The 255,086-nt window shown below is 42.1% G+C and overlaps 18 protein-coding genes across 28 annotated transcripts; 7 read left to right on the top strand and 11 right to left on the bottom strand.

Annotated features, from left to right (window-relative positions):
* Positions 1-6,480: 6,480 nt before the first annotated feature.
* Positions 6,481-8,892, top strand: hrh2a (histamine receptor H2a). Its single transcript, XM_072396426.1, has 2 exons — positions 6,481-7,518; positions 8,688-8,892. The coding sequence occupies exons 1-2, from the start codon at positions 6,513-6,515 to the stop codon at positions 8,861-8,863; spliced, it is 1,182 nt and encodes a 393-aa protein (XP_072252527.1). The 5' UTR covers positions 6,481-6,512; the 3' UTR covers positions 8,864-8,892.
* Positions 8,893-24,569: 15,677 nt separating this feature from the next.
* On the top strand, positions 24,570-27,342 carry tlx3b (T cell leukemia homeobox 3b). The gene is made up of 3 exons (XM_072395691.1): positions 24,570-25,259; positions 26,122-26,359; positions 27,081-27,342. The coding sequence occupies exons 1-3, from the start codon at positions 24,833-24,835 to the stop codon at positions 27,262-27,264; spliced, it is 849 nt and encodes a 282-aa protein (XP_072251792.1). The 5' UTR covers positions 24,570-24,832; the 3' UTR covers positions 27,265-27,342.
* Positions 27,343-27,906: 564 nt separating this feature from the next.
* Positions 27,907-74,041, bottom strand: LOC140318074 (A-type potassium channel modulatory protein KCNIP1-like). Its single transcript, XM_072395695.1, has 8 exons — positions 73,836-74,041; positions 32,694-32,818; positions 31,254-31,323; positions 31,093-31,163; positions 30,879-30,986; positions 30,684-30,788; positions 30,369-30,431; positions 27,907-29,943 (listed from the first exon to the last, which is right to left on the bottom strand). The coding sequence occupies exons 1-8, from the start codon at positions 73,921-73,923 to the stop codon at positions 29,896-29,898; spliced, it is 678 nt and encodes a 225-aa protein (XP_072251796.1). The 5' UTR covers positions 73,924-74,041; the 3' UTR covers positions 27,907-29,895.
* Positions 74,042-82,478: 8,437 nt separating this feature from the next.
* Positions 82,479-114,039, bottom strand: jakmip1 (janus kinase and microtubule interacting protein 1). Of its 3 annotated transcripts, XM_072395673.1 has the most exons (24): positions 113,552-114,039; positions 107,062-107,358; positions 105,981-106,313; positions 105,399-105,560; positions 103,998-104,210; positions 103,201-103,314; positions 102,815-102,961; positions 102,442-102,612; positions 101,720-101,779; positions 100,041-100,169; positions 99,826-99,954; positions 99,580-99,663; positions 98,643-98,705; positions 98,404-98,502; positions 97,538-97,639; positions 97,390-97,443; positions 97,235-97,300; positions 97,009-97,077; positions 96,722-96,799; positions 95,574-95,783; positions 94,696-94,761; positions 94,460-94,536; positions 93,745-94,345; positions 92,957-93,133 (listed from the first exon to the last, which is right to left on the bottom strand). In XM_072395673.1, the coding sequence occupies exons 2-22, from the start codon at positions 107,215-107,217 to the stop codon at positions 94,486-94,488; spliced, it is 2,556 nt and encodes an 851-aa protein (XP_072251774.1). In that variant the 5' UTR covers positions 107,218-107,358; positions 113,552-114,039; the 3' UTR covers positions 92,957-93,133; positions 93,745-94,345; positions 94,460-94,485. The 3 variants fall into 3 exon arrangements, with proteins under 3 accessions (XP_072251772.1, XP_072251773.1, XP_072251774.1); XM_072395671.1 differs by lacking the exons at positions 94,460-94,536; positions 94,696-94,761; positions 95,574-95,783; ... (17 more) ...; positions 107,062-107,358; positions 113,552-114,039 and adding exons at positions 82,479-83,674; positions 83,852-83,907; positions 83,991-84,143; ... (11 more) ...; positions 91,343-92,212; positions 92,561-92,689 and having other exon boundaries at positions 92,952-93,133; positions 93,745-94,341; XM_072395672.1 differs by lacking the exons at positions 94,460-94,536; positions 94,696-94,761; positions 95,574-95,783; ... (17 more) ...; positions 107,062-107,358; positions 113,552-114,039 and adding exons at positions 82,479-83,674; positions 83,991-84,143; positions 84,236-84,289; ... (10 more) ...; positions 91,343-92,212; positions 92,561-92,689 and having other exon boundaries at positions 92,952-93,133; positions 93,745-94,341.
* On the bottom strand, positions 100,085-101,002 carry LOC140318059 (uncharacterized). The gene is made up of 2 exons (XM_072395674.1): positions 100,403-101,002; positions 100,085-100,169 (listed from the first exon to the last, which is right to left on the bottom strand). The coding sequence occupies exons 1-2, from the start codon at positions 100,509-100,511 to the stop codon at positions 100,138-100,140; spliced, it is 141 nt and encodes a 46-aa protein (XP_072251775.1). The 5' UTR covers positions 100,512-101,002; the 3' UTR covers positions 100,085-100,137.
* Positions 114,040-119,904: 5,865 nt separating the features above from the next.
* Positions 119,905-128,108, top strand: wfs1b (Wolfram syndrome 1b (wolframin)). The gene is made up of 10 exons (XM_072395670.1): positions 119,905-120,071; positions 120,841-121,221; positions 122,973-123,049; positions 123,227-123,371; positions 123,491-123,664; positions 123,749-123,829; positions 123,950-124,110; positions 124,779-125,015; positions 125,105-125,223; positions 125,458-128,108. The coding sequence occupies exons 2-10, from the start codon at positions 120,843-120,845 to the stop codon at positions 126,998-127,000; spliced, it is 2,916 nt and encodes a 971-aa protein (XP_072251771.1). The 5' UTR covers positions 119,905-120,071; positions 120,841-120,842; the 3' UTR covers positions 127,001-128,108.
* Positions 128,109-129,207: 1,099 nt separating this feature from the next.
* On the bottom strand, positions 129,208-154,068 carry LOC140318055 (serine/threonine-protein phosphatase 2A 55 kDa regulatory subunit B gamma isoform). Of its 2 annotated transcripts, none has more exons than XM_072395669.1 (10): positions 153,830-154,068; positions 153,161-153,482; positions 143,922-144,019; positions 143,493-143,658; positions 141,752-141,864; positions 141,052-141,229; positions 140,145-140,309; positions 138,479-138,648; positions 132,805-132,896; positions 129,208-131,276 (listed from the first exon to the last, which is right to left on the bottom strand). In XM_072395669.1, exons 2-10 carry the CDS (start codon positions 153,234-153,236, stop codon positions 130,982-130,984), a joined length of 1,353 nt encoding a protein of 450 aa, XP_072251770.1. In that variant the 5' UTR covers positions 153,237-153,482; positions 153,830-154,068; the 3' UTR covers positions 129,208-130,981. The 2 variants fall into 2 exon arrangements, with proteins under 2 accessions (XP_072251770.1, XP_072251769.1); XM_072395668.1 differs by lacking the exon at positions 153,830-154,068 and adding an exon at positions 149,793-149,949 and having other exon boundaries at positions 153,161-153,243.
* An 8,413-nt stretch (positions 154,069-162,481) lies between these two features.
* LOC140318065 (uncharacterized) lies at positions 162,482-166,032 on the bottom strand. Its single transcript, XM_072395686.1, has 4 exons — positions 165,105-166,032; positions 164,596-164,678; positions 164,308-164,425; positions 162,482-164,162 (listed from the first exon to the last, which is right to left on the bottom strand). The coding sequence occupies exons 1-4, from the start codon at positions 165,502-165,504 to the stop codon at positions 163,168-163,170; spliced, it is 1,596 nt and encodes a 531-aa protein (XP_072251787.1). The 5' UTR covers positions 165,505-166,032; the 3' UTR covers positions 162,482-163,167.
* A 201-nt stretch (positions 166,033-166,233) lies between these two features.
* On the bottom strand, positions 166,234-172,268 carry LOC140318067 (uncharacterized). The gene is made up of 5 exons (XM_072395688.1): positions 172,012-172,268; positions 169,547-169,928; positions 169,321-169,448; positions 167,960-168,011; positions 166,234-167,698 (listed from the first exon to the last, which is right to left on the bottom strand). The coding sequence occupies exons 2-5, from the start codon at positions 169,854-169,856 to the stop codon at positions 166,881-166,883; spliced, it is 1,308 nt and encodes a 435-aa protein (XP_072251789.1). The 5' UTR covers positions 169,857-169,928; positions 172,012-172,268; the 3' UTR covers positions 166,234-166,880.
* Positions 172,269-173,235: 967 nt separating this feature from the next.
* mif (macrophage migration inhibitory factor) lies at positions 173,236-174,647 on the bottom strand. The gene is made up of 3 exons (XM_072395698.1): positions 174,459-174,647; positions 173,625-173,797; positions 173,236-173,513 (listed from the first exon to the last, which is right to left on the bottom strand). Exons 1-3 carry the CDS (start codon positions 174,564-174,566, stop codon positions 173,447-173,449), a joined length of 348 nt encoding a protein of 115 aa, XP_072251799.1. The 5' UTR covers positions 174,567-174,647; the 3' UTR covers positions 173,236-173,446.
* A 1,620-nt stretch (positions 174,648-176,267) lies between these two features.
* LOC140318063 (uncharacterized) lies at positions 176,268-181,302 on the top strand. Of its 2 annotated transcripts, none has more exons than XM_072395685.1 (5): positions 176,268-176,475; positions 176,915-177,230; positions 178,173-178,453; positions 179,497-179,608; positions 179,735-181,302. In XM_072395685.1, exons 2-5 carry the CDS (start codon positions 176,936-176,938, stop codon positions 180,769-180,771), a joined length of 1,725 nt encoding a protein of 574 aa, XP_072251786.1. In that variant the 5' UTR covers positions 176,268-176,475; positions 176,915-176,935; the 3' UTR covers positions 180,772-181,302. The 2 variants fall into 2 exon arrangements, with proteins under 2 accessions (XP_072251786.1, XP_072251785.1); XM_072395684.1 differs by having other exon boundaries at positions 176,269-176,475; positions 179,732-181,302.
* Positions 181,303-181,539: 237 nt separating this feature from the next.
* On the bottom strand, positions 181,540-182,684 carry LOC140318513 (endonuclease domain-containing 1 protein-like). Its single transcript, XM_072396342.1, has 2 exons — positions 182,273-182,684; positions 181,540-182,094 (listed from the first exon to the last, which is right to left on the bottom strand). Exons 1-2 carry the CDS (start codon positions 182,645-182,647, stop codon positions 181,540-181,542), a joined length of 930 nt encoding a protein of 309 aa, XP_072252443.1. The 5' UTR covers positions 182,648-182,684.
* Positions 182,685-185,626: 2,942 nt separating this feature from the next.
* Positions 185,627-187,531, bottom strand: LOC140318069 (endonuclease domain-containing 1 protein-like). The gene is made up of 2 exons (XM_072395690.1): positions 187,093-187,531; positions 185,627-186,365 (listed from the first exon to the last, which is right to left on the bottom strand). The coding sequence occupies exons 1-2, from the start codon at positions 187,396-187,398 to the stop codon at positions 185,757-185,759; spliced, it is 915 nt and encodes a 304-aa protein (XP_072251791.1). The 5' UTR covers positions 187,399-187,531; the 3' UTR covers positions 185,627-185,756.
* A 2,469-nt stretch (positions 187,532-190,000) lies between these two features.
* On the top strand, positions 190,001-197,457 carry LOC140318066 (zinc-binding protein A33-like). The gene is made up of 6 exons (XM_072395687.1): positions 190,001-190,582; positions 191,244-191,339; positions 193,693-193,926; positions 194,129-194,151; positions 194,690-194,805; positions 195,357-197,457. Exons 1-6 carry the CDS (start codon positions 190,064-190,066, stop codon positions 195,920-195,922), a joined length of 1,554 nt encoding a protein of 517 aa, XP_072251788.1. The 5' UTR covers positions 190,001-190,063; the 3' UTR covers positions 195,923-197,457.
* A 3,417-nt stretch (positions 197,458-200,874) lies between these two features.
* On the top strand, positions 200,875-218,052 carry cabp2b (calcium binding protein 2b). Of its 2 annotated transcripts, XM_072395692.1 has the most exons (7): positions 200,875-200,976; positions 201,516-201,806; positions 215,319-215,349; positions 215,439-215,573; positions 215,779-215,888; positions 217,515-217,662; positions 217,746-218,052. In XM_072395692.1, the coding sequence occupies exons 1-7, from the start codon at positions 200,893-200,895 to the stop codon at positions 217,769-217,771; spliced, it is 825 nt and encodes a 274-aa protein (XP_072251793.1). In that variant the 5' UTR covers positions 200,875-200,892; the 3' UTR covers positions 217,772-218,052. The 2 variants fall into 2 exon arrangements, with proteins under 2 accessions (XP_072251793.1, XP_072251794.1); XM_072395693.1 differs by lacking the exons at positions 200,875-200,976; positions 201,516-201,806 and adding an exon at positions 212,058-212,271.
* A 1,285-nt stretch (positions 218,053-219,337) lies between these two features.
* Positions 219,338-220,379, bottom strand: LOC140318075 (beta-crystallin B1-like). The gene is made up of 5 exons (XM_072395696.1): positions 220,287-220,379; positions 220,055-220,173; positions 219,834-219,966; positions 219,593-219,735; positions 219,338-219,509 (listed from the first exon to the last, which is right to left on the bottom strand). The coding sequence occupies exons 1-5, from the start codon at positions 220,377-220,379 to the stop codon at positions 219,338-219,340; spliced, it is 660 nt and encodes a 219-aa protein (XP_072251797.1).
* Positions 220,380-222,136: 1,757 nt separating this feature from the next.
* Positions 222,137-223,443, top strand: cryba1l1 (crystallin, beta A1, like 1). Its single transcript, XM_072395697.1, has 5 exons — positions 222,137-222,211; positions 222,343-222,461; positions 222,725-222,866; positions 222,954-223,096; positions 223,296-223,443. Exons 1-5 carry the CDS (start codon positions 222,137-222,139, stop codon positions 223,441-223,443), a joined length of 627 nt encoding a protein of 208 aa, XP_072251798.1.
* Positions 223,444-236,348: 12,905 nt separating this feature from the next.
* On the bottom strand, positions 236,349-253,715 carry LOC140318060 (catenin delta-1-like). Of its 6 annotated transcripts, none has more exons than XM_072395677.1 (22): positions 253,513-253,715; positions 248,843-248,960; positions 247,302-247,465; positions 245,171-245,239; positions 244,967-245,086; positions 244,597-244,859; positions 243,798-244,079; positions 243,463-243,703; positions 243,120-243,342; positions 242,818-243,013; positions 242,598-242,715; positions 242,328-242,481; positions 242,061-242,078; positions 241,669-241,737; positions 241,108-241,235; positions 240,782-240,932; positions 240,495-240,687; positions 240,126-240,325; positions 239,954-239,995; positions 239,774-239,841; positions 239,479-239,582; positions 236,349-238,149 (listed from the first exon to the last, which is right to left on the bottom strand). In XM_072395677.1, the coding sequence occupies exons 3-21, from the start codon at positions 247,458-247,460 to the stop codon at positions 239,523-239,525; spliced, it is 2,754 nt and encodes a 917-aa protein (XP_072251778.1). In that variant the 5' UTR covers positions 247,461-247,465; positions 248,843-248,960; positions 253,513-253,715; the 3' UTR covers positions 236,349-238,149; positions 239,479-239,522. The 6 variants fall into 6 exon arrangements, with proteins under 6 accessions (XP_072251778.1, XP_072251776.1, XP_072251779.1 ...); XM_072395675.1 differs by having other exon boundaries at positions 239,528-239,582; XM_072395678.1 differs by lacking the exon at positions 239,479-239,582 and having other exon boundaries at positions 253,513-253,714.
* Positions 253,716-255,086: the final 1,371 nt, after the last annotated feature.

Raw genomic sequence — 255,086 nt, 5'->3', positions numbered from 1 at the left:
TAAAAAAGGTCAGAAGATCTCACGATTTAGGCAGCAAGTCCCAGCTGAGAGATAAATAACCCCATTACTCATCTCAGATTTCAGACCATGTCTGTTAAAGAGCCACCGTTTTGGGATCTTTTCTGCCTGCCTTTCATCATAATACCCAAAATTGGTCTCTTTTCACCAGACCGCTTACCGTGTAGGGGGGGGGGTTCTAGACGAGCCAGGATGAAGCCTCTCCAGCTCATTTGCATCTTTCTCATAGTGCAAGAAAAGGAAAAAGGAAAAACAGCTGTCAAGGAGCCCCTAAAAGATAATCACTTAATATTTCTTCATATCCTTCAGAGGTTGGGTGTCATTTCAATTACACACAGATAGAGTTGGATGTCTAAGTAATTGGATAGTGATGCAGTTAATGAAATTTAGCCCCTGTTCTCCACCACCATGGATGGGAAATCAAGCAATCAGGGTGTGATAGGTGTTTCTTGACAAATTGCATTAACAGTTTTTTTTTTTTTAAGTCCTTCCATTTCAATAACCAAATAGTTTGTAACACAGAACTGTTTTCAAGGCTCTATTCGAAAGCAAACTTCAATCATTTGGATTAATGAACCGCTCGAGACACGTCTCTGATGTCATTCTCTGGGATTCTTTTAGTAAAGAAATACTTTCCAGTTCTGAGATAACTGACAGACTGTCCTCTCACCAAATAGTATTTGAAGTATTTTCACCAAATAGTATTTTGAAGAATGTGCTCCTTCTAGTGTGAATTGTCAAAATAACGGCTTTGTTGAGAATAAAATGTATTTTATACCTATCCACGATAATTTTCTAATCCTAACCAAGTTATTGGCTAAATCCAACCACAAAGTGACAAAGATTCCCTCCTCCTTGTGAGGACTTTATAGCTTCTTAAAGGAAACATTTCAGAATGATGGCTGCTCTGGTGTGGAAATGCTAGATTTTTTTCATCTCTTGGTGTTTAACAAGATGAAGTCATATGCTGTTATCTAAGCGTATGAACAAATGAAACGCTGGCTTTGATTTGAGAACTTTCTAAACTAATGCTAAAGCATCATCTATGCTAAACCTTAATCGGAGCTGCTACTATTAATTATTTTTGCACCTAAATCCAGGACATGGATGCCAGAGATTAAGGATCTTTTCAGGGCTTCAGGCGACGCATGAAGTTTTATATAAATTTATTGCATGAAGTCTGGAAAGATGCAAAATCTCACATCTTAATCTCGCAAAAATCTAACTGGTTCACATGATAACATGGAGGCATGTGGCATACGAATGTATGGCTACTAATGGAAGTAGGTTACTGTTGCTGATCAGTGATGTTACAACTGATAAATTGAAAGAATAATTCTGAGGTAAATGTGAACACCTTTATAGCTTGCATGGTAAAACATGCCACCCACGTACAGCGGCTGCGTCCCTCTGCGTCCGTGGCAACAAGCCAGGATTGGACTCCAATCCTTCTTGTCACTCCTCCACTTCTCATTTAGCAGTTATCTCTTCTACATTCAATCAAGAAAAAAAGAGACATAAAAGCCCCCAAAAATAAATATATCAATATAATATATACATTCACAAGTGCGTAGATGTATGCTTTAAATTCAAAAGCAATAGCATGGCATTATTCACAAAATAAAACAAAGAGCAATAGCAATTAAAAAAGACATTTATAAGTCAAAGTAATTGGATGTTTTAAATAGGCTTAATCAGCAATTAACAAAACTAAAGGCAGAGACACTCACAATCAAGCATCAAAAGGCATGATGTCAGTGGTTTCCAGACTTTAAGCAGTCACTGCAAACAGGAATTTCATTTGTGTCGCTTTCCAAATACTAAGTCTTACTGAGAAATAAGTCTTGGGATAAAACTATCAAAACGTGTTAAAAACCGCAAACCAATATTCACTTTTGTTGTTGCTTGAAGAGATGATGCATCATTTTTGTGCAGAAAATGCCTGAAAGCAGCACGGCCTTCACAACTTGTGGACAACGGAGCACTCAGTAGTCATTACAATCCATTAAAGTCCTCAAAATCCATTATCCAAACAGATGTTGCTGGTTGTGTTGGTTTCCATGTGAGCCCGAATAGCCAAGTGTGGGCATGCATTATAATACATATAGATGCAGTAACATTCGCCTGGGCTTGTCATTAGAGACAACTGTAATGAGAAATTTGTAAAAACCAGAAGATGCCCAATAATGAAGTGCCACGGCAAAAATGACATAATTTTTTCCTTCTTTTTTAAATTAATTTATTCCTTCTTTTAAGCATTGCTCCATCTGTCCATCAATCTATGTATTTATTTATTTATTTTGTAACAAGGGGCTATTAAACTCTCAATACTAATGTGATTGAATACAAATGCGAGCAAGTCATTATTTTCATCTTGTACCAAAGTCTTGTGTGTTTTGCACTTCCTGGGTAGAGCGTGGTCGGAACTGTACATTAAAAAGGTTTTATGAAATCACAATGTTCATGCAAAGATAAAATACAGGAGACAAATATAGCTATGTTTTTACTTGTGTGCACTGTGAAACTGAAGTAATGCATTTAGCTGTGGGCAGAAAATAAGTAAGCCAGAGGGAACACATATAATTAGTAACACTCATGTTATATATTACTGTACATTATAAATATGATGGTGTGTACATAAGGTTGAGAAGGCTGATCCTGTTGGACTACTCGCGGTTACTAAAAGGCATGTTGATATCAGAATGATATTCTTCAGGACTGTGTTGAATCCTAGTCAAACCCTGCTGAAGCTATTGTATCTAAGTGAGCAAGTGTGTGAGAGATAAACCAAAGGAAAGACATATTCTGATGATGAAAACTGCTGAAATATGGGAGCTATCGGTCTGTGATGTTGTCAGATGTAACAGCCCAGATGCCATTTGCATGTGAGAGCTGCACTTCGTAGGTTCGTGGCTGCTGTGTTATCAGTGTTTGCTATGGATGACGTTCAAAGCAGCAGTTGGTTTTAGAACTGCAGATTAGAAGACTTTCTGGTTTCTGTAGAGACAGATTTAATTAAAACCATGCCATCTTCAATATGTACTTTAAATCTCTTTCTTTTTTTCTTGATGCAAAGCCAGTGTGTCTGTCTCCTAATGTCTCTCTCTCTGTTTTAAACGTGATAAGGCAGAAGCTCTGAACCAAGTCCAGCAGATGTCCTAATATCTATTATGTCTATAAGGACACATAAGCAAACATTATCCACCAACCAGTGAAGCAAGCACATTAACTCTACTCATACACACACTCACTTGTCACTTATCAAGTATTATGCACATTGCGACAGGCAAACCCACGTGGCACTTACTAAGTCCATAGAGGACCATAAACAGAACGTGGATTTCTGAACTTGACGACCAACAAACTCTGTAAATCTCAGTGATCAAACTATGGACTGATATAGATAAAGACAGAAGTATAAAACCATCTCTAAAGCTCTAAGTGTTCCCTGTAACACAGTTGCCTCAATAATTGTGAAATGGAAGAATTAAGAAAACACCAGGGGTCTTTGTGTTTGACTGCATGACCAATCAGGGAAGAGATTAACAACCCAACAGAGACCCTAACATAGATTCAGGAGTTCAGTAAAACCATATTTTGTTTTCATCAAAACCATTTGAGCCATCTTGTGTGCTTGTTGGTTCTACTGTCTTAAATGATTGCAACTTGACAATGTTGAGATCAGATTATTTTAGGAGACAAACTATGCCCTTTTTTCACATCCTGTTACAATTCAAGCAGATCTTTCTAGGGGCAAAGAGTGACCCAACTCCACTGCACCACTTTCTCCCTCAGGGTCTGCATCTTTTGAGAGCTGCAGTACTACTGCATGACCCCTTGGTCCATGTTATTGTATTATTAACCCAGACCAAAAAGATCTCAGACCACCGCATGACTTGCAACAAGAATGCTTAGAGAACAGTCTCATTGCAAGTCATGCTGAATTGGCCAAAGTTGTTTAAAGACACACCACAACAGCAACTCACCTGTTAATAACCCAAATGGCACGTATCTTCTCCATAAACTCAGGACTTCCCTGTCACTCCATTCCTCTGTCTTTAATTTGAGTGCTTAGTAACTAATATAAGGACAGTCATTTATATGGCCAATATTTCACTGATGTTTCTTCATGTAACAGCAGTTACCTGTGCTGTACTGATGATGCATTCATCAGAAACTGGGAAATCAGAATTCCAATCTTCTAACTTGTAAAAAAATTAAAGAACACCAATTGGAAGTCTGATTTCCAAGATTTACAAAGTACTGGCAGCGTGTTATTAGCTGCCAGTATATCAATATCAAAAAGCAACAGTACAAGAACTTCAGCTTCCCACTTTCAAAGTACAGCAAGAGTATTATCATCTGATGGAGAAGTTAGGCAGAGATACAAAGGGAGGAGGCTGGGAAACCATTTAGAGAGAGATATGTTTCCACTGCAAATCTGAACCGCTCAGGAAATCACATTTTCAGAAATGGGGGGACCCAAAACAAAATGCCAGAGTTCAGTTTTTTTCTGAAATTTTGAGTCAGTAGTGACTTCAGACACACAAATATATGCTTTCAATAAAATGTCATCATTACAAACTTTAAATTGCGGAATAATTAACCTTCAACAACTCCTTGGTTGCTATGGCAGTACGTTTAGGGTCATTGCTCACCGACGCTGTGAAGTGTCATTCAATCAGATTTGCTGGACTTGACTGAACTTGAGCACACAGTATTTCCCTGAAAACTTAATAATTAAGCAGGCTGTTTTCTTTCACATTATCCATAAACATCTAAAATGATAAATACCACTACCATTACACTGGGCCTCAACATTTTTCAGGTGATGATGTATGCTTTAGATAATGAAGTAGTTCAACGCTTTCTCCATAGTTCTTTTTTCTTTCTTTCTTTCTTTCTTTCATTCATTCATTCTTGTACAGGATCATCTCAGTTTAATCTCTACAAAGTATGACATTCCAGAGCTGCATAATGCCAACCTTTATCTATCAGTATTTAAGCCTAACATTTTTTTTTAGTTTTTGGGCATAACTAACCATAACTATGTATCTGTTATTCCTAACCAACCAATTTTGTTTTCTGGCTTTACAGGTGGAAGTGTAACACCACCTTTCCTCCTTATAAACAATTCAGAACTTGTTATAGTTGTTCAGTAAAACTTTTGCGATAGTTTGAAGTAATAAAATACATATACATGTTACAATCTTAAAAGGCAGATGTTGGCAGGTAGCGATTTTGGAGCAAAGATGCAGTAAATTTTCCATTTTAGCCTTGATTGTGGAACTGCTATATTTTGTGCTGTGGACTAACATCCACACACTTCAACACATTTTGGAGGGAAGCCATGTTGCCCATAAACGTGAAGGTGTTCCTGGCATCTCTCTAATGGATTTGTTTTCGTTTTGAAGCTTCAAGGTTGGTGCCTTTTTGCGTTTTAGGACTTTGGAAGATGTAATGAAGGGACAGCCCATATATGTTCATAAAACAGCTTTTGAGCCTATCCTTTAAATAGATTGTGCCCCTTGAAAATGGGGTTCTACTTATCAAAAAGCCATGATTCCTAATGCCTGTCTTCTGTGTGGTTATGAATTCCTTAAAAAAAAAAAAAAAAAAAAGAAACGTGGGAAAACTAAGCTAAGAGTTTGAAATAAGTTCATATCAAAAGGACATCTTTGGAAGAGGAAGAGGATAAAAAGCCTGCAGCACGCTTTGTGACACAGAACTTGAGGCAGAACGGTTTCTGCAAGACCATCTTTTACAACTTTAAACTCAAATGGGAAACTTGTATATATTAGCACTCAAAATTTTCTAAAACCCTTTTTTTCCCACAAAAAAAAGAACATTTGTTGAACTTAAAATTTGGTTAAATATCTTAGTATAAGATGTAATATTTTCATGTGTGATTTCTAAGTACAGCTTCAGAAGCAGTTCACATGTGCTGGGTTTTTTCTTTTCTCAATAAGCAAACATTTTATACTAAATTAACCCCAACTGTGTTTGTCATCTTTGTCCACTAGGTGTCACTCCAGCCATGAAAACTGTGTTGAAGACAGCACCTCGCCATGAGCAACTGTTAACAAGTCATCAGGAAGAAAGCCAATGACAGAACTGAGTTGCACCTCTATGTTGCACCATTTGTGAAAAACCAAATGTTGACCGACCAACTTCATTTTGGGATGAATATTATAACAAATGTGCATATGAAGAGTATTCTGATCAAAAGACAGGAGAGTTGAAGGTTTCCAGGTTTTCAACAACAGGAAGATATGAAAAAGATGGAACACCTGGAGCAGAATAAATCACGTTACAAGATTTTAATTCATTATAGAGACCCCCTGAACATTCCAAATGAACATATTCAAATACGTTATTTGTGAGCTTGAGGGTTACAATGTGAGCCTACTTATTAAAAAATGAACATAACTATGATTAACATGCAGCTCCAGCCGTGATGCCATCAGGTTGTCTCCAGTGAAGAAGCGGTAATAATGTTGTCAAAAGTGATGTTGGGTGTCATTCTGTCCCTCCTCATCCTTCTGACTGTGGGTGGTAATGTGCTGGTGTGTCTGGCTGTCTGTGCCTCTCGACGCCTCCGCTGCATCACAAACTGTTTCATCGTGTCTCTGGCTGTGACAGACCTGCTGCTCGGCCTCTTGGTCCTCCCGTTCTCTGCCCTCCTCCAGTTTAATGATGACTGGCCGCTTGGCCCAGTCTTCTGCAACTTCTACATCTGCATGGATGTCATGCTGTGTACCGCTTCCATCCTTACACTGCTGGCCATCAGTGTGGACCGCTACCTGGCTGTGACTATGCCTCTGAGATACGCATCACTAGTGTTGCCGTGGAGAGTTGCTGTAGCCATGGCGAGTGTCTGGACAGTGTCTGTGGCCGTGTCTTTCTTACCCATCCAAATGGGGTGGAATACTGTGAATGGGACAGTGCAGAACCACGGGCCTATGGCTGCAGAGAGGAGATGTCGATTCGAGTTGAACAGACCTTATGTACTCACTGACTCTCTTCTCACCTTTTTCCTGCCTCTGGTGGCTATGTGCTGGACCTACCTCCAAATACTCCGTATTGCACGAGCGCAGGCCAAGCGCATTGTCAGCACCCGACCCACTTGTGTCACCAGCTACAACAGCAGGAACAATCCTCCCACCTGCACCACTCTGGTCTGCAGTGTTTCGGCAGTTGTACTGAGAGAGCACAAAGCCACAGTTACACTGGCAGGGGTGATCGGGGCTTTTGTGGTCTGTTGGTTACCTTATTTTATCTTATTCACAATCTTGGGCCTGAAGGAGCATCCAGACCCTGGCTTAGTACCAGAATTTCCTTTTGTGTTGTGGCTGGGATATGCCAACTCAGCCCTGAATCCTATAATCTATGGAGCCTTTAACAGAGACTTCAGATCAGCCTACACCCAACTACTGAGATGCAGCTGCCCTGTTTACAAAGGGTGGAGGAGCCGACAGCCGTCTTCAACTGTAACAGCAGGTGAAGCTGCTAAGTTGAAGCTTTTCCAGAATACGGTCGATTTCAGAGTGCATATTTACAGTTTTGTGCAAAAGTCTTGAGCTGCCCCTCATTTCTTTATATTTTGATTCCGAGGATCCAGACTTTCTTGTGATGTCTTAAATTAGATAAATAGTGCAGTCTTTGTACCTGACAATTTTTTTTTCTGTTTGTCGAGCCACTTAATACAGACCTATTAATCATTTAAGCATAAAAAGGCACCTAAGTCAAGGTTATGTCAACTTGTAGCTTAGCAAAAAAAAAAAAAAAAATTTAATTTAGTAGCTTTAGGCACTTTGTCATTTGTTTCCATTTCTGTAGTCGCCTTTATGAAAAATGCCAAAGATAACAGTCTGTCAGACAGCATTTTTGCACCAACAGGGTGATTTCCAAAGTTGTTAGCAGAATACTTGTCATAGCTCAGCATGATGTCCTGTGTTTCCTGAAAAGTGGAGGACAAAAGAAGAAGTGGCAGGCCTAATAAACCATCTACAGCAAATGAACAGAATCTGAAAGGGATGTCCTTAAGGACAAGGGGCCTGAGAGATTAAGCTTAATCCATCTACTCTTCGTTGACACCTCATCAAAAATGGTCTCCATGGAAGTGCGGCTGCCGAGAAGCCATTCATAAAGAAAAGAAACAGGGAGAAAATGGTGAGGCATGCCAGATGACATAAAAGCTGGACTGCAAATCAGTGGCAACAGGTATTAATGAGTGATGAAACCTCCCCAGAGTCCAGGCTGCAACATTATTAAAGCAGTGTGGGGTCATCTTGACAGAAAGCAGAAGAAAAGTTAGCCAACATCCCAAGAAGAGCTTTGAAATGTCCTTCAAGAATCCTGGAGAACTATTCCTGAAGACTACTTTGAGGGTTCAAGCTGTGTTGTAGAATAACGGTGCTCATACCAGAAGAGCTCATACCAAAGTTTGACTTTTTGCCTTACTGTATTCATATTTATGTTTGCACATATTTCAATAAATCTTTGCACCCAATTTCCATTTTTCTGGCAACATAAAAAGAAATGAGATATTACAGCTCAAGACTGTTGCACAGTACTGTACATGAAATACGAAAACAGCCTATATGAAGATAATATGCCTGGCTTTTTTTTTTCACTCCAGTTCTTATCTTTTCTGCTTTCCATCTCAGCCAGAGAGCAGCTGACAGAGATGACACTGCTGTGTGGCCACACTCCTACCACTTGCAGGGCAGCTATAACAGACCAAAACATCATGCCTGAAGAACTGAACAGGAGTACAGCCACGACAACTATCCACTTTACAAATGGCACTGCTGCCACACATGACAGTGGCAATGAAGGGTAAATTACTGTTCAGTCTGTGTTTATCTGACACTTCATTAACAAAAATAGAAAAAGGTTGCAGTGAGGTTTGAGTCATCAGTGGTGCTAATACCCGTTATCGTCATCGAGGGGGCGTTCGTGCTACAACAACGCTCATATTAAATAATATTGAGATGAACACCATGCTTTGTCTTTGCGCTGGCTCTTACAAGAAATTCTGCTTCGCTAATTCTCTAAAACACAAAATCTACTCACTCTCAGAAGCACACAAATGTGTTGTTCTTATTCTTTTCAATTAACCTAGGTCAAACTGAGCCTGTGCTGGTCAGGAGCATGCTGTGGTCACAATACCACCAAGAACCAGCGAGAAAACATCAGCATGACGAGAAACAGACAGACAAAAGACAGGGAGAGATGTACCAACCCCCACCACATTCAGTGCTACAGCAGAACCACCCATGATACAACATGTAAGTAGATATACTGCATATACTGGCATCTCAACAGCCCCCACAGGCCACATCTTGCCCAGAACAAATGAACTGTGATACGCAGATCCTAGCTGTGTCATCCACAGTGCATTAGGCCATATGGCAATATGCTTATTAGGCCAAGAAATGTGCTTTCAGCACAGAGGAGACACATTATCCAGTTTCACAGCCTGCTTTCATTTCACTGCATTTGTGGACAACACATACTAATGAGTTTGCCAAGTGTGAATTAGTTAAAGCAACAAAACTAGTTTTTTCTTTTTTCTTTTATGATTACCATTGTGGGGGCTTAATAAGACTGCAGAATTGCAGCAAACATGCAAACACAAACACATACAATTCAATGTGTATTCAAACTGACAAATTGGAATTTTTCAAACATATATTTGTCAGTGCATTGTATGTATGAGTGTATTTATAGGTCATCCAGATTTGATGTGTAGTAATTACTGCACTTTTAATTAAGTACAAGTTCAGCATCAAATCAATCTCCCCAAGGTTTGCAACCAACATCAGCTTCATTTTAATGTATAACATAAGATCTTTTTTATATTTGATACAGTATATGGATATAGTTGAGGTACTCTGGAAGTACTATTTGAACACGTTTGTTACCTCCAGAGGCAGCAGTCCTACCTCCAACAAGGTGGCTTGGACTGTATGAGAATAAGAATGCACACTTCAGTAGTGAATTGTATCTCTCTCCATTGATTGCAAAGGTGAATGAATCAAGAAAAATCTCTTTCTGTTAGAATTCCCTCTAGCCTAACTTGAACACAGAAAAAGAGAGAGCAGGATCTCAGCAGCACCTCTTCAGTGAGGATCGATGCACAAGCACAGCCAGTTCTTGAACTCCAGAGACTGTGGATAGTACTGTGGCCAGCCAACTGACTTGTTGATCATTAATTTCACGAACCAGTGGACATTTTTTATGCTGACTCAAGAGTGCACTCCAGTGGAAACCTGAAGTACCACATCTTCAGCCTGAAGAAGACTAATAAACATTTAATTCAAAATGGATGACCCATAATGATAAATGGACTTTGAGCAAATACGTCTGTGCATTGAACTGTGTAGTATTGTAATGTTTTGTGTCCATGTTAAACACTCCAGCCACCTTCAGATATTTCTTAATTCTGCGGTGTAATGCTGGCAAACGTATACATTGATTCATACATTAAATGTGACTGAGGACTGAAAAAAATACATGTTCTGCTCCTAAAAAAAAAAAAAAAAAAGTAAAAATTACAACCAAAACAATAAAGAGCATCTCAAAAGAGGTATATCACATACAATACCATAACTGGAAGCAATACAAGCCGATAAGCGTGGATCTGTATTATGATGTGGGAGGATGCAGACAGTGTGTGTGTGGTAAGGAACAAGAGTACAGTGGACACAATTCATCACAGCTGTCAACAGACATTGCTTCAAACCGTCACCACATTAACACTGAACCCTTTTCATACTACAAGCTATTGCCTTGGAGGAATTATTAAGAAATGCATACTATATGTATATACATATCATATACGTATACACACATATATGTGAGATATTCCTTTCTTTAGTTCTGCTCAACAGATTTTCTTACTATATTTGAATATCAGTGAGTAGCTCTAACACTTCTGTTAATGACTAGATAATAGATTAATGTTTCCAAGTCAATCTTAATTTATTCAGAACTCACCTGCCAGATGTAATTCATTCTTTCTGTCAGGAATGCAATTGCTCTCTATTGTAACTGCACTTGAAAATGATCAAATACAATCCTCACTACCTCACTCACTCTTCTTGCAGCATAACTTGTGGGAAGCCACAACACTAAATCCACCTGCCTAACATTGTGATCCACTGCCAAAACAGCTCTGACCCCTTGGGACATGTGTATAGTACCACAATGTTGGCAGCAGATCATTTGGGTCCTGTGGGCTGTGAGGTAAGCTCTATGTGGATCTGTCTTGTTCTTGCGGAAGCACAAGCATAGTGGGGTCTGGGGAGTTTAGTGGCTCTGCTCATGCAGTGGGCCATTTGTTGACTTTTTGATGTCTTCATTGACCACTTTTAATGTTGTGGTGAGGTACACTGTCCTTCTGGGAAAGGCCACAGTGGTCAGAGAATACTGTTGCAAAGGAGGGATGTATTTGGTCTGTAGCTCAGGAGGAAGAGCAGTCCCCCACCAATCGGAAGGATGGTGGTTTAACTCCAGCTTAATTATGCCGACCGATGCATCCATTAGTGTATGAATGTGCACCAAGCAACGCACTGTGTGTGAGTTGATAGGAATGAGTGTGAGTGAATGGGTGAATGTGGCATGTATTGTTAGAAGCGCTTTGAACGGTCAGACTGGAAAAGCACTATACAATTCCATTTACTATTTGACAATGTTCAGTTAGATGGTGCATGTCAAAGTAACGTTCACATACATGTCAAGACTCAAAGTTTTCCAGAAGAACGTGTAATGCATTTGATCTTTCAGTGAATTTAATGTTGTGACTGATTGCTTTACAGAAAATTAGGAAAAAAATAAGAATGTAAAAGCCAACATGTAAATTTAGTTTAAAAAAAAAAAAACAGAAAGAAAGAAAACTTTTTTTTTTCAAGGCAGCTGTCAATTTATCTCAATATTTCTGCACAAAATGAATGGTTATAGTGGAAAAGTTAAGATGGATATGATAGATATTAAGTGGAAAAAAACAACACTCAACCTAAAATCATTTAAGGATGTTAACATGATCGAAGAAGCTGCAATAGAAACTTTAGAAATTTAGAGCATTAGAAATCAACAATGTGAAAGTAAAAACTGTTAAATTTGCTTATGGCACACTAACATGAGAGTGATTGATTGTTGCCTATCAGCTAGACAGATGAGGTCTCAATTATGCAGTGAGACTGAGCATGTATGAGACAGCTGAATCTAACTGGCTGGCACGAAGACAACTCAGCACTCTGCTTAAGACTGCAAAGTTTCATTTTGGTGCAGGACTGATAGGCTTTTACAGTCTGATGCTGGAATTATTTTTCCTTCAAAGATATACATAAATATCTCCACAAACACAAAGGGTGCCATCAACGCTTAAATGCAATGACAGGTTACTCACTGCATCTGTTTAATAAAAGCATGAAACAATAAAAATCTTCAAGAAGTTGTCGATTCATTTTTGTATACTGTACTAATAAATATCTTAAAATTTGCAGCAGAACTGAAATGTCCTCTTTCGGCTTGAGATATTTTCTCAGGTTCAGTCTTGACCATTCATTAGTTTTTATGCATTTTTATTGCTGCTGAAGAATCTTTGTAGTGAACAGTACTGTTAAATGCAGAAGAGGAGTATTGTTTAATATCCATGATTAAAAAGCCTTCCATTCTAACTGCATGGTATAAAAGTTGGTTGCAAGCTGCTTAGAGCAGTGCACGTTGATTTGACTGGCAGCTGTATACATTGAAACAAGAGAGCAAATAACACATTTTGATAGCATTCTGCCAAGTGAGCTCATCTTATCTACACCTGCAGACCCCACCTTGCAATCAATCTTAACACTTGATGGTGCTGTATTCAGATTTGTCCCAAAATCTTTGTTGAACCATATTGCCTGGAAATAAGTCAGAAGAAATACTTTTTGCACAGTAGAAATTCACCTATATGTTTTTGTAATCACCACCATTCTGATTAGAAACTGTAATTTAATAATGTATTGTTCTCTGTAATAGTATTTATCAAAATTACAATAATTTTTAAATGTAATAATAAAACTAAACAATAAAAGCCAAAAATCAAATAAAGACAAAGCTGAGTGGCTGACTCTCTACACAATGCCAAACAACAGCAAGGCTCCAGTGTGTCAAAGAACACACCTAAAGGGAAATCTGATCGATTAAAACCTGTGACATTCAACAATGTTATCTCCACTTGTCAGCTCTATTTGTATTTGAGTAACAGAGAGTGTTCATTTGAACTTTTGCTTCTCAGGACAGATTCTTTATTTACCCAGCACAGTAAAAAAAAGAAAAATTACTTTACAGCATTGAAAGCAGTGAAACTAGTACGAGCTCAAAAATTAAATGCTGATAACACACTGCCTGGAATAAATGTTGGGGAAAAGGCACATAGTTCACATATACCTCCATTATATTTCATTTTAATTCTAAGCCAGCAAAGCCCACTTCTGTGTTAAAGCACAAATCCATTGTGAGCAGTAATATGATGACAGTAGTAATCTTACAATGTAACAAGTTACTTTTTAAAGGGGTTGAGTGATTCTCATTCACTAGCCAAGCAAAATGGAATAAATCTTCTGAAAAGTGTCAAAAAATAAATATGAATCAGATGTGTTTCCACTGACTGTTTGGTTTGACGTGAATAAATTAAGCTGCATCATCTCTCTGGGGGGTATAGGCTACTTTACTAGTGGTTGTAATTCTGTAGAAGAAGTAGTTGTCCTAAACAGAAACAACCTTTGAGGAGTTAAAAACAACACCTTTGCCAGACATCCACATCAGGAAAATGGAGAGAGTTCTTCTTCAGGATTTACTTGAATCTCTGAGAATATTTGGGATATTATATAACAAATCTAGGGAGATGGAGATGTCAGGTAGCTCAAGTGGTGGAGTGGTTGGAGACATCCATGTACAGATGAGTCCCAGTCCTGAACCATGCCATCCTCCGTCCCTTCGCCCCCTTCTCTTGTTCTCTGCTCACTGTCAATTAAGACCACTATGCTACACAAAACCTCTTGAAAGAGGCCCGTCTATCATTTTTATTGTTTGCCGGCTCAGAACAGACAAATAGATAGGTTTATGCCACTATCACATGTATCCTTGCAGCAGAGTACAGCAAAGAAACACTAATCATTCCTCCTTAAACCTCATATCACTGCTTCATTCCACAACTATTTTTATCCATGTAAGGCAAGTAAGTATTAAAATAATAACAAAAAAGGCAATTAAGAATGTAGAAAGAGTCTTTAATAAGATTCATTTATTAGCAATTTTGCCAAGAGTGTAGAAGAAAAGACGAGCAGATGCAGTAAATGCTAAAGTTAGTTAACTGGTCTTATCTGCAGTCTGCGCTGTCTGACTCAAACTGATTAGGCTTTGCTCTCCTCCCGCCTCATTCATTCCTATTGCTACATAGAAATCACGTGTCCCCTGGTAATCCCGGACACTTGCCACACTTCTCCATCTCTTCCTCTGTGTTTTTTTCAGAGTGACCACTGACAGCTCAAACCACATGAAAACCATTAATCATTGCTTCTTTAACATCAGTTTAACGCGGGGAAAACAGAGGAGCACACGCATGCACACAGGCACAAATACAACACACCCGACTAGCTCCGGATAGGCTATCAATCATGAATATTGTCATTATTCTGTGTCATCGACAAGACCCTTTTCTTCCCTCTCTATAGTCTATCTTTCTCTTTATCCCCTTTTCTTTCTCTAAATTCTCTCGCTCTTCCACACACACACACAGACAGACAAAGACAGAGAGAATCATGAATCATAAATCTTATGAATGCCATCTAAAGAATGCTCAGTGCTATGAGAAAGAGAAATGATTGATAGTTGAGAGTCACTGTGGCGAAAGCAAAGAAGACGGACAGAAGGTTGTAACCAGAAACACAGAGGTCGGAAACTGCAGTTCAGGGGTCAAACGCATCAGAGCATCAGTGCACAATATGGCCGAGAAAGAAGGAGAAAATCTGGGGGGGGGGGGGGGGGGGGGGGGTGATGAGAAGGAGGGGAGGGAGTAAATGGTTGAAGAGGAGCGGAGAGAGGAGGGAGGAGGCGTGGATGGGGGATGCTGCCACAGTGAGGCTAAAGCCATAACTCATCTTTTATTAAAAATAATGAAAAAAACTTAATGAGTTAATAATATCTGGAGAAAGAGATGGGGAGTGAGCAGAGATGGAGGAAGGGACAGGAGGACAGAGGAGAGGAAGAGAAGAAGAAAGGAAATGGGAGAGAAAACAGCACATAGAAAAGAGAACAGGGTCAGTGTGTATGCGTCTCCTTCCTCTCTTTGGTCATTTGTTCCACTTTTCAAAGTTCACTCAAGAATCATTAGATGGACGAGAACAATCACAGCAAACCCTCTTTCTGCCGACCTAAATCCCAAAGCCTGCTTGGTAATTAAAGGCACTTAACAACCAATTAACAGAGATGAGCTAAATTAGCAAGATATTGTCTCCTTTGACTTAGCTACTGCATTATCAGTGTCTTGAAACAGCGATGAACAAACCTCAGTGGCCCATGTTCTCATGTAGGCAAATGACGGATTAATTACTATTAAAACAGCAGCATCTTAATGAGCTTGGAAACAATTAGAGAGGTCGTTAGCATGTGGAGAACGGCTGAGAACAGGAGAAGGGAGGGCTTGAACAAAACAAGAGAGAAATCTTCATTGGGAAGCAATACTGATTAAATGGACGTTCGGTCGCACTCATCGCCCAATATCCACGGACTTATTAAATACATGACATCACCATTTGTCTTTTCTACCATCAAGCTACTTTTTTCCTGCCATTATCTTCCCCCCTTCTTCACAGGCTTCCCCAACTCTGCCTTCGTTTCATCGCTCATAAAAAGCCTTTTTCTTGCTCTTCCCTTCCTTTCTCCACATTCTGCTTTTTTAACTCGCATTTCTTCCATCCCTCCTTCATGCTTGCAGGGCACAGTCCTGTGAAGGAATTTAATATGCAACTTTTATATGAGAAACCAATCGCATACGTCTGGGTCTATTGGGCTCGCAATCTATCGGCCCGGACGGCTAATGCAATAGAGAGAGCCGGGGCTATTTATCACGCAGGGAGCTATCTTTTCTTCTATCTCTCCCACTCTGCCCTCGCTCTCTCTGTCTTTATTCAAGCCCAGATTCCTGGCTGCCACTAAATCAGGCCAACTATGAGCTATGGCTGCCCAGAGGGCATCTCCTCTTTTATGGGAGGATTTGGATTTTGTATCTACTGGTTCCTCAGTGGTCGTTGAGACTGTGCTAAAGGAAGCTATAAACATTCAACAAACAAAGGCAACAACCTAAATGTCCCTTCATCTCCACAGTAATGATCGTGAACATGCAGAGAAATATGGAAGGAGGAGGATGAATAAACCTGATGAATAAGATATTAGGGGCATTTACAGTGATGCTGCAAGGATTTGTTTGTGTGTGTGTCGTCAGAGCGAGAAAAGATTACACATGCACAGGCATGAAAGTTTACTCACACTCATGAATGTAATGGCAACTTGGACTTCCAATGACATCCTTAAACTGCTCTTTTACTGGGGCATAATGTTTGCATAACATGCATCTCTAATTGGAGATAAACCAAAATTTGGAATTCTGAACTCAGCATGTGGGCAAAATTAAATGCACACAATAAAGACATAACACCTAATATTTAGCTGAATGTTGCTTAGCAAAAGGTCACTTTTGGTAACCATCAACAAGCCTCTAGCAGAATTCTGTTTTTCTTGGCAGAGTTCAGTCAAATTTGCTGGTTTGCATGTCATAAATCTGACTTTTAAGCAAAGTGTATTTTCAGAAATGCTCAGTCACGATTTTTGGGGGCTATTCCAAAAGCTAAATGCCGGCATGCTTTATGTGCGTTTGGCATCACTTAAGTTTCAGTTGTTCAGCCAGATCAGTTGTTTTTTTTTTTTAGATAATGCTGTGAAGAAGTCTGAGGAAGTCATCCTCCAATTATGCCATCCACTTTGGGAAATCTTTCAGTTACATCTGGCAACAAAATAGCCCCAGAGCATGATTCTACCATCACAGCTGGTACAATCTTTTTTTGACTTTAATGCCTCACCTTTACACCTTTAAACGAAACTCTAATTTTTGCTGCTAAGTGATTAGGTCTTTGTTGTACTCGATCATAAAATCTTTCTCTGAAGGGCCTCATCTTGATCCGTATACTCAGCTGTAAATGTCAGCTGAGCTTGAAGATGTTGATTTTAAGGTTGGGGTTTTGTCCTTGGACAGCAGTTTCTCAGTCTATACCCACGTAAAGCACTCTTGACTGCACACATTAACGCTTCAAACAGCTTCTAGTTCATGTCAGAATTCTTCTGGCACTTTTTCTGAGTTGGTCATGATCATCTGGATCAATTTCCTCCCAGCTGAGGGTGACAGTTCGGGTCATATTCAAATTTTGGTAAAGGGGCTGCACTTGCCCAAGCCAACAGCTGCAATCAGCCATGATTACTAACAGGTTAAAAGGCCTTAGTAAGTTAAAAGACATTTTTGAACTTTCAGTATCACTGAACAAGTAAGATAAGAGGGTGTGTGGATATATTTTAGCCTGTATGTATGACTTGACCCCATATTGATTTCAGAAAATCCAACCTATTTTTTATTTTAATTTTTTTTACAATCATTCAGTTCAAAGACAGGATTTAAAGCCCAATCATTTTACCATAGCATTCGTGTCCATGATGAGTTTAAAAGTCCTTTGAAATGGTGCATACATTCTCTAGTGTTAAGATAAAATGCTATAAATCATACATGATCACCAATTCTATTCACGCAGCAGCAGCTGCACGACTTCAAAAGTTTCCTGACGAAAAAACAAAAGCGAGACTGCAGAGGATGCTGCCCACCTGCAGCAATTAAAATGCCTCAGAAAACCAAATTCATTTCAACAAATTAGCCACATTACTGGCCACTGTGTAATCGCTGATGGCAATTAATAAGAAATTAGTCACAATCAGCCCTATATTAACATCTCACCCAGGGGCCGCGGCTGGAAATTAATAACCGCAGATTCATCTCTCTTACTGTCTTTCTGGCTCTCTTTCACACACACAAACACACGAACGCACACACACCTTCACCCACCTATATTGTTCGTGAATCACCTCTAAGACACAGATTTTTTTCTGTGTGGATCGTCTCATATGATCTACAATCTGCTCGTGCAAGCTAGCCAGCTTCCTCTTTACCAGGGTGTGAAAACCCCCTGAAAGACACGAGAGTGTGCAAATGTGTGTGTGTGTGTGTGTGTGTGTTTTCTCACCAGTACAATCAACACATGTGCACTGACCACTGTGTGGACACACATATACTGTACTTATTTAGAGATTAACCATATTGTATATCTGTGTGAAGAGTGTGCGTGTGTGTGAGTGTCTGAGGTGCTACACAAATGGGGAGAGGCCACTGGTGGAAACTGAGCCCGCCTCTAGGGGTCCTCACACCAATCAGCAAAGCGCACCAAGAATCAATTAACACCAGTGGGAGGGGGCAGAGGCTATGGTAGCGCACACCCTCACACACACACACGCTGTCCGCGCGCACACTGCCCACACACATGGCACTGTCTGAGGAGATATCCATCAGATCACACACGGCAGAGTATGCCAGTGTGTGTACTTGTGTGTGTTTGAGCCTTGTCCCAGTGTGCCCCGGTCTCTCATGGTGTGAGGTTGGGGAACAGATTGGGGGTCAGCAGGGGGGTCAGGCCAGGGTCACCCCCATCCGAGCAGGGTGTGCGAGTGTGTCGGTCCGTGTGTGTGTGTGTGTGTGCGGAGCCTGACCACCACTTCCAGGTCTCACTGGCAGGAAGAAGTGAATAAGATTGATGGTGTTGATTCATACTACAAATTCATTGTTCCTGCGGATTCCACAGAGGATAAATACATCCACAGAAATTATGAAGGAAGGGACCGAAATGAGAATCTCACATTTCATATTCCTCTTTCGCTCCTTCTCTTTGTGTGCGTGTGTCTCTGGTGTGGGGACAGCTGCTGGCTACATGAAAACCATTCATCATTGCATCTTTACTGTACAATTATTGACAGAGAACAGGGTGGGGAGGTATATTGGCAACGTTATAGAAGGTTGAACAAAAAGGAAAGTCACAAATTTGAGAAAAGTTGGATACAAATTTTAAACAAAGGCAACCTAAACAATTTTGAATGCTTAGCTAAAGAAAGTGGAGACAATACCCAACAGAACTGACAAATAAAGTGATCAAAGAGTGTGTACTGTTCCTCTGTGAGACCCCACCTCTTTCCTCTTCCTCTCTTTCTGCACATTTGCCGTCTCCATCTGTTAGCCCATTGCACTCGTCCGTCCACTATCCCCCCTCCCCACTTTACTTGTTTCCTCTCCTCCTCTGCTCCTCTCTGGCCTTCCTACCCTGAGGGAGGTAAGGTGATCTCCCCGTTCTGGTGTAAGTGACTGGTATTAGTCTCCTTCTCTGTCTGTCTGTTTGATCCCAGCACTAATGACTCCACAGGGACTAAGGGTCTGATAATGGGAAATCAATATAGAGAATAGCGCTCTGGAGTGGCCTCACTTAGCTCTAGCTCTTTCACGCCTCTCAGCAAAGTGCCTCTGTTTATCCGCCTGTGTGTGCAGAGAAGTGTATTACCGTGTGTGTGCATGTGAGGAATGGTGCTTGTATTCTGTTGCATTTCAGCATGAGTTCTGTGGCTTTTCAAACAGTTTCAAGGCTAGATGGCATCAAAGCTACTGACATATTTAGGGTCATCCAGCTTTGAAAAGCATGTGTGACTGTGTATGTCTCTGTGGCTAATCGGTCACACTACGCCTGGGGCAAGACAGGTGGAGCTGGTGGCATGAGGCTGGTGGGCCCCCTCCACCCTGAGGGGCCAGAAGGCCCAGCAAAGCAGGGGGCTGGAGTAGCTCTCTCTGCCAGGAACCAAAGCACTATGGCTGGTGGCAGCTGGTCCTCCGTCCCTCCCTCCCTTGCCCCCCTGCAGGAGCGCCCCGCAGGCAGGCAACAGGAGGGGTGAGGAGGTCAAGAGGCAGGAGAGAAAGGACGACACGCAGCATAATCGGCTTTTATGAAGTGGAGGGACGCAGACAGAGGGAGATGGGAATCGGAGGTCTGACACAATGCAGCTGACTACAAGCAGTAATGAATTAACACATTAGTGCCATGACCAGGGGCGTTCAGGAGCACTCAGCTGCTCTTAAACGCAAACCCTTCCTGGCACACTCTCAGATATGCACACATAAATCAGTCATAAGTCATTAAAGCCACGAGAAACTAATTAATTACATCAGTAGTTTTGTCAAAGGGACCTCTTTGAAAGCTGCTCATGATCAGCGACTAAAAAGCAGAGAAACTTTTCAGCACTCCTAACAAAGGTTAACTCCCACTCACCAAGAAAAGACAATCCTCTTGTCTAAACTCAAGCCATGTGCTCAATTATCATCATCCCTAAATGATCCCCATTAATGCTTAAACTCTTTCCCGAACATTTCCATCTCAGCCGTCCATCCATCCTGTTTCTGCTCTCGTCCATCCCTATAATTCATGTCCGTGTGGTTGCTTACTTCCTTTTCTCACTCTGTTCCTCCTCTCCCTCCCTCCCTCCCTCCACGACTTCTAACCAGCGTGAAGAGGCAGCCATGCATTCAACCATCAGACAGGCTAACATAGTCTACCCTCACACACGCAGAGCCGAGGCATCTTCTTCCTTATGTTCACGGAAAGAAATAAACATCAGGGAACCTTTAAATGTTAATAGTCACAACGACAAAAAAAAAAATAGCTTGTGACTTTTTTTTTTGTGTACCAGAAGTTCACAACGAATGACAAAATGTTGCTGCTAGAACATTTTAGACAGCCACACTTCTGCTGACATCTGTCTTTTAGTGAAAAATGAAAAATCTCTCTACCAATAAAGAGAATCTTTAGGGATTACAACCTTCATAACTGCTAATTAAAATCCTTTAATATCTACCAGGCCATATAAGTGACATTTACAGTGACATTTTACATGGTTTATCTGCTTTTTAAGTGTCTGTCAGATAAATTGTGTCCACACACTACAGAGCACAGCTCCAATGACAGTGCAGTGATGATGACTGCCCTGTCCGGGACCTTGATGGGGGATCCCATTGCTCTCTTCTCATCCAACAATCCCACAGAGCATGTCAATATGAAACACTATACCCCCACATTGGGGCCATGCTAGGCAATCCCCCCAGTTAAAGACAGGCACATATTGATGGGAAAAGCCTGGAAACTGCTCCATCTGCGTGAGAAAAGATGCATGGAGGAAAGTGTGTATTAGACTAAATCAAGTCTCCGAAGAGTAAGACACGTTTTCACGATATTGCGCTCGATGTAAGCACGATTTACTACAAGACTTCTGTTGTATGCCAGTTGAGGGGAGAGCGGGCCATAAAGCTTTGTTTAGCCAACTTTTAAAAAAATCTGCAGGCTTGTAAATGCTGTCAGATGGCCGATGAGAGTGTCTTTCAGCTTAATACCACCTATATTAAATAGTTTAAATATTTCATAAGGGCGGGTTTTTTGGAGCGAGGGAGGGGAAATCGTTAGCTGCGGTAAAGTTTCATTAACTGGTCCCCATTTCGCTGCGAGGCAAACTCATCTCCTCTTATTGTAATAAAACAATCTCTGTCTTTCTCTGGGTGCCGCACTCCACTCATCTCCCTCTCCCTCCTTCTCTTTTACATCATAATAATACACTACATCCCCTTTAAATGCACTATTACTTACCGCTGCCTTTTCATATTGTAACATCACGGGCACTTTAGCGACAATATAAAAGCGTGTCATTCATTATTCAGAGGCAGCCGGCCTCGTCCCCCTTTTAAAAAGTCAGGCGCGCTGCTGAAATTGATAACGGCGAAGAGACGCGCAATAAAAACGCAGCCCCCGGGTACCGAGCTGCAGCCCAGAACCCCCCGATTATGCAGATCAAGCGGTAATTTCTCAAACAAATCGCACTCTTTCACTCTTTTGTTGTCGTTTCTTTTTGGACTTTTGGAATCAGGGTGTCAGCTTTTATATTGCCTGTGGGAAAGAAACGACGATTGATGTAGCCCACATCTTTACTTGTTTCATGGAGTGCTGCAGGTTTTTCAGAAACGAAATATTTTGCTCCAAACGAGATGACCTCAGGGCTGCTATTTTAGAGAGACGTTTGGCATCGATTATCATTTACCCCACCTTTTCTGAGGCAACGAAAAGGTCCGACACTGTCCTCAACAACAGTAAATTCCTAAAAGCTGACAGGAGGCGGGCTGTGGGGCTTCTCTTTGGCTAACCGGTGTCACGGTGGTATCCTAGTAGGTCAGACCTAATGTGTCATAATCACTCAGAGGATTACACCAGATTACTAACACCCCACATCTGCAAGGAGTGGGACCCCTTCTGCTATCACTCAAATTAAGTAAATATTATTTTCAATGCAGTTATTCAACATATATTCGAGTTTAGGCGCAAGTCATGATGTAAAAAAAATATGAATGCGCAACTAAATAAATATGAACATGTGTTTGTTTGTTTTTTTTACAGCGATTCCGTCATCACCACGAGGGAATTATTTTTGCAAATGTCATCAAGAGAAACATACAAATGTCTGAAATGATGACAGCTATAACAGACCAATTCTCCCCCATCAAAAGCCACCGGTGAGCTCACATATGGCAGGAGGAGCCGGCCAACACTCCGAGTCCGTCCATATTGCCAAACAAACACCTCGGGCCTTGTCCCATCTCATATTGCTTCATATATCTGCTTATTGTGAACGGCGAGATGTGGATCATTTTTAAAACATGTATTTACCTCTATCTCAGTATCTTTGCATTCCCATTTGATTTTGTACAATGTGATCTCACACTTTAAAACCCAACAGTCAAAATGTGATTTATAGCAATTGTTCGTGCAGTTTTTCAGTAGTAGCCTCTATAAATCTGACGTAGTTTCTTAAACATTTGATTGTGCTCACAAAACTAATTGGCTGGAAATAAAACGGAAAATATTCTGCCTACAAGTATAACGAATAACTCAAATAAAATAAGTATTGTATAACTAATAGTTTACCATTCAAATTACGTCCCTGATCAATTGAAATTCCGGGTAAAAACCGCGCTGCCATTCAGTGAAAGTGTTGGTTGATAGTTTGTTAAAGAACTGTAATGTGATAGCCTAAGAAGCCACCTGCCTCATCCCAGGCCGACGCGCATTTGTCTGTCCATGAGACAAGTTAGTGAAAATGAGATTACCCGGTCACTTTGGGCGCCTGTTACATTGAATCTGAGCGGTTAGTTGCTTCCAGAGCCCGGACACTTTATCTGAAGTAGCCCGTGGCTTTCCCTTGTCAGGTCATTTAATGTGGCACTGGCTAGCAGGAACAAATAAGACCACGTAAGGCTTTGCCAAGCTCAATAGGTGCTAGTGTTACTACCAGTGCTCAATTCGGCTGCTGGCCTTTTCTTTTCGACAGCGACGGTGGTGGCTGTCATATCAGGGATTAGATGTGCGTAATTACGCAACGGATCGCTGTTAATTCTGCTCTGAAAAGCTCACATTCATTTGATCAAGGCAAATCAAATATTATCGAGTTATACAATAAAATTAAAGTTTTGACATTTTTTTCTATAACGAGAGCTCAAACAACAACATGAAATTTCTCCTGAGTTTGATTGAGATTGTTCAACTTTGACGCAGTAAAACACCAACAAATTCATTACTTTCTACTTCGAAGTCCAACATTTTAACAGCTTAACATTAAATGTCGAAATAAATATATATATATAAAAAAAATTGGTCTTTTTGGTCTTTTGGCTCAAATTAAATTCAGGATTTACAGTTTAAGGTGTAAACCGAGCGGGACATTTGTACCCATCAGAAATAGTCTTTGTTATAAAGCACTTCCTTATAGCTCTCAGCCAGTTTTCTGGTCAGGTTATTACTCACAACATTCCACGTGTCAAATAATGCCTATTGAAGAGGTTTCAGAGACAGCGAGGAGACAAATGAGGTGCACTCTGTGTCTTGCCTGAAAAGTGGGAATGGGGACAGGTATCAGTTCAGATTCAAACGTCTGTGAAGTTTCTCCATCTGGTGTCATTACCCAATAAAATGAATAAATCCGCATAACACTGAAAGATCTGAAAAAGCCTCATTGGGCTAAAATGACAGAGAACACGGTTGTCTTTCCATGGCTGTTTTTTTTTTTCATATGCCATACAAATGTTCATGGAGTCAAAGCCACCCCTACTATCTATTAGAACTGCGGAAAAACAATAAATTAAACTCTGTCTCACTTAGACTGCTTGCAGATGTCATATCTTACCATATATATAACATGCTGACATCCGTGGTTATGGGAAATCTTGATTATTGTGCCAAATCGTGGGCCTACCCCCAGTGACATTCAATCAGTCATCCCGGTGCCAGCCAATGAAAGGTGGAGAGGGATGGAGGAGGACGGAACTGCGAGACGAAGCGTTTTGACGCGCTGAGAGGAGGACAGAGCGTCACATCTCTCCAAACGCCCATCAAACTTTCACCACAGCATGCAGAGAGGACCCAGTCCTCTGGAAGAGGCCTGTTAGAGACAACGAGGACACGCTGGATCCTGGACTTGTAGGTGGACAGCGATGGAGACACTTCTGTTAATGACTTTTGGTGCAGTTTGACCCTCCTGTGAATCCCCCCCTGAGAACATCTTGTTTAGTCTTCTCATCCTTTCATCGACAGAGCGAGGGATGGAGCAAGCACCCAGCGCGCCGAGCCCTCCTCCAAAACCGTCCCATCACGAGCCCATCAGCTTCGGCATCGACCAGATTCTGGGAGCCAGCTCAGAACCGGAGAACGGGCGCACGCCTGGTAGACAAAGTGGATCAGATTTAAGTAGCGGGGACGCTTATTACAGCTTAGGAAGCCCGACAGGGACCAACGCGCCTTCGTACACCGCGCTTTCTATTTCGCTCTCCGGCATAATGCCTCCGGTGGAGGCTTCAGGTTCGTACGGAGAGAGCAGGAGTCTGGGCAGTCGGGGAGTGATACGAGTCCCGGCTCACAGACCCGTGACAGCCCCGGGACCCCCGACCCCGGTCCAGAGCGCTGTTCCTGGGTTTGGAGGGCTGTGCTTCCCCTGGATAGGAAACAGGTTCGCTAAGGACAGAATATCAGGTAGGCCAGTTGGTACACCAAATGAGTTCCCCCCATAAATATTTGATCATGTTTGAAACGAAAATATAACCACTTCTCAAACATTAAAAAAACAAACACCTGGCTTTTCACGGTCAAATTAAAGACTTTCTCGTCAGTCACATAAATTGTTTTAAGTGACAGAAAAGACGTTAGGCTATAATAATTTGTATTCTTAGATAACATAATATTCTCATCGATACTTGGATATCATCAACAAAGATTTACAGATTTGCCTCGTGTTTTAAGAGTTTCATTTTCAAATCCTAAATTATAAAGATGGGAAAATAAATTTTCCAAAATTTGATCGAAAATGTATAGAAATATTATTAATAGACTGTACAGTTATTTATTTGATAACAAAATGTCAGAATTCCCTGCAACAGAGGTGCAGATGAACTGGTTTAAAGTTGATTTAAAAAACATTTTATTACACAAAGAACGTAAAGGCCTGTCTAAAGGAAGATTAATAGCCCCCTCTTTAAAAAAAAAAATCACAGATCAATAAATTAGTATACAATGTGATGGTGCTGTAAATAGGCCTAAAGGCCTCCTGTCATCTCTGGAATTAACGGTGCAGAAATCAGCTGCTAAAAGTCCAAACAAGTTTAAGAATTTCTATTGATTTAGTTTTCTAACTGTACTGTTTCAAATAGCTTACTTGGGTCAGGCTCGTCTCACACAATAGATAGCATATCGGATTTCTCACGTGTCTGATTCAGTCAAAACAGGGAAGTGCTGTATAACAGTCCAGCTGCGTGATAATGGCCTTGAATTTCCACACAGTGCGAGCAGTGAATCAATCTGCTCGGCGTTGTCTCACCAGAGTGTTTCCTCCCTGCAGCCGCTCTGGTGCCGTTCGCAGTTACGCGGCGGATAGGACACCCTTACCAGAACCGGACTCCTCCGAAGCGGAAAAAGCCCCGGACTTCCTTTTCCAGAGTTCAGATCTGCGAGCTGGAGAAACGCTTCCACCGGCAGAAGTACCTGGCCAGCGCCGAGCGGGCAGCTCTGGCGAAGAGCCTGAAGATGACAGACGCACAGGTCAAAACCTGGTTTCAGAACCGCAGGACCAAGTGGAGGTTGGTATGAGAGATTGTGCTCAAATTTGCATCTGCATTCCAACATGTTTCCCCTCAAGAGAAGCCAGAGATAGGCAGCATAGGACCTTTTCAGAAATTAAACGTTCCTCCTGGAGAGAAGACCCAACACGTGATTTCCTGTTAGTTGACCCCATTGACACGGAACAACAACATCAAATTAAAAACAATAAATAAATAAAATAAATAAATAAATAAATATACACTCACACACACACATACACACACATATACATGCATATGTATATACTAAATAAGTAGACTTTATTACATAAAATCTGAAGCCACATTATCTTTATGCATTTATTTATCTTATTTATTTTGTTGCTGTGTGTATTTTCTCACGTGCTACAGGGCAAATGAGTTGTTTGAAAAACTGTTTAGGGCGTAAACATCACAATTTGTATAATTTCAGCCCAGTCTAACATTCTCAATGAAAAAAAAATCAAGCCTTTATCAAACATCACGGGGCGTAAAATACGTCTTTATTTTGAACATTTGTATGCTTAAAACAGGTCTTATTTCATTTCTGCATCTTGTAATCCTACAAACACGAAACTGCTGCTATATGGTGCACATGGAGCGGACGTGTGTGTGTTTGTTTGTCATTTGTTGTTGTTTTTTTTATGTGGGGGAAAGTTCTTTCAAACCTCATATTTTATTTGATTTCTAAATGTTTAATTTCCCTCTTGTCGTCTTTTAGGAGACAGACAGCCGAGGAGAGGGAGGCGGAGCGTCAACAGGCCAATCGCCTCATCCTGCAGCTGCAGCAGTCCGCCCTCCAGAAGTCGCTCAGCGAGTCAGCGGTGTCGGATCCACTGTGCGCCCACAACTCCTCCCTGTACGCCCTGCAGAACCTCCAGCCGTGGGCCGAGGAAAGGGAATAAGAAACACGATGGATCGATTCAATGAGGACGGTGGGAATTATTTTAGAGAGAGAGAGAGAGAGAGAAAGAGAGAGAGAGAGAGAGGAGAAAAAAAAAAGTGTGACCAGAAAAACCGAGGTTGGGTCACACCCATTTGATCCGATGGTTTTGGAACTGGACATAAGACTGTGGTGAGTGATGTGCGTTTATTGGGAGAGACTTTGATGGACTGTTTTTGCAGCCCTTGTACGTGGAAACTGCTTGGAAAAGTTTAAAAAGGAGCTGAAAAAGACTTGCCATTAAAAATTATCGTCACTGTCTTTGTCCTCTCATGCTTATACTTATTCTGTTTATTAGAATAAGAGAGAGAGAGAGAGAGGGGGGGGGGGGGGGTCAATGTACTTTATGCAGTATACCTGAAGGATGTAAAGAATTCTGCAAAGTCAAGCACAACATTTTGTGCTCTAGTGAAGGTGTTTTCTCTCAATGCAACTATTTCTTTATTCTGAAGCTGGCTGTGCTGCACTCGGCCACAGTTTTGTAAAAGGACTAGTAAAAACAAATAAAATCAAGGCCTACACCTTAACATATGTACTGCAGAGAACATGCATCAAAAAGTGTTGATAAGATTTAAATTAATACGTCTGCTCTGCAAAATACAAAATGTCTTAAAAATGAGAAAAAGCTTGGGGGGGGGGGTATTATTTATTTACTCTGGTGCTCAGAACTCATTTTTAAAGACTATTCATGCATCCAACAATCGCCTGCACGTAGAAATGGTGCGCCACTTTGCCCCCACAAAATGTTTCCCCAAGTGTTGCAATATGGGGGAAAATGCTATTTTGAGCTGTAATAAAAGAAAAGCAGGCATCCGGCTCAGTGAGGTGAGGAAAGAAAATATGAAACAGTTGGGTAATAAAAGGAGTGATGCATGTGCAGTGATGGTGGCGAGGTCTTTTCATATTCCCATTACTTTATTTGTTGGTTTTGAAATGCAGGCACAAACTCTTTTTGTACTTTCAATGTACATGTGTAAATACCAGTATAAAATGTTGTTGTGACTCTCTTTGCTCATGCTCTTTCTGACGCACCGTGGAAAAAAAAAAAAAAATATTCATAGGTTTTTAACTCGCTGTTATGATGATGTACAAAAGAGAAAAAATGTGTGGAGTGAGGAAAAAACAGCAGACATCAGCTGGATTTATTTCTTGAAAAGTTCATTGATAAATATAATGATTTTATACAATATCTCAATACACACATCATTCTAATTTTTAACAATTTTAAGTGTCTGTCTGTGTGCCTGTCCATCTGTCCGCCAGTCTATCAGGGAGTACATGTCTGGATACATTTTGCTTCTAATTTCTATGACACTAGTGGCAGCACAGTGAGCGAAAGCAAATTCTTATTATCTAGTCTAACTGGATCTTCAGAATGATGGCTCTTGTTTGAAACATGGCTTCCATTCCTCCAGAATCAGTGTTAAGGTCTCATCCTCAGTGTTATTCTCAGATCTTTGTCTCCGTCCACCTTCCCTCCTCCCAGCGTCTTCCCCTCACAGTGAAATGTTGGTCGCTCTCTGTCAACATTTTTAAACGGGCAGAGCTGAGAACAAAAATCTCCTCTCGGGCGTAAACACAGTCATCGTTTCCGCATCCACAAGCTAAAACTACATGCCAGAAATGAATATTGAGCCAAGCAGGACCTTTACATCGGGACACATAGACAAACACATGCAAATGCCTGTATTGCTCCCTCTGTTTATGCCAGTAGATGGGTTCTTTATTTAACAATTAATGTCATGATTACAAAGTCGTCTCCAATCAGACAGACAGACAGATATCAGACAGACACACATTATCTCAGAGAGGTGAAAGGAGACCACAAAAACGGCAGATAGGTATCTACAGTACAGTCAAGGCGTTGAAACCTTCAAACACTGACGAATACACATGAACACACAGCAGAACTTAAGAAGAGTGTCAGGCTTGTGCCTGAGTTCAGTCTGAAAACAGGCCTGGATTCTTACTTTCTATTCTTAAGCATTTAGCAAGAGTATTTCGCCACCAAGTCCGTATGGCACCGATGCACTATTGTGCCGTGGGCAACTATCCTGCATGCTTAACAAAATTGCTCATTTCTCGCTTTGTTGCATTGACACAGGGATTCTTAATGAAAACAGCTATTATCTGAGCCACAAGAGAGCAAGGTGTGCTGTCAGTTGGTTTCACAGGTGAGCTGCTTTTAAGAACTCTGTTCTTGCCTAAAACACCATACCAAATGAGGGAGGGGCAGTATATTTACACAGTGGAATGAAGCACACACAGTCCAGGAGGACGGTAACTGTCACAACAGCAACGAAGGAGACACAGACGAGGCAGACAGTCACAGAACAATCACATTTTGTCTGAAGAACGTTTTCTGAAACCAGAGAGTTTGTCACCATATTTGTTACACTAAGATGCCTCTCATACGGTTCTGTGGCACACTGTCCTACCCAAAATGGCAGTTTTAGCTACTTGTTTCCCTTCTCACGCAAGTTAAGCTCTACCCATTTTTTCTTGCAAATTCTTGTTCATCTCTCATCCTCCCCATCTTCCTTCTCTCACGCTGTGTTTTCATCTGTTGCTCCAGCTCCCTCTTGTTCGTTGTTTAGATGACATTTTCAAAGAGTTGTAGAGACCTCATGATGTTTTCATCCTGTAACAAAATAAAATAAGAAGCTGGCTGTGAGGAGAAAGTCCTCCAACAATCACCCTTTAATTCACTTAAATGTCCACTAGGGGGCAGTAAAAGGTAATAACATTTTAATGATCTCACTGAAGACAAAAAACACCGATATAGAACATAGCAAAGTGCATAATTAATAGCGATGACAGTGAAACTTACAAAGCTGGGAGGCCTTTAATGGCTGGTAAGTAAAATTGTTCTGATTGTGGTGATATTTGTCTTTTTTTCTTTCTTTTTTATTCTTTCTTTTTTTTTTGACTTGTCAGTTTCGGTGGTGCATATTTTAGGTGGTACAAATAACATCTGCAATGACTCTGCTCTGTTGTATTCAGCCATCATAGTTGTTCATGAAAGTTATATGGATTGTCATGTTTAAAGAAGAAAAAATACTGTACCTCTTGACAAGAGAAGATGAATTCATCAAGAGTGACCACACCATCTCTGTTTTTGTCCATTTTCTGTGGACAGATGCACACACGTTGTCAAATATTAAAGACAGACATGCAGTTGGTGAATAAACACCTGGAATACACACTAATCTGTGAGATTTTAAGTTTGCCACTGCTCATGCTGACAGACTCATTATTTGTGCTGTTGTAGCTACCAGTTATAAAAGTATGCTGTGTTTAACTGATGCAGCCTCGCTCAGTGAATCTTTGGTGTTTGTGAGCAGTTTATCAGATGTAAATAAAGGAATCGGGTGTTGGTACCTGAAAGAAGGCATCCACATGCTGTTTGGGAGCATCAGTTTTTAAGGCAGGGTAAGTGTACTTCCCCATCATGTCATATATGGCCCTGACGATGTCTGTCATCTCCTGTGAAACAGAACAGAGAACCACAGACCTGATGAGACCTGAGTAATAAAACCTTACAGTTTTTGAGTTTTGGGGGGGAGCTACACAAACCTCTTTGTTGATGTATCCATCTCTGTTGATGTCGTAGAGGTTGAAGGTCCACTGGAGCTTCTCTGTAACAGAACCCCTCAGCAGGATGGATAGAGCTGTCACAAAGTCCTGATGAACAGAGAAACTAAGTAAGAATGACAAACTGTAAAACGTAGAAGAGGGGTGAGTATCGGCAAGCAGAGACGTGGAAAAGGGACTTTAGATTAAATCAAACCTCAAACTTTATGGATCCTGTGTGCCCTGCGTCGAATGCATTGAACAGGTAGTGTGCATAGGTGCTGGCATCTACAGCAACAGATTAAAAGACCAGTTTATTTAATAAGTAGAGCTGATATAGAGGCAAAGAAAACACACACACACACACACACACTTCACCTCCATGTGGGAAGAACTGTGAGTAGATTTGTTTGAAGGTATCCTCATTTACGATGCCACTTGGACACTCCTGAAAATACAGAGCGACACAAAAAAGAATGTGAAAACAAGCCGGGCCGGCATCAGGAGCAGGTCTGACAGGTGTCTGATGGAGGATTCAACAAATGCAAACTGTGATGGAATCAAACTATCACAGCAGGTGTTGCCTAAAACCGAATTAAACAGACAAATTTCACTTTGTAGATATAAATATTGCTCACTATTATTTCTAAGCTCAAGTTGCAATTTCTCACCCTTTCTCCAGGATGTGAGTTTTTGTAAGGAGCTTTAGTCTAAATGATCCAGTTGGCAATAATTCAATTAGTTCTTTATACTTTGACAACCTAAAACATATTCAACGTGTTGAAAAATGATCTATAAGTATGATCTGAAATGTAGTAAAATGTCATCCATAGACCATATATGGCCTCACAGCTGAAATATTTACATGATTTCTTTTTGGAAATGTCAAACCTTCAAATTAAAATTAAATGCTACTTTCAAAGCAATTTGTCTGCAGTTTAGATAAAAAATATTGTTAATTTAAATTCAAAATGTAAATAGAAAAAGAGTTTGTGACTTGTAAAACCCAATATTTAAACATGAAAATTGTAAGAAAAACTGAATTTTTTTCTGTTTTTTTAAATATGAGAAATATGAGATGCCATGACGGCCAGGTTTAATTGTTTATTTCAGGTGGACAATACCAAACTACAACGCACTTTTTTTTTTAACAAGAAAGAACTAGAGGAAGGACAGGCCAGGTGCCTGCAGTCCAAACCTGTCAAACTGACCTGAAAATATTTGATGTATTATAGCACACAAAAATATGACAGAGGATGCCCTGAACTGTTGATCGTCTGAAATTCCATATCAAGCCGAAATGGGGCAACATTTTGCTTCTGTGATTACAGCAACTGGTCTTCTGAAGTGTGAAGTGTTAAAAGAACAGCCTGTTTAACCGTTTGAGACTTCTTGTGGCATTAAAATTCAACATTAACTTATATTTAACAAAATATAAACTGGGATACTGCTCAGGCCAGCACATAGCATTGTAAAAAAGGATTAATACAGTTGTATACAGCACAACAACAACTACATTGATCTCATCAACAAGATTTGTGGCATTTTGTATGTGGCAACCCTCACAAGTAGAACTTAAAACCCAAAACTCAATTCGTTGTTCCATAAGAAAATAAGAAAGAAAAAGATACTTAGGGTATGAAACAAGAAAATAAACCATGAACACCTGGTACACATCTTGAAATTCATCCTGCATTTCATGTTAAAGATGCGAAACCCAGGTGACAGATTCAAATTAATAATATACTTTCAGTGAGTGTGAATCTAATTCAGCAAAAACACACATCTCATACGCACTCATCTCGTAAAGCCTCTTACATTCTTAAAGCCCCTGTAGAGCACTTGGAGCTCTCTTTTACTGAAGTTAGTTTGAGCTTCTAGCTGGTCGAGGCCCTCTGGTCGATGGCACACCATGGTCATCTCCAGGTCATCATCAGCTTTGTCTAAAGGGACAAATGCAAAGAGAGGAAGAAAAAATACAAATAACTTGAAATGATTTGGGTGAAAGGAGAGACATTAGGTTGGAGAGGAGAGGAAAGGAGGATGAAAGATGGGAGGTGCAGAGAGGTAGAGGTCAGATCAGTGAATCTATGTTCCTCCTCTCTGCGGTCCTATCATTAACAACTCATTACTCTCCTCACTGCAGGGGAAGAGAGAAAGGACACACCATTGACTTAACACATAGACACACACACACTCGTCTATAGGTGAACATCAGAGTATAAAATCTAACACCCTCCCTATATCTCTTTTCCTCTAGACGACTCCACATACTCCCTGAAGCAATCTACAGTGTAATAATTATGCATACTGTTATGACTGTGCAGAATTTAATAGAAGTACTAATAAAAATTCAGAATATGATAAAGTGCTTATAATGTGAAGAAGTAAAAGGCTGGAGCAAAAAAGGAAAGAAAGAAAAATCTTGGTGGTGTTTAAATAATAACATGCTGTGTTTAATGAAGGCCTTTTCAGAATATTATCTGTGTGATTGAACAGCATTTTAGGAAAGCCTCATAATTTGTGTAAAAACTCAGCGATAACCATATGCTTATAATAACGATAAATCCTCATGATCTTTAACAGACTAAGCTGCTGGACTCTCTGCGCCAGCACCGTAGAAATGAGGCTTGTTAGTCTTCACACAGGTCGGGGCGTGTGCAGCTCTCATGCTTGCTGTCTGCATGAGATTGAGCTGAAATGGCCCGTATGATGATCTTTTTAACATCAGTTTGAAAATGATATGTTCCCTACTAGTCCACAGAACCATCCAGGAGTGTTTGACTTGTGACAACATGCTTAATTTTCCCAGTTTGAAAAGCTGATTACTGAAGAGATTACACTCAATTGAAGTGATCACACAATTGTAGCAGAGAATGCTTTGAACGTGGAATGTGTCACGAGACACAAAGTCATCTCGATTCATCCGATTCTGCTGTAATTGCGGGTCACACAGTGTAAGGTTCACCCCGTCATTTGCAATCAAGACTTTGAACCATTGGCAGTTTTGAAATAGAAACATTTTTGTCTGCGTGGCAACACCATCAGTGCTTTGCGCAGCCTCATTACACCAACTAATCTCCAGTACTGTCCTCTCAATGAATCACGGGTATGAGGTCGGCACTTCACTGTGCAACTTTATCTCACTGCTAAATCAACCCTCAGTCATTAGTCTAACCTTTTCAGATCGAGTACACCGTGTCTCTGCTTTATAAATCACAGACAGCACATTCGGTTGGAATTTTACTACCAGTATTGATCAGTATATGCTAATCCAATAATATCACAAAAGAAAACAGAAGTAATGACAATGATATGTTGTCCCGCAAGACCTCTTTGAATTGAGGCACCTTGTTTGGTGAATTTTGGACACAATACAAGTTTGTAGATTGTTGAGTTGCTCAGCAATTAATCATCATGTAGCTTCTAACCCCTCCTTCCTCTCACACACACACCTACGTACTGAAACACACAAACACACACTACTGAAGGTCATGTGCTTCATCACACAGAAAGATCTTAATTTGACAGCATCCCATTGGGGTGGAAGTTCAGACTCTTTTTCGAGGTAAGGAGCAATAGCAACACGCACACGCTACCAAAGGTCAAAACACACACACACACACACATAAAAAGAAAACTTAAACAGTAACACAGAGGTGCTACAGAACATATTGCATGTAGGTGAAACACAACATATATTAGCACAACATGGGACTTGTTGGAACTTGCGCACTGGCCATATAAAAGCTCTGAGGACACCAGCGCAGTTACAGTCACACTTCATGCTTTCACCAGAAACCACCACTGTGAAGACTGTCCCATCTCCCAGCAAATCACGCATTTTAAAGAGAAACCACAATAGTAGCAGCTTTCTCTAAAGTAGCTTATATCACGGCAGCAGGAGGGTTTGGTAAGACTGCAGTATAAAGATCATTTGATAAACTCAGCATGTGAGCACGTGAAGCACAACTGCGCGGATACTTGAGGTTGAAGAGCACCTTATTAAAACAAACTGATCACAAGTGTGTAGTCTACATTGTGAGAGTTGGCCTTAGATAGTGTTCCGATTTCATTTTGACATTTTTTACCAGTAATATTTAGTCTGAGAGTAAATGATGAAGAGAAACGATTCACACAGAGCCTGTTAACTGTCTCCTTGGAATGACTGGTGATTAATTTCAAACCCGGTTAAGAAGGGAAATAATATTAAGCAAGTATGTACATGTTTTTTTCAGGCTTGCCAACAAAACCAGAGATTGTAGAGACTCTAAACATGAAAACATCTGTTTACATCTTAAAGTGAGTGGAAAACAAGATGAGATCAATTGAAACATGTATGAAGGCTTGAGAACACTGGTGATCACACACTACTGATGCACTGGATATTTTTCAACCTTGACTTTCAGTGAGCTGAAGCTGCGTCGGGCTCAGTTTTCTTCATTCTACATGACATTCAGTGTTGCAGTAATAGAAACGCTGGAGTTTTGCAGCAGTTTTGTCATCTGTCTACAAATCCGCAAGTGAGACCGCTGCTAAGCAGGAGTACTAACGCTATTAACAGATGGTGGAAAACTACAGATCCTCGGTAATTGAGAATTTATGCGGTGAAGAGTGAAAATCTGACTCTTGAACAGCAGCAGCACCCAATCATCAAACATTTTATTCATTTCCAGTGTTTTTTTTTCTTATTTTTTTCTTCTCAGATCTTTTTTTCAAAAAGTTGCTGGTTGACAAAAAAAACTAACCAAGACTCTGCTGATTGAATTTGAGCTGGACTGGATGATGGCAGCATGGCGACTCACCTTCCACAGAGATGACTCCCAGTAGGTGCAGCATTTTGACGGCCCCACAGCACAGCAGAATGATGACTATAGTGCTCAAGCTGTTGTCGCTCCGCTCCCCTCTTTCCATTTTGATTACCTCCTACTTTCCTTTGGCCTCACTCTTCATCTTGAAGCTTTCTGTAACTAACTTTTCTTCTTATTCCAAATAATAACTAAGTTTACAGACTGCAGGACCAGGGAACTCTTAAATCTTTACTAAATGCAGCTTTCCGTAAACTTAATTCTACACCAATCAGCTAATTTTCTTCTCTAAAAAGCTTTCATGTGCATAAACTTTCTGTCCATCCTGCTTCCTCCAGCAGTGAGTTCTGCACTCACCTGCCTCTCTTTATTTCATCGTCTTTTCATCCCCCAGCCACTCCACTCCCCTGAGCATCCCCCTCTTGTGCCCTGACCTTCTCTCCATCCCACTAATTCTCCATCTTTCTGCATCTTCATGCCCCACAACCCCCCAGTCCCCACTGTATTTCAGCAGCTGTGTCCTTCACTTTATAGGACTGGGCTTTAACTGGAGGGTCCGTCCTGAGCGCACTGTAGCAATGATAAACTCACCTTCAGCTTTACCACCATATGTGTTTGTGTGTGTTCATGAGGAGATCAGAGCTTGATTAATTGTTGCCATTTACACACAGTCATCCCCAATTAACAGAAGGCTTTATTCACCGCAAAGTGACTTTTCTAACTGGACACGCCCAGGTCCTTGCATGGAACTTTTTCCTCAATTTCTAATTCAGAAATCATGAAATACGTGATGAGAATCTACAATGTGGGTTTTATATCAACAAAATGTTTCTTAATGAGGGGATACTGTGCATCAAACAAAGAGTTATAACTCATTAATACCAGCAGGGGGAAGCAAAAACCAAAACACAGAACAGCAGCGTGTTAAAACAGCCAATAAAAAAAAAAAGCTTTCATATTTAGCTGTTGTTTTAGCTATCGAGCAAGTGCTATGAAAACCCAACCACATGTCTTCTTTGCCAAATAAATTATGATTTGTTTTTAAAATACACAGGTACAGGTGAGGTACTTTGCATGCTATATTCTGTCGAACTGTAATTCTCAGGATTATTCAAGTGTCAAAAATGAGAAAAATACAATGCTCTCAGTTTGCCAACATGTCACTTAACCTCAGCATGAATTCTTAACAAAGAAAAAGTGAGATTTACTTCCCTTTGTGGAAAACATTGCTATGTATTACATTATGCCAAATTTTCCCAATTTAGTTGTTATTCTTAATTTATATGTAAATTTAACAAAAACGTGACACAAAACAACAGCTAAATAACATTTTTGGTCTTTTAAAAATATTCAGAGACCACTACAGCAGTCTTTCTTTTCCATAACAGCCATGGGACAGCCATCTGTTCATTAAGTTCAGCTAAAACAGGAACCACGTCAAGGGTTGCGTTGCCTTCTCAGGTCATACTCAGCCTAGGCCATCATGCAATGGAGCATCGTCTTGCATAAAGATCTCTCCTAGTACTGCTTGCAGAAATTATCTTCCAGAAGTTGGCAGCAGACCTGAGAGTTTGCAGTCCATCTTTAACCAGAAAAAGGTCTGACTTGCTCAGCCCATACCAGTCACTCTTCTTGACCCTGCTAAGGCCTGACCAGAAGTGGTGCCCTGTGTCGGTTCCAGCACTGGCTTAGAGTCAGTCATTTCAATTTCAAATAAAACCTTTAAAAACCTCTCTTCAGGTAATTATTAGACTGATTTTACTTAGCGGTGAGTTGCTGTGTATCATCCTTTCTTATTTTGGCCACAATTGAACACCTGACTCCTTGTAATTCTGGACATTACTCGTGGGTCAACGTGCTGGAATATTGTGGCACTTAAGGATTTCAGTTCCTGGTAGCTTCTTGTTTTCCTAAAGTCTTCTGCATTTAGGTTCCACTTTTTCCCATCATCCATTTTTTAGGCTGTTTGCAACTAAATATTTGATTGATAATCACAATAGGTTTTCCCTTTTAAAGAGTGTTGTGGTATTTGAAAATCATTTTACAGTAAGGTAAAAGTCATTTTGCCAAAGCACGCACACATTAATGTAAGGTTTCAATCACTTCAGATAGCATGCTCACTCAAGAAACAAATCTGAATCACTTGAAAATAGTTAAACCAAATGAGCATCCAGGTTTAAGCAGTCTGGAGTTGCAAAATCAGCACAAAAATACAGATTATGTCAAAATACTCACAGGCCTTAAAACTTAACACATAGTGTAAACAGAATCTTTCTGTAGTGCTAAAGTGCTGCTACAAGCTGGCAATTTATAGCATTAATTTAGATACAGAAGGGATCTGTGATTGCTGCTGCCTTACAGCCTGCAGGGGGCTCTGCTGCACCACAAGGCTTCCAACATTTATGTACCATTCAGGAATCACAGTAGCCATTCTGGGGACAATTAAACTTAGTGGCATGAGTATGATTAAGTTTAAATCCCCAGACGTTTAAAATATAGTATGAACGTTACTTGATGAGGCTGATCAAGTTTTTTGTTTATTGTTTATAACAGCTGATGCACAATGAAGGCTCAGTGTAGAATTATTAGACCAAAATATTATAGGATGCAGAGCATCTGCTTACAGAATACTCTGATTTCATTTTGTCACTATAGCCAAGACAAAGAAAAGCTGGTGCAAAAAAAGAAGCCATGTCAGTTTGTGAGGAAACAGTGAGTTTGATCTCTTTATCTTCTGGAAACACATCCCAGAACAGGATGAAAGTTCAACACAATCACACTTTAGACGTGGTTATTGCAGGAAACTGCATACCTAACCCTGCTACTTTTCAAACAGAGTAGCCCATCACTCAGTTGTTTCTGCTCCATCTGTTCTTATTTAATTTGATGGGAACAGGAGTTGCGCACTACCCAGGCTTTAGAAGCACTGCAAAAAGTAAATGAAGCTTTTGAAAGTTGAAATATTTACAATACTTAATTGTTACATGTACTAAATGAAGATCAAGGTTGGCTGTTGGTTTCTTGTATTAGTCGAGTTATATTTCATTTAAACACAAGATAGAGCTACAAAATGTGCAGCAATTACAGATAACAGTCCAGGTGAGACATAGATGGTTGAGGATTGAGAGGATTTACAGACACAGGGCCAGTCAGCTCATTTCAATGGTGACCAGAGCAAATATATTGGAGTTGATTGTTTACCAACAAAAGAGGCGCCACGTGTTTAGGTACAGATATAAGAGGCAGCTTTACTTTGACATACTTCATTATATAAAGTGTTGCTTCAGCTTAATGTTATTCGATATTCTTTTTTTTGTCTTCCTCATTTTGGTTCAGGACCATGGACAGTGCACAAGACTAATGTTTCTCACCAAGTCAGAAAAGCTTTACTCATAATAAAAACAATTTGAGCTTATATTAGTTCATAATAGACAGCTATCAGTGCACAGGTCTACTACATTCATGCTATGTTGGAAACCGAAGGCATAACATCAGTGTAAATCTGGGTTAGACCAGAAGCCCTGTTTCGTTCTCTGAGAGCCTCCTGGCTTTTTGTAACATTGTATAAACCTGTAGTGTTCCCACTAGGATCAGGGCTACTGAGAGTAGAAATCCAGATATCTGATATCTGAAAAGAAATACATGAAAAATAAAAAAGAGAACAAAACACGACAAGAGCTGCAAAGATTTTGGTGCATATATTGTGGGATTCTCATTCTCACTGTATTTCTTTTTACAAAACATGTTGTGAGAATGTTTAAGACAAACGCTAAATGTATCCAGTGTGTTACAACTATTATTACTTTTATTATTTGTTATATATGGTCATGTAATGTCCTTTTGTGGAATTACTGATCAAGTAAGTAGACAAAATTATGCCCCTTTCAACACAGCTCTCTGCTTTTTATTTCTTTCTTTCAACAGTAATTAATTTCATGTCGAGTAAATTGGTTATAGTAAGTCTCCATAAAGCACACTATAAGATTTATTGAAATACTGTCAACTCCATATTTTGCACTTGGAAAGGAAAACTTCCACTGAAGCCAAAAGTAAATCTAGCCCCAAGTCTTCACCAACATATGTGACATGCATGATACGTTTTTAATCTCAGTTTTTCAGACTTTTTACCTTCTGTAGTTATCTTTCCTAAAGGGAATGTAATTAATTTGATCTCCTCCACTTGTCAGCTTTCTCCATATATTCTCTTTAAGCTATATATTTGATCTACATATGGGCACTAGGCACCATAGCTTTCATTTTAAGCTCAAAAGCTGAAAACTCCCGAAAACCTAGTTCAAGAGTTGATGTTCTGCAAGACACTAGAAATAATGACATTGAAGATCATATATTTTCATCCTTATGGTTTCATTTCATTCCACCCTCTGAGCAATGTCATTTAATCATTCATCATTCATACCATTTAAGACAATGGTTCTGGAAAAAAAAACCAACAACAAAAAATAACGTAAAAGGTGATCACGCAAGATTAGCCTTTGCTGTGAGATTACTCTCTATTAAAGGTTTTTCAACCTGAATGCAGTATTTCTATATTTCTCCCTTTAGTTTCCAACCAGCAAAAAGCCCATTTGCAAAAAAAAAAAAATGCACATTTGCATTTCAGCACATCATCTTCTCTTTACCTCTGTTGAAGACGTTCGCTGGAACTTTAAGCTTTGATTAAACATTATGCTGTTGGCTTAAAGACAAGTTTACAAAGAACACTTTATACATTTTTTTGTTATGATTCCATCATGATTACACTTTATGAATCGTTTGATTCTGAGTGTTGGGTTACAAGATACACACATCTGTGATTTATGTGCTTCAGGAGACTTATTTTTAAACTCATAAAAGGGAAGTGTCAGTATAATGGAGTTCTTGCAGGTCACACTTACTGTTGCAAAGTTTTCACCAAACAGGTGAGAGCTAGAAACCTGCATGATCCATGCAATAATACATTCTGCAAACTTAGCAGGTGAAGAAAACTTAAATAAACCCAACCTAGAAAACCACCGTGAGAGCTTTGCTTCCTTCTGTCACATGAGTTATTATAAACTGTGGAGTCTGACAGTGAGCAAAAGCATGAAACCTTCTCTTGTGGAGCCTATTTGGAGTATCAAAGGGTGGCCTAAAATGTGCTGCCAAGAGAGACTGGCTTCACTCTCCACCGCCAGCACACTCTGTCTTGAGTCAATACACACTCAGTCACTGCCTAAAGCACAGGAACAGGATTTAACTCCTTGTTTATACATCCACCAGTGTCTAATGTTAGCTCTTACTCCCCTCACCATATCTTGCTTTCTTCTGTTTCCCACAAATTTTTCTCCCTTTCTTATCTGTCCCTCTTATCCTGCCACTCTAAGCTCTCCCTTTCCCTCTCGTAATGTGTCCTGTAATCCTTGCCAGAGAGTGCGTTATTTGCATAATCTGAATTAGCCTAATCTGCCGTGCTGGCGGCGATGAAGAGGGTTCGCTTTCACTGCACTCTATCCAAGAAAGTAGTTGGTTCACTGGCCATGAGCTTTGGGGAGGTGAGGTCAGTTGCAACAGCCATATACACTGTAAAACATGCAAAAGATGAACACATAATCATGTTCCACACTGTGAAGCTCTCAGTCTGAGACACATTGTTTTCCAGAGTCAAAATCCAAGTCAGTGGGTGCAAGGCCAATCCCTGACTGGCCTTTGGGTGGTTCACTGAAAGTCCAGTGACTTGCTCACACACACACACACAAACACAAAATATTAAAGCACCCATGTGCATTGAACAACTGACACCTCCATTTGTGCACACATATATCCTTAGCCTGTGAAGGAGAACATAAGGGCTGGAGGATAGGTGTGTTACTATGTGCCTGTGTAAGGCAGAGAAACCCACACACACACACATAGAAAACTACACAATGTCACTTCCTCACATATTATTGTGGGACTGCCGATTATGTTTTGGAAAAGTGAGTCAAGTACAGCTCATTTAGACATACAGAGCAGTGTGCCAACATTGATTTTCGAGCAAATACACGTCTAGACTAGGAATCTGCGGCAATATACACACGCTAATGAATTCTAAGGGATGAGGAAGACTTAATAAACACTCACAGCAGCTAATGAGAGCATGGAGGATGGAGAAAAGGAGTAGATGAGAAAGAATAGAGGCATAAAAGATAGAAAGTAAAGGTATAGTAATGAGGAGGGCTCAAGAAAAGATTGTGTTGACAGCACATGAGGGGGAAACTGGAGGTAAGTAATGAAGGGAGAAAAAGAAAAAAAGCAGTTGGGGTAAGTGGAAGAGATGTGAAACTGTGAAAAACAACAGCGTAAAGAAGCCGAGGGAGGCAGAAGAGCAAAAAGAAAGCAAGATGATAGGAGGAGTAGAGTGACGGGTAAGAAAAGAAGAGCAAAGGAGGATTGGGAAAAGACTGCAGGGAGTAAGTTAGGATGGCAGAGAAAGAAACAGAGAATTCACCTGGGATCGAGGAAAATGGTAGGAGAATTTTTCAGGCCACCACAGGAAAACAAGGCCAAACAGACAGTCAATAAGTAGAAGAAAACGACAAACATTAAGAGCGCGAAATAAACAACAAAAACACCTGCGAGAAGATTAAAACTACTTGTGAGAGCAGACATGTAAATATCTATGTATTTTCATTCTGAGGACAGCGATGCTCAGAGGTTCAATCTTTGTCGGAATTTAATCTCTAAATATTGGAGATGGTGCATGGGTCTGGTGCAGTCGTGCACTGTCTGTCCGTGTTGTGATTCTGGGTAAGTTATCAGCAGCTCCACAGAAATACTGCTTACATTTCCTGATGCACTAATCCTGCATGTAACTAAAGAACGAGAAAGATGCAACCACCTCATTTTTCAAAAATAGCAACAAATTTACGCCTTGCCTACTCAACGCCCTTGGGAGAGGTGTTTGTCAGGGCTTGTGGAGGAAAATAAAAACTTGTTCAAAAGATCACACCAGCAATATGTGCTCGCTTGGAATTTGTACTGCATGGGCTCATTTGGACTGAAAGCTGATAACAGCTTGCCTCCGGACATAAGTTTAAATGACTATGACATTTTTTCACTCTGACACTGATCTCCTGTTTTTTGTGTCCATCCAGTCATTCATTCATGGGTTTCATTTGGGGTTTGTTTAATTTTAACTCATTTTTAACCACATGCGGGGACAATAAGTGAAAAACATTTCCCAAAGCTACAGGTCTTTAAGTCCCACTTCTTGCCTCTTCTGCACATTTGCACCTCTGACTCTGTTTCTCTTTCACATGGCCATGACTTACTTAGGAATACCCCCAATCTCATCAAAAAATCCTACCAAACCCTCCCACCCAAAACCGACATCTTTTGTTGCCATGGCTACCATGCTTCCAAGGTAACAGCAAGACAGAAAAGCAGTGTGTGAGCAGAGTGACAAATACCTTCGACATGTGTGTGTTTACTAGTGTTGATGCTCAGGTCTTTACACATACACACAAACACTCACACATATGCATGTTTCACTCTCCTTCTGCATTCCCTGAACCATCACACCTGAACACTTGGACCCTGGCTTTAAAACCGTCTTAAACTTAATTCAAATAACTAGCTCAGGGCGGCGGGGGGGGGGGCATTACAGATATAGTAAAATACAAACACGCACACACACAAAGATGACGTCTCTTTCTTTCCTCCACTGGTTTGCTGTATCGAAAAAAAAATCTAACATGGCTGCAGTCACAGTCACCCTAAAACTTTGTTGTGGAATAAACAGATGCACTTTTCCCTCTGGGAGCACCTGTTGCCCCTTTCATTTCAGTGCATCTTAACAGAAACACCAGCAGTTATTAATCTTTGCTTCGCAGCTTGCGTACATGTTCCGTATGTTTATTCTGGAGCGTGTATGTCTGCGTGTAGTAGCTCAAATGGACACACAAAAGTTTCTGTGCGCACATGTGTACACTCATGCATGTGTGTTGATTGAAAAAAGAAAGAGGAATCACAATGTGTTTACCCCTGGATGGCCTCCTCTCCTTGGTCTGCATGGTCAGCGTGCCCACCACAGCCCCCATGTTTTCCGCTGTCGTCGTGGAAACAAGTGCGTCTGGATGCTGAAGTCAGTATCTCTTTGTCACGTGTTAGGATGGCTAAAACACACACGCACGCTCCCTCTTTCCTCTTCTCATCCTCTTCTCTCTCCTCTCTCAATGGCTGTTCTCACTCTCTCTCTGTCATCCCTCCTTTCGTGCTTTCTCACTCCATCTCACAGCGCTCCTCCTCACTTTCGCTCTCCACCACCCCTTTTTCGCCCCACACTCCTCCACTCTCTACCTCCCTCCCTCCCTCCCAGGTCTTTGTTTTTCATCAGGGGTTGTACCCTGCCTCCTTCCCATTTCCTCGCTCTCTATATATCTATCACCCTCCCACCTTCACTGAAAGCCCAGAGCCCCGAGCATCTGTGATTCAGTGTGAAATCGACAGGATGTTGATTCACTAAATAATGAATTAATATGTCTGCACCCTTAATGACACAAAAACAACAAACACTGTTACACTGACCTGTTACGCTCACACACCTAAAAGCACCTGTTTCCCTTTGATGGAGGGTAAATATGAAAAATTGTAACGGCTTGAGATTAATTATGAATTATGGGGGGGCGGGGGGGGGGGGGTACTCCAATATGACGTAAATTAGGAAGGACGCTAAGCATTGCCTTCATTTTTCATGAAAAGGCCACTTCAATCCATCAGCACTTCTACCTCCTCCATCATTCCTGTTCATCCATCCATCCATCCATGATGCCCGAACATTCTCCTGCACACTGGTGAGATGGGTAGGGGGATGTAGAGGGTATGTGTGTCGTGGCAGATTGATTCCCAAGGCAGGAGAAATGGATGAAAAAGAAATGGGCAGGCAAAAAAATATGTAAGTATATATTTATATATATAAAGCTTAAAGCTGAGGAAGTGAGAAGAGACGGATTTAAAAAAAGGAAAAGGTTGTTCAGATGTTTAATAGAGCAGAAATAGAGGGATCAAGACAAGTGCCAGATAATATTGCAGGAGTGTGTGCTCTTGCCTTTAGGAGCACACACCAAGATCAAGTCCAATTTTAATTACAAACCAATCCATACAAAGTAAGTGTATCATTTTTCATGATGAAAAGACTGGGGGCAGTTCCAAATGCAAAAACTGCACATACCAAACATTTGTTACAGTGATGGAAGGGGGAGAAAGGCTCACAATTTTCTTTGCACATTAAATAGCTATTTCTCTTCTTAAAAAGCCCAACATTAAGAATTTACTCAGATAAATCTGCCAACAATACAGAGTCCAAAATGTTCCACTCAGTCCACGGCTGCATTTATAAGATAAATCTCATGTAATCTGGTACAAATGTTCTGCCATAAATTTTTCTTTTGTTATATTAATGTGTTTCTATTGGTACTAATTACATCTTTTAGACCTGACTTTATAAAGGTGTTGTGCTGGATTGAAGTGGCATCCATGTATGTGAGAGAAACATTTACACTGATGTCTAGTTTCTTCAGATTGACTGCAGGACTTCCCTTGTTTTGAGCTTTTATACTTGATATTTTTTTATATTTCTTCACTACAGTGAAGCTTGTCCACCAGCTTCAATTTCATATTTTTAAATTTAGCTTTGCCTTTAGTGTTCTTGCATTTTATATTGCTCTATATCTTAATTGGGCATATGAGATTTACGTTCCTCCTCCATACAGTGACAATACAGTATCTAATGTTATGCTGATAATTACACTGTACTCAGTATATACCCACCTTCAACTATGTCTTCAATAACCTAAGAATAATCAATCATATGCTGGTGTCTGCGCTTCGAGCACTGTAGCACCACCAGCGATCGGAGGTCTGAGATGCCATCATGCACACAATAAAAGAAAGAAAAGTGGAAAATGATAGATGATCTAATTTTCTACTCTTAAGCATTTGCACATACTATCATAATTATCACTAAGTTTTGTGGCATGTGATTACAAGGGGCTACTCAAAATGAAGATTGGTGATTGTGTTTTGTCTTATAACAGTTGATTCTAGACCATTAAAATTCTTGTGTCAGGTCACAGCATAGTGGATTGGACTGTGGGACTAAGGGAAGGTCTGCACTTTCAGGAGATTTTCTTCTTTCCAAAAAATGAGGCTTGTTTGTTCAAGCAGGCAACAATAGCCTATAATTACAAAGAATCAAAGAATATGCATGTGTGGTCATGAGACCAACTGCATGTGAAATGTCAAAATGGTGTCTACTGAGGGGACAGTGGCATAGAACAAAGAACACATTTTAGTCTTTTGAATGATTTTGACGTGTCACCAAGGCAACCAGCATATTAATGTCCATTAAATTGATAGAGCTATTTTACAACTGAAAAAATGACAATTTGGATTGGAGAATGTCTTGTTCTGAATGCTATACTACTTAAATATGGATTATTTACAAAGAAGTATTTCAATCTGGTTGCTTGTATATTTACAACTAAAGTTAGACTTATTATGCCTCAATACGGCACAACATTAAAACTACTGAGTATTGCGTCAGCCACAAAAACTTGTTTCTGACTTATTGGGGCTTAAACATGAGACCTCTGGGGTGTCCTGTGGTGTCCTGTGGTGTTTGGCATGGCGACTTGGCAGATCTTCAGGATCCTGTGGGCTGCAAGGTGGGCACTCTGCAGATTGGGCTCATTCCAGAACCTTCCCACAGATGCAGATTGGGATATGGGAATTTTGAAGGACTGGTCAACATCTTTGGATCTTTGTCATGCTAGCAGAGATGTTCCGGAAAAGTATCTGCTGTGATGAGGGGTGCTCTGTCCTGCTGAGGAAGGCATCTGCCATGACGCGGTGTGCATGGTCTGCAACGTTTAGGCAGTTGAGATTGTCAAAATAAAAGATGCAAAAGCTCCCAGCAGCACAATGCATCAAAATGAAATAAATGTTACTTGTACTGGCTGAGTGTAGCTGTCATATACATGCAGTAGGAAGCAGACTCTGGAAAACTGTATACAAAACTATATGTAGTACATATAGTAATCGTGACAATCAGCAGGAGCTGTCTTGATGCTTTCAACTTCTCATCACTAACTGTTGCCGCGAGCATAGAGATGTAAAAGCCTCTAGCCTGAGGACACATCCCAGGCTACAACATGTCAAAATGCCATTAACTGTTCGCCTCATGGATGAACACATCATTACTGTCCCACTAAAAGTAAAAAAAATATTTTTGAAATTAAGCATATGTCCGCTTTCACAGCTAAATGTTCAGTTGTAGATTTGGAGAGAAGACACATTGTCTCCTAATATAAAGCCATCTGTTTGTAATAATGCCTTTGCAAGTGTGACAACTACTCCAGAAATGAGTCACTTTTTCTCAGCTGATGGTGAATAATGAACAAGCTGTAATTGTTACAAAGCCATACGGGCAGAGCGAGCAGAAAAAAGATTTATTTTAGCGGGTTAAAAATCTCCAATCTGCTTCTGTGAAAATGTGCTTGAACGGGTTTTTTTTTTTTTTTTTTCTCACAACAGCTAGAGAGACAGAATGGACAGCAGTGGGGAGTAATCTTTTCACCCTGCCTACACTCACACATGCTTGCACGCACACACAGAAAATCGCACATATAAACGCACGTATATTTTGCACATTGGTGGGTCGTGGGAAGAGAAAAGGGCTGATCATGACATGAAGTCCCTGTAGACTCCAGTGGCATCCAAACAGCATGCAGCACCATAAAGCATGACCGTATCCTGCTACAAACACACACATGCCCTTCCTCAATGCCTGCCCTGCTATAGCACTGCCTGTATTTTTTAGGAATTTAAAGGCTATCAAACTTGTTTTTTTTTCCATCTATGCTGCACCCTACTTCATCTTTAACCTTTAACCTCATCTATCTATCTCTATCCACCCCCCAATCCATGAATCTGTCTTGAGGCACACAGCCTACACCAATAGACCTTTATCTAACCATCTCTCTCTTTAAATCACTGCGCTTGTATCAGTGTAGGGTTCCTGTCATTTTAAACACATCTCCCTGCTTGTTCCAATCTCAAATCTCTGTCTCCCTGCAGACCCTGACAGGCCTGTTTTCACACACTGACAGAAATGTTTCTTCATCTAGTAGTCATTTCAAAGTCTGTCTGTAGAGCACAGAGAAAGAGCGAGAGGTGAGTGTATGTGCTTGCTTTTGTGCTTGCGAGTAGAATATTGCGAGTTGCTTGCGTTTGTGTTTCCCTACAGGGTTGTGTGTGAATGGCTGTGGGCTGCTTTACAAGACCCTTGTCACACTTTCAAGAAAAGATGTGAAAATGCAGAGGAGAGGAGCAGAAAGTGGCATACGGTACTCATGCGTCTTCCCATGTAAGCTGCCGTTGTATATATATAGGAAGCAAAAAAGCTGTGAAAGTGGCAATGGAAAAATATTCGGGCACAGAATGGTGAAGAAGAAGGAGGAGGAGGAGGAAATACACTGGTAAAAGCTTCCAGCGGGAGATTAGACTTCAATGCAAAGAAAGAATAAAAAAGGAAAGAAGTGGGTATGAGCAAGAAGAGTGGGCGAGAAAAAAAGGGGAACGCAGGGGACATGCAAACGTGATATTTACAGAGAACAGGATGGGAGAACAAAGACAGGGAGCAAAATGGAGGAACGCGTGAGACAAAATTTGACTCTAAAGATCTTGATAAGGATTAAAATGCTGGGTCAAAGTATGAGAGAATCAGCTCAATAGAGTCAAAGCTGCAGATTCAAACCAACATTAGAGCTTACCTGCAGGCCACCAGCATTAAAACTCATTATTTTTTTAAAAGATTAATCACAACAGCTACAGTTTGTCAGTCTATCATGCCACTGTGTGACAGTGTTCAGTCGACATACAAGGCTTTGGCAATTATTCATCAGGGGCAACATGGCTGACAGAGAACATTTTTATTAGAAAAATCAATACTGACATCTATCGCTGTCCAAATGACTTCTCACACAGCTGCTTCTCTGTATCTTGATCTCGGAACGCACGCTAGGCTTCTTACCTGCTCCCACTTATTGAAATGGGAATAATCAAAGGAGCGTTAGCAGCTGATGTGTCATTATGTAAGGAAAGTAAAAGAAAAAAGGTTGAGCTGAATAACATAAATAAAAGAAAACACAAATAGAAGAAGGATGGAGAATAGTAGTTAGAGATTTCTTTATAAATCTGAAAAAAGGACAAAACGAAATGCCATCAGTCAGTCAGAAAGTGTAGCTCTTGCTGCAGTTGTTCAGATGATTAGCTTCAGCCATGATACAGTCAATAGCAACTCAATGCTATAGATTATCATGTGCATCATCTTGGTGATTTAAAAAGGATTTTAAAATAATAGGCAGTGGAAACTGTTAGTTTTGGGTCCTTTGTTATGAAAATAAATCAAGGAATCTCTGCCTGTCTGTTGGCTCTGCTCCCATCACGGCAACCATTCATCCAATCCACTAGTCTGGTGTCTTTCTGGTACTGTTGCACAAATTAGGAATACTGTAAAAGTATTGCAGTGACAGTGTTTTGATTAGAACCATTTTTGCTGTGATTTACTTTGATGTGCCACCACAGGGCAGTGCGTGTGTGTCTGCAGCACACTGCCTTCACTCCATGCCTTTCCCCTCTCTGGAGCTTTCCAGCTTTCACAAAACATGGTTGATAATCCACGAGCTGTTACCTACCGTTTTCAGCTTGTGGATTAGGCAGACACGTGAAGGACAATATGGAAATATCTTACTTTTGGAGCATCAGTCAGGACAGTTCAAAGGCACCACAAAGCTCATCAGAAAACAAAGTTTACAAGCTACACACACTTGGTAAACCTGGTAAAGCAATTGTCATCTGACTTGTACAAATTTGTCAAAGAGTGATGGGTTAACGACTGTGGGAGATAACACAGTCACATCAGCAGGGCTCTATTTTGGGTCCTCTCATATTCATTGTCCACTCTTGGGCATATCAGGCATAGCATTGGCAATAATTTCCATTGCTATTTTGATGACACTCAGTTATATGTGCATTTAAAGCCTGGTTACCACAGATGTATCCAGGATTGGGACCTATTCGAAAAAAAAATTGGATGTGCAAAAAAATGTTTCGGGCAGCCAAGTGAGTCCCAATCAGAGGTTGTGACCTACTGTGACAACAGCAGCATCTGATTTCTCTTCTTCTCAGAATACTTCATCCAAGGATCTTAGAAAAAAAAAGCATGCAGCTCATTTACAATTCATATACAAAAGAATAATCAGAAAAAATAACTTTCATGCAGTGTCATCCATTTTGTCATCACTCTTCCTAATGTTTGCACTGTGAAAATGTTTATTATCTATCTCAAGATATTTTAGTAGGTGAAGTATCAAAATCATAAATCTGTAGGTTATAGCAAAACTTGCTGATTGGAACCAGACTGAGTGGGGTGTAGAGTTTGAAAATTTCATTTTGGAGATTTGTTTTGTTCTGCTGGTTATCAAAGAGTCCAATGGCTGATTATGCTCTAAACTTTAGTTACTACACAAGCACAGCTGGATGTCAGCACAGGATAACCTTTTATACCAGCGTTTAAGGACTTTTTGCAGTCTTCATCTTCACCAGTAGATGTCAACACTGAGAATATGATTTTACCTTCTTTGGCCACTCTTCCATTCTTTCATTCTCACAATATACGACTGCTTGCAAAAGTCAGGAGGTGTAAAACAGGCAGAAACAACCCCAAAGCGCCTGTCATACCAAGTATTGTGACATCAGTTTAGTTGCAAGCTGCCATTCACAAAGTCGAGAATGGCAAGCATAAACTTTGCTTTCCATATTGCTCTGTGACCTCATCATGATGCCACCAGATCAGATAAAACGGCAGTGACAATCATCACTTTTGATAATCCACACGCATGACTCGCTATGTTTTGTTTCCCGTCTGATTACTTGTCTGATCTGATCTTTCTGTAACTCAAACAACAGCACAGAGAAACAGAAAGAAACTACACGTATGTGAATGTTATTGGCAGTGATGATAAATGCCCTCCATTTCTCATGTGACCTTACACATCCATCTGTTTTATTTTTTATTTAGCCGATAATTGAAGCTGTTCGTCTTGCCTCTGCCTTTCCTTCACACCGCAGCACAGGTCAAAGGTAAACAAAAACAAACAAACGCTGTAGTTTTATTTGGTGACAGGTAGTCACCTTGGTAAGAGCTTTTAAGTCGTTTAGAAACAGGAAATAAAAAGTGAACACTCTGTTTGAGGTAACAGGATTAGTACTTTTCTGTTTCTGTATTCTGCAGTCCAAATTATAAAAAGGGAAATGAGGGAAATATATGTATGAGAGTGCATTGTGTGCAATGCACTGTAAATGTAGATGGAATTGACTCATTTGTGGTGTTTGTGTACACTCAAGTCCTTTGTGTAATATGAGCACACTTGATGCTCATAAACTGTAATGGTTGGTGGGAGATTGTTCACTAAACAGAAACAAAACGTTTTGTTTTCAATTTGTGTTTGTAAAACTTGAATCAAACTTAAATTCCTGATTACATCTTCTGATTGCTCATAGAAAATATAACATATGCCCCTTGAATCTGCTCAGTGCTGGATTGTGTTTACCACATTTGTCCATTAGCTGCTAAAAAGAGTCCAAGTCTGATTTGAGTATAAATCAGTTGGGTTGTGTTTTTTCTTGTTTATTTGTTTCTGTTTTTTTTTTAGTTTTTTGGGGGGGCTTTTTTTTTCAGCTGTCACATTAAGTCAGCTTTAGTTATGTGCTGCTGTTTTAACTGTGCGTTCAAGCGTAACCATACAGCCAGAGCTAAGTAGCTATCTATATTCATCATCTGCATTTCTCTCATCGGCTCCAGTGTTACAAAAGCCTGAGGGCAGGCACATAGCTGAACCGTCAACCGAGATGAATTGCATAGAAAATGTGGTTTATCTTTGAAAAAACGAGAGAAGCCCATATGCAAATAAAGTTATTTTTATGCATACATTATATTGATTCTTCTATTTGATAAAATGCTTGAATGTGGGTTTAATTTGAAACACTGAGAGATCAAACGACGACAGAGGATCTTAAATAACAGGCTGATTTTTAAATGAAAATGATGGTGTGAATATTTATACGCTGCAGACTATAGTGTGAAGACATATGAGATTTGAGGTCGAAGTATCCAAATCTCATCATTTAATACTGATGCACATCACACAGCATGCTCCTGGCACCGGATTAACCACAAACCTGTTTCATGTCAGCAATTGCCTATTAGAGCTCTTTTGCTGTCCTAATTGGCCCTTTTGGTGCACTTCTTTTGATGTTGGATGGAAGAGAGTGAAGGAAACTGTGAAGCCTGTTAAAGAAACAGGGATCCGCTCCTCTTTGCTGTTTAGCCCTGCAGCAGATGGAAACGCTGAGCCAAATGTGCTTGCTCTCCAGAAGTACTCACACATGCACAAGCCCACTTATATTTACATCTATTCTGCTGGCCCCAAACAGAAACTCTGCATGTTAAGTAAAACTTCAAACAGCAAGAGTGATGTTCTCGTAGGCCAAGACTGTGCCAGAACTAAGAACAGAGAGATGTGAGGCTTCGAAGGAGCGGATGAGATGGAAACATGAAGATAAACAGCAAAGGCAGAAGAAAAGCAATAGATCAAGAAGGCTCGGCCAATAGAGGGGAAAAGCTTAAAGGGAGAAAGACGTAAAAGACAAAATGAGGAGGTGAAATGAGGTGAAAGTGAGCAACACAAAGAGAAAAAGATGGAAAATTCACTTGACAGAGCAAGAGCGCCCAGATAAATGAAAGCAGAGGCAGAAACAAATGGAGCGAACAAACAGGGAGACGAATGTGTCTGTAGGGTGCAAGTTTTGTAGTTTATGACCACTGGGAAATATGTCATAGAAGCAGCATAGAAGACAAAGAATGAATATCCTCTTTTTGCCCCAGGTGAAGAGAGACATACTGATAAATGTCTTAGCACTAAGCCATGGCGATATGAGCTGGTGGGCCATTGACTGATAACTACCTTGCAGCTTCAGCTGTAGAGTTTTGTAGGCCACGGCATCCATTTGGCAGTCATTTGGCTTCATTTCACAAAGCACATCAAACACCTGCTTCACTTGTAGTTTAGCAGCTATTTTCTGCTGAGCTCAGTCAATTTGTCATAATAAATTACTCTGGACTCTACTGTAACTAGGCTGCATCTGGTAAACCAAAGTGCTTCATAGTTTCACTTTCCTTCACCATGTACAGCCCTGAGCTGGCCATGAGAGCAACTGGGTTTCATGTCTGGCTCAAGAGTACATCAAAACACAGAAGAAGATAAAAATGAGTGAGAATAAAAAGCCGACAGACACTGCGCTCATGCATAGCTAGATCTAGCCGCTGGCCAGACATCAGAGAATCTTCATTCCTAAACTGGTAACGGGAGCTCTAGCACTGGCTTCTATTGTGAACTGGGTTGAAGCAACAATTCGTTGCGAGGATTTTACTTTTCTTTTGTGGCTGTTATTGTGCAAACTGAACAGCTGAATTCAAGAGAAGCAGAGGGACGGCACACTGAATGCTAAATTACCTGTTGGCAATAAATGGACAGAAAATCTGTGGTTTGTGCTGAAATAGTGATTTTGTGTTTTGTGTAGTATTATTTATTTAAGTGTTGTTGCAGAAAACCCCTTTCACTGCTCAAAATGTGTCAGGGGGAATGCAAAACTCTTATATCGTGGAAATGAACAATGTTTGTGTGCGTGTGTTTTTTTTTTCATTCAACAGCATGGAGGTAAAATGCTGTGAAAATCTGACTACTGCCATCCCTACCACCCTCATACAACTAGATTGCCTCCTGGTTTTATGAGCCATTAAGAAATTCATCCTGTTTCTACATTGCAACTCAACACTAATAGTCTCTGAGCTGAACATTTGCACAGTTCTAGCTCATCACTGGGTTGGGTGAACCACCACAAGAGCAGTTGTCAAGCTGCCCCTGCTAATAACAAAAGGTCTCAGCAAATGTTCTGTTGTTTGCTGCAAGTGCAAACACAAGAATCATCGTGGCGTTTCTGAAATGGGATTGTGTGGGGTACTTCTCCACAGTCAGTTTGCCTACAGAAAGCTTTCAGCACCCTCCAGGTTAGAGATGTGGGGTATAGTACAGAAGCTAACGCTTTACTCCAGAGAACTGAGGTGACATTTTTAGCCTGCTAAATAAGCCTCACCCTTAAAAAACACTTCAATCCCTCTATTTTCTTTTTTGTCGATATCACCGATATTCATTTATTTATGGTATTTCATTTCAATTTCGCTTCAGTTGTTCAGATATCATGTGGATAAACAGAGATTAACACATTCACACAACACACCCTCATCACACCACTTAGCTATTACACACACGTTTTCCTGTAAGGTTTTCCTTGTCAATGCATCCTGTCACTTCTTTTTTGTTTTCTTGGTATGTTCCGTATGTTGCTAAATAAACAAAAAAATAATAGATAGAAAATATTCTAAAATTTGATTAAATGAATAAATGAGGTTAAACAAAAAAAAATCAAACAATCACTCATTCCCCCTCCAAATTTTTAACATTGTTACAATGATTTTATAGATATTTTTTCCTTTATGTATACAGAACATATAGCATCATGCTCAAAATCATCCATCATCACTTTGTCAGGGGATTCCTGAGGTCAGACAGCCTTCGTGTTCCACGTAGCACTTTGGAGGAATCAATCCTAACAACTTGTGGGGTGAAGTTTTACAGCTATTTTTGTGTGCACCAATAAAATGAATGTTTGGCTCTCGTAAAGCTGGCAAACCTCACATGTTCTGTTTATGATTGTGGTAAAACAAAGTCAGATTATGTAAGTCTTTTTGTCTTGTGCGGAGATGTTCGACTACAATTATTTGTGAGAGTGACTGCAAATATGTCTGTCATCTGGCAAAGTTTTGCCATATTTTCTTCTGTCCCATCTCACTGCTGTCCAGTTCCTGCACTGTAGCACTAAGCCACACACCCAGTGGCCCAACCTGCCTGCTTAGCACCTGCTGCTAGTGTTTTCCTGAGAATAATTCAGTAAAAGTGTGTGGTCCTTGTCATGAAACCCAGGAGTTTCATGCTCAGTACATATTAACAACCCAAATCATCGTCAACTTATTGGTCTTGAAAATATGAGCTGCCAAATATCCCAGAGCTGAGAACAAGGTTTAGCAAACATTAGCATCATATTACCATCTGATAACATATCATATTATCGATCACTGTGTCCTAAATTGTTGAGAAAGATTGAAAGTGTCAACATTACCATTGGTATACATCAACTTGCACGAAACCTTGTCATCTTTATCTTCCTCTTCTTGATAATCTCTTGCTGGTTCAAACAATTCACAGCTGAATTACCCTAATATCATATCAGTTCCTTATTTTAAGTAAACCAAATGTTTTTGATTGAATAACCCTCTAATTTGATGTGTTCTCTGTTGAATTATAGAAGGCAACTGGATAGTAATGCAATAAGAGATATATTCAAAATTACAGAAAAATGAATCAACTTTTCCTTAAATGGGTCGGACGCGTAATCAAAATATATAAAAAGTCCTGCTGGTTATGGAATGACGAGTAACCAACTACCCAAATGCTTTTCAGTGTAAATCTTAACTGAAGAACGTATGCCAAGAACAGGAAACCAGCCAGCTGGCCTTCTGCTCATGATGGTAGCAGACAATGAAGATGACATCAATGTCAGTTTATTAGCAGTGCAATTCTTAAGATGAATATTTAATGCAGAGTTCATTTTGAGCAGAAAATCGAGGCTATTGTGAAGCTTTTCATCTCCACCAGCTCGACAAGATACTCCTAGATGACAGGATCAACTACAGGGCAACTGCTGGGATTGTTGATTATCTGTAAACGTGGGTTTTCTGATTGCAAAGGTCATAATTGCTGTTGTCATAATGCCACATCCTCTGTTTAATAGCCTGTGCTGAAGTTTATTCAAGAAAAACAGTTGTTGTGCTTAATCAGTGGTGAAACTACCAAATTCATCATGCACTCTTACATTAAAAAACTTTATAACTGTTTTGGCACATCCAATTATGAATTTTGTGCCCTGCTCCACTGTCATCTTTCAGCACCTGGGTGTATTTGCTGCTTGTGTGATGGTGTGATAATTAGTCTGGAGGATTAGCATTTTCCCCGAACACAAGCATTTTTTTCATTTCTTGTAATTACACAGCTTCTAAAGTACACTGCCAGACAAATGTTCTCCTCAGCAAGGAAACAAGAGGGTCAAGGCCTAGGAGTCATGGTTTGTGTCTGATATGGCCATTGCATAACATGAAAGAGTCAGAAGATAGAGGGCAGGCAGTGTCACTGCCTGTCTGCTATGGGCAGTGCCAGACTTACATAATCATAGATCCCCATTCACTGAATGAGGAAAAAGCTGTTGAGTGAAACTCCTGCCATTTGAAGACCATCATAACTGATTTTCGGGGCACAAACACACAAGTTTGAGGGAAAAAATATGTATAGAATTTTTGTAATATCAACATCTTCTGGAGTGGAATTCTAAGGAGTTGCATAATTAGGATACATTTTGAAAGCTTAAGCAAATATTACTTAAAAAACAGACATCAACACCACCATAAAGGCAAGGATCTCAAGTCGGAATTGAATGTGAGACTGATTTATTACACATTTCAAGCACTATCATGTCAAAACTTTAATTTTCTCTCAAAATGAAAAACATATTCAACACTTATCATGTTGTAGCTTAGAAGAGGAGACAAACATCTTGACATTTTTGGCGTAAATTATGCACCCACCAGAGTGAGATCTCAGAAACACCTCTTTCTGTTTCTGTCTCACTTCTTCCATGATGATAGAGGTGCCTTAGAGTTGCTCCTAATTTTCTTTCTGAGACATTATAGTGCATGCAAATATAGCTGAAATAACTGCATGGATGTTGTCGTTAACTTTATGAATTACATGTTTTTCCATAACATGGTCATGTGGTCTTCTTAATGGGCCATTTTTCATGAACAATTTGAGACCCGTTTTGTGACCAAAGAAACAGGATAGCGTGTGGATAAGAACAGCTATAGCTGGGGATAGTTTCGCTCATTTGGCCATGTTGATATGCTGTAATATGTGCAGGGAGCAGGAGAGAAGCAAATGTGAGGAGCTGCAACAAAGAAGAAGCCAAGTGCCACGATGACGCTCTACGTGCATGCAGCACAAATGCTACAGTTTGGCAACCAAACAGATAATCTGTGACGGTAAATATGTTGTGTTAGAATAAAATTAGCAGCATGGTTAGCCCACGTTTCTTTGACAAATAAAGCCTAAATGCTCCTTTGCAGCATAGGCAGGGAAAATGGTTGCTCGTTGATAGTGACACTATCATATTATTATATTTATATATTGTATTCACATATTATATCATATCTATACTATAAAATGACATATTATTCAGATAGTAGGCATTTGTGTTGATGATGAAAACATGCCAACTTGTCTATCTGTGTTGTTTCCTCATGGAAAACTGGATAGAGAACTGGATCAACAAGAAGCATTGATAATGGCACAAGTGTTAATAAAATCATATCAATTCCTATCCGTATCTACTGTACATGTACACTCTTTTCCAATGTTATTTAAAATCCTTGAATACAGTGAGAGTAAACTCAGTGTCCGTGAATAATATCTATATTTGTTATTGCTGTTGATGAGTAAACTTCTGTCTTGACAAAGTAAATCAACAGCTAATGTCTACCTGCTGGTGTAAAGTTTTGATTTGCCTGAAAGTTTGAATTTGGTTTTCAAAATGGGAATATGATTTTAAAAACCATTTGCCGCATTCAAACCATGAATTTGAATATCTAGGCGTCAGTCAGAAATTGCAAAGGCAAACCCCTGCGCAAGTCATGAGTTTTTGATTGAATCAAGTCACATTTCTGTCATCGAATTAATACATGTGTCAAATTTTATAATACAAATTCCTCAACTCTGATTCATCAGCCAATTAACCTTAAGTCCCTCTCAGCTGGCCGTTGCCTCACTTTTAGGCTGTGATCAAGGGTGGGCCATCCTTCCATGCAAAATGAGCCCTGCCCTGCTTTCATTAATCCACTTTTTATAACACTGCAGCAGATGGTGAACACACTCACATTCATTGACGCGCACACTCCAGCCCCCTGAGAAAAAAACCTTGCCTCCTCTCTCAACGTTTCTCAAATTTTCTCCCCGGCTTTTACTCATCTATCTCTTTCTCCTCACATCCTGACAATGCAAACTTCAAAGTGTTGGCTGCTTTTAGGTTACTCTACAGGAGGTAAGGAAGAGAGGGGGAGGTTTTTGGCTTGAAATTGGCTAAAAATACAGCCAGATTGCTTTGTAATCATTGTTCCCTACCCTAACAAGTATATATGTTGTCCTGGAACTGATTAGAAAAGTTTCCAATGTGTAAGTTGGTTCTGCAGAAAACATCCACCTTAAAAATGTGCCTCAACACACTTCTGAAGCTGAGAGCTGTTGCCACACAGTTCAGAAGATAAAACAAACAGCCCACACATGCTGCTATATGTTGGTATATCCCAAAACTATTTACAAGGTCTCTGAAGTATTTTTACAGCTATTTGATCTTACTTTACTGTTTAACAGCTATAACAGAAAATACAGACAGCTAAAAAGCCATCTCTCTGAGGGCCTCACACAGCATTTGCAGAATATAATCCACATCATCTTCACAACTTTTGTTACAGCATATGCAGCCAGTTTGACATGATCCCACAATTACATTTCTGAATCTTCTTTTTTCCTACAAGTGGTGGCTGGTAGTGTCGATGTGTGTGTCTGTGTGTGTGATGCAATTCTGTGTCCGACCGTGATAAACATCAGGTTTAAGGTCAACAGAAGCAGGACAAACCATGGCCAAAGGCTGATGGATTACACCACCCTGATTTACAATACTAACACACCCCACTACGGCTGCCTCACAACTCACACAGAATGCAGCGTCCCTTGCACGCTTCCATGTTTTAGCGGTGAATTATGTGTAGCTGCACAGTCCCAAGTATATGTAAGAGAAGCAAGCACACATGTGTCAAGTGTCAACACCTGTCAAACAGCAGGGCATATGGGAGGCAGGCTGGTATGGAGAGCAGATAGTGGTAAATACTTCCACCTATTATAGACCCAATGGCACAGCGACACACACCTAAATCCACAGTTCAAACAGAGGACAGGTGGCCTGAAAATTACATCATAAACTATCACTGAACTACATTTTTTTGGTACCAACTTGTTCAGTATACATTCAGCTAATTCTCAAAATGCATTTTCTGTGCAATATACAAGATTCTAAGAGGAAACATGCACAAATTTCCGATGATGTCTCAAACAAACAACAGCAAATACACACATCTGAGTCACACTCAAGAAATTTGATCAGTTAAAAATGAGAATTCTTACCCTTGTGGTACGTCACCTGCTTGGACTGCAAGGAAAAGGTTCCCATCACAAGACCCATGTTGACTTCTGGCTGCAGGAATTTGTGTGTGTGTGGATATAATCAAGGTGTGCAAGTGAATATGCGCACGCTGTAGGTGTGTGTAATTTTTGATTAAGTTAGTCCATCAGCCGGCTGTGTGTGTGGAAGTACAGATATCACTTCTCATGCTGCCTCACACCCACACAGTTCTGCCGCTCCTCTTCGAGGGTGTGTAAGTGAGAAAGAGAGTGTGTGTGTGTGAGTGAGTGAAAAGAACGGCACACATGCACTCTGAAGCTACCTTTGTCTGCGCCGTCACTGAAGCTGCCTATTTTACATGCCTTCTGTCTCCCTTTCCACACCGCACACCCTCCGTCTTTCTGCCTCTCAGGGTTTCTCTCAGCACCAGACTGTCATTCCATCAATTCCTCTGTGCCTCTTTATGTATTTGCTTATCCCTGCTTCTGCTCTTTTCCTGCTTGTCTCTGTCGCTCTGTCTCTGTGTCTGTCTGGTGGGGAGCGGGGGTTGCACACTGTTGCACGGGGAAACACAGAGACAGAGAGAGGGGGAAGAGTAGGAGAGGAGTACGCAACTCACAGGAGAACAAAAGAGAGGAGATATGAAATAATGATCAGAAGGATGAGAGGGTGAGGAGAATAGAAGAGCAAAGTTTGAGGGAAGAGGGTGAAAGAAAGAGATGAAGATAGCAAGATAAAGAGAGCAAGAGGTGAGAGGAGAAGAGGGAATGCATAACTGATCTATCCCACTTAGCTATTCAGCAGGCAAACAGTCTGACTGTGGAAGGGTATTTTCTGCTTTATCTCTACATGCACAAGTCTGACAGCTGGTGCGTGTACGTGCTTGTGTGTGGATAATTATTCTGCTAGAGGGTGGGTCACCAACAAAGCCCTGTACATCTGACTCTGCTACATTTGCAGACATGCTGCCTTGCAGATGCTCCTGTCTGCATCAACATGCTTTATCCGAAATGTTTTTACTATCGAGTCCAAGTCTTTGAGCCTGCGCTCGCTCGCAATGTGTCACACCTCAGCTCAGTCATGGCCCTTTGGCGTCAGAGAATGACGCAGTTGGTACGCTCGTTGTGAAAGTTGTGAAAGGTCACAATGAAGTCAGACTGAGATCTTTTCCCAACCCTGACAACATCCTTTTAATGGATAAACATTTCAACCAACAATTATAGAATAATGATACCTAACTTATGAGTGACTGAGAGCACAAAGGTGGGAAAGATCCACATGGGACTGGACCTATAGTTTCCATTGTAAAACAAAGAAAACAAAAGGGTCATCAATCCAATCTCTTGACAGACTGTGAAATAGCTACATTTTGGAAGTTAACAACAGTGGCTGATCCCGTAGGAACATAATTGGTAACACTGCCAGTAGAGTGAAAAGAAAAGTAACCTAAGGAATCAAAAATATTATCCTCAGCAGCATTACTTCTTTTCCAAAATCAGTTCAGTAACTGTTGAGCTAAACTCTTCTTGCAGCATTCCTGCTGGAAACCAAAAAATGTAGTGTTTGGTGTCAGTATGATAGAAAATGAGCTGCCAGAAGAACAGATGAAATAACTTTCAATCCCCCCTTGGAAGAGAAAACTGGAGTAAATAACAGATCTGAGGATAAAATCATGTCACACATCGTCTGTGTCAATGAAGCCTTCAGAATCCAGCCGTCAGCCAATCAAAGCAGAATTGTGTCATCATAGCAGTGTTTCCCAGCCAGCGTAGTAGGAAGAAAGCAACTGTACCAGCTGTACTGTCCTGCGTGTAGCCACATTGCTCCTTTGAGACTTAAACAAGACGATGACGTTCTGCAGCAGTGGCAAAAGTCGGCAAGTTTTCTGAGCTTTGCCTTTGTTGACCTGCCACATGTGTAGAGTCAAATCTGCATTTGGGTCCTCTAACACAGAAACTGTGACAACTTTGACAAAATAGTGTCAAATCAAAACAAATGCCATCTCAAAGCAGTTGCAATCCAATTCAAGCCAATTACAATCAAATTAATCAAATTCTAAATGAGTCCAATTCATACAGAGCCAATTGAAAAAAAGTTGCTTAGCTTGGGAAAACCAACAGATTGCGTTGAAATTTCTCTTCGATCCAATCTCCCATCCTGAGCATGAACACGACAACATTAGAATTGGCAGTTGAGTTGATGAAGCAACTGTTTGTCACACACCACAACAAGAAGAGAGGGGTATTGAGTTATTGATTAAAATATGTCCAATGCCACAACACTGTGGACTGTGGGAAAATGTTTAGGATTTTCTGCTGCTTCTAACTAATGTTGTCTTTAAGGAAGCTGAATAGTGATTTAGTCAGAGGATAGCAACATGGTCCACTTCACACAAACTTTCCTGCGTTCTGCGTAACACTCTGAGAGAGTTGAGATTAGCAAGCTGCACTATTGCTATTGATGGCAGCCCTTATTGAAATTCATCACATCACTGTAGTTAAGAAAACAAATTACATCTGCGGTTGAGCTGAGGCTGTCGAGGCCAATGATAAAGCCATTAGGCCATGGCATTCATTAAAAGCCTCTGGCTGCAGCAGCGTGCATACTGGGTATGAATGCAGAGTTAAAACAAGAAGGAAGAAGGGATCGAGAAAAGAGATGAGTGAAAAATTAACACAGAGAGCAGGAGTGTGTGCGTAAAAAGAGGCATTTTTTAAGGTGTGCAAGATCTTTCACAAACACACCAATCTTGTGTCTCCTTTTCAAGCTCTGCAGAAAGAAAAGCCGACAGAGGTTTCTTACTATGTCACTAACAGTTGTGTTTTACGTTCAACCACACATGAATGTACATGTGGAGTAGAAACACGAACAAACACCCGCTGGTTACAGTGAGCAAGACTGGCAACGTATCACCAGAAAGACACAGGTCTTTGAATACACACAACAGAAGTAACACAAAGACACACCGATTAAATACAGAGAGTCTGCCTGAATGGACGAGATAAGGGGGAGCACGATTCACTGTACTGACAATGTTTAACTTCAGTGGACAGGTTACACACACATCAGCGGAGAGAAAGCTGTAGTGTGAACAAACACCTTCAAAAACCCACTGAATGAAAAAAAAATAAGCTCAAAATATGAGAGCTGAAAAACAGGCTGTTTTGATCCATCTCTGAAAAAGTTGCCATCTTATAAATACCTTTTTAAAAAAAACACTGGGCGAATTTATCTGAGGAAAACGAAATGCAATGACTGCATAACCTGATAGACTACAACATAATAGAATAGATAGAATAGAATAGAACTGAATAGAACTGAATAGAATAGAATAGAATAGAATAGAATAGAATAGAATAGAATAGAATAGAATAGAATAGAATATAAAAGAACAGAATAGAATAGAATAGAATAGAATAGAATAGAATAGAATAGAATAGAATAGAATAGAATAGAATAGAATAGAATAGAATAGAAGAACATACTACTCAGAAAAAGAGTTGTCCCTGGAAAAACAACAGCATCAGTCATTTCAGTGAGTGCACAATGACTCCCTATGTTTATACTCAGCTAAGACCTTTCACAGCCATAAGAATTATGACTGCAATCTTTTTGGAGCAAAGAAGAAAAAATTAGATCTTGTTCCAGAGCAACAAAGTCTGCAGGAATAAGACGGATGGGACAACAAATTGATGAACTGAAAAAAACTGCGATTAATTTCCTTCTCTTCCATCACCAAAATGTTTCCCGCTCAAGGTATTTTTGTACCCTAACTGAGCCTAATCTCCACAGTTTGAAGTAAGAAACCATTTAAATCTTTCAAAAGATAATCTGTGACAAATGTGGAAACCACTCACAATGTCATGTTAATAATCACATCTGAGCTGAAAACAGTTGAAAACTTGTTTGATTCCACAGATCCCAGAATACAGAAATCTTTCAAAAAGGACAAACCCCATTAAGTGCTGAATCTTGTTATCCTAAAATGGTCTTAAACAAAGTCCCAGACCCAATGATTTGTGCTTATGTATTGAATCTACAGTGTACATTTTCTTCCATATACTGAAATGCATCTTCACCTCTAGAATGAAATGCTGCATTTAATGTACTTTAGAGGAAGGAATTTGGAATTGTTATTTTCTACATTCAAACGCTACACTTCACAAAGTTTGCTTCGTCCCGAACATGAAACACTCATCATCTGTCACTCATCTGTTTACTGAAGACCTAAAACTGTGTAGAAGGCACAGAAATATTTTGTGTTTGCTGTGTAAGCCTCCTTTCTGAGGAATGATATATATGCAGAAGAAAACTCACTCGAGTAACAGAGAAGGAAGTCAGATTAAGGTGATGTTTTTTTAAACGTCTTTTATATCAGTTTTTAGTCAACATTGCTTGCTTATATTCAACATCACTGCCACAGAAGCCACCATTTTGATTATGTAATGTCACAGTGATGCAGACACAATGATGCACATGTTTAAATTCTCACACTGCTGCCACTTTGAGCTCATACCAGAAGTTTAAATCGAGCTTCAGTTTTTTTTTTGTTCCATTCGCTAAAAACCCATTTAACTGCAGAGGTTTACTCTTTGAAGGAGCAGTTTCTATGATTTAATGACATCTAGTGGGGACTTTGCATATTGCATAGAACTGAATACTCCTCGCTGCTCTCCTCGGTTACTTCAAATGGGCAGTTTTAATATCACCCGTCAAGCTGATAAACGCTGTTTAAAAAAACAGTCTGTGTTTGTGAACGCTCTCTGCAATGCTAACCAGCACTTCCAGATGCAGACCAGTATATCTGAGCAGTATTTCTGAACAGCACACTCAAACGAGTTACATATGCGACAGTAACATGGGAATATTAAAACACTCGACAATGTTTGTAAATGTATCTGCAAACATGGTTTATAAATTCGGCTGAGAAGAGTGACTGTTAACGTCGCTTTATGCAGCAGATTGTTCACAAACATAACTGGTTTTAGTGTAATTAGAAAATTAGATTAACTCAACAGCTGCTTCGACTGCACATACACATTTGAGCTCAGTTTATCATTGCTCTCTCTTGAATTAAACGCTTTGCTGGCTCTGAATTTTTATCCATGGTTGTCCCGACATTTTAGACTGGTTGGTCTCCATGGTCTCTGCGAACAGGCTGCTTGGGTTAAGACTCGGATACATTTTGGTCACCAGTTGATGTCCGACAGTTCATGTCTCACATCTCGCTGACTGACACAGTATCGTCTGATATTCTTGTGATTCCCTAAATGGCCTTAGTCCAAATGTAACTGGTCTTGCTTTTGCTGATCTGAGTATCTTTATGCAAACTTTGTCTACACAAACAGCTTCCTTTAGATGTTCCTGCCTGCTGCCAGATATAACATGCAGAGACTGCCATGCATTGACTGCTTGCCTTTCACATATTCCCCCCGCACCTGTTTGCATCTCTGCCAAAATATGGTGCTTGTACATGACAAAAATTACATCCTAAGACTAATGCAGCACCTTTTTTCTTTTCCTTTTTGTTTTCTAACAATCGTTAGAACTAATCATTTTAATGTTTCTTTGTATGTTTTTTCACAAAAGCTCCATTTCAAATTAGACATACAAATCATCACGATTATCTTACCATTTCTTAGGGATACAGTTCATACCACAGGAAGTAATAGAAGAATTACCTTCCCAATTGTTTCTAACAAGAAAACCAATTCAACTCTGTGAAGCTAAGACTCTGACAGGCTGATGGACTCCAGCCTCACTGCAAGTCACGGAACAGTTGTATAAAATTAATCTATTAATCGTGTTGATGCAAACATAATGAACCAAAAAGTAATTTCATGTTAATGCAAATGACTATTTGGCTCATCATGTTTGAACCAAAAGGAATAATAGATGCATATTACATAACTGCGTCATGAATTAACTAGGTTTGGGTTCATTACATTAGACCAAGCACCAAACCCTTCCAACACATTAAGCCTGACATCGTTTGTTCTGCCTCTCTGTCCTGTCCAAACTACTGTGGATCACTCTGTGTGCCAGCCACTTTCCATCATTTATCAATTATTACACACCAGACCATTTACAGGAATCAACATGACAGTTTGGGTTGGAGGGAAGGAGAAGAAAAAAAAGATGACATTTGGCCGTGGAGCTGAAGGGTAGAAAGCATGTTACTGTTGAAACAGAGGGTGTTGACAAGCACAGAATGTGGTGAACAGGCACTGAATAATAAATTGACATGTTAGTTGCTGTCCAGTCTTATCAGATGAAGGCTGGATGGAATCTGTCAGAGTGATGACCACACAGACGAGAGGAGGTGACGGAAGAAAAAGCCGAAAGCACAGAGGGAAAGAAAGATGGAGGGAATAAATGGAATAAGACAGGACTGGGATAACTGCAGTAAGTGAGAACACTGTAGGACAAACAAGCTGAGCAAGATGGATAGATTTTGAAGGGAAATAGAGCAGGGACTTGGGAGGGAGATGTGGATGTCAAGAGTTAAAGGAGAGGAGGGAAGGAGGGATGGATAAGTGGAGTACAAGGAGAAAAGAGTGAAAACTGCACCCGGCCTCTAACAGGTTCTCTGACATTTGAGTTATCAGGGGCAAAACAGATTAAATCAATGATCCTGTCAGAGGCTGGAATGGCGTGTAATACCACCCAGATCTACAAGTCAGTTTTCCTCTAAAAAAAAACCCAATATGTCAGTTGCTCCAACACCAGACTACAAATAAGCTGTGCAGCAAGGCTGGAGAACAGTTAGTGTGCAGCGAGTCAGCAAGCACCGCCAGAGTGATTTCACCTCTAAAGTCGATCTGCTGTATATAATATCATCGTGTCTTAAAGATGGATCATTTCACCCATATCATTTTCAGGCTTTTAAAGGGACTTGCTAAAAAAAAATCTGTGTGCTTGAGAGCATATATTTGGGTGCCTGCAGTCCTTACTGACTCAAAAAAAACACAACCTTGTCCCTCAGGACTCTCTAAGTCTGAAAATATCTCATTCAGTGACCCGTTCAGATTGGTAGTGGATTTCTATATCACACCCCCAGCTTAGAGTTGAAATATCCAGCCTCCTCATCTTTATCACCACTCAACTTCAGATTCAAATCATGCTGCATGCACTTTGACACAGGGGTGCAAAGTCAAAAATGTTTTGCTCTTGCGCTTTGCTTTGCTGTTAACAGCAAAATCCACACCAACAGCTATTTAGTTCAGCTAAGTAAAAAAAATTTGTGCATGCCTCTCTGAACAGAGGTATAAATTCATGGCTGGAAGACAGTGTAGTAGTTCTGTCTTTCTGCTCTCATTTGACCAAAGCAAGGCACATTTCATCAAGATCTCAGAAAATTGTGGGCAAAGAGGGCAAAGACAGTATGTCCATCTCTAAGATTTACCAATACATTCTAACGACTGATTCATGTTGGACACAATTTCTCTTTTTTTCACATAGACTACATGAACACAACAAACAATGAATAAAATTTTTATTAAGGTTTTCCATTGTTAACTACCGTCCAGTCCACATGACAGCTATCACCAGATGCCAAAAACAGGTGACATATTCCACAAGCAGGAAAGCAAATGGTTTACATCAACTGTAACGACTCTCACCCATCTAAAAATAACAGAAAAAGTTGCACAGTTATGAAAAATGCCTCCAATTCAGAAGTCCAGCCAGCTGTCACAAAAAAAGAATACCAGGCTAGATTTCTACTGCAAACTCAGTACAATGCAAATGAGAGGAATGTCATTTATAGCAATTGATTTGAAAATTCAACATAATTAAGGAGACAGCTTTGAGCTGAAATGATTAGTTGATTGTGCTGTAAAGCCGAAGGTTTTTATTTTTGGTAATTCATTCACACAGCTGCAAAAATTGACCTACTATCGTTATCTTCCAACTACAATTATTGTAGAGGTTGTTCTGAGGTCAAGTAGCGACAAGCATAACTTTTAAATAAATCTTGCTGGATAATAAAGTCTTCTTAACCTTTGAATAAGCAGCAACTGAAAACTGAAGTATTTCCAGACTGTGGAAAAAAGAAAAAACATTGTATAACACAGACAATAATTGTAAACGCCTTGGTGTAACGTCCTGTATTTAAACCCCAACATCTCCAAGCCCTTTTACCGCCACATGCAGACTTTTTGGCATTTAATCAGCCTCAGCGTTTTGTGTGGCTACAACCTCAAACTGTTTAATTTCGCCGGCACTGTTTTCATAGCGCAGGCACGCTGACACTTCAAGTTATTTGTTCACAGGTTGCTGTCACTTTTAGGAAACTTTAATAAGTGACACATAGATGAGATCGATTCAGTCATTATGGGTTTTAAAGTATTTCTTTCCAAAGAAAAGACTTGAAGAATAAGGACTAACTCGCTAGTTTAGCATCAGCGTAGCATCTAGACACTTTTGCTTGTAATACAAAAACTTGTGATATGTCAAAAACTGGATACAGCTCACCAAATTGTTGCCAGTTGGAGCTGTTGGGGTCACCAATCATAAACCAAAATTAAAAATTAGATGCCTGTTGACCAATGGTGGTGTTCTACCTTTTTAAAAAGAGAGAGGGGGGGGGTTGGTGAAACTGCTCAGTCTTGGGTTTTTCTCCATGACAACAGGCTTCACTCAAGGCCATGGTGGCCAAATTTCTGTCCCACAGTAAATCTCTTAGAAAGATTCACTGCTGCTTGCCAGCCACAAACTTTATGTCAGCTGTCTAGATGTGAAAAATAGCACTTTGCAGCCGCTGTGTAACCCACACCTACAAGCCGATACACAGATGAGACCTTTTGCAGAGTTCTCTGAACTCCAGTCAACTTCAGGGGAAAATAGTATGAAACACACTATCACAATGCATTTCATCCAGCCGTTCTTTTTCTTGGTTGAAAAAAGTTACCAGCCTATTTACTACAAATGCTTTATACACAGCATCACCTTGCCTGTGGGTGCTCCAGTACTCCAGCCCTGTCATCCTCCTCCAGCTACTATTCCTGGACACAGAGTAAGTATGTGACACACCAGAGCATTTTCTTCCTCAGAAGTGAAGCTGAAAAGGCCATTCTTTCATTTTTGTCAACTACAGATACAGTCATGTGAAAACTGAAGTACACCCTCTCCCCCACCAGCTTTAAGTTTAGGTAAAGAGACCCTCAGTTGAACAACAGACACCCATGACATATTTCACTGTCATCATTTATTTAACAAAGTCAAATTACAGAATCAGTGTGTGAAAAACAAAGCCCGCCCCATGCTTTTAGAAACACCTTCAGCAGCAATAATGTGAAGTATCTGTTGTCATGAGTCTCTCACAGCTTGGGGAAGGAATTTTGAAATGCTTTTGTTTATAGTGTTGCTTCATTGAGTTTTGCAGACAATTCATTTTTGCACATCTCTTCAAGATGTTTAATGATCGACAATCTTTCTTTGCCTTCTTAATCCCATGGAAGCTGTAAGAGTTTACTTAGTTTTTCACTTACTGCTTCTGCTTTTGGACGTGGTATAATGTGTCAAGTGTTGTTTTCATGTGTTGTATTTACTCTGATTTAGCTCTTCATACTGGCCAGATGACATTTTATTATGTCCTTATATGTTAAACCTTAGAATTGAAAGGAAAGGTCCTTTCCTTTTAGTGCGACAGTAAATCTTTACACTCCAGTGTTTAGTGTGTATTCAATCAAAACTCCTCCAGTTGTTTTCCTCCTCTGCTTAGTTTCCATTTTCCTCCCTCTGTAGTAGATGAAAGTGAAATGAGAGTTAACTGTATGCAGACTGATGACTGATTGATTTGCTGGGTGGAGGATGGTATCTCCTCCCCAGTGAGTCTTTTCATTGTGAATTTTTATTCACTTCATTATGTATTGAACATTTTCTGTGTCATCTGTGGAGCGTTAAAAGCAACATGACAGCATTTTGGAGCTGAGCAACACACACACACACACAAACACACACACACACACATAAACAGATAGACGACAGCAAAAGCAGACGCGCATCCACCTCAAAGACATTTACATGTGCTCACTCAGAAGACAAAAGAGAATAGTTATGTACACAAACTTGTCTATTCCCATCATCCCTTTTCTCATTTGCTCCTCTATCCTCGCTTTTCTTCTTTGAATACAGACCAGCCGAATCCCCCAACTCAAAGGGGTTTCAGAAAATATCTGACATGATAATGAAGCTCCTGAATATTTCATTTAATGCTTACAAGAAACACTGCAGATATGAGCTGCTGTGCCTCATGACAGTGAAACTGTGAAAATCCACCTTGTTCTGTGTCCATTCATCAGCCGTCAGAGTATGAGCCGCCTCGTCCGCAAGCTTTCTGGTCCTAAATATTGAAATCTTTGTTTGGTAAAGGCTCCAGTTTTGCTCCAATCTGCTCTGGCAGTGTTGGAATTCATAGTGATTGCAACTTGAGAGAAGTAGATGAGGGATCTGACGCACTCTGCTGGACAGCGTGAGAAACACACATCTGAACATGAGATACCAAAATTGAGTGAAACATTAGAATCGTGCCAAAAAATGCATAAAAGAATATGAACCCATTTTATGATAATATTTGTATCTTAAAAAACAGATATGATGAGACATATACAGCAAATTTAAAACAGACTGCTCGCTTTTTTCCCCCTCCCATTTGGAACTGATTGAGGAGGAACAGGAGGATTAACTTTGCATGTTCCTCCTGTTCCCAACAGAAGAAAACTTCAAGTTTCTTGTTTTGTGTTTTCGTTTCGTTGAAGGTGGTTTGTTTCTTCTTTTCAGCGAGTACTCTGAGGCAAATCTAAAAAAGATTGACCAGATTTGAAAAGATCAGAGTTGAGACTTTTTATTTTTATTTTAGAGGCATTCTTAAGGGAAGCAAGTTCAAATTATGAGAAAAAAATAGAGCAGATAGGATCAAAAAACATGCCATAAATTGGACTCAAACTATGATGTTAAGCTTCCTTGGCAAGGACAGGAAGGCCTGCTGTGGATTTTCGATTGAACAGGGATTTGTTAGCTGATGGTTGCCACCAGGTGCTTTCAAATGTGCCCAATTTGCTGCAGGTTGGCAGCAGGAAGCACCAGAGGGCAGGCTGTATGGAGAGGATAAGTGAAATGGTGCAGGCTGTGTACAGCCTGGTGCTTTTAACAGGTTTTCTGTGATGAGATGAAGCTGAGAAGAAGTTTAGGGGTTTAGGCAGTGCAGAGAGTGACAGACAGGCAGAGATAAACTGAATGTAAAACAAGGGGAAAAAAAAGGGATTTGGTGTAATCAGCCTGCAACTAAAAAAAGAGAGGCGAACCAAAGAGAGGCCAGAGATCTCTGTGGAGCTGAAAGTATGACTGTTATTTTCTTAAATGATTCTTTACAGGAATGTTGGGTGTTATTAATACATAGCTGTCAGAGACTGAAAAAAAATGGAGAAAACAGAGCAGATGATGGGACAGGAAGCATCAAAGATGCACAAGATTGTACTGATTCTAATGCCTCAGGCTGCAAACCAGAGCAGACATATCAAGGTCTGGAGACTAATTTGTTTATCGTGGTGTTTTTTTCATTGCTCTCTCTTGAATTAAACGCTTTGCTGGCTTGGGTTAAGATAGAACGGATACATTTTGGTCACCAGTTGATGTCCAATAGTTCAAAACATATGTTTTACAGATGTAAAATGGAAACACTTACACGCACAAAATAGCAACAGTACAGCTGAAAACAATGCAACATCTCATTTAGATCTAGGCTTATTTAACCTTTTTAGTACAGTCAACAGTCATTAACTTGCTTAGTCATCACTGTATTACTGTATTATGGCCTTTAAATTGATTACATTTAAATATACATTGCCATTTGTCCACTGTTTATAATTAATATATATCTTTTTAACTTACAGTTTGTTCTTTATATTCAGTTCCTCTCTGTGAAGTTACCACAGCGATATACTGACTGTTCCTTAATTTTACACCACACAATTTGTTTCTAAACACAGTTCTCTCACCTAATAAAAAAGAGTACTTTATATTTGTTTGAATACTTTGAGATTCTCTTTCATTTTGTTTTTGATTCATGATTTGTGTTTTACAAATTCAACTGAGCTGATTTAAGTCTTACAAAGATTTTTTTCCCTTTTTTTTTCTGTCTTAAAATGTCTAAAAATTCAAGTACAAGTCCTTGAAGTTGTGTTTTGATTTTTTTAGCTAACTTGTATTTTGTCAAAGCTACCAGTGGAGGTCAGTGTTGCTTTGATGGGTGTTACAAAGTGAACATTCTTTGGGGATACCTTTATTCCCTATACTGTTTTTCCTTTTAGGACTCTGAATGGATAAAACCCCTCACTGCGTTCTGCTTTACCAGCCATGCTGCTACTGATATGAGTATCTTGTTGCCACTGAGAGAAGAGGAGGTAAACTCATTTTCCTCAATTTATTGCTGCAGCTTTTAAACTGTTCTAAAATGCTGACTGTTAAAGGTCATCTGAAAAAGAGACTGTAACATGAAGTTTAAACTTGCAGCCAGGCCTCTTAGCAACAGGAAGAAATTGCCCTTCTTAGCCTCTATGTCAGCATCTTATTGAAGGAAGTAATTTAGTGGTTGTGCAGTGAGTGGAGAGATGGAAGGAAACAAGGAGGAGAGATTGTTTCAGTATCGTAAAATTGCCTGTTTCAGCTGTATTTTACAAACTCATTGATCAAGCGTGAATTTTGAAAGGATTCATGTAAAATCTGTGTTTTGCAATAAGAGGCAAACATTATATTTTGGAGATAATCAATGCCACCAGAGGCAGCATCATTTTTGAAGAGCTACCTGCTTTTCTAATGAGATGGAGCACAAACAAGAATGACTGTGAGAAATCTGGATGTGGAGCACAAATGATGTGCATGTTTATGGTTGAATCATGGGAAGTGTAGGATCCTACATAAACTGTTTCTCTTATTTTAACCGTCCCTAAAGAGTCCCTCAATTTTGGAGGTGTCGTGACAAAAATCTGCATTTTAGCTACAATGATTCCAAAAGCTCTCACGGACTCTCCTCAGTTTTACAGACACTTGAGTTATGAAGCACTTGTGTCATCTGACCTTCACCAATTATGTGGAAAAGTGATCCTTAGACAAACAAAATACTAGACGCCATTAAGTGCTATTAGAAAAAACACAAAACCAAATAAGACCACTTTAGATGAGTCTCTTTTTCCACTTTCTCCAAATGGCTTCATAAACAGCTTACAGCTATCCAGTTTCTAATCATCATCTGAAAGTGACCAAAAATAGAGTCAAGCTCTCATAATAACTCGACCAAAATTTCACACAATCTCTCTCACTGAACAGTTGTTAACACAAGCCACAAAACTACACAACTGTAATGTCTCTTTAAGGAGCCGGTATTTGTATGCGTGTGTGTGTGTGTGTGTGTGTGTGGGTGTGGGTGTGTGTGCGCGTGTGTGTGTGTGTGTGAGACTCTGAGTTTATGACCATTGTTTAATCAGATGAAGCTCCCACCGGAGCTCTGAAAAAGAGCAGATGTGGACCTGTGTGTTTGTGTGTGTGATTCTGATATTTTCCAGAAGCAGATCTCTTGGTCCTGCAGCTCATATCCTGTGTGGGCGTTTTAATGACTGTGTGTCCATCCCGTGTGTGATTTTTACATACATGTGCAGCAAGCTCTTGAAAGCTTCTTGACTTGTGTGTGTGTGTGTGTTATTTCTTATGACAGAATGAGACTGTTCATGTCACTTTGTTGGTCCTCTAAGGAGTCATTTGTTATGTAACAGAAACCTCAAAGGCAGCTCCTCCATGACGTTATGAGAGTGTGAGACCTCGAGGGCAGTTCTACTCACTGTGGTCGCATGCTTGAACCATCCAAAAACATGTGTGAGCATCCGGGTTTGTCTTTGTGTATCTACTTCAACTATATGTGTGTGACTGACTGAATTCTTTGATGTTTCCCATCCCTCCGGATAAAATGTCAATTGGTTTAAAGAGCATTGTACTGTAAGAGTGTGTGTGTCTTCAGCGGGCTGCTGCGCTGCACAGTTTCTGAGGCTTCACGTACATTTGCCGGCATTGCTTCCATACTTCAAGAGTAAAATCACCCAAAAGAAGATAAACAAAAATGTACTCCTTTAATGTCGCATGCTCACATTAACAGTTACATACACACGCTCACACACAGAACAAAAGCTATTGCATCACAATAATAAAACCCTCGTCTTTCTCTCAACATCGTGTGTGTGTAGCTCCATTTTCCTGCCACCACAGCAACACGTTTTATTACTGACATTCATCACAAGAGCACAATCACACACACACACACACCTTTCTCTGTATCAACCACATCTTTCTTCTCTATTAGCTGCTTACTCCCTTCATCTCTGTCTCCTTCACTCCAACCCTCTGGAGAACACACTGAACAGAACGAGGTCGACTGCAGACAAGAGTAGAGACGGAAATGAGGAAAGAAACGAGTTGTAGCAGCTGAAAATGGAAGATGAAGTTGACTCAACTTTAACTTCTGTTTTTCTGACACCTCTGCGTTTGCTTGCCTGTGACATTCTTGTTCACGACACACTACTGCTACCTTTGTTGGCAACTTGAGGAACTTGACACACATATTTTCTTCCACTTGCACAAAGATCATCATAGAATCGATTCTGCTCATATTCAAGCCTGTACATACCTTTTATGAGAGTCCCAGTAACCAGTTTGTGAAGAGACGAGGCGAACTTTACAAGTCCCTGTTTGCAGCGCTTAGCACAGCCCGCCATCCTGACTGTTACCCGGGACACGGCAGGCTGGGCAGGGCCAGAGAAGGACAGGGAGTCCCCAGTCAACGTCAGCAGTGATCAAAGTGACTGTAGACACAACTTATTCTGGAGCAGCGTGTGAATCCAACACTTGTGAGGGAAGTAGAGGCGAGTCCGCTCTCCTCACTGTGTTGCCTTTCTTCCCGCTAAGCTGGAGGGGAGAAAAAAGAAACAGTGATCTCCAGCTGCATTCACTCCTCCACTCTTCCTCTGTCTTCTCGATCCCACCTCTGAATATATCCAAATTTGTGACTGCTTGAGTGTGAAATATGTGTGAAAGGTGAAGAGACAGTAAGAATGTCAGAAGCAGAGAGGGGTGTTAAAGATATAAATTCAGTGTCCAAGGAAACAGTGTGTCACAGATGTTCTTACACTCCAAGTTTCCAAGAAACTTCTTCTCAGTCTGCAGCCAGCCTGTGGGAAATAAAGTAATGAAGCAATCTACTGAACTCCCCCTGGTTTTTCCCTCTCCTTATTTTCCTCCCTCCAGCTTATCAAATTCAACCTCACTCTTAAGAGGGGGAGCAGTAATCCAGTTTCAGCACCAGTGACAATGGACAGCTCCTACAATGCAGAGAAAGCACACTGAGCAAGCTCCGTATCTCTGTGGGCAAACACACACCCACGCACACACATACTGCACACACTCCTCCTTCAACCCCTCCCACCACCCTCACTACACATAAAGACACATTTGGCATTTATCAGGGATTTAAAATGAGCTGTGTGCAAGTAATTGATCTTTTATCACCAAATATCAAATTCAACATATTTTCTAATGTGATCACCATCATTAGAAAAATAACATACTTGTCTGTACAGTCTGTCTTTACATGAAATACACATCTTTACTGTTAATAAGTAATGTCAAAGACTAAAGTAACTAAAGTTACGATGGTTTTTTTTTTCTGTTTATAATTAAGTACTAAGTCAGTTTATTTGTACAGCACCTTTCTCAGAGCAAAATCACAAAGTGCTTCCAATGAAATGAAAAAAGGAAAATAAAAAGCAATAAGAAAGTGAAGTGACACCATAGTAAACGAGTCTCACTCGAAGAATATCGCCTTTAAACATATGCACCTTTTGGTTCAAATCAGTTGGATCTGAGGAAGCTAGTTACTTTAAATGATTATGTAAAAGGTTTGGATGCAGGCACATCTGACCTGTGATGACTGAGGTTGAGTTATTCTGAAATTTCTGGCTTTTAGCTACGATGTATATGATTGCTGTTCTCTCAGTAGTTTTTCCTTGCAATACATATGCATGTATGTATTATCATTGTGTGCACCATGTGTGCAGTACTGTTGTTAATAACTCTCTCATAAACACATTCTAATTATAAAGAATTTTTTGTTACTGTTAAATAAAAATGTGAATGAAATAAAAAGATAATTCTTAAAAAGATGGCAAAACATTGGAAATGCTGCAGCGTGGTGAATTGCATGCAAACGTTACCTGATTACTGCGCGATAGCTTAAATTTGAATAATTGATGGGGTTCGTGTACTTTAATCTATTGCAAGCAGTAATGCTACAGACCAAAAACTGTACCCTCTGTGTTGTACCAAATATTAATTAAAAAATAAGAAACTAAGTAGCACAAAATGAGAACCCAAGTAACCAAAGTTTCCCAACAGGGCACGTCACTATAATGAGGTGATTGTTGTCATTCACTTATTAGATCAGCGGTTTTAATGTTGTCGCTGATTAAAGAATTTATCTTGAACAGAGCATTTTGTTTTATTAGATGTTGGATTGGAAGCTCAACCTGTGGATCCCCCTAGGTAAATGTACCCGACTAAAATTTTACAATACCTTCTTCTAAAATGCATTGGTAACTCAGAATTGAATTGAATTGTAACTGAGTAAATGGGCTTGGTCTCTTTTGAATGTTAATTCAATGTATTTATTGGTTGTTTTAAGACACTTTGACATTCCTTCATCCAAACTCATCCATACACTGTACCCAGAGTCTGACTATGAGACTGCAGGCTGATGCTTTTGACCTTTATAGGTCCCTGAACCATCCTGGCTTTACATCGTGCTATCATCATCATCTGGAACTGGCACATAGCTCAAGAGAGATGAAGACTAAAACAGAGACGACGTGATAGTTAAAAGAGGATCTCACGAGAGGGAAGAAAGGAGAAAGAGGATGCAGGGAGATAATCTTGTAATGTTTTTCTGGGCTAAATTTAGTCCTGAATCATGTTTGGCTACAGGACCAACGGCTACAATGATACTGGGAAAAGAAAAAAACCCAGCTCAATAATTGCAAAGTAAAGAGGAGGAGAAATGAAGAAATGGATGAAAACAGACACCATAGGAGGAAAGGAAGAGAGCCAAGCAGTGAAACAATAAACATGCAAATGGAAGGCATAAAAACAGAAGAAATAAGAGAACTGATGGAAGAGAGGGGAAACGAGATGGGGAATTTGCCAGGAGGACAAGGGAAGGGGAGGAGGGAGGTATCGCTGCATGGAGGTGGGATGTAAAACTCAATGTTCCATACTATCTCTGTGTTATTAGCTATCAAACTGAAAGGTACTACAGGAACTGGGATCAATACCTTTCCAAGGGCTCTGAGTGTTCTGGTTCACACATCCTGAAAGAAGTAGATGGAATGAAGGAACCAACATGAAAGATGAGAGAAAGTCAAACTAGAGGAGAGCAAGTAAAAGCAAGTGAAATGATCTACTGAAAAAAAAGGGAGAGAATTGTCTTCTCACGCACCACCACTGTTTAGGCTATTAAGCACGTACAAGATTACTGTGTGGAGGAATTTGCATAAACATGCTTCTCGATTACCGCCCCCATTGTTCATGATTAATGAGATTAGAGCTGCCTTTGCATGCACATTCGAGGATGTAATAGTGGTTAATTGCTTGTCTCTCCCCAAATTAGAAGTTGTGCTCTTTGATGTTTGTTTCAGCAAGTGATGAAACCCTCGTTTCTCTGCTTAGTAGGCAGGAGAGAGTACCTGATATGTAACGTGGAAGATAAAGATGTGGAGAAAATTGAAAGGAAAAAAGAGTGGAGGAGAGCAGAAACTAAACTGGCTGGAAGAGGTAGAATTTCATGACGCAAAGCAGCAATAAAGCAAAGCAGAGAGGGCAAAAAAAGTACAGAGAAAGGTAGTTACATGCTGCTTATGTGAGAAACTGAATATTCTTTGAATAACCAAAGAACGAGATGCAAAATTAAGGGGTTTAAACCACAAATGAATAAGAAAGGGGTGACAACAAAGCAAAGAGTGGCCACAATTATGCAAATGCAACAAAAACAAAAGACGGAGAAAAAAGACAGCTCGAAGGCAAGAAGTAAAAATGAAAAGGGATGATGGGGAGAAAGATGAGAGGGGAAGAGGCAGAGGAGGGAGGTAAGCAGAAAAATAAGCTGGACGAAAAGAGAGGAGATTGCTTCGAATGCTGTCAGAATTGAATCAGAGGCGGCCAGCTGTAAGCTCTGATAGTGCTTTGCCTCTAAATATAACAGGCACTGAGATTGACTGATAAGGCCACAACAGCCACACCACAGTGAGAAGAAAATGGGCTTCAACAACCATGACTAAAGGCAGATGAGATGTAAAATGTCCCACATGTACACACAAACAAACAGAATTACTTCTCACAAGCGGATCATTTTCATGTGATGACAGTTTTAGCATATATGAATGTGTTTGCATAATATCACCATATCCGTGCGCGTTTCGGCACTAAACATGCCTCCACTGACACATTCACTCAGCAGGGATAATACCACAGTCACACTGCTGCACGACAATCCAACAAAACACATCAACCTTCCAGCATGAAGACCCATCTGCCCAGACACAGCAGCAGGAGACACCCACTTATAGAGCTGGGGACTGAGTGTGAGCAGCCCTGGACTCAAAACCGCCACCGCTGCTCGAGGCCCCGGATGATCAAGGTGTCAGAGGCAGTGATGGAGTGACAGCGTCGCCTCTGGGTGAAATTACAACCTCAGCACACTATCCCTCCTCTCTTCTTTCTCATCTGCTGCTCCTTTTCCAGAACCCCCTCCTGCTGATGGCAACTGTCTGTCAGCATAACGGTTTAGAGACACAAACTCTCCTGCAAGATGGAGATATCCCCCGCAGAGACACACACGCTCACTCTTAGAGAAAGCAGAAGTGCCTTTGGGCATCATGACAGAGAAAATTCTTACAGGTTTGATTGAGGCTTGATTTATTGACATGCCTGGGACAAGTCATTCATACACTCACACACACTTATCTCTTGTCTTCCCTCGCCTCATCCTTCTTCATCACTCTAACTCCCACGTTTGCCTGCATGGGAAGAGACTGAGAAAGAACCAAGCCTGGCATCATTAGCATCCAGCATGGAAAATTAATTAGCAAAGAGGCCATTCATTCATGTAAACAAGAGTTAAAGCACAGAAAGCTGTATTGCGGCTGAGACCCACCTAACTCTCCAGTGAGTTCTCCCTGGAGAGGGGAAGGGGAGTCCTGTGGGCCCAGCTGAGCTTCTTTAGGCTGATTCAGGGATAAAGGCATCTGCACTGCTGTTTTTGTGGGAACACATTCAGCTGCTGCAAAGCGTGATGTTGTTTAATCATGCTCTACTGGAACGAGTCATATGTAGTAAAGTTAATGATGCATAAAATGAAGAGTACAAGTGTACTGTAGATTCCCAATCACCCAGGTCACAATACTCCTGAAGGCTTTGATAAAAATGGCCCAAGACTCTTGGATGGAAAGTAAACCTGTTCACACTGCAAACATACACTGTTCACGGGGGCCACTTCTGTGTGGGTGAGCTCAAAGGCCTGAGGTAATAATGAAACTGCTTTGAGTGAAGGAATACAGAAGAATATCAACTCGGTAAAGAGAGTGGTAAAGTGGTCTGCCCCGGGCTGAATGGGGACTGATTTTCTGTTCAGGAGTTTTACTCTAAGACCAGCCCGCTTCTTATCAATCTGGAGAATCTGGTGAATCTGGTGAATAAATCAAACAACCGATCAGTTTTTGCTATTCTGCCATTTCTATTAGCAGACCTTGTTTTAGTTTAACAAGGTCTACTATTTCACCCCGCAGTCTAAACAGTGTGCTGCTTTCTCCCAACATTATTGCAGTCTCATTGTCATTAGACATGATGATGTCGTGTAGTACATACTGGCATAGTGAGTTATTGATTGATGGGCTTCAACCAGTTATTTACTTTTGATGATATATAAAAAGGTACAACACAGCACATCGACTATATACCTGTGAAATGTACAATTAAAACTAACTGGACTATCTTATTCTGATTTACATAATAGACCTTATTTGTAATTCAAATCTACAATGTAAGTATCAGAAGCATCTGAATGCACATATTTCATTTAAAATCCACCGGTGCACCTTACTTATTGATGTGATTCCACACATACCCTTATTTGCTGCTTAAATTCCACACAAGCATCTGTTAGAGTATTTTACTGCTCACGCAGACAAACATATCCCTGTTTTCTCTGCAGTTGACTCAACGTTTCTTATTTTTCTGCCAGAGAGGGGCTTTAGCTGAGAAAGAGAATGGGCAGTAAAAACCACATACTTACAAACACAACTACTCTATTGGCAGCTCTATTGGCACAGACCCTAAAAAAAGTCTAAGCATGGCTTTAGCTGTACAACTGACATTTCATTATGGCAATGACAGACTATATTATCCACTGTTGGAAATGAGGTACATGGGTGATGAATAAGAATTGGGTTTTTATTCAGCCAAAAGCTTTAATACATTTTCTTTCTGATCATCGTACATGGGCCATTTGCCATTGAAGGTTTTTGGAACAAACAATGCTCTCTGAATCACAATCATACATAAATTCAATGTCTGGAGAGAATTCCTGTTGTGATCATTTGTGATCAAATGGTGATCATTTACAAAGTGTTTTTTGATGTCAGACCATTATCTAACCAGCTGCTTCTTGCGTGTTGGCCTGATTTGATGATATCTGTATTATATTGTGCTTCTGTCATCATGTGGAGACTGAAACTATGTTTTGTACAAGTCTCTTCTTTCTGCTGAGGTCTTTTCCTCATTTGATGGTTAAATAAAACAGGTGTATTATATGTCAATATAATAATTATTCATTCTATGAAAATATAATACAATACAATAGACTAAATGGGCCACTTCTGAGGTTGCTATTGTGTATTGTCTGTTATTAAAAGGTTTAGCAGCTTGATTTTTGTCTGAACAGATTTGCAAACATTTTTTCACTTGCAAGTGAAAGTGCAAGTGGTGACTGGTAATAATTAGGGTTGTAAATCAAAGTGACATATACAGAAAATGATTTATTCTTATCCTGGGAAATGTGTAATTCAGCAGGGAAAGGGGACACCTTTTCAGGGTGCTTCCCCATAAGGGACCTAAAGGTATGATCTTAGAATTGTCCTTGTGCTGCAGGAAACCACCTACTTTCTTACAAGGTGTTGAGGTGGTGCTGGGTGCCCGATTTCCTCCAGTTAGAACCTGTGACCAGATAATTCTTTCATCACGTTAGTTATTTTGTTTCTCACAATTCTGAGTTATTTGGGGGGCCTTTTGGCAAGCTCACAGGAGGTTGTCATGGTCCTCCCAGCAGGGGAAGGCATCGGTCTGCCTGCTGCGAAGGTGGAAAGTTCTCTAATCTCCACAAAGGGACTCATTAAAAGTGACTTTGACCTGTTGGTTAAACTGTCTAAACTCCCATCCACGATCACGCAGCTTGGTTTGGTTGTCAGACATACAAAGTCTGTTGGTGGTTCTAAACTTGACAATTTTTCCGATTTGACATGACACTTTCATAGTTCTAACACACTATGAACTGCTAAACCTTTTATTGACAGGTGCCTTCTTTCATATTTACATTCAGTACCTTCACTAGAGTAAAAAAAAGAGTCCTGTAATGTTGGAGAAGCATTTGGGTGAAGCACCACTGAGAAGAAGTATGTCTGAGTAAATAATTTCTACTCTCTATCTGCTTTGTCCTGTTCACATACAATCATGGGATCGTATCACAGCAGAGCTCACCCTGGACAGGACCAACACAGAGCAGATAACCATACACAGCCACACTCCTCTGCGATCATTGTAGAGTTACCAGGTCACGTAACATGCGTGTCTCTGGACTGAGGGAGGGACCTGGAGAGTACTCAGACAGGCCCAAGCTGAGATTCGAACCTGAAACCTGCCTACTGCGAGGTGACGCTCGTCATAGTAACCACTTTGAATAAATTACTAAGCACTCAAAAGAACAATGTTTCTTTATTATTGCGAACTAATTTCTTAATTTGAGTCTAAGATATAAAATGAGGAAAATTTAAAAGGGTCTGAAAACCTTCCGATGACTCTACCTCTGCTGCAGCTACATTTAGAGCCTTTTTATTGTTCATGCTTCACTTATCATCTGAAACATTGTAGCTTAAACAATTATATTCGTGTTGAAACATAAAAGATCTTACTTCTTAAAATCTTCTTTTAGAAAGTGAGAACAAAGCCTCTCCAGCAGTTTTCTGTCAATATAAGTAAGTAAGTAAGTATTTTTGAACTGTAGGAATTTTTCTTGCTTCGAGATACAAATAATGACGTAAACAGAAACTTTGTTGAAATACAACATATGCATTGATCTGGATATCAACAAGACTAAATAAGATCAATCTCTATGGTTAGTAACTTAACAAAAAGACTTAACAAAAAGATACAAACATTTTTAATAGATTTCTCGTGATGGAAGATTTCTAATTACTGTCTTTGGAATCGTTCTCAATCTAATGATCAAAATAACTGTTCCACTGCTAATGAAACTGCTGAGAAGGCTAAAAAAAACCTTTTTATAGCAAAATCTTTATGAACAGTTGAAGTACTGAGCATCCACCTCTACCACTGCACTGCTATACCCCCTACACACACACACACACGCACACACACATTCCTTCGACCGCCCGCAGGCCCTCTCTCTGCTGAGCATGAGCAATAATGTTCTCAGAGGAACTCTCAAAGCTGCCGAGCACAGCAGGCGATTAATAAGCTCCTTTTTTCTGCTTATAGTCCTTGTTGTTTCACCTCAGTTTTTGGTGGTTTATCTTGAGAAGGGAAGCAGTCACTAAGATGTTTAAGACATCTTTGGCAGGTCTTTATGCGCACAGCAGCATCGGCCGCTCACACGAGTCGCCGTTAAAAAGCACCTGTCAGATGTTTGCGGCAGTCACAGTAAAAGGTTTGTGGTTCTCAGCCCCACTGGCTGCCATCTAGTGTTTATTAGTGGGATGTTTTCTTTCTTAATTGAATAAAAAATGTTGAGTTCCAAAGCTCGTGATGAGAAGAGTTTGTTCTTGCACTTCTGGGATTATGATATTGCTTTTTAAAATGTTTTTCTTAAGGCTTTCTTGTGTTTTTTTTTCAATGGTTTTTTGAACACCAGATACCCTCAATATATCAAGAAAACATCATAATTCAGCGTGGAAGAACCGGATGGAACACAGAGACAGACAGCGGACTCATCATTAACATTCTATAAACATTTATTCTCTGTACAGTTAGAAGGAATTAGCGATAAATCGATGACACCGATTAGAGATAGAAAAATACCTTTAGTGCACCATAATCCCTCTACACACATACACACAGTGAGTAACAAAAGAACATATCGTGTGCGTCCTGAACATTTCTAAAAATTAAATGAGCGAAAAAAACAATGTGCCTCCAAACGTGTCCATCGACTGGGTCTGAAAAACAAAGTTACTCTTACAAAAAGACAGAGCGTGTGTGGTATATTGGCATATTTTTATAACATACTCTACCAAAAAAATAGCAGTGATAGTCTCTTTTAAATCATTTTCTTTTAGATATCGATCATGATCGTGTGCAAATTTTACAACTTAAAATCTGGCCTCCGTGTTTAAGGGAAACCCGTAGAGCTATGAGAAGGGGAAAGTAAACAAGTCTTTGGAGCTAATCGCCTTTTCACGTATTTGGCTTTGTGTGGAAAAAGAAATCAGGTTCTGTGACCTTCAGCGTGTTCGTTCCGTAGGGGTTGCTGCCCGTGTTCCTTTAGCGGCTGTTCAGGTCACGGAGTTCAGGGAGGCGGCTGCGGGGCTCTTTGATGACGCACAGTGTAACACAGTGTAAAGGTGTGCAGCAGATGCAGACGTCTTCCTCGAATATTCTCAGTAAATGTTGGCGTCCCAGGCGGGTTTCTTAGATGTGACTCCGCTTGGCTTCGTAAACATCTCTGCGGTTTTTCAGGATTTGTTTGATTGGCCGCCACTGTGGTCTTTCACCTGTCGGTCACAACGTTTCATTCACTCAAGAGGTCCTGCAGGTGAGACGGGAGGCTCCTCCAACACGGAGGGAGTTGTTTCAAAATGCAAATCCACTTTGAGTGCAAAGGCAGAAATCTTGCAAAGTATTTCGTTTGACATCTTCAGTTAATCATTTTCGAGGTTTAGGGGCCAGCTGCAGCTTGCTGCATGTTCACAGGCAGGTAATAACCATGTGCAATGAGTATTCCTGATTAGATGACCTGAGCCTCTCATGACACACTTGTTCCTGCAGTGTGACTGTGTGTCTCAGCTGAAGTGGAGGTTAGGACACTCCCTCAGAGGGCTGCAGATATAGATGGATGTGAACTGAAGGGCGAACATACAAGACACACAGAAGAACAGACACTGTACGTCTCAGAAGCTGTGAGCGCTAGGATTTCTGTAACACAAGAAGCAAAATGCAAGATTAAGCTTAAATGTCCGAAAGGTGCTTTGTCACAGTTTAAGTTGTGTTAGCAGACACAACTCAGCAGATGTTAGCAACATCTTTGATGTGAACAATCAGTCGGTGAATAAAAGCAATGTGACGCAGAACACAAACAGACACACAACCTACCAGTCAAAGCTTGGCCCTTGTGAGGAAGGTTTTCACTGAGAGAGATTTATACGTTTCTACGGACACAAAGATGCAAATGTACTGACACATTTGACACAAGCAAACAAATACGTGACGTGAAAAAAAATACGGAATTTACCTGCTGATTTAACCACAGTGTGGGTCAGTATTGCTCTGTTCTGTTTGAAGTCCTGAACACGGTGTTGACGCTGTTTGAGCACAGACCATTGGAGCCCAGAGTCTGGACACTGATGCCGACTGGGACGCTCAGGTCGACGTTCTCCAGAATACACTGGAGACGTAAGAACCAGATGTGCCACACGTTTTATATTTCTAAGCGATGTTAGGATGCAGTAACTAACAGCTGCACAGGAGGACTGATACCTTGGTGCACGCTGAGCTCATGACAGATTTGTGGAAGTCGCCATCGACACACACCTGAGCAGAGAATGATAAGAACAGGAAACAGCATATATTTCAGCATGTAAACAAACGCATAAATGCGAGTGACTCTTCCAAAAACAATGTCCACTTTTGTTCTGCCTACCCTGTATCCGTACACGAATGTGCCGTTACTGCAGCCCAGCTCGTCGAGCAGCGGCCTCTCCCAGCCAATCAGGAGGCTGCTCTGACCGACTGTTTTAATAACCTCAACAGAGCGAACCTCAGCTGGAGCTTCTGCAGGGAGTTAGACAAAGAAATGTTGTGCACAGCTGCAACCTCTTTCACATTTCTTTTAGCGAGGAGTGAAAAAAAAACCTTTTTAATCATTTCGTTATTAAAACACTACCAAGCTAGTACATCTATCAATCTAATTATCGCGGTAAACAAGGAATGGCCAAATAGCTCGAAACTGCTCAGGAATGTGCTGCATTATTTTATCTGATAAAAAAGACAGACACAGAAAACAGCCCATATGTGGATGGAGTGTAATCGCATCACAGCAACATGCAACGAAAACTAATATCCTCCTGAACTGCTGCATCGCGCACAGAGCTGTAGACAAATACTGTGTTATTGTCAAATATAAAAGACATTTCAGCTCTTAAGGGAAGACCCATTTTCTGTACCAGGACTTAAATTCCAGGGTGCAACATTGTTGGCAGAGACACCATTATGTTTTCATTAGTGTAAATCGTGTGGAAATAAGAAGTGTCGTGTTTTTATCAGCTCAGAATAAACTATTTATTTCCCAAAAGACAGCAAGTTGCCCCCCATGAAGTTACTACAGTTGCCAAGAAGCGACTTGACGCAGTTTTGGTGGTAGAAGGGGGATATTCAGTTGGCTGCAGTCTGCGTCCAGGATACTGGACACAAAAGTCCACTTCAAGTCACTTTTAATGTTTCACACAATTAGCCTCGCAATATCTCTCACTTATACTTCATATTGTAATTTCTTTAAAAGCAATACAAAAAACTGTCAAAGACTAACTCTGCTCCGCGATTTACACAAGAAGGTTTAACTCTACTATAAACGATGTGAAATAACAGGCGGGGTCTGTTCACCTCTTTTTTAAAGAAGTGATATTATACTTTCTTATACTTTCACAATAAACACATAAACATGCAGAAGCGAGTAGAATTCTGGTGGCTTTAGAGATAATCGTGATATCTTAAACATTACCTGGTTTGGGTCTGGAAGCCTTTTCATGAGCAGCAGTGAACTCTCTGGCAGACTTGTTGGATCTCTTATCGGAGGAATGAGCAGACTGAGTGCAGGATGGACTGAATGGGTCGTTTGTTTTAGAGGCATTGTTTAAAATGTGAAACATGGGGACAGTTGGTGTTCCAGAGGCAGATAGGCCTGGGCAAGTGCTTTTGGGATTAGTGACACTGGGGTTAAAAGTAGCCGTCTTTAGAAAAGCCGAAGCTGTATGTTTAGCATCAAATATGTCAGAGATAGCGGTTTCCTTTGTTTGGTTTGGGGATGTTGTCACATTAGGACCGTCGTTTGAGATGGATTCATCTTTGCTGGGTGCCACAGTGACGAGAGGAAAGTTAGAGGAGGAAGAAAGAGCAGACGTTTTAGACATGTCTCCTTTAAGGTGTCGGTTAGTAAACATGCAAGGACTCAATGCTGCATTGGCAGATCGGGAGGCAACTGCATTAAAAAGTGTTCCCGACTTATTAAAGCTGGCAGATTTAGTTGTTACTAGTGGGACATCTTCAGCTGGGCTCAAATCAGTGGCAACAGGGAGAGAGGGTGTGTGTGGAAAACTGCAAGTGAGGTTCTTCTTCTTTGCTTTGGGTGAGCTCAGGTCTGCAGGGGCTGAAAGGGACAGGCTCTTCCCGGGCTGCCGTCCCCTTCCTCTGTTCTCAGGTGCCTACATGCAAAGACAGAACAGCACTTGAACATAAAAATAGCAGAACATTCGAGGTCATTTTGCATTGAGTGGAAATATTTATATACTTCAAGTGCAAAATGACAAAAAATATGGGGTGGTTTACATCTTTATCCAAAACTAAGAGGAAAGTAGTTTGGTGAAGGTTTTCGTGAGATAACACTAATGCTAACCTATGTCTGGTTACAGCACATCAACAGACGAACCTGAAAGCCGCTCATCAGAGTCTTTTGCAGTTGTTCGTGCAGGTTGAGGATCTTCTCGGGACTACTCAGCCTCCTGCTTGGACTGACTCTTGTGTTAAAAGAGGGAGGACTGGGACTCTGTGAGGATTCACTCGAACTGGTCGGATCTGACGAGGACTTCTCTTTCACGTCTAAATCATGAAACTCCGGTTTCTCTGGTCGACTGGTCGCTTGGACTGGTCCACCGGTAGAAGACAGCTGCAGATTGGAAAAAAGACAAATGATCTGATGTTTTTTTATTTGACATTTATAACAGCTGACAAAGTGTCACGTGTCATATGGCGTACAATAAATAGGAGTTTAAAAAGAAATGTGTTTCCAATAAACATGTTGGTAAACAGGACCTTGCAGGCTAACTGAGCGCTGTAGCCTTTAACTGACAAGAGTGGGTTAAATTTCTTATTATGTCACCTGTGAAGAATTGGTGATCAGGCTACATTTCAAGGGCAGAACAGCTGACTTCAGGACACTTCTTTGCTCATCCACAGGTGAGGTCGGCCCAGGTGGGTTTTTCTTCAGCGTTCCTTTTGCTAAAGGTGTGACACATGGGTCTCCAGATTCAGGTGAGACGCCATTTTGTTGCTTGCTCACAGAGGTTAATGCAGCTGGGCAGGTTTGATCAGCTATGAATCCATTGGTGTGGTCTTGAAATGTTGCAATAAACTCTTGAGTAAACCCATCGCAGTGACCACGGGCCTGTATTCTGCTTCCTGGTGCGAATGCTGCAGTGTAGTCCTGCAGAGCAGCATCTCTGAGCAGACGCTCAACCTGCTGTGTGAGCTGGGCGTCCGCGCAACCCCGTCTGTGCATGGCCTTCATCGTCTGAGCTAACAAGCTGTTTCTCTCCTGACACTTCACCACCAGGCAAGACAATTTGGCCTGTCATTGGACAAAATGTCAGTCGGTCAAAATCACCCATCTGTTCATCAGCACAGACACTCCTGCACAGTATAAGACAATGACAGAAGTAAACCGCCATTACTGCGTTTCCTCACCTTTAAAGGAGCAACATCCAGATCTTTCAGGCTTTTCCTTTTGAGGAGTGCATCATACTATAAACAAAATCCATTTAAAGACACAAAAACAATAAGATATAAATAAAAGCACTTCCTAAAACAGACAGCGGTCTACAGCGGTTCACCCACCTTGGCTCTGATGTCGTTGTAACGCGCTCTAAGCGAGACAAGAGCGGTACTCCGATCATCCCTGCTGCCCTGTCCTCGTTTCAGAGCTATATACTCTGAGTTGAGCTCCTCTAGAGCGACCGTCTGTAAGGTTTTATAGACACATGCAACGTCAAAACTGCTTCAAACAGCTGAAGTACAACAATACTGATCTAATAGAGTTGCAGGAAATGAATGCTGCCAACTGGTATTTCTGTGCAACATCATTTAATCAGTGTCATCTAAAAAGTTTATGGTTGAAGCTTGTCAGCTTAATACATAAATCCACTAGGATTTCACTTCCAGTCCACAGACAACATTTGTAATTCTTACTTTTGCTTTGAGCTCAGCGGTGAGGATGTTGCATTGCCGCTCTATTTGTGTTTTCAGAGACAGAGCATTTATCTTCTCCCTGAGCAGATCAGTCAGCTTGCTCTGCAGCTCATTCACCTGCCGCAGACACAGCCACTCATTACGAAACGCATTGACTTTATTTGGCTTTGCACCTGGAGGGAACTCGATTACCTCAAAGATACTAGTGACAAACTAAAAACTCATGCATATTTCCCAAGTCGTCTGAAGACAGACGGCAATGTTATTAATCCTTCAACTAATGCTGACTTGTTTATTCCGTGGCTCACATATACTGAAGCTACAGTGCTGTGGAACAGAAATAAGGGAACTCTAACAAGACTGAATGTACTGTACCCAGGATGTGATTTATTCTACATGAAAAAGCATCATGCCACCATCTTCAATACAGCCACAAAGTTTTGTGAGTTCATTAGAATGCTGAGGGGGCTTGAAATATTTTCCCAGTAAATACTGGCTAAATACCTGAGCTGCGAGGCTGGAATTTTCCGTCCTGACGTCTTCCACTTTACTGGCTGCATCTGTCAGTCTCACGATCTGTTCAGCTGTTTGGGCTACCTTTATATCAGCTTCCTTCCGCTTCACTTCTGACTGAGACAGTTCACTGTGCAACCTCTTGCTCTGAGCATGTACACACAAGAAGGGATTGTGGTCATCAAACATATATGTTTGTCCCGTATATATATAAAATGGCAAGGAAAAAAAAAAAAAAGCAGTTAGAAAGAAAAGTTCAAATAAAAATGACTAGGCTCACAAAGGCGATGCTGCTTACACTCACCTCTACGTGACTCTTGTCCAGTTCCTCTCGTAACTTCATCAGCTGCCGCTCGTGATCCCTCTCGTCGGTTTGCGTTTGGATAGACGGAGCTTGAGGACTGGTTTTTTCCTCTCTTAAGCCCAGGATTATTTGCATTATCTGCTTTTCTTCTTGTCTCAAGCAGCCGACTGAATGTTCAATTTGTCCTTTTTCTTCTTTCAAACCTCTAACTGCCTTTATCAACCGGTCGTGGTCTTCTTTTGAAGTATTCGCTAATTGTTCCTGGTCTCTCTGTTCTGTCAGGCACTTCCGGGAGTCTGTTAGTTTATCTCTCTGTTGTTTCAGATGAAGCACTGTCTGGCTTAACTGGTTGCTCTCTGCCTGTAAACCCTGCAGTGACTGCATGATCTGATCTCTCTCTTCTCTTCCACTTGAGAGAGATTTTATTATTGCCTCTTTATCTCTTTGAAGAGCAGAAAAAGATTTAGTTAGCTGCTCTTTCTCCTCTTTTAAGCCACTCATGGAGCTTATAAACTGATCTCGCTCATTCTTCAGTCCAGAGACTGCCCTGCTTAGCTGCTCTTTCTCTTGTTTAAGGCCAGCCAGAGACTGAGAGATGCAATCTTTCTGCTCCTTTAGTGCCCAAACTGTGCGAGTTAAGAGCTGCTTCTCATCTGTCTGTGTTTGGACTGACAGAGCAACATCTCTTTGCTGCTCTCTAAGTGAATTTATGCTGTAAATTAGTTCCTCTTCTTCTGTTTTGAGGCTCTGGATTGAGTTGTTTAGCTTTGCCACTTGGTCCGTCAGTGAACTAACATGCATAATGCTCTGTGAGTTGTTGTGTAACGAGTCATTCTTTTTATTACAACCAGATAAAGAAGCTGTGGTTATTTGACTGATCTGTGCGTCCTCTTTTAGCACACTTGCAACTACACTGTCCGCACATTCTTCTTGATCGTTGTGTAGAAATATTTCAGGGATTCCCGCTTTTTGACCTTGTGATTCCTCTTTAGCCGCCTTCAACTCCTCTAACTTTTCCTGAAGCTCCATAATTGTGTTCAGATCATCCTCAGTTTTCTTGGTGAGTTCTAAAATCAGGCAGCCTTGTTCGTGGTTCTCTTGCTCCAGCCTGATCCCATCCTCCTTCAGCCTGAAAATATTTCCCCTCAGCTTTGTTTGCTCCTTCTCGACTGCCTCCTCTCTGAGCTCAGTGCGAGACATCAGCTCCTGGATCCGATCTGCCAAGGCCCGGTTTTCCTGATTCAGGGCTTGGACAAGATCATCCTGAGCAACGGTAATAATGGCCTCCTCCTGGGCAGGAGATGATGGGGGACGGTCATCTCCATCATAGGTGGGTGGTGTGACAATCTGTCGATAGAGGTAGATTTTGATCGTTGATGTCGAGGAAGCAGAGAAAACCTTTAGCAGCTTTAAATACATTTGAGAGCTCCAACACACAACATACCTTTTCTCTTGATGACCAGTGCTCTGTCACTTTCTGTTGCTCCTCTGCCTCGTTCCTGAGCTGTGATCTCAGTTGAGCATTCTCCTTAGCCATCACCTTCAGCTGATCCTGTTTATGCTGCAGGGCGACCTCCAGCTGCTCGCATTGCTCTTGAAGAGCTCGAAGATCTTCCCCTAAACCCAAACTCCGGAAAGCTTTCCTAAGGGCATCCGATTCCTCACTGGGACTTTCCTCCATGTTCCCCAGTTTAAACTCATTCAAGGACTCTGTAATGAAGGAAAGTGGCTGGAATTCGGCGTCGGACTTGGAGCCAAAGTGGTGAAAGAGGTTCAGAGGCTCGTGTTTTGGTGGAGTTTTCGATTTGGCTGATGGCACACAGTCGACTGTGTTGTTCTGCAGGCACTCCGCTGCACCCTGGTGGTCAACAAGTGAAACCGCCAGTAAATGAGGCAGAACTTCTTCCACATCTGCGGAGGACTGCACCTGCAGAAAGCAATTTGTCATCTTCTGTGGGACAGACGCTGATAACAACTCATCATTACGTTTTTCACTTAGCCAATTTTAGCAGCCACAGTTAGCTTGTATAAGTGAAAAATAGGTAATTGAATCAATGGAAATAGGTGAGTGAATTTAAAGCGGTAGACTAGTCTTAGATTGATCAGCTCAATAGGTTCTGTCTGAGTTTAAAAAGAAAAAAATACACACACCAAACACAATATTCAAACGTAACTAATGCTGTTATTTTAACCCTCCTTTTAATTACAGAAGGTAATCATCAAGCGCTTTATTTACAATATGAGCAAATAGGCTGGAGCTATTTGCCTAAGGTACACATGAGCAATAAAGAGAGCGATGTATTCCACGTTGTTAAATGTCTCCTTCTGAAGCGATTTCAGATATATCTGGCATATCCTCACATTCATTGGTCGGCTCTTGATATCACACAATTAACTTTTCACCGCTACAAAACTTGAGTGGATTTAAATTTTCTTTTCTCATAGATGCCAGTGAAAACACCTTGTGTCTATTTATGCTTTTCTTCAGGCCGGTGGATTGCAGACTCTCTGGAGTTGCATTTTAACAAGACTATCTGATTAAATACTGATGAAAACAATGATGATAATTAAGATAATCGTGTCTCACGCACCTCTCCTGAGCTCCCCACAGAGGACTGTCCCATGGCAGTGGTATAGAAGAGCGTGTCAGAGGACGTTGGGCAAACAGCTGGACTGCATCGAGGCGAATTGGTCCCAGGACTCATGCATGTGGAGTCAGGGATTGTGGAGGACTGAGATGGTGTTTGGTTAGCTGCATCCCTGAGGATCTTCTGGAGTCTCTCATTCTCCTCTCTCAGCTCTTCAACCTCCTCCATCAGGAAGCTCTCAGACAGTTTCAGCTGATGCACCTCTCCCTTTAACTCCTCCACTTTACAGCCCAGTAGGTGGCTGTTCCCCTGAGCCTCTTGTAGCTGCTCCATCAGTCCTCTCCGCTCAGTCATCCCATCCTCTTCCCTCTCCAGCAGCACCCTGAGATCCTCCTGCAGGCAGATAATGAAGCCTTGCAGCCTGGCCTCATTTGAGGTCTGTTTTGTGACTTTGTTTCTTCCTCCCTCTCCGTCTGTCGCTGCCTTTTCCTCATCCCCCTCCCGCTGCCACTGCTTCCTCCTCTCTTCCTTTTTCTCCTCTTCTCCTTCACCCTCTCCTCTCATGGACGGTAGCCTGTCTTGCTCTTCAAAGTGAGTCACAGTCCCAGCAGTGATTCTGGCTGCTCTGATTGTCGCCATGCCAGTGGCAGCACTAACAGTCATCTCAAGTAGCTGCTTCTCTAAATTGTAGATGCGATTCTGTAGGTTCTGCTCTCTGTCTCGGGTCAGGCTCAGCTTGTGTTGGAGTTGGGTTTTAAAGTTCTCAAAGTACTGGGACTGGCGGCTCATCTCCTCCTCTTTGGCCTTTAGTTGCTTCTGACAGCGCTGCAGTCTCTCCCTCCAAACTCGCTCCCCCCGCTCCTTCTCCTGAGTCTGAGTAAGAGGTCGAGGAAGAAAGAGACAAAAAGAAAGAGAAATATCACAGCTTAGTCCATCACCAGGTTGTATCTAAAAGCTTGCTAAACTACATTTTAAGCTAGCACACCTAAGCTACAGTAGTATGTGCTAACACAAAACATTTTCCAGAAAATATGAATACACTAAACTAAAAATACAAACAGAAGTTTTAAAAAAAGGTTCGTCTTTGTTGTCCCACTGTAACCAGAAAAAAATCATATCGTGACAGGCCACAATCTGGATTTGTGAGTGCTTCATATCTGCCAGAGGTCTTTCTTCCTCTCACGAGGAACACGCGTTTGATCATGGTGCTGGAGTACTCACCATGGTCCTGACCTCCTCCCTGAGCATGTGGAGTTTCTGGTCCAGCCTCTGAGAGTGTTGCATGCTGGGGAGCTGGGAGGCAGAGGCTAGCTGAAAAAGCTGCAGCTCTCCTCTCTGACTCCTTTGATCCTAACAAAGCAGTGCGACAAAACAAAAGCACATCAAATTAATCGAAACATCTTTAACTAAGCCGGCACATCAACTTTAAGTTTAATCACGTCCTCTGATCTGAAAATCTGTATTGGATGCTAGTAATGTCTCCAGTAAACGGCATGCTCACATGCCGGAGTGCTGTGCGGTCATTTGTGTGTGATATGTGATATCACCTTGGCCAAAAGTGAGTGTATCGTAGCAGGTGTGTCACTGGATCCCCTCTCCCCCAGGTCCTTACCTGCTCCTCCAGTAGCTGTCCGACTGGATGACTCAACCTGCTCTCTGCTCCAGGACCTCCACTCTGTTATGCAGAAGCTGCAGCTCCACGTCGTTTCCTACAGTCTGTCGGTACCATGGTGACTGAAATGCTTCTGGAACCCGCTGTGTCTGATGAAGTCACGTGATCCTCCACTGATCTGCCTGTGCCCACCGAGAGGATTGAAGTGAACAAAGAAAAGCTGTAAAAGAGTTTCTGCTCACTTGTCACGGTTGCATGATTCATCAAACTCTCAAGCCTGCCTCACTGCACAGATGAACAGAAAGAGGAAAAGATGCATACACTTTAAATACAGCCATCTATTATTCACCACGTCAACAGCTTGGTAGCAAGTTGTCAGGCACAGGTATCTCTCAAGTTACCCCACCTCCTAACCATCTTGCATCCCGAATCTCCTACTGTATCACCCTGCATTAAACATCACACCCCAAAATCCCATGTTTTCAAGTCTGCCTTCAAACTATACTCACATGCCTGTATGTACAGTCGATCATTACATCTGTGTATCTGAGGCTGCTAATGTGGTTAAATGACACAAGGTAGACTTTGAAAATTGTGAGCTAAATGTTTAAACTTGCCAAAAACATGCAAGCAAGTTTGGCTAATTCCTAGGTTAGCATGAACACATAAGACCGTGAATGATAAGGTCACATCACTATATTCTGAAAATGATCAGCAGCTTTTGTTGTCTCAAAGCTGAAACGTCACAGAGGGTCAAAGGATAAAATGTTCAACGGTAAACATAAATACTAACCTGGTTTGCGTTTCTGACTGTAGTTTCACCCTCTCAGTGTACGGAAAGCCTCTCTTAAGTTCAGCGTCTGATCTGTGGACTTTGTTGCTCTTTTGTTTCCTTAGAAACGCCACAGATGTTGGACTTTGCCAGAATCCTCTATATCCAGCTGGCACTCAGCCTTTACACCCCCTTACTTAGCCCTGTTATTTCACTCTTTCCTCCAGCCATCTCTCCTTCTCCACTTGGCATTTCTTCAGCTGAGGCTGTGGCTTTTCTCTTTTCTTTAGTAAAATCTTCTGATTGAGAGTTTTCTTTCAATTCAAGTCCATGTGTTTGCTTCTCACAAATGAGTTCTTTTGTTCCAGGTAAGATCAAAACAAAAAAAAAACAAACAAAAAAAAAAATGCTATAGTACAAGTTAATTATAAATAAATCTGACTTTAATATCTGATCTATATAGTTATCTTTAACATTTCTAAATATGCTTAAATTCCAGTTAAGGGTCTTCTGAAAAAGTGCGTGTTTATCAAAAAGGCCATGAGGTTTTCGTTAACTGTCTACAAATGCATAAAAAACAACTTTTGTTTCCTCCTTGCTTGCCTCAACAGCATCATAACACCTAAGAAAAAGAAGAGGTTTCTACATTATTTTCCTTATCTTCATTATGACGTTTTAAGCTTTAAGATGCAACTGTGTTAAAATGCTTGTATGATTCAACAGTTATGTGCTCTACCTGATGTGGGTCCACAGTCATTTTCATTAAGGCCAAAGAATAAATGCTAAAGAGAAAAACAAAAAGAGGAACAAAAACTAAAGAAACACATGGGGTTTAATCAACAGATGACAAAAGAGAGAGAAGAGAGGGGGTGTCAAAAAGTTTGTAAAACAACAAACACCAACAAAGCAGATTCAGACCACCTTAAATCCTTCACACTTGATCAAAAAGGCAAATAAAATTTGAATTTGTACCTTTTCCTCTATTTCCTTTATTTGTCTCTTTTGCAAGTCAATCCTGTCCTCCAGCTCTCTAATCCTCTGCAACACAAAGACAAAAGTGGTTAGCTTGTCGAAATATGTTACGAAACAAGAGTAAAACCATTGCAAGTCTCACACAATCCTCCCTTTAATTACAAAAGAATTGTCTATAAGACCCCACTATTCCTGAATTCCAAATGAGTTCATGGCCTCCCGTCATGCCACCTGTCTCCGTGGCAACCAAAGAGCAAACTTCACTGTGAACAGTGAAAGTGACTGATCTACTGAACAGATCTGTGGAAGCACCCAGAGGCCAGAATGATTGTTTCAAACTTGTTTTATTTTCAAATGTGAGCAGAATTTCAGACCTCCTAAAACCTGGATTTCTGGCCCAATCTGCAGTCCAAGTTCTATAAGTGGTTACATATTATCAATATACACTATAATTTACATATTCAGAGAGTTAGTACTGTGCTTTATGCTGAAGTTAGATGTTATTGTTTTAGTGAGTCAATGTAGAACTGATTTAAATGAAGTTTAAGGTGTTGTGGTTGTTGATGTAATCAATGAATAACAAGTGCACAAACCATGGGTAGAAAGCTACTGAGAGAACAGGGGAAGGGATGGGGGGGGGGTGGTGGTCAGGTCAGATCACAGTGAAACACACACACACACACACACAGACAAAGTCATTCTGTCTCATCTTTCTCTCTCTTCCACTTCTACATTTGCACTTACAGGTATAGTTACAGGAAGCACACACAGGGATACTGCATCTTTTTCATTGCACCAGAGGCTTCAGACAGTAACCAGGGGTCTGACTGAGGACGGGCAGGACTCAAGGACCTAACCGGGTTTGCTTTGAGCCTTACCTGCTGGGCCTGCTGTAGGAGCTCCATGCGCTCCTGTAAGATTTGACTGTCATACTGCCGGCTCTGCCGGAGAATCTGACGCCGCAGTTTGTCCACAGCGAGCCTCAGCTCCTCCCTCTGCCTGTCTGTCAGCGACTCGGCCACCGCCCGGCATGCCGGCTGCTCCTGCTGCAGAGCGCTATACAGCGTGGCCTCCAGCTCCTCGATCCTCTGCACAGCCAGCCACATTTACACGCATACAGGTACACAAAAACACACACACGGGCGTGCACATGCGCATGCAGAGACACACACGGGCATGCACACAGGGGCACACAGAGATACACAAATGCAAACCCACACACACACACACACACACACCACTGTGACCATGGCAGATAGGGTGAACAATGTTCCACTTGATATTGGCGGCTATTTAGGTCGACTTCTTACATGGCAAGCTCTTACTTTATCAACAAGACTAATTCTGCCAGCAGAATTGACAGTTTCTCTGTGAACAACTTGTTTAAAAACCGAACCTTGAGCAACAGAATATCAAGTGGAACTTTAAAACACAGACCAACACCAAAACTGACCAAATAAAATAGTTAAAATTACATGAAGACTGCCCTAAGTGTTTACTTCTGCTCTCTGGGTCCAGTTAAGTAAACTGCAGAGGAGAATGATTTCCCTAAATCTATCAATAAAATCTGACTATTTTGTCCAAAATTCTTCCACTTGACACCAAATTGAGTTGCGTGTTGAAAAAAAAATGTAGAAGACCTTTGTGTTTTCCTAAATTTAGGAGGGAGAACATTGGGATGGCCTTCTTCTGAGATTACAGAGCATCAGCCCATCAACAAGCAGCTCATTAACATTATCAGACTTCAGTGGTAAAAGATGCAGTATCCCAACACAATATGACAAATTTTACTGTCATGGAGCATGTTGCAAATATGATCTTTAATGGGAGTTTCAAATGTTTATGTGTCATGCTGAAATGACAGTGTTGCACCCCTGCATTCCCTAATCATTTATTATGAGCCAATTCTTCACACAGCTCTGATTGTGTTACCAATGATTGATTGTTTGATTATCTGGAATACAAAAAGGTACAGAACAGTGGTTATAACCACACTGTGTACGGTAATATTGCTCAGGCTTCGTACCATGTAGGCCTGATCCAAAGCCTGCTTCCTGTAGTCCAACTCCTCCTCAAGGAATCCCTTCTGCTTACTGAACAGCTCCTGCAACAGCGGTAAAGAAAAAAGCGAATAATCCAAAAACAAAATATTAAAAAAACGCAGCCAAGACTGGCAACTCGACATCAGAAGAAACAACAAAGTGAAGTTGCTCCTTTGTGTTTCCACTGACGCAATGACATACGAACGAAGAACACCGAATGTGTAGTAGCAGCTGTGAAGATCAGGAGGCTTTTTCTGAGTCAATTTTTCACCTTGTCATTTTCCAGGTCAATCATCTTCTGCGTGAGAGCGGCCTCTGTACTGTCTATCTGCTTCAACCACTGCACGGGCAGAAGAACATAGAGGGGTTAAAACTTTCTCAAATTTCTCAATTTGTTTGTTTTTTTTAAATGAATAAATAGAACTGAAGTGCAGCGGATGAACTGGGGCTAAACTGTCGTACGGTTACAATGAGCATCCACGGTGTGTTCCCTTCACCTTTTCACAAAGCGAGATCACTGTCCCAGCCTGGATCACCGCCACCTGCTCCTCATTTCGGAGATTCTACAAGAAAAAAACAAAAATCTGAAATAATTTGAGAGTGGAATAAAAAAAAAATGGACTTGTATTAAACCAAGTGTGATCAAACTCACTCCATTATCCCCCAAAATGTCCAGCTTCTTCATCAGCTCAGAAATGATTACATCCTGCAGATGTGAAAACCATTGAGGACATCATATTGGCATATTGACGTCGGGAGCCTTCAGGTAAACGGCTTGTTTTCTAAGGGTGTGTTTTTACCTTGACTCCCTCCTGGTGGCAGTAGATCTGAAGGGCACTGCTACTATTCTCAGGGAACGCAGCCATGTGGAGATTGAGGGCAGGAGATCGGCGCTCCCTCTCCTACAGGAACACACACCACGTTAATACTAAACAACTCCACAGTAGCCCGACACAAATATAGACGTTTATCACAGAACTGAAGGTGGTGAGCTGTGAGAGGATCAAAACAACCGATACTGAATGTAAATAATGTGCACGAAATGGCATGGGAGGGAATGAGGATTTACTTACATGACACTGAAAATATTGATCAGGATCTGCCAAAACGAGGGAGGCGAAAAACCCAAAGAACAGGGACACATGCTAAAACTCAAAAACTAAAAATGTGAGCCTGAAGACAAGAGATGCAACACGAAAAATATTCAGAACCAAAAGGTACGGCGACATCAATAGATTTACTCGAAATAACAAACCCTGAATTCCTCAAATGAAATGATCGTGTACCTGTTTTTGGGTTTTAGTTCATTCCAACTTTTGATCTTATGAGAAACGTACACAAAGTGGGACATGCAACCAATGACAGAGAAAATGAACAAAGTTTGAGATGGATGGTGAACTTAAATACATTTTATTGAAGTAAAAATTAAATTCATCTTCATACATTTGTCCATTAAAAAAAAAAAAGAAAAGGTCCAGTTCAATGAAAGGGTATGCACACAGCTGCCATGCCAAACCAGGAAACACAGACATACAGTGAGAAAACAGTGAGGATCAGTTTGTGTGTCTAAGTGTCTGGCGGGTCACTGTATGTAGGTTTTGCGCCTGGAGCTGAGACTGTTGTTGTCGCCTCCTGGTGAGAGTTTGATGCCGGTACAGTCTCTTACTTCCAGTTCAAGCACTCTGAATTCCAGCAGCTCATTCTGGTCACGAGCGTCCTGAACCTCGGCCTGCAGCCGCGACTCTGCTTGCTGTAACGCACACATCTACAGACAGAAAGGCCCCCCAAATTGTTACTGTACAAACATTTTTCTGTACGAATTAGCAAGCAGAAATAATCAGAATTTTTAGATATCTGCGGAAGGGCAGATTTGACTCTCAACACTTTCCAGGCTGCACAATCTACCTTCTCGTGTAGTTCCTGGTTGGTCCTGATCAAGTATTGCTTCTCCTCCACCCACTTTGAATCCTGCCATAACAACCAAACACACCATCAGCAACAAATGACACTGCATGCAAAGGGGCGGAAAGGATTCCAAGTAACAGGCTGCAATGAGCGACGCAGTCAGAAACACAACCTGCAAAGCCAACTGCCCGACGACCAACTCAAATCATGCGAAGTGACGTGCAAATGTGACACAAAAAGACTGGAGGAGAGTGCCGGTAGCATAAGTTTATTGATCCAGGAAAATAAACCCCACTCCTCTGATAACAGAGAAAACAGAGCTGCTTTCACAGTCAATGACAGTTCACAGTAACAAGAAGAACAGAAGGCAGTCTGAGATGAGAAAGAGCAGAGAAGCAAATCGGAATAACAGACTGGATCAAGCCACAGTGGAACATGCAGCATGCAGTGAAACAAATCACATTTTCACAACAGGTTTAACCAGGAGTACTGATATATGCTAAGTGTTTGACTGTAATCAGTTTATAGAAAATAGCCAGGCTTTTCTTCAATTTCATGATAACTTTTATGCAAAGAAAAATCAACTTAAAGGTGTCAATTTTCATATTTAGAAAGATAAGGAGATACAATGACATCTTGTAAGCTTATCTATTCGCTGCTGACAGGAATCGATGTGGTTCGAACCTTCTCTCTGCGGTCAGCGGCACAGAGAGCCTTGATATGAAACACCACCACCAACAGTGAGGACAGAAGGTGAAGCAGAGTGTGCAGCCACAGAGCTGTGAGATAATACGTGCAGGAAGTAACATCACAGGATTCTGCGGTAGACCTGGTCAGCATAGCGCCATCCCAGGAGCAGAGCAGCCAGACAGACATGCAGGAGGGCCAATAAGAGCAGGACCAGTGAGCTCCTGCCCCCATCCCCTGTCTTTATTACCTGCCCCCTCTCGGCCAGGGCCTTCTCCAGGTCAATAATCTTGGCTTGGCAGCTGTTTAGTTCCATCTGCAGCTGTTCACGTGTCTGTATGACGGTAAAGAAAAAGCACACCCAAAAACAGAGGATCAGACTGAAAACATTTCCTCTAAAACCCTACAATCATAATATTTTTTTCTGGCTTCAGAGTCATATTCATTCTTCACATCAAAGTAAACATAGTTTTTGGAGAGAGAGCTAGCTACAAACCCTGGCCTCCCTCTCAGCATCCAGAGAGCCCCCGGTCTGTTCCTGCAAGAGGGCGTAGGCCCGCTGAAGAGCCTGATACTCTCTGGTGAGCTGACGGAAACGAAGCTCCGACTCCTCACGGGAAATACTCTGTTATCACAAAGGGGCACAGTACGGTGTTTCCTTTCCATCAGAATTATTCTGTATGTTATTAGCACTAGTCATTTCTTTCCTACCTCTTCCAAATCTTCTTCAGGAGTGGCCGGTGTTCGGTCTGTGAGGTCAGTGTTGAAAGAGGTCAGAGACGAGGTCTCAGAGTCTATCGACTCCTCATCAAATCCAAAATATGTCTCCACAACATGCCTCTGCAGAGAGAAGTGGAAGAAAAAAAAAAAAGAACGCATGTGGGTGCAAATCAACCCCTTTGAAACTAAACATATATGATCTCCTTCAGTGCAGTTATCATCAACATCTTGTCAAAATCTGGTAAAAACCAGGCACTGCCATTCTGTCGTGGATTTCACTTGCAAATCAGATCAAGTCGCTGCCTGTGTTTTTCACTTCTTTCTCACTTTGCCAAATCCAACAGAGTCCTTACCATCGTGTTTATAAGTCATCTCCTGGCAACCAGAAAAATAAAGGCAGACCAGGGCACACAGACAAATGAAGGAGGAGAAATAGAGGATAAGAAGGAGATACTCAGTCATGGTCCACAACAAAAACACTAAGATTAAGCTAAAGCGAAAGTTCTCAAAATCCGTTTGTAACTTCTTGGTATGTAGCAGCTAATCTACAGCGTAGAGAGTGCAACAGGCTTTCAGTTCTACTGCTTTCTCTGACTCTCCCACATAAAATGGAAAAGCAGACGATAAAGCTTCTAGTTCCAATAAAACTACGGCTATGAAAACGCAAACGGACAGCTGCTAGATTTCGTCTCCCTCTTCACGTAGTCTGCTGCAGCTTCATATTCCCCAGAAGAGAGACAAATTTCCATGCGCAGGTCCAAAAGCCGTGCCGCTGTGCCCAACTCTGTTTCAGCTGGCCAAGCTTAAAAACCTGCATCCAGGAGGAAAACTCGTAGAAAATGCATGTCATGTAACAACAAACTCCTCCTCCTAGCAACATCGCACTCTAACATGTCCCTTGACACATAAGCCCAAACATGCCCACTGAAATGAGCACTCACATCACAGCAATTATTTTTTCCAAACACTGTCACCACACCCAATCTAATATCGTGACCTGTTTGAACCCTTTATTCACACTCAAAGAAGCAAGGATTAAACTATGTATATATATATATATATATATATATATATATGCTTCACACTAGTTACAGTCTTCGGAACATCTGCATTGGACATATTCAAATGCATATCTGTTTGCACATGAGCACATTGCACATTTTTATATATATACTTATATCCTACTGGATGTTGTTACTATCTGAGTTTTAGTTTGCTGTTGATACTAACCTGCCTTCGAGCATCTATGTAGCTGCTGAATACTTTGAATTTCCCTTGGGATTAATAAAGTATCTATCTGTCTATCTATCTGTCTATCTATCTGTCTGTCTATCTATCTATCTGTCTATCTATCTTTCTATCTGTCTATCTATCTTTCTATCTATCCATCTATCTCTCTTCATAAACTGTCCTACCAGACCACCAGATACATAGAAATTAAATCAACGATGGAAAAAATAAATAAATGCATTCAACTCTCTGAGGGAACTTTTCATGCATGAGTGGAGTGTATTCTCATACTGTCATCACTGTCCCTGGAGCCCAATTAAACACAAGCACACAAAGAGACTACCAGTGGAAGGCAATAGTCCCTCAAACACAGACAGGGTAGTTGCTCAGTTACACACCGATGGATTAACAGATGTGTTAAAACACTCATAGGCACTTACTTTTGGCAACTTGGCAGGTTTTCTCCTGTTTTTCTTGCTCATCACCAGTCGATCTCGTTCCTTAAGACAAACACACTGTGTAAGATTCTGTCCGCAGAAAAATCATATCTGACCTTTCTCAGGGGCACAGGGTTGCCTTTAATCAGACTATAAGCACTGTTTGATTAGGTCTATTTTTTTCAGATGTCTTAGATGAATAAGATCAAAGGAATTAAGGCCTAATGGGAATTAGCAGCTTATGATGTGTAGTGTTGTTGGTAAACTAAATAGTGTGAGAGGGGAAAGACACATGAGTAATGTGAGGCATTCTGTGTTGAACTGAAGATTGAGTAAACAGTCCATTTGGCCACATACAATCACTTAAAATGATATATACTTTCGAAAGTACATCATAATAAAGTCTACTCTGAAAGAATATTAATTCCCCTGAACCAGGAGAATAAAAAAGGCAGTGCTGTTGTCATGGCATGCCCAGATCTTTGCATGGCTGACAGGCTGAAATCATTGTAAATGTAACAATGACATACAGTGACATACAGTCCATGATGAGTATGTACGTGAAAAATCTATAGTATTTCATAATGAAGATACCAAGGTCTGTGTAATGCACATTTATTACAACATCCGTCACAGCAAGACACGCTGTTATAAGCTGCATTAATGATTTACTAAGTGAATGATTTCTTCACATGTAACTTTGGTTGTTTGAATAAGATCCTGACCTGTGTGAGCTCATCAATGATGCCCCGTTGCTCAGCGACCTGCATCTTGAGGAACTCCACTTCCTGTTCCTCGTGGGCGTGGCTAAGGTCTGTCAGAGAACTTGGTCGCTTTAACTGGGGCTGAGTGGGTTGTTGTTGTGAGGGCGGTCGAGAGGAGGAAGCCTTTTCTTTCTGAGGGAGGCAAACAGACGCCTAATTATGTTCCATGCTTTTTCTCTATTGGCCAGCAGAGGTCCTTTTTCCACCACAAAACCACTGTTGAATAAAACTAAAATGTCTATTACGAACTAGGTGTACTTGAACTTTGACTCTTTTTTACTGAGAAACATGAGAAAAGTCAGATGTGACTTAGGATAAGGTGGGTTCATCTCACCATCTCTGCATTGTCGCGGCTCAGGTTCTTGAGTTTTTCCTCCATGCGTTGTAACGTTTGCAAGAGATCATCATTTTTCTTGGACAGACGCTTATTCTTCTCAAACATGGGCTTCATCTGGCTCTCTGCCTCTCGTACCCGCTTCAGCTGAACAGAGGAAGGAAACAGGGAGGGGAAACACTAATCTTATGTCTTGACCTTTGGTGACACAGAATTTCCAGTTTATGCAGGAGAGGTAAGACCACGGCTTCGTGTTTTGAGACTCGTTTCACTTGTCTTCATATTTCTATGTGAATGTTTTGTACTATTTAGAGTAACAACCTGTGTAGCTACATATTGCAAGTCTATGTACGATACACGTAAAAATCTGCACGCGTGTTCCTCACCAGTTCGTTCCTCTCATCTGCCAGCAGTGCGTTTCTGTCCTCCAGTTTCCTAATGACTGAGTGGAGCTCTGCGATTTTCAGCTGGAACCTCCTCTGGTCTCGCTCCTCCGCGTCCTGTTGAGCAGGGGGCAAAGGAGAAGAGGAACAAAGCAAAAACTGAAAAAGGATAACATGCAGGCAGGCAGGCAGGCAGGTAATGGAGATGGAAAGAGAAGGTATTGGGATGAAAAAATTAATTGCCATTTCAAAGTGTGGATTTGCTTGTGGGAGACACACAGTAAACATCTTTTAAATATGAAGGGGGTTCAAGCTATGTCATTAGTTAAAGAACCTGTGGACTCAACAGATTAAGGTATCCCTTACTAACTAACTACTAATTTCATGGGGTTGGGTGGAATCTATCAAGAGCACCAAAATAAAGAAAAGCATGCAAGTGCACTGTTATTTATACTAAACGTTTAAAACTTTGGAAGATGTCCAAAATCCATCAACTCCACTATTTCTCTCTGACACCTGATATCAGAGAACTGGCCAACCACACTGCACCAGTAGTTTGTTTTGTAGGTGTTACAGTACTTCTTACTGTAGTAATTCTTACTGTATACACTTGGCAGTTTAAATTATTTGCTTGAACATGGACAGAACAAATAAAGTATGTAAAAATATCGGCTTTTTAAATCGTCGATAACAACAATATTGCACACATTTCATGTCTGTAATTTGCCCTTTTGTATATATGTGTTTCAAATGTGTACAAATGCACTGATACACAAATATAAATGTGTGTCTGTCTGTACCTGGTTGTTCAGCAGGTCAGAGTTTTCCCCCAGCCCAGGCGCCACTTCTCTCTTAGGACTGCCGTGGTTGTGTCTCTCAGCCTCTCGTACCTGACCCAGCTGCTCATCTAAGGCCTCCTTCTGCAGCTGAAGCTTCTGGGCATATCCAGCCTGCACCCCAAGCTCTCTCTCCAGAGCACACACCACTCTGTCCTTTGCCTTCAACTCATCCATCTGCAAGAGCGGTGAACAGGAACAGAGAATACTGAGTGAGGGAATGAAACAGGAAGGTTTTTATCAAATGATGATACAGATTTCAGATATTTCTGAGTTCCTACAGTTGTTTGTACCATTCCTGTGGCACATTTGAATGTCAAAAATAACCCAAACTTTTAACTTTAATTCTTAGAGGTTCTCTGTGCTCCGATGACCAGGAGAATGAGATTTAGATCCAAACATTGTGCTTCAGCTGTGATTCATTTCAAAAGCGTTATTCTTGCTCTAAACTCCTTCATACGTTGTCACCACTTCTACTTCCCTCTGCTTTTTTGTGCTTTAACACCGGCATTTCCTGTGTCGCCTGCTCTTCATCTGTCAGCCACACTTTATTCTTTTCGTTTCCTCGCTCCAACATTCCTTTACGAACAATGATGCCTGTCACTGCACCACTGCTGTAACGGGCTTAATGAGTAATTGAAGAAGGTATGGAGGCTTTTATTTTTGCTGATAAGCACCAAGCGGTGAAGGTAAACTCAGAACAGACACTGCAGCAATTAACCTCATACCTTCACGTAACATCAGCGGGATAAGCGGGAAACTTCAGAAGCTGGAAAACAGATGTCGCTGCGCAAGGACTCTTGGTGATATTCAAATGTGGTCAGGACCGATATGGACTGTAAAAATAACAGCCGCTGTGTTCGACAAATCTAATCTACCACAGGAATCATAATATACGGTTCACGGAACAGTGTAAGACATGTGTTTTCATTGCTGGGAACCTTTCCACATTTTCTGCTTTTAACTCATTTGAGCTCACTGAACATAACAGGACATGTCAGGAGTAATTACATTTATAACTCCCTATCAACTTATTTTCTCCATCAGCTTCCAAGCTACGCAGTCCAACAATGAAAAATATATATATATTTGAAAGTGAGAGAACTTTTAGGCCTGAAAGAGTGCTGTCTGTGTTTATACAAATCACTAAATAATATGGACAGGTGATCTGACCAGTGTGCACCCCATCTCTCATTAATTGTAAGATCGGATAAGCTCCAGCCTCCTGCAACCCTCTGAGAACAAAGCATGTAAAGCTATGATGGATGAAACTTTTTCCCATTTTAACCAATTAATGAATTCATTACTTGATGGAAGATGTGTAGTGTCTGTAGTATAAGTCATCCCAGCTTCGTGACGTCTTACCAGTCGGCGGATGTCTTTCTCACAGTCTCGCTTAATGCGATGCACCTCATCCTGGTGCTGTTGGTAGGCTGTGCGGAGATCAGCTGCTTTGGCTTTATCAGCTTGAAGAGCATTTGCCAGTGCTTCCTCGGCCTGCTTTCGCCCCATTTTCTGCTCCTGAATCTAAAGCAATCCCCCCATACACAAACACGCAATAATATCAATACACTTCAAATAAAACTAAAAAAAAACAAGGACGCACATATTATCAACACTTATCATCGCATTAAACGGTTGTAATGGTAGATGCCCTGTTTGTCCAGGGAGGCTACAGTGAAACAATAGCTTGGCAACAGGCTTTTCCACCCTGCTTCCTGTTTTTCAGCAGCAAATTTACAAAGGTGTATACAGTCCAGCATGAATCTGGCCACACACAAACACACTCACATAATATTTTGCTATCAGAAAGTGTCTTTATCATAGGCAGCCCACAGTTCCCCTCAGAAAACATCCAACCAATAACCACCAGTTCACAGTCACGTGAGCTTATATTATACCTGCGACATTAGGCTTTCTGTCAATCATATACACTGTTAAACCTACTTCCTGCTGTAGCTTTAGTCTCTCCCCATCAAAGGCTCTCCTGGCCTCCTCCCGAGCCTCTCCAAGAAGAGCATTTTTGAGTTTGTCGGCTGCTCCATCTCTCAGTGCGTTCACAAGACCCTGGAGTCTCTGCACCTCTGCGTCCCGGATCTTGATGGTCCGGGCCAACTCCGCTTCATGCTGCCGTGCCAAGGCCTCACGGACAGCTGCTATCTCACGCACCTTTTCTTCATGAAGTTTGGCACGTAGGTCAGTGATGGCCACAGCGTGTTTGTGTTGTTCAAGCTCCCGAGCCTGCCGCTGCTCCTGGAGACGCTCACGAAGCTTACAGAGCTAGAACGAGGACACGACAGAGAAGAATCATGGTGTTGAGTGAACGTCCGTACGCAGTTTTTATAACGTCTTCCGTTTTCAACAAAAATAAATGAATAACACCACAAAAACTTGTTTAGAATTTGTTATTATGAAGAAGTGCGCTGAGGCTGATGAACTGAAATGAACTGAAACCATTTTGAGAAGAGTCTGAAACATAACTAACACGCTATTGAAAACTAGAGAGGGTCTAAAAGGTTTTTGTGCTGGTTGACCCAGACAGGTTTAAGTCAGGAGCATCCCTACACACCTCCCATATCGCTGTATTTACAGAGGAGTACGCTAAAACTGTGAGCAGCCACTATTTCAGAGCTGCGTATAGATCCAACCACTTGGCTCGACCGGATAATTGATGGTTTGATACGTCCACATTATGTTCCCTGGTGTTTGACAACAGAGAAAAAGTGCTGCATACTGCATATAGAGCACATGTATAAGATAGTATGTGCATGTGTATGAGTTAATAAATGACTAAGAAACACGTGTCAAGTGGTTTGTTGAACCTAGACATGATAAAGAGGCATTGTGTGTGTAGACCTTTTAAAATTTCAAAAGTGTGCCTGAATTTAATGTAATTCGTTATACTATCTAGATGATTCTCTAAAATTGTCCCCTTCTCCTCTCCTTGTCCAACTATTTGACAAGTGCAGTCGGCGTTATCAGTTTTGCACCCCCTCTGGTTCCTCCTCTTCCTCTTCCTCCCTCTCACCTTGCCACGCTCCTGCTGCAGCTCGATTTGAACGTCCATGAGTTTGCTCCGTAGTTCCTCGTTGGTGGCCTGCGCTGAATCAGCCATCACTTCCGATTTCTCCGGCCTCCTTCCCTTTTTAGGGGGCTGCGCCGACGAGGGTGTGGTCGATGACATAGCACTGTAGGCGTCCTGTCAGGACGGTCATGGAGCGCAGGATGGAGGGGAGAATCAGTCGCTGCTCCTCCTCCCTGCAAGGCCTGGCATCATCATCCCGTCTACATCATCTACATCGTCGCTAGAGTTTCTTGGGACTTTCTGTTTGAAAGAGGCAGACAAACAGAGGGCGAAGATGGGAAAAGGGTGATTCAGTCTTATAAACTAGGTTACACAAAACTAATCTGTACAACACTCTAGGTCCAGCCCTAACAGATTATTTTCGGACTAGAATTTGCGATCTCCTCTCTCACTTTAACCCTCTTATATACACAGGGCTCGTTTGTCATGATTTTATTCCACTCCCTGGGCTGCACTTAGCAGCTCCACTGTGCATGAAGAGGAGTCTGCCCACCAGAGTTTCAGTCCTTGTCTGTAGAATCTCACCAGACTCGTCTGTCTCTTCTGTGGACAAAAATTCCTCTGTTGAGAAATGCCATACTCTGTTCAGAATAAACTGAGGTATCTTCGCTCTTATGTGACTTGACTGGAAGTTTCCCCCAAAACCCTGACAACATTCTCCCAGGAAAATAGCCCTCATCTGAGTCAGAAATCTTCGCGTCATTCATTTCCCCTTGTTGCTCTCTTTTCATTCTGATTGCATAATGAGCCCTTTAAGCATTGATTGGATCACAGGAAAGACAATGTCAAGAGGGAACAGTTAAGTTAAAGGCAGAATGTTTTGGTTTTTGTTGTTTGATTCAAAGAAGTATGGAAGTAGTTTTTGTTGCCACAACACAAGGTAACCTGTCTCATCTGTCTGATTATTCAAATTGCCCGCCCATTAAATCAGATCGTTGACCTTTTAGCCTGGAGTGACAGTCTGTCAACCTTGTAGTAACCCTGCTCCAACATTTGTTGTCTTGAAAACATTTGTATAGCATTAAAATGCATGTAACAGTACACTGCAGTGAAAAGGAATATATATATATATATATATATTTCTCTTATTTGCATTTGTACTCATCACCCCAATCATTCTATAGTAGCTGCGACTCTCCAAACAGCTCAATTCTTCCATTTACCATTAATACTGTTTTTAAATGTTAACATGCAGTTCTTTCCAACACAGTTTAAATATGAGGTCCCCGCTTCTTATCATCTGATAAGTTACTCTTTCAAACAGAAATCTAACTGATTTCGACTACTGACTGGGTGAAATAATGCAAAAGCTGCCTATGTTTATGTCGTTTGATCCCATCACCAGATCCACGATTACGATACAATTGCAAGATCTGATTTTTTTGGTAAGAAAATATATGAATAAATAAAAACTTAATCGTTTTTTTGCCTTTGGCTTAGTTTTAAATATGTCAATGAGTCACACAAATAAGTGCAAATGCAGAAGGGTTTTAATTAATGACTACTTATCCTCGCCACTCCTTTTTTCCAGCTGGAGGCAAGTACTACTATTGCATATTTTGTTGCATATGTGTTGTTCCCATGAAACCCATTCACTGAGCAGAAACTGGACTCCTCTAATCTCTTCTTGGAGCAAATTGTAACCCAGTAACCCTGCACTCTTTCTGCTGACTATTAAATAAATAATGCAGCGATTAGGGAGCTGAAGCATTAAGACCACAGACTCTTCCATCTTTGTCTACGCTCTGCCAAATATCCATATAACATACACAGATGGAAGAAACTGTTACCAAGGAAACCCTTGCGCTCAAAAACTCTCTCATCTTCCCGTAGCAAAGGATGATGGGAAGGAAAAACATCACAGTGGATGCAAAACACGCACTGTTCACAAACTGTATAGAGGCTGTACATCTGAACAACACATGCATGCGCACATGACACTGTGATCCGGTCCCAGCTTTAAGCAGACGTCGACTGAGAGCCAGATGCAGACGCTGACGAGCAACAAAGCTTCTTCTACTTTCATTTTTGCACAGCACAGACGATGTGGGAACCAGAACAAATGGACCGAGAGAAAGAGAGGCATGCAAGAGGAAGGAGCAGGAGAACAGCAATAGAAAAAAAATGCAGACCTCAACCATCTCCCCTTCTCTCCTCTTACATTCCCTAACCCCCCCCCTCTCTCTCCACCCCCGTTTGCTGGCACGCCGATGCTACTGGTCTCACTCACAGAGACAGAAAGACAGAGGCAAAGAGAGAAATCATTCACTCTGACACAAGCACTCGTTCTCTGAGCCTTAAACTGAACAACTAGGGACAGACACAGCTGACACAGATTCACACGAGCACCAATGGCTCTTATCACTTATTCCCATTGGAAACAAACATGCTGTTATTTATAGAACGCCAGACTAGAAACTTGTAAGCATGTTAGGGCAACGTTTGAATATTTTGCGCACACTTGCAAACGCTGCCGCCATTTTCAGCATGTTTATGCTGCCTGTGTCGTTCTGGAAGAACGGTACCCAATGCTGAAGTGGCTGTGAGGCATGACAGATGGTTTCATGGGTTTTTCTTCTAGAGGCAAGGAAGCATGGATGCTTGTACTCCTAACGTCTGGACACAGCGCTCTTCCTCAGCGTTCTGACACATGTCAATCATCTGCACAATCATTTTTATCAGTCGTAGGTTCAGAGAAAGGAGTCTCCGGTAACTTTTCTCTCAAAGCTAAACCACAGTAGTATTCAGATATAAATGGTATACTGCCAGTGGTATAAAATGTGTGTACAGGCACAAAGACATGCAACAACCACAGTTCACACAAATCCTAGCGGAGCCACGTGTTCCCAAGATGGCAACCAGGTGGTAAATCTCAAAGGTAATAGTTCATTGAAAACCAGGAATGTTATATGGAAGACTGGAGCATTTAATAGGGGCACTGTGAAGCTAACGAGCACTTTTAATGTTCACGGAAGCAAACAAAAACCAGCACAGGTTGGAGACCTTACATTACTCCATCCAGTTCAACTAAACATTTAGTCAAGCTTTAATTCTGCTGGAAAACCTCTGAGTGCAAATTAAAAAAAAAAGCCTTTAAATAGACTTTACTGACAGCTCATTCTTTCTCATCCCTCCCCGTTACCCATAAATAACTGATACAATCCCACATTCCTCAATCAATAAACAACTGCTATGACTCATGAAATCAAACAAGTCAGTCTTTGCAACAAGTTGTATATAAAGTGAATAACAGATCAAGTTAAATGCACCTTCAACGACAAGTTAAGAGAATGAAAGTCAATGTATCTCAGTGACTGCCAAAGTGATGAAGAAATTCTGCCGCATAAGATGAAAAGCTGATGCAGGCCGGAATCAAAGCTTGAGCTTGTACTTGGCCACCATTACCTGATGTTGTAACATTGATCCAAATCAGGGGGAATAAGGTGTGACAAACACAGAGGAAGTTTTGTAACCGAATGAAGAAATCCTCCCTCCCCCTCCTGATCTCTTAATGGCTTTTGGCAGTTTTATCACTTTGTTAGAAGATCTCAGTGTCAATGTTGGACGTTAAAATGTTTTATTTCCTAGCAACAACCATTTTTGAAGTTTTAAGTGTGTAGCCAGATGTGTGATATTCTTAAAACTGTGACTTAAAGTCACAAACTTCCCACAGCTGGAGACCGATCATGTGTAGCATGAAGCGCTTGTGGTGGGAAGAAAAAAACCAAAGCCGTCTACTCACCGCAGGGCAGCCAACTCTTCTGTCTTTCTGTGAGTTTGTGGCACAACAACGGAACACATTCGCTACTATTTCTTCATAAAGAGACTAATTTGTTGAATATTGTCATCTCCGTGTCCCTGATTTACTTGTTTCTTCAAATCAGAGAAGAGGGAGAAAATTCCCGTGATCATTTCTCTGCATCCGTTTGCTTTTTTCTTTAATCCACTGCACAAAACTCAAAAGGAATATTCATTCTGACGTGCCGCAGACGATGGGCTGTAGACAGGGGAAGGCAGAAATGTTTAACATAATACTTAACTTGTCAACATTAACTGCCTCAGTTCCACTCATTTCCTGCTTCTAAGCGACCCGATTCATTATATGTATGTTTTATTGACACCATCCGGAAAAAAATATATAATTTTTTGGCGAAAAGTACTGGCATTCGCGCAAAAAAAACTCCACTTGAAGGATATACGACAAACTAAGTACACAAAGGGACATGTAATTGATTCAAGATACTGACGATGAGGAATCAAAAACACTCGATGGTTATAGCGAAGTGTAAAAAGTCAGTGAATCAAACTTGGAAAAAAAAGGATGTTTTAAAGGAAGTAACTGGTCGTGACCTTCTGTGATAATAAACGTGTGATAATAAACGTGTGATGTACCTAATAATGTATTCTACTGTCTTAGTCTTGACTTAAGCAAAGCAAAGGGGAAATACTTCCACATGTTGAACAGGCGGATGTTTTCACAACGGTCACAAGCTTATTACAAACTGACAGCTGGATTACTTTAAAGCCAGACAGAGCAGGCACACACCCTCACTGCGTGTCAAACATTAACGAAGCGTCAGTGCGACATAAAAGCCCCAATAAATACATGAGCAAATGTGAGCTCAAACAAAGACCTCTCGCTCCTGGTTGGGCTGACAATCAGCAGCGAGTGTGTGTGAACATGTTTGTGCCGCACGGTTGTTGCATTGCCCTAGACTCCCACACACAGACATACCTTTGCATTGCACTCACATCAGCAGATTGTGGAGCACTAGAACAGGTCTGGCCACACTCCAGACATCCCTCCCGAGTCCTCACACACACATATTCAATATAGAGGCTCAAGATACAAGTCGGGATGGCTCTGAGATGGTTGAGTAACCCGGCCGAGAGCAACACCGCTGGAGCATATGACCTAAAAACTACTATGCCTGCAGAATGACCACAAGTAACTGACCCCGATGACTAGTCAACCCAAACAAATAAACAACAAGTCTCTCTTACACTTGCAAGTTTTATTGCTCAGTCTCTGAGTACCTATTAATGTGTCACTCTTTCCAGTCACTGCTGGAGGCATTGTGTGTTCTGAGTCTGGGAGAGTACATCCAAAGTCTGTTTGTGTGCTCTTTTGCATGCATGGGTGCTTCTGAGTGTATATTAGCAATAAATGCCTCAACCCTGCAGTGCAGTAATAATAATAAACTTGTATATTTCAATGCAAGAGTTGGCGGGTAACAGTCCGCTGGATTATTCTAGTAGCAGCTTGTCACTCAGGCCAGTGCGCTGAGGAAGGAAGGGATATGGCGGGGGAGATAGAGATGGGATTATGAATGAGGAGTAAGTCGTACAAATTACGTTCGTGAGAGAAGAGGGAGGAGGAAGGTTGGGTGAGATGAGCAGACAAAAGTCTGTTAGCGACCCTGAATGTGCAGCTAAATGAGCAGTCTGTGATAGGTCGATATAAGCTTGAAAATAAAATGTTAAACAATCATAAATGGCCAGTAACCCTGTCTTCGTGTGACTTTTTTTTTTCAGAGCCCTCTGCCTTTAGCTTGGTTGCACATATAATCACCCCCAGTACACGCCATAGCCTTTGATGAACATAACTGAGTGTGCAACACATGTTGGCAGTCCACTGGGGCAAATTTACAAGCCTCCAGAGAAGCCTCATACAGCGGCAGAGCTGTTATGACAGGGTCCCTGTCAGGAAGCACAGTTGACAGGCAGACCACAAGCAGGGGAAGAGGCTGGTAAAGGAATATACTGGGAGATGATGGCTTGATATGATATGACCATTCCTCTAATGGGCTGTCAAAGGGGAGATTAAAGGGTAGGGTGCTGCTGGAGGGAGCGCGTTTACACTGCTGACAGCCTGTTTGTCCGCCCTGCCAACCACACCCCGCGGTGACACGCGAGCGGCTGCTGCTGCTACTGCTGCAGCATCCTCCAGCCACAGAGGGCTGGTGTCCTCGCCTTCACACTCACGGTTGATGTTTCACTTCACGGCACGACTACGTACATTTACACCGAGCAGTTTAGAATAAATCACCAGGTAGGGCAAGGGAGGAAACCATCGCAATCAGATAAGGAGTCGGACATTAAAAACTGTTTATCTCTCGGGGGGGGGGGGGGACGTTGTCATCACGCCCCATGCTTTCCCTTTAGCTAGCTGACAGGTTCGATCAGCGATGTCAAACGGGCTGAGTATGCAGCCACATTATTCACATCGCTAAGCGGGTCCTTCAAACGCTCAGCAGTTACTGTCGGAAGCCCAAACTCCCAACAAGCAAGCGAGCAAGAAATTATTAACCCCGGTGCGTGCCCCTTACTGCACCACCATCTAAAAAAACAGATATAGGACATGTGTCACAGCAGCTAACCGCCCGTAATTATTTCAATAAGTTGTGTAGCCTCACAGACCGCACAAACTCACCTGAAATGGTCATCCAAACCGGTGGTCACAAGTGGCCTGATGATGTTGAAACGTCGCCTCACATCCAGGAAGGGTGGGTGGGCTTCGGTGTGGAGCACTGAAATAACTCACTTAATGCACTTTTACGATGCGGAGCTCGGCTATATGCGCACGAACATTCACAACTTTATTCCTCTGCAGTTGCACGGGCTCTCTAACAGTTTATACATCGACTGGAGCTCTATTTCCGCCACTGTTAACATTATCCTCGAGCTACACACATCCAGCTCCAGCCTCCTCCTCCCCTCTCGCGCTGCACGTTATTTTTCCTCCACGCCCACACACACATAGACGCTAGAGTGCTCGCGCTACGTCATTCGTTCCTATACATTTTAACCCACCGGAGTAAAAAAATAATAAATAAAGCTGTCTGCGACCGTGCCGACGTAAACGTGGGAAAAAAGAGCCGGGAGTACGTCGCCAGCAGCGTGATAGAAGTGCGACACCTGACTGCGTGTTCAAGGATGACACTGCGCGCGGTAAATGCGTGAACACGCAGCCAGTGCGGGAGAAGAGACTTACGTCAGGGTGTATCTGAGCACACACGTTATACCAGGAGAACCCTTTGTAAAGCTGTATAGTCCCAAGTTTAAAGTTGCCACACTGACGCATGTTTAACTTTATAGTCTAAATAATATTTAATATTTTTTGTAATAAAAAAAATGGAAAAAGGCCCCATATGTGAATACTGCACTTCTTTTGTGAGGTTCACCCCCATAAGCTTAATTGAATATATGAGTGCACGTTTACAGTTTTTATTTAATTATACGGTGTTGTGTGTAAAAACAGCTGACAAAGCAATTAAATGTTCCAGATGGCCCATCTGTCTGAACACTCACCATATACACTGCCCCACTGTATTGTCAATAACCAGAATCTTTTTATTGTAGCCACGGTGAAACCATTGCGGTATTTTCTGGAACTAAAGTGAAAAGATTTTAACATTTAATTGGATCTGATGCTTCATAGGAGCAATTTCATGTCTGTCAAGTATTTGTTTGAACATTGTCAACACTTACACATGCACAAGTAGCAAAGTAAAATAGTTTTCTCGTTCAATTGATTGCCAGGATTTGCTCCTCAAACCACTGTTTACCAAAACCAGGAAGACTGGCAATTACACTTAAAGCTTTCCTATTTAAAGGCAATGTCATCCATTAATGTTGGAATAGTCCACATTGTGGAGAGGTATGTCTTGAAAGCATCTAAGTTCCTTTGTTAAATCCTGAATTACTAATTCTTTCTCCCTCAAAAAGCAAACTGTTCTCTTTGGAGGGTTGATTATGATAATAATCACAGTTTAGTTGGAGGGCTTGTCATATCATTAATTTGTTCAGGTGTTTTTCCTAGTTGTTGTTTTTTTGCGAGAAGTGAGCTCACAGTCATAATTTTGAACAATCTGTCTTACACTGGGATAAATTGAATGACTATTTAATGCTCTATAGACCAGATTTTACCTTCACAAATTCACAAACAGATCACTTCATACCTGTTCAAAGTAAATTCTCCTCTTACTTTTTTCATGTTTCCTTTTCTGATATAGTAATATACAATGCATTGAATATAAATATGACATATAAAATCCACCATGTGGATATGCTTGTTTGATGTTGGACATCTGTTATATATATTTTAGGTTGCTTATAAGTCATTAAAGACAGAAGAGAGAGACAGTGAGGAACCGAATGATGTCTTTGTATGAAGAAAAAGCTGCCTAATAAGATGACACTATGAACAATATATATGAGAAATGGTTTATCTATGTTAACATGAATTATTATGGTTTCACAAGGCTAAAGTTCCACCAATGTCTTGTAAAGTCTATCATTCATCTGCAAGTTTCTAATTTTTTTGTCTTTTGTTAGAATTCTCCTTTTTGTACATGTTCAAAAATTTGATTTTTGTTGCTGATGTTTTTTTTATTCAAAGAGAAAATGTACGACAAAAAGCTGTAATCTTCAGTATGCTACACCACTCGTGTACTTTATTGTGTGTTGGGCCTGATATGCCATTTACACTAATTGTAAGATTGCTAATGACAGTGATGATTTTGTATAGGACAGCTGTTTCTGCATCAGTGTAAGACAACTTTGTTCCTAATGAGAAAAGAAGCTTTATGACAATCATCCTTATCATACAAAATAGAAGGCATTCCTGCAGTTTGTCCTCTTTTTGTATTTTCACCTGTAAAAGCTTCACATGTGGTATTATGGGCCTCTAAACTCTGCATATGTCTTATCTAGGACAGTATGACTCGCCATATTATTAAAGTAGGTGAAATAATCTGACAATATGAAAGTGGTGTGATTGTGACCCAGTTTCCAGGAGGATGCATTACTTACACACAGCTGCATTTCTCTGCCTCTCCACGCTGCGCCTGCCAGTCTGCCATTCACGAGCAGCCACAAACACATCCTCACTCCTCTCTGTAGCCGCAACATATGCAGCCCATTGCTGTGAGGCTGCATGGGTCACAAGAGGCAAAGCACATGGCTGGGGAATTTCTTTCAGTGGTGTACATTATTTTCTCTTTCCCCTTGTCGCTATTTATATGCGTACCTCTATAAGTGGCGAGATAAGAGGGTGAGTTCTGAGAATTAAGCAGCACTCCACTCAAGTTGATACTGAGGCCAGGAAGCAGACCCACAGATGGAGTGATAACATGAAAAACAGTGTGGTTGCAGACAGAGAGGGAAATATGGGTCCTGTTTTGTTTTGGTGAGGACTTGACTTAGGGAGCAAATGGATGTCAGAGTGGCTATGAATTGTTCTGCCTGAGGATTTTTTTTCTCTCTCAGTTTTAGGCAACCTGGTATTTTATCAGCCTGTTTTTGTATCTTGGTCCCTCTGTGAAAACAGCAAGAGTACAGTTCACAGAAACACAATAAAGGAAACTTTTCCAAGCCACTTCATGGTAACCTTGTGATAAAGCCTTGTGATATCTCGCCTTTGAATAAAATAGGGACAGAAGGTGTTTAAGGGAACAATGTTGGTGACGTGTTCATTTGAAGGACGTTTAAGGGGAAAGACACTGATCTAAAGTTTAGCAAGCATAACATTTCTAGATTTCTTCTCACTCATTGGTCCACTTATGACGAGCACTGCAGGTAAGGACTCACTGTTATTATGTTATTAGCTTAACATAATCATCTTATTTTCAGCATATCGAAGAGAGCTGTCCACAATGAGCTTAACATATTCATGACTGTATGCAGATTAAACTCATTATAGCTTTTAGAAATGGCCCTTAATATTCAAAAGAGGCAAATAAATCAAATTAGGAATAAATCACCTGCCACCTTTACAAGATTAAGCTGAGACACACACACACACACACAAATGCACTGAATGAAACAGCATCCATCTCTTGGTCCATTTCTGCCATTCACCAACCTGACCTATTTTACACAAAGTAAACCCAAGTGCTCATGGTGATGTAACATTTTCATATGAATGTAATTAGGCTTCCCGGGCATGAGTCATCACTGTTAGTCACTAAAACTTCTGAGCCTGATGTTCCATGTCCATGCCCAATGATCTTCATTCATAATATGAGTTGATGACTTCACTGGTCTTCAGGTTTCTTTGAGCTGTTAAACTTCTCTTAAAAAGTATTGGTTGGTTTAGTTACGAGGCGTTTACTTGCAAAGCTGCTGCAAAATGTTCCATCAAACAGACCAAGAATTTCACAGATACAGGTTATTATTATATCCCTACACCCAGAATCATAAAAGAAGATCTTTATGTAGCCTCAGTGAAAGATGTGTGACTTAATGAAGACAGTAAGGGGAGTTACGGTGCTGGTTAGCTTCAGTGGGAAAAAAATGTACAGTCATTTTTTAATGACTAAAGTAAGTGTGATATACTTTCCAGTGAAAGTTTTTATTTTGGCTTACCCTTGTTGAGGCAAAACACAGAACAATTCAACACAAAGTACAGTAAGCCCAGTCATAAAACACTTGTAACCACGGTTGCTCTTAAAAAAGTATTCCTTTTCTCTTTGTTTTAATGCTTTGTTTTTCTCTGCCTTTTTCACTCTGGGCCTAAAATAGCTGCAGATCAAACAAGCGAACAGGGGTTGGGTGCTGTAGAAGAAGATCAACGTACATGTAGGAGTTGAGTTTTTCCCATTTAAAGAAAGTGTAGGAACTTCAAGAGAGCACTGAAGGAATTCAGATATGAACTTATTTAAAAACAAATGTTCTAACATTTTTAGCTTTTCCAATAAATTGACACTTATTAAAGAATGGGATTACTCCCTTTAGTCTTCAGTGTAAAGTATATTGAAAGATATTGTTGGCTGATGCATCAATGGCATCAAATAAAAGAGCTCTTGTGTTGGAAAAAAAAATCCAATGTCTTGAAATTTGACCAAAGTGACTTGATGCAGTCCATCCAGTATTACAGTTTATTTCCCCACAGAGAGAATCTTCAAAGGTCAGCTGATTCAGTGTTGGAAAAACTCATCTTCACTGCAGTCTCTGTCCGTTTTCACATAACCCTGCCGGTCGCTATGGTTACTGACCATACCTCATCTCCTCCTCCTCCTCAGGTCTATCCTCCTGGCAATGGAATTGCTGGCTGAGTCCGTGGGTGGAGCCTGCGTCATATATATAGAGAACCTGTTGGATAGACACAGAGATGAGACAAAGAGTGGGTTGTATGCCTTTCAGACAAACAGTCTGTATTTTTTTGTATCGTACAATTCGAGCTGCAGTTCGAAATCATTACAGATAGAAACTATGATGGAGTGAGAAGACAAGAAAACTGATGGAACAACACCAGATTGTTCCCATTTTCAATGGGTAATGACTACTTGATTATAGCTCTAAGTGTTGACCACAACCGTCTCAAGCACAGGCAGTGCACCCCCCCCCCCCCCCCCCCCCCCAAATAAACACACACACACACAAAAGGGATTTGCATAATCAAAAGATTTGAACTCATAACAAGCTCATTATAAGAAATATCTGTCTTGAGCTGCTTTGACTAATTTAGGTGAGATGGACCGTGCATGTGAGCCTAAGCCCATTCAAAAGACTGATTGCCTAATATAGATTGAAGGTGTGCATGTGAAAGACCAAAACCAGAAAGAGGGTGCTGCTGCTTATCCTCTGAACTGGATTGTATTAATCTACTAATCGAGAGGCATTTGCATAACTGCCTCAGTGCGACTGCAGTTAGGCAATTAGGGACCTCATTTCCTTTTTCTTTTTCTTTTTTTTTACCCTCACAATGTATTTTACGCTTGTTCCCAGGCTTGAACCTTAATCTCAGTCCTTCCCCTGAGTCCTGATGTCTTTAATGTCCTTTAATTGTCAGTTCTCCTTCCTGTTTTCCCACATGCCCCTCTTCTGAACTTTAATGTTTTCCTCTCTGTTTTCCAGCTGGTGACAGTTTTCTGTGAATGTTATTGAAAGGAGTCTACATTTCTATGAATTATAACAAATCCTAATTTGGTCTTAATCTACAGAATAAAGTCTTATCTTTCATATTATGTCAATCGTGGCATGGTTTTATTTGTTGCATTACTGAATTAATAACTATTTTCTTGTCTGCCATGCAGATTACACTGTGGAGTTTGGATCATGTGATTAGACATTGTTGCTGGATAAATACTGAATCCAATTGTTGTTTGGTATAAGCACCTTATAATATAACTTGTCACTCTGTGCCAGTTCTTGCAAATTCCCACAAAATGTCATGGCTCCTTTCCCACCAAATCTCACCCACAAGTTCTTTATAATTTTTTATGATGTTTATCAATATAATTCTAATGCATAATAAGGACTTAGTGCGCAGTCATAACTAGTTTACTGTTTTAGAAAACGGAAAAGCACATAATCAATTTGAGTAGACTGTCAAATAAACTGTATCAAAAATACTTTTTTTCATAACTATTAGTATACTTTTTGCTTAAAATGAAAAGATAAATAAATAAATCCACATTCGCAAACATCAACGTCGTGTTATGTACTGCCATCTCCTGGTATAAAACAGCTATTACTTTGTTTTAAGCAGAACAACAAATTGAGTGATTAGTTTTAAAAGACAAAGCAGACGAAAGAAGCTACATACTATAATTACCAACGTCTTATTTGTGAGCATTAAAAATAATCTGTTTTAGACAACAAAACTTATCTGCAAAAAGTTTTTCGACGCTTGATTACTCTGGACTTAAAGACTTATTTTGAACTTCCTGCCTCTGTAACCAATGAAATCACGCTTTAACATATGAGTCATTATATTTGTCCAATTAGAGCGCGCAGAATGGAAAGAAGGCGGGGAAAGCAATCGGAGCAGCTGATTGCGTGTTGTGAGTGTTTGGAGTTTGACCATTTAGAGAACAGAGGACAGGACTGGCGGATTTCACCCAATGCAAAGGGAAGAATGACTCGGGAAGGTGAATGACGAAGAATCTGACATATACTCGATAGCCGTTTCATTCAGAGGAATTCAAACAGTGGTGTTGACGGTGAAGGTGAGTGGACAACAGATATTGTTGTTAGCATTAGCCACTGTTTCGCCGCTAAAGCTACCTGCCTTAACTATCAGTCTCATGAATGTCAGTGTCGTATATATTGCGTTACATTAGATTATTTGCACGTCCACTGTCGGTGAAGTGCCAGCTCCAACAGGGGGTTTTCTTAAAAGCAACAGGACACTTCTTGTTCCCAGTCTGAGCGCTTAATGGATGTCACCCTCTGTCGGGGTGCCCAAGGCTCTCTTGATGTAGTCTAAAATAGACAGCAGAGCACATGACGGGTTTGGTACCGCTTTATTTTTTTTTTCTTCAGAAGCAAAGCTAAATGTTTTACATGGATTTATTGCCCGAATCAAAAAGCAGTACACGTACTAAACATAGGTTACTGTTTGTTATAACCTGGCTGTAACACATGATTTATTTCCGTCACTTTGGTGTTTGCAACATAGGGTAAGACACAATCGACACCCTCAATCATCAACATGAAAGTTATATGTCATTACAAATACATTTTATGCACATACTGCAGTTTTGTGAGCTAGTAACAGTTGAGTGACTGGATTTAAGGTCGAATGACAAGTGAAAGTGATCTTTGCAACAGGTGTTGTCTACTTATGTCACTCTCCGTCAGCTGTTTCCCCCTAAGGTGTACTGCTTGCTGTTGCTGTTCACACACTACTATAAGTCTAAACTATCTTAATCAAATCACTTTGAAAGTTATTAAACCCTGAAACATCATCTCTTGCTTTATTTCATGTGTTTTCAGCCATGGAACCTTCCCCTACTGGAAATGCATTCACCTCTAAACTCAGCCCTTCCTCTCCCACTACCATGAGGCCAGGCCCTTCTTCCCTCAGCTCATCTGCTACCACATCAACTCCAGACTCGCATAAACCTAAACTCACAATGCTGCCCACACCTCCAGCCACTCCCTCATCTTCCTCCTCCAGTGCCTCCCCCCAGACTTCTCCAAGTCTTCATTCCCGCTCTTCCTCCCTCTCCAAGCCAACTTCCTCACCGCTTCGCCAGCTGGGCAGGTCTCAGCTCAATGCAGCCTCCACAGGGAGTCTCCTGACTGGACCCTCAGCTGCGGCAGCAGCTTCTGCGTCTCCACAACTACCTCCCACGCCTGCCACACCCGAACCAGGTGAGAATCAAACTCAGACCTTTGACCTAACACAAAAGCTTTGCTACACAGTTTCATTTTGCTGTCAATCAACAATCAGTGCAGCCAACACTCCCTGGCTGCTGTGCGCACTGCAGTGTCTCCATGACAACTGTTGACACTTACCACAAAATGTAAAGCAGCCTGTCTCACTCATTGCTGACTGAATGCAGCATGTAGACTTGACCTTGTTAAGTAAATATAAATGATTGCTGGAAAGTCTGAAATCTGACACCTCTGTCGTTTAATTTGGATCCCAGCTTCCAATACTGCTATACTAGTCCTGCAAGAAATACACTCACTCCACCATGGGTCCAAACAAATAATAATGATGATTGAATAGATTTTTGTAACAGAGATAATTTTTTTTTAAAAACGGGGAATATATTGATTACAGTAAGTCTGGGTGTTATATTAGAGAAGCCAGCAGCTGCTGTTGACCGTGCAGAATAAAAAGTTATTTTAGTGGTCAGGGTTAAAGTATGAGTGACGTACCAGGAGCACTGGCAGGCATCTGATGTAAGTCACTGGATATCAGTAGAATTTTCTTTAGCTTCAGACTGCCACCTCACTCGCCAGAATGGCTTGCAGATACACTGCTGGAATAGCATTTCCACCTCATTCATGTTGAACACAACAAATGACAACAACTCACTTGTACTTTCCTGCAAGTAAATACATTTTCTGTATCAGCTCCAGCTCTTCTGGAGAATTGGGATTTGAGAGAAGCAGGAGTCATTAGCTGAAAAGGGTGGGTGATTAAAAAGAGTTTGTCTTATCAAGGCCAAAGCTGTTTCTGGAAGGAGCTTAGGGATCAGTTTTCACTGACTTCTGCACTGAACTTGCCTCCATTTGTATTCATCTGGACAACACGTGCATGATAGGGTATATTAGGGGCACTGGTGAGTTAAAGTTTAAGAATCATCCTTCTTGGGAAGATAATTCAGTTCAGTTTATTTTTATAGCGTCATTTTGCAATATTGTGTCATCCCATGGCACTTCAGAGGATAAACAAGTTCAATCTAAGTCTAGTTAAAGCCAGTTCAATTAATTACAATCCAAATCAGACCAATTCATCATATTTGCATTCATATAATGCCAATTCATAAGAATAGGATAACTGAGAAAGCCATCAGATTTCGTTGCATCTTCAGTTTGACCCAATCCCCGGCATGTTTGGAGATGGAGAATAGAAAATAAAGTGAGTAGAGTGAGGTGCATCTGGAGAGGTCTCCCTGCAACCCAGGCCTATAATAGCAAAACTAAAGTGATGTTTCAGGGTCACCTGAGCCTACCGTGACTATAAGTTAAACCTAATCTCAAAGCTATGGTGTCTCCCTTTTACGTTTAGAAAAGAGAAGAATACTGCACAAAGGTGTTCACCATGCAAATGAATTAAAGATGTCATTGAATGAAAAGTTAAAACAGCAACGTTTGAATACAGATTACTGATTTTCTGTCCTATCTTTTTGACAATCCAACATCTATTCTATGTTGTTTCGACCTGATTTTGATTTCTGGAATATGATTGAGCTTTGTCAAGGATAAATATACATGATCTGACTCCGAGCCTTCAGGAAACAACCGTGTAAAAGGTGACACTTAGGGCTGACAGAGCAGATCTGGAGCTCACAGCTGCTTTGTTGCCGTCTCTGAGTAAATTAGAAAGGATCTCAGGATGCATGTCAGCACAACCTATAAAATCTGTTTTAATGAAGGTTTTCCTGTTTCAGAGGAGCCAGAGGAGCAGGTCACCTTAGAGGATTTGATGGAGAAAGCAAAGTCAGGTGATGCAAAAGCACAAACGAAGGTCAGTGGCATGAACATATTGCAAATAGTGTCGTCTTTGTTATCCATATGGTGAGGACAGAGCAGATCGGCCAAGTAATGATAAATGTTGTTTTAGAGTGGTATTTATAGGAAGGACAGGTCAATAAGTCACAGTATTGCTTGTCTTGCAAGTTTAAGAGTGTATGTGTGTGTTCAGATGGGTCGTTACTTCCTGGCTCTGGCAGAAGAAAGTGACGAAGAACTGAACAACTGTACGGCTGTCACTTGGCTGATCCAGGCTGCCAAACAGGGCCGTAAGGACGCTGTCAGACTGCTGCAGCAGTGCTTAGCTTCCAGGAAAGGTAGCAGAAGTTCCCACCGCCATCCTCAATCTAAAAGCATCACCGGCGTGATGATAGAAATTGAACTTTGAGCACTGTCAGCTACTGACTGTGCACCTTTGTCTTCTTCTGTTCTTCAGGCATCACTTTGGAGAACTTTGAGGAGGTGAAGAAGTTGTGTACAGAGACGCGTTATGAAAGAGGAGTCAGGAAGGCAGCTCTGCTCATGTACTGGAAGCTCAACCCAGAGAGGAAGAAATCGGTGGCGGTTTCTGAATTGTTAGAAAATGTTGAACACGTCCATGCAGAACCAGGTACAAGAGAGAAAAGTCCATTTCGGTCACATATCAGAATGATTTTATCAAAATATTTGAACACTACCTATCATCTTTCTGCAGGCAAACCTGTCTTTCCCGGTCCACTCAACAGCTCTGCTAAGAAACAAAGGCGAGTCCTGGAGACTATGGTCACCAGTGAGGGTACGTGTCTGAAACATGGCTACTATACAGGCTATTTCCTTCCCCTGTTACTGATACGCAGTCAGACTTATGAAAACAAAGCTACAATGGGATTAAAGTTTCCTCTGCACTGCTTTGCAGCCAGTTCCCATGTGGGTCTTGACGATTTTGTTGAGATGACAAAGAAGTATGCGCAGGGAAATGCACCGTCTCCAGCCATGGCTGCTGCAGCAGGCAATGACGACGATGACGATGACGACGTGGTCGTGAAGAATCCAGATGAACTGCCGCTGCATCAAAAGGTGGGAAACCTGCACCGCTCTGCTGTCCCGTTCAACTCCTGTCCTTATATTTCTCTGCTTTTTCTTGTATATATGAAAAAGTGAAAACGAGCATTCAGATATTTAGTCCGTTTCTGTTTTCACTCTTTGTTCTCGGGGGGCTTTGTTGAGGGGTGGTCTTGTAACTGTCTTTCCCACATGTACGAGCATCTCGATTCTGTAATTATTGTCTCCTTACACATTTTTGTTGACTTACTTCTGAGCATTTTTCCTGAACATTGAGTTACCCCAAACCAAAAAGAAAAAGCAGTTAGTGAAGCTCGACGGCGCATGTGCTTTTATCATAGTTATAATACCGATGAAACGTTTCTGAAAATCTTCAGTCTGAGTCTGTCTTTACAAGCAAAGATTGCTGGCACAGCTTTATAACCTATACAAGGTCAGAGCTTTGTGGAAAGCAACAATCGGGTTGCAAAAGATCTGACAAAATTATAGCGAAAGCCTTCAAGTCCCTTTCAGTCAGCACTTTGTGGAAATGGGAAGAAAACCTTTCAGTTTTTGTCTGTTATGTTTGATGAATAAGGCCCATCATCCCAGTGATTGTCCGATTCAAAAGATCTCCACTGTTGTCCTTTTATTTTCAGTTAATATTAACATCCAGTTAATCTTATTTCTTGTGCTTCCCACAGCTGCTCAAGTTTCCTCTCTACACCCTGCTGGAGATAAAAGAGCATCTCATCGACTGGGCATCGCGGGCTGGCATGCAGTGGCTCAGCGCCCTGATCCCAACGCACCACGTCAACGCACTAATCTTCTTCTTTATCATCTCCAACCTCACCATCGAGTTCTTCATCTTCCTCATCCCTCTACTGGTCTTCTACCTCTCCTTCTTCTCCATGGTGATCTGCACACTGCGCGTATTCCAGGTCAGTGGTGAGCTGCATTACCGACTGTGGCCCTTTCAAACCTCTGAAACTCTGAAAAGTTACTGACAAAACGAGCACTTTCTCTACAGAATTCAAAGGCATGGGAAAATTTCCGGGCTCTCACAGACCTGCTTTCTCACTTTGAACCTGGCATTGATCTGGAGCAGGCTGAGACCAACTTTGGATGGACACACTTGGAACCTTACCTGTGAGTTCATCTCCTGAAACATGTTCATGCTTTGCAAGCATATTGCTTGAAAATTCTAAGTTACGGTTTGTGCTTGTTTTGCACATTTGATCCTAGTAAACACTTTTATGGAATTTGTCCTAGAGTTAAAACAAAGGAAGTTTGAAACTGTCAGAAATGTGTCGGTGTATCAGAAAAGGCAAGAAAACCGAAAATCAAAATGACGTGTAGTACACTCAGTCTCTGTTTTTCCAGGTACTTCCTGCTCTCGGTGGTCTTTGTAGTTTTCTCTTTCCCTGTTGCTGATAAGTCCTGGATCCCCTGCTCTGAACTGTCCGCCGTCGCTGTCTTCTTCACCGTCACTGCCTTTCTCAGCCTCCACGCCTCCGCTCAGCTCTTCGCTCGCAGAGCCCTCCTCACAGAGGTTCTCTCCGGAGCATGCTCCCTCGCTCACCTCCTGCCAGACTCCGTCTGGTTCCTCAGGGTCTTAGGGATGACGTTCATCACGGTGCCTCTAGGAGATGTTGTAGCATTTAACCTGGGGGTGCCGTGCCTGCTGTATGGACATCTTTTCTATCTCCTCTTCCGTATGGCCCAGCTAAGAGGCTTTAAGGGCACCTACCTGTGCCTGGTGCCCTACCTGGTTTGCTTCACCTGGTGTGAGCTCTGTTTGGTGTTCCTTAACAATGCTTCAGTCATAGGTCTCATCCGGACCTGCGTGGGCTACTTCCTCTTCCTGTTTGCCCTTCCTATACTCTCACTGGGTATGGCTGCAATGCTCATCATCCAGTTAGTTCAGTGGTTTCTCACCTTGGAGGTGACCAAGATGGTGGTCACACTGACTGTTTGCTTTGTTCCAATAGTGCTGAGGCTATGGACGCGTTTCAGCCTCAACCCCATCGTGGTTTTTCGCTCTCTGTCACGCAGTAGCATTGTGAAGCTCATCCTCGTGTGGCTCAGTGCGGTGGTGCTCTTCTGCTGGATGTACGTGTACAGATCTGAAGGCATGAAGGTGTATAACTCAACCCTGACATGGCCTGAATACAGCAACATCTGTGGCCCTCTGGCCTGGAAAGAGTCCAACATGGCCCAAACACAGATTCTCTGCTCTCATCTCGAAGGACACCGTGTCACCTGGACAGGACGCTTCAAATATGTCCGTGTGACAGACATAGAGAATGGGCCACAGTCGGTTATTAACCTGTTGCCCGTGTTCGTGGGGAATTGGATGCGGTGTCTGTATGGTGAACCCTATCCGAAGTGTGATGATGGGAAAAATGCCACCGCTGAGCCCCCGCCACTGCCTGCTCCAGCTCCTCCATCCGAAGAGCCACTCTGTAAACTTAAAAAACTGGCCAAGCACGAGTGCCACGTCAAACGGTTTGACCGGTACAAGTTCGAGGTCACACTCGGCATGCCGCTGGAGCGGAAGACCAAGAATGGGACGATCGTAGAGGACGAAGACGCGACGAAGGACATAGTTTTGCGTGCGAGTAATGAGTTCAAGTCTGTGCTCCTACACTTAAACACCGGTAGTTTGGTGGGGTTCAGCACCATCCTGGAGGGGCGTTTGGGCTCCAAATGGCCCGTGTTTGAAATGAAAGCCATTCACTGCCTGTCATGCGGGGACACTCGCGTTCCCAGTCGGAGGCAGTACAAAATCGAACATGACTGGAGGCGCACAGCTCAGAATGCCCTCCAGTTTGGTTTCGACTTCTTCTTTAACCCTTTCCTGACCGCTCAGCTAGACCAACACTCAGAGACTGAAACAGAGACCGTGCCACCGGAGGACGTTTAGTCGGAGAAAAAAGAATCTCTCATGATGACAATGATAATACTATTTTCTGCTGAGGAATGCTAATGATTGTACAACACTGTTAACTTAATTGCAATATTGGTGAGTTACTGACCGTGGGAGCGTGGACGTGACGCCAGGCGTTTATGATATCTGTGCTGGGTGTGTGTGTGTGTGTTTGTGAGAGCTTGCATTCTTTTAGTTTTTGAGCCAAATGTACATGCAATGGATCTAACGAGGTTCTACTTTATAACGCTACCCTGGGAAACGCATAAATATCCCTCGCTGTGTTTCTCATAAACATTTCATCTGATCGAAGCTGCTTGTGTGCTCATCATCAGCTGTTAATGCGGCCCGTTTGACCTTTTTTTTTTTTTCTGTTTGCCATACAAACGCTCTTTCACTCAAATTCTCATGCGTGTTGGTGAGTATCATGACATTTTGCAGCCAAATCTTCAGTATTAAGATTCTGACGTTTGCTTGATGAGCTGTATTCTAATTGTGCTTAACACTAAAACTATTGAAGGAAAAGTTGTTGTTTAAACCTATATATAATATATGTCCAGGCTGTCATTTTTGAAGTGGTTGGGTCTGAAGTGCCTTCAAACAAAGTCTGTGTTTAGACATAATTTGGGAGGAAATAGACTCAGGCCTAATCTCAGTTCCCACCCTTGGTTCTACCCCTGCAGTGTGCAGGGTTAAGGTGCCATTTTTATTTTAGAGATCAGAAGAAGTGGTTCATTTGGATGGCTAGATGACCACCTCTTGATTTCCAAAAGAAAAGCGGCGACGAGCTTACCTGCAAGAATGAAAATGCAAAAGGATGTAGACAAGGGGCAGAACTGGCATTGGGCCTGAATCTCTAAATTCCTTACTTGAAATGTCATTGATGTAAAGGCTGAGTTTTTAGCCATAAACGAAGTTTATGTCTGCCCTCTCTGTTTTCTCATACCTCTCTACATATTGTTTTTCTCCTCATGTTGGTCTTCATCTCTGCTGTGCAGGGATTTAATATACTCAACATTTAAAGTACCCTAGTGAGGATGTGTTGTACGTTAGGATGTCACTACTGTTTTCTATTTTGTGATCTATAAATATGGTAAATCCTTGACTTTTGGCTGTTTTTTTGTTTTTTTTTAAGCATATTTCTGCATTATATCAATCCTGAACACAGTTGGAAGGAGACTCTTAGAGTGCTGTACATGCTACTGATTTCAGTGAAATTGGCCTTTTATACGAGAGGTTTTTTTCGACATGTCAGATGGGTACAGATAGTACAGATGGGAGGAATGAAATACAGGCAGAAACTATCAGGTTAATAGTACTGATAATGCTGGCCCAATACCATCAGGATAGTGCCTGGGCTTTTCTTCTAATGGCAAGTTAAAACTGAAAATGGCGTAGTAATTGGATTCATATTGGAAAAATAAAGAAAAAAAAATCAGGAAGTGGTTATAAGGCTATTTGAGTCCAATATTATCCAGTGGAGAACATTAAATACATCTTCCCAGGAGCTGGCATCCCAGCAAGTTTATCCCCCAAGTCAGACCATGCAATGCCGAGAGAAATGCCTAAAAAAAAAACAAGAGCTACACATCAGACTTTACAGGCCTCAGTTAGCGTGTTAGATGTTAAAGCTCATGATAGTACAGTCAGAAAAGGCCTGGACAAGTAGGGCTTGTTTGGAGGGTGCAGGAGAGAGAACATGGCAGCACAGCTTAGGTTTGCAAAGTTACATCTGAATAAACCATAAGGCTTCTGGAACAATGTCTTTTGGATGGATGAGACCAAAATGGAGATGTTTTTGGTCATAATGCACAGCACCATGCATGTTGGAAACCAAATGCATAGCATATCGGCAGAAATACCTCATACCAACTGTCAAGCACAGTGGTGGAGCGCTGATGAGTGTCTTGCACTCAGTGAGTCAACCATGGACTCTTCTTTATACCAAAGTATTCTAAAGTCAAATGTGAGGACATCTGTCCAACAGCTTAAGCTTTACCGGAAGTGGTTCATGCAACAAGAAGAGCGATTCTGTTCAATTTCTCAGGGGTGCTGCTGGTGGAGGATGTTTAATTTCTTCTACAGTGCTTCTGTGTATGGAAGGATTATTTTATTTCTAGATGCAGTAAGAACATGAAGACACTAGGCGGCGCCTGATACTACTCAATTGGACAATAAAAATCACAAGTGTGCCCTCATTGGATGCAATTTCGTTGAAATCTTTATTCAGAAAAAAATCATATTAACATCATTTATAACTGTCCATTTGACAATCATGTTAACATATATTAAGACAAAAATATCTGAATCAACATTAGTTTGGTAGGGACGTGGAGTACAGCTGACAAGTGTTCCAAATAAAGGATAAAGAAAAGACAAATCAGTTATCTAAAAAATAAACATATCTGCACTTCAGCAAAGTAATCAGTGAGGAAGGCCAAAGAGATTTCAGTAGCGTCGCTCCGCAGTAGCTTCGGAGGCAATCATCAATACGGATGATTGAGTCTGCAGTTGGTTGATAGAAAAACAAAACCCCAAACATGTCAGAAACAGAGCTGATATATACAGACACCGTTGAGGCCCCTTGATTTTTCTTTTTTCTTTTTTCTTTTAGAGCACAACATTTATCAGAAACATTCCCCACTTTTCTTGGCTCTCAGTTTCAGTGAGTCGAAACTGACTTGTGGACGGCTTCATTCAAAATGGACGTGTACGTGTTTGAACCCAACACTGGTAAACATGCTTCAGTGTCCGAGGACACAAATAAAGGTTGGAGGGCTCGGTCATCTATGGTTACTCGTGCTGTGAGGAGCCCCGGGGGCCCCTGAAGCCTTTGTACAGCTGGGTCTAAATGGTTAAGAAGGCAACCAAGTCAGTCAATCAGTTTATAAATATTTAGGCTAAATTTGTTCGACATGCAGCATCTTTTTGTTTGATTGTTGAAAGTACTTATTTGCTTTTTTTTGTATTTTTTTTTTTTTTGTATTTTATTTTTGCTTGATCTGAGTTTAACATATTTAGTGTCAAAGCAGCACAAAACGCAGCCCCGGCCCAGAAGCAGAAACCACAATCAGAGAGAATTTAGCCTGTTTCAACAGAGAAAGCATTCATTGCTGAAACATACTGTATGTTGCAGATTTGAATGTGCGTCCTCGTGTTGTAATACTCTATTAACTTCTGCTTCTATCTGTAAGGACCGTAAATGTTTCTCCTCACTGAGCACAGCCCAGCATTTGGTCAGCTCTCCTGAATCAGGGAGGCATCTGGTGCACTTGGGTTGAGGGGAGGGTCACAGGTACATCCTTGTACATCGTACGTAACGTTTCACGTTGTCACTGTCATCAGAACCACCATCGTCAACATCATTGAACAAGAAGATACAAAAACAGAAAAGCTGATTTGAAAATCAAACAGTCAGTTATATAAATGCCCCATTTCTCATCAGTGCTGCTGGTAGACAACCACAAAGGGTTTTTGTTACACAAAACAGTGGGCAAAGGATAAGAATAGGCTTTGCTCGAGCGCACAAATACATAGAGGAGAGGAGGAGGAGGTGGAAAAAGCAAAAGAGCCAGAAGAGTGAAAAAAAAAAAAAAAAAGACAAAAAGTGTAAACGTCTCTCCTGTCTGGGGGGAGGCAGGCCCCCTCCCCCAGAAGCTGATCTGTAGCAATCAACACACCATCAAGCACAATCCACAGGCTAACAATTAAGAAATCCACAGTTCGGACAATTCTGCAATCTGTAATCCACGGTTCAATCCAGCCGGTTCCCTTTCTCGCCCCGACCGGGTCCTTTCAGTTCTGGGAGGCTGAGGAGGAGGTGAAGGAGCAGATGTGTGTGTATTCTGATTGTGTGTGTCAGGCATCTTCCCGGGTGTATGAGAGTGCGCGTGTAAGTCTGATAACAATAATGTACATTCTAGCATAGTTGTGTGTTTGCGTGTAAACTCGTTTGAATCCACCAGTGACATCCGTTCATTAATGCATCTCCGAGTTGAGTTTGTCCTGAAAGATGTACAGGTTGTTGGTGGCAGCGATGGCTATGATGTTCTCAGTCGGGTGCCATGCCGTGTGAAGGATCTTCTTGGTAAAGTCCAGGCTGTCCACACTGATATCATCTTTCCGGCGCTTTCCTCCGGCGGCGCAGACTCTCCGCGGCTTCAGGACGGCTCTGGGTTTGCTGCTTTCTCTTGAAGCCTCCAGGGTCACGTCGCGTTTGGTGTTGCGGTCGAACATGCGGAAGAAGTTGTTGTAGGCTCCGGTCATGATCACACTGGACAGAGCAGGGGAGGAGACACTCAGTTGTGTTTCATTCATTGTGTTTCCAGTCAAATCTTGTTCATGATAAGCAGGTATCTCTAGGTGATGGATGAGAACTTTAACTTTAACTGAAAATCCTGAAGAACCTCATCAACTACAGTCTCAAATTTGAAAGAGTGTCTTTCTCTCGTTCAGAGTGGTATGTGGTCCTCAAGAAAGCTTCTGCCTATCTCATGAGTTTACCTGCAAGTACCTGCATGTTTTGTGTACACACTGCAGGAACTGTGCATGATCAATGTTTACAGAACTCCCATATTGGCCCATAGAAAAACGTCTCTTTAAGTTAGTCTTGAAAATGAAACAAAACGCAGACGAATGGGCCATTAGTACAGCTCAGAGTTTACTGAGCTATGTGTGATGAAGTAATTATGCCTTTTTCTACCTTCCCTCTGGAAAACAAGAGGTTTTCTGGCTAACCCAAATGTGTTCTAAATTGCTTTCCCTCCAACTGCTTTTTAAACTGCTATTCTGTTGAAAACAGTGGCAAATGCACATCGAATCATCACAATACCACTATGGGAAGTATTTTCAGCTTGTCAGAAATGGCATTTAAACTGGAAATCCATGCGTTTATCGTCAACAGCTTCACGAAGGGTATTGACAATCAACTGGTTATCATTGAAAGTGAAAACTGTAGTTTTTAATAATTTGTTTCTAATTCTAATTTACAAAGGATGCACTGATTATGAAACTCTGGGACGATATTGATAGAGTGAAAGATAATAATTTAGCCCATGATCGATAGCCAAGGCTGACTTTTTCTGTCATTTGCCAGAGAAACAATGTAATATGCATGATTAAAAAAAACAAAACACTTTACAAGTGTTTCAGCCCTTTATCAAGCTATATTTGCATGAGCACAAATTATTTTATACATGGATGATTAAAAAAAAAAATCTTTATCAATGCAACACAACCAGGACGAACCAGATAAATGTCAGGCGCTGTCCATCAGCTGATGGGCTGAGTGCAGTCAGCAAGCTGAATATCAGCCGATATTAGAACAGTACATCACATCAAGTATTCAGATTCTTCATAGGAGCTTTGTTCAAACACTTTTGGCAGCAAAGCAGCCAGTAATCTTTATCGGAGCTAGGCACACCTTCTGATTTGGAAAATTCTCATTCTTTGTGAAACAAACTCTCCCTCTCAGCCGTGTTGGGTTCTATCTGTGTATCCGTGTATCTGTCTAATCTGTCCAGGCTGAGCACAGAGGTAGGATATGCCAGAGAACAGCTTTGTATGTATATTTATGTAAATCACATATTCTCTTTTTAATAGAACACGAAAACTTTATGTTTTTGCTTTGTCAGTGAGAACTGTCTGTAGATCAGTGAGGTAAAAAATGTCAATTGAACCCAGTTTGAAATAAGAGTGTCAAATAGAATTTGGAAACTTGAATGGGTCTGAAAACCCCCTGTAGTTTCTTTTTACAATGGACACAGAAACACGCACAGGGACGAACACGTCACATGAAGTACCTGTCTGAGCCGTTCCAGGCACACTCGAACTTGTCAAAGATGCAGTCGTTCTCGTAAAGGGAGCACAACTTGCTGCGGAGGTAATCATGAACCTGCAAGAACACACACAAGTAGAAATGATCCAAAATGAGACTGGCAACATAGCTGCTTCACTCCCAGGTACTGAATCCCAGTGTGAACTATAAATAGAAGAGAGCAGAACACATGCACGCACACTGAGCTCAGAACAGACTAAACACATCCACTCTGGCCGAGCTGTAACACAAACCCCCCCCAAGGACAGCACAACACCAGCCCTCAGGAACACAAGGCCAGGAGTGCATTTGAATCAAAATGACTAAATCCACTAGCATCCAGTTCTCCGTTATCACACGCTCCATGGAACAGAGCTACAAGTGTGAACACGCTCACAAATTCACTGACTAATAACTCCTTTCTCGTGTGCTTCCGTCTGACCTGTCTGTGTCAGCACTGTCTGCTGGGTGATGCAAGGGCTTGAAATCTACACCTTCCTGCAGCCACTGTGCTCTGCACCGAGCACCCACCTCTCATATTCTGCATAAAGTCAGCAGTCAACAGCTGCCTTGCAATCAATAAACGGTCGAGCTGAGGTCGTTTTGTGGTTGCACGTCAAACCCCAGGATATTTTTGTGTCGCCATGTGGGTCTTTTCACACAGGGTGAAACGAGACAATGTCAGCCAGAGCTGAATATGGTCTTTTTTTGTTTGTTTGTTTTTGTCTGCACAAACCGTGATTAAGAAAATAAAGTGCTGACTTGAATGCACCTGTCCTTACTCACTGCATCATTGTTATGTTCCGTAAGAAATAAGTGTGTAAATCTCCTAAAAAGAGCAGCATAGTGCTGAAATCTGTTTATGTTTATGTTTATGTATTTAGCAGACGCTTTTATCCAAAGCGACTTACAAATCAAGATATAACAAGCTATACAAAAAGCTAACAATAAACTACATAGAAGAAACCCAATAGTCTGACTCTGTCAGAGGTGACAGAGTAGAGATAGGGTGCAGGCATAGAAGGAAGTGCAGAAAGATAAAGTGCAGAGATAGAGGGGGTAGGTAAGTGCAAGGTAAGTGCTAGGATAGGAGGTGCTCTCTGAAGAGCTGGGTTTTCAAGAGCTTCTTGAAGATAGACAAGGACGCCCCTGTTCTGGTAGCGCTCGGTAGGTCATTCCACCATCGTGGGACGACACATGAAAAGAGTTTTGATTGTCTTAGGCGTGGTGTAGGCACTGCTAGACTACAATCCTGGGACGAACGGAGGGACCGAGTTGTGACGTAAGCCTTTGCAAGAGCATTCAAGTAGATGGGAGCCGTTCCATTAAGCACTTTGTAGGCTAACATCAGTGACTTGAATTTGATGCGGGCGGCTAAGGGTAGCCAGTGGAGTTCGATGAACAGAGGGGTGACGTGTGTTCTTTTAGGCTGACCGAAGACCAGACGCGCCGCCGCGTTCTGGACCATCTGCAGAGGTTTCACAGCACAGGCTGGGAGAACAGTCAGGAGAGCATTGCAGTAGTCAAGGCGGGAGATGACCGTGGCCTGCACCAGGAGTTGGGTGGCATGTTGGGTTAGGTATGGTCTGATCTTTCTTATGTTTAGTAATGCAAAGCGGCATGAACGAGCAACCGAGGTAACGTGTTCTTTGAAGGTTAGTTGGTCATCAATCATGACACCCAAGTTTCTAGCAACCTTTGATGGAGCAAGAGATATGGATTCAGTTTGGATGCAGATGCTGTGATGTATGGTTGGTTTGGCTGGGAAGACCAGCAGTTCAGTTTTTGGGAGGTTAAGTTGGAGGTGATGGGCTTTCATCCATGTTGATATGTCAGAGAGACAGTCTGAGATCCGTGCTGAGACCGTGTGGTCGTCAGGTGGGAATGACAGATAGAGCTGGGTATCATCAGCATAACATTGGTATGAGAAGCCATGTGATCGGATGATCTGTCCTAATGAGTTGGTGTATATGGCAAAGAGAAGAGGTCCCAGTACTGAACCTTGGGGGACCCCTGTGGCGAGGTGGTGCGCTGCAGAAGTGTGACCAAGCCAGGATACTTTGAAAGACCGACCAGTGAGGTATGATTCAAACCAGGAGTGTGCTCTCCCTGTGATGCCCATGCTAGAGAGTATCGACAAAAGGATACTGTGGTTGACAGTGTCAAATGCAGCTGATAAGTCGAGCAGGATAAGTACAGAGGACTTAGCTGTCGCTCTGGCTTCTTTTAAGGCTTCTGTCACAGCTAACAGAGCCGTTTCGGTGGAGGTGACCTGCTTAAAGACCGCCCTTTCAATGATTTTAGACAGAAACGGGAGGAGAGAGACCGGCCGATAATTCTCCACATGAGTTGGAGGGAGGGAAGGTTTCTTGAGCTGAAGTCTGAAGTCTGAAGTCCTAAAATCGTTTTACCTTCATTCGGAGGTGTGAAAGGTCATGAGAGCCATTTGGAATTATCTGTCTGCATGAATCTGTCAGAAAATATGATCTGATGTCCTAACTGACACAGACACTATGTGTACAGCATGATAAGACAGAAACCAACTAAAATATTTACTGAATCCTTTTAGTAAATAAATGATGAATTAATTATTTGGCTGCAATAACGCCAAATACTGTTTCCATCAGCCACAGGTCAGGACAGTATTACATTCAGGCGGAACTCTGGATTGTGCAGCCAGTCACATTTTTATGATAGCAGTCTCTAAAGGAACTACAGAATCTGTTTTGGGTTAAGGTCTGGGCCCTGACTGGGCTGAGACAGAAGGTAGATTTCCTTTGTTTGAAGGTTATTCTGTAGTGGATTTAGTCCACTGTTTGGGTCATTTTCTTGCTGCTAGCATCTCCTGACTTTAACATGGCCATCACCACGACATTCTCCTTTTAGCCATTTATACTAATGCAACATTTGCGAGAATATCTTTCTCAAGCCGGACACAATATAGGCACATTTTATATGTCATGACACATAATCAGTCACTTAGTTTTAAAAGGCTGATGAACACAACAGCAAAGGCTTAATTACTTTAATGGTTTCTACATTACTGTCTGCCTCGGAGACAGAAATTGTCGAAGGTTTCTCAAGAAACTCAAGTTCTAGGGTTTTAGATTCTTTGATAAATTAAGAATTTATAACATCCCAAACCATCCCTTTTCAAAACCCTTTCCCAGTAACATCATAGAGTGTTGAAGGCTTCTTTGGCAAATTTCAGGCACAATTGGAATTTCATTCGAAAAACGCCCTCCTGCATTGTGTCCTGTCATGGGCTCTGTACTCCGCACTCGTGGAGAGAGATGATCCAATATCTCCTGAAAAAAAACTTTTGCTGTTAGTGCCATTTTCTTTTCTTTTTTTTTTTCTTTTTATCTCCACTCAGCATTTTGCAATGTGCTTGTGAAACCCCAGGACAGTTTTTTTTTTTGCCCCAAGCAAAAATTAAAAAAACGACCTCACAATACTGAGGTGCTTTTTCTAAGTTAAACTAGATATGACCCAAAATATGTGAATTTTTTTTTTTTATAGACGAGAACAATGCAATATTTTTACTGACTTTGTCCATAACTGTAACTAAGATGAACATCAGGCCTTATTCAAGCCAAATTCATACTTTAAAGCAGATACATTGAAATGATTAACTTTTTTTCATGCTGCAACGTCTGCCATCCCAACGTCTGCCATCCCATCATTTACTCTCCCCGTTCTTCTCTCCTCCTTTCATCAGACCATCCTCACTCTCCCTCCCACATCCACACCCCGCTTCCCCCTCCATCCCCCTCTTCCTCCCTCTCCGTGCTGCATTGCAGATCTAGGTGTCAGCCACCGTGTAAGGTATCCCTCCTTCCTGCTTTACTTTATGAGTGGAGGCTCAGCAGCCTATAAATAGGTTCGGTGCGTCTCAGCCTCCCACTACTGGCTGCTTCATAGGCCCTCACACGTCAGGCAGACACATCCACAAACTCACATGTTCCCCTACATGCTCGCGGCAGGAATACTAAACACATAGGGGAAAGAGAGGTTAATAAACCCCATAAATGCATAAACAGAAGTTTGAGAGGCCTGTTGTAAACACTATGGAGTGACACAAAAAGATCAATTCTATTTGTAAAAGCTTGCATGGACAAACAGAACAAAGCTATTTTCTCAGCTTAGTATTTTGTTTTCTGTGTTCATTTTGAACAGCACGTCAGGCCATTGTTTTCTTTCTCCCACATAGAATACACTAATCATAATTTACTGTTTGTATTTTTCAGAACCCATTTTCAGTATTACTACAGGTTGTAGTCCTACGTTGTAAAGATGACCCCAGCGAGGGTCTCTGCTGATTTAACGTGGATGAGGGGTGCTGTTTCTGGCCTGCAATCCATTCAATTATCTTTGAAAGGTTTTGGAAAAATTCAATCATTAGTAAGTACTTTGATTGCTTGAGGCAACCTTCTGCCTGTGATTCATTTCTCCAACTCTGCATATTTTTCAGGAAGGCAATGCTCCCCTTCAGTAAAGGGACAGTTAGTCACCCAGTAGCATGAACAGTACAAGTGTGATACACGTCAGAACACTTTAAATCAGAAAGTTAAGATTTAATTAAAGCAGTATTTCGATTTGGTAGAGAAAATTCAACTGTATGTTCGACTGATGTATCTTGTTTTGTATCTTCAACTGTTTTCACACAGTAACTGGAGCCCAAAACTTTCAGGAGGTTATCTGAAGGGACAGTGAGATTGGCCAAACTTTATGCATACTTTTCTCACCTACAGTAACTCCCTTGTATAAAGTCCAGAAAAGTGTCAAAGGATTAACAGAGAGTGAGTGTGCATGCTGATGGCATTTGCTGTTTCATACTTGCAAGGTTAGAGATAAATCTGCAACCTTGTCCACTGCAAACAAAACACTGCACTTTGAGCAAAACCTCTGGTGTGATCTGCCCAGGAGCTAATCTGGAGTATTTTCAGAAGTGACAATGCGTCTCTCTTTAAATATCTCCTGCTGTCTTGTGTAAGCAACTGCAGGCAATGTCAAGACCTGATCCTTGGGACACAGTTCAGTGTTCATGTGTGGAAACAATTTAGCAAGGCATCAGGTCCCTCAAGCCACAAAAAAAAAACAATTGGAATAAATTCACAGAAAACCCAAAAGATCTTCCCTCACTTAGTGTTTTCCTTCTGTGTCAGAGAGTCTAACACACATCAGTCCAGAAGTATTTAACTTGATCGAGACCTAGTATTAGCATATCTTCTTCAAATTCATGACACGCATTCAATAGCTTCCTTTCGATTTGCTACTAATAAGTGACTTAAAGACACATGAACATTAGATCTCACTCTGTTCAAAGAGCCAAAAACTTGAGCAGCAGCGTGTGTTGTCAATATGAGGATGGCAGAAAAATATAGCAACATAACAGCTTACAGACTACAGCTGTAGAAGACTGGTGACCAGCAACATATCAATGTAATCTGAAACTATTCCAGACCTGCTGAAGACGAGTGGATTTAAAGAAAATATTCTAATATAACCACTACTCAGTCCACTTTGCCCAAATTTTCTACTTGACGGAAAGAAACTTTATGGTATTAGCTCTGTATGCAAGATCATTTCAGCATGGTGTTTCTTTTTTCGTATTCGGTATCTTTCCTCGTGTTTGTCCTGCATGGTCATTCACACACCTGGTATGTCTCCAGGGGCTTGCTCTCCATGTTGAGGTCCCAGACTTTGGCTGTCAGGTAGTCTCGAGTGAGAAGGTAGCGACCACTGTGGCTAAACTTCACGTCTGACACAGAAGAGATAATCTCAGAGAAAAAGGAGCGGGCACTGGGGTCCTCGGGCTCCTCGAACACTGCAGAGGGTGGGAGAGATAAAGGGAGAGGAGAGTGGGCGCTGTTAAAACAAATGCTCAGCTTATACGCTTTATGTGTATCACACTCTGGTCTTTCTCTTGAGTGCGGAGATAAAGTGATGTCCCTGATGGTGACTGTCGTGTATAAGACAGAGAGACCATCCAGAAAACTTCCTTTATGTACAAATGTTGCTGTTTGGATACTGCTGACTTAAACATTAGCAAATCAAAAAGAGGCTTATTAAACTTAATTTAAAAGTTGACAATGAAATACAAAAATGAAAGCCCTAGCTGCTTGTTGAGCACAGCTTGTACAGGAACACTGCACCAGTGACTCATGGTCAGAGCCGTTAATCAAATGGGAAACGAGAAGAAGGTGGAATAAAAAAATAATGCTTGGAGATCACGGGCCTTAAGGAATGAATGTGCCATGAACTGATATGTTGTCCCTTAGGGGGAGCAGATTTATGGAAAAAAACAACCCTGTTCTGTATTAATGAAAAACAGACCTGAGGTAGAAAAAAGTATTGAACACAGACTAAAAAATGTCCAAAAGAGACACAATACATTGTACTTCCACACTCTGAGAAAACCAAACTTCTTGCAGTTTAGATTTCAAAACGGCTCGCCAGGTAAATTAGGTTAATTAGCTTTGGGATTTAGATCATCAACCTAACTATAACACGGCACAAAAATTAAGTAATAGTGATCCACTGTGATGGGAAAGATATGTCAAGCACATAGCTTCCAGGTAATTTTCATGCAAGCAGTTTAACGTGAAAATGTGTGGTGTTGTGACTCAAAAGCTAAATGCTCCAAATGATATAATATGCTGTTCTGCAAACCAAATGATTATGATTCTAGTTACTATGTGAGAATGAGGTAATCAGAAATAAACACAAAGTACAGATGGGTACCAGTGGGAATAGTCACTTTGGCCAGTTTTGTGTTTTTGTTAGCACGATTACTCAAAAAGTAATGGATGGATTTGCAGGAACATTTTTACAAGCGATGGGACACTGCCCAGCTTAAAAGTGATTAAATTTTGATGTTGATGTGGATCCAGAAAGTTGTTGTTCAGCCTGGGTGGAGGTATGCAGTGTCGAACTGCTCTTGCAGGTACTTTGTAGTAAAACAAAATGTAGGACCGACTGAAATGTCACCCTGATGACATGATGATTCCATCGAGGAGCAAATGTAAAAATCTGGGGATCACCAAAGTTATCAGCAATCATCCTCTGGGAAACATCAATGTTGAAGTGTGGATTCTGAGATGGATGAAAGTGATGCATCTACTAGCCCTGAAGCCTTGCTGCTCATTTATTTGTAAACTTGTGGCTATCTAAAAGGGTCAAGAAATTAGTATGAAGTCATTGTTCAAACCTGTAAAAAGCACAGAAACACATTTTGATCCCTAAAGACCCTCTCAGTGGGTGGGTTTTAGTTTAAAAACACAACGTGTAGATTTGGCCTGTGTCTCAGCAGATTTTACTCACATTTGGAGTGCTTGTCGCACAGGGCTGCTTCTCTCATGTCACAGAGGCGCAGCGTGCCTTTGCTGCTGCTATAGACAAACAAGTTACAGTGGTGGGGGTGAAACTCTGCTGCTGTGATCACCTCCGTCAGATCCTCCATGTTGGCTGGTTTGATATCCACGATGTCTGATAGAAGAGGGAATCGCTTAGGAAGACAGCAGAGAATCAGCTTTTCTAGGCTCGCAGTTTATTTCAACCAGACTTGTTTTACAGTACCTTCCATGATCATCACCATACAGTGTAAACTGTAGGTACTTATTCATTTATTTATGCATTATTTTCATCTTTTTCGTAAATTTTAATCACCAACTCACTCAGATTAAACTAATTAAACCATGTTTTAATTCATTTCAACTCCAGCAAAGGCCCATAATCCATACAAAACATAGACTGAAGTGCTTGCATACGTAAACACTGCCAACAGAATGTAAATATTCCACAGCAGGGTAAGGCAAACCAATAAAAATATATCTTGGGGGCATTGTTGGTTGGAAAGTAATTTCATATTCAGATAAATTGAAATATAATAAACCCTGTCTGGATCAAGGATGTGACTATTGAACTGGATTAGAACTCCGAAATGAGCTAAAATATTTATGCAGCTGCTGAATTATTCATTAAGATACATTTTCACCTCTCAAGAATATTCCCCTCCCCCATTGATGTGGGTCTTTGTGTATTTCTATATACAACAAAGTGAGATTTGCAGTATGAGTGTGTCGTGTGTGTGCGTAGGCAGGGGTTTACTATTGAGCACGTGTAAACATCTACGAGTGAACGTATGCATTAATTATCTGCTGTCCATTTGTTTGAAAGTGTTCATCGCTTCCGATCACGATGCGCATGCACCACAACCCACAAAGGATACTGAAGCTGCGGTCAGTGATGTCCAGATGCCAGAGGTTGATCCTCAGGTCATCAGCTGACATGTAGGTCTCGTAGTCGGAGTTGACGGAGATGGAGTTGACGTGGTACGTGTGGGCATTGGCAAACACTCGCCGTGGGCTCACCTCCACCATCAGGTCCATGGGCTTCAACACCGGCACCTGGCAAAGACACAGAGCAGTATGTCATCTTTTCCACCCACTTAGTGGAAGAAAAATAATAAAAACGAGGTGTGTATATCAAACTAAATACATTTCATTGTATCATGAATTAATATTTAATGCTGTGCTTCCTTTGGCATCAATAATACATCACCGATTTAACAAAAAATGCTTTCTTGATAGCAGCATAAAAAAAAAACAGTTTAGTGCTCAATTTCAAGTTGTTTATGGCAGCATTCTCAGAAATTCTTTGTTGACACGTTTGTATTTTAATCCACAGCACCAGCATCTTCCAGATGTTCTCAGACCTCCACGGAAATGCTTTGTCTAATTGGGATCCAGTGCAGACGTTGTGTAACTGAATATAAAGGACTTCACCACCCGACACACTCATACAAAGTCATCCGCGCTGTGTGCCAGTGACCCATTTTTGTACATGCAAGCACAGCTGTATCTCTGACCCAGTTTTATTGGCTAACCAGACAGATAGCTGGATGGATAGATAGATAGACAGATAGACACCTGCAAGGACGTGACTGTGGAGATGTCCTTGAAGCGGCCCTCCTCATCCTTCAGGTTGTATCCCTCCGGCCGTTTATCTCTTTCACTCACCTTCCACAACTTAATGGTCTTATCTGGAAAACAGACAAAAGAATTGCTTTAAAAATGTATTTATATGGACATACAATATATAGAATCATGCTGAAATAATCATTCTCATAGATATCCGTAGAATTTTACACTATATGCAGCCTTCTGAAAGTATTTTCTTTGTATCTTCATGGTTTCCTGTGTGGGCCCTCACACACATATACATTCTCCTTCGTCAGAAATAAGACTTTGCATAAAATCAAGCTTCCCACAGATTGTGTGGAGGTGTGGGCATTGTTTGTTTATGTTTTAAAATGTTCTCGCTGTGAAACAGTCAGTAAACTACGAATTATGTCTCTGATTTACTAGTTTGTTCTGTGAAGAGCTGCAGTCTAAGAAAGCTGTTACTTATCTCCAACCAGAAAAGATCAGCTCTGTAATTTGGGTTAACGTTTTCCCAAAATGCATCTGACAGAGGAAACATAATAGCTGCTTTGTTTGTCTCAATCTCAGAATCAAAAATTAATTGAAATTCCAATATCCCTCTTCCAAGGAACACCAAATGCAACATTACTTATAAAAAGGGCCACGTTTTAAAGGCTGTGTTTACAAACTGTGACCAAAAAATGCATCTTTAAAGTCCCCCTGATATGGCTGGTAGACTTCCGTTTGCAGTGTTGCCAACTTTTTCCAATCCAATGTACTTAAAACCTGCTCGAAAAAAAGTATTAATGTCATATACTGATGATGTCATCACATTTGCATTCTGCTTTGTTCCAGTTGAAAGTTAGGGGTTTATCTAATGAGCTCTGATTAAATGTGATCTAAAAATGGCAGATAAGACTGAATACAGAACTTAATATCAATTTGGTGAAATTAAAACTAACCGTCTCGGGTTCAACAGACTGTCAGACTATATTAAAAATGATGTCAGCAAGCATCTCGGCAGAGTCAATGCCCAGCTGCTGAAGCAGCTCCTCCATTTTTCATACCTTCCATTATAAATAATATACTACTTAAAGAAATCAATAACAGGCCTCTCAGGGTAAATCTATAGATCTTTCAGCAAAGCCATAAAGTCAGAATGTATTACATAAATTTGGACCTTGCTGCACAGCTAGACAAACTCGGACGCTAATGACTGTCAAATTTGTGATACAACGAAAGCAGCAACTCTTCACTGTTTAGGTGGAAGAAAATGTGCTTCTGACCAGAGAAACTCAGGCAAAAATCTGAACTAAATCGTCCTTTTCATTCACACAAAGATAGTCTGGGTTTACCTAGTCAAATTCAATTAGTGATAGCCCCACAACTGAAAGGTAAAAAAAATTAACAACCTCGATGGATGAGGAGCATATGGATAAGAATCTTTAAATTCTTTCATATAATTCTGAAATGAGGAGTGTATGAAGCCCACACAATAAGTGAACAGAGGCTGATATGATGCTCTGAAAGTTCTGAAGTCTTACTCTACCACGTGAGTGCAGACTCATCTGTTTCAGTCATAGCAGTTCTAGAGGGCCTTCCTTTTGTGTCACACTCAGCGAACTACTCAAAACGGTCAGTACGTTTTAGTACGAAGACCTGGCATTGTTGAGATGTGTGTGTGTGTGTGTGTGTGTGTGTGTGTGTGTGTGTGTGTGTGTGTGTGTCAGGGGTTATTTGCCCTCACCATTGGTGGAAAGCAGGAATTGTGCGGCGTTCTGCTGAGGCAGCCATCGGATCTTATTGATCTTCTCCTCGATCTCCAAACTCTTAAGGTAGTCGAATTCGGGCTCATGGCTCTGAAAGGTGCTGTACACGTTGTACTCTCCCTGGGAAAATGGCTCAGTCTTGCTCTGTAGAAATAAAACGAGGAAATTAAAGGAAAACATGAAATTGCTCATTTGTACACTACAGAGCAATGTAAATCTTTGGACCTTCTTTGGTCATCGTGTGAAGAAACCACAGCCTTGCACAGCTATAGTCATAAGCTCTCTGACACAACAGACACATCAACTATGCATCAACCAATCTATAGTGTGTCTGGAGGGAAACACTTTGCATTCAACCCTCTTCTTGCTGCTGTAATGAAAAACTGTATATTTGAGTGTGTGCCCACCTCAGGTTCCCTCTGAAAGATGACCACACGGCCCCCTTTGTCCCCTGTGGCCAGGAGCTCTCCTGTATGGTTGAACTCAACAGTGGAGATGATATCAGCTGGAGAGAGCAATAGACAGAGGCCAAGAAAGAGAAAGAGGGGTGCAGTATGAGAGGTGAAATGATGGGGGGAGAGACAGAGACAGCAGCCATTAGATAACTGACCACACATCATTATTCATCTGTGAAATGTTCATGTGACTATCCGATTTAAACAATCAATCAAAGCATTAATGTTAAAGGATGACAATGTAATATGATGTGAGGGATGAAACTAGATTTGACCGCAAACACAAATATGTAAATTTGCGTGAGCACAAAAAGTGTCAGCTCTCAAAACACAAAGAAAAGCAAAGCCACACAGAACACATACACAGCTGTTTCACAGCAGGCTCAGGTGTTTTCTGTCATCCACTCACACACACACACACACACACACACAGTGACACACAAGGCTGCAGTGTCACATGAGTTCATTGTGTGCAGGGATAAACATGTACTCCACAATCTCTGCAACATGCGAGTGCATAAACAGCAGTGTAACTGAATAAGTCCACAATATATATATTTTTTAAATCCACGTTTACATTTCATAGAAACAATTTTTGAATGTTTGCAACAATGTCCCCTTCAGTAGCTCTGTGTCAATAAATGCCAACACACTCTGTGACACAACACAGAAATGTGAAGAGGAAGCACATTAACCAAAAAAAAAAAGCGTTTTTTCACTGGTCCCCTCTGCATCGTACAATACACCAAAGCTGAAATAAGAAAGCTCTCAGCCGGGCTGTTTGGTGAAGGGTACGAAAGTGTGACATCCGAGACTTGAATCTGGTTTGACGTTGCACGTAATCTGCTCTCTGTCCTTCCGTCTACTCATCCTCTCCTCTCTTTTCACCTTTGGGCAGCAGATTTAAGATTTTGTAATTTACTTTGAGACAAACCTACTCCGGAGTTCAAAATCTATCAGTCGTTAAACCTCTTTCGAAGAGATTACTGGAAGAGCTTCAGTAATGGACCCAACAATAGACCCTCCAAGATCTTTGATGCCGTGCTCGTGAATGGATGTTTGTTTTCAGTTTAGTCCTGTATTTTCACTTGCTTTGTCTACCAGACACCCTCAATCTATCTTACCTGAATAAACTCTGCATGTTTACAGATGACTGTGAACCGAATGTTCACAGTTTCAAATCTGTGACCTTCAACACTCATAAATACAAAGACAGCGTTAAGGACAGGAAACAATGTTGATTGCCTTTAGTTCAGACTTCAGTTGCTTGTATATGGGGGATACACAGTCAGATGCTAAATCTGACTTTAAAATTGCCTAAATCAGTTCTCTGCAGATTACATTATTGGAGAGTAATAAGTCTTGGGTTGCAATCACACCAGAAGGTTATGGCAATCAGCAGAAACTCCACAAAGTTACAGCACCTAGACGAAAATGACTTCTTCAATGTCACCTACCACGAAACCACAAGAATGAACAAATCATAATCAAAATGCTTTAGAGAGCTGCTGGTAGGCTTTCTTTGTACTTTAGAACCAGCCAGAAACGCTGATTCTTTGCTTTGTTTCCTTATTTCTTATAAAGCTAAGCTAAGTGACTGCAGAATGACTTCATTTCTTAGTTCGCATACTCGCCTTTTCCAACTCTGCTAAACTCACTTTTAAAAGTGGAGCTAATACTATCTGTCATCTGCTGAACAGTCACTGCTGAAATCCGCTATGTTCTTTGGTTCAATTAATGATGGCAGGATGACAGTTTTACCTGACAGCTGATGTGGTCTTTGTGTTTGTTGCAATCAAAGTGTAAAATCATTGTCAGTTAAACTTCAAACTGTTTAACAGGATGGAAGAAATACAATCTCGATCTCCGACATAATACTCATTTAAAACAAAACTTGTGTGAAAGGAAACGATCCATCTCTTTTTATGCAGTCGAACTATCATTTATTAGTTCATTATGTTCAAGTAAACTATTAAATTAGGCACAGTTGAGTCTTTTTTTATCTCTTTATTTCAAACATCTGTGCCCAGTGTACATCTAATGTTCATATGTTTCATCCATAGCTATTTTTGGTTTGTTTGTTGTTAAATAAATCTTGATATCTTATCAAACTGTTGAGATTGTCAAAACTTGGCATTGATTTCTGTAGATCTGCCTTACTGAACCACATACTTCTGCTGTATGATGTCAATAATTCTGACCAGAGCAGCAGAGGTGGAACATTAAAAAGCTTTACAGCATTTATTAATAGAGCAATTCTGCCTCATTGACATTTTGTGCAACAAAAGCTCAAAACAGCTCAGATCTAATAGATAAGAACGTGTCCTCACCATCTTAGACTGTAATAAAAATAGAGCGTGGAGAGTGTTTTTTATTGAGAGCCAGAGCTGAAGCTTGCCTGTTTTGTGGTAGCCTTGAGCAACTTAGGTTTTATGAGTGGAGGCAGGGTCTGCTCCTGAACCTCTACACCAACACAGCAATTCTCACCCTGTTCCACACACACTGATTATTCTTTCCTCTGTTTCAGTCATCTTTACACTCATCATCTCTTAATCTCTGATGTGCTTTTCATCATTTTCAAGGTTATGTCAGCCTTTCCCTCTCTTCCACATTTTCTTTTGTCATCCCTCATTTCAGTTTCTCCAGTTTCTTTCGTTTGCCACATTTTTTATCTTTTTCTCCCTCTCATCCCTCCCCCACAGCACTCTGCCGCCTGGCTGTATGCGAGCATGTACATAGTCGTGGTGATCCTGGTGGTGGAAGAATGGGCAGGATGGGAAAGGAAGGTGAAGTGAAAGAGGCGATAGAGGGAGGGCTTTCTCTGATGAGTGGAGGTTACCATGGTAATGGGCTGAGCCAACCAGTGGCTGCAGTACTCATAATGGTTTGCCGTATATGGTAGTCTGATGAAGGAGGAAGTAGGACTCATCAATCCTATCCTCACAGGAAGAAGCAACGTGGTAAAATAATTATGCTGCTACAGTTCTGTCCACTAACCCGTGCTGCTAAATTAACTCCACAGAGCATGGACCCATGTTACTAATTTGCACCTCCAGATAATCAATGCGTGCACACACAAGATGGTGCTCACGTAAACCATGCATGCAATCAAATTCTGAACATCTGTATGGACACCGGTGAGCTTTGAGTGCACACATGTACTTCTGATGCTCTGTGTGTGAGTGAGTGTCAACTGTATCCAGTCAAGTCAGACAGAGAAAGAGCTCAGCTAAGCAAAACCAAAGAGCAGCACACAGTGTAGCTGAATAAAATATGGAGCACATGCTCTCCACTCTCATCCTCGTTACTCAACCTCCACCCTCTCTGTCTTTTTGTTTCTGTTTGCCTCTCCTGCTCGCACACACACAGCTCACACCCATCTGTCTCTTTCACGCTCTTTATTAGAAGAGCACTACAGAAAAATGAACCCAACAGTCACTGCTATAACAAGCACTGTGGTTCTCTCCCACGAGGCACAGCTGTCTAGTGCCCAGTATATGGATCTCCAGTGTGTGTGTGTGTGTGTGTGAGAGAGAGAGACTCTTTGACTGTCAAGCTTTAACTCATTGTCTTATGGTATATATGTTTGTGTGCTACAGTGATAGAGAGAAGGATGTGTCTCCCACAAACAGCAGTTTAGCATCAGCAGGCTTGCCTGACTCATTGTCACAATGCAGAAGCTGAAAGAACACTCGGTGACTGCAAGTGCAGGCACCCACACATACAATGCATTTTGACAATGACCAACACACAACATGAATGAACCCAGTCACAAAACACACAAACGCTTGAATGCCCATGATGTCAATGATGGTTTAAAAAAAAGAAAAAAAGAAAAGAAAAATTGAACACAATAAAAATAGACCATATATAAAAACTATCTAGTTTTCATTTAAAGTCTGCTTATATATAGTCCAAGTATATGCTTACAAAATAGTACTAGAGCTACCATTTTTCAGTTATTTATCTTTTTATCAGCTCTTCAAGTTATCCTACATTCAACTAAGCCTGGTGACAGATAGGAAGGCTGATTTTAATTATTCAGCTATCTCCTCGGTGGACTGAAAGCCTAAAAACTCTGGCCATTGCTCCTAGAGGCTAAGTCATCAGATCACAGCAAATGAGTTCCCAGACCGGGAAACCAACAAATTAATTGTGCAAAACAAACTTGTAACAAGCGTCTGCTGTTTCCAGACTTTGATATCCATGCAATAGGAAATCCTGACTTTTGTAGACAACACCAGAGAGAGAAAAAGGGCAAAAAATGTGAGATCGTACTGCTTTTCTGAGCAAAGCCAGAACAAAATTAATAACCTACTGAACAACATTTTTAGATCAAAGTGTTTACTACAGTAAAAGCTGAATTAAATAAAATGAGTGGGTAGAAATCAATATTTAGCTAAAATCTATCCACCCATAGTCTGTATTACAGAATTTCAAACTGGGAGGAGGTATGTGAGATAGATGAGGGGGGTGGCGAAAGCACAGGGAAGGGAATTCCTTTTTTTCTGAGGTTTCTATAGGGACAGCGAGGGGAGCAGACGTTCCAATTACAGAAATCTTAGCTCTGGGTAAACACGGACCATTAAAGCCGAGCCAAAAACACACACTCCTTAAAAGCGAGGACAAGCCACCACTCAGCAGGAGATGTCCGTGTATGTGTGTTGGCAAACGTGAGTGCATGCTGTAGCTCAAGTACCCCACATTTCCTGTGAGCGTGTGCACAAGTGTGTGCACTCAATTACCCTGCAGAGAAATAAACGGGATGGAGGGACTGAGGAAGAGGAGGGAGCGAGAGGGAAGAGGGGAGAGGCAGCCGGAGGGAGATGTTAAATTGATCCCTGTCCTGCAGTTTTGCAGTTATCTGGAGAGAAAAAACAGTGCTTGTGTTTGTGTTAGAGGCGCACATGTGCTCAGAGGAGTGATTTAAGCCCGTCACAGCAGGGAATCTGCCATTTCTGCAAACACACATCAGCACAATGGAGCAGAGCCGTGTGAGTCTAATGGTTATAGACACAAACAATTAGAATCAAAAACCAAGCCAGCTTCAGCATGTGTGGAATACACCTGTAATCCTGCTTTAGCTGCAAAAGATTCCCAGAATCAGTAATGAGGGATGCGTTTTTGAGAAAGATTTGTTTGTTTTTCCACCAGATTTAGAAGACTGGTTAAAATAAATTATCATTTTTAAAAAAGGATCGGAGCTTAGCTGCTATATACTCAACCCAGCCCAGTGATAAAAAAAAAAGAATGAAATTACGGGCTGGCGGCTCAGGAATACCAAAGAGAAATCCTTCACTCAACAGTAAGCTTTCTCTATTCTCCTCTTATCTCATAAACTGCAGTCTTAGTGGATATCAGCATGGATGTAGTCTTTAGAGACTTATATGAGCCAAAATTTACACTTTGTGTGCTTTTACCTTAATAATTAGCAAAAGGTTTTTGCACAGAAGGAGCAGGGATGTCATCTGGCCAAACTATTCAAAGAAATGTACCACACACATTGGTTTAATCCTGAACAAAGCAGGAAGACTGAGACCAAAATAAAGAAGAAGCTACAAAAATAGACACACCAAACGGATGAGGCAGGTAGACAGAGACAAAGAGATGTTCAGGATATTTATAACACTCAGACTTTTGTGATAATTCACCTGATCCGACTCTTGCACACACACTCTCCTTGTGAACACATACACTAATTCTCCCGTGCAACCACTCACACGCAGGTGCACACATATGCTCTCATATCTCACCCCGGGGTCATGTGGCTCAAATGTGTGACACAGATACGACCTTCGGGATAAAAGAGGATAGAGCACACACCTTCAGTGTAAGAGGCAAACGGCTCAGGCTCCAGAGAAAGGGTAGTGATGTCGGAGCACAGGACCTGGATGGGGCTCAACATCCTGGGGGAGGACTCCAAGGTGGAGAGGGGTGGACAGGATGGGCGGAGCTCTTCAGGCTATAGCCAGGAGCAGCCCTGCAAGAGGAGCAACGATGGTCGGGAGGGAAGGGAGGGAGGAGGGCGACAGGGAGGCAGAGGGTAAGGAAGGAAGGAGGACCGGGCAAGATTAAGGGTGGGGACTGAGTTACTACATCACCACATTCGGTCATGAGTACTCACCAAAGAAAATTTACCGGTAGTGTGTTCATGGTCACATTGTATCTATGTAACATGAAACAGTCACAGGTGGGGTTTGGCAGAAAGGTCAGCGTGACATGAGGAATGAACAGATACAGACACCTAACGGCAGAGACTCAATATGTCTCGTTGGTCTCTAATGAGATTTTGAAGCTAATGATAATTTTGCTGATACTGATTACTTCATGCCAAGAAAAGGTGAACAAACCAGGAAGAGTGGATTACCCTCTCACATTTAACCGTGTGACTAACCGTCTTCATTACTGACCAATTTGACATCTTTTCAATTGATCTATAATGGGAGTAAAACATGGAACATCAATAAGTCTTCAAGTCAAAAGTAAGTCTTGAGGACATTCAGTTTAAAACTGGACTTACACTTTACATTTACAATGAAACTACTGTGTACATACACAGACTTTATTCCGTAACCTCAGTCACTATTTGTGTACGTCTCAAAGTACAATATATATATGTAACATTCCTATGTGACAGCACAATTGGTTACAATGTGTGGCTTATTGAATTTTGCTTTGCACATTCTACTGTGTTTTATATTATTGTGTCTTCTACCACTTCGTCTTTATTATTATTATCAATATGTGTTTCTGTTTTTTATCTCTTATTTCCCATTTGCACTGCACTCTATGTGTATGTGTAAATGGCAGATAAAAGATTTACTACTTTACTACTAAGTCTTTAAAAAAAAAGTGGCACTTTCAGCCATATTCTAAAAAGATATCTAAAAAGCACAGATTATAGAGTAGAACGCAAAAGAGCGAGCTGCTCCGATTTGATTCACCGATGGCAATTTCATTTCACAGATAAAATGCCCCAAAAACTATGAAAAATGTTTAAATCTGTTAATCCGGTTTGTTTCTTTTAGGTTCTTGGAATGAGTAAAATACATTAATGCTACACACTCTGGCACTTAGCGCTGAGTAAATCCAGAGTTGATTTATGCGCATTGTTAATGGGATGGAATAGAATTCCCATATTTTTTCAAAACCATCTAAATCTGAAATTTGTTCATATTTCCTCATCCGTCCTTGAACCCAATGGCACCCCAGCTGGAGGGGGAGGCTGCAGCAAAGGGAGATATTTTGGAAAGCAAAACATGTTAGTGGGGGTAGTAAGAGGCAAAGAGGGAGGGGAGGGACAGTAAGGCAGGGGGAGGTTAGGCACCCCTCGCCCAAAGGAATTAAAGGGCAGGGGAATCCCCACAGGAAGATCTACAGACACACTGTTATGTATGCGCACTCACAAAACAGTTGTAGACACACATCCATACAGATGCACAAACCTTAGCAAACATGCGTGGCATGAGTGCAACACAGGCAAAAAGTAAAGCAAGATGGAGTCACAAATAAATGCATCTAAGCATAAAATCAAATCTCTGTGTCTGACTCTGACACCCTCTGTCCCTCTCACACACATACAGAAGCACGTCGCGTTGGAGCAGCCTTCTGGGCACTGTTGGATAATTGTTGGGCAGTTGCACCACTACAGCACCAGGCAATGCCGTTATCTGCATTAAAGAACCGATGGGGAAAGAGAGGAAGGCAGTGGGGGATGGAATCTGGGAGTGGGTGAACTTGGACAAAAGGTGGAGGGGGGTGGAGTGGACTTAAAGGAAGTGGCAGGTAATGAGATGTTTTTATTTGTGACAGAAAACAACCCTTGATGGTCATTGGAGGACTCCGTGTGGGATCTGATTTTAGTGAATAATTTGTGCATCCCGCGACACTCCCTGCTCTCCATGTTCTTCGTGACGCTTCCAGACCATTAGTGCTGGGTGGCGTGTCCACATCGGCATGAGCTCACCAGCAATTTTACCCTGAATAATGTCTGTGTCCGCTTGAGATGTGTGGAATAATTAATACTGCCATTATTGGTGGGTGGAGACAGCCTGTCAATCACAGTGGCCAAGCATGAAAAGCAGCATGTTTACCATCATAGGCTGGTTCTGTTGCAATAATATGATGGTTGATGCAAGTTAAGAATCATTCTTGCTTCTCAGTCATCAAACGATCTTCCTTTAATTAACACAAATTGCCCTTGGAAACACTTCATGTATGAGAAAAAACAGAGAAGCACATTCGCACATACAGACAAACAAAGACAGTCTCCAGTACAATGAACACACACACACACTTACACACATTTACACAGTCAACAGGCAGAACTACAGATCTCCCCAGTGTGAGTGGAATTACGTGACAGCTGAGACACAAGAAGCTTAAATCGCATTCTAAAGCAATATGAGGATCATAAATGAGTTTGTAGCACGTCCATGACCCCTTAATGATAATGGGGTCTGAGAAGCATTGCTAACGGTGAGCTGTGAGAGTAAGAAACAGACAGACGAGGCAGCAAGGCAGACAGCGTGAAGGTAAGATTAGTGGCATTCAACGGTACATTCCAATTGTTGTCAGAAACAAACTCCACTTCAGTGGATTACACGGTTTGTGTGCTGCTGGATTTTTCAATGTCCCCCCCCAATACAGATCTGATGTGTGTTCAGTTTGACACTCGCCACTGTTATAAAGAGGAGCAGACAGCAACAGAGAGAAAGCGTGCGTGTGACTGGTTTGTTTCTGGTACTCTTGAAAACTGGTAATTCTACTGAAAAAAAGCAATCCTTCCTTTCTGCAGACACCATCCGAGACAAACATAAGTACCCCTAAAACCAGGACAGATCAATTGTTCCCTGCAGTATAAGGAAAAGCTACAAAAACACAAAGTAAACATAAATGAAAAGTGCAACACACGAAAAGAGAATCGTCTTAGAGAGGAGATGGAAGAGAGGAAAACATGCCAAAGACGGTTTCATTTAGCTCTGTCTGCAGCTCTGTCTGAACACTTTTCAACACAGAGCTTATAAAAGATTAGGAAGCCGCCCTAAGCTTGTTTTGTCCCACAGTAAAGCACTCACACTCTCTGTCACACACACAGACTCTTCCAAAGTCGCATGAATAGATGCACACTTGCATGGGAGAACACTTAAACCCACTGCAGACACAAACAGCTTCCTCCGTCTTCTTCTTACCTTCAGTCACATAGTTGTGGTCGGGGAGGAAGCCGTGGTGGTTGAGCGTCGGGGTGGCGTCAGTGTCTTCGCCCATCAGCGGGGCTGGGGGGAGCGCCCGTCTTGGTGGGGCAGCGTGGTGGTGGCAGATTGGTGGTGGAGGGGGTGGTGGGGATGCCGGCCAGCACAGCGCCCATGCTGCTGCCCGCCGACGCCTCCTCAGCACAGCATCCTATCCTTAAATGAGGATGAGTGGCAGGCAGGGAGGGAGGGGGGAAGTCCCACAGGAGGGATGGGTGCGTTTAGGAGTCCACGGTATTGCCTCTAGGAGTAAGATTCAAACCTGCAGAGGGAGGAGTATTAAAAACATGAGCTTGGTTGGAGAACACACATCACTTATGTGGCGAGAAAAATCAAGAACGCCACATGTCCACTCTGCAGTTGTTGAGTCCAGGTGTGGCCAGACCAGCTACTCTCCCAAAAACACAATCAGCAGCATACACACCGCCGTAGTGTTGGGAATGGGTAAAGTCCCTCCAAGCGAAGAAGAGGAGAAGAGGAAGAGGCGAGAGGGGGGATGGGAGGGAGGGATGAGCAGAGCTCTTGGATGGAGTATCTGCAGTGCTGCTGCTTCTGCAGTGAACTCACACGCATGGGCACACACACACGTACAGCGGGATAAACACTCACCCACTCATATGGCAGCCTGCAGGTCAGATACTCTTTGGCGTCTCCTCCATAAATGACATCTTTATCCTCTACAGTAGGTAAGTGTCTCTCTGGTTTCTTGGTTGTTCGAGAATGAGGAGGAAGATTCTGCTGGCCTCACACTCTGCTGCAGTCTATGCTTTGGCGTATGTATGAGAGGCAGAGTGAGAGGTAGGGAGAGGGGGAGGGAGAGTCAGAGAGGATCTTTCCTGCTGCGCTGGTACGTTTGGATGATGCATCAGTGGAGGCCCCGCCCTCTGTGTGGCACAGCCAATCATCACAGGTTTGAGATCTGCCTGAGCACTGACTGCAGGTGATTAGCAGTGATAATAAAGAAGAAGAGAGGATGGAGGAGTGGGTGGGAGAGCGGAAGTGGCTGAGTTTCTTATAAGGTTGCGATTAATGAGGAAGAGAGCAGAGAGACCAGGACAGGAGATGTTTCACTTGACTTGGGACTGAATATGAACCACAGAAGAGTGATAACCAGATGATTCACCTGGAGACAGAGACAGAAAACAAACCAAAAACACACACTTCATACATAGCACAATCTACTCCACTAAAGTCAGCACTGAAAGCAGGTTTTAGCCATATCTCATCATGATCTTTATCAAGTTATCCTTTTAGATATTTCCTTGCTGAGAGTTACAAGACCACAACACCACAATGCTGGACATATCTAGCCAAGTTCTGTCCAAAACAAAAAGAAAAACAAGCTGTGTTTAATGGACAGTTTTGTATGACAGAGTGGTGTGATAGCAGAAAGGCCACCAGTCAACAGTTAGACTCCAGGAGGTCTCGCTGTAATAGGTCAACACATGCCCTTGGTAAAAGCCCGTATTAATTCCTTTGTACAGATTAAACAAACAAGTTATTGTGTGTTAAGAAGTAATCCTGTGCCTCAAGCCTCACATTCAACAGACGGATGTAAAAGTAGTTTGGTTCTTCTTGTCTAACACTCTATAAGAAAGTAGAATTAAAACTGTAAAAAACTATTTAAGCCATTTGGTCTAATGCAATGCATTACAGCAATGGATATTTCACTGCTTAAAAACTATGGTTAGAAAACACCCTAACCCTCACCAGCTGTTAAAGTAACGTAAATGAAACCTATTACACCATGTTATTACTCAGCAAACAGAAACTAAACTGAAACTAAAAATCTCAGTACACTGTTACTGCTTCCATAACATATAAGAAGGTAAATAGCAGACGGGTGCTGATAAATAATCAAATGCACTGGATGAACTGATCATTATCAAGTGTGAGCACCTCACATTAACACATTACATGTTAAACCATGTGACAAGCCAGGTGCTGCAAATGTAATTCATTTGGCTGGCTGATCATCAGCAGGTGTGAGCACCTTTATAAAAGCAAAGGATTTGACAGTTTGTGGGTGTGGAGCATTCAGGTGTGTCAACACAATGCCACAATGGTCTTAGAGAAGCAATTGTTGCTGCCCATCAATCTGGGAAAGGTTAGTTTCCTAACTATTTGAGTCCGTCATCCTTCAGTGAGAAAGATCACTCACACATGGGAAACATTCAAGACAGCTGCCAATCTGTTCAAGTAAGTTCATCCCAAGGCCAGACCATGTAATGTCTTGAGAGACTGCGAAAAAAAACATCTCAGACTCGACAGGCCTCAGCGAATATGTGAAATATTGCACTTCATGACTATACAATTAGAAAAAGACTTTAAAAAAACACAAGATTTTTGGAACAATGTAATTTGGACGGACAAGACCAAAATGAAGTGTTTGACATCTGGTGAAAACCAAACTCAGCATCTCAACACAAACACCTCATACCAACTGATTCAGGCATGTTTTAAAGCCACAGGACATTAACACCTCACAGTCAAACGTGAGGCCATCTGTCTGGCAGCTAACGATTGGCTGAATTTGGACAAGATTCAACAATAACTCTGGCCCAGATTAACTAAACTCTGTGTTTGGGCAAATGGAAAGTATTATGCATCTGATGGAGCTAGTGAAAACAAATATGATGCATTTGTTTATTTCAATGAATCGGCCGTTATCAGCTAGCTGTCCATGATGCTTTGCACCAAGTCCGTCCACAAATCACAGACTGCGTTCATGACTTGTGGACTTAATAGAATCTGTCATTTTTATGTTGTGAGATTTACAATCTCAAAGATAATGCAAGAATCCCTGCATACACAGGGAGAACATGCACAGAAAGGCTCCAGCCGGGATTCAAAGCAGGAACCCTCTCATGCAAGTTATAATAATCTAATAATAAAATTTAGCTATCAGCTTATTTTGGGGTTCTGATTATTACGTTTCCATTATAATGGCGTGCTTATCTGGAAAAATACCTTTAAACCTGAACAGGTGCTGATCCAAGACCTTAAAGTCATAAATAAAATAGTCACCACTCGTGCACATTTTGAAAGCTTAATACTGGACGTCACCAATAAACGTCATCAATGTTTTTAAACATCAGTGCTGATAGTGTCAGCTTTTAATTTGGTAGCATCAACATAAAAGTTTAAGTACAATCTTGACTAGTTTTAACCAATGTGCTTTCCAACGAACAGAGTTGCTTTCACTGAAGTTTAAATCAGGTGGAAAGATGCACTCATTCATACAAGATGCATGTCTGGTATTAAAGTGAAAATACATCAATTCATATCAGAAAGTATCACTATCAAAAATTAGACAGACATTTCAATCATTGTGTCCGTCCCTCCTTTAAGGGGTCAGAACTGACCACCCGCTGAAGGAGAAACACTGTAATTTACACAGCAGCACACACACAGAGGCTTCAGACGGCAGAGAGTGTGGGCTGCCAGTGACAGTTGGTGCCATCACTGGTGCTGGCTGGCTGCCACCAGGCTTTAACCCTCCGTCCCAGGGAACAAGAATCCGACCTACTCCAAGACTGCCAGCACTGCCCTCCCCCACCTACTTATTACCAAAGATGAGGAATACTCCACACACCACTGCCCCATCAGCCTGAACTGCCCCCAGCCGACCTCACATTCACCACAAAGCTATCTAAGCTCTCCCACTCACATATATACGTATAGCTATGGCTTTTGTTGCCTTAAGTTACAAACGCTCCCTTCTGGTTCAATGTTTAGATCCAGGAGAGCTGATACCTCCATCGGTATATTCTGACCATTTTGGAGAGATAAACAACGTTAAAAATATATCTTAAGTGTTTTCAATATTCTTTGATGTGATTCTTTGAGGTCTACTGGTCTGACTGTCATTTGTATGAAACTATGAAGAAACATTTGTTGAAATGCATATTTGCATGCCACAAAATCCATGCAGGGAAGAGGTCGGTGTGAAGAAATGAGTAAACTAATAATGTTACTGTACTTAAAACCTCTTCAAAAGGAAAAAAAAAGCAGGTACGTCATCTCAAATTAGCATTAAATGCTGGGGTTTACCAACCATTTTTAGGAAACGTCACCTTGAACGTTCCTGAAAGATTACCAGAAGGTTACTGTTTGTTGATTTCCCCCTTAACAGGTAATAGAAATAACCTGTTGCGGTGTTGCTATCTATCTAGCTTTCAGTCACTTTCTCGGAATAATAGAAAAACAACTGGCCTGCAAGACACTTCGGTGAAGAAATGAACACAGTTGACATATGTGTAAAATTATATTAGAACATTTTAGCCATTCTGATGCCGCAAACCCCTCAAAAACGTGCATCATGCATTAGCCTTATATGTTAACGTGGCAGCATGGCAACCTTAATATTCATCATACTTTTAAAGTACCGAGTACAGTAATTTATACGAATATCCATTATAACTCTGCTTTCCCTACAGCAAGCCATATTTTATCTTTACTTAAAAGAGTGAGGAAAAGGCTAAATATAGAAAAGCCAGCAAACAGGTGGATGTTGGATTTTTAAATAAAGAAATCTCCATGTTTATCTGAGCATATTAAAATACAGACCAAACAAGTATTATGTTAAATGTGATCACACACACCGTCCTCATTCTGATGCTGTAAAATCATCATAACAGGCCCGATGAGTATAATCACCAGTATGATCATCAGCTCTGCATGTGGCAGGTTCGTTCAAGTACAGTCACTCCAGTTCAGCTTGTCCTTGTTAACCTGCAATGACCCTGTCTGTGTAGCAGCAGTCTGTCTCCTCTGCCATTCAGGCGTGAAGTCTTGGCCTCCGACCATCCCGTTACCTTGGTGACAGCGAGCGCGACGACCCGCCATCCCCTGCCTGACTTGGACCCATTGCCCTCCATTTCATCTGAGCTGTTTTTGTGTCCTCACATAATCTTCTTCAGTACAGATGGTGGGGAATGTGGTACATTATGCCCATTTAACATTTATCAACAACATTCAACATTTAGTGAGAACACAGAAGCCTGCGTTCAATGAGACGTATTCTCATAGTTCACCTAAGCTACACATATGATAAGGAAGTGCTAAAGTTGTCATTTATAACTATCCAGAGCTTTTAGGTGTGTAAAATGTTAATAAATGTCAGTAATGTACCCCCCTTATTTAACTGTAAACAACATCAGACAACCTAAACACATTCTCTTAACTGAGAAAAAAAAGTATGCTCTTTCTTTATTCTAGACCAAAAGCAGATAAATTGGGAACCAGCAGGTTTACCATTGAGTTGCATCACTTTCTCTATTAATGATACTGATTATGATGCAAAGTCTTTTGATAACAGTAAAGGGTCTCATTTGCTGTATTTTTGTTTAATGCTCCAAATGCTCTTTAATGAGCTTCCTCCCAAGGGTGTCCTTGCTTCACCCTCAGGGACAAAGAGAACAGCTCAGTTATCAGAGAGGAGCTGAGTGTAGAGTTGCTGCTCCTTTGGATTACAAGGAGCCACATGAGATGGTTCCAGCATCTGGTCGGGATACCTTACAGACATAATTGAGGGGAGGTGTTTTGGGAATATTCCAAGGCGGAGGCCTCAGGGCAGGCCCAGGACTCCCTCGCCTGGAAAAGCCTCAGGGTCCCTCTCTAAGAGCTGGAGGATAGCTGGAGAGGGGAAGGTCTGGGGATCTATGCTTATACCATTGCCTCCACAACCCACTATGGAATAAGCGGTGGAAAATGGATGGATACATCGAATATTTGCAGTGCCTGACAGGTTTGGACTTGTTTTCTTAAGCACAGAGCCACACTGTTGCAGTATGTGCAGGGTGTGGTTTGAGATTTACTAGTTGAAATAAATCAGGCCTTCTCTAAGGATATGGTGTCTGGAGGGTTGCATACGTTGTTCGTGAGCCTGTATTTATCATTCAGCATTCAGATGTGTAAGTTACCTATGCTGTGTGCACCAATGCATCTCCACACCATCAGATGTGCTGGCTTTTGATTGAGTGGAATCACATGCAATCTAAGCTGAAGTGGGCCGTGGCCCAACTTGGAAGTAATTAAGATTGTCTTCTATTTAGCCTTGGTGATAGTTGGCACAGCTAGAGACACAGCTATATCGTTCAAAATAAATCTAATGTAGGACAATTTAATCTCCTCATCGCTCCTGCCCCTCACTTCCATTCAATTCTCAATGGTCCAATTCTTAAAAACAAATGAATAAAATCGTTAACATCTCAGATTAACAGCAGTTCTCACACAGACGTTCTGCCCTAATCAAACCACTTGTAAATATTAGTCTGTCAAAACATTCTGAGACACTGGAGGATGAAATGTATCTAAAACAGCTAAACAAAAGGAATTGCACATTGTCCTCTGGTGCTTACTTTTGGAACTGAGGCAAACATTGATCAGTTTCTTTAACTGTACACTTACTGTGTGTAAGAGAGTGAGAATCTCAGGTGTTTCGTGATACAGATAAAGGAACAGATAAAAGGTTCTGTAGAAGGCAGGGTAATGCATTTTAAGATCCCAACACCACTCGTCGGTGCATCCAGTCCACATGATAATGATCAGCATCATTCATCAAGGTGTAAGATCTGTCCAATCAGCAGCAGCAAAGCTTGTGTCTGCCTCTGTTGACCTGGTGTTTCTCCCCCGTCCCACCCCCTCTTCACTGTGCAGATACATGGTTGCTTAGCAACCCTAGGACAGCCTTTGGAGAACACACACTCAAACATGCAGTTTCTCTCTCTCTCTCTCACACACACACACACACACACACACACACACACACAAGTGGAAAATGTATAAAATTTGAGGGAGTAATGTGCTTCTACTTCACCCCTCCTCCACAACCTGTGACTCCCCCCCCCCCAAGAAAAACAGGTGTAAACACAATCTAACCCCAGAGTCTGTAGGAGATTTAGGAAAGTAGCCAACAGATTTCCCTCCACCGCCTTCACACAGAAATGAAAACATGCCAACATAGGGCTAGTGATTTGAGCAGAGAGAGAACCTCCCTAAATATGTTGCTATTTAGACTCATTTTTAGTTTTGACCGATCACCAATTAACTGTAAAGTCCAGCAGCCATGAAATCAGCATTTCTATCAGGCAAATAGCTTTTGGAGATGAAAAGCTATGCAGCTTCTCTGCAGTCTAGCTCTATTATCACATTAAGTGAGCGCTTAAATACAGTCAGCAGACGATGGATCAACCGATGCCCCGAGCGGGAGACAGCAGTGTAAATCCCTGACAGGGGGGTTTCTGTACAGTAATGGCAACTTGCATGAAACCACAGCCCTTGGGGAGTGGTGAGACTGGGTACATTATGAACAACCTTTGGGCAATGCTAAATCCCTTATTACCCCAACACACACACACACAGAGGAACTAATATGCAAATAAGAACACTACGGCCACAAATCACACACAAGCGTGGCTGAAAATGAAAAAAAAATATTTCTGAAGAGTCTATTTTTCATAAACATGTCATGTTCTGGGGAGGAGGGTGCGCTAACTGGGTGCCAGGGGGATCATTTGACTCCTGGTGGATTATGGGATGGTGATGGAATGACTCTTTGGCTTTAGGAGTGGAAGCGGCAGGACGTGCAATGCGTTTCTTTTTTTTTTTTTTTCTGGCAAGTTCCAGGAAAGCTGCAGCCCAGAGGGAGAGATAAATAAACTGATACAAGGTGACATAAAAGGAAATGGCCCACTGATGCCTGATCTATGCTGAAATATAAATGGGAATTCTTTGGCCTGGTGATAAAAGCAGATTAACATATGATTACCAAATCAAATCACTGCCACTAGACCATACCAAAAAGGAAAGTACACTGAAAATATACACAAAGCTATTAATTCAGATCATCCATACAGTCATATTTCCAGCCAGGTCATCTGTTTGTTGCATTTTCTCTACAGGGAAAAAGCTGCTTAGACCAGAAAGGAGATTACACGCAGCTAAACATGCAAACAGAAAACAGTGCCTGGTCTGAGTGACTGCTGCCTGAATACACACACATACACACAAACCTTTTAGAGAACCAAATCTGTGTTTTATCTTCATATCCTGACTTAACGCTTTATCTGCCCATAAATACAGTATCCAAACGTGTGCATGAACTCAAAAGGTGTGTGAGCACCTGCAGCTTTCCCCAGTGAGAATTTGAGCCTCTCATATTGCCAGCAGTTGATACAAACAGTAAATAATAAAAAAAATAATAATAAAGTAAGATTTGTAGACATTGATGTTTACCTCTCTGTGTCCCGTTCGAGTCAGTTCAGAGTTGGCCTTTGGTTGTACAATCCGTCTTTATAACTGAGCGCCAAACCCAGAGCGACAGACACACACACAGGTGACCTTTAGGGGGGGGAGGAGAGGTCAGCAAATGTAAAATTTCTATGAGCAAACCATGGACTCAGCAGCCTGGGGAATACATGCAGAGAGCCGGGCCTGGTCTCCCTCAGGAGGAGAAACTGTTGTGTGAAAGACAGACAAACACCCCATCAACCTCCACACAAGGCACGTGTTCGAGGCATTCTTGTGTGTGAAATACACTCTGAATTTTAGCAGAAGTGAATACGAGGTTTCAGCCGTCAGCTTTAGGCAAAATAAAACGGCTTTGTGTTCTCAGCGTTTCCAACACAAGCTGCAGCAGAATGACGGTAACTCGAAGGGGAATTCCAAAAAAAACGGGATTTTTATTCAACATAATTGGCTCCGACTCCTGGATACATCCTCTACTGTAAGCGCTTTTTAAAAACACAAAGAGAATTCTGGATTCAGTTTCCATCGCTCCCAACATTAGTTGAGCGTTGAGTGTTTCCTGGGATGATTTGGGAGAAAGACATTTGGGATTTGGGAGAACTGATGACAAGAATGAGAACAGTATTAATCCCTTAAGGCTAGTGTATCTGACATAGCAACAGACTGGCATTCTTACAGATAATCATGATAAAAGGGACCAAATTATTGTTTTTACACACTGACACCAAACAGCAAGAGAGGACGTCAGATTGGTGCAAATGCAGTAAGCAAAGGACTCCCATTATGATTTAGCCAAATCAGCACACACTTCCAGAGCAGCTCTTACATGAGAGATGACACGATGACACGTGTGCATGCATCAGGGAAAGGGGTCTGAAAAATATAGGTCACAAGGTAAAATATGCTGAGAGCAACACAAGCTTTCTGAAGCCATTTCCAAACTTCTTTTTGTGGCTTAACACTGCCCCCTGGTGTTTGGCAAAGAAGCACGCAACGAGCCAAGAACGTCATTTTTCAAGGATCAACAATATTCTTTAATTTCACTGAGCAGAAACAGGAGGGAGAAATGCACAGTCCTCTTTAACAACACTGTTATGCAGCTGCTACAACACGATGCATTTTCCACTTTACAACACAGCTTAAACAACATGTTGAGATTGGAACTACAAAAGCACAACTTTGAAGGAGAAGATTCAGCCCCTGTATGCCACATATAAACCTAATAACAACGATATTCTACAGAAACAAAAACCTTGTGCTTCTGTCACTTCAAGTACTTAGAATGAGCTCCGGGACTTTTCGCTGACAGGAAAGATCAGTGGACGATAAAGTCATCGCATTTTTATTTTCATAACAACAGCCAGTATTTTTTACTCATGGATAATTCACACGTAATTAGAGCCATGACCATTTTACCATACACTGGAGTACAAATCTATATTTTAGAGTGACCTACAATTCCTGTATATAATGACTATAATGACTCGCAACGACTGTAAAATAAAATCAAGACACTCAAATTTACTTTAGCCATAAACATTAACAAACTGGATCAAATTTCAAGATCACAAAACGAATAAAACCAAAACTTCAAATACTTCCAAACTGTTTAAAGTGCTCAGTCATAAGTTCAGTTTGCGGGATTCATTTTGAGAGTAAAATTAAAACCTTTTTTTTTTTTTTTTTCCTTTTTCTTTTTAAACGGGATTCTGGTCCACGTCCGGTTCAGGCTGATCGTCCGTGAAGTAGGGATCCCCTTGATGGACTCTGTGATTATGCACCCTCAGGTTCCCCCTGTGGGCAAATCTCTTTCCACACTCTGTGCAAGCAAAGGGCCTCTTCCCCATGTGAACGTCCCGTTGGTGGGCTCTCAAGTTGCCGCTGCGGGCAAATCGTTTACCGCACTGAGCGCAGCCAAAAGGCCGCTCCCCTGTGTGAGTGCGCGTGTGCACAGTCAGCTCAGACGGCGTTAGGAAGCTCTTGTCACAAAACTGGCAGGGATGTAGTCGGACTCCTGTGTGGCGTAATAGGTGCCTGCGCTGGTGGGAGGGGTAAGTGAAACACTTGGTGCAGTACGGGCAGGTGTAGGGTCGTACATTTCCTGCACTCGGAGCTGGAGGGTGGCCGAGAGTGTTTGTGTGCCGTAGAGTGAGCAAATGGGAGTTTGACTGTGGTCTTAGAGGGTTTCTGTTGCCAAAATTAGTGACCCGCTGAGTGTGATTGATGGCGCTTCTGACGCCTCTGCTGTCCCTGGTTCGCCATGACAAATCACCAGAGGACTCCCGGGGATGATCCTGCTGACCTTCCCTCTGTCCTACACTCAGACCCCGCACGGAGTTCTGATTCGAGTTCTGGTTCTCAGGCTCCTGGTCCAAGAAAGGGAAAGAGGTATCGTCATCTTCGTTGCTCGCTTCAACTGATCCAAAACCAGGCCGGAAGCAGGGTGGCTCTGTGCCGGCGCTGCTGCTAGCGGGGGCTGAGCAGCCGGTGCCATCTGCCTGAAGGTTCTCCAAACCCGACACCCCACCTCGGATGGTATCCAGCCCTGGTAACCACTCTCCTGGTTGCATTAGGCTGGGATCAGGTCTGGGGGAGCAATGTCCACTCTGGGAGATGGATAGAAAAGGGGTAGAGGCTTGATCCTCGAGGGGTCTGGGGTCTGCACTGCGACTGCTCTGATCCCAATTAGACACTGAAGAGAAATTAAACAAGAATTCACACACTTCTATCTCATTCCTTACTATTAAACTTCCTTTACATTCCAAAACAAATTTGAAAGTTAGCTTGCTCCATCACTGGACAGGCCTAACCATCAACAAGAGAAGTTCCTTTCTTACTTTTGGGTTTTGCTTGGGTAGCAGACATGGCGTCAACCTGCCTCTGGTCTCCAGCAGCGAGGATTCCCTCTTGGTCTTGGTCTGTGACAGACTCCAGAGTAGATTGTGATGCAGCATGCTGTAGAGAAAAGGTAAAACAAGACAGTTTAGATTTAGAAAATAAAGGTAGCAAAGAGTGGCACATGTGTGACACTGAGGTAGCTGTTCAGAAATCATGAAGATGTAATCACTTGAAATCATTAAACAATCACACTCCACCTCTCATGGACAGTTGGGACAGGATCTGACCTCATGTTTGATAGAAGCTCTGTCCTGACCCGGGACCTCCTCTTTCAGCTTGCTGAGGCTCTGGCTGAGTCCTTCCACTGGTTCTGAATGAGAAGACGCATCATTTCCCACATTCAGTGTGGAAGAAAAGTATTGTTTCTCAACATCAATGCAGTCTCTGGTGCCAGTTTAGTACAAACCACAGGGTTGGCAGTTTTTTTGGCCTCTGATATCTTAGAAATAACATATAGCAGCGTGTTGCTGGGGTCACATTTCAGATGTTCATGGGTTGTTTACAATGCCATCAAATGTTTTGCTGACAATTCTTCTACATAGCTGTTCTTTTCTTTTCTCCAATGACCCTTCAAATCTTGTGTCAAGGTACCGAGTACCTTTGCTTTAGTACTTATGCGTTTTATTTAGGTTGGATTTCTACCAGACCTATTTCAGGTAATGACACTGAAAAACTTCTACCACAAAGTGTGTTAACCATGAGGTGACTTTGAAAGCAACAATGTCTGCTGTCTTACCTGATGCTGTCGGGCTCTGTTGCCTCACGCTGCCCTCTCTGTCTCCTGATGACATCTCCCCTTCCTCTGCCCCTCCAGCTTTCACTTTTTGCCTCCTCTCGGCTTTCTCCAGCTTGCACTTGAGGATGGAGAGCTCCTCCGTCTTCTGCGCCAGCTCCGCCTGCTGTTCGCAAAGGCTGCTCTCAAAAATCTTGGCGATCTCGCACACGGCGGCCGCCAGCAGCGAGTCCATGACGGTGGCCAGCTGAGCGTGGAAAGCACTCCTCACAGATTCCATGTTCCCTTGTTTAAATGACACAATCTGAATTTCTGAGACTGACTGACGCCGGGGTTTTCTTTGATGCCTGCTCTCCAGAGATAGCAGATAGACTCCTCTGCCCTGACATCTAAATACTGCCATGAAGCGATGCCATGCTACGGTTGCTAAATTACGCCATTTATCGCAGAAATTGGCTCTCTGTAATCCACCAAGGTTGAGTCTCTCCTAATGACAAACCTGTGCTGTGTTACAACTATCTTAAAGTATTGCCATTGTGACCGGCTCTATATTGTAAGCTAACGTCACTGATCTAACAATGCTCTGTAAAACAGCGAGACGGTTTGCATTGAACAAAAAACGGTTAATTTCTAGCTAGTTTCTGGATCATAGAGCTATCATTGTTCTGCTGTAACGTAGTGCTAGCTAATGTTACCTCTGTCTAACATGTAAACAGTGGAGCCGACGCAGCCCAGCCTGTACTAGCCTTTCCTTTCCTGGGTAGCATTGGCGCTGTGTTAATGCAAAAGAAACAACCATAACACTGGTTGGCAATTGTACCGGTTGGCTGTTAGTGACCAACTTCTTTTCACTGGTTAGCTCAACGAAACGGCTTCACTTTCAAAGAAACAGCTACTCATCCTTCAGCTAGCTGGCTGGCACCTGTGATGTTGTCGTGCCACCAAGTCTCGCGATATTATAACTCGAAGCGTCAGATACTGCAGATGACTGTAAATACACATTCAATGTGCAATCAAATGTTCAAAAATTATAATATACTTTTTCACCACATAGTAATTCAAATATATGCAAGACAGTGAAAAATCTAAATTTATTCAGTCTAACAATACATGGATAATTACATGTAAAAGGCAAACTTGGGTGAATGGGGGCAGATCCCATACAAAACTATTAGAACTGTAAAATTTTACATTTGTTTTGCTCCTTTCAGAATTCGAGCACTAAAAAAAAAAAAATAAAAAAAAATTTTTTTTAAAAATAACCACACAAATAAAACAACACATTCAATGAGTGTAAAACAGATCAAATTCAAGTATTTAAACTATCACAGAGGAATTGAGCAGAAGCAACGTTATATCAGACATTCTAGAAACACAGGAGAACGAAATACATGAAATGCAGCCAACATTACTGATCGAGTTTCAATAATTTCATTCCAAAACCAAATACATCAACAGATGATGAGAAACTGAGTGACGCACCTGTGACCCAGAAAAGAACAAACCACTATTACGGCAAACGGCAAACAGCAAATAGATTTGCAGCGGCTGAACATGAGGTGTCCACTATTTATCATCTGCTTTTTTTTATTTGATGCTTTTGTGGAAAACTTTTTTCCTACACTGGATCAGACTGGTACCATGTGGCACTTTTTTTGGGTGCAAGCATAGCTGAGACACATTGTACAGCGGAACAACCCCCCCCCCAAAAAAATCTTCTGGCACAGGGAGCGTCGGACCCTTCCTGGCACCGTGAACTCATCGTTCGCCTTCTTAAATCTAAATTTTTGCAGGGTCCTTGCTGGGAGAGAGTGAATGCTTTCCCTTTATGCCCTCTAAAGGCTCGGTCCATCCAAGGTCCACATTCACGTCAACTGAATTCACAGGTTTTTTGTGTTTTCTTGCCATGTGCATGCCGAGTGCCTGTCTGAGGTGGAATTTCATGGGGCACGTGTTGCAAATGAACGGCTTTTCGTGAGCATGACTCACATGTTTTGCGAGTTTTGAGCTCAAATTAAACTTGCAGTTGCAGTATGTGCAGCTGTACTTTTTGGTGGCTCCTTCGTCGACGTTGCCGGGTGAATGAAGTATTGATTCTTCATTTACCTTTACGTCTTTGCACGGGGCGGGTGCACTTTCTTCTTCTTTGGGGGCTTGTTTTACCAACAGTATGTATTTGTCGCAACCCAGTTTATGCATCTTGCACATCTTACGATAACGGAAGACTTCCTTGCAACCTTGGCATGTTTTGTGGAAAAGTTTGTGCTCATTTCGTCCCAATTCTGTATCAAAGCTCCTCTTACAAACCTTACAGTAGAAATTATTTTTCTTGGCGGTTTCCACCCCCTCTACTTCAGGAGATTTGGACTTGCCTCCTGTACTTTTTCTTTGATCTTCTTTGGACTCTTCTGTATTTCCTGGTTCTTTTGCAGTTACATCCACCCTTCTCTTTCTTTTTCCAAAGCCGTCCAAAGCGTTTTGGTCAGAGTTTTCCCGCTTTTTGCCTTTAGGCAATACTTTCACGTCATTCCTAATTGGTCCGGGTTGACCTTCCTGTACGCAGGCTGGCAATTTTCCACTCTCATTTAAAGCAGAAACTGTAAAAGAAAATAGTTGTTATTTCGCCTATAAATGGAAGTTGCACCTTAAAACACATTATAAAGAAAACACACACCTTCCTCTGAATTATGGAAAACAATGCATTCAACTTTGGAACAGACCAGAAACCTTCCAGCCTTGGAAGCCACAATAAATCCATGTGGGTAAATTATGGAAGTGCAGGAGAAAACCATCCTTAGTTTTACTAGAATCATCTGGGACACAGCAGAATGTACAACATATTATAGAAGGAAACTCACTTCTCCTGGATCTTCTGAACTGACTGGTACTCTGGAGGTTGTTGTCGTGCACCTGAAATCCAGATGTTACGACTTAAATTTCAAAAGGTTTACAGTCAATAGGAAATACAAGAAACATGTTCACAGAGCTGCGTCTGCATCAGCAGCAGCAGCAGCAAATAATGGCGTAACTCTCCATATGTTCATGAGGATTACAGAATCGCTGCACGGAGGATATTCAAGATATTTCTGAGCGGATTTTATACAATTCTTTGTGGAAATGCTCCTTACAGGGTACAGAAAATCGTTAAAGCAATGAAAAGAAAGCGGAAGATGCTCTGCTGGCCTCTTTGTCATGTGCAGTTTCTTCTTGGAAGCTGACAAAATGACAATGCTACACTTGTTAGTGAACAAATTCAGACTACGGTGCTCCAACTCCAGCTACCATATCAGGACATTAATTAAGAGGATTTAGTGACAGACGCCAATAAACCGATGATACAGCTGAAATAAAGTTGTTCATGACGATAAGAAGAGCGTAGTTCCTGCTTTCGATACACTCAAATCTCTGCATGGAAAAAGAGGTCAAAGATCACTTTTATTTTCCTAACAAATCTTGGCACCAATTGACGTCACTCCACCTTGTAGATCTAAAGATGGCTACGTCAGGTTCAACATATGTTTGTTTATGATAGAAGAATGTTCCTCCACAATCGCACTCAGTACTGTCTCCCCTCAGGGCCGCATGCCGAGCCCCTTACTGTTCACCCTTTATACCGTAGACTGTAATCCAACCCACCCAACAAATGCCATCATCAAATATGCCGATGACACCACCGCAGTCGAAGTCATCTCAGACGAGGATGAGACGGCATGCAGGACTGTGGTAGAGAAAGTGTCCTTCTGGTGCTCAGCAAACAACCTGATTCTGAAAGTCCATAAAGCAAAAGAACTTGTCATGGACTTCAGGAAGCACAGGCAAGCACCAAGCACACCCCCCCCCCTCCTTAATCCGAGAGCGTGCGGAAACTGTCGCCACCTTCAGGTATCTGGGCACCCACATCTCTGGCAACCTCTCCTGGACAAGAAGCTGCTGCTGGCCTTCAATGACTCCTCTGTGGAAAGTGTACTTGCATACTGCCTGGGTGTGTGGAACACTGGCTCCACAGGTCAGGAAGTCTGTGCAGAGGTATCATAAGAGCTTCAATAAGGGCAACTGGACTTCTCCTGGGATCTCCTGGGATTGCTATGGGAAGCACGTCTCTTGTGTTTGCGTCACAACCAAACAAAAAAAAAATAAAAAACTGCCTACCCCCACACTTGCACTGTAGCACTGTGTTGTGTTAACGTACAGCCATGCACCACCACCTTGAGCTACACACCTCGTGCGTTTGAACTGGAATTTGGCACAGAGGAATGGTGAACGCGCGCAGTCTTACGCTGGGGCACCCGTCTTCATCGTCCTTGGTCACCAGCTCACAGCCCAGTGGAGCGCACCAGTCATCAGGCACTGTTCGAAGCCGCACACAGACACAGAACATGGTTAACCTGCAGATGCAGAAAGCAGCATTTTTCTGGAGGTTCTATAAACAACACTCATCACCACACCTTCGTGCTCAATCTCAGACACATTAGAAGTCGGTCCCGGTGCATCCACAACAATTTCGGGCGCTGTCCAAGTTTGTTTCATCTTGACTCTTCTGAGATACCCCGACTGAAAGTCTTTCAGCTTTAGCTCAGCTGTCTGAAGCTTTAGCTTAAGTTGAGCGAGCTCTTCTTCTTTCAGTGTCATCTCCTTTTGATGATCATGCAGCGTGTTTTCGAATATCTTCATGACTTCAAACACAGCTGTCCTTAAGACTGAGTCCATCGTTGTGGTCAGGTGGACCCGGAGACGTCTCATCATTTGGTTAGACATCACGGAAGATGAATGCGGACAGCTTTCAGATGACCAAAGGGAGAGAGTCTTGTGTGTTGCTGAGTCTAGTCTCTACCCCAAAACAGAGAAATACATGATCGGATTAGCTTCAGCCATGAACAAGCAGAGCTTACTTAGTATTCCTAAAAAGATGTAACTTTCACCATTTTTAATTCTATGTCTACAATAAAGTAATCAAATCCAGTCCAATCCAAATAACTGCCAGCTTCAGAGTTCTCAGAGAGGCGTGGTATTATTTCAAGCACAGAACAGAAGATCACGAGGGTGAACTTTCAAATGAAAGGTAAAGCCCACCTCCCACACACACACAGGGCATTAAATCTGCCACAGCACATAAATCACAATCGTGTTTCCGTGAAACATGAAGAACATGAGCCTGCTGGCCCAAATTACTTTCTGTTCCTTACGTTGGTTTGACACATTTTGCACGAGAGGCCCAACTAATACAAAAACAAACATGTTCATTAACTTCAACATAAGCATGTCTTTTAAAAGGTCTACATACCAAAGTTACGGATATCGAGCCGTGCTCATTTTGGTGTGTTTTTTTGAAGGCGTGGTACGGTGAGCTAACTGTAGCTCACACATCTTGTGTTCAACCTTTGTTGAGTTTGAGCCTACTGACCAAAGTGTTTCCAAATAGAGCTTTTTAGATTGCTCTGGGTGAAAAATCTTCTCGCTCCGCGACCAAACTGGGTTGCGAACTCTCATCCCATCGCTACCACACAGCTGCTGATGAAGTCTTCACTTGTTTCAGCACGACTTACATTTGATTTTAAATCCCAGAAAGTGACTTTGCATTGCTCTCATAGCGTAGAAGTCAGACAGCGGCGGTGTTGCTACTTTTTCCACAATCACAACATTTTGCCACTTAACTCCCAACCCATCCGATCGATGTTTCTCAAGCAGTCACGTAGACACGTCTCTCTCTGGTTGCCAGTGTTAAACTAGGATAAGAGTAGCTCCTGGTGATACAATCTTCTTCGCTCAACTGGTTGTTGAAGAGAACCAACAGTTTTAAACCGCACCTTTTAGCCCTCTCAAGTCTTTCACAATACTGCAAACAAGACACATCAGAGCTGTGGGTCTTCATGCCACAGGTCAACCAGATGCTGCAGCTTCCCCCGAGGTCAAGCAGGCCATAATTTCTTCAGTTTTTAATTTCTTTTCATTTAAATTATTTCTCTCTTATTATATTTTGCGCAAACCTGTAAGTAGTATCAAAACGAAGCTCTTGGCCTCAACGAAAACCCTAAACAACCCGTATAAGGATAATGAACACCTTTAATATAGTTCCTATAATCCAGCTGGAAGTTGACTGAAAATTATCCTTTTCCAAAAGATAAGAAGAAGAGGTGTGGAATGTCTGTTTATTGTCAACCTTCTTTGATATGTCTAGGAAGGGGAAACACCCAGAAACACCCCCTGACATCAAAGTTGTTCCTTGTATATTCAAATTGATGGAGTACCAGTTGGTACCAGGGTGTTAATGTCCCCCAGGCCAGGTTTATGGCAATCTAGGAGAAAGGTCTGGTGCAGGGAGAACCTTAAATCATCTCCAAAGGACAGAAGTTATGATAAAGAAAGTCTCTCTCTGGGATGGGTAACCCCACCTCTGTGTAGACTTGGGGTTTTTTTAGTCAACAAATCCAACCCTGGAAAGTTACTGGGCCTCCAAGAGATTAAGTTTTACTTTATTCCACATTGAGTTTGCTACAAAGTTTATTACTTTTCAAGCATAATCTATATCGTGCTTTAAAGTGTGAGGGAATATAACCGAGCACAGCACTCTTGTAGGCTACAAATTAAAAGTAACGTTTTCACATTTTTCTTGTTATATGAAAACTACACATCTGGCTTTTATACGTGTACTGGATAAAATGACTCCACTGCCCAAAGTTCTCGTTTCTCTTGTTGACTGACAGCAATAATAACGACCAGGTAAACAATCTCCACTTTGAGAGAAAGAACAGTGCGCGAAAAACTCGGCGACAGTTGGGTATACACGGCGTTATTTTCGACATCCTCATGGGCTACACCGATTAAAATTAAACACCTACATTTGAAGCTATGCGTTTAGATGAAACTGATGTTACACATGGCGGGAAAAAGACCGCATACACAAAACACTGACCGTTAAGAAGTAGGACTCCTGTGCTCCGCCTCAGAAGCCCGAGCTTCGCTTTGAACCCACACGTTTATCGCACCAATAGTAGACGTCTAATTCCCACAGCAGTTATTTAATTTTAGCTGTCCAGCGTACTGTTATAGACAACATTCTCACCCGCCATTTTCACCCAAGTGTCCCTACGGACGGAACGTGTAATTTCTTTCGTCATCTTTCGTCGACCCGTAACTTTTCCGACCACGTACATTCAAGAATTTGCTTGGTCAATTAAAAAATGTAAATGTTTTAAAAAAAAAAAAAAACATCCATGGACTTGTATCGTTTAGGATTTACATTTTTAAACAATTAAAACAAAGTGCGCAGACGTTTACGGTACAGACTGATACAGAAGATATTTCTCCTTAGCGACATCTTCCACACTTCTCGATATGTTTGGCACCCAAACAGCAATGGTATAATCTACTGTATAAAATAAGGCCCGCCGCGCATTAAAATGACGTCTATACTGGTCTGGACATGGAAGAGCGACGCTCTACTGTGATTCGTTGTTATGTTGTTAGGCAACCACACACGTTCATCTCTCGACCGCATTCGATTTACCTTAAAAGTTAGAAACTTTAAAATATAGACAATCGAGCGTTAGCGCTAGATAATGTTTTACTACTCAGCAGTAAAAAAAAAAAAAAAAAAATCAAAAGGCAGTATATTGACAGTATATCATTGTCCTTTGGTGATTCTCGTGATATTCATTCATTGAAAGTGATGATTTGATCATTTGAATCTAAATGACCAAGAAGCATTTATCATTTGACTTGGCTTTTGGCTTTGAGTTTTCGTCGTTCTCAGTGTGCTGCAAACTTCAAAAGACATGCAAGAGAGAAACGACCATAGTCCATCCCCTATCCCACAGGCTCGTTTCTGTCTTTTTTTTTTTTTATAGCTGCATTTTTCTCTTGCGGCATTTTACTATTGGATTTGTTTTGCCGTTTTCACGTGTCGGCCACCGTAGATAACCAGCCTCCAAAACGTGTATTTTCTCCCTCTTCTGGTCAACAGGTGAAAACGCAGAAGCGTTTTAATGAGATTTCCAAATCTTAAGGCGGACACGACGTGATTATTTCCACTCATTTCATTCTTGATTCAAAACATTGATGGATGATTGTATGAAGAATGCATGATGAATGTATTTTTTCTCTTTTTGCAAGACAAGACGAACAGAGTAGACAGAAATTTGTTCATGGTCTGCAGGGTTCGCTTTATTGCAGTTAAGAGGGAGCAGATTAGTGCAAAGCTAAAGGGTCCAAGTGCTTTTGAGATATTCATACCGTATTTCGACCAAATAACAAAGTGTCTTTGCTCTTCATTTCTTCAACTTTGAATAAGCTCACACATGCAGGGAAATACCGGAATGATCTTCTATGTCAGATTGTTCACCTCCATCTCAGCCAAACGTAGTGTTGTTCCAGGCCACATTGGCCGCATCCATGTCTACAAAGTTAACATAAATCCTGAAATAGACAGCGACAGAAATAGGTCAATGAGTGCTCTCATTAGCAGTGAGTAGTTATGCAACATACAGGAGGGGGGGGGGGGGGGGGGGGGGTCTGTGCATTTGCTACCTGTCAGGAGAGATGCCCAGGTGTTTGTTGAGCAGTCCACACAGGAGTTTTGCGTATTGCTTGTTGTGAGCACCGCTGATCTTGCCGATGCTGTGGAGGGAGCAGAGTGCGCAGGGGTCTCCCTTTCCTCCAAACATCATCATTTGGTCAGGGTTGATATGCACAGCAATGTACTAATATGTAAAAGACAGAGTCACAAAAAAAATTGAGCGAGCCTTAGCTGGGAGGATCAGTGATGAAGAATGTCAGTCTCAATAACACGAGGGTGAATTAATACATCCACATTTCTATACTGCAAATGCACAAAATGGTAGTTATTGACATGTTGTCTCCGTTGGTATCATGTGGAACTTTCGTGTCCAATTTAGTTTGCTCTTTCTGGGATGTAGAGATTTAAAACATATCACTGGAATAAGATAGGGGTGTGCCAGTTGGTCCCCTGGGCCTGTGCCAGAGGCCCTTCAATAATGAATGAAACCCAGGTTAACTGTTATAATGAAGCAATAGTTAGATAATTAAAGCTGACAATTAATACTTTGAGGAAAAATCTACGGAGGCAGAGTTAAACTAGGTGTTACTCTATGTTGTTTGTTACTCATAACTTGTGTTATGGAAACGGAAATCTCTGCTTAATCATCAACCAGCGCTGACTGTTCGCATGACTGTGCAAAATGACATGTCCATGACGTGGTGTACATTTAATATATATTCATGCCAATCCTGCCTCACACCCTCAGCAAGTTACATCTGTAAAGTTGATCAATGAGGGAAGGATTGAGGGCGAATGGCCCCCTCAGTTGGATTGTGCAGATCATGTGAGCATAAATGACCCACCTGCGCAGGTTTGCCCATAGCTTTGGCCAACTCGTCTGTGGCTTCGGACAGCAGAGCCGCCGGAACGTCGCTTTTGGCCACGTTGGTGTTCACCACGAACATCGGCATGATTGCTCTTGTTTTTCTTTCGTGCTCAAGATGCAGAGGCGTCTATTTTGCTCACAGGCGGAAGAAGACAAAAGACTCTTCTTCCTCTTTTATGGAGCTCGCAGCAGTGTGAAAAATTAAACACAGCGCCCCCATCCGTCCTGCAGAACAGTGAATATGTTTTCGTGCGTCTTTATTCATTCAGGATAATCAACCAGTTGTCATCTCTCTTCATTTCAATTTTTTTTTTGCTACTCACTGTGGTTGTGTTATGTCTCTCCGACTTCTTTGGCCCAGTTTGGCCTTGACTGATGGTGTTGGGAGTGTGGATGCCAATGCTCAGCCACATGTCAATCAGACATGGCCGACATTTGTATTGTCTGAGCAGCTCTGGGGTTGCAGTAGTAAAGCAAAGAATAATCAGTGTAGGACTGTCATGCTGAACATAATATGAGATGGTTTGAAAATGATCTATCAGGCAAATCTCAGTGTGGATGAGTTAAGTGACGCTACTTCACTGGAACCAAGAGCGTTCCCCAAAGCTCAGCCCTGGGACCAGTTATTTTCATTTTTATCTGTAAACCGTCTTGACTCAAATGAATCGTGTCAAATTCTGTTTTCACACTGACAGTACAGTGATGTATTGCTCTTCATCTACACCTATACAGGTTTTGTCAGCTACAGTAAGCTTTTACTATTGTCCAGCACAACTCCAACTGAGATTAAAATGGTGTTATTTTCCAGAGAATGTAGTCTCTCTTTTAAATTGGAAAGTTTGTGTTCGTTCCAAAGAACAATTCGTAACATATATCTTCAGTGAATTTGGAAAATAATTGTTCAAGTATGCTGCTCCCCTTTGCTTGGAATAAGCTATTAACCTGAATCTAAATGAGCCTGTTTCACTTGGAAAGTGTATGGAACTTTTACATATATCAGAAGCAGACATGTCTTGTTGTAAATGCAATGACTTACCATTTTGCTTCAGTTTGGTCTCTGATGACTGGGGTGATCAAATGTTCTGAGGTTTTGCATTTTCTAAGCGTTTTATGTTTTAGTTTAGTTTATTATTTATGTGTTATGCTTTCTTTTTATGACTCATACATGTATATGTTATTTAGTGTACAGATTGTGTGCTTTGTTATTCCTGCTGACTTGAGAGGTTGTCTGTCTTGGCCAGGACATTCTTGGAAAGAGCGACTGTAAATGACAAAAGTTTTTATTTTCTGGGCAAATAAAGGTTAAATGAAAACAGATTCTGGCATTTGGGCAACAACAGGCCAAACAGAACACCCCACGTGAGCCATGTTCTCGGACACAGACTTTTCCATCTATTAATGACTGTGTTGTCTCTTACTTTGGTGATTCGTGTCCCACGCAGATCAATTAGGCTCTTTTGTGGTGGTTTCTACTCTATTCTGAGTTGTTTTATATCTTATATAGATCATTTTTGTTTTCCTTTCTTCTTAGTTAATATTATACTTGGGTTCATTTGATGCTCTTAAATTCGCCCTTCTTTCGTGAGCAATTTTCTTGTGTCCTATTTAAAAAAAAACATATGTTACGATTCTGGGATAAAACTAATTATCCCCTCTGTTTTTTGGATTTTTTTTTTTTTTTTTTTTGCCTTTCTGTTTGGTTCGTAGTCGCCTGGGAGATGTCTTTTTAGAGTGCGCCTTACAGTAGGTTAATTACGGTACTGGGCATGCGCAGTGTTCTCAAGCATCATAAGCAGCGCTGAAGGAGGCGAGAAGGAAAACAGTGGCAGCAAGAGGTAGAGAGGAAGAGGGGACAGAAGTTGGACGCGGCTCCCTTTTGTCACCGGTTCTCTGTGCTAATAAACAGCCATGGTTCTTCGTCATTTGTGAAATAACCCCTTCTCTCTTCATTTTACGTCTAATAAGTTACTCCTCGGGATTTCATCTTGCAAAAGGTGCGTATACAGAGCTGAATTAGCCATTCTGCTAGCACTTTCCAACGTTACAGAGAGGGTACTGCTTCCTTTTTACTCAAACATTATTGCTACAAGTTTACTTCAAGCTAACGTGATTTAGGTTAGGTGTTTGGTATTTATTCAGTTTCATTTTCGCTGCTGTCTCATTTAACTGAACCGGGACTTTAAAGTGTGATTAAATTGTGAAATAACGGTGGTTTTACTGAGTCCTGCCACATCAAAGTGTCAGTGTTGATAAAATGAAGCGGCAGCAAGCTAACAAGGACAGCGATGAACACTTGCAATGTGAATCGTTGAAGCGCATCGTGGGTGTTAGACTGATAAGAGGCAAAGTTTTGGGACCCCTGTTGAAAAGCTGTGTTAAATGTCACCGTGACCCCGCTTGGTTTCTAACACAAAACCCGTGTCCGACCCACAGCTGTCCGGACCTGTAGGCAAGATGATGGAGGAGTCGGTGACCACGTTTGAGACGCATCTGACGGCCGTCATGGACAGCCTGATCCGAGCCTCGGTCTGTGAGATCACCAAACTCTTTCAGGAGACGGTGAACGACTACCTGGTGGAGCTGTCCCTGAACAGGAAGGAGAACGACGCTCTCAAACTGCGGCTGAAGCTCACTGAGGGCAAGCTGCGGACCGAGCGCAAGTACGGGATGGGCTGGGCGGCCAACCGCCGCAACGCCGGATTGGAGGGGGAGGCTGGAGGGAGGCAGAAACGAAAAGTTGACACGGCCCGTAAGTGTTTGGTGGTTGATGACTCAAAGGTAGCTTTTCCAGAGCAGCCATATCACTTAAATGCCACCTTATCGATGCATACATGTCCCTATAATGGTGTTTAATGAGAGACACCATTCAGTCTTGGCTTATGAGAAGACACTTGTTTTGTTGGAAACCATCTGGCAAGAGCTGATCTCTCCCTCCCTCCTCCTCCTTTCCTCCTCCGCCTCCTCACCATGATTGCTCCCTCTGTCCTCCACCTCCCCCTCTCCTCTCTTTCCTCTGCATTCTGTCCCTCCCACTCCTCTGTTCTTTGCTCCCTCCCTCCCTTCCTTGCTCCTTGCCCTCCCCCCACGTCCGTCTGTCTCTCTCCCTCCTCCCCTTCCCGCTCCTCTCTCCTTCACGCCCTCTCCTCCTTTCCTCTTCTCCCTGCCCCCACCTCCTCCTGCTCTGCTCTCTCCTTCATCACGTTGCACACACACATCCTCCCCCGCCTCCTTTCCTCACCACTCCATAATTACACTCTCCCTCTTCACTTCCACTTCTCTCTGTTTCTCCAATCTCTTCATCCAATCCCCATCTCCCTCTTCCCCTCAAACTCTACTTCTTCCTCTCCTCTCTCATTTCTGTCACGTTTTTCTCTCCTTCCCGCTCTCTTGTGTGTCCTTCTACGCCCCCTTTCCTCACTCGTTCATCATGCTCGCTCCTCCCTCCTCTCCTTGCTTGTTTTCCTCTCTTCTTCTCCACAACCTCTGTTCTGCTCCTGTTCCCATCTGCCTCTCCAATCCCCCATCTTCCTCCTCCTCATCTTCCATCTCACCACCCTCTTCTGTCCTTCATCTTTCACTCCTTGTCTTCCAATCATCTCCTCCCACTTATCTTTCTCCCCCTCATATATCATCTCCTGTCTCCCCATGTCCTCTGTGTCTCCACCTCCTTCTTACCCTGCCTTCTCTACAGGAGGCAAGTCGAAAAAGGGCCCAGCTGCATCCCACCGTAAAGGCTGGCCTGGAAGTGTGTGGGAGGATGGAGGAGGAGGTGGTGGGGGAGGAGGAGGAGGAAATGGAGGAGCTCTGGGCATGGTAGCAGGAGCAGGAGGACGAGGGGGGAAGGAGGCAAGAGAGATGTTCCTCGTCCAGCTCCCTCGGGATGAAGAGGATGAGGGAGAGATGGTGGAGGACGAGGAAGGGGAGGGCAGCCTCAGCGTTGAGGGGGAGGAGACCGCCAACATCAAAGAGGAGGTGAGGGAGAGAGGCTTTCTCAGAGGAGGAGTAGGAGGAGAAAGTGGCACAGCATCTCTGCGCTGCTCAGCAGCTTCATATTGACTGAGAAGGTTTGCAGACGGCAACACGGAGAGACAGTGAGAGTTTGACTTGTGTTTTTCAGCCACCAAATCACTGCAGACGGGTAGTGGATGAGGGGAAGGCCACTGATATGATATTTAGCTTTCAGAGGAGCCTGTCGAGTGGAGATCTTCACATCTCAAGTAGCGTAGGATGAGACTGAAATACTTCAGGTGGAGGTGAAAAGCTTTTTGCCATTTCGGCACATGACCAAGTGGCAGGAGAGAGATCCACACGTCACTCCCTCTGATGTGGATGTAAACATGCTGTAAATCTTCTTGTGAGCCTCTCGAAGTTGGTTTATATAGCGGCTTTGAGGAAATAGATATAGTTTAGAAGTTTGAATTGTCGTTTTGACAGCTTTATTTTTCGTAAAACTGGGGTAAACACGTACAGTGGCGCACAACACTTTGGTCAAAATGTCTGCTCCCTTGATTAAAAGTGAGGAAAAGATGCCCTGACTTCCCAAAGAGATCAAATCTATGATGACACGGTTTCACACACACACACACAAAAAAGAAAGCCTCTAAAGGAAAAGTCGTGGCACCCCCACATGTTTGGCTCTTGTGAGATCTTTCCACTCGATTTGACTAGGTTTAGGTTGTGTAAGCATCTTATTTTCTTTTTTCGTCACTGATGGAGGGACATTTGCCTTCATTTTTTGCTGGTTTGATTGAATCCATTGTCCAGCAGCTATCTGTTCGCGGGATGTTTCCTTTGCCACTGGCTGTAACATGATATATACCCCCCCCCCATTTAAACGTTTTGAAAAGCAGAAAAAAACTTTTCGCGGTAACAGAAAATTTGACCGCAGGTGCTCAGACTTTTGCAGGCCACTATAGGTCGATGAGATATTCCTATGATAGATGTATTTTTAGATGTATCACCTTCTTTATTCGCTCAGCTGTTTGCTCTCTGACTCTCTGTGCTTCTCCGTGCAGTTTGCTCAAACAGAGGGCTATCAGCCTGCCTCTCTGCGGCTAATCAAGGAGGCTTTGAAGATGGATCTGCCCAACCAGAACCTCCGCACTGTCTCCAGAGCACAGAGTGAAGGTAATGAGCCCAGGACTCACTGACTGAAGGAGGGCAAGTTAGTGAAATGTTCAGGCTCAACTAAAATTAAGCAGAAATGACTGCTCGCACAAACTTTCCTGTCCTCCCTCTGTGTCTACTCAGCAGACCTGTCAGATCGACCCCCGACGCTTCATCCCGGGCAGAGAGAAGAGGAAGACTGGGAGGTGGGCTCTGCAGAACCAACAGATGGGGGAATGACCATGGATGAGCTGCGGGGCCTGGAGTCTGCGCTAAGAGCCGAGAGAGGCCGTGAGCAGGCTGCCATGACGGCTTCACAGTGTCAGTCAGTGGTGGTGCAAGGGAGCGAGAGCAGCCCGGCCCCTAAGTACATCGGTCTTGATGGAATGGAGCAGGAAGGAGAGCTGGAGCCTCAGCCGCCCACTCTGCAGAGAGAGGAGCAGATAGTGCAGAGCAGAGTGAAGGATGCGGTCAGGGCTGGAGGGGTTGTAGGAGTGGAGCTGAAGTTAGGCTGGTCGAAGAAGCTGAGAGAGGGCGACACGGCTGCAGTCATGCCTGTGGAGGACGCAGCGGAGCAGGCCGAGTCCGAGCAGCTGCCCCACCTGTCAGCGCCAGGGAGTGTTGGGGAGAGCGGAGGGGAAGAGGAGAGCAGCGGGGACCTGCTCCACTTCTGCCCTCAGTGTGGAGGAGGCTTCACTTCAGGAGCCGAGCTGGAGGAGCACCCCTGCCCACTAGGCGGCGCCCATCTACAGAGCAGCGGCGCAGAGGACAGCGTCTACCCCTGTGCCCACTGCGGCAACACGTTCAGTCATGCCTGGGCTCTGAAGAACCACGAGTGTGCCTGCGCTGCCGAGCGGCCGCACTGCTGCGAGATCTGCGGGAAGCGCTTCACGCACTCGCGGTCGCTGGAGCGCCATCACCTGGTGCACACGGGCGAGAGGCCGCACCGCTGCCCGCAGTGTGGACGCAGCTTCAGTCGCCTTGGCAACTTGGAACGGCACCAGCGGATTCACACGGGGGAGCGCCCGTACGGGTGTGAAGCGTGCGGGAAACGCTTCAGCCGCGTGGAGTACTTAAAGAGACACCAGCTGATACACAACACTGAAAAGGCAACGCTCCAGTGCGCCAGCTGTGGGCGGGGCTTCAGAGACGTGGAGGAGCTGAAGGACCACCAGTGCTTTTAAAGGGCATTTGATAGGGACTGAGAGGGCTGGCTAACGCAGGGTTTAGCTGATGAATCCCAGCTGTTTGGAGTTGGCGTGTTCTCTCCGGGTCTAATCCTAACCCTTCAGTTGACCCCAGGAGTGAATGTTGTTTGTCTCTGTGTGGTCCTGTGATGGACTGACGACCAGTCCGGGCTGCACCCCTGCCTTTTGACCATGGCAGCTGGGATAGGCTCCCGTGACCCTGAATTGGAATAAGTGGGTATAGAAAATGGATGGATGGACTTTTTCTGTCAAGTGAATAAAGAAGGCATATCAAAAAGTTGACAGGAAGCTAAATGTAATGTTTCTGTAAAGAGGAATATGAATAATCTCTTCAAGCTATTTTAGATGTATGTGTGTGCAAAACCTGGACTTTTTATGGTCCTGAATACGTTGTACATTTTTTCATCATTTTTAAAGTATTTTTGTGAAAGCTGATGGCTTTGCTTTTTGGGAATATAATGGACAGTTTGTTACTCTGTATGTTCGTGTCGTGGTCTCACTGTTGGGGGGGGGGGAAAGGAATAAACACGTGAGTCATCAGAACACATGTCGTTCTCAGCTTTTATTGTAGAATCTCAAGCTTAATGATACAGAAACGGTAGGAGAGGCTGGATTTTTTTGTCAGATCGTATTCGTCGGGAACATTTAAGTCATTTCCTGTCAAAAGACGGCATTTTCATTAAAAATGGAATATTGGAAGAAAAGCTTGTGCGGTTCTTTGCGCGTGTGCAGAAAAACAGACGTTCACTTTTTACAGTGCCGATAAAACAGAGTGATTTTGGTGCTCAGGAGCTTTTGCAGCTTGTTTTCTAGTGTTTCCAAAGTCATCTCCTCAATTTCATAGCCGGTTTTGTTCACCACGTCACGTCCGCTGTTTTTATTATTTCTTCCCATGACAGCGTATGTGGCAAATTTGTTATCATCCGAGGGTGTAAAGGATGGGCAGCAGTAAGCAGACCACATATACTCGGGTACAGACACCTTTTTTTTGATTTTCTGAAAATACTTTATGGCTCCGGTGATCACGTACATCTCCTTATTGCAGTTTTTATTATATAAATTCAACACTTTCTTCTCATATTTCACCCAGGTTTTAGTATTGGATTCCTTATGCTGTGGAACAGCATTTGTTAAGGTGAAGGTGGCATCTCTTTGATTCTGCGATCCTTGGTGCATGCAGGGGTTGAGATGACCCTTCGTGTAGCCAGATCTTTTGTAGTCTTCATCATCTGCCTGGTTTTTCAACTTCTGTTTCACTTGAATTTCCTTCATCTCCGGATCGTCTTCTTTTCTCTCCAACTTTTCGGTAATGGGAAAGAGAAACGAACGAGTGCATCTTTATTACAAAGCAGCCGAACTGAAATGAGTTCACTCCACATTTCTTAAATTCAAATTGGAAGAAAAATGAAAAGAAGTCAGACTTTAAAGAAATTGATCACTAGCATATTGCTATTTCTGACTGATCTTTTTTTTATGATAAGTTCTTGAAACTGGGCAAAATAGTAGATTGATTAGTTTTCTCACATACCTGCGGTTCATACATCCAATAGTTCAAGCGTTGTCCTCCACCGGTGCTGACTTTGTAAGCAGAGTATAGTGGCACATACTCCTTCTCATTGTAAAGGGTGGCAAAATGGTATTCTCCTTTGTAGTACTGGCATATGGGCACATACTCTTTTCCAGTGATGCCTTTGCCTTCTGGGGGTGCATTCTTGTAGAAGAATTGCTTGCATTTAGAGAAGTTGTTGTCGCTGATCTCGCCCATGACCAGGTTACCAAACCCTGATAGAAGAAGCAGCAGAGCTGCAGTGCAGATCTGAAGCATCTCCCTCTGAAAACATAGAACGGACATGACGCCTTCACTCAGAACAGAATAAGCTGAGAGGAGAGCAGAGCAGAGATGGCTTTAGAAAGTGAACATACAACTTACCAAACACTTCACCAGTCTTAGAAAAATGTCTTCCGTCTGGCTGGATAGTCTACAGAAGTAAAGTCAACTGCATATGGAACCAGTCTCAACATTCAGCCGTTAGTAAGCGGCGTTGCTTTGCTGATCAAGTGTCATGACAGCAAAGTGTTTGTGGTACAGCTGTTAAAAAAAGTGTGAAAACAAATTAAAAAAATATTTAAAAAAAACTGTTGAGAATAGTAGCCCGTCATAAAATATCTATTAGCTTAATTCACTATGTTGTCTTTTTAAATGAGTTGCCTTTAATTGTATAGTATTTATAAAACTTGTGATTAAGTTTTTGTAATTTGTATGAATACTTAGTTCTTGTAAAACCAATATTTCCTGCTGTCCTGGTAATACAATGTCTTCCTGGCGCTGTGCGATGCAGGAAGAGGAAGCTCTTGCTTTCACGTCGCCCTGGGTGAACCTACTCTTTAGTGTCCGAACTGACACAATGATTTTCATATGAAAAGAGGTCTCGAGCCATCTGATTGGTGTTTGTATATAAGATGTAAGCTTATATATTGCATTCAGTATATTTAAACTTAAAGGCAATGGCTAAGAATAGCTTATCTTCCTGTAGCACATCAGGAGTAGCATTCAAATGATTTTGACTACTATAGTTATATTCATATTTACCTGATATAGTGGGTATGGAAAACTGATGGATGGATGAATTTATATTTCCCTGTATTTTTATGATAACACATGTATTTTGAACATGAATTTTCAACTGGTCGTTGAGACATTTAAAAGTACTCTATATTAGAGAATTTCCAATTTTATGTCTCTAAATAGTGGATCTTTGACAGAAAACCAAGTCTTTATTAAGTTGCAATAAGCATTTTAAAAAAAAGAGTTGGCTTCAGGCCTGCTGCTCAGACCTCAGCCTTCCCCACTCAATCTTACTTTATTTGCAAAGCCAACAATCTTGCAAATATAGACCAGTCAGGTTTCATGTACCAATTCGTATAAAGCAGAATAGCAGAATATTGATATTTTGTGTTTTGTAGTACACAAATGTGGGTATTTTTGATCAAAGTTTGAGGATTACAGTACAAAAATTCGATGATTTACAGGTGCCGAAGCTAAAAGTGTTACAACCAGACCTGGTCTCCCCCATCTTTGAACATTCCCATCACAACCTCTGTATGTAAATGTTCCCTTGCTGCAAGATAATTAAATAGCTGCTTCTTTTGAATATCAGACAATATTCCTGAGTATTCTTATTAATTTTCCTAACAATGTCAGACAGAGTTTACATTTTTGTAAGATAAATATTTGTCCCCATCCATCGGGGCTTCGGTGCGTGAATAATTTCCACATCGCTTGCATGAAGACAAGAGTGGAGCTTAAATAGTCCGTGTGGCTGAGTTGCTTAGTGGGACAGCTTGATACCAGTTGCAAGCTTGCATCACCGCCTTCTGGTCCAGTTCTTTGATGTTGGCGTGTGAATGTGATTAGATGGGTGATGATCTTTAATAATGGGTGATAACGATACAAGCGAGAAGAAAAGGATAAGTCGGAGGTGGAAGCATACCGTCTGTCTTTGCTTCAAAGTAACAGCTCTGAGCAGCAGACTGGCCTTGGGTCACAAGTTTTGGTGTTCCTTTTTAACGTGAATAACAATAATGTAATACATAGAATCGTGTTCTTGAGCCTTCTAGGGGTGTCTTCGGTGTGTTCCGTCACGCCTGCAAGGAGCAGGGCCGAGCAAGCGGCGCTATTAATAACGGTGCTAAAAAACAACCACATCTTTCTCGTTAAACAACGTGTCATTGTGTAATTTCAAGACACTGGTAATATTAGAAAACTTAAAAGAATGAAAGAGAGTGAGTGTGTGGGTAGAAAATACTCGTTTAAGTCTCTTTTGACCTTGCAAAGGCAGAAAACCAGGCAAGCATAGCAGAAGTAACAGATACAAAAAAAAAACTGGCTAGTGGGGAGGGGGCTGCTCTGAAAGTCTGAAATTACATTAGAAGTAAAACAGGGAAGGCTAATGACTGGGGAAAGATAACACGTGAAACAGGCACAACCATGACAGCACTGCTTCTGTATTTGCAAGGGAAGAATGAGAAAGATCTGACTTCATAGCACTTTCTGTATTTCTCAATACTTCGTTCCTTTGGCTTCTTCACTTTGTCTGACTTATATCCTCTGTCTGTTGGTGGGAAATTCTCAATCTATAGAACTGAATCAATTTTGAAGTAAAATGTTAATTTTATTGTTTCTATAAATAAACCCTTTCTCGCCACAAAGTTCAAACTACCGCCATATAAACAGCACCCAAAAGCAGCATCTGACCAATTTCAATAGCAAATCCTGAAGAACGTTTCACAGGCAGGTAGAGAAAGCGCGTGCATGTGGGTGTCACCTTTTGTCTAGTTCCACTTCCAGAAAAATCCCTTCCTATATTTCCATGCATACGCAGTGGTCTACGTTTCAACCCAAGAGCTTTTCCAGGAATCTTACTATGACGAAAACATTCCATATTCATTGAGTATGAATTGCAGCACGTCGATGATTTCCAGGAAAAATCGAAAAGAAAAAATCAACTCAAAGCAAACAATTGAATATTTGTGCAAACAGGCTTGTTTGGGCAATGTTCTACTCATAGAAATAAGATAGATTAAATAGATTAGAAGAAAAATAATCCACTGTGTAAGGAACACTGTAAATGAGTAAAGTAAACCTTTCAATTTGTTGTTCTATTTTGCATTGAAACTCTTCAAACCAAATATTTATTGATGGGACTGTAATGTCGACATGCACGCACATGTAAAAGAAAGAAAACTCAGAAGCAATCTCTACTTCCTCTTTTTTATTCTTGGCTCATTGAAAACACATTGTTAACTTGTTACAAGACTATATTTAAAGAGAGAAATTGTACATTTACAGAAATGAACAGAAATGAAAATTTGAAATAATCTCGATGCAGTCTGGACACACTGGATGATCTGAAGTGCTTCAGTAATGAAAGCAGCAGTGAGTTTTGTGAAGCTAAAACCTTTCAGTTACGACAGTTTCCATCAAAGAGACTGATGGGCATGGCCAGCCTCTGTGCCAGGATACCCTCCAAGGTCTCTAAAGGCATCCGCCTCACATCATAGCCCCGTAGCGCTGCCTTCGCCTTGACATTAACAGGCACAATCTCCTCTCCGCTGTTGCGGTCATTTCTTCCCACCGCAGCAAATGTGGGGAAAAACAGCCGCTCGGACTTTGGGAGGTCAGACCTGAAAAATGGGCAGCAGTACGCAGACCACATGTACTCAGGAACAGACACCCTGTTGTTGATCCAGCGCTCCCCAGACTGGTAAGGCATGACCCCTGTGATCACATACATGGACCCATTGCAGAAGGCCTTGAATTTTCTCAACATCGAATTCTCAAGAATGCTCCAGGGGCCAGAGTTGGAACCAGCCCGCTGCGGAACAATGTTTGTCAGGGTGAATGTGGCTTCTCGGCCCTCTTTTGTACTCTGGTGCATACTAGGATTAAGATGGCCTTTGGTGAAGCTGGAGTTCTTGTAGTCCTGAGTTACCGCCTGGCTTTCCATTATATTCTGGTCAGGAGGTGTGTGGAAATTTCTCATCTCTGGGCTGGCATGGGAAAATGCCAACTGAAAGAAAAAGATGATTAGATGATACAAAAAAGGCTCTCTTGCTGCCATATTCTGTTTCAGTACAATCTGCTCCAGTAGAATAGTTGTACATGTGAAAGTCTGTGCAAACATGTGTGACTGAGCCAGACGTGTACCGTTAGGCCAATGGTAAGTTTGGACCCTGATGCAGTTATCATTTTATTAGCTGACTGCCAGAATACTTAAGTTACAAATATGTTTTGAATGTGGAAATAGGATGTGGACTCTCAGCTTTAGTTTTACAGTATTCACATCCAAATTGAAGGAAATCTTTCTGAATAAATATGCAATTATATTTGAGCTCTTTTTAAAAGATTTCTTCATATTTCATATTATAACTGAAGAACTTTCACACTTTAAATGTCACCGTTAAGTGGTAATAATACCTTAAAATAAGGCGAAGAGTCAATATTTGTTATAGAAATTTACCTGATTGTGTTTCATCAAATTGCTAAAATTGAATGTGATGCAACACAGTGACAGTTTTCAGTTAAAAAGAAATTCTAGTATTTAAGGTCAGTTCCTTCTTAATTGCTTTAGAGTGTTTGTGTGTTTCTGTCACAACTGATTATTTTTTCACTCATAACTCTGTGCCTCTACAATACAGCCTTGATGTAAATGCACATATCCGTCGACTGAACCAGGCACTAACTTGATTTACTCCAATAACTACATGAAGCATAGTAAAATTACCTCTTTTCCTCACCTGTGGTTCACACATCCAAGATGTACTGGGTCGTTTCCCATCTGGAGGACTTAGTAAATATGCAGAGAACAAAGGAGCACGATGCTGACGATGATACAGGCTGGCAAAGTGGTACTGGTTTTTGTAGCGCTGGCATATGGGCTGGTATCCTGCTGCAGTTACTCCTCTCGGTGGAGTTCTATTGTAGAAGAATTCCTGGCACTGGGAGAAGTCATGGTTGACCTCTCCAACAACCAGGCATCCAAACCAGGGTACGAGGAGCAACAGAGCTCTGATGGAGCATTGCAGGGAGCACCTTCCAAACATCCTATGTTACAGATGCAGGTCAGCAGGAGACAAGCCTGAAGCAGAGAGACACAAGAAAACAAAGAATTTTGACAGATTTCCTCTAAAACAAAGCTGCAGACATATATATCCCTCTTCCTCTAAGTGTGAGGTGTGAGTTTTCCTCTTGTATATATAGTAAGAGCGGAACCCTTGTGGGTGACGGCTCAAACAACTCCATCACACCCAGTTACCGTCAAACTTCCCCTGCTGTTCATGTCAGCCCGCTGACTCTTGACAAACCGACCATGTTTAGGTCGACAGCAACCAAGACCATGTGAAATGCTGCAGGAACTGACAGTGCGGTTTCTTGCTTGCTGTCGCTTTCTTTGTACATGTCGTTGTACATGTCCAATGTAAGACCACGTTTTCATGGCTGGGAAACAAAAAACAGAGGCAGCATTTCTCGCCAGTGTCCACAGTTGTGTAACACTGTGTCAAGAAAAATGGTATATGATTAGAAACTTAGAGGCGGGTCAAAAACGTGAGATCTGTGCATGGACTGCAAACCCTCATTTTAACTATGGCTGTCTTAAACTGTCTTCAGTAGCTGTTTCATGCCTCCACAGGTGTTTATTGGCAATCAGTTGATAAAAAAATAATTGATATAATTACTCAGTCACACACGTAATGAGTGAGTCAACTGTCTCTGTTTCTCTTTCTGTTTCTCACTGGTTTCTGTGTAACTATACTCGTTCTGTCATCGAAACTGCCTCTGATACAAAAGCTGCTTCCTTTATTTCTCAATCATTAATTTACCACAAGTGTGTGGCCCCTTTAATTTGTTGGGTGCTGAATTGGTTTGCAGGAAAGTACTCAGTGTCTGTCTTTTTACTGTAAATTGAGGGCTGCGGAAAATACAGGGGAAGTCGAAGTAAGGCGAACTAAAGATAAATGTCACAAGGTACATTTAGGACCATGATGTTGATACTGACACTATGCTGCTGACCTTAAACTTGTTTCAATATCAGTGCTAAAATCCTCAGAATTAAAATGAATTTGGAAGCATGTTACCAATTTATTAAACTGACCAAAACACTTTTGACAATTTTCATCTGTCCATCTGTATGCTATTGGTCACTAGACAATATATTCAATTCAGTTTATTCATATGGTGCAAAATCATCTCAAGGCACTCTAATAATATATGGTATTGTAATGGAGCCAAATCGCATGCTATCACCTCAACAGTGTTGATAGCATAGCCTCAAAACCTCATCTCTAAGAGTGACCTTATGCTGTCTTGCAGAGAATATGTGGTCACATACAATAAAAGTGACCTCACAGAGGGTCGTCTTCATCCAAAAGTGGATGGAAGGCTTACCTTGACATCTTCCCTTTCCCTCCCTGAAAAGATAGATCCTTTTAGGGTTATTGAATAGAGGGTAACTGGACTTATTTGACTTCTCAGTCCTACAGTGTAAAGGCCAGCTTATAAACAGCTTTGAAGGCTGAAACGCTTCAACCAGGTAGGTTAGAACTGAAGCAGGCTTTTGGACGAGAGGAGAAACGTATTCAAGAACAAAGAAAAGACGTTTGGTTATCCTTCTATTCGAGAATCTTAGGACATAAATACATGTGGGATTTGTGAATGCTGATCAGTTTTCTTGGGGATGGATATTAGATGGATATTGTGTAGCTTTTTTTCCCCACAGTCTACTTAAAACATCACATTGGCATTTAGGACACAGGTGTTAAGAGTAGTGTCTGAACATTTACGAGAAAAACTCCAGTGCATGAAAAGAGCAGTTGGTTGACTGTACATCATGGCCATCTACTGAAGATTCAGAGGTATGACACTTGGAATTTGGACCTATAATAATCAACCTAGAAAAACTAGTCAGAGTTTGAGTAAATCGTTTTTCATTTCCAGTAACAAGCGATGTGAGGGAAGGTTTGAATGGCTCGAAATTAACATAGCATTTATTCAAATCTTTCTCAGCTCGTTTCAAACTTTCATGTTTATGTTGTGTGTCTTCAGTGGTTGTAAGATATGTGTGTGGTTTTTTTTTTAAAAGTTCAGTTCAGTTATATGCTACAAATCCAATAAGAGAAAGCCTTATTATGACTTAATATAACTTGAGTGTCCACTTTATTAAGTAGCTGTTCTCATATTAAACTGTCACTTTGCTCGGGTGTTTTACTTTTATATTAGTTAATGACCGATAACATATGGTCTGTAACACAAAACTAGTTATCTCTATTGCCTAACTGTCATACAAACAATCTATTAACTAATAAACCAATTGAGTGAATAGTGACAACTTCCAAAACCTTGAAATAAACGGCCTTAGATAGCCTTCTTAGGTTAACAAAATAACTGAATTCCGTAATAGAATTTACCAGCTATCTATTTTTCTCTCCTTCTCTGTCTGTGCCTTCCTATGGTTCACTCCTTTTGCGAAATCTTATTATGCAGCGGGCTCAACTCGTGTGCCCCATGATGGATCAGCTTCATTGCGCAGCTGCACTGAGCCTGTTTCTGCACGTCTTCCGTCTGTTTTGTGGAAGCATTTGCACTGCTGTGAGCCTCAGGCCCCTCCCTTTCTGATATTCTGAATATGAACGGAAGAGCTGTGTAGTCTGTACTTCCCACGTCGCAACGGCCATCAGGCGTTTCTTCACAGGACTATGAGCGCTGCAGGGAATGGCGGAGGCCAGCGCGCTTGATGAGCTGCAGTCGGAGCTCACCTGCCCGGTGTGTCTGGAGCTGTTCCGTGATCCGGTGATCCTCGAATGCGGACACCACTTTTGCCAGGTCTGCATTATCCAGTGCTGGGAAGCCAAGGCGGACGAGCTTTCGAGTTGCCCAAAGTGTAGGAAGTCGTGCGCCCGCAAACTAAGACCCAACTCGCTCCTGTGCAACGTCGTGGACAGTGTGCGCAGAGCCCGCACCATGGACGCAGCCGCAGGGACGTCCGGGTGGGACCATCATCCTGCCCCGGAGATGCCCGAGGAGCGCGAGCCCGGGTCCAGTATGAGCAGCGTGGCCTCGTCTATTGGGCACTGGCCGCACTTTGGTATGGACATGTGTGAGGAACATGAGGAGAAGTTGAAGCTGTACTGTGAGGACGACCAGCTTCCCATCTGTTTGGTGTGCGGCATGTCCCGGGACCACAAGACCCACAATGTCATCCCTATTACAGAGGCCTTTGAGAACTACAGGGTACTACTCTCCAAAACCTTTCTCTTTGAAGCTGTCCTCAGACTACTCAGTTTCCTCGAGTTTTGTGCTAAAACAGGCTTCTGCAGACCTTATGTTACTGTTTTTCTATTTGAGCAACACAACTTATTAGAAGCAGCTGTCAAACATTAGTTTTACCACCATGAAATTATTTTGTTGCTGTGTGGGTTTGCTCGACAAAGACGGCTCAAACTAAACGGAGCCGAAGTCAGGAAGTGCTCTGACTTTAGTTTAGCAAACAGGGTTTTCTCATCGCAGACACGACATGGCCATTTTAAAAGCACACTCCCTGCTTACCCTGCCAGCCTTTTGGCACTTTGTGTTTTTACAGGAATTCAGCAGGAATGTGTGAGCTACTCTAACTCCCAAACTCTTTGGACCTCACAGCTAACTATCATCAGTTGGTTTGAAGAGTCCTTTTGGTGTGTTTTGACATGGTTTACTGCCTCTAAATTCCCCTTTTTGTGGGTCAGAGTGTGGAGGATGGGTCGCCGTCATATGACTCCTTTTAAAGCTTGAATGTTGTCCTTCAGAGAGGCGCACCAATCAAATTAACCATTAGTTTAGGATTAATCTTGTTTGCCAACTTCACTTCCCACCAGAATTTTGCATGTGATTGTATTTCTCTGCTGCTGACAAACAGGAAAAGCTGACCATTGCTCTTGAGAGGGTTCAGCTGCAGACAGAGGACGCCACGCTCTTCCAGAGACAGACCAACGAAAAGATCCTCTTCATCAAGGTATCCAGATGTTTGTTTGTGTGTATGTCTGCGGGCTGTTCTGAAAGACAGAACAACTCTGGGGCACTTTTTGTGTGCACGTCTGTGATTGTAACCAGAAATTCTGGTATCCGGGCGACAATTACCTGCATTCCTTCACCTTTACCTGTCTGACAGACAAGGCCGAGGGATGAATTGTCCTATTACGACTGGTGATGACACACCAAAGTTGTTACTCAGTGTTGTTTGGATGTGATGATAGTCATGTAAAGCCAGACATTCCACCTGAAGCGATATAGGTGGTTGATAAACAATGAAACACGTCAACTTCTATTTGTCTTTGTCACACCCACTTCATTCACCGCCAGACACACAATGCTCCCATGCCCACATGTATGTACAGAATGTACAAAATACACAGAAAGAGATAAGAGCTGGCAGGGTTTAGGCTGACACACAGCAGCGTTCACCTAAAACTGAGGTTGCTGGGTGCATGTGTTCCTCTAAGATACAAGGGTAGTGCGTTTGCTGCGTGGGATCATTTGCGCAGCATCAGATAACTTCACGTATCTTCCCCGAAGCTACTACAACCTGCCTGTTTCCTTCCTGTCTGCCTGTTTCAATGTGTGAGCTGGTACGTTTGTGTCAGTTTGACCCACTTAGTGTGCAGATTCACAGATTTTCACTTCTCCGTTTGTATGCCAGAGCGACAGGATGTGGGTGAGCAGGGTTGAGGGGGGAAGTTTGTCTATTTGTCTTTTCCTGAAAATTTCTCTCTCTGTGTGGAAAGTCAGATAAACAGCTGACACATCTGTCTATCAGCAAAATCCACATGAATAGTAAATGCCTGAACTCCTGTTTGCTTTTCATGGGGTTAAATTAGTGTTTGTTTTGACAGCTGGCTGCTTTTTCTAACAAGTTTCAGTAGAACTGTTTTCGTATAAATCTATAATACTTGGTTGTTCTGACTGGTACATAAGTGTAGGTGCAATAGAAAAAAAATATTACATTAAAGATCCAACAATATGGAGATAGTTTAGATATCTATTTAGATATAATGTGACACACATTTTCAGCATTATACATTTAGGTGGGGTGGCAAAGCACTGCTAATTATACAATAAGAACAGCAGAACAATAGAACTGAAACATTGCCCATTAACATTCACTCACGATAGGCACAATTCATACAGGCGCAGTGATTTAATGCTCGGCTACGGGCGGGTCTGACTTGATTTGAAATTGTAGCGAGAATCGTTCACAAGATCAGACATGCTCACTCGGGGGATTTTCTTTAGGAATTGAACTATTGTAACTATTTCATATCAATCCATGTTGTCAAAAGTGAAGCAACAGACCCAGAATCAAATTCTTCACCACATTCAAAGTGAAGAAGAAAGGAGACTTAGACGCCTGGAACAAATTCATGGGATTCCTGAGTTAGAGTCACTTTCTCACAGTCTGGTGCACGTGCCTCACCATTTGCATTCCTTCAACGTGCTCCATTAGACAGAGCAGTGTAGATTTGCCTTGCAGTGTTGGAGAGGATGATGAACTCTTTCAGTTTTGACCAAATGAGAACTTGTTTGGTTCGTGTTTGCAGACAAAGATCAACTGTTTCAACCTAAAACAGGCTGGTCAACAGCCCAATTTGCCCCCAGGGTGAACTGGATATTAAGTCCGATTTGAACAGGAATCATGTCCACAATGTTATAACGAGTTTACGAGTACTTAATGCTTCAAAACAAGCACTGTGCAGAAGAAGTGTGCTGCCTGGTCATCAAAGCACAGACGCTTGAAGAGTCTGTTTGGACCTATTTATTTCAGACCGAGTCACACCACAATGTGACTGTGGTTCCAAAACAGAACTGCCGCGAAAACAAGAACCGAACGGATTCTCTTTTAGCTTAAGAGTAGCTTCAGTTTAACACCAAGTGGATTTTTCCGCTAGCTGTGTACACAATAGCGTCATCAATATTAGTTTGATGAAAGAGCTCTGGCTATTAGATGAAAGCGATGTGCATTTCTATTCAAGTGTCTCAGCTGCACTAGTTAATGTTTATATGTGAACACTAAAAAGAGGTCCCCTGACTGGGATCACGTAGGAACAAACCCTCCTAAAGTGGCTGTGTGCTGCGGGCAAGAAGAATGACTTTACTGCAGCCTCTCTTGGCTCCACAAAAGCATTTTGGTCGTCTAGCTCACAACTTTGCTGTTTTATCTCGTCAGAGATCTAAAGACTGACACGGCAACTTTGCAGCTGAAAAGCCAAATATTTCTTGCAGACGGTGGAACGAATACAGGTTTAAATGTTCGTCAAATGAACGCAAACACAACTCCCTGCTTTCGGTGACCGCAGCTTTTGGTGTTTCAGGGGCGAGCGGGAGATCTGGAGGAGCTGGTCACTGCCGAGTTCGGCCGTCTGAGGGAGTTCCTGATTGAGGAAGAGGAGCGCATAAAAGAGAAACTGCAGAAAGAGAAAGAAGAGAAGCTCAACCAGCTGGAGGAGGGGCTCACCCAGGCCACAGAGCAAATTAGCCAACTGGAAAGTACTGCTGAAAAACTTCACCTCAAACTGAGGGAGGAAGAAAATCCAGAGCAACTCAAGGTGAGGACAGAGTGGGCTTCTACTGTGTGACATCTTTTTTTTTCAGCTTTCAGAAGACAAGTATCAGTTGCTTGAGTAAAATCAACCAAGCAGATACTTGAGAATATTGAAAGAATGTTATTTAGTGCATTGTCAGAGGTGGTGTCAGTCTGCATGATTCAGGCTGAAGTGCTTTGTAATAATTTGATCTGTCTTCTTTCAGGGAATCAAAGATTTCATTGGAGGGTGAGTATCATATTGATCTAATCAGGATATTTCTACATCGGTATTTCCTTTAAGATTTGTAGGTCATATCCCGGTTTTATGTCCACATGACTGCTGTCCTAATCAAATGTCACAAGGAGGTGGTGCATTGTTTTGCAATCTGTTGTTAGTCTTACTGAAACAGGATGTGAGGGCATGTTTGTGCTTTATTGACTCATCATTGTCACATGTCATCGTACCAACCTGCCAGCACCAAGAAGCAGAAAGATTAACTACAAGTGCCTTAGTAGATATGACATTTGATCCATTTAAAATTGCTGTTAAACATGGATGTTATAGGCTTTGGTAGCTTCTTTGTTTATATGATTGCTTTCCTAGCTGGTATAGTTGAGAATATAACTTAAAGGCCACACCATGAAAGCTTTGCACATGGCTTGGATCTTCTTTTTTTCCTAGTAACAAGCAAAAGAGTAACAGTAATCTTTTCTGGTCTGTAATACATCTATAAAAGTATGCACTCATTTTATAACCGTAAATTGATTTCTTTTTTTTTTTCCAGGGCTGAGAGCCTGTTTGAGCGCCCCCCAGAGGTGAGTGTGGATCTGCAGTCAGGAGAGTTCCTGGGACCTCTGCAGTACAGAACCTGGAGGAAAATGAGTTCAATTTTTCAGCCAGGTATGAAGGCTGCACACCACTTGAACACATGTACAAAATAAATGTGATGATCTGGTCAGATTGAGTCACTGCAAGCAGAGATATCTATGCTTTCTTTTAAGAATGCATCCACGGGAACAGGATTTGTTTTTGAACGACAAAACTTTTGCTAACCTCTAATGTCTGCACAGTTCAGAAACCTTAAAGTCAGAGACAGTTGGAAACTTATATTAGCACGTGTGACCAGAGTTTGAGTGGTCATGAGATATTTCACTCATTTTAGCATAAGATGAGCAAGATAAGAGCAAAAGAAGATGTTATACAACCGCTCTCACAGGCTCACTGATCATCTCCATCAGTACAAGATTGATTTTAACGTTAGAATATAGCAGAGTATCCCTTTAAAATGAGTTGGCAATGTTTTTTCCATTTTTTTCATTTGCGTCCATGTGTCTGATGCTCCTGTCCAACTCATCTTACATTAATAATACCTGCAGACATTCAGTATTTTGTTGAGGATCACCACCAAGCAGGTCGTCTCCGTAAACTCTGACTCTTTTGTGTCTTCCCAGCTATCACTGCGGTGACTCTTGACCCAGATACAGCCTACCCCCGTCTTTGGGTGTCTCCCTGTCGCACCAGCGTCCAGGTGGGAAAAATCCAGACAAACCTGCCCAACAACCCTGAACGCTTCACCCGCTACAACATTGTCCTGGGCTCTGAAGCCTTCTCCACAGGCAGACACTACTGGGAGGTGGAGGTGGGCTGCAAGACTGCGTGGGGTCTGGGTGTAGCCAGAGCTTCAGTCAACAGAAAGGAGGAGATCAGCCTCTGCCCGGATGATGGTTTTTGGACCATAGTGCTGAGGGATAGAGGCAACGGCACCAGCGAGTACGAAGCATGCACTGACTCAGACGAGAACTTGATATATCCCCTAAAACCCCCAACGAGGGTGGGGGTCTATCTAGACTATGGACGCGGTGAAGTGGCTTTCTATGATGCTCGAGACATGAGCCACCTCTTCACTTTCTACGATGCAAAATTCCAAGAGCCTGTTTTCCCCTACTTCAATCCGTGGCCAATCATCAATGGACAAAACCGGGAGCCATTAACCATCATGACACCCCACTGGGGATAGATGTCATCAGATAACTGACACAGGGCATCAGCAGATCGAACTGCACAAAGAGATTCAAGCTACTGAACTTTGACGGATTCACGAGCACACAAACAAACACACAACATGTTCGATCAGTACGATGAATGTGTATTAATCTACATCAGGAAATAGTTCCAAAACAAATGCACTGCAGCCAGCCTCTTTATCTGAGTAACACTTTTACTAAAAGTTACAGCCTCTTTTTTTCATTTTTATTTTAACAGCAGTCTTCACATTTGTAAGCATTTATAGGATATATTTACAAGAGACGTGGACAAATATCATCCTTTCAGATCTTCTAATGACGAATAATTTAACAAAGGTCGGTTGGTTGACAAAAATGTAATCAGACTTTACTGGTTGTGTTTTGGCTGCAAGATTTAAATGTGAGTAATCTTGGAAGTTTAACTTACTGAATTTTGTATCATCTAACAACCTAACATGATGTAGTTAACTATGTGTGATCCCAGTTCTTTTATTTTATGATAATTTCAAGCCCTAATGTGTATATTTTTGATAAGCCTTTACAGTGTTTACTGCTCACCACCATCACATTTGTCCAACACTAGTCTTCCTAAGTAGATTTTGTGCTCTGTTTTTGGCCTCAATCTGTTTATTTAGCACAGGGTTATGATATAATGATTAGATTTCCCACAGAGGGATGTTGTTGGGGCAGCTGAATCCACCAGAGGGCAACCAAAACCAGCTCTGAATGCCGCGTCACTCTGTTCATCAAATGTATTTCTAATGAAGCCCCTCCTCTGAGAAGAGTTCATGTCCTGAACTGATGAGGACTTTTTTCACCAGTCATTAGGTCAATCAAGACCTATTTATGAACGTAGCAGAAATCACCCACCATCTGCGAAATTAGAGGAGAAACATTCAACTCTCAAGTTAAAAGAAAATGTTATCCTTTTATTTATAAAATAAACTCATAAAGTACACCCGCGAGTGGCAAAGTATGCTGATTTTGATAATTAGAAATGACCAATTTAAAGGTAAAAGTAGAGTCAGGCGTTAATCAACAGGTTGACACCCAGGTGTGAATGGTCCACTGTAAGATGATCACTCACTGCTTTGCTAAGGTTGAGGTCAAGACTCTGGGGGGGATCCATCACTCCCTAACACACAGATTTTGAGGCCAGCTCTTGTGTAATTATGCATACCTCAGCCTTTTCCCCTGGTTTCCTTAACAATGGCTCCTTGGCAGCCACCCTTCCTTGGAGACCATTTCTGATGAGACTCCAGTGAACAGTTGATGGATCAAATGAAGGGTTAGATGCATCTCTCAGGTCCTGTGTCAGGTCTTTGTTGGATTTTTTCCAGTTTCTTAGAGCTTAGAGCCATCAGATACTGCTTTAGGGCTGACTCTTCTTTCACCCTCCGCTTGTCCTGTTTTAATTGGATGCCAAGTTTTCGGCTAATAGCTCTATTACCTTGTTTGTGAAAAAACACTATTTCATTCCTGTCAAACTGTGTTTAAGCATTAATAGAGACGTCCATTAACCTTGAAATTGTGGGCTTCAGACTCACTTTGAATTACACTGACCTTTGTTCCGCAAATTTCCAGGCTTGAAACTGCCCTTCTGCACAAAATACAGCAGTTCACAACTTTGGTTTCAACCCTGGAACCAGGCCGTTTTGCTTTATGATTGCTTGACATTTTTGTGGGCTACTAGTGCATCTTTGTGGCCTCTTCAAAATGACAACATATTCATGTGTATGGCTGTACATATGCAGGGCTCACACAGATATTTGTTTTTACGACAGTAGTGCTGCATCCTACAACTGTAGGGGGAAGCCAAAGTGCAACGACTTTGTCAAAACCTCTAGCGTTACTTGAACTTTATCATTTTTGTAACTTAAGAAGTGGGAACAGCTTTTGTTTCTTTGTCACAGTTTGCTACCAACAAAGTGCCTTGAGATGCAACTGAAAATATGGTCTTTGCTAAGTTTTCTGTTATAAGTAGACACTGGTTCATCCCTTGAGTTAGATGCTTGTTTTATGCTTGAATGATTCATAGGTCAAAGTTAAAGGCTTCTTAAAATAATCAAGCACAAAGAGTGGGCTGAAAATGAGTGAAAAAGCAGCTAATGTCAAAAGGAAAGCCTAAAAAGACCATCAGAAAGCCTGACGAACTATTGCTCAAGACCACTTTTAAAAGATTATAAGAAATGCTGGCTCAATGGTGGCAAAACATAAAGAGGGCTGATCCAAGGCCTCTGCAAAATATTGTAGTTATTCTTCTTACGTATATATCATATAAGTTTACACAAGTGACAAAATGACATAGTTTCATAACTTGAAACATCATTACATGAAAATGTTATGATGTCTTGGGTAATTTTTAAGCAGAAATATGAAAAACTTCTAAATGGTTGAGCAATTTTAAGGCAAAGATATATTATTTGATCAGCAGACAGGACTGGGGCTTCAACCTTGCCGACACAGCAACAAGAAATATATATGGGTTAGGGTTACGGAGGCCAAAGATCCCTATCCAAAACAAATCTGGAATAAACATCTTATAGTCAGGGCAGGGAGCAGTCCAGGTATGCAGATGCATCAACTCACCTTTCTGCAGCCCACAGATGAAGTCAAAAAAAGATTACAGGCATGCATGCACGCCCAATATTTCATGTGAGGCAATTAAAAAGCTTTTCAATAAACACACGCCCTCATAAAGCTCATCATGTTTATTTCTCTGTCATTTATAACGTTTCAGAAAAGTTGATTCAGCAACACAACAAACAGAACCTGGGAACCTAATGTTTGACACAAGCTCAGTAAAGACCGAGCATGTCATTCATGACACCGAATGCTGGTGCTGTCAACATCAATTTCTAATCATTTGATTGCCTGTGTCTTGGCCGTGTCTGAGTTTGGTGTTTACCTGTTACAGATACCCAAGGATGTTCTGTTTTTTTTGTGCAGTTGAGCAAGGTTAATGAGTGTGTTTGTGACAGCTGAGCAATTAAGTAAACTGTGACTACGGTTACAGACAAATAAATAATGAGAATGAGTCTGACGCAAATAAAACTGCTGTGGTTAATCTGTCTGCGTCATCTGCCTATACATTAAGCAGAAACCGCTGATCTGTAATTAGATAGTATTTCAGGTTGATCACCATGCTGTAACACAAGCCTTCACCTCTACATTACTGCTGAGCTGCCACTCTTTATTCATTCATCCCGTCTCTGAGCTGTTTCATTAAAGGTGACGCTGACATCTGGGATGAATTAGGCTAAAAACGGAAAAAGTTTTAGTAATTTTCTCCAAGACCTCTTCTACAACTGTTCATTTTTCCTCTCGCTTTCAGATGACAGATCTGTTTCCCAAAATACAATGACTATTTCAAACCCTCAGTTGTGTAACTTAGATTTTCTGTAATGGATCTCATTCCTGCCTCCTCTCAAGAATTTCTCCCTGACCTCCCCTCAATTATCTATGAGGAAAGGGGCCTAGACTGGACGGGGAGGCAGCTGAAAGATGGGGTCAAAGTGATCAATGGCAACCTCATTAGGAACTGGAGAGAAGGCAAGCCATACATTATCAGCTAGTCAGGGCTTTCAGTCTGACAGAGAAATCTTTAATGTGGGTTAACAGAGGATCCAGCGATGTGATGGGAGGCAGTTAAGGGCATAATGGGGCCAAAGAGTGAGACACTTCATCAGCTTAAAGCAGTCAAACACCTGCCAACATACCTGTTTCTGCTGTATGAAGGGAGAGAGGAGGACAAACAAATTGATAGGGCATTTTATTAATAGAGAGCTGATGCTTTTAGTGGAATTGGTTGTTTTAGACAAACACTACAAAGCTATGAACAGCTCTTTCAGAGAGCCAAAAAGCACAGTAATATGTTTACAAGCTTGCATGAACACTCGTATCTAAAAATAGAGATCAGTGGTGACATGTCCACCTGTGTGTGCATGTGTTTGCACTCAGCCATGCTTGCTGGATGAGATTATGAATGCAGGACATCATAAAAGTGATGTACTGAGGCTAAACAAAAGCTTTTCATCTCTTCACAGCAGCTGAGGTTGTTGTATCCCTCCAGCCCTCATCCATCCTTTACCAAATGAATAGCTGGTCTTTATATTTAAAAGAAAAATCTCATTTGTGTTACACCAAAGGCTTTAAGTGGGACAGAGGATTGAGGGTGGAAGGATTGTGAGAAGAAGCGTGGAAAGGGGCGAGGATTACTGTCAGAGGAAACTGACGGTGAAAAGAAATATGCAAGAAAGGAGAGGAGGAGAGCAACTGTGGGACCAAAATAAAAATGCAAAGGATGAGTGTAAGCAGCCAGAAAAGATGACAGAATAACACAAGCACATTTCATAATAGCTGCATACACTCTGATGGTAAGAGGAGTTATCAAGAGGAGAGCACGGAGGCAACAAGAGGAGTGTTTACCTACGAAGAAGAGGAAGAGAAGGAGAGATACAGGTCGACGTGTTACAGGTAGATAACACGAGAGAGGTAAAGTTCAGGAGGTATAGAGTGTCACCTAAAGGATTAGGAGGTAGCCAGTGGGGGCAGAGATAGAGGAACTTAATCCCAGCGCCAAGACAACTGACGATGATAAAAACCTCCTCACCTGAACACACCAAGAGACAGATATGGACAGAAGCATGGTGAAACTCTGAGGAGCAACAAGGACAGAGAGGAAGAAAGAAGAAGAGCTGAGCCTTATTTTCTCCTGGAATTAGTTCCTTCATCTTCTTATTTTTTGTTTACCTCAAACTACGAAATCACTACATCATTTTTAACATATTTTTGAGAAATCAGCAAATGATTTATGAAGATTTTTAGCACACTGAAGTAAAAATCAAAGAGTGGATAGCAGAAGAGAGAAGCGAAGGGAAGAGAGCGGGAGGGAGGGGGAGGAACAGAGTGTGTGCGTGTGTGTGTGAGTGAGTGTGTGTGTGTGTGAGCCTGTCACACCGAGATGTTCATGATCATTCGCGAGTCGTCCGCCGGAGGAGGCGGTGCTGGAGCGATGAGCGTGCCGCAGGAGAGAAGTGCAAAGCAGGTGTGTGTAGGGGTTGCATAGTTATATATGTATTTAAATGTATGCATGTGGTTTTTTTCTCCCTCACGTCATCTTTGTCTGCCTCGTATGAAGATTTTCTTATGTGTCACTGTGTGGTTATATCATTTTTAATACAAACATTCACTGTAGTGAATGCATTTGTAACGGTCACGTTTTGCATGATTTCATCATGTCGCTGTTGACAGTCGATCTCAAAATGCAATCGTGTAAAGATGATCTTAAAACAGTGCTAAAGTGTAACTGATGAAAAGGGTGAATGCCTGCTTTCTACAAGAAGAAATGTTTGATAAAGTGTTTTGACTTCAACTGAGCTATTGCAAATCCTCCTATATAAGTTGAGGAAATGTTTAGGTATAAGACTGAAAAACTCCTTGAAAGACGATGTCTAGAAATAATGAGTCTATAAATGTCTCATAATTCCTTATAACATTGCAACATGTGCCGTGTTTTTAATAGCAATTGCATTTTATAGCAGTTCAATCACATGTATTTTCTTGTTAACCTCTGTGACCACTCAGGTGCAGGCTGCCATCAAGAAGAACATGGAGAAGCAGAGGAGGCGAAGCAGCGTGCACGGAGGGGGTGCTGGAGATGCTCAAAGTGCGACCCCTCAACCTCAAGTCCGTCAGAAGTCTAGACAGTTACCACAGAGGGTGGCAGCAGAGGCAGCTGAAGCAGCTGAGGACAGCGAGACGCTGGAGGAGAAACTGGAGGAGATGATGGAGGGACCACAAAGGAGAGACAGGGAGAAAGAGAAGGATGCGGAGCCTGTGGACCTGCTGCCCATAGTGGACTCTGTGTTTGGACAGGTAGGACTGGAGATCCGTGTGTGTCTCTGCATTGTTGCTTGTATGACTGTGTGAGTGTGCTTTATTGGGTTACTCCTGCATCAAGTTCTCTGGCTGATTAAATGTCTCACAAGTGGCTTGACTGAAACCCTATGCCTCGAGTTCGAATTTAAAACCCAGCTCTACTCCACTTTGCATCAGTAGCAGTCTCCTCCTGTCCTATTTGATCCTAAGAGGGCAGAAGGCCTTAAAGCTACGGCATAAAAAACATTAAATATTGCACCTTTTCATTTATCCCCCAAATACTTTTGGAAATGGTGGGATCGGCAGAACAAGAGGACTGAAACCAAGGATGATGATAGCATGTGTTTGAGAGGGACTTCAGCTCCTTTACTTTAGGAAACCTTATGAAAGAGTAATCTGTAACAGATACTGCCTTAGTCGAGAGATCTGATGATCACCCTGTGTCTGCTGTCACTCTATCAGCTCTGTATCACATCACAGCCCATCACTCACATGGTCAGAAACGATACACGACACGATGCCATACGGCAGGTGTCTGTCACCCCCGAGTCACACAATCCTAGTGTGAGAAAGTGTCAAGCTTGTGTGTGAAAATAAAATCAAAGAAGATCAAACGAAAGTTAAAGCCACACTCGCTTCCTCTGGCCGACCTCAGCACGGCTTGTGAGTCACTCACGATTCATGTCCGCCTAATCACGTCAGCAAAACTCTGATGAAGAGCATGTCTGGGGTTAGCAACAGGAAATTAATATAAAGAGAAAGAAAGATGTGATGTCAGTGGTGATGCAAGTGATCCAAAATAAGAAAAATCTGCTAAGTGAGTGGGAGAGAGCAGTCAGCAGAAGAGAAGAGAAGAGGAAAGAAGTCTTGCATGAAGCTTGAGTATAAGTCAGACAGAGAGTACGCCTAAAGACCCTCAGCCCCCACATAATGAAATGAAGAGAAACAGATGGCCTGTGCAAACTCATCATCTCCTCGAAGGGATCTTTAACAAAAACAAATCCAGCACAACTAAAGTGGAAACTTTGAAGGGTTCATCAATGTTGGCTTCACAAAAGCTTCTGAATTTCTGAAAAGGAGAATTTCTGTGCCAGCAACTTTCTAAATTGTGGATCCATTTTTAACCTATCTGTTGTATTGGGTATGCTTCATTTGAGCAGTTTAGTTTTTACAATATTTCCATCCATCCATTTTCTATACCCGCTTAATTCATTGGTCGGGTCACGGGGGTGCTGGAGCCTATCCCAGCGGTCATTGGGCAAGAGGCAGGGTACACCCTGGACAGGTTGCCAGACCATCACAGGGCTACACAGAGACAAACACTCACTCCTAAGGACTATTTTAGAGTCACCAATTAACCTAACATGCATGTTTTTGGACAGTGGGAGGAAGCTAGAGCACCCAGGGAGAACCCATGCATACATGGGGAGAACATGCAAACCCCAGGTGGGGATTGAACCTGGAACCCTCTTGCTGTGAGATGACGGTGCTAACCACCACACAACCGTGCACCTATTACAATATGTGTTTATTGAAATGATTGATTTACAATATCATTACCCCATCTGTCCTGCAATGTGAAAGAAATGCAGCAACTCCTTAACCCAACTCAGCTCATGTCATTTCATTTCAAAACGATATTGCAATATTGTACTAACTGAAGGGAATGCCAAATCAGATTTTTTCTAAATGTACAGTATAAGTAGCGGCTGATTTCCTGATGAAAAATTCTCTCTGACAACAGCTTAGTGTAAATACAATGGCTCTTTAATCTATTATTTATTTAGTATTTCATATGTCACCATCCATACATGCTGAGCTGCCTGCTTACTGGAGAGAAGAAACCTTGCAAGTCCTTCTTACCAGCGATACTCTTAAAACTGTTTTAGGGTTACACATGTATATATATGTATATATATATTTGATATTCGATTATATATTTGATTTATTTGATACTTAGGATATCAGCATTTTTTCTTTCACTCAATATTAGGCTATGGAAAAACAGAAAAGAAATTCTAATTACAAACATGTTGCCCACAGCATGATGAATTTAATTAGTTCAAGGTTTGATCACATACAAAGAGGAAGAAAAGACTTGAAAATATTCATAATGTTAAAAAAAATACACCTGGTGTTACAACTAAGTAGTTCAACGGAAAACAGGTCAGTCAGAGGCAGCATAGACAGCAAAAATAAAGATGGGATGGAGTTCACACTTTGATATTTTAAGAACAATGTTCCTCAGTGTTCTGAAGTTCATGCTATCATCTCGGTGCAAGATCGAAAAAAAACATTAAAAGGCGGTGATGCTCAGATCCCCAGGCAGCGCTGCGTGAAAAATGGAGATTATTTTGAAGTGGAAATCCCTGCATGAGCTCAGGAACAAATGCAAAGTTAAAACTAAAGGAAGAATAAAGAAAAAAACAAGCTCACTTGAGCATTTAAGACTGAGGCCAAGTGACCATTAACAACATTTTTAGAAATGATTGATATGTTCTCCTGAAGAAAGAAATAAAGGAACAACTGGCTTGTCTGTAGCATACAGTTCAAAAGATAGCATCAGGAAAGGCATCCAGGTGCATCTTACACATGTGCAAATAGAACTTAAATGCTCAGTAATACATGCAGCTTTTAGAGCAACTTATGAAGCCTTCAAAATTAGAAATGTTTTGCTTATGTCATCACGACAATAATGAATTACATTGGCATGTCTTCACTTCAGGTATGTCCCCCACTGCAAACATTTGGCTCACTGACTATAAAGATACAGCAACGATAACTCACTGTCCAAATTTAACCTGAACAAATCAAAAAGGGAGAAATATATCCAATTTACACCAGTGGTGATTTTAGAACTGGGTATTTGTATGTATTTCTACTTTTGCTTCAGTTAGATGTAGATACTTTTTTCCTCATGTTACCTATCTGCCTTTTTCTTTCTTTCCGTCCTTCATCTACACTTGATCTATACCGTCTCATCTAGTGTTTCCCTGCTTTTCAGCCGTCTTTACTTGAAACCAGCTGATGTAGATCTGACACCAGGTCAGCGCAAGATAAGCACAAGCGTAGGCTAAGTCTAAAACAAAGGAGAGTATCACATCACCTGAGAGCTGCCCAATCTCTCATTTTACACACTCAATACCTGTATGTGTGTATATGTGTGTGCGTGTGTGAGTGAGTGATAGACTTCACCCCTAGCTACTTGTGTGTGACTGTCAGCGATGATTATCTGAGACATGCACTTGAAATGTAATCAAACCAGGAACCCAGTAACATAAATAAGTCTGCCTGTGTCTACCAGGATCCTCTATTTTGCATGATTCATTGAAACCACCAGTAAGAGAGAATCAGCCTGGTAATTAATCTGGTTTAGTGGTGGTTTTGTTGTTTCTTTGGTTGCAGTCTTTGGTGCCAGGTTTGCGTTACACTGAATCACGAGGGAACACAGTGGCAGCTCACAGAAATGAACTGGATTTGAGCGAAGGGAAACCTTTTGTGTTGTTGACATGTGGTATTTTCTGTCACTGACGTAAACAGCTGGATTGACGGGTGGATAATGACTGTATTCATACGTAGACACATTCAAATATCACAAAAATAACAGTTTTGAAATAATGCACTATGGGTAATGAGCCTTGAGTGCAGGCTGGCTGTTTAGCTCACAGACTCTTTGATTTCATGCTGTTGACATAAGTGCAGAATTTGATGTAGATCATTATGCTGAAAAAAAAGCAAGGCAAATGTTCCTCTAAAATCCGGATGAAATGTTCAGCCCCATCGGTGCATTTCACTGATGTGCCTCTTCCACGTACACTGTGAGAACGTCGCTGAAAAAGCACATTTGAAACAATATGTTGAATAAAGGTTAGATAAATAGAGAGTTGAAATAATAAAAGTACTCAAAGGAGCATTGGAGAAATTACTCTGTTTGTCAAACATGTACATGAGCTCTTGGTGACGATTTTTGGACTCTTGGTTGCTTTGTTAGCAATAATGGAAGACAGTTTCAGAGCTTTTTTTCCCACTATACTGACAAGTTTTTAGCAGATTCAGCACACTTATGTAAAAGGAACCTCTTGAACACAGACATAATCTCTTAAATATATCAAACGTTCTGCTTTTGAACCAAAATATTTAGATGTCTGTTTCTCTTCAGAATGTTTGTCATCAACTGCTATTTGAGGCCTATTTAGGTCCAGTGTAGACAGCACCTCTTGCTGGAATCAAATGAAATGGAAGTAGAGATTTTTCATTTGACTTTAGGATTCATTAACGAGTCTGGTTTCATAGATCTTTGGAGCAGTTGTTTTTTTTATTTGAGGAGGACCTTGGCCAGATTGAAGTGGCCCTGCGGCTGCTTCTGTACCTCAGATCGAGTTTTGTCCAGGTGAGATTTAAATCCCTAAAAACCTGCAATGAAATCCTCAGATTAACACCATAACAAACAGGAAGCCAACGGAGTGAGGCCAACAATGGTGTTCTATGATCCTGCTCTTAAAAAGACTAGCAGCTGCATTTTGTACCAGCGGCAGATGATGATGAGATCACTGATCTATACCTACACACAAGAGATTACAACAATCAAGCCAAGTTGAAATAAAGGCATGACTAACTTTTTTCTCAATCTCTGGTATAGGTAGGGCTGTATCTGGGTTAAAAGCGCTATTTTTTTAAAAAAAAGGTAACGTACCTCTATGCTATCAGAGATGCAGGCTTTTTATCTGTGGGATGATGAGTCAAACGAACCCTATCCTCATTGGTAAGTAGTGTCCACAATTTCCCAGAAAAATGTATTTGGTCAGACCGCTTTACAGTTTCCCATTTCACCTCGATTAGTCTTAAAAGACCCATTATTCATGTCCATCAATTAGCCACAACATTAAAGCCACCTGCCTAACACCTGTGTAGGTGACTTCTAATCCTGTAAGAAAACGTCTGACTTTCTCTGACTTTGTGTCTGGCACCAGGATGTTAGCAGCGTATCTATGTGTCCTGTGGGTGGTGGAGTGAATCTGTGAATTGGGCTTACGTTTCCAAGCAGATCATCAAAATTTTAACTAGATTATCCACATGACTTGTAAGTGGTTTGAGTGTTGTGTGTGCTGGTGTGTGCTTTTCTTTGCACGCTGGAGCTTTAACTATGCTTCTCTGAGCCCGAGCTGTGATTTCACCACAGAAACATGTCTGCTTTTAATGCTGGTTGTTGTCCTTTGGGTAGATAGTTTTCTTTTGATTCTCTGAATAATTTCTAGAACGTCAAATATGTTTGTATTTATATATTTTTGCACAGCTTTTTGGAGACGATACTGAAATTTGTTGCGAACAACACAGTCATACACTGAGACTGCTTTTCTGCCAGTGAAGTTCTGGACAGCTAATCTGATTTGGATCTTGTACACAAGTTCTAGATGATTTCAAAGATATCAAAATCTTGTTAGTTGCAGCGTCAGCGCTCATTTCTGTCTACGTGCTGGTAAGACGGCTTTGAATAAGGAAGAAGACGTTTCTCTGGGTGAAGTTTGGTTCATTTTGTAGTGGTGGCTTTAAGCTGCACCCAAAGGCTCGATCTGCCTGGAAGTTCATTTAAAAATAGAGTCGTTACTGTTTTCGGCACTCACTGCAGCAGCTGTCAAATAAATTCATCACATGTGTATTAAAGGGACCTCTGGTGGTGACTGCTGTTTATTGCAACAGACGTTAGATCTTGATGGAAGATGCTGATGTTTGGCTTTGTCTTGAGTTGTATTACACACACGGTCTCATTAGGCTTTAATGTGTTGAAGCCTGCTTTGTGACATCATTTAAGGCAGGACGTTTTACTCCTTTACATTTTTAGCAGTCTTTATTCAGTTGACCAGCACACAACTTGTTCTCACACAATCATTTCCAGGCAGACGTTTCCAGTGCAAACACTTACATGTAACTTCATTATGATTAATAATTGCTTTAAAAAGCGTTTGTTAAATTTTTCCAACAAGCCGTCACCACGTCTGAAAAACACTGACTTGTACTCATTACTGTGATCACAGTTCTTTTTAGGTGAAGATGGGATTCATCACCATTCAGCCTTATTAATAATATTAAACCAATTTCATTTCAGTTTAACAAGCTTTACGGGATTGACCATAAAACTCAGAAGTATTGCAAGTGCATTAACGTAAATACAAGACCTGTAAGTATTACCATTATTAGTTGTACGCAGTTGGTGTAAAAACTTGGAACATGAAAGCATTTATTTTATTTTATTTTTTTAAATGGGACATGTGGGTGATAGCACAGTGTGTGTGTTTGCGTGGGTTTCTCACCGTCTCTCAGATTTCAGCAGGCAAAGTATATACCTGCTGTCCTGCTGTCTCCTCCATTTCTCCTACAGAATGGGCACTTTGTCAATGATAAGCAGAAGGGAGAGCTGGAGGCGTACTAACTGAATTTTCTTGAAATATCCACCGGTGTTTGAATTTGTTACACTCTGGTGGAAAGTGTAGCTCTATGTTGCACTGTTTGCATTTTCTCTGCTCCGGCAGAGGCCATGAGTCTGTATGGCGGCTCGTCTCAGTGCTAAACTCTTCAGAGCGTTTCTACTGCTTTTTCATAACTTGTTTCAAATTAATTAGAGCTGAGTGACTCATTATTGTCTGCCAGAAAAAAAAGTACTTTTAAAATGTCATAATTCACTCATGCAATGACTCTAGTTCAGTGTTTCCATTTATTCAAGAGCAAATGTTGAGAGGCATGCACATGCTGCTGTAATGGCTTTATGATTATTTGAGTCGCTCCTCTCCTCTGTGCTGCCGTTTGAAGTCTCAGGTTTTCTTCCTGACTCCAATCCTCACATCTGTTTCACCAAATCTGATCAATGTTTCTCTTAGAATACTTAATCCCGCCAAATACATTAATTAGCGCAACAGCAAGGATGCCGTCTTTGCGTTTTAAATTCCAAATGGAAAGGACTCCATATCCTATAACTCTAACTGATAAACAAACTTTCCTGAGACTCTCTGTCTCTCCAGTTGTCCCTGTCTCTATAAACCCAGCTCGGTTTTCTGTGTTGCTTTCTCCTGATGATGCCATTATGAAACACCTTCATATGAACGTCACTCCTTTTTCTGTCAAGACTTATCTAAACTGCCTTTACGATTACAAGAAACACTGTATTTACTTGGCATTTAAGTTATTTCAGCTGACCTTGTTGCTTAACAATTGGATGCAAACACACATTTTATTAAACGGCAGCAGAAACAAAACACTTGTTGTTTAGCTAAAGCCAATAAATTCCAGGTGCAACTGATCTCTAGTATTTTTCTGTGTAAAACTAAACACTTTGAAACCAGCTTAAAACTTAGATAATTCTTTAACGTCAATCATAGTTTGCTATTATTATGCCTCTGTCATGGATTAAGGATTAATTTAAAAACCTTTAAATAGCAAGCCTTCTTCAGATTTAAGTGTTTGTGTCACACAGTCTCAGTTCAGGTCCCTACAATCTCGTTGTTGTCAAATTTGTGTCGCTGCAACATGAGTCATAGGCACACACCCTCAGTCACACCAACACTCACCCACGAGCTGTGCCCTCTGCCTGAATGCTGCACAGTAAACACATAGCTTTTGACGAGATTTGTTAGCAGATGCTTTGAAAAAGTGCAGATGCTCAGTCTGAGCATTAAGCTCCTGAGAAATTAGAGGTGAGAACAAAAACCATGTCCGACTTCTTGTGGCACAAACCGTTGTTTGTTAGTTACAATTTTTTAAATCATTATAGGTAAGGTTTTTATTTTATTTTTTTTCGTTAAATAAAATTTTTAACCCTGAGACATGACACAATTAAGAATTACCCCTCTCTATCTCAAGTCTGCCTTTTTCTTCTGCTAGCCTGCAAATTTTAGAAGTAAATTGCCTCTTCCGTAAGAACCATCAATGAAAATCCAAAAGCGATCAATGAATATGTATACAAATGTATATTCTCTGCCCATCCATAAGGGTGTAGTTTCAATGCTTACCCCACCATCCAGGACGGCTTCAGTTTTGTGTCTTGGCTTGCAGATATTTGGAGGTAGGTGACTGGAGGTTTGCCTTGACTAGGTTTCAAACCACAGAATTTTTATAGGGTGGCAGCATTACCACTACATCAGCCAGTCAACAGGACATCCATCCAACTCCTAATAGTGGAAAGAAGAAGGTGGACTGAAAAACAGCACAGAGACAGGTAAGCGCATGACAGCAGGGTGTGAGATGCCCTAACCAAAGGGCTTGAATATTGTAAAGAGAAATTTGCACTGGATGTGGATTCCAGTACCTCTAAAGGTGGTCATGATAGAGACAGATGTAGAAATCCCTGGAGTCAGCAACATCAAGAAGAAGGAACATGAGAAGCTAAAAGGAGGTAGAATGGCAACCGCTCACATAGAGACAGATGCATGTATGTACATCCTTGTTAATTATTTTTCACTTCAGTGGATACATTTTCACAAAACCCCAAACAGTCCATACAGTATACTCCTCTTCACGATCGAATCCTTAATCCCTGAGCCAAGACGTTTTTCTTCATTCTCATTTCTTTTTGTCAACCCGCCTTAGTGAGGTGTAGAGGTTCAAAGTCTGAACTCGCTACATGATGACATTCAGCTAAATATGACTACATCATTCACCTGAGACATCTTGCTATATGACAGCTAACACATTCAGCTGTTGATTTGGTCACTTAAATAGTAGAGGAAGAGTGGATGCTATTGTTGCTCTGCTGAACCTCGTACATGAGACCCTCGGGATTGAGAGATTACATTAATATCTCACAGATGCTCCTCCACACAAAACAGCCTACACATATGTTGACGTTTCACAGTTTTTGTAAAACAGCTTGTGACATGATAAACTGAAAACCAAATAAAACCCAGATAAAGTCTGGACTGAAAAAACTGAAAATCCACAACCCAAGACCATGATAGTGATTCTGTTTATCTTTATCACCAGTCAGGCCAAACTGACTGAAAACTACAGCAATAAATGAGATTTGTGTATGATAATGGTGCTATTACAGCCCAATCTCACAGCAAAATGTGACAATGAACACACAGAGGAACACATTGTTACCACATTTAATGTAATCATTATGTATTGACTGGGGTTTGAAGGGCTGGTGGAGCTAAACTGACAAATGTCGAGCAAATGAAATGAGTGTGTGTCCCCAACCGCTGATGAATTCAAGAAACTTTGAAAAATCATTTCAGCATTCAGTCGTTGCTTTTTATTTAGACTTCAGTCACTCTTTTACACATTAGAAAATACTTGGTTAGAGTAGTGACTTAAAATATGTGTTCCAAGTTAGGTGGAGAAAACTACGGTAAAAGTCAGGAAACTTCATGGCTTGCATTAACACAAACACTGAAATAACTTCTCCTTTTCACAGAGTCACTGTCTTCTGAATTCTGTCACCGCGGCTAAACACACAGACATTTTCTTTGTGTATTCATCAACAGGTACTGTACCAAACTGTTGCGACAAGAAGCAAAAAATTCAAAAATGCCTACATCCAAAAGTGAGCGATACCAAATAGGCTCTTCGTTGAATGTGCCATGTTTGGAAACCTTCAGAAATGTACAAAAGTTAACTTCTTATCTTTAAAGGTCTGCCATCCTCCTATCTTACACAATCTTTATTTTTCTTTAGTTTCCACTTGTGCTGCAGATTTATTCTCTGTTTATGTGCAAAATTGAGTATCAGATTGTATGAAGGAAGTCTATACTGTGTCAAGAAACCCAATCGGCAACTAAAAGGCTAAAAGTCAAATGAATTAAGGTTTTTGTAACATCATATCATAATCTGTCTTTGTCAGCCTATTAATTTTCATTAAAATGCTGAAAAACTCTATTATACTCCACTAAGACTTTTAATGTCAGATTTCATTATGAGCTTCTATATTTTCAGTCTGACATGAACTTTTCCACTTCAGGTTGATTAAATCTAAATGTACAACAATTCAGGTGAAGAGTTTTTTCCATCTTTTTCCCTTTCTCCCTCAACATCGCCCCCTCCTCTTTAATCTAAAATAGTGGGGATTAACCCCCGCGTTGATGTTCCCTTTACTCTCGCTCTTACACTCTTGCTGTAGATGAAATCATGTGAACGCTGGTGCAACATGTGAACAAGGGAGGGAGGGAAATAGAGGTCAAGTGAGGATAAAAGAGGAGGGAAGAGAGATAGATGGGGGAGTGTGAGGAGAAGAGGGCGATGCTTCGTCTGCAAAGAGACAGTTAGAGTCAGTGTGTGAGCCAGTTTGTCTGGGTTAGTGTGGTTTTTGTCAGTCAGGACTGCTCGTGCATGGATTTTAGCTGAGCAGAGACATAAGGACAGAGAAAACAGGAGAGGAAGGAGACACTGAGCAGCAGAGTGAGGGTGCTTGCCGACCTGAGGGGGTTTGGTGATGGGTAACTGCACCAAACCATCTAAAGATGAGCTGAAGAAGGTAGGAACAGTCTGTTTTGGATTCAGACTAAATGGAAGTTAGATGTTCTTGCTGGCACTTGCTGAAAGAAGCCTTTGTTTTACATCCATGTTAACTTATTAGCTTGTTTGCAACTTTTCGTCATTATCTAAACTGTTTCAGAGACCACTTTGTACTAAGTTTCTTCGGTATGCTGCAGCATCGGCTGTTTGAAACAACCTAAATAATGCTGGATTCAGTGGCTATTAAGAGAAAAATCCAACTCACAGTTTCTGTTGCTCTACAGAGCTAACCGAGGAGATGTTGACCTGACTTCCAAAAAGCAAAAAGTGCCTTTTCTTGTTATTTTAAGCAAAATCATTTTTGCATTTCTAAACTAGAGCAAGTCCGAGGCTAAAAAGGTGCTCGATCACACTGTGCGCAATCAAACTTAAACAGAAACTTCTTTGCAAAGTTTGTTAACAGTTTTTGTTGCAGCTAGGAGCCTGTCGGTTCCTATTTGAGGGGAATTTCATTTATTCTCTTGCAAAGGTTTGCAAGGTCAGGGAAATTATTGAGCTGTTTTGAAGGTCTACAGATTTTCAGTTATGTTCAGGTCAGTGGACCGTGAGGACAATGGCAAAACCTTTCAGTTTGTCCCACTTTAGATTGTTAATTATAGATTTAAACATGTGTTTAAGGTATATGTTTGGTTTATATAAGCATTTTCCTTTTGTTTCCAACTTTTACAGGAAGATCCAATTGAATTAATTGACCTCACATCTTTTCTCTTTGGGATCTTTTCAGTGCCATCACTTCACAGGACTTGGTTACAATTTCTCGGGATTGTGCCTTCCTGACACGGATGTTTGTGTAGTAGAACAGTGCATTCCCACAAAGTCTGCTAAATCTTCCTGAAGATCTTTTATAGTCAAGCAGGGAAATAAATACGTAAAAGAACTGAGCTATCTCCGTAAAGAGTGCAAAGGGGTTGCTTAAAGCAGCCCATGGCTAATGATAATGGTTTTAGGAGCCTCTGTATTTAAAAAACCTTTCAAATTCGAAACATCTGTTTTTTCCTGCAATGACTTAAGTTAATTATCGTCGGACAGGACAAATTTATCTGAGTGGTCAACCCTGCATGGGACTTCCTTCCTATTTTCTCTTGAATTTTACACAAAACAAACTAAAATAAAGTTTCTCATCTCCTTTAACTTTAAACCTTTTGACAATCAATTCTGTTTCTATTTTTTATAGACGTACAGAACATTTTGACTGGAGGCACCCGACTTTTTCATGTCACTGTGACTGTTGCAGTGTTACACACACAGAACATGTCGGTCATTAGATCCAAAGATAAACAGAGTAAGAATCTGCAGCAGAGACATAAAGAAAACATAAAGGCCGCTCTTTGGTCAGAATGAAGTTTGGAATGAGTGGACTGCATTAAAATAATAAGCAGCTCATATGGTTCAGGCATACAGCCACGTCTGGCCTGCGTCATATAATCAAATATCCTCAATGGGGTTGATTACTGAGTTTAATGGAAAATCATTGACTGGCTTTATGGATCTGGTTCTATAATGTGTGGCACTGTTACAGTTTGTGGTGGTGGAGAGAAGAGAACCTAAAAGTGGACAGGCAGACTGAGGGGGCTGATAAAAACTTAACAGGAGGGTCATTTCAAAACACAGCAACCAAAGGCGCAGCAGAGCTGGGCATTCAAAGACTAGAGCTACTTATCCAGAAATCTGTAACAGGGAGGATCTGGCGAAGACTGAGCCTAACCAAGGGGAATATATACTAACAGGAACAAACGAGGAAGTGATTGCAGCTGTGGCTGATTGAGTGGAGACAGGTGGGCAAGACCAGACAAAAAAAAAACTGAGTGAATGCAATATTAAACCAATGACTCGTGAAGACAAACAAGAAAACAGAATAGAAACAAAACACTGAAAAACCAAGACAAGAAAAAATCCAAAATAAGAAAATTCCCAAACCCTGACAGGCACAGGCTGAACTGAGGGTCCAGGCTTTCGAAAAGTGAGCCACATTTTTTTGCCTACTATTGTCATGGTGCTGGTACTTTAACGGAGACATCACTTGTTAAATCTAGAGGGAATTAATTTCGCACTACGTGCTGTGGTTACAGGTCATTACTTCACTCCTGAAATAGCACACAGACAAGTCAGTGCTTTCATCTCATACGATGGAGGAAACTCTCTTGAGCTTTTCTGCTCCAACCTGCCAAAATGAATCAGGAAGAAATATCAAGCTTACAGTGCAGAATCTCAAATTAATGGAGAAAACGGCACCTTTGAACAGTGGGATTTATTTATTTTTTTGGACTGATTAACATGCCGAGATGTGGTTTGAGCTCGAGACATCTTTGTAGCACCTGCAGTAGTTTAGTGTAAAGGAATAAGGGTGAAGATCTTATCAGTGAGGCCAAGGTATTTAAAATTAGCTCATGGGATATGTCCCGAGCAGAGTTTTTACAAGATTCATAGCCCAACATTCACTATACTTAATCAAATCTTGCCTTGTGTGTGCTTTTGTGCTATGACAGCAGGACTTCTTCATACTTGCAGCATATGAATTCAAGGTGATAAGTGTTTGTACTTCCTCTTGGTGACTATGATATATCCATTGTCATATGTGTACACTAATATTTTAGACACTATCTTTTTTTATCTTAATCTATCCTGGTTTTGCCTGTTTAACTTTCAGAAAAGCTAAAAATACGGAGCAAATGGGTCCCATAGCTCACATTTTTCAGCCCAGTTCATATGAAGGCGAGCTCATTAATCAAATGTTGGCCAGACATCACAACTGTGACCACACATAACAAGAATATTTATACAAACAATAGTTTCCACTCATTATTCATTTTTTTTCGAGTCATTTCATGTTTTTTTTTTAAATAAATTTTCCTTCTCCCCTGCTCAGTTTACCCTCATCAACTGATGTGCGTGCAGCGGGAAGTTGCTTTAGGATGCCTGTGTTTACATCTTTGTACCTTGTACTACTTTGCACTATTTCACAACATGAAATGAGAGGTTAACGTGTGAAACGTCTCTTTCTGACAGGACAGAGAGCTGAGACCAGAGGAAATTGAAGGTGAGATGACAGTTGTCCAGAAGACAGATGCACTTTAAAGGCGTATAACTGTGACACCTTACTTACAAGCTTGTTTTATTTCAAATAAGAGCTTCGAGTGGCGTTTGTGGAGTTTGACAAGAACAAAAAAGGCTACATCAGCCATAAAGACCTGGGAGAGTGCATGAGGACCATGGGATACATGCCCACAGAGATGGAGCTCATCGAACTGAGCCAGCAGATCTGTGAGTGGAGCAACAACCGGAAACACGGGCCAGTTTAGACTGAAATGAACAGGAGATGAAACTATTGAAAATATCAGAACAAGAGCAGGAACGAGAATAATCTATTGTTAATACAGTTATATAGAGGATTTTCAGTAGAAAAATCTGTAGACTGACTTAGGTATGCTTCTTGGTAGATGTTTAAATATGACTTTGTGTGTTTTAGGCGGAGGTAAAGTGGACTTTGAGGACTTTGTCGAGCTGATGGGACCCAAAATGCTGGAAGAGACCGCAGACATGATCGGAGTCAAAGAACTACGAGATGCTTTCAAAGAGGTCGGGATATACATTGTTGTTTAAAGTAGAAAGAAAAGCAATCTTTACCACTAACCGCTGACTGCAAAGGCACCGCATGTGCTCGTGTTACAAGGATTGAATTTAGAAACCTGTTTATAGGGGAACGATACATTAATAAAGACAAGCACCCAACACAGAAATCTTAGACTGCACATAAGAAAAACTCTTCAGCTCTTGAGGTAACAACTGTGAAGATTTCAAATGTGCAAAAGATTTGAACTCTAACAGGAGCCACGGAAAGTGAAGATTAGATCAAAACCCCTTCTTGTCATGGTCCTTGGATTGTTGTGTTCCGGTTAGTTTCTGTTCTATTTTGTAGAGCTTCCTGTGTGTTTATTCTGTTGAGTATTCCTTTCTTTCCGGTGTTACACCTGGTATCTGTTCCTGATTAGCTCTCACCTGTTTTCAATCCCTTATGGTCTGTGACCATCTGCCAGCTTTCGCCTTGCTCTTCTGAGTCCTGCACTTGGTCCGCTCCTCCACAACCGCGACACGTCTCACTCGTTAAAATAAATAGATATATTTCTGAAAATAGATACTTTCTCAAAGAATTTTAAAACATATCTCGCTATCATTGAGGAGGATTTTTTCAGAGTAGATTTAGTGCATAAAAACATTCATATTTGTACAACTTTCATGGCCGTTAACTAAGCTCCCCTGTAAGAATCCATTGCTGATTCTCCAAACTGAGAGCACTCTGGTCACTGTGTACTGTAGTTAAGACAGTGGCTACTCATGAGTATTTCTCACAACTTAAAAAAAAAACAAGATTCCCCACATTGAATTGAAGGTCAGCTTGCAGATCAGCACTAATACAAGCACGGTCTGTGATACTGGTGGATTTTATTGATTGTGACAAGAGTTGGTCAGCTGTGACTGATCTGGTCACAGCGGGTTCATATTATTCTGCAGGCATAGATTTGTGTAATATCTGACATTTGTGTCTCCGCTCATCACCCTCAAGACAAGGAGCTGTGATCTCTAAGTGCTCTCAGCTGTGTCAAAAATGTATCATTGGTCGTCATTTTTTGCTGCATCATAGTTGTTAGGAGTGATCGAAGGGTTTGTAAACTCACTCACTTTGCTCACAGCAGATATAGCAGGGAGATAAAAGGTGGGAATAGTTTAAACAACGACAGTGGCAACATTATCCAGTATTGGGACACTGTTTTTTTCCCACTGTGTGTACAGGCTGACAGAAAAGAGCTTACTGAGCCACATAATTCATCCTGTTAATTACATCTGCATTTTTCTACTATAACGATGCAAAACATCTGCTGTGAACGAAGTCTCAAGAGGCAATAGACGGGAGACAATGAGAACTATCCCCTGTTATAAAGATTAAATTAACAAACGTGTGTGGTTTCAAATTTGGAGAAACGTTTCTCTGATTGTAACGAGGTTATGGTGATATAGGGAGGAGAGGTCCCATGATGTTTGAATTGGCTCCCAAACAAAGTCGGCACGCCAGAAAAGAAACTCTGCCAGAAGGATGTCAGAATTTCTGACTTTACTGCTGCCTGGTGGCGATATAAAGTCTAGAACTGCGGGAAAGTGTCCTTGTTTGCTCAGTTTGATGTGATTCTTTTATCTCTGTGTGTCCAGTTTGACTCCAATGGTGACGGTCAGATCAGTTTGACGGAGCTGCGCGAGGCCATGAAGAAGCTGATGGGAGAGCAGGTGACCAACAGAGAGATCAACGAGATCCTCAGAGATGTAGACCTCAACGGAGACGGACTGGTGGACTTTGAGGGTAAATGTGCAGTTGAAAGGGATCTGTTCAGAGATTCCTCTTCCTGTTCTTCGTCCTCACGTCTTTGTTCTCGTCTGTTTCAGAGTTTGTGCGGATGATGTCCCGCTGAACGTACAGGCAGACATGAGGCTGAAACGCAACACGCTGCAGTGAACTTCCCTTTTTCCTCATTTAAAATTCTATTTTTGTATCAATTAATCAAAGGTAAAATAGTCCAACTGAGGTGAAATGTTTAAAGCATATGAACGTCTGTAAAACATATCAACAGCTTTGCGGAACAAATGTACGACTCTCTGTTTTTTAATGTATTTTTATATTCGACTGCTTGTTTTCCGAGTGTAAAATCTTGTTTGTAAAATGTTTTTTATTCAAATAAAAGACACAAAAACAGCAACTCTTTCTGGGTGAAATGGTTTGTTGAGCCATGTCAGCATAGTAGAGAGGCCCCCACAGCTTATATTGAAATTTAAAAAGGTAAACAGTGTGTGTGTTCGTGGGGGGGGGGGGAAGTATTCATGTAGTACGAGAGACACGGAAAGCATGCTAAATATTGAACCAGTTATTATAGAAGTCTTGGGTTTTGAGCATGTTTTGAACATGACCTTTGATACAGTTTGAAGTGCTCTTTCTTGAGCAAAGATGAAGCATGATACATTGAGCTTTTGCTGCACTGTTTTTTTTTTTTTTTTTTTAAATAATTTCTATTCTAAATATTCAATATTTTTAGAATTGATGACAACCATTAAATATTCTTGTTTGCCATAAAACAAAAAAATCAATTTATATTTTTTTTCATCAAATAGATTACGACTATTACTACTAAAAATGAGGTTACAACATTACAGCTAGCATCAAAGCTAACAATGAGCTACATAGAAGGAAAACCACCAGTCAGACTCTGTCAGAGGTGACAGGTTGTACAGTGTAGAGATAGAGGGAAGAACAGAAAGATAAAGTGCAGTAGCACTTGTCAGAATGTCCAATAGTCGTTAAATTTCATAGCAACTGTACGTTTACTAATAAACTACAAAAAATACAGGTATCATACAAATGTGATCCTGGTGCACACTTTTTTCTTTTTTTTGGTCATCAGTCATATTGTAATTTTTGTGTTTGTCTCTACATTAATCATTTCTCTTTCAGGTTAATTTTCATCAAAAAGTAACAACGAGATCAAGTTTGAAATTCAAGATTTTCCTTTTTATTGAAAACTTGGCCAGGATTCTGTACAGCAGAGAGGGTGTGCAATGCACAGGGGCAAGAAGGCAAGAGGGGCAGGGGGGCACTGGGGACTCAGTTTCCCATGGTGCATCAAACCCTGAGCCGAGAATTGTGTGTGTAAAACAGCTCTGTGGTGTCCCAGAGGACTGTGGAGGGGAAATGAGGGACTAAAATTAAAAAAAGGAGAAAAGAGGGAAAGCAAAGCTCAGCCCATAGGGGAGAAAGAGAAAAGTAGAGACAGAGAGGGATGGAGGATGGTTCGATGGTTTCCCTTCCACAAAGGTGTTGACTGCAATCAGAGGCAGAGATAGATCCTCGCCTGTCCCCTCACTGTGTTAGATCATAGACCTTCCGAAGGTATCAGTTAAAGGTCTCAGGCATCTCTCCCCCTTTCCCTCTTCCTCCGCCCCTCACCCTCACTTCCGCTCTTTCTCTTTCTCTCCTTCCCTGAGCCTCACTTGCTGGCCATGGTGTAGCAGCCCATTTGGTGCCACTGCATGTCACGGATACGCCTCACAGACTGGAACTGAGGAAAGCGGGCGCCATACTCGTTGAAGTGCCTGTAGTCACCCTTCTCCAGCAGGTACTGGCTGCCACGGTATCCAGGGAACTGGTATCCCACCCAGCTGGGAGCAAAAGAGGAAATGTGTCAGTACAGGGATGATTTTGGTGAGTCTTTTGAATCTCCTCTTTGGCGCTTGAAACTCACGTTCCACAGCTGACGCTGATGCTGCCCACTCTGTCGGTGAAGCCGTAGGAGTACATGCTGGGAACGTCGTCGTCCATGATCTCCATCTTGCGGCCCTTGAACTCTCCCACCTCGTACAGGCAGATCTTGTGCTTCTCAGGGTCCTAGAGGACAGAAAAACAAGGAGAAGCCCCCGGTTGAAGAAGAATCTAAAGCTAAACAGAGATGACAACTTTGGATATGAAGGGAATTAATTTTTTACCATCCTGACGGGCCTGAAAGACAGCAGGTAGTCGTTTCTCTGGCAGTTGCTCCAGGAGTCCCAGCGGGGATACTCTCCCTTCTCCAGGATGTACATCTCACCGCAGAAGTTCATCTGCTCAAAGCCCACAAAGCTGCCAAGGAAGACAAGAGTTATGAAGCATCAGTGCAAAGCTGGCCATTTGCTATGCAGTGAAGAAGAGCATATGTCCTCAGACTTACGGTCCACACTCAACACGCAGGGAACGGACGCGGTCCATGCCCATATCACACACGTTCATGCACTCGTTGCAGATCTCAATCATGTGACCCTGGAAGTTCTCCTGGTCGAACACGTACATCTAGTGGGAGTAAATGCAGCAAAACAAGTCAGGAATGATCCAGTGTATAAAAACTATGCCACGCTATGATAAATCTCAGATTGGCGCCTGTAATTTGCATCCAAGTAACCCACCTTGTAGGACATCATTCCCATCTCAGACTTCTTGCCCTGAGCAGTCTTCCCATCAGTCTGGGAAGAGGTCTTGGACTTATCTCCACTGGACATGATTACTGAGTGAACAAACAATAAGACAGGTTGTGTTCATGTGACAATTTTAGCCAAATTCTTCTGACATGATATCGATGGTTTAGAAATGCTGAACCGAACTGGCTCTTCACCTGTAAGAGCACCTTACCTGTCTGTGTGTGCGATGCCTGCGCCGAGCCTCACTCAGAGTGTGTGCGGCTCGGAGTGTGCCCCTCGCTTTTATACGCTGGCGCTCACAGGAGAGGGATTACAGGGAGAGAAACAAACCTGCTGAGGTCAGAGGCAGGAGACAAAAGAAACCCCACATCATCAGAGGGGGACGGGTAGAGGGGATGGGCGAAGGCAGAGGACGACTGACAGAGGCAACAGAACAGAATGACCAATTAAAAGTAGTTAATGTCACCTAATGTCACAGTGATTTCACTTCCATATTTAAAATGTTCATCCCCCCGTCTCTATTTCTATCCATCCCCATTTACAACAAATACCACTCTTACTGCCGCGACTGAACACCCTCAAACAGGCAGGCTTTAAAACAATATCAAGAGTAAGATGTGTCTATTTTAATGCTGATCTTTGTCATCAAGCTTTCATTCAGGCCCAATACATGAGCACAAAGTGAACAGGTTCATAAGTGCCAAACTTTGTCATGCCTGTGACCTCCATACATGGCACTATGAGCCACAGAGCCTGCCTTCAAATTATTCTGTGAATGACAAGAAGAAGGAGAGCTGATTTCTGATAGCTGAGTTTATATATGCATAACTGTAAAATAGAAATGTGGGATGCCATTTGAGGGGAGGTTTGTGTTTTATTTGTTTTATTTATTTGTGAAAATCCAAATCTAATTTGTCAATCCACTCACTGATGCTCATACTTGATGCACTCATTTGGCTAAATCATACACCTGCACATGTGCACCTGCGCCCTTACAGGCGCTGGCCCCGCACCGCGCTGTGATAGATAGCCAAAATAAGAGGAAAATGTCGCTTTCACCGTCTCTGTCAAATTTCTATACATTAGTTCTGACCCACCCAGATATCTCCTTCTGCGTGCCTCTCTGCTACGCCGTTAATCCCCACATTCTCCACCCCGATCCGACCCTTTGTGCCGGGGCACGCGCTGGACTGCTGACCGCGGCCCGAACATACCGGAGCGCCTTTGTTCCCCAGCCTCAGCAGCACTATAGGATCTGCTGAGCTGGTCGCTGCATCGGGACAACAGCATCCAGCGGCCACGCAGGGGCGCCGGGAGCGCGCACAGCTACTCGCGCTGCACTAAATGGGCCGTTTACACGGACAGAGCGAGGTGCGCGGATGCGCGTTGATAAGCGCGTCACCCTCGACCGTCGATATAAAACTGAAGCGCCAGGTTCTCTCAAAGCTCTACGCGAGGCAGGCGGTAGGCGCGTACCACTATCGAGCTCTTCCAATAAAGTGACAATCTAGGTAAGGCTGCATCTCTGCTTTCAACTCAGCTCAGGTGGCTTTCACATAGAGACTGAAATCCAAAAGCACTTTCTGACACTTGTCTGACACTTTAATCGCTGTCGGGCACAACTTTGTAAACTGTTTCTGCCAGACCCCCTCCACATGATCTAGCTTTTTCCTGTAAGTGGAAAGTGAGCACCATCATGTTTATCACCGGAAACTAGTAGTCTAAAGTTAACTAGTGGAATCAGGAGCCTTTCATCTCTGATACTGTTTCTCCCAAACGTTTTGGCCCTTTTCCTCATGTCTTCTCCTCTGTCCTCATTTGCCACCTCAGGAGTCAAGATGTACAGAACTACAAGGTCCCCAATGATGACGCCTCTGGTCAACTCAGGAATGGGCATGGCTCCTTTCTTCAAGGTAAACATGCGTTCATTTGCTCATAAAATACACCATTTCCAGTTTTTTTTTTTCTTTCTTTATGGTGATCTGTGCGTCTCTGCTAAATGTGAAGGAAGGTAAAACATTTAACACTTGCTTTGGCTCCTCAGGTGACCGTGTTCGAGCAGGAGCATTTCCAGGGCAAGTTTATGGAGTTCACCTCTGAGTGCTGCAACATTCAGGAGTGCGGACTGGACAACATCCGCTCCATCAGGGTGGAGAGCGGAGCGTAAGTCTCACAGGATTTCTCTCTAGTGACGAGACACACATATAAGACACATTCATTGGATACAATCATCTCCCCTTAATGGATCCATCCTAAACAATACAAACCGCACCTCTACATTAAAATCCTGTCTTTAACATTAGTGGTGTACACACGTGCTTTTATTCTGTAGCTCAAACATAGAGAAGTGTACCCTAAGTTCTTCAAATACACAACAAAGGGTGCATCGTGTGAACGGGCTTCTTTGTGCGTCTCTCTCTGTGAAGCTGGGTGGGTTTCGAGCACCACGACTTCCAGGGCCAGCAGTTCATCCTGGAGAGAGGAGAGTACCCCCACTGGGACGCTTACAGCGGTTCCCTCTCCTACCACGTGGAGCGTCTCATGTCTCTGCGCCCCATCTACTGCGCCGTGAGTACATCCACCCGCCTCCGAACACTGTCCCGCTCGTAAAACAAACCCACGGAGACGTAAACTCCGTCTCTGTGTCCCGTTCAGTCCCATCAAAGCAGCCGCATGATCATCTTCGAGAGGGAGAACTTCATGGGCCGCAGCTCGGAGATCTGTGACGACTACCCCTCTCTGCAGGCCATGGGCTGGATGATGCCTGAGGTTGGCTCCATGCACGTGCAGTGTGGCGCGTAAGTAGTCGTGAACTTCACCCTGTGACTACAGGCTCATTTCTACAGCTTTTACATCTCCAAATCTATCAATTAAGCACCACGAGTGTCAAGTTTGTCTCCCAATGCAGTACAATATCTAGATCTGGAGCAGCTAAAAGCCCTGAACTCTCTCACAGCAGCTTCTAGAATAATCCCAACTCTCCTCGTTTCCCCGCAGCTTCGTGTGCTACCAGTACCCTGGCTACAGAGGCCAGCAGTACATCATGGAGTGTGAGAGACACAGTGGAGACTACCAGCACTGGAGGAACTGGGGCTCTCACTGTCAGACCCCCCAGATCCAGTCCATCAGGCGCATCCAGCACTGAGAGGACCACAGACTGAGGCCACGGCCCACGGACAGCAGCTCCCTTCTTCCCCCGTTCCCCCTTCCCACAACCCCCTTCTCTCCTTCTTTCTCCCTCTCTTCAATCCTCTCCTTCCTCTTGACTTGAGCCGCAACAGCCGCCCCAACCCGACTACGCAACTACTGATTTACAGCCGCTGCCAGATGTGATAAGAGACTATATCGCACTGTTAAAAGCACAGGGAAACACGCACACACACACAACCACGCTGACACGCTGTGTCTTTTTATTTGGTTTAGAGGTCCCTGCGCACTGACACACGCAGACACACACCTGCGCTGTACTCTCACCCGACCGTGGCGATGAGCTGAGGGAGTCAAACAGAGGGGGGTGAAGCTCCGTGTCCCGGGAATCCTCCCCAGCTGCGCTCAGTCTCCTCAGTGCCGCAGACGGTGCTGCGGTGCAGCTCAGATGCGTTGTGTAGTTGTGTGCAGGAGGTTTATTCACAGGTTGATAACTAATAAACTAATTTTCACTTCACGTGTTCTTGTTTTGTGGTTTCTAAGTTTGTGCAAAAAAAATTGAGTGGGTTGTCCACTTCGTTCCATCTCCTTCTGAAAGCCTTTAAAGCTCAAGTTTCCTGTGTTTAGATACTGTTCAAAGATGACAGTTAAACCATTACTAATTCAAGAAGTTACTTTAGGCTGTAAGATGAAAAGGGTTGAACTAATGAAGAAAGGATGGGATCCAAGAGAAGCAGTGGGAACATCTACAATGCAAGGTTTCAGTTCACATTTCTTTATTCAGATTTCCCCAACAGTAATGGCAGCTGTTTGTCCTCCAATCAAAGGCCTGGGAACAGAAGATGACGTGCGCTGTACAGATTGAGGCAAATTTATGATATAATTGATTTGACTTGACTTTGTTAGGTCGATATAAGTCAACTTAAGCTGTTAGTTATGTGAAAAAGAAAGAGTTTCAGTTCCAAGGTCTTATACTGTATATATCAGGGGATGATAAAAAAAAAAAAACACCAGTTCTGGTGTGTAAGGTATCGGGTAAATAAAACCTCAGATGACGTATTACACTACGACGTTGTTCATTTAACAAAAACTCTGGTGGTGAGGAGTCATTTCTCCGTTGCTGTGCATGAGAAGAGGAGGAAAAGAACAACTCGTGGACTGTGGAAATCTTCTTCAGCACAAGGAAAAAAGAGAAACCTTTATTGGCGAAATCAGACAGAAAAGTGGCCCGGGGAACACCGGCAAACACAGTAAAACAAGGAAGACAAACATTTTCCTGGAACACGTGCAAACTTCAGCGGAACACAGGCTGACATCAATAACAGTTACACACTCACAACTAATACAGACATAGTCCTATGAGCGACTAATAAAACATTCCTGATCTCTTTGAATACTCCAAAACCTGATCACACACCCCCCCCCTCACCTTTGGAGGCATTAAAACTCGAAACATTCTGGCTCCCAGTTAAAACAAACTTCAAATGAGCAGCTCTAACATCCTAACTCTTCACATAAAATCCTAAATATCTGAATAAACTATGACCAATCCGTGTCATCGCTGACCGAAGTGAGGTGAGAAACACCTGCCTCCACTGATTAAACTCACCGTGTGTGTTAGTGCTCGATGAAAAACGTCCAAAACAAACGTCCGACACGCCGTCGCTCGTCTCCTGAGCGTTAGATAGATGGGAGTGGAAAAGCAAAAACCCCTCGAGTCATCGAAAAGCAAAGCAAACGCCACAAAGAAGGCAACTGACGGCATCCCCTGGAAAGGTTTGCCGGTATCATTATTTGTTCAACCCCCCCCCCTGTGACTCAGCTGAATGAGACTGATCCTGACATAGTTTCTTGGTAGTTGGAGGAATCTCACAAACTGAGACGTGACAAAAAAAAAAAGAAGAAGAAAAGAACAGAGCAGGCGCTAATGTGAGAGCACCTCAGTCTGGCATTTTCTACTAGCAAGCTCAGCTTTACTCACAGCATAGAAGATTGCTGATGAAGCGCAGTCTGCCTTCTCCCCGACAACGTCGATAACCTCCTCTCCTTCCTCTTCCTCCCCTCCTGAGAACTCTGTCCAGCTGATCATCACCGGATCGGGGACCGGACTGGAAGCTCCAATCACATCGACGTCGTCGTCCTTGTCTTCTTCCCATTTGCCTGCACGCTCCAGGCTGAGCTGCGAGGCAGGTGAAACGGAGCGGTTTAGATGTGAAAGAGTCGGAGCCTCGGAGCCTCCGTGGTCCTCCACATCGATGATCTCATCGGCGCTGCTCTCCGTCTCGTCGTCTGTCAGACTTTCTCTGAGTGGAATCTCACTCACCGTGGGTTCTACCTTTTGTCCTTCCGCTTGCGTATCCTCTCTTAAACTAGTCAGCGAAACAGTCTCTATGTCGATGTCTACATCGACCGCCTCCTCCAGCTCCACGGTCGCTGGTGCGGGTACCAACTCTGCAGATTCAGATTCGGTCGTTTGAGCTAAACAAATCCTTTTGGTCACGGTAGCATCATCGCTGGGCTGCTCGTGAGATTCTGCCCCCCTCTTCTTTCCCCACCCTGTGGGTCCCTCTGCCTCCTCCTGCAGCTGTCGCTCTCGATTCTTTTCCGGTTGCTCATCTTTTCGCCAGGGATCCGCAGGCTGTGTCGCACCCGGTGCCGCTGAACTGTGAAGCTGGGGATTTTTCCTGGGCCTGCCTGGCCTCCGACCTGTTGGAAGGTGCGGTAAAGGTTTCTCCCGTTTCTCCGGGACAACGGGCAGACTCTCCTGCAAGACAAATCAGTCACAAATCACTCTAAGCTAAATGGTGCCTTGAGCCGAATGCTAGCATCATTGTGCAGATACGTTTACAATTACACTGCTAACTATTACCTCATTGTGTTAGCATGATGATTAACACAAAATATGACTGATCACCATCAACTTTTCAGATGTAAGAGATTAAATATGAAGATGAATGTGGGGCAAGTTTAAATGAAACAAAGGCCAAAGCTATTTTGCTCATTTGAGCCTCAATTCCAGTGTGGCGTCTCTGCTAAAGTTGTATGACAAACCAGATCTTTGCTCCTCCCCTATAAGCTAATACACACCACGATAGGTGGTGCTCTGAACCTGCTCCTGATCGGGTAGGTCTTTGTGCTCACAGACGCTTGCCGTTTCCTGCCAGAAATGCCGTCACTAGAGGATTTCCCCGATGGCAGACCCGTCGTGGTTTTCGCAGGACTCTGAAAAAGACAAACAATCAGAGGTTGCATTTTTTCGCCGAGCGCTTTGCCATCACGATTCCATCGAAACGAAAAAACGAAAAAAAACAGACGCAGTGATTCGAAAATCGGTTTAAACCAACATTGAATTGTGCAAAACTATATTTTCTATGGACTAATATGCTAAATGTATTCAGTGACAGGTCTGCACCACAGCCACACCAGATTTTTTAATAGAGACACATTAGCGAGTTCTTCCCAATAAAAAGATGGCAGTATGTGTTGCTCCAAATCCTGTGCATGCTGTTCAGAATCAATGATGATTTCTGGAGATTCTCTGAAGGCTTTAATCATATTGGACAACGCAAAGAAGAAACCCCATGTGAACATGACCCAGAAACACTCATCCGTCGTCTTCTCTGAGCTAAAGCTCCTTTAAGCTGGACTGAGGCAAAGCGGGGTCACTGTTCTGTGGTCAGACCGATGGAAATGTGAAATTCTTCCTTTTTTCTGGCCTTTCAACGGTTGAAAACAGTTGATGGATCGTGTAATGCAAAGTATGACAAACAGGTGAGCAGCTAGAATCCAACATGTCTGACCAGAATGGGACAACGCTGTGTGTGAATAAAATGTGGGTACATAAGATTAAAAAAACCACAGCGCTCTGTTCTCATTTACAATTCACACAGCATCCCAACACTGTGGGAAGTGGCGGCTTTGCTCCGCTCTGTGAGATATTTTGCTCACCTGGTGACAGCAGAAAACAACTAAAACATGAGCAGAAAGGGCTGAGAGAGGGGTTTTTCACCTGCTCTTGCAGACTCTGACAGCTGTGTCCCTGCAGTGCGACTGTGGCCGACAGCAAGCTCTTCCTGTCCAGTTTCACCACCGGCATCTGCTGCAGCTGCCTGCTTCTCTGGTCTTGAACTGTCCTGCTGTTTGCTTCATCCGATGGCAACGGTTTCCTCCTTTTCACCTTCTTTTTCTCTAATGAGAACAGATACGGTCTGGACTTTCTCTTGGTCAATCTTCTGGCTTTCTCCTGGGTGTTCACCGGTTCTGCGGAAGATGTGGCACACTGAGCCGGGGCTTTGTGGGACTGCGACTGGCTCTGTGGCAATCCAGAACCATCGCTGTGCTGTTCAGATGTTTGGGAGAGACCGGCTCGGTGTGGGGTATGTTTCGACTGCAGATTAGACGTGTGAGGGCCTCTACTTTTAGTCTTTGTTCTTTTAGAGCAGTTTATGACAGTGTAAGGCTGGCTGACCATAGAGGAACTCTCATCCCCCATCTCACTTTCCTCCCTGGCACTACAGCCTTCAACATGCTGCTCAAACGACTGAAGGAAGTGGTCCAGCATCTTGTTGAGCTCGCCCTCACACGGCTGCTGCAGAACAGGCGCCTCAGTGACGGCGCTATGCTCCTGCTGTTTGTTTAGCACTACAGTACTGCCGCCTGTTGGTGGAGAACACTGTAAATGGGTGGCGCTGTTGCCGTTAGTTAAAATATCGAGCCCCATCATGACCTCCTCCAGAAGACGGTCAATGCACTCATGATGGTCCTCCTGGGGGGGAGGGGCCGCAGGGGGGAGGGGGGTGGTGTGGAGGAGGGACGATGCTGGGGACACATGGGAGGCAGCGGGTGACAGCAGCCTGTGAGAAGGAGACGGCTGGAGGGGCGGATTGGAGGAAGAGCAAATGCTGTGGAACTGTCTGATTGGGCCAGAGAAGGGAACTGGCGCCGACTTGTCCGGGCCCTTTTGGGTCCTGCTAACGGGAAGACTGCTCTGTAATCAGGGAGAGAAGCACACCGATTACAATACAAAAGATAAAGCAGCACTTTCATGGAATTAAAAAAAAAACAGTCGTCAAATTTCCTCCAACACTGGATCCATTACAGGAAAAATTCTCCTGGAGGGTTAAGCCACAGTTATAGAACCACTGTCATTTTATATTATCAAAACTACCCCATCGTTAAGCTTTGCTGTGTCGGTCTGACAATGAATGAATGAGTGAATGAATGAATGAGTGAAAGATGGAATCAATTACAAACAAATAATCTCACCATCTCAGCATCTTTTTAATCTGTAACAACTGAATTCATGCGAGTAACTAACTGCAGCCAGGTGGAGAGGAGCAGAGGAGCAGCAGCTTTGGAGTTTGAATGAGGACAGAAATCAAATCTGAAATTGTTTCTGCGCATGATGTGATGTGCCGAGACTTGTTCATATGAAAGTTAGAAAACGTCACTGCTCATCTGACTGCAGACGCCCTTGTCCTTTCTGCCGAACCGCAGAGGAAAAGCAGAGACTTACAGGAGATCCATCTTAGGGACAGTTGTTAATACTGTGCAATTCACTTCTAAAGACGTTGAAGCGAAAACGTATCATCTTCCAGGTTTGGATGCTGGAAGGATTTCTGCTGGTAATTCTGGCGCATTTAACATCGCTTGTGATGCGTAACCATGCCGACGGGAAAGCTGAAAGTTGTCTTTCCAAACCCTGATAACACCAAGAAGAAGACACAGAATCTAGACGAGATGAGGAAAAGTCACTGTGGAAGTCGGGCAGGAGCCCCCCCCCCCTTCACTAATAGTCTTTATTTCCTTAACTGAAGAATTACACAGTAAATCTGTTTAGTTAAAAACAGACGTGTAGCCTGGAGGTAGATTTGTCTTTATTAGCAGCTGCTCTAGCTCTGAATTGTGTGTGTAAAGCATGGTCAAAGCGGTGCTAATATTTAGCACATTTTTGATTAGAAGTACAACTCGGTAAATTCTCCACACCAAATGTCTGGGAATTGTGAATACGCAGTTGATAAATGAGGAACCATAACCTTGTTTTCATACCATAACAGCCTCCCATCTCCTGTTGAGGACACACTAACTCACCTGGCTCGAGTGCTGCGTGTTTTTCCGTCCACATTGAGTGTTACCTCCCCTTCCCCCACTGCACAGCAACAAATCCCCGCTCTGGCTGACCTCCCACTCTTTGCCCCGTCTTCCTCTCCTCTGATATGTCCTGGATGGTTTCATGACCTCTCTGCTCTTCAGGAACAACTTCCTGCCAACGGCTCCTCCTCCCTGACCCGTCCTCGGTGTCCTCATCTCCCACCTGCGCAGGAACAGCTTCTGCAGCTTGCCCACCCCCACCTCCTGCACATCAACCTTCTGAGTGAACCCTCCCCGCCCCCTCCCTCCTGTTCTTCCTCGGGGTGTCCTGGCTCTCTGCTCTCCTGTCCCGGATCTCCTGCCACCTCTTACCCCTGCCCTTTGCCTCGTCCCTGCCCTCCTCCTCTTGGTGCCGTCTGTATGTTCCGGGTTCAGGAAGTAGCTGATGAATCCTGGGATGTTGCCCTGAAACTGCTCCAAGCGCTCGCCCTCCCACTCCTCAGCTGCTCTGACGTCTCTGTCTGCTCCTTGGGAACCAGCCGAGCAGCTCTGATGGTTAGCAGCAAACGGGGGGTCGTGGTTGGAAAGATGAGGGAGGGAAGGGGAGATAATTGTGAACGGAAGCGCCACAACGTCAACAGATGTGCTTCCAGCTGCTGTGGATTCTTGCACAGGGGCTGAGGCAGCAGGTAAAGTTTGTGGTGTCTGATTGTCACTTGGTGGGTAAACGAGTGTCACGGGGACAAACTGATGGCAATCTGCCTGCTGTATACTCTGGAAGGCATCCATATCAACTGTTTCATAGATGGCTGCTGGGTGAGCCGGGGCGGCTGTGTTTACCTGCAGCTCCTCCGTTTGAGTCCACATGTCTTTTCCCACATCTGACAGTGTGTCTTTCCAGAGAAAAGTGCTCCCATCCCTCAGCACTCTTCTCCACCTGCTCTGTCTCCCCTCAGTCTCCTCCATCCTCTCAGGCTCCGTTTGCACTCCTATCTCTGTGTACTGCCCCAGCCCTCCTCCTCCTCCCACCCCTGTGGTTTTATTTTTCATCACCTCCACCAGCCCATTGATGCCCAGTTTGGCCGCAGCAGAAATGGCCTCTTGCTTCTCGCTTTCACCCTCTCCCGCCATCTCTCCGGAGTAAAGAAGCCTGACCATGTGGAGCAGCGTGCAGGCGCCCAGAGTCCGGAACTCCAGCAGACGGCTCTGTCCTGCAGGGGGCACCGGATTGGAGGACAGAGCCGAGGACAAGTGGGGGCTGATGGCTGACAGAATACAGCTGTGTGCAGGCACTGATACACCTGCAGGACAGGTGTAAAGGGTGTGAACAATGAAACTGGGGCTTCCACAACATTGTAACAGCAGTTTGCAACATGTCAGGATGTGAAAACATGTCACATTTTACACACTGTCAACATAAATACTTAATATATAGTAATAATTAAGAGCTACATTTCTTAGGCAGCGATCGCTGAGTAATTTCACCATTTCGTGAGTGTTTATACCTCCTGCTTTGAGCAGAGTGTCACAGAACTGGCTGCACTGTTGCTGTCTCTGCAGCTCAGTGAGGAGAAGGGCTTCAAAGCCCGGTTTTTGGTAGCACCACATTTCTCCATCCACTTCGAAAGAGGAGCAAAGAGACAGAGAAAGAAACTGAATCACCAGAGCTGATCAGTAGGGTTTTACATGTGTTTTTTTCCCCTATCAGGCTGCAGCATTATAGCTTCAAACAACATTCATTCATCCTTAAACTAAAAAGTAAATGGATTCCCTATGCTATGAGTGCAAAGCTGAGATGCTCTAAACTTACCTATAAAAAGAAATTATACAGTAAGATTAATTATTTACACAAATCTGTTATCTTTATAAATCATTTAAGTATCGTTTCCATTTTGGCTTCAGTGTGTTTGCTAATTAATTTCAGCAATAACAAACGAACCCATTCAGATATTAAACAGAACTAACAGAACAGGTTCAATTGTGATTTCTATCCCACATTTCAAACTCTCATTAAGAGTTCCCATATTCTCTTAATATTCTCTTATTAGTGAATTGAAAAGCTTTACTGTAGGTAAACTACGAAGATTTAAACAATGCTTTAAGACTTCTCTGAGATCAAAGCACAGCTGCGGGTTAGCATCAAGTTGACTCCTAGCTAACCTCTGGGCCGAACACAATTACACAATTAACAGGTCTAAGATTGCCATGACAAAGCAAATGTTTGATAAAATGTTACGAACGACTCAACAAGTCGTCTAACGACTTTCACGACCAACTTAAAACCCACTCTCCCTAATTAGGTTGCAGTCACACGCGGGCAGGTGTTGGACACCGCCTCCACTCACCGTCCCAGAGCGCTCTATTTATCCGTTCCCACGTCAAAAGAAATAAAACCGGTACGTTTTAGGACTGTGTAAGTTTTTTTTTTCATAGCAATCTGAAGGGCAGCATTTTGTTTTGCTCTTCTTTGGTTTTTCCTGTCCGATTCAGTGAGGTCAACCTCGGGTCAGCGTGGTGGGAGCGGCGCAGTGTAGATTTCCACATTGCCACCAGGGGGCGGCAGCGACGCCACACAGGCACCACGGGCGTGTACCGACTGCCACAGACAGGGTGAACAACGATAAAAAAGAGATCGTTCACTATTTTCACGTCCCTCTTCGTGTCTATACACAGAAAACTGGCAGAGCTTTTCAGTACGTGGGAGTCGGATGGTGCTTACATGTGCTGACCGACAGCAAGCAAACACAACATTATACCGACCACACAAGTCAACTTATTCAAACTTAAACTTATTCTTAATAATCTACTTCGCTCGAAACATTATAAGTCAGTTTGGGACTCTCAGAAAACGCTAATGAAGTCTGGTACAACGACCCTGCAATAAATTTCACATCTGATGTTTGTGATCTTTTAGATGTATATTTTTTTTAAATGTCTTGTCAAAAAATGGCACTCTTACAGTCGAAATATGATCATCATCTCAACAATCAACCATTGATATCCTGTCATTGAATTATATGAATGGACAAATGAGAAGGGTGTTATTTTCATCCTCCCGAAGACAGGGATTTTTGCATTAGTGTAAAAATACTTTGTTGAAGAGATGGTGATCACATTAGTGATAATAAAGACCACATCAAAGTGTGTTTGAAATGGTGAAACTAACAAAGAAAGCTAGAATTTTCCAGCATCTTCACCGGTTTTATGATATTTTATTGATTGTCTACTCTGGAGGGCTGGTGAATGGTTACATTACATACAGTACATCACAGTGCAGAGAATAATTGCTTCTCACTGGAAACTTGATGAGAGGCAGGCTTTTAAAATTCACACAATGCTCACGTGCACACATATATACACTGAGAGAAGCAAGGACATAAGAAAAGTTTATATGAGACCTTAACAGTGTGAGATAAAAAAAAAAAGGTTCAGCAGGTATCCTCCAAAGTTAAATACTTAAAAGTACAGTGTTGGCTTGTTGAGCCATAGTGAAGTTGAGTTAGCAGCACAAAGCAGGAATTTGGCACTAAAACAACAGTAGTATTGTTGCAATGTCCAACATAGAATACCTCAGAAGAGTGGAAATATCATCTGTGACGGACAGAAATACAGACACAATAAGAAAGCTCATATTGATCCAGTCTTACATGTTATTTTGCTACCATGCTAAACAGTGAAGATTTTCCCTTTTTTTTCCTGAATTGAACGTGACAGTAAACCACATCGCATTTTCACACAAGTCCTAAAAGTAGATAAGAAGAATCCAGTTTTAGAAATGAGACAGATAAATCACAGTTGGTCATTTATTAACAACGATGAGGACAATGATTCAGACACATCTGTGAGTGTCACAAGTATGCCAACCTTTGTCAAACCCACAATTCTACCAGCCGGTAGGATAAGGTTCTTAGGCATTAAGGCATTCTCACCGGAATGCAGTGTTTTCCCTTTTCTAAATGTAACTTCGAACATTTAACCCTGAAAAACCTATTTCAGTCTCCCCAGCTTGTCCACATGATCTTTAGCTAACTGCAGCCAGGCAGCACAGTTACTTTTGGAGATCAGTGTCTTTCTACTGGCAGCCCTGATATCAGAAATCCCCTTTTTGTGCACCCTGACTCACTTCAGACAAACATGAGTTATGAGGATCATATTCTGTTAGACCTGGTTTAGACCCGACTGTGATTTCACCTTTAATTTCACTATAATCCACGTATAATTGCACATACTCTCATCTCATTTGTTTGGGTGTCACTTATCTTCTTTTTGTGATGTTAATGCCAAAATATAGCAGAGTCTAAAAGCTTCTCAAATGTTGAAAGAGCTGATGAAAAAGTCTGTGCTCTTGGGGTGTATGTAGTTTTAGTTTTTTTTTGTATTTAAATAGAAAAGAAACTGTTCCTCCAGTTCATCCTGTCTCATTGACTCCTACCAGATCAGCGAGGACTTGTTCAAATGACGGAGAGGGGACCGGACTGAAAACCTCGGTGGGGGATCTAGAGTCCTGTTGATGAGGAGTCGGCCGGGGCCATCGCTGGTTAAACTTGACAAAGAAGAGTGGGTCCTTGAAGGGCCCCCCAAAAATGATGGCCTGCATTAGGTAGACGAGGGCCACAACCATTAAGCTGATGAGGAAGAAGGGGAGGAAGGGCCTCAGGTGGTCCCAAGCCACCCCAATCATATAGCCCAAGTTGCTGAGCCTGCCCTCGTTGCCAGTGGTAGAGGTGTGGCGGGAAGAATCTGGATCTGGATCTGAAGACTCTCCACCTGAGTATGAAGGGGAAGGGCCCTCCAGTGAATCCATGAGTTACACTCCAGAACGAGGTCGTTCCTTAGCTCTTAAACCGACCGGTTTGGACTCCACAAATCACACTGAAGGATCACAAGGAAGGACGGTTGAGGCCAAACACAGACTCCCAGTGATGTGGTCTCCCTACCGTATCATGAATGGTGGTGCCCCGAATGTGCACTCTTGTCCTGCTGTGATGAATCCACTGAATCCCTCATAAAACCACACTAATTCCCCTCTGATTACGCGATCCTTCCGGCAGTTTTTCCACTCAGACGTGGAATTAAATGTCGCTGCTCGTATAAGAGACGTGCAAAACTGAAGAACAGCGTGGGAGCCCTAAATAGATATGACACCCAGTGACAGGACACCAGGGAGGGGTGAGGATGGGCGGGGGGGGAGTCTGCTGCTTTTGGGATCTCAGGTTTAAGGAGGGTGTGTGTTTGTACCAGCTGCAAAGGATACAACTATGAGAAACACACACACACACACACACACACACACAGTGACTAATGCAGAGAGGACCACACGTGAGTGAAATATGTGCTTGCAGCAGCTAGAGGACATTTAAGTTTCTCTGTAGTTCATGACAGTTCTAATAATACAACTCTGATGAAGCAGGTTTTGCATAAATAAAGGTGCAGCTATGAGATTTTACAGTGTCCATAAACTTCAGGTTTTCCATCTCATCAAAGGTGTATGATGAGCGTATAATTTAGATTTTAGATGGGGTTTTTTTTTTTTTCTAAAGTGAGCCATTTGTTTAGATCTTATTCATAATTAAGTAACATTTGTTCAAATGAGACAGAATAATCGTTCTCACGAGGGTGAGTGGCTACAGGTCGCCAATTATTGTTCATTCTTTCGGTACCAGCTGCGATATATAAGAACCTGCAGTCTTCAGGCTGAGTGAAAGTATAGTTCAAGCTGTCATGAGTAATAAGAGTGCTGCAAAGGAAAATCCGCTTGTTTTTTTTTTTATTCCTCTGCCGCAGGTCAGCAAAAAAAAAAGGTAGCTTTTGCACATAACAGATAGCAAATGGATTTTTATTCAGTGTCAGAACTACATTTTGTTCATTGCATCTAGTAAATGGGTGAAGCTTTGTTTATATTCCTCAAAGTGTAGTACATTGTTGCCCCTCAACAACTATTTTTTTTGCATTTTTGACACAAAGAGACATCGACTCCCTCGATAAGAGGACTCGTTTGCCACCATCCGAAAATGAAAGAAGAGGAAATGGAACGAACCGTGAAGATGGAGAGAGAAGATATAAAAAAACATGTTCTCGCACGTGCGAGACTTACTGGCCTCACAGCTAAGGCCACCACCTTCAAACAAGTGAAGGATTTTACACTGAAGAATAAACCGCCATGTCAGGACATCAGTTACTGTAACCGAGCTTTCGCTGTGAATCACGCATAGTAACACAGGGGAGTTATTTTGGCTCATTGGCTGACACCTAACACAGCTTAGCCTGACTAACATCAAACCTTCACACATACAGTGTTAAACCCTCATGATCTGCTTTTTGGTATGTGCTGCATACTGCAGACGCCACAACACCTTTACCAGCACTAGAAACCCCGATGTTCCTCCGACAAACAGCACCTTTCAGTCTGTGTGTAACCAGAGATGACAGCAAAGCTAAAAACAAAAAGAAAAAAAAGTCAAGAGCCAGCAGTGCTGTGGCGAATATGGCGTTTAAAAGCTCAAAAGAAGATCCACGTACACAGTTCAGAGTTAAATTTGCAGAAGAATGTGTTTGCATGGAGTCTAAAAAATGTCTAGCAGCACAAATTCTTTCCTGGATAGAAATACTTGATAATTAACCAACCCAAAACTAAGCTTTAATGGAGCAAAATGATGTTAGGGAGTGAAGATCAAACGGTGTGGAGGCTAAGCATTTGCCATCTGCCCGAACACGTGCCAGGGGATGAAATTACACAGACTGTCTCTCTTTAATTAGACACGTTCAGCGACACGTTCAGTCTTTCCTCACAACCACTGCACACGTCTCGAAAACTTTTCCAAGAAAAGATCTTTATTTATATAAAAAAAACAACAGTATTACCAGTTACATATTTCACTGAAAAAGCAAGTTCTCAGAGCCAAGGCAGGTATGAATGGTACATCATCATTTTACATGGTTAGGCAACAGTACAAATATACTATGTATGAGACAAGTTTAGAAACAAAGAGAGAAGAAAAAAAAAAAGAAAAAGATTGGTCTTTTTTTTTTTTTTTTTTTTGCATTTAAAAGCCAGAGCTGTAAAAGTTGGATTAAAAAGTAGAACAAATTGCATAATGCTCTCACCCACATACAAACCCCGAAATAAAATACAAACCAGACACAAAAGGAAACAAAATACAACACTTAAATGGTCAAAACAAATGGGTCACAGACACAAAACTGCTTTTTGTGTCTACCTCCCGATTTATATTAAACATCAGTTCTCTCTCCCATATTTGCTAAATCTCAGGTCTCTTCTGAAAGATCAACCCTCTCAAATTCGTAGTTTTATTTGCAGCACTGTAGAACAGATGCAGACCTGAATGCCTACAAAGTATTATTGTACATTTGCTTATGAATGAGTCAGACTTTCAGAGCTCATCGCATCAAATGATTCTCCTCTTCCTTTGGAACTTGAAACCGAGCCAGCATCTTCGACAGAAGAGTTAGGAATGGTTAGATGATAGTGGTTTAGATTGTAGTAGTGTTGATCCACAGCTTCACATCCTCCCAGTAACAGGGTCTGACATGTTGGACTGGACAGGTCAGCTAAATCTGCCAAGTCCGAACAAAAAGGGTGAAATCTTGTAAAAAAAAAAAAAACAACTTTAAAAATACAAAAACACAAGAGGCAGCAGGAACATAAAAGAGAAGGGAGAAAAAAAAATCTGTCACTGGATGAAGGGAACACAAGAAAAGCGAGACATCATGACCGATGAGACAATCAGCATGCGGCGCCTCCTGTGTCTGGTCCGTTCACGCAAAGACACTCAAAAAAGGAAGAAAAACAAAAAAGATCAAATAAAAAAAAAAAAAAGGTCCATAGTCATTTTCAACACACACACACACACAGTCACAGGTTTAGCGTTTGACAAATATACACACACACCTGCCCTTTCAGGTCTGTGCTCATCCCAACAGAGAAAATAAATCTAGACAGAAAAATAACTCCTATATAAACATTCTGCATCTACAGGGCGGCCTGCCGGTGCGTCCAAACTCCCAACATTCCCAGTAAAGGGACAATTTAAATTAATGAGCCAAAACTAATGCAGTCCTCCCGTTTTTCTTTTTATATACAGTATATACCCTACATCGAAGTCTAAATACAAGTTCGGTGCCAGGGTGCGGGTGTTGGCAACAAGTCGGCCGTGAGAAGGAAAAAAAAAAAACAAAACAAAACAAAATAATTCTACTTTTGATAGAAGGAAGAAAAAAGAAAAACAAGCAGGATGAAAACACCGGAATTAAATGATTGTCAACAAAGGTGATTGCCTTTACAGAAGAGAATTATAATTTATAAACTGAATATATTTCTGCTGCTGCTACAGTTGAATGAAATAGTGTGTGTGTGTGTGTGTGTGTGTGTGTGTTTGTGTGTGTTTGTGCTGCATGAAACTTTTTGTCTACAACATAACCGCTTTCTTTGGATGCCAACCCTCATCTTCAGATCCCATCTGTGTGGCGATAGAGAGGAAGAGAGGAATTTAAGGAGGGAAGAGGAGACGGTCTGTGTGTGTCTGGGTCTTCTCTCCTCAGTAGCAGTGGTAGGGCAGGGACGGCCCCAACTGGGTGATGCACACTATCAGTTTTTCTGGAGGAACAGACCAAAGCGCATCGGTTAGAACAGACATGAGCAGAAAGTTAACATTTCTGTGGCTAACCAACACATACAAGGCAACAGAAGACTTAAGTGGTACAAGTACGGCGTGCTGTACACTGGTGCCGTCACAATTACAGACTTCCTATAACGCCCCAGGTTGAATTCACGCCGACATAAAACCCTCAGCCGGGGAGCAAAGAGACTAGTTTGGTCATTTGTTTAATTTCAGAGTCTTGTCTCCTCCATCCTCTTTGTCTGTGAAATTCAGCCAGAGGAGAGGAGAGTAAGGAGGCTTCGGGAGGAGCTGTGAGCGAGCATACGCCGGTGAGTCGTCTGTGGAAGTCTTTACAGCATCCGCAACATGAAACATGTACCTTAGACACACCCCAAAACACTTAAATGCGGGTTTTAACGCTGCAGCTGCGTCACATCGAACCAGCGGCGATTTTAAATGCCCGTCGCCTCCTCGTAGGGAGGAGTTAAGAAGAGAGGACAGTCTTTAAAGAGAAGTGCCGCTCCTTTAAAAGTCTGCTACATGTTTAGTTAATGATCTGAAAACAGGTTGTTGCTCTTGATGTTCGTCACACCCAAGAATTATAACAAGGCTGAATCTTCTCATATTCTGGGGCTTGCATTGTTGTAGTTCCGTGCACAACCACAGGAGAGCGCTCTCATGTACAACAGCGCAGGGAACAAGCAACGAAGCACACGCAGAGTAGGAGTGTTGTCATTTTTAGATATCAGTGGGTGATGGAGCAGCCTCCAGCGGACACATGTACCCTCTAAGCTGCTGTAACCGGATGGGCAGGACGCCATGCAGGCTCATCCGTCTGTGTGTTAATTCCAGAATGAACTACAAATTATGATATAAATAACTATATGCGAATTGTTTTAACATCCATCCCGATGCTGCTTTGAGAAGCATTAAGCTTTTTTTCCTCATATCATAAGAAGAATTATGTTTCGGGAGTGCTTAAGTCAAAGTTCTGGTTTTGTGACACCACCACTGCACGGACAAAAGTTATTATTCAGAGGATTTAGATCTTCACCACCATCATCATCGACTGGGACTCAAATCTAAACTGACAGACTGAATGGACCACAATGCACAAGGAACACCTTGCAGCACACTACACCAGCATGTACAGCACAGAACACCAGGGAACCACATAGTTAGGCATCAGCATGATAGTCCTCTGCCCGAGTTTCAGTACACCACTGTGAACGCAGACTAGGTGTCATCGAGGGTTGAAATTTATACAAGACGTAAGGAACACAGCTCAAAGAGTCCATGCAGGATTAGAGGTCAGTTGGACATACCATGCTGTTACATGCAGAGGGGAGTAGAGGGGAGGGGGGGAGGGCTAACCATCGTAGGAGTCCAACAGAGGCAGGGAGCCCTTTCTGCCCCCATACACCCCTCGCTGAGAGAGAACCACAGAAAGAGAGAAACAAAGAAGGTGGACAGGAAGTGAATGCGAGACAGAGAAGTGTCAGTTATTGTGAGGTTTAAAGGTTACAGTAAGGAAATATTCAATATTGTGCAGGTGGTTAGGAATTAGCGTGAGTTAAGCCAGCAATCATGGGGAATGTGTTCGGGAGTGAATCAAAGTACCGGTAAAGTGTCTGTGGTGTCATCCAGAGTGTGTCTCCGCTCCCTCTGGTCCAGTGTAGAGTAGGCCTCTGAAAGGGGGGGGTTATTATCAGTACAGATTTGATTTCCAAAGACACAATCTTTGGAGTTCTCTTCCCGATTAAAAAAAAAAATAAGAGCAGCAGAAATAAATGTACTAACCAGGGCCAAGGTCATTCATAGGAATCATGTCCCTCTTTTCCCCTGAGAAAAAATAAACAGTCAAAAGTTAAGATTTATAAAAAATTAAATAAAAGAAAAAAGGAAAAAAACATTTTGGTCTTTAAAATTTTAGATCAAGCATTTTGAGGCATCAATAATTACTCTGGCTGACCTCTGTCCAGTAGTGGTGTGGTGCTCTCCTCGTAGGTGCCGTTAGCTCGGCTGCTCGGGCCATTGCTGGTGGGGTTGAGGTTGACCATGAAGTCCGTCTTCTTCCAGCCGTCTTTCTCGAGAGGCTTCCGCAGCTCTTTGTGAGCCCAAACCAGCTGCAGCACCTGCCCCGCCCCTCGCACCTCACGGTCAGAGCGTTTTCTGCAGGACACCAGGAAATATGTTCACGCGTTACTGATGTTCCTTATGTCTTGCACAGAAACACTTCATTCTGCTGACATTTGAGAGCATCTGAACGTTAGGGAAAGTGTGAGCACCAGAAAACCCAATGAAAGGACTATGTTTATGTCTGTAGTGAGAGAACACTTACCCGTCCTTGTTGATAAGCACCAGCCTTTCGATCCCTTGTGACGCTCGGATGGTCTTTGCTGCCTCCAGACTGTTGCCCACCACCTCAGAAAGCGTGCTCAGTACTGACACGATCGTTTCCTCTGATAAAGTGCGTCCAGACTGTTTCTGGCCTCCAGGCAGGTTGGCCACAAGGTGAGGCACAGCATGCAAACCTTTAGGAGGAACACAGTGAGTCAACATGGAATCATTTTGCACAACAACTCAGAGCTGATATAGAACTAAAAAAAGAGAGAACTTTTGTCTTGCCTAATAGCTCAAAGTTGCGGTTGTCGATAGCAAGGTTCCTCAGAGCTCCAGACATCGCTCGAACCACACGGTCGTTACCATGAGCCAGCAGTTCTGCCATCATAGGCAGACCTTTCTCCAGACGGACAGTCGCCCTGATATAACGACCATACTGAACCACAGACAAAGAGATGCAGTAAGAAGCATTAGTTTGGTCAAATAACAGCAGTGTACTGGCAACAGAAAGACCGCTAAATAAACAACACGGTGGGTTCAAGATTAAGAATACAGGGAAATTTAAATCAATGCTGAGGATGCTCCTTATAACAACAGGAAATGCTACTAACAGTCCATCGGCCAGCACACAGGTTCTGGATGGCACCGGCGGCAGCCTCGAGCACAGAAGGGTTCTTGCTCTCTCTGAGCAGCGATGTGTAAATGCGAACCACCTCTGGCTGGAACAACAGCTCATAACCTGATGTCAACAAAAAGAGAAGGCCGTTAGTTTAGGTTTGCAGAGGTTGGTTTGATAAAACTCCGCAGTCTTGATTTAAAGTTTCAGTTGTTCTGCCTGTCAGAGCAAATCAAAGTGCACCAGCAGACCCTCCACCTGTACGGACTACCACTTTGCTAAGATAACTGTTATCCAATAGATTAATGCTGTTTGTCTAGAGACATCCGGCTAACTAAACACCAAGCAACAGAACTAAATAAGAAAGTAATAGTTCAGTGGTCCTGAAAAAAAAAAAACAACAACTCATGTTGAGTTTGAAATATGGGAACAAAGGCTTGTGTCTTGAACCAGATGTCATCCTTTCACAGCACAGCGACAGCTAATAAAGAAAAGAGGAATTGGAGCCTCTCGGTTATAAATGTCAGTGGGGCAAAAAAAATAAATAAATAATCACCTTTGGCAGGTGTTGTCCTCTTTGGAATATCAATGTGATCTCCACTTCCATCATCTACATCCTTCTTTCCTGTAATTAAAAAAAAAGAAAAGAAAAAGACTTAGCTGATAATACAAAGTAAATATGCTGTTCTGCATGAATTGAACAGTCAGATATTCTCAGTCTTCTACTTTAGTGCATTCTTTTTTAGAAAAGGTGAACATGCAACCACTGAGACGAGCATCGTCCGCATGCAGTGTTGATTCAGTGACATCAAATGATCATGCCAGTCTGCTGCATGTGACTTCAACAGTGGACAGTCTTGTTTCTCTGAAGGTTTCGTTTTTGCGTTAGTAAACTAGTTGTGACAGTAGCTTTAAATGTTCATGAGAACACCAAGAGGAAAATCTTACCTTTGGAAAACCACTCATCTAAACACAGCAGAGAGACAGGTAGACATGAAGGAGGGTGGGAAGACAGAAGAAGGACGAAGAGGAGGGGGGGAAAAAATAAAAAAAAGAAAGAAAAAAAGAAGGGGAAACAGTGGCAGAGTGTGAAAAAACAGCGACAGATGCTTCCGCCACCAGCAAGCTCAAACAAGCCAGCAACTGCCTGTCTTTGAGCAGCTAATCTGTCAGACACAGCGGAGCTCTCGGCTTTAATAACTCTCCGATACTGACCTTTACCCTTTCGAGAGCCAAAGCAGCCTCCTTTGCTAGTTGGGGGCGGGCCCTGGTTGATGGGCGCGGCCTCGGCGTAGCGTTCACAACCGGGGATTTCGCGGTGAACCTGATACGACAGGTTCCTCAGGAGGCACACGCTATTCTCCACCAGCTGCAGAAAAAAGGAATGAAAAGGGACAACATGATCAGTCAGAGAGACACATACTCCTACAAATAAGCACAAAAGTCAAAAACACAAAGAGATCAATGACTCCAGTGAGCGGTTACTTTATTATCCACGTCTTTGCGGTTGATCTGCGACTGGACGATGTACATGAGTGAATCCACCAGCCCTGTGCATTCTCTCAGTTTTCGCCTGGCCTCACTGCGCTCTGAGCTCACATTCCTGTTGAAGAGGCAGAAAGTTAAGCACATAATTGCAGGTTTTCTTCTTAAAATAAGCCTGGCCGTGTCCAGGCTCACTTCCATCCTCTGAACCCTCACATACCTAAGGCAGCCAGCAGTGTTGGTCAAGGCAGTCTCCCACTCCAGATGTCGTGGTTTGCAACTCTCCTCTCCTCCTCCGTTGCTCCCTCTCTCCCAGCCCGAGTGTGGAACGATCACCTCGTCGGCCAGGGCATGCAGAGCGTGGTCCACAATCTCCATCTTTACCGAATCATGGGAGGAAAGGTTCCACAGGGTCCCTGGAATTATAGAACAAATGTCACTCACAATGCGACGAGAGTCATGTTTGGTGGTAGTAACCAAAGGAAGAGCACATAATAAAACAGATCCTGTGAGGGGAGGTACCTGTGATGGTGTCGGTGAGGTCCTGGTCACGAGTTTTCCTCAGCAATCGGACCAGAGCAGGTACTCCATCGCAGTTTTTAATGGCAATCTTGTTGTCTGCATCTCGTCCGTACGAAATGTTCTTCAGTGCTCCACAGGCTGAGTGGTGAACCTCCTTGCTGGGGTGGTCCAACAGTGACACTAAGGCTGGGATACCCTTCAGCCGACGCACTTCTGACTTTACCTGAAAACACAATTAGCATGCTCAGATAATATATATATAAATAAAAGTAAAATACAAAAAGAGAAATAGTAAAAGGATGAAATGCTAATAGTTTGGATGTAAATGTGGGGATGTTTTCACCTTGTCATTTTTGAATGTGAGATGCTGAAGGAAGGCAGCGGCGTTCGTCTTGACAGGGTCTAGACGGTAGTTCAACATGGCGATCACCTCTGGTAGTTCTGGCTGTCTCCATGAAGCGGGAGGGGCCTTTCTCAATGTGCTGTCCAGAGAGGCCATGCTACCCCTATCCATCGTCATGGGAACGCCCCATGCGTATGGGTCAACCCCTCCCATGTCACCATCTAAAGTATCCTCACAGCTCCTGCAAGTCACAGGAGGAGATAGAAAACCTGTTAGGAGCAAATCAAAGATAACAGATTCTGGCTTCAGTGCAGAAGAGCAGATTTATGTTTTACCTGAGTCTGCGTCTGTCCATGCCCCCAGGGCCTGGCCCCAGGCGTGGCATGGTACCGTAGCCTCCGGGATGCATAGGTGGAGGTCCCATGCCGTATTCATCGTATCCCACGCTGCGCTGATCATCCTCCATACCATAGTGGCCGTGGCCATACCTCATCTCCATTGCTGAGCCCATGGCCCTCATTCCTCGGCTCACCTGAGGCTGTGCAGCATACGGGTCAAGCTGCTGACGGCTTGGGGCCCGGTAACCAGAATCCAGAGTTCGGTAGCCATCAACCGGCCTGAAGAAAAATAGGAACGATGGAAGTCACTCAAGCACAATCTTTTCCTTAAAATTACATTTCAGAATGACAGTGCTGGAGAATGAGTGCTGTTAACAGCCACAGATGCATGTCATCTGGTTTCCCAACGCAGCTTTTTAAATCCGGATCAAGTGTGCATCTCACACTCCTTGGAATGACTAAAGAACAGGTGATGCATTAAAAATAGGCTTCCGACATGGTATTACAGTGCTATTTTCTAGCATTCTCAAACACAAACACAGCATGTGTTAATCTCAGATGCATGTTATTTATAATATGCAATAGAAAAAGGGGTTTAAAAATAAATGGATAAACGAATAAATAAATACACCAACAACAACATCAGTGGCCTTATTATTAGTGGCTACCAAGGATAAAATATGAAGGAACGACTTATGCCTTTGGACTGCCACCAAAAACTTTAGTTACTATACGTGTTAAGATGAGCTGTCCTTAAAGACAATAAGAGTTTCCCGCAGCTTTTGTGCCATCGTACCTGTAGCGCTCATCCATGTGTGAGCCCCTGCTCAGACTAGTGTATGCCTCCGACGGTGGACCTCCCCGGTAGTCATCATACGCTCCTACGGGGCCATAGTGATAATTTCTGGGTACTGTAGCAGTGGGGTAGTCGCCTACACCAGGCGGCCTGTAAGGACGGTCCAGTGTGGCGCTGTAGACGCCCATTCCAGGCACTGAAAAGCCCCCATCGGTGGACAGCGACTCAGTGGGCAAGACTGTGCGCGAAATTGGTTTCTTCATCTGACAGAAAGTGAGATCAGGACAAATGTATCATTTTTTCTTTTCTTTTTAACTGTAGAGTCTGATGACACGGATATGACACTTGGAAATAGAAACTCTCACGCTACCCCATTATCTGCCCGCCGTGTGATTCCTTCCTCAGAGAAGACCGAGTGTGCTTCATGGGAGTCATCCTCTGGTGTATAGCTCTCATCCAGAGCGCCGTGTGCAGGGTCAACCATCCTGTACTGTAACACATGCAAACATCAGTACTACAAAACAAATAATCAACTCTGATATACATACATACACACATCTCAACAGGCACTTACCTGTGTGCCGTTTATGTACGAGTCAGTCAGTTTCAGACGCTCTATGTCTGCATCCCCTAAACGCCCGTTCTGTGATAAAAGAACAAGACGAGATTAAGAAAAAAAAAAAAGTTTCATATCATTCTGCTAAAGCAACAGGACGCAGCTATGATTAAAAAGGCACGTCTCCCAGTAGCCAGGGCTGCCTGCTTCTTACAACCACTCAGGAAGCAGACAGAAGCACTGCTACTGAGGCACATGCAGTGCAGGCCAAACCATCCTTGCTTGTTTATGGTCTGTGAATCAGTGCCAGACACAGAGGAGCACATCTTGGAAAGCAGTCAGTCATCCACACCACCTGCTTCCTCCTTCCCAAAACTCTTACGTAATCAAGTGACACAGTACCAGTTTTTACTCAGCCGTACCAAACTTCCAGAAATATCTGCATTCACATCATGCGTACACAGCATCACTGGATCGCTTTGGTAACTTTTTACAGCCACCACCCATCCACCCACAGATAGCATAAGTTCCAGTGTTACTGTTATGGTGACGAAGAAGAGAAAGAATTTCAAAATCATCAAAAACCTCCTTCAACCTGGTTTGCACGACATCTACTGCACTTCACTGTACGTCCACAAGGAGGAACAACTATTATTAAAAAGTAACGGGAAGTGTAGGCAGGGCATTTATAGCCAGAGGGGAATATATATATATATATATATATATATATATATATATATATATATATATATATATATATATATATATATGCTATATGTGTCTTTTACTGGCAAACTTTGATGTGTTTTTGGAGCTTTGACAGTAGAGCACATATAGCACATCTCCACCAGTGATCATACTTCTGGATACAAGACAAATGCATGCTTTTTTTGGCCTTCATCTTTTGGAGGAGATGAAGAAGAGACAAAAACAAGTAAGCTCTGAAAATTTAAAAGAAAAAGAAAAAGAAAAAAAAAAACATCCCAAAAAAAAATAAATATATATATATATATATACATATAGCTCCAACATTTTTTTGTTTGTTACCTAAATAAACTTCAAAACCGGAAGCGGTTGAGACCACGAAATAGTATTTAAAAAAACCATAATAATAAACAGGACAGAGTAAACAAAGCAGCAGAATTTGAGTCAAACGGACTTCAAACTTCAAACAGAAGTTGTTGGGTTTTTTTTGGGGGGGTGGGGGTCTGAATCTCTGTTCCCCAGTTGCTTTTGTGAACTAAAAACAAAGCTAAAAATCTAAACATTGCATAAAGCATATATAGTCAAAGCAGTCTTACAGATGAAACTATTTGCTGGATTTCTTGCTTCACTTTGGCATTAACTTGACTACTTCTGTTTTTTGTGCTCTCTGTCATAAATAAACAGGCTATTTGGATAAATCTGCACGAGTTCCCAGAAATTATGATGAGGTTTTTTTTTTTTTTTTTTTCAACTTTAGAGAACAAAACACAGGACTGAAATCTGTACATAGTTCAACTTACGGTAACCGTTTGATCATAAACAAGACTAAGAGAAATGCAACAAGAAAGACAGTATTTTGCTTTATGACGACATAAATGGATTCAGTCCACAAACAATGCTCATATGCAAATGGATGATTAGTCTATAACAAATAACAAATACTTCTTTGGATGCAGGACTACGTCACACATGCACGACCTCGTTTGGTAAAGTGACATGCTGGCGCAGAGAGGAGCGGAGCTGAAATTCCACAACATTCAACAACAAAGGGCGTACACGAGTTTGTCAGAGGACATCCGACGAGTGACTGAAAGCATGCTGGACGCGTGCAGCCATCATCTCAGGCATGTTAACAGCAGTGAAAGGCATGTAGACAAGAACACAGGAAGAGACGTACTCTGAAGGTGCAGAGCTGGTGAACAGAGCATACACAGACGCAAAAACTTGGAGAGGAGGCGCGCTCGAGGAGAGAAGGGATGAGTGATGGATGGATGGATGGATGGATGGATGGATGGATGGATGTCAGAGGGGGGAAATGTTGTATGAATTCACTGGACGGGCTGGATGAGGGGAACGATGATCCATCATGTACAGGGTGTGATGGTGAAAAAATGGCTATGAAAGACTTGCGATGGGGATGTTTGGGTTTTCTGGGGCGTGTTACCTGTGTGTGAGGGAGGGGGCGCCCCAAGGCCGAGGGGCTGGTGGCAGGGAGGCCCACTCTCCTCCTCTCCTCCTCCAGCGCCCGGGTCAGCTGTTCAAACTGCACCTCCTGCTCCCTGACCGACTCCAGCAGAGCCGCTGCGCTCTCACACTGCTCCATACACACTACACGGCCCCAAGGGGAAAGAGGGGGGCGTTACACATCAGCACAGGGAGGGCGTCTAACAAAAACAGTCACTCTGAAGTGGAGCAGGATTGTTTTTGGGCCGATACTAAAACGAAAGGGTTATTACACCCCGTCTGATTCATCAGCTGAGAGATAACGTTCTGTGACTTAGACTGAGACACCATCTCGGAATGCTAGTGGCATCTAGATTTCACAAGAGCTGATCTTGGTATTGCTCAAGCTCAAAGCTCGATAGTCATCAGTGTAAAGACATGTCTCCAGTTGGCACTCAGCCTTTGGAAGGCCTGCCACGCTGGATTCAATCGTTCCCATTTTTTTTTTCCGCCCACATGCGCCGCTTACAACTGTCGGTGTCATCAAAATCCAGAGTTTTACTACGTGAAAAAGGAAAACACAGCAGGAGCCGGTGTTGTGCATTGACTCTCAAACAGAGGACAGAATGAGACAAATGCAGGTAGTGGGGATGATGGCATGTGATGAGGGCACACTGGTCAGAAATGCAACTTGCATGTTGATTCGTCAACATCACATTTTCCTCCACATTCAGATCAATAAAACGGTGACCTGACGCACGCATGGAAGTGTCCTTGGAGCTTCGGAAGAAGTGCGTGAGAAAGCGGCGCAACGCGTGAACCTCCTTCTATAGGAAACGCAGCACAGAGTGGTGAGCGGTGCCTTGCATTTCTGATAGGACTATCTAATCATCAAAACTTTACCCTGGACTGTGTCATCGTGGTCTTCATCTATGCATCAGCAGAATTATTTTCAGCGATTAAACATACAGCTTTTTTTTTTTCAAATCTAAACAGGAAGATGAACAAAATTCTCACATAATTTAAGCCAAGGAGAACTGCATACTTCTCATTACGGTTTGAGCACGACAAACACTTGAAAAGACAATAGCCCTCTTCACATATTAGTGGCACCAAACTGGCACGTTTAAAAATAAATAAATAATAAATTTAAAAAAAACCTCATTCACGCATCACTCTTCCTCTTTTTGCAAATCACACATGCAAGACCAAGGCGGTACAGCCCTGCATCGGTGTGTACTTACACGCATCGAGTCGGCATCGCAGAATCAGCCGCGGGACGACATTGTTGCTGCTTAGAGGGGTGCATTCTGGAGTGAGGGTTCGCCCTAGCACACATAGTCCGTTTCACCTCTCTTACTACCTGCCTTACCAGTCCGGAGGCATATCAGCGAGAGGTCAACTTTGAGCCACTCATGCCGCCTCTTTTACTCTCAAACAAGACACCAACGTGCAACAGTCTCGGCGCGAAAATTCAGATGTGAAAAGGCCTAAAATCTTTTCTTTTTTTTTTTAAAAAAAATTCGAAAACACACACTTCACCTGTGGGCGTGGTTTTGGTTGAAGAGGTGAGCGATCACGCCGAGGTCAGAGACGGTGCTCTAACTGTTCATGTGTAGAATGCCACTGAACCACCAAGCCCAGAAACAAGGGGAATGGACTGCAAAGGAGGACAGAGGGTGGAAGGGGGAGAAGAACAAGGATAGTGAGGGAGAATTATTTCAGCAAAGGCATCTCAGTTAAAAAAAAAAAAAAAAACAGCAACACAGTGAGAATACCATACATGTGTGGCAACAGGAGCTGTGTTTGCACAGTGAGCTCAGAAAGCATAGCAAGAGACCGATATACAGTAGCTCTGGCCTTTGGACACACCCTGTATTTACTCAACGTTTGGCTGTGTATGGCAGCAAGTGATGGGAAGCTGACCAAGCTGCAGCCATTTCTGGGTCACAGAACATCTACTGTCAGCATAAAGAAAAAAAAAAAAAGATAAATAAGCAAAACAGCAACAGCGTCCAAGAACCAAATGTTCTACAAACTATTTTTTTTTTTAATCTCCTGCTTAACCTTGCTTTTTGTTTTTCTTATAGCCCTCAACTCTGTTAGTTCGCCGATCGTTCCCTCAACTTCCGTTTATCCGTTCCGACATCCCGTGTTATCTCGGCCCGGAGAAAGACGGGGCTGTATCAGAGCTAAACAAGTGGACCATAGAGACGCGGATGCTCCTATCTGTTGATACACGCTCTGCTGCAGCAACCTGCATTTCTCATCAGCTCTGGCGTTAAAGGTGAAAAAAACCCAGACGTTGCAACACACACCCAGACTCACACCTGCACCACCGGTTTGACAAGGTAGGGGAGGGGCAACTTGAGTTCAGTTTCTCAGTGTGTCTCTCTCTCTCTGTATGAGCAACACACACACACAGACACACTTGTGAGAGTTGGGAGTTTGGGCAACAAACAGTGACCTGCATTTACACATCAGGGAGCAGGTGTTTGTGGATTGCACAGGGAGAGCATTAACAAGCGCAAACAGAGAGACAAGCACGGGCAAAACGAGTCTAGGAGATGGTGATGAGTGACTCACGGTTTCACCTGCACTAGACTGTGCAAAAGAAGAGAGCCAGCTGTTATGACGTCACCGCAGACAGACGGTTACAACTAAAATAACTTCACCAGTTTCCTTTTTACTGGTAAAGCCTTTAAAGGTTTAATATATGCAATATATGAGTGTTTAATAATAAAATATTTTTAAAAAGCTTGTGTGGGAAAAGAGAAGAAGGTGAGATGGCCTAATGAGAAAACAAGGAGTGGCCAATGGGGGAAAAAGAAAGAGAAATCAGCAACAACCACAACAACCAGGATTTACATGCGGGATGAGACCGATTTACAGGAAGGCACAATGACACATGCACTCTCCCAGAGACGTAACCTCCTACCTGAACCAATAACAAACTGCTGTCCTGCTTCACACATGTCTATATATGGGCACAGCCTGGACAGGGGAGATTTGATCCACTTCAGCCCGAGATGGACAGAGTGTAAAAGCTCACATAAAATAACTGGATGGGCAGGGAGACAGAGAATGTGAGGGTAAACATGGGGATAAAAGAGGGGTAGAGATAAGGTCAGGATTGTTGAATGAAAGATAAAAGCTAATCTTGCATTCCTAGCATTGTCTTGGGTCAATTCAGCTTAGCGGCCCACCCACTCAGCCACTGTTAAAAAGACCATAGCAGGACACAGGCCAATCATCATTCAGATATCAGTGTTTACTGTGCTGTTGTGGCATTTCAAGGCAAGCCATCTTGTCACTGCGACACAAACATTGAGAGTGTCAACTGTATATCTCCTAAGCTACCATCTTCCGATAATTTTAGCCAAAACAAACTTTCCATCAACAAAAACTAATCGTATCTCACCAACGAGGTCAACTGAAGTTTCTAACCAGATGAATTACAAACTATGATTGTTATTTCTTGGCAATTGTAGCTGGGAGTGCGATTGTGTGAGTGACTGTGGTTTGACCACAGGCAGCAGGGAGTTTGCAGCTGTCAGTCTGGGAGGTTGGTGGAACAATGTGGAGTTTGTGCAACCGCGAGTACAAACACAAGCGGGAAAATAGCCAGAGACCATCACTGGACACATGTACGAAGAGTCTGAGGGGGTTAAATTATGTTGCTGTTCGTATACTAATGAGTTATGTCCTCCACCCACCTCCCCCCCTCTCACAGCTGTTAGTTTTGGCCTTGAAAGTCAGCACTGAGTTTTGTTGAACAATGAAAACAATCAATGTCGTCCCATTGCCATTCCCCTCCCCTTTCCCCTCTTTCCCACTTCCTGAGAAACAGGATGTTATGGATTCAACATTAGAGATGAGTAAAGGGACACAATGGCGCAGTGGTAAACTACTTGTACACAAACAGTGAAAGTCTTTGGGTCGTACACTTTAATAAACTATCCAACGATGGTTGCGCTCCTCCATCAACAGAGCATCTTTTGTGGTGAAAACTCCTAATGACCCAAATGATGATCATGCGACCACAGACCACTTCCCATTTAGCAAAAGAGGTTCCCCATCTAACATTTTCTGTTCTGCTTTCATATCTATATTTATATTATATATATCCCCAAATATACATTTGTTTTATACGATTTTTTGTTCATTTAAGTCAGACTTCACACATTCAAACCACTGAATCATTTTGTTTTCCTTCAGTGCAAAATTATTAGTTAAGCATGACATCAAACGTTCGGTTCAAAACGGTCACATCTTTTGGCCGACTGCTATCACTTTGGGATTGCGTGTACTTCAGAGGTAATGGAACAAAAGTGCAAAGAGGACGTGTCATGCTCCGCCGGTCAAAACAGGACAGAAAGAAAAGTTCAAAATGGCAAGCACCGCGCCTCGAGGTCAACAACATCTGATTGCACTCTGACAAACCACGAGTCAGATACCTCCATCTGATTCTGCAGCCATCAGTCAGCATGACTCACTTAACCCTGTCAGAGGACATCTATGAGCACATTCTAACAAACAATGAGGCCTTTGTCAACTACATTAAACCCTGCAAGCGCCTACACCTGCTATCAGCAGCAAAACCTCCCAATGAAAACGCACATTCAGTGGAGAAACGCACATCTGTTCACCTGTTTCCGCTAAGCAACACTACAATTTGAATTCTAAGTCTGTGTGAGGCCTGGGCTTGTAATGAGATTGAAGCTTTACCAAGCTAATCCACTTACCTGCTAACACATACACATGTGATGTTAACAGGTATGCACATACGTAGACACACACTCTTTATGGATTAACCTGCAGAACTTAAAACAGCAGACACAAGCACAGTCTGTGTTGGGAGCATGTGTCAACAATCAAACAACGACTTGGAGACAAGTCCCTGGAAAAGCTTATTAGTGGTGGCTCCTGGAGCAGCACATCAAACCAGCCACAGACCCGAGTCAATTACACCTGCAGAACAAACGCACAGTGTTCAAACATACACCCGGGCAGGCCTAAAGCCCAAAGGGAAGGCTTTAAATCTCAAAGCAGTGTGTGCCTGCTCGAAACATGCGTTTACAATGGAAAAGCGAGTTTACCTGTTCACACGGAGGCTGACAGTTGTCCCCACCCAAAGCATTTCCCCAACAAAACAAGTTCACACATGACCCACCCAACGGGTTCACAAACTAATTATCTCAGGCTCTGTGAAAGACCACCGCCTTTAACAGTGAATTTACACAGACGGGAATGTTTCGAAATGTCGAAATGTTTCCAACTACCTTCGTGGAGGTTTTCTACCAACGGGAAACCGTCGAGGTAACGAAATCTACTAATCTGCGCGAGCTGACTGCCACCGACGGTATGCACCGAAACGTGCCGCCAACTGCAGCGTTAACTGGGTCAAATCATAGAAAATGTATACATGGCTGCGCAGCCAGTGTATCTCACTCCAGCCTTCCATCGCAGCCCTCGCTGTGAACCAATGGTAGCCGTTAGCAGTTAGCACTGATCAAGTGAAATCCTACAAAGTGTCCACATACTGTCGTGAATGATCTGCTCACGTATGAAACCAATATGGGTCAGTGGCGACGAGCAGAGCAGGCAATTCTCTCCCTCTCTCAGACCCACACACACACACAGACAGACAGACAGACAGACAGACGGGCGCACACAATAAGCCATCGAAATGAACAAAAGATTCGAGCATCTAAATTACTCGGTGGTTGGGCTAGCGCCACGGTTCAGCTAAAATCAGATAAAATAAACCCAGTTGGGTTGAATGCTCGCTCCACAGCCGTATGACCTGGTTTGGCTGTCTCGCAATGTTAGCATCACAATAACCCACATAGCCGAGCGAGAACGCTGCCAACAGCAGGGCTAACGCTAGCATGGCAAACACCGACTAGCCGCAAGAGGCGGAGTGTTCAGTCAAGCAGCTTTTACAGATAACTCGCACATTTTATTGTTCTCTTGCTACATTTCTTGATGTCAAAAGTTAATCCGAGTCGCACTATGCACAGTAATTAACAGGGCAGCAGCTTAACTTTTACGTTAGCATTGTTGGCTAACGTTAGCCACGGAGAGTCGTGCTGATCTGTCGAATATGTGACCACTCCTTGCCAACGCTGCAATACGTCCACAATCAATGAGAAAATGATAGAAGAACCCTCATACACCAAGAAGCTGGTAAAATTAATTAGTCTCCTCACCTGCTCAGGGTAAGCCTGCCCCGACCCCTTCTGTCTGCTCCGTTTTTCGTATTTTCTGCCCTCTTTCCCCCTCCTTCCCTGTCTTCTGGGTCAAGCTAGTTAAAGACGAGGCGACATCACCGAGTTTTCTATCAAAGGGAGGGCGGGATCAACAAGCGGCTTTACCGTAAACACGGCGCACTTAGAATTCCTCTCCTCTTACAGGTGTTCGTTTGGTCACTCAGCAAACTGCGGGTACGTTGTTCCTGCCCACGTAAAACCCACGCCGACGGATGTAAACACGTTTGTATTTAGGAAAAAGAAAGAAAAAAAACGTGAATTAGGGATTTAAATTCAGTTACAGCCCAGCCTCCTATCTCCTCCCATTTATTTCCGCTTGTCGCTCCCTCTGGCTCTCATGTACACACACTGATGTCATATCATTGATTGCCCAAGAACAATGCTGAGGGAGGAAGCTGGATTTCGTGGGGAAGTACAACAAGAGCATTCCACACCGACACGAGAAAACTATTGGCACATAAAACCACTACCAGTAGCGCTCATCAAATCCCCCACAAGTGCCTGATCAGTAGACTGGTGACTAAGTAACAGGGAAAAATTCTTCCACGAATCATGCTTGATGTGCACTGTACAGCACTATTTAGTCTCCAGTACTGTTTTTAGGTGTAACTGCTTACTTTACAGGGCTTATGACACTTTCAGTCGAGTCTCTAAGTTGTAAGAGACGTGTTACTTTGAAGATACCTGGGTAAAAATCAAGGCTATATAAGTTGAAACGTGTAAAACAACACATCAATGTGGGCAGTGTGTAAAGAGGAACAATGCAAGGAATTTCCCCCCCCCGTTTCCTTGAGAGTCCCTGAGAATGAAAAAAGCTGAGATGCAGTACATTTTGAAAGGAAAAATAATGCTGCTCTCTAGAGGTGCTCAATGAGACTGAAAGACCTTTTCCTTGAATGCATGTTTATTCATAACAGAATACCCACACTGCAAAACCCACTCTCTTCATTTTGGTCTGAAACCATCTGGGAAATACAAAAAGATTATGTAAATAATATGCAGAGATAGTCAATTCACGAATGCAAAACACACATAAAAAGTGAAAATGATAGAGGTGTGCTTTATTCATTTCTTTCACTTTTGGTGCAGGGCACGGAAACCAAGAATCCGATTTTAGATCCGTTTTAATTCACACTGTTGACACCACATCGATCATTCAGGGCCAACATTCACCCGACCAAACCCCCAACTTTCAATCACAGACTCGACTTAACAAATAAAAACACTTCTAAAGTGTTGAAGCCCTGCCTTCAGAACAAAGTGAATGTACAAAAGCTCAGGATTACCAACAAGAAGTAGAAAATTAGAGGTTCTCTATGTGCAGTTCAGTTTGAACATCATCCCCAGACGTTTTTTGTGGATGCTCAGCACAAAATGCTGATCCACTCAGATCAGTCAAAATATGCGGGCAGGCTGATTGCGCCGGACTTTGGAAACAATTGTCAGAACAGGGGAAGCGTTTGGAGGACAGCCGCAGGATTTTGTAAGGCCTTAAAAAAGAAGAAACCGTGACG

The sequence above is a fragment of the Leuresthes tenuis genome, unplaced genomic scaffold (assembly GCF_036924035.1).
Source record: "Leuresthes tenuis unplaced genomic scaffold, fLeuTen1.0.hap1 SCAF_11, whole genome shotgun sequence".
NCBI lineage: Eukaryota > Metazoa > Chordata > Actinopteri > Atheriniformes > Atherinopsidae > Leuresthes > Leuresthes tenuis.
Note: the sequence above shows the minus strand (reverse complement) of the source record. Positions and strands in the feature narration are given on the sequence as shown.

What these genes read in the sequence shown, in the direction of transcription:
- hrh2a (XM_072396426.1), top strand. Translation starts at nt 6,513, where the DNA reads ATGTTGTCAAAAGTGATGTTGGGTGTCATTCTGTCCCTCCTCATCCTT. An exon ending in GTCTTCAACTGTAACAGCAG is followed by an intron (nt 7,519 to 8,687) that starts GTGAAGCTGCTA and finishes TTTCCATCTCAG; the next exon opens with CCAGAGAGCAGCTGACAGAG.
- tlx3b (XM_072395691.1), top strand. Translation starts at nt 24,833, where the DNA reads ATGGAGCAAGCACCCAGCGCGCCGAGCCCTCCTCCAAAACCGTCCCAT. An exon ending in CGCTAAGGACAGAATATCAG is followed by an intron (nt 25,260 to 26,121) that starts GTAGGCCAGTTG and finishes TCCTCCCTGCAG; the next exon opens with CCGCTCTGGTGCCGTTCGCA. An exon ending in AACCGCAGGACCAAGTGGAG is followed by an intron (nt 26,360 to 27,080) that starts GTTGGTATGAGA and finishes GTCGTCTTTTAG; the next exon opens with GAGACAGACAGCCGAGGAGA.
- LOC140318074 (XM_072395695.1), bottom strand. Translation starts at nt 73,923, where the DNA reads ATGGCGGGCTGTGCTAAGCGCTGCAAACAGGGACTTGTAAAGTTCGCC. An exon ending in TACTGGGACTCTCATAAAAG is followed by an intron (nt 32,819 to 73,835) that starts GTATGTACAGGC and finishes TTGTCCCTTTAG; the next exon opens with ACAAAGCTGATGATGACCTG. An exon ending in TCATCTTCTCTTGTCAAGAG is followed by an intron (nt 29,944 to 30,368) that starts GTACAGTATTTT and finishes ATTTTGTTACAG; the next exon opens with GATGAAAACATCATGAGGTC.
- jakmip1 (XM_072395671.1), bottom strand. Translation starts at nt 92,623, where the DNA reads ATGCAACACTCTCAGAGGCTGGACCAGAAACTCCACATGCTCAGGGAG. An exon ending in TGGACAAGAGTCACGTAGAG is followed by an intron (nt 88,595 to 88,751) that starts GTGAGTGTAAGC and finishes GTACATGCTCAG; the next exon opens with AGCAAGAGGTTGCACAGTGA. An exon ending in ACAACGACATCAGAGCCAAG is followed by an intron (nt 87,491 to 87,583) that starts GTGGGTGAACCG and finishes TTTTGTTTATAG; the next exon opens with TATGATGCACTCCTCAAAAG.
- LOC140318059 (XM_072395674.1), bottom strand. Translation starts at nt 100,511, where the DNA reads ATGACTGAGTATCTCCTTCTTATCCTCTATTTCTCCTCCTTCATTTGT. An exon ending in GATGACTTATAAACACGATG is followed by an intron (nt 100,170 to 100,402) that starts GTAAGGACTCTG and finishes TTCTCTCTGCAG; the next exon opens with AGGCATGTTGTGGAGACATA.
- wfs1b (XM_072395670.1), top strand. Translation starts at nt 120,843, where the DNA reads ATGGAACCTTCCCCTACTGGAAATGCATTCACCTCTAAACTCAGCCCT. An exon ending in ATGCAAAAGCACAAACGAAG is followed by an intron (nt 123,050 to 123,226) that starts GTCAGTGGCATG and finishes GTGTGTGTTCAG; the next exon opens with ATGGGTCGTTACTTCCTGGC. An exon ending in GACTATGGTCACCAGTGAGG is followed by an intron (nt 123,830 to 123,949) that starts GTACGTGTCTGA and finishes ACTGCTTTGCAG; the next exon opens with CCAGTTCCCATGTGGGTCTT.
- LOC140318055 (XM_072395668.1), bottom strand. Translation starts at nt 149,874, where the DNA reads ATGTTGAGCCCCATCCAGGTCCTGTGCTCCGACATCACTACCCTTTCT. An exon ending in CCACAGTCACGTCCTTGCAG is followed by an intron (nt 141,230 to 141,751) that starts GTGTCTATCTGT and finishes TGTCTTTGCCAG; the next exon opens with GTGCCGGTGTTGAAGCCCAT. An exon ending in GTGCGACAAGCACTCCAAAT is followed by an intron (nt 138,649 to 140,144) that starts GTGAGTAAAATC and finishes CACCCTCTGCAG; the next exon opens with TGTTCGAGGAGCCCGAGGAC.
- LOC140318065 (XM_072395686.1), bottom strand. Translation starts at nt 165,504, where the DNA reads ATGGCAGTATTTAGATGTCAGGGCAGAGGAGTCTATCTGCTATCTCTG. An exon ending in GAGCTTCTATCAAACATGAG is followed by an intron (nt 164,426 to 164,595) that starts GTCAGATCCTGT and finishes TTTTCTCTACAG; the next exon opens with CATGCTGCATCACAATCTAC. An exon ending in TACCCAAGCAAAACCCAAAA is followed by an intron (nt 164,163 to 164,307) that starts GTAAGAAAGGAA and finishes ATTTCTCTTCAG; the next exon opens with TGTCTAATTGGGATCAGAGC.
- LOC140318067 (XM_072395688.1), bottom strand. Translation starts at nt 169,856, where the DNA reads ATGTCTAACCAAATGATGAGACGTCTCCGGGTCCACCTGACCACAACG. An exon ending in TTCCAGTTCAAACGCACGAG is followed by an intron (nt 168,012 to 169,320) that starts GTGTGTAGCTCA and finishes TCTGGATTTCAG; the next exon opens with GTGCACGACAACAACCTCCA. An exon ending in GTTCAGAAGATCCAGGAGAA is followed by an intron (nt 167,699 to 167,959) that starts GTGAGTTTCCTT and finishes TTTCTTTTACAG; the next exon opens with TTTCTGCTTTAAATGAGAGT.
- mif (XM_072395698.1), bottom strand. Translation starts at nt 174,566, where the DNA reads ATGCCGATGTTCGTGGTGAACACCAACGTGGCCAAAAGCGACGTTCCG. An exon ending in CTATGGGCAAACCTGCGCAG is followed by an intron (nt 173,798 to 174,458) that starts GTGGGTCATTTA and finishes TTTACATATTAG; the next exon opens with TACATTGCTGTGCATATCAA. An exon ending in CTGGGCATCTCTCCTGACAG is followed by an intron (nt 173,514 to 173,624) that starts GTAGCAAATGCA and finishes TGTCTATTTCAG; the next exon opens with GATTTATGTTAACTTTGTAG.
- LOC140318063 (XM_072395684.1), top strand. Translation starts at nt 176,936, where the DNA reads ATGATGGAGGAGTCGGTGACCACGTTTGAGACGCATCTGACGGCCGTC. An exon ending in ACGAAAAGTTGACACGGCCC is followed by an intron (nt 177,231 to 178,172) that starts GTAAGTGTTTGG and finishes CCTTCTCTACAG; the next exon opens with GAGGCAAGTCGAAAAAGGGC. An exon ending in CTCCAGAGCACAGAGTGAAG is followed by an intron (nt 179,609 to 179,731) that starts GTAATGAGCCCA and finishes GTGTCTACTCAG; the next exon opens with CAGACCTGTCAGATCGACCC.
- LOC140318513 (XM_072396342.1), bottom strand. Translation starts at nt 182,647, where the DNA reads ATGTCCGTTCTATGTTTTCAGAGGGAGATGCTTCAGATCTGCACTGCA. An exon ending in TGCCCAGTTTCAAGAACTTA is followed by an intron (nt 182,095 to 182,272) that starts TCATAAAAAAAA and finishes ATTACCGAAAAG; the next exon opens with TTGGAGAGAAAAGAAGACGA.
- LOC140318069 (XM_072395690.1), bottom strand. Translation starts at nt 187,398, where the DNA reads ATGTTTGGAAGGTGCTCCCTGCAATGCTCCATCAGAGCTCTGTTGCTC. An exon ending in CTTGGATGTGTGAACCACAG is followed by an intron (nt 186,366 to 187,092) that starts GTGAGGAAAAGA and finishes TTTTTCTTTCAG; the next exon opens with TTGGCATTTTCCCATGCCAG.
- LOC140318066 (XM_072395687.1), top strand. Translation starts at nt 190,064, where the DNA reads ATGGCGGAGGCCAGCGCGCTTGATGAGCTGCAGTCGGAGCTCACCTGC. An exon ending in AGGCCTTTGAGAACTACAGG is followed by an intron (nt 190,583 to 191,243) that starts GTACTACTCTCC and finishes GCTGACAAACAG; the next exon opens with GAAAAGCTGACCATTGCTCT. An exon ending in AAAATCCAGAGCAACTCAAG is followed by an intron (nt 193,927 to 194,128) that starts GTGAGGACAGAG and finishes GTCTTCTTTCAG; the next exon opens with GGAATCAAAGATTTCATTGG.
- cabp2b (XM_072395692.1), top strand. Translation starts at nt 200,893, where the DNA reads ATGTTCATGATCATTCGCGAGTCGTCCGCCGGAGGAGGCGGTGCTGGA. An exon ending in AGGAGAGAAGTGCAAAGCAG is followed by an intron (nt 200,977 to 201,515) that starts GTGTGTGTAGGG and finishes GTGACCACTCAG; the next exon opens with GTGCAGGCTGCCATCAAGAA. An exon ending in TGGACTCTGTGTTTGGACAG is followed by an intron (nt 201,807 to 215,318) that starts GTAGGACTGGAG and finishes TCTTTCTGACAG; the next exon opens with GACAGAGAGCTGAGACCAGA.
- LOC140318075 (XM_072395696.1), bottom strand. Translation starts at nt 220,379, where the DNA reads ATGTCCAGTGGAGATAAGTCCAAGACCTCTTCCCAGACTGATGGGAAG. An exon ending in CTTTCAGGCCCGTCAGGATG is followed by an intron (nt 219,736 to 219,833) that starts GTAAAAAATTAA and finishes TCTGTCCTCTAG; the next exon opens with GACCCTGAGAAGCACAAGAT. An exon ending in ATCAGCGTCAGCTGTGGAAC is followed by an intron (nt 219,510 to 219,592) that starts GTGAGTTTCAAG and finishes TTTTGCTCCCAG; the next exon opens with CTGGGTGGGATACCAGTTCC.
- cryba1l1 (XM_072395697.1), top strand. Translation starts at nt 222,137, where the DNA reads ATGTACAGAACTACAAGGTCCCCAATGATGACGCCTCTGGTCAACTCA. An exon ending in ATCAGGGTGGAGAGCGGAGC is followed by an intron (nt 222,462 to 222,724) that starts GTAAGTCTCACA and finishes CTCTCTGTGAAG; the next exon opens with CTGGGTGGGTTTCGAGCACC. An exon ending in TGCGCCCCATCTACTGCGCC is followed by an intron (nt 222,867 to 222,953) that starts GTGAGTACATCC and finishes TGTCCCGTTCAG; the next exon opens with TCCCATCAAAGCAGCCGCAT.
- LOC140318060 (XM_072395675.1), bottom strand. Translation starts at nt 247,460, where the DNA reads ATGGAGCAGTGTGAGAGCGCAGCGGCTCTGCTGGAGTCGGTCAGGGAG. An exon ending in TCACATTCAAAAATGACAAG is followed by an intron (nt 243,343 to 243,462) that starts GTGAAAACATCC and finishes TTGTGTTTTCAG; the next exon opens with GTAAAGTCAGAAGTGCGTCG. An exon ending in CACACCACTACTGGACAGAG is followed by an intron (nt 239,996 to 240,125) that starts GTCAGCCAGAGT and finishes ATTTTTTCTCAG; the next exon opens with GGGAAAAGAGGGACATGATT.